Below are 242,862 nucleotides of genomic sequence, written 5' to 3' on the forward strand. Positions count from 1 at the left end.
AAAATGTATCCATATACATGTTATAACTAATTATGTATAAATTACAATTATTTATAAATTTTATCATAAACTATCTCAGTTTCCATCACAAAAACAACCTGTTTTTTTGTGTTTTTATTTGTTTTTTGTATTTTCTTTTTATATCCATCTGCCTAACCTATCTATCCATGAATAGAAACAAAGATTAAGGGAATCTCAATGTTAAACAATTTGAGAAGATTGGATAAATTTAGGTTTATGATTTTCATTTTAGATATGTTCATTACTAATATTATAATTAGACACCTAACTTGCTTTAATAAATTATAAATAAAAAATATTTATTTCTATTTAGTTATTATTATCTTTTTAAAAATTAAAAACTTGTTAGATACATCAATAAAATATATAATAGAAGACTATCTCAGAAGAACTTTAAGAGAAATCATTGTAAAGGTACTATGACAAAATTAAAGACTAAAACTTAAGAAGAATAAAGATGTTGTAAGAAGCTTAGAATTCAAAGAAAATAAAGATCATAACTTGAAATACATTTACTAAATAGTTTTTTAAAGATATTTTGTAAAGTTTTATGTTTTGTATCCTCTGTTTTATTTTGTACAAGTTCTTTGATTTTATTTGTCTATATTATAGGAGAAATCAAATTCAGAAACTATTGATTTTTTTTATAGGATTGTATCAATGTATATCTTATATACATGCTTTTATGTTATGAAACAAATAATACCTAACCAATTTGAACTTAAGATGACAAGGTTTGACATGAGGAAAACTAAAAAAAAACAAAGAAGAAACAAAATACATATAAAAATAATTATTTAATATTTGTCATTACATCATAATAGTTTCATCTCAAAGGTCTTACAAACTATTACAAATAAGAAAACATATGAATATAGGATAATTAGCTCAATTCTTATTATGGCCTAAAAACTACTTAAATGGCACTGATAATATCATTCTTATCTAACATGTTACTATCTAACATGCTACTAGAAATATCAAACCATGCTTTATACATGAAACCTCTCTAAGCTTTATTTCTATACTTTCACATACTAGCAGTGCCAAACTCGTAATTAGAATAATAATTATTGTTCTAATTTTAAAATCAAACAATAAATGGAATTATACCACTCAAAAATATTCTGAAGTGAATATTGTAATTACTTTTAATAATTTATACTTATGATTTTCTAGTAGCTGAGTTAACCTACCTCTCTATTATCTTCAAGTTTATTAATGACATACTCATTTCCGGGAAGAAGACAAATTGTATACATTAAATTAGTACAACTTATTCTAACTACATCTACAATCCTTCTACTAATAACTTGACTTGTTATTATTGTACCTATCTGAATGATTTCTTTTATAATTTTTCTTATAAATTATTCTTTTAAACTTTATTCTTTTAAATCTTTCTTGCTGTTAACTATCTCTTGTACATGTAAATAAGAAGATAATATAGATATAATAAGAGTTTAATATTTACAAAGTTCACCTTATAAGTTATTTTTTCTTTTTTCAATAATTTTGAGTACGTTTTTTTGTTGTGATTGCATTCAAATGATGTATTATATTTCTTGAAACACAAACATCAATTTTATTAAACCGAATGCTTCTAAGATACATTGATTTCTATGTTATTTTCTTTTTTATCACAAGATTACAACATTTAACAACATTTATTTTTACTATACTTTTTTTCCCTCATCATAAGTTGATTGCACATTTTTGTTCGCAATTTCATTTAAAAGAGTATCTTGCATTTCTCGAGAATACATAACTTAATATATTCTCTCTCAATTTTTTCACTTATTCAATATTGTAATTACTTTTAATAATTTATAACTTTGATTATATCGTTTTGCATATCCTATCACAAATATAAAATAGCTATAGTATTTTCTCTCTAATTACGACCTTTGATTATATAATATTTTGGGTTAAATATGTTTTTAGTCCTTCAACTATCATACAATTTTAGATTTAGTCTCTCTTTCAAACTTTGGTACACTTTGATCTTCTTCCTTAATAAAACTATAATTTTTAATCCTTCAAAAGTAAGAACGTTAAATTTTGTCTGAAGTGGCTAACAATGTGCCACGTTGTCCAAAAATTCTCTACAACTAATAAAAGAGTGTCTCATCAATAGCCTTGACACATCAACTGTCACGACATCACCATCTTCTCCCAAGAGTGAAACCCTAGCCACCTCCACCTTCATCGCACCATCCACCATGACTACATCGTCGTCGCGCGACGGTCCATCATCACAACCTCAAATTAAACTTCTAAATTTTTTCAACTATCAGAAATTGCAGAGAACAAGCTGGCAGATCTCCAAAAGAATATAGATTCATATGGAGGATTAGAAGAATATCCTTGTATGTGCATCATTTGTTTTGAGCCCAACCATTGGGCAGTTTCTTGTCCCACTTCAATCTCAGTTGGGAAACATGAACTGAAAGCTAATACCTTGGTTAATGATAGGGGAAAACATTTCATCCTAAGCAATCAATAGAGTGTCAGACTTGATGAGGATGACCGAGTTTTATCTGGTGGTTCTGTTAATGGTGAAATTGATCATCCAACAAGTTAAGATATTTGTTTGAAGCGGAAATCAAATGAAATCATGACCTTTAAGGAAGTGAGCAACGCATCATTCAAGAAATATTGTGGTTCAAGTTCAGACGAAAACAAATTCAGAGAAAATCCTATCTCAACTCCATCCAAATTCATTGAAAAACACATTTCACACTTGCGAGAGAAAATATTTGATGCAGTGAAAAAACTTTGACTTTCTCACACTTAAATCCTGAAGTAAGTAATACCAGAAAGCACTTACATGGTAATTCTCTTTTGTTTAGTTGGCCAACAAATAAATTGAGTTAAAGAATCTATATTGCTAATTTTTCTAGCAGGTGAAGGGTTAGACAATAATTCTGTTTTGTTTAGGTTCAACTGTGAAATTGAAATTGATGATTGTGACGAGAAGGAAGACGCATAATGTGGAGGTTTTTGAAAATTGGGGATTTAGGGTTATGTGATTTTGGTGTTTCTGGGTTTTGATTTGGGTCTGTATGGTGGTGGAGGAAGATGTGCGCGATGTAGGTTTTTGGAGTTCGGTTTGGCTTTGCGATGGTAGTTTAGGTTTGCAGGTTTGTTTCGCCACGGCAGCGCAAAGGTCCTGCAGTGGTGAAGATGAAAACATGATGGACTAAAAGTTTAACTTCCTTAGCCACATCAGATTAAATTTAACGCGTTTTCAAGGACTAAAAATTAGAGTTTCTAAAAATGAAGGATCAAATTGTAATAAAGTTTGAAAGAGAGACCAAAAACTCTAGATACTTGAGGAACTAAAAACATATTTAATCCTAATTTTTTTCTATGGACAATTTTGTTATAACATTTTAGAAAAGACAAGCATACATTTCATTAAATCAAATAATAATTTTTAAGGATATGTCTCATATGAGATTGAAAAGAAAATATAAAATTTTACAAAAATGTTGTGAATTGGCATCTCTCTTTTTAAGTTATTTTTTCTTTTATCATAACTTTTATTTTATCCTTTTTTTATTGTATTCAAATGGTGTATTATATATCAGAAAACACAACCATCAGTTTTATTAAATCAAATTATTTTAAGATATAGAAAATTTTATAATATTTTCTCTCTTATCAGTCTTAATCACACTATTTTGTTCACATAGTGTATAACATCTTAGGAAGCACAAACATAAATTTCATTAAATCAAATAATTGTTAAGACATTCATGCTTTCTTTCAATATTTTAATGTATTTTTACTTTTTTTTATAATAAAATGTTTGATTATCAATTTCAATTATTCAATCTGATAAACCTTTAGAATATATATCCTTTTGACATGGAATGATTTTCTTTATTGTGATTTTTACTTTAATGTAAAATATTATTTAATTAAATTGAAATATTAAGGAAACAAGTACAAGGTATTTTTTTCCTTTTCATAATTTTTTATTATAATTTCTTTTGTTGGAGTTTCATCCAAAGGATTTCTTCCATTTCATGAAACACATAACTAATCACTCATCTGTCCATTGTTTTGGTTTCTTCAATATTCACAAAATTCACTTAAATTCTTAAACTACTATTTTCTTTCTTGGAACTTTGATTACACTTATTTGTGTGATTGTATTTCGATGAGTTGATGTAATGTATTAAAAAAAACAATATCAATTTTATTAAATCGAATAGTTTTAAAACACATAAATTATACATTTTTTTTGTTTGTTTGTATGGTTTTGTTCAAAGAATATCTTCAATTTCACAAATCATATAATTGAATATATTATTTTTATTTCTCTTCTTAATGAAATTAAAATTAAAATTAAAATTTAATATTTTTAATTAATTAGTGTAAATTACTTTCTACGGGTGATTCTGAATTGGCATCCACATATCTCATATCTCACATGAGATTTTTTTTTTCGAAACTAACATCCGAAAAAATACATTGTGGTAGATTCTTTTCAAAATCACCTTTCTTTTTTTTTTCATATCTCAAGGTAAAAGATATATCAAAAAAGGAAAAGCATATGAAATATTTTTTTATAAACAATTTAGTAATAAAAAGAACACAAGATACTATAACATAAATATAATAATCATAAAAAAACCACTTCAGAAGTATGAAAATATCATATAACCATTTTGAAAAGAATAATTACTTATGTTTTTCTTAGTCTTTTAAGTTAAGTTTGTGAGCTCAATAAACAGAGAAGTGTTACCTATGTACAAGCCACTTAGAGAAGTGAACTCAACAAATAGAGAATTTATTGAAAGAAGAGTTGTGTCCCAATGTGTAAGATTAATTAAAGAGTATATCCTAAGAATCTGAACTTCCTTACCAAAAGATGGATGGTGGAAGAAGCTATTTCGTACATTTTAAAGGGTATCTTAATTTACTTTCTGCCCTTTTTCTATTTTCGTTGGGTTTTACCAATATTTTGGAACTCTTCAAAGATAAAACTCAGCATGACAGCATGCATGGATGATTGGAGAGTAGGATGTAAATCCATTTAGCTTAACATGCTTTGAGGATGATGATGCTAATTAATTTATAAAGAGGGAAAATAAGGTAGGAAAGGAGGATTTGAGCACTAAGCAAAATTGCAGGCAAGTGGGTTAGTCATTCATTTCCACCATAAGGTTTTGGTTTTGTGATTGCTTGTAATGTGTTGGTGGCAAGTGATCACTAAACACTTATAGAAAAAAAGTGATATTGCTTGTATAATGGAAGAAGCCAAGTTTGCTTTTGTGGCTGAATTTGGTGGTGCATCAAGAAGTGATGGAAAAAATTCAGTCCATTTGCATCACCTTCTATTGGTGTTAGTGCATGCTGACCCAAACAAGAAAGTGCACGTGAAGGACCATGCACTCATAACTATTGCTACACATAAAAGAAAACTTGTCCCATACTTGATGCATGTATTAAAACTTATTTTTACATTCATTTCACTGACACATACTACAAAGTAGGTAAAAATAGTCATAAAAATATAAATTTTTGTATTTTAAAAAAAAGTAAAAAGCAAGAAAAAATAGTGTCAAATAAATATAAAAAGTTTATGTGTGTTAAATAATCATTTTTCAAACTTTTTACATATTCTTCGTATAAAAGAGCAATGATATAATTACACTTTCGTTGATTTGATACATTTATGAAAATAAAATAATTATAAAAATAATAAATATTTGTATTTGTTTTTTTAAAAAATAATATTAAATAAATATAAAAAATTATGTGTTAAAATATACTTTTTTATATAAAAGAGTTAATAAATACTTGAACTTTATATCAACTCGAAAGCACATAGTGAGAGGATACGAAATATTAAAGATTAAAAAGATGTGAAAAAAGTTTAAAAAGTTTTGTTTCTCTTTAGTTTATTCAGAAACAAAATAATGGAATCTTGAGACCCCCACTAACCTAACTCTCATCCTTTTTGTGCTACTTTACATGTGTTTTTTCTTTGGCTTGAATGTGCACTATTTGTGGTTTAACCAAGTAATATGAAACATCAAAAATGGCATTTGCTTCTCCTTTTAGATCCCACCCTACATCAACTTAAAAGTGACAACCTCTGACAATTGTCCTAGGAACACGCTTATAAGTTTTTAAACACCATCCAATGTTAATAAATAGCCTTTCCGAGAACATTCATCCCATTATCTCAATTATGAATACTATTTCTTAATCAAGAAATTATATTTTATAAAACATTTATAACTATTTGATAATTTTTTTATTTTGTGATACTATTATTGTAAAGTGTCAAAACATAGTTTTATCTTTTGATGTTTAGCTAACCAACAAGAGGAAATGACCAGAATCTATTGGCTTGTAGGATTGTATTCTGGTTTTTGATCTTTTTACCAAAAAACCTTTTGCCTTAAAAAATGATAAAAATGTATTGGATCTGGCGAATCTCTGAAAACATGTTACATAGTTTCCCAGCCACAGAAGCTCACTCAATGAATTAAATAATATATTTTACGTGGCACGCACTTAAAGTTCAAATATGTGTAGTGTATGTATCAAATAGTAATTTAGATAATATTCAATTCAATAATTAATTCGCATCAGACGGGAGAATAAAGTTTATGGTTTAGGTGTTTTTAAGGAAGAAAAAACAGGTTTTGTTAACTTATTAAAATAAAAAAACCATTCATTCAAATAGCTTGACCTTATATAGTTTGTAATATATGGCGGTATTTCCATCTTTACGTGATAAACTATACAGTCAGTGTGTCTCACATGTTAAAGAGTAAAATTATATAAAATTATCACTAATATTAATTAATTTAGAGTAAAATATAATTATTAATAATTGTGTTGTAATTAAGTCATATTAATTTAAAACTTATTTTAAAATTTATAAATATAAATTTAAGTACAATAATATATGATTATATTTAATAAATATAATGTAAAACTGTTATTAATTTTAATATCAGAATATTTTTCAAAAATTATTTTTTTGACACATTTAAATTTTTTACATTCATTTATTTAATTTTTTTTTTGGAAAAATATAAAATTTTATATTTTTAAGACCATTTTATCTTTATATTCTGTATGAAATAAATATAAAAGTGTGTCGAGAAATATTTTTTTAGTTTTTATGAATAACTTTCAGTTTAACTTAATGAAATTTAAAGATTAAGACTTAAAAGTTAAAATATAATAAATAATCTCGATCTGATGAACGAAACATATTTCGAACTCCAAATTATAAGTTCAAAGAAAAAAAAACATATGAAAATATTCTCATTTGATAATTCATCTTTGAGATTCATGCAGCTGATGTTGACTTCCATTGCACACACTACGTTCACTCGAGAAGCTCCTTTGTCCACTTGGTAATGTCATTTTCTTTTTCAAATGATTTCTTCTGTTATGATCGATAATCCACAAAAATATCTATTTTTCCAACTTTATCTTTCTTTGCTCAAAATAGTGTTTAATCTATTTTTTTTAATGTAATATCTATAACATATTTTTAAGTGAAATTTTCATTTATTTTATGGGCAAAAATTTTAAAACAAAAGTGACTACTTCATTAGTGTTATGCCAAAGCCTTTTGAGAAATGTTAGAGTTAGACCTTAAGATTTCGACAAAAAAAATATACAAGTATTTAATCCTTTAAATATGATCAATCTACTTAATATATTTATATTTATGATAAATATATTATTTAATGATTTCTTCAACGTCATCTTGCACTTATCTAAAATGAGAATACATATATATTAATTAAGATCTTTGCACTTATCTAAAATGAGAATACATATATATTAATTAAGATCTTTGCACTTATCTAAACGACAATACATGTATTAACTAAGATAAGTCTGAAACCTAAAGATTTTGACCAAAAAAGAAGAGTATTTTATACTTTAAATTAGTAATCAAACTTAATAGATTTGTATTCATTTTTTATATATGCAATTAACAATGACATTGAAAAGGCATTAATACAATAATGTTTTGTTTCGTTATTTTTATATGGATTAAATATATTTCTATTCCTTTCAATTGGGATATTATATTTTTTCTTTAATTAAAAAAATTCTAATCCTTTGATTTTGTGAAATGTTATTTTTAATTTTTGAGATTAATAATATAGCAATAATAGTCTACTCAATAATATTCATCAACATATCGTATCAATAATGTCATCTAATTTCAAAAAATAAAAATAAAGTTACCCAAAATTAAATAATTAAAACCTCATACTTTATACTATTTCAAATAGAAGCATACACTAAAATTTTATTGAAGGCATATATAGAGATACAAATTTAAATAAATAATAAATATTAAATGTATTGAATAGATATTTTTAAGGTGTTTATATTAAACATGTCATTCTAAAAATTAATACCTTATTCATTTTAAGTATATATAAAGAGAGAAAAATCAAATAATACTTTTATGAATAACCATATTTATAGAATTTAAAAAGTATTCAAACCTTAAAATTTTGATATACATGATCATAAAAATAATGTTCTATGATTCAAGGGATAAATTGATAAATTTTGAAAGTAATGTTTCTTTTAAAGTAACTGGTATATTAAAGATTGGTAAAGTTTGTTTCATCTTATAACTTAAATAATTCAATGAACGAAAAATAAAATTCACTAAAAAAATCCAGGAAATATCAAAATTGAGTATCAAACAATAAAATTAAATTTATTTCAAATAAAATATTTAGAAAAACAAACTAAGAACTATATTATTTATTTAGAAGGAAAAATGTAATGCGTGAATAGACGCGGTGGATGAAGTTTGAAATGAAGAATAAACAAATATATAGTAAACGTCCAAACACAGTCTAATGGAATGCATGCGCTGGTTAAGCCTCCTTTATTTCTTTATTTATTTATTTTATATATATATATATATATATATATATATATATATATATATATATATATATATATATATATATATATATATAAAACTAAAGATAGTTAACCTTGTAGATATTAGAAATTGATGAAGGTGAAATTAATATCCGTTTAATATATATTAACTGGGTATTAATTTCATCTTCATTAACTTCTTTTTCAATGTCCTAAATCCTATAATATAATATATAATTTACAATACTTTTTCAATTCATATTCTTTTTATTATTCTTTTTATTTGGATTTGAACTTAAATTTTTGGACACGTGCCAACATTTTAATGATGGTTATGATCTTTTCTTAATGTCGTAAAGGAACATATTTGTTATTGAAAGGAAAGAATGTAAAAGAAAATTTGAAATCAGTTACATAGTTAGAATCTTTTAATAATAGTGTGTATTAAGATTTATGATAAAATAAAAGATAATGTATTTTTTAAAATATACTAGTATAGAATGAATAGGAGACTCGTGTTTATGTTATAATAATACTTATATGAAAGTATAATAATATTACAATAAATAAGAATTAAATAATAAATAATAATTAACATATTAAATTATAGAAATTTAATTATAATATATAAATATTGTTTAATAAGTGTAAATTTAAGTTATTCTATAATTAAAAGATTTAAAAGATCTTATTAGATTACGCTAGTTAATACATTCATTAGAAAGAGATGAAATTTGTACCATTTTCAGCAAAACATGTTTCTTACCGTTTGCTTCGATATATAAACACTATAAAATAAAACATTTTGGATAAAAGGAAAATAGAATTGTCTTGTGTTACTCCCTCCATCACCACACAATGCTTTTTATATCTCTTCAATTCTTTTTAATTCCAAAAATATCCTTATTTACTTTTATCCTTCTTCTTTTTTAACTTTTTCTTAAAACTCTAATTTTTTACTCTCTAATTCACTCAGCCTCACATCACATCCTCACCTCCGCACTCTTACTTTCTTTCTTCCTCTCTTATTCTTCTCTTTTTCTTTCCCCAATTTCTCATCTTCTTATTTTCCTAATTTACCAATTTTGTCAAGGTTCTTTTCTCCCTTGCTTGGTTCGTGCTGGTGCTTGGTTGGTGGTGGGTTCTTGCTATTGCTTGATTCATGGTGCTGTGGAATTTGATGCTTCCTTTGTTGTTGTTTCCAATCCAGGTTAGTGATTCTATATGCACCTTTGTTCTGTGTTAAACGAAGAAGAGAAACGCCAAAGGCTGCAACAGATATGGGACATCCGTTGAGCCTTCAACATTTTGGGTGTTTTTCTCCATTGAAGGTCCAACAGATCGATCTCTATATCTGTTAAGGCCTTAGGGTTTCGTTTTCTTGTTTTTGTTAGGTTATTAATTTAATTTTATTTAGGTTATTAATTTTTGTATGTTTATTTTAATTTAATATTTTTTGTAGTATTATTTATTTATAAATGAGGTGTTTGTAAAAAAAAGCATGGAAAGCCGAACATATTTTTTTTTTTTACTTTTTGGTTTATTAATTTATTGATTTGTAAATTAATTTTCAAATACTTTTAAAGTTAAGTGATTATATTTTAATTATAATTATATTTTAAGTAAATTATGAATTTATAATTAAGTTAATTTTGTTTTATTTAATAAATTAATTATTATTAATTTAATTAAAATTAATTGATTTTGTTTTGAATTGTTTTATTCTTAAAGAAGAACAAGGAGAAGGAAAAGAAGAGGAATTTGATTTCCATGGAAGTGGTGGAGTGTGAGGATGCATTCATTGGTGGGGGATCATTACTGAAACGGTTGGAAGTTGAAGAAAATTAAAAATTTTAATTACTACATTAAATATTACGGGCAAAAGAGGAATTAGAAGTGCAGGAAATACTCTGTGTAGAGGAATCATTACTGAAACGGTTGGATGTTGAAGAAAATTAAAAATTTTAATTACTACATTAAATATTACGGGCAAAAGAGGAATGTAGAAGTGAAGGAAATACTCTGTGGTGGAGGAATCAACACTCTAACACTAAATAGATTCTCAATAGTGGAGCCCAAAAAATTTGTTTGACCTTTTAATTTTTATTTTTATTTTGATTTTGACAAGATTTTTTTATATTTTATAAATTAGTTTTATAAAATTAAATTAAATTTAAATTTATTTTTTAATATAATATCAGAAGGATATGTTGATTCTATCGTATGTACGAGAGACACAAACATGACGTAAAACATATTAAGAAAATTATTTTTTTTTTCAATTATACTTATCATTTTAGTTTTTTCAAACACTAAAATTTAAAAAAAGAACCATGATATCAGTACAAATTAAAAATTAGCGTAATAAGATTATAATAATCATAAATAATCAGTACAATAATTAATATAATATAATCAGTACAATAAATAATCAGTACAATAATTAATATTCTTATATTTATCAATCAAAAATAGTTAATTTTTAATGACCTCAAACAATACAAGAACTCACGACAAAATTGTCCAAAAATCAGTACAAATTAAAAATTAGCGAATTAAGATTATAATAATCATAAATAATCAGTACAATAATTAATATAATATAATCAGTACAATAAATAATCAGTACAATAATTAATATTCTTATATTTATCAATCAAAAATAGTTAATTTTTAATGACCTCAAACAATACAAGAACTCACGACAAAATTGTCCAAAAATCAGTACAAATTAAAAATTAGCGAATTAAGATTATATTAATCATAAATAATTAGTACAATAAACAATCAGTACAATAATTAATATTGTTATATTTATCAATAAAAAATAATATTCTTTATTAAATTAAATAGTTTATTAATTACGTATTGGTTTTTCTGTCACAGGAAAAAATTGATCTTGTTGTTTTTGGTATTGTAATAAAAACCAATAAAGGAATGTGGAAAACAATTGAGCACCACTTATTTTTATGGAATCTACAACACACTAACTCTGCCCATAAATAACACTCCTCTCTTCTCTTCTGCAAGCCCAACATAAATTACATATCGCCTCTCTCTCTCTCTTCTCTCTCTTTCTTTCACTTTTCTTGGTACTTATCAAGACACTGTCATGGAGAAGTTGAACGTGGTGCATGCATTGAAGCCAGTTCTGCTAATGGTGTTGGTGCAGGTTACAAATGCTTGGGTCAATGTTCTCTACAAGCTCGCCCTCAACGATGGCATGAACTTGAGTATCATCGTCGCTTACCGCTATGTTTTTGCGACTGTTTTCATTGCTCCATTAGCTTTTCTTATCGAAAGGTTCTTCCTTCTTTTCTCATTCTTCCCTTCTTAATCTTTCCTTTTCTGATTATGTACGCAGACTGAAAATCATAAAAACGGAAAAGAACAGTCAAATCCAAATTCCAGAGTGATTTTTTTTTCCAATCAACCCACTTAGGATTACTATTTGGGATAAATTAAGAAGCAATAGCAATAGTGTATGAGGTACACCCACTTGAAGAAATTAAGAAATAAATGTAAAAGATGATGATTTGCAGGAAGACGAGGACGAAGATGACTTGGACGATACTTTTTCAGGCATTCGTATGCGGCTTAATTGGGTAGGTAATTTCTTCTTTATTCCTATTCCATATATGCTCATCCACGTAGAATCGTAACCTTCTCTAACTCTTTCTGCTAACTTCATTCGATTGGTTTTTCTTTTCTTTTCTTTTTTCGTCAACTTTTTCCAAAGAAGTTGCTATACACGTTAAGATTCAACCATGCACACTAACACCCTTTTTTTCTATAAATCATTATATAATCCCAATCATTACATGCCCATAGTTTTAATTAATTTCCATAAGTAATAATAAAATCTACATTAACATTCCATTTCTCATTCTATGCTAATTTCTTATAATGATATAAGCCTAATAATTACTAGAGTGTTTGTTTTAATTAATTAAGAAGTTAAGCAATTACTTTATTTTAAAAATTACGGAGCAACGTATTAAAAATAAAAATAAAACACGTTTAATATCTTTTTAATTCTTTAACCCGTATGAAGGTGGTGATTAGTATTTATGAAATTATCATTTCCAAATATATACTTTTAAACTGGGACCATCAATTATTATTGTTTTAAGTGCGAGACATTTCTAGCGTTTAACTAGATAGGTTTCTTTTGATCGAGGAGACATAATAATTTAATGTTTATTCAGAACAAAATATCTAAGTGGGAACAATATCATGTTCATGGCATAGTATTATGCAGCTTTAAACTGGAGGCTATAAGAGGCGAAAACAAAGGAATAAGTTCTGAAATTAGTATGGAATATATGTATTGTACCACCCCAACATTTAACCCTACTTTATATTTATTTCCAATTTATATTATTATTTAAAAATAATATTATATTATCCCTATATTTAAAACGCACCAATTATAAATTATTGATTGGAGAAAGGTGGTTAAGAAAAATTGTTAAAAGAAACTTTTTTCTTATATTATTATTACATATAATATTTTCATCGTGTTCTTAGTCTGTTTGATGTATGTAGTATTTTTGTAGCATTGACGAATATGTAGAATGCTTGTGATGAATTTGTACGCAGTGGAGCATTGCCTCAAAACTTAAACATGGAAGCAATCGCTTTAACTTCAGTAACGTTCACTACTGCCATATCCAATCTCGTCCCAGCTCTCACCTTCATCATATCCCTTTCCTTCGGGTAAGAAGCTTTAAACATGAACATTTTTAGATTGTAGTTGTTTTAATCTGTGATTAAAATGAAAGTTGAATATAATATGTCTGTTTTTTGGTGAATGTGTTGAGATTGGAGAGATTGAATTTAAAAACAGCAGGAGGGAAGGCGAAGATAATTGGAACAATAACTGGAATTAGTGGAGCAATGATTCTAACTTTCTTGAAAGGCCCAGAAGTTCAGATGCTTTCGTTCCACATAAATCTTTTCAACCATCCAAACGGCAATGTCGTACATCCACACGCTACTTCTGGCGTTATGACCATATTCGGTGCACTCGCGTCTGTCGCAAGCAACGTCTCTTATGCACTATGGCTTATCATTCAGGTCGGTTTTATTTTTGCGTTCTAGCTAATGACGTTTATGTGTTTGAAGAATTGTTTATGTGAACATGCTTTTGATGAGTAATCTTATAGCGCAGGCAAAAATGAGTGAAAGATACCCTTGTCCTTATTCAAGCACAGCGTTAATGTCCCTAATGGGGGCACTGTTATCCGTTTCTTATGCATTTTGTGTTGAAAGGGATTTGAGTGAGTGGAGATTGGGCTGGAATATCAGACTGTTAACTGTAGCTTATGCGGTGTGTATGCTATTCTTTCTATTCATTATTTTATTTTTATTTCTATCACATATATATACTAGCTATATGTATATATAGCAACACAATGTCTTTGTTGGGAGCATGTGGGAGCCCACAGATCATTGACTATCATGATCTGTCACTGAATATACTAGTATACTATTTGACTAATTGAGACCATATACTAAGGTTTTACATTTTATTTATATAAGTGGATGGATATACGTGAATTATTGATGTAGGGTATAGTGGTTTCTGGAGTGATGGTGGCTGTGATTTCGTGGTGTGTACGCGCGAGAGGTCCATTGTTTGTCTCTATTTTTAGCCCTCTTATGCTTGTGGTTGTGGCCTTTGCTGGATCCACTATTTTGGACGAGAAGCTATATCTTGGGAGGTAAATATATATTATTAATGTTTGTCGTTGTGCCATCTTTGCAATAATTAATGCTTATGTAATGCTCCAATACACATATATAACCCTTACAAAATGAATTTTATACAACTAGTTGAGTTACATATGGTTAACAACGCAGCTATTCTCTCTGTTAAGTGACATATCCCCTCACTCATCAACTTATAATAAAGTATTCGGCCTATCCTCCAAAAAAAAAGGCAAAACAACTCAGCTATTTGGTGTTTGGGTGGGATGTAGGGTTGGATCATGGTGAAGTAGTTTGTCTTTTATATATACCATCTCTGGTTGATACAATGGGGAAATTTTTTTTTTGGGTTGAAATTTGCTGGCACATAGATGGTAATGGCTTCCTTTAACTATTTAGTATTGTTGGTTTCAGCATAATTGGATCAGTGATGATTATTTGCGGATTATACGTGGTTCTGTGGGGTAAAAGCAAAGAGATGAAGAAGAATCAATCGGTTCCATCAGAAAGCGCCCATAAATTAGACACGGTAGAAATAATGGTCAAACCTCGAGTAGAAGAAAAGAGCAACAATAGCAATAGCCTGGTGAATGCAGTAAATGCGGTTGGGGAAAATGGAGAGAAGAAGTAATATCTCAGAAGAACTAAGCATCCCTTAATGCAAGGCATTTACTATACAAGTAATGTAGATAGCTTGCCATTCTTTTCTAATTGCCCCCAACATTCTATGGCCATTTTTTTTGTAGTGTTGGAGAAGGTGAGGCATGGCTAATTATAATTTCATTTCTCTTGCTCCTTCATTTTCTATATACAAAACTTAAAAATGGCTCTGCTTAGGCTATTTCTGGTATCATTTCAATATTTTTCTTAAAGTTAGCTCAAATAACTTATTAACATGCTCTGCTCTAATCACAATATCCTTTATATGTTACAGTAATGGAATCGATTGAGACATTTTATTTCAACTACTATTTGTTTCTTTCCACTATAATCTGACACGTATTATACTTTCTCAAAGCCTCGATTAGTGCCTAGGCTTTTGATCATTTCCTTATTTTTGATGTTTCACAACAAATACCCCATTAGGGAAAGTGTACAAGAAACAACTTCATATGCAATTGATTCCGAATTAAATGTACTATTCGTTTTTATTACCTTTCTCTGATCGCCAATGATTTTTATATTTTTTCACTTATGTTCACCCTCTGTATAAACAAATAGATAAATGATAAATTACATCATTGATCTCCAAGATGGCTGCAATTTGTTTTGCTCACTCTGATGGAAAGAGGGCTTGGAGTTGTTTCTTGGATAATTTTAGGAATTAACATTATTGCTGTGGTACATTCCAAAATCTCACATTCTTTAACAGTTAAAATCAAAAGTCTTTAAAAGTCCAAATCATTCATAAATGGTCTTTTCAGTCTAACAAGTTAGGCTTATGGCTGTTTTGACGAGATCACATAAAAAGAAAGATTAAGCTTTTGGGATTGCCTGTGACAGAAGAAAACGTAATGCTTTTAATAATTACTACTTATGAATGGATGAATTGACTATGATTACATATACTATCTTTTCCTCTGGCCTTTGTGCTTTTGACATTGAGCTAGTGAAACTGTATACAGTTAAAAGGGTAACAGTCAATAAGTCTGATTCATTCCTATATAGTTAATTGATTTGATTTGGATTAAAGTGTCTTTGATGCAAAATATGTTGTAACTGGTGTTTTGGCTTTGGTACGGGAGAAGAGACATAAAATATCTTTGATTGTGGATAAGGATGTCATGTGTCTCTCGGTCTTTGATTGTTTTGAGCATTGAGGTGATGATAAAAAGCGAGCACATCAACATTTTGCAGCCTAACGCCAATAAGGGTGAAAAAAGGAAGATGAGGAAGCTCTTTACTTTGTGTCTTCACTATTTTTCCCAATTTGATTGATTGATGTGTGAGTGCTTCTTTGTTGGATGCGTGCCACTAAATAACCAAGCCATTTCGGAATTAACGTTACCAACACAACAACGCGATTTCTTTTGTCATATGAAAGTTGAGATCAAATGAAAATGTTAAATAACAATTGAATAAATGTTAAATAACTAAAAAATAAAAATATCAAATGTGTGTTTTAAAAAATAATTATGAAACTAATAATCAAATAAAAGTTTATTAAATCATCTAATAAATTTAAAGTATTTTAGTAATTTAAAACAAAAACAAATATGAGAACTATATACATATTCCTATTCTTATACTTAATTTAAAAAATTAAATATTATCATATTCGTATTTATATCTCTAATCATGGAAATTTCCGTCAAAATTGTAACTATTTCAAACTATAACCACATAAGTGAGTTCAAACTATACCTATTAAAACAAATTCATTTGTCTTTCCTAAAAGAAAATATAAAGAGAGAAAAATCAAATAATACTTTATGAATAACCATATTTATAGAATTTAAAATATATTCAAACCTTAAAACTTTGATATACATGATCATAAAAATAATGTTATATGATTCAAGGGATAAATTGATAAATTTTGAAAGTAATTTTAATGTAATTGGTGTATTAAAGATTGGTGAAGTTTGTTTGTTCAATGACCGAAAAATAAAATCCACTAAGAAAATCCACGAAATATCAAAATTGAGTATTAAACAATAAAATTAAATTTATTTCAAATAAAATATTTAGAAAAACAAAGAGCTATATTTTTTATTTGGAAGGAAAAATGTAATGACGTGGATAGTCGCGGTAGGTGGAGTTTGGAATGAAGAATAATATACAGCAAACGTCCAAACACAGCCTAATGGAATGCCTGCGCGGGTTAAGCCTCCTTTAGTTGAATATATATATATATATATATATATATATATATATATATATATATATATATATATATATATATATATATATATATATATATATATATTAATTTCATCTCCACCCACTTCTTTTTCATATCCTAACCCCTATAATATAATGTATAATTTACAATACATTTTTAATTCATATTCTTTTTATTTGGATTTCAACGTGAATTTGTGACAAATTTTTAACGATGATTTTATTTTTTTATGTTGAAAAGGAATATTTTTGTTGTTGAGAAAAAGAAAATTAAAAAAAAAATTGAAGTTAGTAAGAAAATTAAAATTTTTAAATAATAGTATGTATTAAAATTTATGATAGAATATGAAAGTATATATTTCTTAAAAAATACTAGTAATATTTATAGGATAAACATAAAACTCATATTCATAGTATTTATATGGAAAATATAATAACATTATAGTAAGTAATAAGTAAATAATAAATAATAAATAATAAACAATAATTAGCATATTAAATTAAAGAAATTTAGTTATAATATATAAATAAATTATCCAAATAAGTTTAAATTTGAATTGTTTCATAATTAAAATATTTAAAAGATCTTATTAGACTATTTTTCTAATATATCTATTAAAATCACATTAAATTTCTACAATTTTCACCAAAGCCTGCTTCTTACCATTTGCTTCGATGCTGCAACTATTTGAAAACTATGGAAGATATACACATTCATGAATTGGTAGTTGTTAAAGTAACTAAAACTAAAAATATAGGGCGAATCTCAGTGGTGGTGGTGGCGGCTGCGTTTGTGGTGTACGGAGAGTAGTCAAAAACATCCATCATGCCCTTTTTCTCATTACCAGTTAGCCATATGCAAGAGGCAGATAGAAGAATCAAGTCCAATTTAAAGTTAAAAATACACAACAGAGGAAGTAGTTGTTTCAATTTTGATTTCTGCTTTCTCGTTGCTATCCCACTAAAATACTGTAAAACATAGGTGCAACACATATAAATCTCCGTACTAATAAGATATTATCCAATTATCCATCTTGATACTGATACGATATTGTCCATCTCCATACTGATAAGATATTGTCCGTTTTAGATGAATAAATATCAAAATAACTTACTATCACAACAAACATGGTATTGTGAAAACATATATAAATCTTTATAATGATAAAATATTGTCCGTTTTAGATTAATAAATATTATACGTTTTAGATTAATAAATATCAAAATAACTTAGGATGACAACAAACATGGTATTGTGAAAACATGTGTAAAAAGGTACTTTAGAACAGTGATTAAATTAAGGAATCTACGTGCTCAAAGACATGGCTGTGCGTAATTATTGCATCGCACTGCTATATAAACACTATAAAATAAAACATTTCTATGTGCCCACGAAGATGGGGATAAAAGGAAAACGGAATTGTCTTTTAACACTGAATAGATTCTCAGTAGTGGAGCCCAAGGAATTTGCTTCAACTTTTACTTCTTCTTTTCATTTTGACAAGTTTGTTTTTTCTATTTTATAAATTAGTTTTATAAAATTAAATTAAATTTATATTTATTTTTTAATATAATATCAGAGTGATATGTTAATTCTATCGTATGTATGAGAGACACAAACATGACGTAAAAATGATTTAAGAAAATGAGTTTTTTTTTTTTTTTGTCAATTATACTTATCATTTCATGTTTAGTTTTTCTAACACTAAATTATTTATAAAAAAAACATGATATCTTTTCGTTCTATATTTTTGTGCAATGATCAATGTAAAGAGCTTGTTGTTGTGGATTTAATGATAAATAATCTGAGTTATCAAGATATTGCAAAACAATGGGAACGCACTAATTTTATGGAACTTGTATTACACCAAAAGGAAAACTAGTCCTATACACAGATGTGACACTAAATTATGTTATTTATTTTCTTATGACAAAATTCTTTTTTATATAACTCCTTCAAATTAAATTTTAATAACAAATTATTTAGCAAAAGGAATAAGTTTCATTGACTTCCAACCGGAAATATTTATTAATCGTTTGATAACTTATTTGAATTTAACAAATGCTTGTGATAATTGGTATATTAAAGATATTAAAGATATATTTAAAAAATTTATCTATTATTATATTTTTTTTGTAAACTTGTGTATACATTTTTTTTTTATCTTTCTAACTTGTGAATAAAAATGTTAAGTATCTTTTTTATACATTAGTACGACCGTGCTGATACAGGTAGAGTAACAAATACGGCAATTGCTTTTAAGACAAATTTAAGTAGTTTTAGATAGTTTAACAATTTTTAATTATAAAATTCACTTTTATAATTCACATAGTAAATATTTACATGTGCAACTTCATTTCTAAGATGAAATTCTATATCAAAGTTTTTATAATGAAACTCTAATTTTTATTGAAAAGTAACATTGAAATCACCCAAACGAATAGTTTATTTTTAGAAATAAACATAAAAAACATTTAAATATATACATGTAATTTTTGCTTCGCGTTGCGATTATACTCTTGTTTAGACATATTGCCATGAATCCAAAAGTACGTATCAAGAATCGTTAATCTGTACAGAATTAAATATTTTAAAAAAATGTATAGAATTAAAACAGTTGTAGTAACTCTTTTAGGGAAAAATTATTAAATTTGACCATCCACTTTTTGTTTTATTTAACTGTAAATAACAATTACAAAATATTAAATTAAGTAATTTAATTAAAAAAAATAAATTAAATTATTGAATAAAATATTAATAAAAAGGGTTATGGAATGGAAGTATATATTCTAAAGAGTGTTAACTTAACACATTCTAACTTTCAAAATTATCACTTCAAAGAAAAGGAAATAATTTGACACTCACCTTTATCTTTTTATATTATGTGACTATCTTACTATATATATTACAAGAAAAAAATTATTATTTAACTACCATTTAATAATTTTTGAAGGAATAAAATTATGTTATCAAAAAATTAACTTTTGTATTTGTAAAAAAAGAAAAAATAATAATATTAGTATTAAATGATAATATATGGCATACGCCGGAAATATTAAAGTCAGGAATGTCCCTGCTCCTAGTCTCGTAGCACCATGTCTAAACATAATCCTGTGAACCGTGCTATCTGACGTACATGCAAACACCATTAAACATTAGTTTGACTTAACCTTTAACGCCATGAAACCAACATGAAATGCACTTGATGTAGCAAATTGACTATAACTCGCGGTGCTTCCTTGAATTTGCAGATCTCAGTGTTTTCCACCCACCATTTTTTTATATATAAACAATCCATGGTTAAGCTATAAATAACTCCATATCGCTTTCTATGTTCTTCAATCGCAAACCCTTTTGCACAAGTGTTAGTATAACAGTTGGTGACTGTGAGAGATTGCACTGTGTGAGCAATGAGAGATATAGGGAAAGTAGTGCATGGGTTGAAACCAGCCCTGCTGATGTTGATGGTGCAGATTGCATTTGCTTCCGTGAACGTGCTCTACAAACTTGCCATAAATGATGGAATGAGCGTGAGAATAATCACTGCCTACCGTCTCATTTTCGCTGCAGCTTCTACAGTTCCTCTTGCTCTTATTTTTGAAAGGTATCCATAGCCCCACAAGCTACTTACACAAATCATTGCATGTTTATGTCTTTGTCATTCTTTACGTGACATTGTTAAAATGGTTTTACTTTGCCACTCTTTGCAGGAAAAACATACGAACGCTGACTTGGAGGGTGATTTTAAAGTCATTTTTCTGTGGACTATTCGGGTAATTATAATTACGTACACTCATCACCCTCGATTTTAAAGCTTTCAACATTATTCATGGACGTTCTCACATGATGATGCAATAACGTGACAGGGGAAGTCTATTCCAAAACCTTTATTTCGAGTCCTTGAAATTGATTTCGGCAACATTTGCTTCTGCTGTTTTTAATCTCATTCCTGCCGTCACTTTTATCTTGGCCGTCACTTCCGGGTACGATTACTCTTCAACATATTAAGATATTATTCAATGTTCGTATTACTGATAAATTAACGTTCTTTTTTAATTTCCTTAGTTTCGAAAAACTAAATTTCCAAAGGGCAGCTGGTAAGGCTAAGGTGTTGGGAACGATAACAGGAGTTGGCGGGGCAATGATGCTGACCTTTCTCAAAGGTGTAGAAATCAACATCTGGACCTCCCACATTAACCTTTTGCATAAAAAGGGTACCACAGAAACGCTAAATGGTGACTCTGGAAGTAAATTGCTAGGAGTTTTTTGTGGTCTTGGAAGCTGCTTATGTTTTGCATTATGGCTCATTATTCAGGTGAGCTTAAGGATTAACACCAACCACTTAAATTCGTCACTACAGATACAATTGAAACTAATCTGTCTGGTTAGTGGCAGTGTTGTGGTTATAACTGATTATAATATATATATGATACTTCAGGCTCAGATGAGTAAAGAGTTCCCAGGCCATCACTCAAGTACAGCTCTGATGTCAACAATGGGGGCAATTCAAGCCACTGTTTTTGCCCTGTGTATTGAGAAGGATTGGAGCCAATGGAGGTTGGGTTGGAACATTAGGCTTCTAGCTTCAGCATATTCGGTATGCTAAATACACAATTAACAATTAATTAGCGTATTAGTTTGGTGAAGTAATAAATTAATGTATGATTGACAATGTTGTAAAATTGTTGACAAAATCATTGAAACATTTAGTTTCGTTGTCCTTAAGAACAGTTTCATTGTTCTTAACAACTTATCTTTAGTATATTATGCAAATTTTAACTTACAAAACACTATATCAAGAACTGTATTTCTCGATAGGTGTAATTTTATTGTTCTTAAGAATTTATTGTGCAAATTCTAATAGATAAAACACTGTTGGTGTTTTTGCAGGGAATTGTGGCTTCTGGAATAATGGTTGTTGTGATAGCATGGTGTGTAAGGATGAGGGGTCCATTGTATGCATCTGTTTTCAATCCTCTACTGCTAGTGCTTGTGGCAGTTGCTGGTTCCTTGATGCTGGATGAGAAGCTATACGTAGGAAGGTATATATATATATATATGTACCAAAACATTAATATTCCATATAATGATGATTAAGTTTAGTTTATGATCTTGATTTTTTTCAAACATGTTTAATTAGTGTGATGGGAGCAGTGCTAATTGTGATGGGATTGTACATGGTGCTGTGGGGTAAGAGCAAGGAAATGAAAAGAGTGAGTGACTTAGAAACTACTCCAGAAATTGAAGAAATTGAGGTTGTTGTGACGTGTAGGGCAACAGAGGATGATAAAAGCAACGACAAGTACAACTGTAGTGAGAGGAACATTATTGAGAAGTGTAATGATAATGCATCAAAAAGCAGAGATGAAGGACAAGACAACGAAAGTAATGGGAAAGAAGATATGGGTAGCTCTGGGAAGCCTTGAAGACCTAAAAAGTACAACGAAGAATATAGAATGACAGAGGGTACATAGTTGGATGCAAAGCTAACTCATCTTTTTCCACTGCTGCCACCTTCAAAAGGGAAAGATTTGATAGTTTACCCACAAAACTTTATTCATAACCACTTCTAATAATTTCAATCTAAGCAAACATTTATTCTGCTATTGAAATAATTTCAATCTAATGCAACTTTGGAACTGGATGAAGTACGTTTTCAATGCCATGCAAATTTACGTTTTGACACAGTTTGCTGTTATAAGTGGACACAAACAATCCTTTGGATCGCTTTTTGTTGTCATTAGAGGTGACTTTTGGGTTTTTTCTTTCTTCTTCTAGGCCCACATCGATTAAAATGACCGTAGAAAAAAATATATAAAATATATTTAATTTGATTTGATTTGTTTTAATTTTACTCAAATTATAATTGATCACGAAAATTGGGTTCGAAGATATTCATTTCTCTATTTTATTTTATTTTATTCTTTTACTTTTCTTTTATTAATGTATATCTGAATTTTTTTTCTTTCTACTTTTCATTTGGTTTCTATTCTTTTAATAATAAATGCTACCGTTATCTAATTAGAATTGGATTTAGTGTAAATTTATTTCTAAAATATTTGTAATCATAGTTATCTAGTGTTTGAGGTTTTACCGGTTTTATCAGTTTAGAAATACTATTATCTTTAGTTTTGATTTTGGTAATTTTTTTACTAGGCTTATTGAAAATTTGTTATAATTTCTACTTTTAGCTATTACTATGAATCCAAACAATTGCTATATAGCTATATAAGAAAAACCACCTTAAAATATGAGTGGCTGTGGATTTTATATGATGATGATGGAGTATATTGTTGTTAAAATTGTTTGAAATGTGTTTGATACGTTTTGATGGATGGAATTAATTTTGAATTCGGTAAAGATCGAGTTAAAACCATATTGTTCAACTTTTGTGCTGATCAAAATAGTATCTATTAAAAACTTGATAGAGTTGTAAAAAAAATTTCAGAAAGTCTAAGATAGTTTTGAATAAACATGTGCTTCATTTTACTATTTATGTTTTTTTTTATCTAAATGAATGTAGTGAGCATAATAATTCACAAAAAAATATATATTGTTAAATTTGATATATATATATATATATATATATAGTTACAAATTAATTAATTTCATTCTTACATTTAATTAACTATTCTGACTATATCCATTTTTTTTCTGTTTTTAATAATGATTTTCAAAGTTGTTTATAAGTAATTTATTTAAATATATTGAAATCTAAACCAGATAAAAAGAATTATTTTATTTTAGAATTAAATATATTTGTAGTATTTGAACTTACGTTAATTCTAAATTTTGATATATTTTTTTCAAACTTTTAAAATAAATAAATATAATTTTTTAACTCAATTTATTTTTTAAATTTAGAGTTATATTTATTTTTTTTAAGTCTAAAACTAAAATATATTAAAGTTTTGGATATTAAACAAATTTTATTTTCGAAATTAAAACTATATTTTAGGTAAAGAGGTTAAGTTAATATATGCTTCCTACTTTTTCATCTGTACTTCTTATTATATTTTAATTATTTTAACATTGGCATATAGAAAAAAAATATCTACAAAGTTCACAATTAATTATTTAAATAAATTAAATATATTTTAAAAAAATTTAATGGCTTTTCAATTTTATAAAATAAATACTTTGTAACTAGTCATCTTTGTATTTTAATATTTATTCATTCTTTTTATATTTTTTGAAAATGTTTTACAAAGACATTGAAGAAGATTCAAATAACTTTTTATTAATATAAGAAAAACTTGACTCAAATAACCTAACGGACCAATTTAAATCAATTAAGAGAACTTATATATTAATCTAATCATATATAAGAACTTTGTTCTTATTATTGTCATATCAAAACTTTTAAAAAAAGTAGGTCGAATCTGTCACCAATAATTTGATTTAAAGCAAACAAATTGAGTATAGGACAACAGAAGAAATTTGAATAGAAAAAAAAAGGAGAAAGTGCCTCTTATAAGGTAATATATACGGAAAAAGAAGACAAACAAAATTATATTATTTATAATTTTTTCTTTCTTTCTCTTCCGACCAAAATACAAAGGTATCATATCCTTTTTATCATCCCTAACTTTAGAGGACCATCTATTTTACTTCCTTTTCATGTACATAAATATTAAGAGTTGGCACAATATGCAACTTACATTGTGCTACTTTTAAAATGTGTTTTCAAAGAATAATGTTAGATGCCTAGCTATCAATATGATTAAATTTATGGAAAGAAAAAATATATATCTGGCTTCCAAATAAACAAGATAATATTCCAAATTCAATTTGTCACACCAAATGATAAGATTGTTTAAATATTTCGTTTGAAAGTTTGTAATTTGTCAATAATTTATTACTCTTTATCTTTAATTGTAATTATTTTACTACTGAAAATAGAAAATAGTAATGAAATCATTAATGTAATAAAAAATATTTCGAATAAACATAATTACATTTCGTTTAGTTGTAAATTCATGTATTTGTTATTTTATATGAATGAATATAATCTACTTTCATAATTGATTTTCAATAATATTATGCATAAAATTAGAGCTGTTAAAACGGGTAATCCGGCTCGACCCGGCCCGACCCATCACGGGTTGGTCATTTGTGAGCCAATCCAATCCGGCTCATTTATTAGCGAGCTAAACAAATTTGAACCCGACTCGACCTACCGTTGGTTGGCGAGTTAAACGGGTTGGCTCATTGGCTCACTTAACTATAAGGCTTTGAGAGCTACTCTCTTCACCACCTCAATTGCTCCCTACACCTCTCCATATTTTTTCTTATTCCAAAAATATCCTAGGTTAAAATTTTTTAACTTTTACCATTTAACTTTATTTACCTTTTTTAAAACCTAATTTTGTAGCTCACACCCCTTCACTTTTCTCTTTCTCTGATTACACACAAACTTCACCCCCTCACTTTCTCTCTTCACAGAGAGAGCCCCCACCCCTCCTTTCTCTCTTCCTCTCTTCTTCGCACACACAAAACCCCCACCCCCTCTCTCTTTCTCTTTGTTTATTCTTCCCTTGCACATTTTTGTGGTTAAAGCTTCCTTCTTTTTGTTCTTTTTGTTCTTTTTGTATACATGCTCTGTTAATGGATGTATGTGGTGTGTTGTGTAAGAGGAAGAAGCAGGGAAACGTGAAGACTTGAACGGATGTGGGAAATCCGTTCAGCCTTCAACAGATCTTGAGATCTGTCCACGGATGTCGAGATCCGTTGAAGACTGAACGGATTTCCCACATTTGTTCAAGTCTTCTCGTTTCAACTCTTTTAAATTTTTTTTGTTTTTCGTTTATTAATTTTTTTTTGTAGATTTTAATTTCTTAACATTGTAAATGTTTATTTATGTAGATTTTACATAATTTAATAATTTTTGTAATATTTTGTATGTATAAAAAATTGTTAAAAAATAAAACAAATGGTTGAAAGAGAAAAGTGAAGGGTGAGGGGGTGAGGGCTGCAGAATTAGGGTTTTAAACAAGTTAGGGAGTGGGGATGCATTGTTCAACGGATCTTGATTTACGTCAATCTTCATGAGAAAAAACTTTTAACTGTAGGGCAAAATAGGAATGGAGAGGTGTAGGGAGCAACATGTGGTGATGGAGGGAGTAACCCTCTAAGCTTTTTTAAAATAAAAAAATTATAATTTTTTTAATTCAAATTTAAATAAATTTCACTCTAAAATGATGTTAAACTCCAAAGACAATTCAAAATAAAAAAAATATCATACAATCCGCGTAATCCAAAAACAAGCACAAAAGTCGAACAAAATAAGATTTTAATATTGATAATTTTTGTATCACTTGTCCGTTTATAATATTAGAGTCTTGAATAGATAAATCTATAATATATTTCTTAAAACATCTTTTTTTATCCTCATCTATAATATAATAAAAAAATACTAACTAATAATATTGAAACAAAAAATAATAAATAATTAAATTAAATTAGGTGCGTTGGTAAGCCAACCCAGCTTACCACGGGTTCAACCCGGTGAGCCACTAGTACAAAAACAGCGTATAACGTAACGCGTTCAACGTCCAACAACTGAATAGCCAACGTTAAAAATGACCGGTGGCATTTTTGTAAATAAAATGCAATTATTAAACGTCGTTTAGAATTGTAATTCGACGTAAAAGGATATAAAACGTCGAATGCCCCAGCGTTAGACGTTAAAAGGTTAGTGAATTCAATAAAAATTTAAGCAGGAGATTGAAAATTCATTCACTTTATCTTAGCGCGCGAGACCCTCTTCTCTTCTCAAACTTTTCTCGAACGAAGTTTGACAACCATCATAAGTAATCTTTCTTTCATTTGATACAAAATGCATGTTAATTAATTACTTTATGTATGATTTTCGTTTGTTTTGACCGATTATTTTCGTGCTCTTGTCTTTCATATGTGCATTTTGCTTTCTCTGTCACGGGTGACGACGCTTTATTCCGACGAACCCACCTTTTGAAGGTTAGTTTTCGTTTTCGTTTTGACGAACTTACTTGTTGTTTTTTTTGTTGAACTTGTTTGTTGTTGTTTGGTTGAACTTGTTTGTTGTTGTTGTTTGATTGAACTTGTTTGTTGTTGGTTATGGTTGTTTGTTGTTGATACTATACTACACGTTCATAATTCCTGCTTTATAAAAGACCAAAAACTGAAACTTGGTGTTTTTCTGCTTTTAAGATCTCGTAGAGTTGTAAAAAAGGATCACAATTAGTTAAAAAACAAAACAAAAAATTGATTAACGTCGTATATTGACAAAATTGAAAAAAAAAATGATTAACGTCGTATATTGACAAAATTTGACGTCAATTTAACGTCTCCTGATATGACGTCATTCGTGAATTTGCCGTTAAAAGCTCAAAATATTCGACGTTGTACGCGATTTTTGTACTAGTGACCATTCTAAGTGAGCCGGATTGAAAACTACCCCGCATAAAAAAATTATATTTTTTTCGAACCCAACTCAGGTCAAACCCGTAGTGGGTCGGGTTGGCTCACGGATTACAACCCAGTACTAAATAAAATTTACGTATCTTTTTCAACAATATATACCAGAAACATTATCATTTTTATATTATATTTTTGTGTTTAAATTATGTGTGCTAATCGTTTTGTAATTAATGAATTATTAAGAGAATGTATTTCATATATTATGGACAAAATTACTTTTAAAAGCATATTAAGATAGAAACAAATTATTATTATTTAGTATATTTTATTGCTTTTATCTTTAGAACATTGTTTGCGATACATTTAACGATAAATTATACTATAATCAATAAAATTTGTATTTTTACTTTGAAAATAACAATACATTAAAATTAATTTATAAATATCTGAGTAAGTTAAAATTTTAAAAAATAGAAACTTAAAAGTATAATATTGTGAGGAGAAGTAAAATTAATATTGCAAAGAAGTAACTATTGATTATATAAGCAAAATTATAAAAATTATAAAAATAAATTATGTGGAACTATTTTATTTGCAAAATAAGGATAACTGCATTACTTAAATTAATTGAATACACACCAAAAATAATATAGGTATTTAATTGTAAAATATTAATTTATTATTTTAATTACTTTAATTAAGATGTTTTATATTTAGAGGCAAAGTAGTTGTAATTAGGACTGAAAAAAAAACTAAAAAATATTAGGTATATAAAACTAACAAACAATTTTTTCTGAAAAAACCAAGTAAAATATATATTAACTTATCTATGAAACGTGTTTAATTTTTTGTACAACTTCTAAATCGCTTATTTTAAAAAATAATTAAATTCAATATAATAACATGAAATAAATATATAGAGATGTAGAAAATGTTATCATGAGATTAAGCCTGTCTTAGTAACTATTAGCAAAATTAATAATAATTTCTAGTAACATAATATAAAAGAAAAAAAAATAGATAACCATCAAAAAGAATGATAATATTTTAGCTTTAATGATTGATAATTTAGTAGTGGAATGGTAGCTATGTTAGGAACATGAATGGTCCATTGGTGATACAATTTGCTCCCTCTTTTATAGCATGTATTATGCAATTGTTGTTGCATAATGCATAATAGGAGCTTATGGTTTGTTACTAACTAACTCTTCAACAATAGTTTCCTTGTCTCTCATTATTGTTTTCTTTCAAGTCCAATGGTCTAAAGCACCTTTTTCTTTTTAAGACTAATTATCTTTTTTTTTAAGGGATATAAGAAAGGATCACAAATTTCAATTTGAATGATAAGTTTAAAAAGAAAAATTATGTGAACAGGATGATAAATAAAATTATATTTGTAGGTATTATTTGTATCTGTTAATGTTTTTTAACGAGAAATCTTCACATTAATTGATTATTAAAAAATATAAATAATATTTGATATTTTAAATTAAGTATGACGATGAATATGTATATATATGCGTATTTTTATCTTCTTTATAAATTATTAAAATATTTATAATTTATATTTTCAAAATATTTTTTTAACACAATTTTAATTATATTTTTTTCATTGAATCAAATATATTAAAATGATTAAACTTATGTACTTATTTTATTTAATTCTTAATTTTTGTTTCATACCCTTGTTTCGATAAAATAATTTTCAAAATCTATCATGAATATGAATGATAAATCTAAAACGTATGTTTTCTTTTTTTCATACTCTTAATTTTATATATTTTTTTTGTGTAATTTAGTTTTTTGAAAAAATTTATTAGTTTTTTATGATGTAGAATATAGATTTTATGATTCTTTGCACAATTCTTTTTGTTTTTTAATTCATTCAAATAAGTATAATTTACTGTAATTGTATAAAGACCCTTCATTATAATATAATATTTTATTTCTATATTTTTTTTATCAATATCCGGAATAAATTAAAATTCAAAAAATGAAATATTTATGTTTGAATTTGAATTGTTGTTATTAATATTTGTTTTACAATTTTATCAAAGTGATGTATTATAATATTTATTAGTATAGAAGAAGAGATCTTGTTAGAGTTAGGAGAAAACCAATAAAAAAAAGTTTGAAATATTTTTAAACTTTATTATTTGTTTTTTTATGATTTTAAAATAATTTTCAACTTGTCTTTCTTTCTATTTTCTTAAACAATGAGTATCAAGATTAAGATTATAAGTATCAAATCCAAAATTTTCACAACAATCAACTCTCTCAATATATTTAAAACCTATATTAATTAAAATTTAGAATAATAGAAAAATAGAAACGTAGTTATACATGTTACATGGTGAGAATAAAAATTGGACAAAACTTTCTTATTGATTATTTGATGAGGACCATAATTTACTGTAAGAATAAAGATAAGATAATGAAATTCACCTCCTTCTAACCAACTTGTCATCATTTTTAACAAAAGAATAATTATATTTTGACAACATTTTTTTGACAATATTTTAACATTATCAACGTGTCATTCTTTGATTGGTCCAAAATTACTCCACAATCAATAATAATAATAATCATGAACACCACCATGGACCAATCACATAATGACACGTAAATGGTGTTAAAATGTTGTAAAAAAAAATAGTCAAAGTATCATTATCCTTAACAAAATGTGTGAAAAGTGAATGAAAATTCACAATGTTATACTTTTTTTCTCTCTTTCAAAATCAATCTAACCTACAAATTCATCACACCTTACAATTCACCACAAATGTGCACCATCACCATCATACTACCCAAGTGCACAACTCAATGTTATTTTCATTGAACAAGTCATCCATAAAAAAAAAAAAAAAAATAGAAGGAGAAGGAAAGAAGTTACACCACCTCGTACAATCGCCACCATACCCCGTCATTGTCGCGCTGTCAGAGCACCTGTAATTGAAGAACAAAACTAAAAGAGTTGGGTATAATCAGGAATTAAAACGGGAAAGTATTTAAGAGATTGTTACTTAACAACCAAGTTCTTGCTTAATTGTACAGACAATGAGAGAAAGAAAGATTGAAAAGGACATCATAAAGAGAGAGATGATTTTTAGTTTTAACTCTCAAATTATGCAACTTCTAGGAAATTATATTAGTGAAACTTTTTATATATTAGGAAAAGAAATAAAAGGAAATTATATCTTTAAGAATAATTTTATACACTGTTTAAAGTTTACTATTTATAATAACTGTTAATTTCATATAAATATAATATTAATGAAATCTGAATCTAATTACATAAAAAAATTAACATTATTTTTAATTGAATATTTTAAAAAATTGAAAACAACATAATAAAGAGTGAGATAATTTTTAATTTTAACTCTCAAATTATACAACATTTAGAAAATAATTATTGAAACTTTGTATGATATTCTATTTTTTTATTTTTATCTAATACTTGAATTTTCTATAATAATTTCATAATAAGTGATCACATATATATTTATTTTAGTGAATTGTTATCTTGAGAAGAAAAAGTTTTTAAAAGATAGATAAACTTAAAAGGTAGCAAATGAGAAACATATGTAATCCTTATAAAAGGTAAAAACAACTTTTGACTTAGTTCATTACATTTTTATAGTTATTCTACAAGATAGGGAGCGAAGAATTTTTGTTTCACGTAGTTCTTTAAATTTTCATTTTCACATTGAAAAATGATCATATACATTTTAAAATTTTGTTACTTTATGTGTTTTATTTATTTTTATTTGTTCATTTCAAGTTAAACAAAGTAAAACAGATTTAGGAAGATCAAGTTATCTGTCTATTAAGATTTTAAGTGTGAGTCTAAGTTTTACATTAAATAAAAATGAGAAAGTAGAGCATCGTAAGGTCAAAGATCCATTAACTCATTGTTTTAAGGTTTTAGATAAAGAGTGATGTAAATCCTTATATGATTGGACTCATATCTCTCAGTTGTATTTATATCTTTCGAATAAACTTTATCTTCCTCCTAGATATACACAATAGTGTTATTACTTGATACTTTTGGTAGAAAGACTCATATGTGCAAACATGGCCAGAAGATTACTATAAAAAGTTCATTCCAAGATACCGAATATATTCTCATGTAAATTATATCGTGGCAATGTAACTACAAAAAGTGTTTCTTCCATAAGTCACCAAGTCTGAAGCTTGTACTTGTAAAAACAAAAGTTGCTACGAATAAAGAATCCTATGTTTCACTCTCTGTTCAAACCAAACTGATGTATGCTATCACTATTTAAAATATGTTCTGAAATATGGTTTCTTTGTGGCTAAAGATGACTTAGATAGTGAAATAGTTTCAGGAATTTAATTGTTAGGGGTAAGAGTGAGTTGATATATATATATATATATATATATATATATATATATATATATATATATATATATATATATATATATAGAGAGAGAGAGAGAGAGAGAGAGAGAGAGAGAGAGAGAGAGAGAGAGAGAAACAAGGAGATAAGTATGAGTGTGGAAATTGAATCAAAGTATCGAATGGTAAGAAATGTAATTTTTTAAATATCATTTTAATTTTGGTTATATGGTTAAAGTAAATTATGTATTGTTAAATATCCAAATATTTGTCTTGATTAATGTTTGTCTTAGATATTTGCTCGATGTAATTGGAAGATTACTTGCAAAACATCTCAATGTTATAATAAGTAAAAATTTGATCATTAATATGTATTAAATATAATTACTTATAATATTTATAGTTTTTAGAATGAATTTTTAATTTTTAATTACAACTAAATTACTAGAAATCATACTTTGCGTTAAATTAATTAGTGTTAATGATAATTTCATTATACTTATCCCATTCTCTCTAGATAATAATCATTCGATCTCTAGTATATATCTGATTCTATGATCTTACAATATAATTTCCCATTCATTATTAATATCTAGTTAAATAGATAAATTGTAATGAATAGAATCAATTCATATTTATTGCAATATGATAAGTATATAAAAGAATATCAATGAAAAAATAAAATATATTTAAATGAATTAATCCATTTAATCCACTCAACTAATATTACAAAATTTCTTATTCATAAAAAGTTAAAATGAATTTAATTAATTCCTGTAAGGCATGATTAGTTCATTTGAAACCACTGCTTATACATGTAATTTATGAGCTGTAGTGGAAGGACTGTTTACTGATAGAAAGAACATGCACATTCACACATTTTTGCCACCAAAAGTTATTCCCTTTCAAATCATCACTTTGATTCATTGAATCATGCTGCTTTTGCACTTTTAGGGATATATCTCAACACCATCTCCATTCTTCCTTTACCAAAAAAAAAATAAAAAAACTTTAACCTGTATATATTATCAATATAAAAGTTAAATTGCTAGCCATAAAAATCATAATAGATAAAGTTATTTTAAATCACTATTATTAGCCTGATTTTATTAGTTATTGATTATCATTAACGCGCTTAATCTTATCTGAATTATTTGAAACGGGCCTACAAGATTTGCAATGTTGAGAACACTAAGAAGTTAGTTGTACAACACTTCCTCGACATGTCCTGCTTCAACCTTCCTCGGCAGCACACAGGCACCAGTGTAAACCAGTCAAACTAAGATCACTATTTCAACTTTTAGCTTAATTTATGCAAAACATTATCTAACATTATTGTTTTTCACAAAATTTATATTTAACAATCAACTGTTCGATTAGCGTGTACTGTTTTGCTATAATATATAAAAAAATATAATTTTATATTCGTGGAGATAACTTCAAATTAAAAATCTAAGATCATTAGCACTTTTATTTCTTTTAAGAAAATTATGACTACCAATTTAAAATACGAATATGAAACTTAAGAATTCAAATTAAGTACATCACGTATATTAGATATAATAAAAAAAAATACTATAACATTGTTGGTAAGATAATAAATAAATTTTCAATTATCTAAATAAGACATGTAAAAGAGATTTTTTTTAAGAGCGTAAGCCATTAATAAGTTAATTAAATTAAATTTACAATATTTAAATTTGAAAATTCGATTATTAATAAAATTATGTTAATTAATATTTTAATGAATCAGATTCTGACAATATATGAATAGTTTAAGTCACTGGTCTGCCATGAAATAATGTAAAGTGATGAAAAAATATTGCTCAAACACGAATTCGCAAATTCAATGTACTACATTAATTATGGTAACACATCAACAACTAATTTTATAGTATCGTCAATATATAATATATTATTTGGTTATATAAACAAAATAACTAAAAAATAAAATAAACTCATGACTTACCACTTAGGATAAGATTTACTATACAAATGATTATATTGATTAACATAAATATGGGATAACATTTTTCTAAAGAGTGATAGTTTAATTTTAAAACGATAAAAATATCACGTGACAAAAGAAGAATATATAAAAAACATAACAATAATAATAAGATTTAACTTTAATAGTACAAGAGATTGATATGACTCAATTTTAAAAATTTGTAATTTTTTTATTTTTGTTTAATTGTGAGATTTAAACTTATATTTAGATTTTGAAAAAAAATTGATAGGAAGAAATAAAAAATAGAATAAAGAAATAGTGAATTGCAAATACATATACCTAACTAATACCAAAAATAGTTGAAATGTTAGAGTGTTGTGAAAAGGAATATTAAGAAGGAATATATTGTGAGGATAAGGGATATGGTGCTGCCAAAAGACTTTGTTCCTTTGATTTTGTGAAGTATGTGTGAGAGAATCCGAGAAGGAGCATGGGAAAGTGGCTCCACGAACCACTGCGAAAGCTATGCTCTCAACACAGGTAGAGTCAAATATACCACATGTACTCTAAATGTTTATAACAACTTGTGCAATCACTTTGTGTGGATTATAAATCCATAATTTCTGTTTCACTTTCCAATAATCTTCAACTCCTTTTTGTACCAAATTCTCCCACTTTTCAAACCTTCTAAAAATTAACAATTTTTCTTTATATTTATTGTTACTATCGAGTAGGTTCGATCGACCGGGCATGCTTAGTCGCTATCGATTAGCTGAGACCGATTGTCCAGTCGACTAACCGGGTACGTAAGGTTGATGGAAGCCGATCATCTCCGGTTGGACGTCAGAGTAGAATTTGCGAACTCTCCAATCGATTGGCTGGAGACAGCCTTTGAAGGACCATAAATGCGTAATTAATAGTGTAACGGTCAGTGTCGAGCAGTTAAAGTGAACATTGATCGTTATTAAGAGGTAAATTAATGGTTAGTATTTTTTGAAACCATATAAATAACAATCAATTGAGAAGGTAAACTCTCTGTTCTTTCATTAATTTTTAATAGATTTCCAAAAATAAGTTCTGACTTGAGCGTTGGAGTGTTTTCTCTGCAGGTCACCCCATTTTAATAAAGCGAGTAAGAGTCACGAGGTAAGGCTAAAAGCGAGGAAAACCGATCGGGAGGAAGAACGATCCCAGCGATAACAGCAGGAATTTTCCTCGGTCCCTTTCAGCAGAAATATTTATATTCGCCTTAATTCATTTCAAGCTCCATTATGGGATTTTTCTTTTCCACTTTTGTTTCGTATATTGCCAGATATCATATACAAGCTTCTCTTTCGGCTACGATTTGATACGATCGAGTTAATAATAATTATTGTCTAAATGAACAACATAATTGTAGTAATTAACAAACATTAATCAAACAATACGCAAACCGAGTGATGCATGATTAAGCCTTAAAATATACTTAACAAAATCAATTTAAAAAGACGAAAAGATACATGGCAATTTCCATAAAGCCATAAAAGAAGACATAACCCAAAAAGACAAGCGTACCGAGACTTTTCAAATTTTGGTAAAGCAATGAAAGAAGCGATTTGCCGGAGCCGTGAATTTTAAACATAGAAACAGATTTTTCGTTTTTGTTTTTCGTAGCAGTATATGATTATATGAGTGTTTAACATATTCTGAAACATGATATGCATACGAGAACCAATGAGTATGAATGTAGCATATTCTAAAACATGAAACGAGAAACATTGAAGGAGTAGTTGGATAAAGTAATGTGGTCGTAGGCCATGGTTGAGCAGCAACATTAATTGAATCTGCTGAACGGTTCAAGTAATCTTCGCACAGGAATTGGTCCAGTTTGTCTTCCACTGTCCTCTGCATCTGTCAGCTTCAAACCAAAGCAATGCCAAGCCAAAAGCGTAACATCCAATTGGCAAGACGTCCCGATTGACCTATTATTTTATTTTACTTTTTCTTATATTATTATTTTATGCCTTGCACGTGCCGATAAAAGTTAAACTATATATATTATATAATTTTATAATTTAAGATTATCTTAGAATTGAACTTTAAATCTAACTCAACTTCACAAAACTAACTTGTAAAGTGAGATTTGGATTCAATTATAAATTATAAATTGATTTTACCTCTAATCGATGAGTCCCTCAATTATTAAATGTGGTTTAGTCATTTTTTCAAAATTTATTTCATTTTTATCATAATTAACTATGTGTCACAGTCGATTCTAATTTTATTTTGACTGTAATTAAAATTAAAAAAAAACATTAAATTATAGGATGATTTTTATATATAATTTAGCTTTTATATTTTATATTATATATTATTAACTTTTTCTTGATTTTGTTGTGTTTTTAATTACTTGAATAATAATTATAATATATTTTAATCGTTTATTTATTTAATCACGCCACGTCATGTTAATCAATATGATGACACGAGTGATGAATGTTATGTTTGGTAAACATATTAAATCATCAGCTTCTGATTAACTTCTATCATTAAACCGAAAAAAAGTTGTTTGACTGATCAGTTGTGTTTGGTACTATCTCATTACCTTGTAACTTTTTTGATACATTACTTTAAATATTTTCCTTTTCAGTTTCTTCTATTTTATTTCTATTTTTGTTATAAAGTAATTATCAAATTTATTTTTCTCTTTTTATATAAGACTATTTTTTTTTGTTTTCGTTTTGTATTTCACTTTTTATTATTATCGTTATTTTATTTATTTTATAAATGTATTTCAAAATACTAATAATAAATTAGCGTGACAATATTAATTATCTTTGATATTAAAATATAATAGTATGTCCTTTCGAGATTACCAGTTAGCATAATTAAAGTATAACTTTTTCGCTATGATATTGGAATAAACTAAAATATAACTTTTTATTTAAGTGTACGTTGTACTATTATATATTTGTTTCACATTTTGACACATAATACAGTAGGATGTAGAACACATAAAATTATTGATTGAAATTGAAAAAAAAAATTACTAGTCTTTCAATTAAAACTTATAAGATTTTTAAAGCTAAATTATAGACATATAAGATTATATTTTTTATGAAATAATATTAAAATATCATATAATATGTTCATTTACATTACTTTTTATTTATCAGCTAATTCTACAAACAATATCATTAAGTATTTATAATTCAATAAACTAACTTAATAACTTTCGCTTAGCCACACATCAACTAACTTTCTTCTTAATTAGCTTATAGCTATGTTTGTTCAATACAGTCTGATTTTTATTAAATATGTATATATACATGTTTAATTCTTTAAAAATATATATTTAAGTTATGATAACGATTTTTCCATTATCAAAAATAAAGATATGTACATCGAAAGGTTCGAAAAAGAGGTCAAACTTTTTTTTACATAAAAGTAGTCATTTATAATATTCCACGCTTCTTATTGTCACGTTTAAAATCCCATTTCTGAATAATAAAATAAATAAATGAATATAAATTAGTGCTCAAAATAGTATTAGTATTAATATTAGTATTAATTAATTACTGAGGTTTTTGGGTTTGTTTGGATTGATTTAATACGTATGAAATTAAATTTCAAAGATTATGCTGTTTTATTCTTTATTCTCTTTATTCGTTTGTGCTAATTTGTAAATATATTGTTTTAATATAATAATTAAAAATATTTATCTATTTTACGTGTCTCTTTCTTTACATTCAAATCGTCCAATCTCATGTATTTTATATTTATAATTTTTTCCAATTAATTTAAATATTCTCACTCGTCAAAACAATATATTTTTCTCTCTCTTTCTTCTGTAATTCATTCACTTTCTTTTATTTTCTTTCTTCCCATCGAAATGCAATATTATTAAGTATGGAAGGACGTATAATGCAGCAAAGCAAAAGGAAACAAAGTTTTGTTTAAAGAAGAGATGATTGAGTATATTATATAGTTTTCTTTTGTGAGTTAAAGTTGCATAAAAATAATAGAAAATAATCAGCGTGGTCCTTAGATGAGAAACACTATTTGGAATCTGCATCTTCATTATTCATGTATTCATCCCAGCCCTCATCATAAGTATAAATACCCCTTTGCTGCTGACTCTATTATCTTCACATCGCTACCTATTTCCCATTTAAGCTTACTTTGAACCGAAAAACAGAATGGTAGAAATGAAGGGAGTGATGAATGCAATGCATGGGTTGAAACCAGTGTTGCTGATGGTGTTAGTGCAAATTGCATACACTGCTGTCAATGTGCTTTTCAAACTCGCCATAAACGACGGAATGAGTGTAAAAGTTGCCACAACGTATCGTCTCGCTTTTGGATCTGCTTTCACTGTTCCTCTCGCTCTCATTTCTGAAAGGTCCATCATCGTTTCCTTACTTCCACCTTCTTCTCTTTGTTACTTTAAGCTCAAGGGACCTCGTGTTATAATAATACGCAACAGATCGACTTAGCTGTGGCTGATATGGTTTCTCTTTTCTTTTTTCTGTGCAGGAAGAAAAGACCAAAGATGACTTGGAGGGTGCTTTTCATGGCATTTCTTTGTGGATTATTCGGGTATGTCTTCTCCCATACCATAATGTCTAAACTGTAAAACAAAACATATATGCAGTTAGTTACTGTTAACTGTCAATGGTAATTAGTTAGTTAATTAATTAATCATCAACCGTGTTATTATAGGGGAAGTTTATTTCAGAATCTTTTCTACCAGTCCTTGGCTTTAACATCAGCAACGTTTGCCTCCGCTCTATACAATCTCATTCCGGCTATCACCTTTGTGATGGCCATTTCCTGCGGGTAATCATCACTTGCCACCATTAACGCTGGTTTTTCTTAATATTATTCATTAATCATTTAATTAGTGGAAATTGAAGTTAGTTTTGTTTAATTTTTGTGTAGTTTCGAAAGGTTGAATTGGAGGGCAGCCGCAGGAAGGGCCAAGGTGTTGGGAACTATAATTGGGATTGGTGGGGCAATGGTGTTGACTTTTATCAAAGGTGCAGAGATTAATATCTGGCCTTTCCACATCAACCTTATGCATCCACGTCAGCACCAAGATGGCCACGTGGCACAGTTAAATTCTGACTCTAGCAATACATTGTTGGGGGCTCTTTGTTCCATATTAAGCTGCTTCTCTTTTTCTCTCTGGCTCACCATTCAGGTCAGCTCAAACTCCTTCGGTTAACATTTTTAAGCTTTTTTTTTTCTTTTTTTTTTCCGTTTGTGATGTGAGCTCTTGTGGCACAGGCTAAGATGAGCAAAGAATACCCTTGTCACTATTCAAGCACGGCTCTGATGTCTACGGCAGGAGCAATACAGGCCGCTGCTTTTGGTTTCTGTGTTGAGAGAGATTTCAGCCAATGGAAGTTGGGTTGGAATATCAGGCTACTTGCTGTGGCTTATTCGGTATATATTCATATTTTAATTATATAAAATAGATGCATGAACGAAATAAGAAAGTTTTGATTGGAGTTAAATTTAATTATTGCAGGGAATCGTGGCCTCTGGAATAGTAGTTATTATTACTGCATGGTGCATACAAATGAGAGGGCCTCTTTTTGCGTCTGTTTTCAACCCGCTAATGCTTGTGCTTGTGGCTATTGCTGGTTCTTTGATGCTCGACGAGAATTTGTATGTAGGAAGGTATGTTGTAGATCTTAATTCACTTTGAAGAATTTGATTATCTGGGTCTTCATTATATACGTATTATTCATGAAATGGTTTTGTTTTGTATTTAGTGTGGTTGGAGCAGTGCTGATTGTGTGTGGGTTGTACATGGTTCTGTGGGGTAAAAGTAAAGAGATGAAGAACATCACTCAGTTAGTGCCATCGGAGACCATCCGAGAAGCTGAAGCCGTAGAAGTTGTTGTCGTGTCCACCCCAATGGATCATGATAAATGTGACCACAACAACCGAAGCGAAATCACTGCTGTTACAAGGAATCTTGACAAAGATTGTGAGGATTTGACAAAACAATAAGGAAAGCTGATGAAGATATTCGAGTATAGAGGGAGTAAGGGATTGGTCACACTTGTTTTTGTGTTTGATTCTTTTATTCCACTACCAGTCAATCAACTACGTTACACTTTACAGTTTACTGTACCATAAACTTTAACATAAGCCCACTACCAATCAGCCCAAACTTCTGCCTGACGAAACCGACGGCCTAGTGTAACAAAATAATTTAATATGGGCCTCTACTTTGGGCTTTTAGCCCATGAATTGTAAGCATTAGAGAGGTTATTGTTTTTTGTTTGCCCACCAAGATAAATAAATACAGTTTGCAATGGCTATTTTGGAGCAACGTTTTTTATACTCTCGTAATACCTATTTATTTATTTTATTTATTTTTATAAAATTAATTAAAAGTGAGTACAGATATAATGTGCCTTATTTTAAGTGAAGAAAATTTTTAAAAAAATGTCGAAAATGATGAGGCATGGTTTTTGGATGCGGTCACACGCAATTGAAGTTACGGGTAGCAAAGAGTAGCTATCACAATCTGATATAGTAGAAAGAAACATATGCGTGAGAAACATGACTACGAAATTATCAATGGATATAAATTCAACCACACAGATACCACAACCGAACGCATTAATTGACCTTTCTTTCGTCTCTCAAAAAATGGTCTGGGCCTTCAAGATAATTTCAAAGAAACTAAAATACGCATTCTTGCTCTCAAACTTCAACAGTTTTCAAAATTTGTGACTGTTTTTACTGTGTGCAGTGCATGTGCTGCCTATGCCGTTGAGATATGGCTTGGCATATCCGTAATTTCATCGAATAAGGATGGTCGTTTATTTAGCGTAAAGTGGATAAATATGAGGCCAAAACCTACTTTATTTGATTAGAGTGAAAGGAGAAGATGAAGAAGATGATGGCTGCGACGATGCTTTTTCTTCTAATTGCTTCGCAAATGGAGAGCGTTGTTCCCGATGCTGCTGATTGCCTCGACGGTTGCACGACTGCCTGTGTTCAAAGAGACTGTAAGTCATCATCTGCTCGCTCATTACCATTTCTCCTCTTTTTTTTCATTTTTTTTATCTTAAACAAATCTTCATTTATGATCAAATATCTTGATTCATTTTTTTTACTTCTATTCTAACTCTAACTCTGATTGTTCTTTCACTGTGCTTAAAACTGTTGAATCAGCTTAATAGTGTAAAATCACACTGCATTCCAAACCTTAATGGAAGAATTTGCCTATCGTTTAATCACCTAGCACAAACTACTTTTACATCTTCGATGTTTGGCAAAATCAGAAAAGGAAATTAGTAAAATCAAATTAGATGTAGATTTATTCAGATGTTTATGATAACGAGCGGTGAAAATGTGACATGCAGCGAGGCTTACACAACGATGTGAACGCAAGTGCAGCATTAGATGCGGTCCAGGTAATAACCACCATAAATATTTTTTTCTCTTATCAATTTAATTAATCAATTATGTGTGTTTGAATTGATTAAATAAATAAATAAAACAGAGTCTTAAATCTTAAGGCGTTGGAATTGTGTAAATGGAGTGATGTAGTAGGGTGCATCTCTTTTTTTTTAAAAAAAAAGCTACAAAGTAGAGTTATTTTTATTTTTAATTTTAGATTCGTTAAATTATACTTTTATTTCTTTGGAGAGTGTTTGATCTTAGTATTTTCCTAAATGTTATGTTTGTGTTATGTTATGCCATAGGGCTCCGAATTCAATTCGGGATTTCTTACACTTCTTTTGGGCCTTTGAAACTCTTAGGTTCAAAAGAAAAGGCATTGCTTCTTCCACCACTATCAAGTGTTTGTGCACTTTCTCACTATTTTTTTTTATTTCAAAAATACTCTACATATTTTTACTATTTTCTTTTATTTTAAAAATATCCTATACTTTTTCATTATCCTCAGTAATCTCTCTCTTTTTCTCTCTGCATTAATGGAACATTCATATAGCTCAGATTTAAACTTGTGATATATTGCAAAATATAAAATTCAGAGGAAAGTTCTCTTCTACGACTTTTATTTTATAAACATAAAAGTTAGATACAAATACAAAATAATAAACATAATAATATTAATAGTAAATAATATATTATTATTATTATTATTGTATACTAACTTTATAACGACGAAAGAACTAAATAAATTTTAAATATTTAATAAATAATTTTTCTTTTATATTTTAAGTATTTAATAATATTTTTATATTATTTATTTAATAAATTAAATACTTTATTCAAGTTATTTGAGTCAAACATGACGGTAAGTTAAAACATAATATAATGTTAAAAATTATAAATATTAAATGTAAAAAAAAAAAAAAACACACACACACACATATATATATATATATATATATATATATATATATATGAACATTTTTCTAGAAATTTAGAACAAAATTTTACTATTTATTAAATAATTTGAAGAAAAAAAAATATATTGAACAGTGAAAATAAGATTGAATCAAACTTATTTAAGAGATTATCATAAGTTTAAATCTGAACCATGTGAATGTTTCATTAATGTGGAGAAAGAAAGAAAAAGATTATTGAATATAATGAGGAGGTGTAGGATATTTTTGGAATAAAAGAAAATAATGGAAAAGTATGGAGTATTTTCGAAATAAAAAAAAATAGTGAGAGATAGAGGAACACTTGGGATGGTGGAGGAAGCAACGCCCAAAATAAAATGTCTATAACGCATTCACATGAATTGGGCGGTCAGAAATTATTTGAATGGGTTACCCAAAATTTTGTACATAAAATTAATTTCAAGCTCTTACATCAGAATATTTTTTATGAAAATTATTTTTAAGAACAATGAAAACTTTTATGGTATCTTTTGTTCATGAAAGTTCTTTTTAGGAAACAAAAAAAACTTCAACTGTATCTTTTTTTTTTTTTAATCAAGAATGTTTTTGTTTCAAATACAAATACAGAAAAGCTACATTTACTTTAATGGATTTGTTTGCGTTATTAATGGAAAAAGGAAATGTTTGAACAAAACGACTTAGAAAAAACTCAGTAGATGAATTATAGTCTGGACTAAGATTTCACTATGTGGGTTTTTATAATAATTACTGTCAAAGTTTAATTATATTAAGAAATGCCTTTGTACTGTCGAGTATCATTGGTATTTCCTTTCTATTATTACTTTGCTTCTTAAATTTGTTGAGCTTAAGAAATTTTTCCATGATATAAATTAGAACTTAGTATCTCATAGATGATTTCTTTTTTAAGTGAAATTAAACTACAAAAGTTTAATTTTCCCTTTCTTTCGGGGTGTTTTATAGGTCAGCCTCTCAATCGACTGTTTAATTTATTGGCTCCCACTAATCTAATTCAGCAATTGCGATTAATTTTTTTTTTATTTTCTTTTTCTTATGGGTCAATTGAAAAAAAGTTGAAATTGAATTGGGTTGAGATGTAGTAAATGATCACTAGAACAGATAATCATGACATCAATATCTATTGAACCACATACCACAATTTTTAAATAAAATTCAAAGACAATAATAGAATGAAAATGTTAGCTATCTTCATTCTATTTACTTTTTTAAAACAATTAATCAGTAAATATTCAAATTGTATGTTATAAAATTATTTTACTATGTTATAGTAAACATTAGACGTCTAAATTAAATTAAAAGTTTATCACATGGAAAGCTTATGTTGTAAGGACTTAATTTCATAAATTGTAGTCACGGAATAAGCGATGGCTAGGAAGATTGGTAAATTGCACAAGCTACACAATACCTCAGTACTTATATAATAATACAGGTTTTATTGAATTTCGTAAGAGTGATTTTAAAGGACCCCTTGTATACTTTATATTTACCTTGTGTTCTTTCTTGTATGTTTGTTTCTTTCCTCCTTTATCATAATTTTTTCTTTCTGCCAAATTTACAGCGTTTAAGAACAAATGAAAATTATTGTCAGTAATCTATTGATTTAAAAATATTGATATTTTATGTAAAGTGATTTTTCAGAGTCTATCTATAACAATACATGAGTTTTAGAATAATGGATTATATTTTACTCGTTCTTTAAATCTTTGTTTCCAAAGCACAAAAAACTGGTGTCTAAATAAGAGGTGCATATGGGTTTTACGTAATCTATTAGTTTATATAAATATAGCCCAAAGTTCATATATCTGTCTGGGTGGTGTAGTTGGTTATCACGCTAGTCTCACACACTAGAGGTCCCCGGTTCGAACCCGGGCTCAGACAACGTATACTTTGATCTTTTTTAAGGTTTTGTTTTAACCTTTTTTATTAAATTTTACAGATTCCACAATCAAGGAGGAAATGGGATGATTAAGCTAAGCATGGTTGTTTTGTTGCTGTGTTTGTAATAACATCTAAATAAGCTTCGTTCTATGGACAGCTCTTTATGATCAAATTTGTTCTGTATAAGGAATCTTTTATTGTGTAAGGCAATAAATACATGACCACCAATGTCACTATACATTTGCAATAAACTGCTCCATATGCTACCAAGACTTATTTCTACGAATTAAGCGTACTTAATATTCTATGATATTGGGAATAATTAATTGAAAGAGTTTAATATGCATGGTTTGAGTAGTGCTCGGTCTTGTCATATTATTTAATTATGTACTTGTATTTGAACTAAGAGTATTCGACCTAATTCCATAGTGTTCGGCCTAAGATTGTAGTGTTCAGTTTGAACTCTTAGGTTTCGGTTAAAAGCTTTTAGTATTTAGTCATGTTTAATTATAGGTGTTGTATAGTATTCAGCAAATTCTTTGAGTTCTATCTAGTAAAGATCGTTCGATCATAACTTTTGAGTAGCGAGAAAACGTTCAGTCTCATAATAAGTATTCGGTTTAATCTATAGTGATTCAGACTGGTTATAACAATCAGTCATGTTGGTCACTAAAAAGTACTCTTCCATTCGGTTTGATTCGTAGGAATGATGATATCTCTTTCGATTTTGTCAAAGATTGGGATCTTATTTTATTGTGCGGTTTGACTGTATTGAAGACTAAGTATGATGGTATTTAAAGTGTAACATGAATTGAGTATTATGGATATGAAGGAGTATTCCAAGGAGGAATATCTCGTGGTTGGTCATTGAATGATAAAGTATGAATGTGGTTATGCTTAGCTGGCGTTTATTTTGATATTTTGTGATTACTCATTCTCAAGTAGAGAAGAGTAACTCATGTGTGAGAATGGCATGAGGTCCTGGTTCATAAAGTGAACTTGGGTGAGGTATAACGGACTAACCTCGGGTGGCAGCTGTTGAGGGCATCCCAACTACTACACTATCCGGGTGCAAAGTCGTAGCTACATAATTCATACAGTTCGGACATTAAGAGTAAAAGTGGTCGGCTATTGTCTGTATATGTTCGATCTTTACTTGGATGTATATGTATGATGATTGTATGCTATAGTTGTGTATGAATTAGTTTATATTAATATGATTAATTAAATTACTCAAGCTTACCCTACTTTTCTGTCTTGTCCTTGTTTGTCCTTTCGGTTGTACTTCTTGTTACAACGATCATCTTGTGGATGTGAACAGATGGAGATGTTGGTTCGTTAGAAGAAGCTCTGGAAGGAGAGAATCTTGAAACTGAAGTGTAGGACCGTTCAATTAGGAAGATTAGTATTATTCTCTATAGTCGTTCAGTTTAGGCTTATAATTTTGGAACCGTTCGATTTATTATATTATTTGACATTAGACTTTGATTTTAATGTAAAGTTTTAAATATTTCGGTATTTTAGATTGTCTAAAACTAAATTTATAGATCTTTTAAGTGTCTATCATATTATTATATATTGACTCTTTAAATAGTTTCAAGCTAGTAAAACCAGTAAACTACAATGCATTTTGTTATTATAACGTAAACTAAAAGCAAAAGGAAACAAAATAATATATCTTTCTTTTAAGATTATAAAACTTAATATATCCATTTCTTTATTTTGATTACGTTAGTTAGCTTTTATACACTTACATATCTTTTTATGAATAAGGTAAAACAAAGGTAACGCAATAAATTTCAATTTGAATTGTTGCAGCAGAAAAATATAAAAAATGAATCGAAGTATTAATTTGTTAAAAAGCAAAAATTGAAGTTGATGATCATTAATGAGTGATGATGAAGGGTTGGAAGATTTTGACGAAAGGCAGAAGTAGTTGGGTCTATATTTCAGTCTTCTTCTTCGCTCATAATGGTGCCATGAAATGCAACTCCCAAATACCTTCAGACCTAGGAAACATGGACCCCACACCTCTCTTCAAACCTATCAGACTCTGCATCCACCTAAATTCTGCTCTTTCATAAATCACAATGTATTTCTCCATTTATTTTTTTCTCAATTTTCTATATCTACTTTTTATCAATCATTGCTACAAAATTATATATAATAAATGAAGTTTATAATCGTTTTGGGTATCTGATCGAGATTAACTTTCTTAAATGTGTTTTAGTTGTTCGAAGTTTAAATGTTATTATGTTTTTGGTCGAGTTAATTGTTTAAACAGTTTGGAGATATTTACATAAAATCAATCCAATGTTAAAGTCATTTTAAGATTGATAGTTAACGATTAATAATCAATGATATATAGTAAATACAAATAACTTATTTTTTGCTTTAAACTTTTATTTATAGATTTTAAGATAAATTTTTAATTATCTCGGACTTAATATAATTCAATTGTGAATAAACATATTTTACATTTAAATTGATCAACATTAAAATTATTGTGCTTTTAATTTATGATCAATTTGTTTGTTTGGTGACCAGAGTCATAAAATAATTATAGCAAGTTTAAACTAAAATTGAAAGAAAAAATAATTAAATAAAAAGTATTTCATAAAGCATAACAATCATGGTAAGCTTAAATTAAAATTAAACGAAAAATTTGTTAAAAAGAAAGTGTATAAAACATAATAATTATGGTAAGTAGACCAATAATAATTGTATGAAGGATAAATAATGATTAATGAACGTTGTCTCGTGGTTGGTCAAAGTCAAACTTTCAAACCAAAACTCTAACCTAAAGCAATCAATCATTAAACTTAGTTCAACAAATATTATTTTCCTTGGTCATAAATAACACCTAAATTAAAATGATTTTAAATTCATGAAATTGAAATGGGAAGTGTAGTTTATGAAAATATTCAAATACCGTTTCGATTATTTATTTAATTTTACTATCATTAAGAACTTTGACATTTTCCCGTAAAAACGGAGAAAAAAATTGCAGTTAATGAAAGTTTGGGTGGGAAGAAAAAAAGTAAATGAAGTACTAAACTTTGACATTGATGTAAAATCATTTTATTGTCCAAGCTACCCAACCTGCAATATCAGAAGTTCTAATTTATTACTCTATTTGTTTTCCAATAATGAGTATCATGCATTTCATGTGTTTTTTCTTTCTATTTTTAAGTTTAGTATAACTTAAAAAATATAAATTAAAGAGAATTTATTTAAAAATCTAGTTGATAGCTAAAATTCTCTGCTTAAAATTCGGAAAGTATTGAGTCATAAATGTTTGATATTTTGTGTTGTTATAATTTGATTAGTTTCTGAGATAGATCAATTCTTTTATTTATTTAAGATGAATTATTTTGGTTACAACTTTTACTGATAATGATACTTTGATAACATTTTTTTAATAATATTTTAATATTATTTACGTGTCATTATGTGATTAGTCCAAAATTACTCTACAATCAATAATAACAATTATAAATATCAATATAAACCAATCACAAAATAATACGTAAATAATATTAAAATATTATAAAAAAATACGTAAATAATGTTAAAATATTATAAAAAAAATATGTTGTCAATAAATTATTATCCTATTACAGTTTTTAGTGAAACCTTAAAATAAATCAAACATAACATCTTTTTCAAGAATTGTGATACTTTTATTGTATGAAGAGACAAAGAGAATAAGCAGTGAAAGATGTTGCTGCATCAATCTCAAAGAATATTGTGTTGGAAATGTAAAAGGAAGAAAAATACTATTACTTCAAACATATTAAAAAACAATGCAAATCAGATATAACATCAAACGTGTAAATGAGTGAAAGCATACAAATAAAGACTTTAGTAAATTTATGCTGTGTTTTAAGCGAAAAATGTAAAATTAATAAGTGATTAGAAGGAAATAATATATTAGAATTTTCACCTTCCAACACCAAAAATATTTATAAAAAATTATAAATCAAAGGTAGTATATCAGAAAAAAAAAACACAGTATTGATTATCACATTTATTAACTTTTTTTAGTATTTAAGAATTGAATTTTAAGAAAAATAATAATTTAAATGATTGTATTTATATAAATTTTAAGTCTAATTCAATTTTATTAAACTGAATTATAAAATTTAAATTTATATATATATAATATATATATATATTAAATTAGGTTTATTCTAATTGATATAAAAATTTTGTCAGTATTTACATCTTAAAATTTTTAAATTATAAAATAAATCTGATTTCATTTAAGATAAGGATAATAATTTTAAATTTAAAAAAAAATAAAGAAAAAAACCTTGATTTTACACCAACTAAAAGTATTAATTCCAAATTATAACAAGATTAATAATACACTATATACACAAGAATGAATATATGAATTACAAATAAAATCTAAAAATTATAATACTTCATTTATTTACGACGAGTTATTAAAAAAAGTATATGTTATATATATTAATCAGTTATACCGAGGGAGGTTCCCACTCAAAGTCACATTCTAAGTTTCTTCTATAATTATTCTCTCAAAAAGGCTAAGATGAATTTGTTCTTCTTGAAGGTTTACACATTATTGTGTCACCTTTATATCAATTAATTAACACGGAAACAGGAAATTATTTTTATATCTTTGATGATATAATTCCATCCTAATAGACTTATTATATAATTGAATACCACATAATTCATTTCTTTTCCAAGTTGTAATTTTGAGTCAAACAATGATTTATTTTCTTTAGTACATTAAGATGACTATATGTAATAAATATATAAGTATCTTGATATTATAAAGAACTTCAAACAAAACAATGAAGGTGAAAGAACATCAATACAAACTAGAGTGATAAAAGATAATCAACTTTATTACGAATTTACGATATCATTTTAACATAATTTCGATGTATTATTTTTTAACTAGTAAATCAAATTTTAAACAATAATAAAAAAATTTAATGTGTTATTTATAAAAGTTATCACCTGAGATGTTCTAAATAAATATAAATAAATAATAAAATAATATTTAAAAAACGTATGTAATATTCAATCGGTTTAACGTGAAAATAAACATGATTTTGTGTGTCTTAATAATATATAAGAACCGATAATTTAGAAACCTCCATTTCAGCTGCATTTAAATATTCATTGAATCCATTTCCATTACACGATCCTATGTTTTAAAAAGTCGTTGGGGGTTTCCTTCAAATTAAAATGATGTGATTAGTTTGAATTTTCATAAACTATTGATAGAAGGAAAAAACAGCAGAAGAAATAGAAATTGTTAATGTTTGGAATAAGTAAGAAGAAAACATAAAATAATGCTAACGATAATGGCGGAGAGAGTGAGCACATGACATTACTTGCTGCTTGGCGCAACCTTTATGGTACCATTTCTTCACGGAGACCAAGTGGCTACATTAAACAGAATTACGTTCGTTGTTTTAAAAAAAAATTCAATATTTTATATTCTACATCTTTTTTAAATAAATAAATAATTGAACTACATTGCTTTTTGTTTATTTTTTACATCAAGAATTACATTTAATGAAAGTTTGGAGTCCGGACATGAGAGAGGAAGCGTAAGAGAGAGAGAGAGAGAGAGAGGGGAGGGAGGTGTAAGAAACTGGGAAGAGAAGATGTTGCTGTTGCCATTCTGACCTAAAGCTCGTGTCTTTCTGCTTCGTTGTATCTTCTGCTGTGTAAAAGTGATTCCTTTCTGATTCTTATGTAGATTTCATATCAGGAACCAGTGCTAATACTTCACCTACAGATCTCTGTATTCTGGGTATGTTCTTTCCCAAATTCTTGGTGTTTTCTCTCTTGTTTTGTTTTGTTCTTTCGTTCTGATAGTTTGTGGAGTGTTTCTTCAAATCGGGCTATTTTTTAATTGTACTGGGTCTCTGTTGAGAATGCTGGGGGAAAAGGTCGCGGTTTTCAGTTTTGTTAAGTTTCTGGAAGGAAAATGGTGGGGGTAGAAATGGGGTTATTTTGTTTCCAGTGTTTGTGGGAGGCAAATCTCAAATGATATAGTGGGATTTGAAGTTTTCGTGACTTTTCTTCTGACAGTTTGTTGTTGTTTTCAGACGAAGGTTGGCTTTTGATCCGGCTTGGGAGTCTTGATCGACTTGATTTTAACTCCGAGTTTAAAGAGGTAGTTTCTTCTGGTCCTTGGTGTTGACAATAATGGCCAAAGATAAAGAAAATTGAAAGCTTTCCATTTGTGTACCTGCAAAATTGGCCGCTGAATTGGTGACAAATTTTCAAAATTTTTTGTAATTAATTACTTTTATGTGCTTATTTGCGATTTCCGTATAAATTCCAAATACGATTTATAGGATAATAACCAAACGATGGCTTTCTTAATAATGGTGGACACAAAATGATGGCGTTTTTGCTTGCGTATTTGTTACCATCTAATCATGATAATGCTATTTTGAGCTACCCTTTCCGATTGGGAGTGATGATCAAATATGTAGTCTTTGACACGCGTGTTGCTTCTGGCATTTCACTGTCTGCTGTCGAACCCTATTGACTTAAATTGTTGGCAATACATCTTTCATTAACTTCATTCCCGTGGATGCTTAAATTGGAGAGTTTGAAAACTGTGGTTGATGTATAGGAGTTTTTATTTTGGATTTTAGTCTTAAGAGAGTATTTTGGTTGCAAAGATGAAGATTAATAACTGTATTCGGTGAATGACAGCCATTTGCTGACAGTGGTTGGATATAGTACATCAGAAGTTCACACATGAGATATATATAATTATTGTTGGGATCAACCTACAGAATGTCATTCCGCAGCATAGTTCGTGATGTGAGGGATAGTTTTGGGAGCTTGTCTAGGCGTAGTTTTGATGTCAGACTTACGGGTCATCATAGAGGAAAATCTCAAGGATCGGTGCAGGATTTACATGATCAACCTCTAGTGATTCAAAATAGCCGCTGGGCGAGTTTACCCCCAGAATTGCTATTTGATATCATTAGACGGCTAGAGGAGAGTGAGAATACATGGCCTTCTCGAAAGCACGTTGTTGCATGTGCTGCAGTTTGCCAGTCTTGGAGGAACATGTGCAAAGAAATTGTTAAGAGCCCAGAGTTCTGTGGCAAGCTTACATTCCCCGTGTCCTTGAAGCAGGTTAGCTTTACTTTTTTGCTGAAGATCTGTTAATTTTTATTAACCAAACAATGTTAGCTGATGTTAGCTGAAGCAACACCCTGATTGTTTGCTCCTTTTGCTTTTCAGCCTGGACCACGGGATGGAATCATTCAATGTTTTATCAAAAGAGATAAATCTAATTTAACATACCACCTATTCCTGTGTCTCAGCCCTGGTGAGTTTTCTATTTTATACATTTAGTTAATGCTTGGTTTTGTATGATTGCGTCCATCTTTACTCGCCGTACAAGCTCGTGATTTGTTTTGCAAATGTTTATTCTGTATGCATGTGTGTAGGTCTTTGCATGAGTGTATGGTTTGAGATCTGCATGAAATGGAACTTACAATACTGTAATTTATACTTGAAGCAAGTACTGCTAGTGTTAGATGATAATTTTGAGAATAGGGTTTATAGGTTGAGTTTCTGTTCATATTTTCTCATTATTTGCTAAAACCAGCCTTCACTCATTGCTCTGTGAATGGAAATCTGTTAGTTCTCTTATGATTGGTTTCTGTGTTTATTATTTCCCTTTATGGCTGATTTGAAGAGAAAGTGTCATCTTGTTTGATAGTCGTTTCTGTGTCATCTGGTTGCAATTGCACAGGGAACTCCTTTTATTTTATTTTATAAATTTGATTTTTGCAGCTTTGTTGGTTGAAAATGGGAAATTCCTTCTTTCTGCTAAGAGGACTAGGAGAACAACTTACACTGAGTATGTTATTTCCATGGATGCTGACAACATCTCTAGATCAAGTAACACTTACATCGGAAAGCTGAGGTGAGTTAGTTTACTGTTTGCAAGTGTTTAACTCCTGCATCCTACGTTGTCTTTGACTTCATTCGAGAAGCCTCTCTTCCAAAAGAACTGTTAAAATTAAAACATAATTTAAAAGTTTAGAACAGGGAAATGCATTCTAACTCATGAGATTTTGTTGGACTTCCAGATCAAATTTTCTTGGTACCAAGTTCATTATATATGATACGCAGCCTCCATACTCTTCAGCTCATATATGCCCTCCTGGAGCTGGGAAGACGAGCCGCAGATTTTATTCGAAAAAGGTGTCGCCGAAAGTTCCATCTGGTAGTTACAACATAGCTCAGGTAACATATGAATTAAATGTGCTCGGGACTAGAGGCCCCAGAAAGATGCACTGTGTCATGCATTCCATACCAGCTTCAGCACTCGATGCAGGCGGCACCGTTCCCGGCAAGCCGGAGCTTCTTCCCCGTTCCCTCGAGGACTCGTTTCGGAGCATCTCGTTTTCGAAGTCGCTCGACCGCGCCATCGAGTTCAGTAGCTCGCGGTTTTCTGATATTGGGGAATCCATTCTGGAGGACGATGATGGGAAGCTGAGACCCTTGGTTCTGAAAAACAAGCCTCCAAGGTGGCACGAACAGTTACAATGTTGGTGCCTTAATTTTCGCGGCCGAGTAACTGTTGCGTCTGTTAAAAACTTTCAGTTGATTGCTGCCACCCAACCTGCTGCCGGTGCACCTACACCCTCCCAACCGGCTCCACCGGAACATGACAAGATCATTCTTCAGTTTGGCAAAGTTGGGAAAGACATGTTCACGATGGATTATCGGTACCCTTTATCTGCATTCCAAGCTTTTGCAATATGCTTGAGCAGCTTTGACACCAAACTGGCTTGTGAATAAGATAAAATCACAATGAAGCAGTGAGAGCTAATGAAACAGTGATGATGGCATATTTCCCTTTGGTTTTCTTTCATTTTCCTATTTTCATTACATGGGAATAGGGCAATTGTTGTTACTGAGGTTCTGTATGACTCAATTGTAACCGTAGTGCATCTCTGATGTAATAGGATTTCAGAGCATTTTTAACATACGATGTTGCTATGTTTCATTCTGAGTTGATTCTGCCAACAGACCGTGATTTAACATATTTTAGTATGTGCTGCTGTCTGGTACATGTTCGGTAATTGAGAGTTACATGTAAACTGTCACATGGTTGTGTATGTGGTTGTAGCTTCTGTGGTGGGCACCGAATAGATTGGTCTTGGGAGTTGTTTGGGAATGAGGAAAATAATTGTGCGTAAGGAGAATTATGAGCATGGGTTGTCTCATTTTTGGACCCATTCCAATAGTCATATTTCACTTGTTTTTCCAAGATATTCATCACAAACAACTCACCGTGTCAGTAGGTTTTATAAATGTACCATATATTCGTTCGGTCGTTCGCTCAACTGCTCAACTCTCAACGTGATAAGGAAACATTTCAAACTCCTTCACCACTACCCTTCCTTATAGTTCTATTCAACGTTTAAAATTTTATATTTCTCATTTTATATATGACCATTTGGTTTTATAATTCAAACAGAGTACAATAAAAAAAATAAAATTATGTAATCTTAATTATCTTTGTAAAAATAACATTGTTTCATTTTGTAAATTAAATTTTAAAATAATGAAACGACTATGTGGTCCACTTAAATTTAATTGAAAAATATAAAAAAATATGAATGTTTAATAAAATACTTCTTCTAATTAACATTTAATAAAAAATAATTAAATGTATAAATATCAGAATACTAAATTAAACCATATTTCGATTTTTTATAATATAACCATTCAAAATAAAATTCGCATAACCTCAATTAATTACAGATTTCAACAACAAATACCTAATTTAAAAATATAAATATTTTAATTATTTAATAAAATAAACAATTTTAATTTCATGTTTATCCGTAACTGAGATTGTTAACCTTCTTTTGTTACGAAAGAAAAACGTTTAGTTTAATTATTGTTTAAGAAATAATACCACTTTATATTCATGAACTAAAACGAAAAAGGAAATGCAGACAATAAGGACAAAAACATGAAACTTCCTTTTTTCAACTATTTTTGTGAAAATTGATTGAGCAAATTTAATAAGACTGTTCTCGATTTGGAGATTGTATGATATATACTCAACGGTTAATATTAAGTACTGTTTGATCCATCAGCTACAACAATGTTGTGCCATAATTGGATCAGTGTTTAAGTCATTACTGTTTAAACTATTATTGAGCCAAAAATCCAACAGACGGTTAGAATAACTATCGATATCTGATTAGAGATATTCAACACATACTCTACGAGACTCAAATATTTAACTGTGATAAACAGTTCATTAAACCGCTCATAATTTGAGCGTCAAAGTGTCTTTTGTAGGTACTCCCCCTACTAGTCTAGAATACAACCGAGTGGAACAGGTGACAACCGAGCGGTCCAGACTGACAGCGAGCGGTTCAGACGATCCAAACGTTCAGAAGTAAGATGGGCAGGTCGGAAATGTTAGTCTTTCGATCCTGAACTAATCCCTATCAAAACAGAGATGAACTTGAGAAAAAAAAAATTGTTTGGATTAAGAGAAAAATAATATAAATTGAGTAGGTTTGAAATAAAAGTTGGTTGAGGTTTACCTATGAATGAATATAATAAAAAATAATATTTTAATTGATAAAATTAGATGGTGATTATTTTATTTTTAAAGTAAATATAATATAAATGTATTATTATTATTATTATTATTATAAAATTATCATTATTTATTATTAATACTAATTTTTATTATTAAAATGTTTTATTTATATTATTTCTATATTTTATTATTAATGTTTGATATTAATATTTTAATTATTTTATTATTGGGGAACGAAGCACACTCATCTTCCTCTTCCTTTTTCTACATTGGGGAGGGAAGCCTTGCAATTTTCGTTTCAGCTTGATCTGTCTCCATTGAAAAAAAGGTTAAAAATGTAAATATGATAAAAGCACATGCTAATTTTCGCATTTTTCTTTATGCACCCATAAAAACTCTTCCATGAACACTATTGTTCCACGCCATTCCAGCGATAGAATTATTAAAGTATTATTATGATACTTTTTTACATTTATTTGATTATAAAAGAATAAGTTATATACTTTTTTAAATAATAAAAATAAAAGATAAAAAATATAATGTTAAATAAATGTTTTTATGTGTGTGAAAAAATATATTTTTTTTTACTAAAATTTTGATAGAAAATATAAACTCAAAAGTAATTGTTCTTTTTAAAAAAAAATTGTGATGATTTGGCTAAGTTAAAATAACTTATACTTTTTGTTGCCTTCTTATAATCTTAATAAAGATTGGAGCGTTGAATTGTGGCATGAAATTTGGATAATATGATTGAAGATAAGAGACATAATTGTTGGAAGTCAACAAAACATGTTGAGGGAAATGGTGAAAACATCAAATCCGATGGAGAAAGTCAAACAATTATTAGCCACCAATGAAGAATCATAGAGTTTCATATCATACACATCAACCACAAAAAAATTAAAGCAACAAATTTACTTTGATTTATTATTATATTTTGGGAAAATAGCACCATACCCCCAACCTCCCAAAGCTTTTACATTTATAAAAAAAAAAGTCATAAATATTAAATAAAATGTAGCTGATTCAAGTCTACTCCAATAAAAACTAGCAAAAAAAATCGAAGGTGCGCATTTTATTTTGTGAAATATATAATTTATTATAATTATTAGTTTCTACATCATTGTAGTTTTATTTTTGTGAGCTGCAAATTAAAAATAATTTCAAAAATCACATTAAGTAATTGTTTTATTAAACTGCGTAGCCGATCTAAATTCAGTTTTGATTGAATTTAATTTTATATTAAAATTAAATTAAACTATATGATATATTACTTACAAGTTGGTGATCTGGGTAATGTTGGACTTTATATTTTTAGTAAGCTGTGAAGTTTACTTAAACTTGATTAATTGGGTTTTTCGACAAGAAAATTTATATATTTTTTTCAATTGCGTTTTCTTGAAAAAAAAAAAATGCATTGCCATTTCTTCTTATTTTTAGTACTTTGTTTTACTTTTGATAATATGATAGTTAAGAACAATATTTTCTTTACAATAAAAAACTAGTATAAGTGTTTTTATAAGTTTATACATAAATATAATTTTAATTTACACAAAAAAATTGTTTTATTTTGTCTTTTTAACTTTTTCTTAGAAATAATTATAAAAAGTTTACCCAATCGTATTTTTTTGCCCATTTTTAATTTTGTTTGGAACATCAAAATGAGCCTTAATATTTTTAAAAGTAATGGTATAGTAACATAAAGTTAATACATATTGTAGAAATAAATTAATTATAAAAAAATTGAATTTTTGTATTTACGAAAGAAAATAAAAATAATAAAAAATAATGTCAAAAAATATAAAAAATTTATGTGTCTCTTATTATTATATCTTTATCTTTAATTTGAAGTGGCAATAAAATGATCTATTGCATTCTCCTTTTTCCCCAAAGAAAAATAGTATTTTTAATTTTTCTTGCTTCAGCCAGCATCAGGCAAAGCGAGAAGTTTGTGAATTCGCCATGTCCCATTGTCACTGCTGTACGCTTCCTTTCCTTATCTGCTTCCAACTTCCTATTTTCTTTGGTTTTTCACCTGAAACCTGATTTTAACGATAAAGGTACTTCATTTCTTGTGTTTTTCTTTTTCTTCCTTGCATGGTATTCCTGCATTTTATCTCTGACGTTTAATTGTGTGATGTTTAGAACATAATTGAATCTGGGTATTAGGATATTAACAGATTTTAGCGTCGGGTGGGATATTAAGTTTCACTCTTGTTTGTGAAGTTGCTTGCTTTTCAGTGAGTTTGAAATGAAGGAGATCAAGATCAAATGATTGGAATTGAGATTTTTTAAATTTGGTTTCTAGTCCACGATCGGTGTTTGTGTGATTTGATTGCTTAAAGGGATAATTTGATCACTTTAAGGATTAACTAGTAGCACCTTCAATCTTAATTATGCTGAACATTTAGCTTTTTTACTCGCTGTAGACAGTTACTTGGGATGCAAATTGAATCAAGGAGTGTCAAGGCTACTGTTTTTGATTGGTTCTATGTGATCTGAGGTGTTTGTCCACTGTTTTTCTGGAGGGGAATTTTTGTGAAGAGTTGTGACGTTTGACAATGTCCTCTACTGATAATAATCACGGGCCTTCTCCACAAATTTCTTCCTTTGGCCGCTCTATATATCGTCTCAGGCAGGAACAGGTTCATTCTTTGGAAGAGAATCACAGATCCAGTACCAGGGATTCGGAGCTTGAATCATTCCAAAAACAGGTTACTGATCGATTTGAGGACCTGTTCAGGGCCAGTGATGATGAATTGCTCTCAATTGATTGGATACAGAAGCTCCTGAATGCTTTTATCTGCTGCCATGAGGAATTCAGAGCTATTCTGTTGAACAACAAAGAGCAACTCTCGAATTCCCCTTTGGACCGATCAATCTCTGAATTCTTTGAGAGGCTGGTAAAGGCACTTGACATTTGTAATGCAAGCAGCAACGGGATTGAGAAGGTTCGGGCGTGGCTAAAGCATTTGGAAATTGTCTTGTGTGCGTTGAGTTCAAATCAGAGAGCATTGAGTGAAGGCCATGTCCTGAGGGCCAGAAAGGCACTGATGGATTTGGCAGTGGCAATGTTAGATGAGAAAGATTGCAGTTCAGTTTTTCCTCAGCGTAACAGGTCTTTTGGGCGGCACAACACGAACAAGGATCATCGCCGCCACTTCACAGCTCTTTCTCGATCACATTCGTGGAGTGTATCAAGATCCTGGTCTGCAGCCAAGCAACTTCATTCCATTTCAAGCAATTTGATTCCCCCTCGTGGGAGTGAAATTGTTGCAACAAATGGGCTTGCAATTCCTGTTTATACTATGAATTCTGTTCTCTTGTTTGTTCTGTGGGCTCTTGTGGCAGCTGTTCCTTGCCAGGATAGAGGCCTCAATATTCAGATGTCAGTTCCACGGCAATACTCGTGGGGCGTCCCAGTTACTTCACTTCATGACCGGATCAAGAAACGAGAGCGCCGAAGCTCCAATGGTTTGCTGAAGGAGATAAATCAAGTTGAAAGTTGTATTAGGAACATGACTGATTTGGTAGATTCAGTTCAGTTTCCACTGAGAGATGAGCAGAAAATGGAAGTCGAGGAGAGGCTGAAAGAGCTGAGAGTTGTTTATGGAGCCTTAAGAGATGGATTGGATCCATTGGAGCGCCAAGTGAGAGAAGTGTTTCGGAAGATTATGACTTGCAGAGCTGAGGGACTTGATTACACAGGCTAGGTACGTTATGCATGCAGATGCAGTGCCATGAAAGTGTTGCATTGCATGCAGGGTACCATTGATTATCAAATGTACATTTTACATCTTACCACCATTTTGGAAGGAGGAAGAGTGATTAGATCCGTTTAGCAGAAAAATCAACCTTTCTTGCAATGGATTGTAGTTATGTCAATACTAGTGAAAAATAACGATGATATGATTATTTGTATCTTTATGATTTCTTTGCTCAATCACACACACCCCAAATGTTTTCTGTGGACTGTTGTCTGAGAAATTGTTTAAGCTTAACTATATTTTTAATCCTTTTAGTTTTGATTACATGTGATATTAGTATTTTGAATGTGTTTAGTTAATTAAGTTTATTGTTAAGTTTTTTTATCCTTATAATGTTTGACATGACATGACTTGCCATTAGAAAATAATTTCTTTTATCTTTTTGCAAATAAGGAGATTTTAATTTTTAGTTTATTCCATGTAAAATATAGTAAATCTGTTTCTAGTGACTTCATAGCCACGGAAGCTTTCTTCCTGCCATAGCAAACAGGTGAGTAACGAATATTTAAAATTTCAAAATCTTCTTAAAAAAATAGAGGGTTTAGAAAAAAAATGGATATATTTATTAAAAAACGTATCAATTATTTCCATTTAAATCCTAATTTCATATTTTATAAAATCTTTTCAAATTTTGTTATTTGCTATTTTAAAGCTATTTTGTATCTCAAATACGTCAAAAACCTAAAATATTTGAACGAAAAAAGAATTTGAAAGATTATATGGAAGAAAGTTGCTGAAAGGACTATATTAATTTAATATTAAAAAGATAAATATAAATTATTCTAAGAAAACTTGAAGACCAAATTCATACAACTAAAAGAATGAAAAGTGCAACTAATATTTTTATTCTAGAATATTTCCTTTTTGGTACAAAGTTGGGAGTAACTGAGCATACTAAGTGTTGCTGATAGCAACTTTATATATTTTATTTGAAATAGAGAAGGAAAAAAAGTTAAAATTGAGCAGAAAACGTGTGGTGGTATCAAGAACTTTTTTGAAGTTGCCGCCATTAGCAAGAAAATTTTGGAAAGGAGGACAATTCTGCTTTTGTCTGTTGGGTGGTGATGAATCGTTGAAAACTGAAGCAAGAAGGAAGAATAATTGACCCTTTTTTTGGCCTTTATTTACGTCCAGTACAATATGCTTGTACAGTAAAAGACAAATTAACGGTAAGCATGCGCAAATTGAGGCAGCTGATAGAATCAAACTCTTCTAAAGTGAGATAAAAAACCGCAGACAACGGCAACACATTTGGCATAAAAACAGTTGACACGACACTGGACAACTTTAAAGTGTATAATAAAAGAGATAGTTTTGACTTTTAGAACAAAATTCTTTGAATTCCAATGGTTTTGTATACAAGGTTTTGCCTATTTTCCTAATCCTACAAATGGTGTTGGTTGTGCATGCTAATTCCAACGCAAAAAATAATTAAGTAGTGCTATGATCTCAATGCAGTATTCACAATGAATCTATTCACTGAGTTGTGGAAGTGATGTGTCATGCAAATTTCCTGGTATTCTAATACTAACAAAACAGCTCTGGAAAAGACCACATTATGAACTTGACAAAAATGTCACACTCCAAGAATTCAATATGAGCAGCACGGCCAATAAGTGTGTTGAAGCTCCTCTTGCCGTAGGAGGAGGTTCCGAAGTTAATGTCACAGCGCATGACAACACGATGGTCAGAGTTAGTTCTAAGTTGGTCCAAGCAATTATTTAACATCTCCAGAAACACTTTCCCTTGTTTGGAATAGTCCAACGTAGCTGCTGGACTCAGTTCTATTCTGGCAGAGTGATATGGAACATAACCATCCTGACACGTCATGTGCAGAAAACATTATGATATGATAACAAGTTCTGTATTACAAATATTTAAAGAATGTCTGTTACCTGAGGTGAGGATAAAAGAATCACATTCTTAAAGTTTGTCAGTGTCTTCTTCTGTAGTACAAGATAAAGAACAGCATTATATATACTTTGACAAAACCCTCGTAAATAGATAAGGCAAGGTGACATGAATTCAATACCTTTGAAAGATTGTAGATGAAGGTGTTCTCAAGATCATGATCATCAGTGAAAGTTAGTTGGTGGATGCATCGTGTGCCCTTGATCTTCTTCAAGAGCCACAATCCTGAATTGAATAGAGAGTTCGAACTATACATATAACCCAAGTGCGGACCCGATATAGAAACGTATGTACACAAGTATCTTAGATATGGCTCCATGATGCTTTCTAAAATTAAAAATAAATGAAGGCATGTTAATGTACTAGTTTAAATTTTGAAGGGTATTATTCTTCATTCCTTCAAAACTCTGTAAATACCTGCCAAAGCTGCTCTCACAATGAGGTTTCCAATAGAATGACCAACAAAGCTAATCTTAATATCTTTCAAGTTTCCAACTCTTGAAGCTCTATCCATCTTCTTTTTCAAAAAAGAGATCACTTCCTGAGCAAGCCGCAATCCCATTTCTCTGAAGTCTTCAGATGTTTTGTCTTCGTTTGACTCAGACATAAGAACATGTATTTTGGGGTCTAATAAAAGCCACTGGTTCCGAATAAGCCGTAAATCTAAATGATGTCCCTGCTTGTTGAGAGGGTCCACTTGGTCAGACAAACCAGTCAAAACAAGTAAAAACATTAAACAAAAAATTTAATCAACTTCTATTAATAGTAAAAGATATAATCATCAAAGCAAACACCAATAACCAGAGTAAATAAGGAAGTTATATTGCATGCCTCCACGCTTCTCTTGAATTACTGATCTACATTTCATGTTACTCATAAATTTTGAAAACTGGGGATTGATTGATATAATATGTACTTGAATCCAAACAAGGTCAACAATCGAATTGTTAATATGTCCACACAAATCTTGTTAGGATAGGCTTTAATCCGGTTCTGATATGTTAAGAAGTTGACTTTAAACCTAATTCAGTCTCACAAAACCAACTTATAAGGTGAGGTTTGCATCCACTTATATACTATAAATTGACTTTATCTCTTAGACTTCCAACAGTTACCATGTTTAGCAGGTAGGCTGCTACAGCTTTCAAATGAAAAAAGTAGTTTTCTTTCAAAGATCAAAAAAGTAGTTTGTTAACCCCAACAAATTAAACGCCACTGGGTAAAATGAAACCAGGAAAGAAATGTGAAATTGAGGTGATAAAAAGGCTACTGCAAGAATGTGAAGCTTGCCTGAAACCCGTGAACAAAAACAACTACTCTCAAAACATGCTCATTTTGTTGTGGGTGATTCCCAGGCAACTTGATTACGGCTTTAGATCCATTTTCCAGGATATGTTTATCTTCGTCCTCAAAAGGAAGGAAATACGACTTCACATTGGTAGAACGGTACATGTTCTCCAAGCGTTCTACAATAATGATAGGAACACGCAAAGGATCTTCATATATATACAAGTCTTGAAGTGATCGATTGTTGATCTGCATTGAATACACACGACAAAAATACAAATCATCAGGAGAAACAAAAGTTTTCATCATAAACATTCCACAAGTAAATAACTACTTGCCTTCATTTGTGCTATACCACGTCTATGAAGTTCGGCTCGCATTGTTGCAGTCTGAATGGGCTGAAAAAGTAAATAATTTGATAAGCTAATTCACATGAAGCCTAAATTATTAGTTTCAAACTCATGAGATAATTTATGAAGTTTAGTATCAGATATAGTGTATAGTGTATAATTACATCATCATTAAACCTTCTTGTACTTGCTAATCTACCACCACGTAAGCTACGATACAATGATGTCCCTTCAACTCCATTACTCATGTACTGGTGAGGCATATCAACCTTGGAGTACATCATCCATATTGACCACTCAGTTCTTCGATCGTTAGCCCATGAGTTACGCAGAAATTCCATTATCTTTGTTTTATTTTCCCTGATGAAGGAATGAGAATAAAAGCGAAGAGAAAAACTGATTTCATTGACTAGAGAGTGCTTCAAGTTATGCTCGAAGATATTTATATGAATGCATCTTTTCTCAGAAAATACGTAGCAACCTTAATTGTATTGGTAAATTACTACATAAAATACCTGTGGAATTTCAGAAATGTATTCCAGATATATAAGAGCTGATTCCCAATAGACTGGAATGAGTTTAGCATATCATCCCAAGACTGTTGAAGGCAAGAAGAAGTATTATTGAGTGCAAAAGAATCTAAAGCATTAAAAAGGCTAATAAAGCATTCACTTTGCCAGAATTATGAACCTCAGCATTGGCTTTTGTCCCATCAGACAGTATAAGTAATTTCCCATCATCAGTATTTTTCTCATGAGCAGGAGAAGGAGAATTTAATGACTTAGTGACATCTGGCTCAAAATTAATTCCAACTAAATCAATAGCTTGTTTAATTCCTCTGCTTATTCTTAAAAGGTCATCAAGCAGGATATCATGTGCAGCCATCAATTCTTTGACGAGCGCAGCCTGGTTTGAAAGAATCAGATACAACTGTAAGCAAATGTATATTGAGATAAAAGTTGAAAGAAATTAAGAATCTTATTCAATACTGTAAATCACATTTACAATATCAAATCAAACACTTTAATGAAGCAAGGACTGCTGCTATGAAGTTATAAAATATTTTCTATCATAAAAGAACACACCTTGTTTAACCTAAGGTAGTCTTCGCGGTGAGTTCCTTCAGAAGCCAAAGAATTACTGGTACAATAAAATTAATATTTTTCAGAACATAAGTTATGTTACTATCTAATAGAATTTATGGCAATGCAATGGTTGCTACTTGAACCATAAAATATGACAAACCTTGGTACCTTCAGTTGTGGTGTGCGATAACCAGATTTTAGTAGACTGATATGAACACTAGTATCAACAAGAACTGCATGGAAAGCATCAAAATATACAGGACAATATGAATGCAATCCCAGAAGAGCTTTAGGAGGGATTCTATACTCATGAGCTGAAGCTGCACATGCATTCAATGGACTTTGTATCTCTGGCCTGCTCAATTACATAACAGTTTAAGAAGTCAGAACCTCTAATCCTCATCAAGTCCAGTTCAATCTGTGTCCCATCATCTGTAACTTTCACTGAATAACAGAGCGGGAGAAAGAGGATAACTAACCCCATTTCAGGTGTTGGAGTGTGAAAGAGCTCAAACTTCAAGATAACAGCAGAGGATTTCGCCTGTGGATAAAAATAATCATCAGCAAAAATATTTGTTATAGAAGAATTAAAAAAAGAAAACATGGCACTTCAAAACATGAATAAGTCATAACAGATTTACATTTTTCCACATTATCAAAAGGGCAGAAGTATAATTGGGTGGAGGACCTAAAATGAAATGAAAACATCAACTCAATAGTGCAATATAAAGCTGTACAGTTCATTTGCTAATTAGTAATAAAAATTCCCTTGAAAAAAAATTATCCTCTGAAGGTGACATATACAATGATGAAGGGTAAAAGACACCATAGAAAATATGTCCTCCTCTACAACCCAATGTTTCACGCAATTGCATGGCTTCTGATTTTACAACTTAAGATATTTGGATTTGAGGAAATGTTTTTTCTTTTACAATATATACTTATTGCTTCTGCCATCAACTTATTGACTGAGATGAACAAAGGTGGTAACTATCATCAAATGTCAAGGTAATTTAATTAAAGCTTAATGTCAGGTGACCTGCACCTAGGTACACAGCTTTGGATAAGCAACTCTAGAGAGATCACCACACATAATAGTCAATGCATGTTTATGCACTGATTATGACACAAATATAATAATACATTAAACTTTTCATGTGTCAAAGATCAAGATCATGTACGTCTTTAATCTGTAATGAGATCTTTGTATCAGTTCTCACTGTATTCTGCTTCTTTCAAGAATTTTAGAAGTATGTCAAAAGAACAATAACTTTGGTCATTTTCAGCGACACTGTTATTGAGCACACAGAAAGCTTCACAAGATCATATGGTGCTTAAATTTGTGTTGGTTGTGATAAGACTGTTTCTAACACTTTTTTTGTACTTGACTGAGACTGTTGGTTGGGTTGGTTAGATGACAAACAAAAAGGTCATCCTTCATTGCTTATGTATAATACAGGTTATGGTTTACATGGAAAAATAACAGCGAGAAATTAGAAGTTACCTCATGTACGCCATAAGATAGATAGAATGAGATCATTATAGAAAGAAATACATCCTGCCTTGCATATCTGATCCGGAATGATGGTGTTGAAAAACTATTATCTTTATCATCAATCATCCAAACTCCACAAAAATTGTCAGCGCTAACTTCAGGAGCTGCAGCTCAAAGAAAAGATGGGCACCAAGATTTTACTCAGTCTAAAAATATTGTGCAAGGTGGCAAACTAACTGAGCAAAAATGTAAACGCCCAACATATCCAGCATGCTAGTTCTAATGTCTCACAAAACCAAGGGGTAATGCAGTTCAAAATAGTAGACAAAGAATTTGAGAACATATCCCAATCAAGAATAATATGAAGTTGGATACAGAAAAATACACAGGCACTGGAATCCCCATTCCATATTTGTTTGCACACAGATATCCTTGTCACTAGCTGACAACTTCTCCGAGAAAATGAACAACATTAGCAAAATCATTCAAGGAACAAAAAGAATAAGCTCAAAGAATCAAACCTGATTTGCTTGTATGATAAATTAAAAAAGAAAACGGAAGAAAAAACAAAAAAGTTCTGTTCCTTAGCCCAGAAAAAGACATTAACAAATTAGTATACATTTGTCGCTCATTGATATAACCTTTTTCTTGGAAAGTCAAACCTAATTGCAAAAAATTCAATCATTTGTTTCCAAACGAAATAACAAAATTCCGCAACTTCAGCACAGCACAATGAATGAGACATAAACATACGAGTGATGCCCATGTTAAACTCCATTCAGCAGCACAAACAGAATACCACACTCATCAATCATCACAACAAATCACTTTGGTGTAAAAATTGAAATAGATATAAAATCAGTAGGCTCCATGTGAGAAAATGTTTGTGCAGAACCCAAACCCTCCACCCAAAAGGAGCCCTTGAACATCACAGGCACAATATCTCAGGACCAAAAAACCTAAAGTCAACAATTACAAAAGCCTTATCCCATCAAGTAAGGTCAGCCACATGAATAGCCCATCTGGTTAAATACCAAATTCTCAAACTGAGGAGCATAACTGCAACCAAATACTAACATTTCAAAATATTATGAAAACATTTTTACCTTCATACTGAACAACCCGTGCAGGAATCCCGGGATAGGAGTCGTCATCGTCCTCCCATCTCATGGTAACCTTGATTCTGTACCATCTGCACAGCAACAACAAGAATAAAAAGAACTTGCAAGATAAGTTTTTTAATGTACATAAAACAAAACCACATGAATGACAGAAATAAAAGCTTACCCTTGTTCGAAAAGGTCGAGATTGTGAAACCTGTGAATGTAAACAGCAACTTCGTAAACAGCATCCAGCATAGGGAGTTGATGATTTGACTTATCAGAGGGAGGTTGGTGGTGGACATTGGACAACCTTTTGGTTGACAAATTGGTTTGATCCAAACCCACAAACCATCCTAGTCTCCTAAACATATGTAGTGTGTGGTGCAGGCAGACACAGTGATACCGAATGCCCAAATGATCATCACTTAGAATTTCAATAGAAGTTGAGCAAAACCCATTAGGTGTGAATAAAAAAGAAACAACTTTGTCATCCCCACCTCAAGGTTATTTCAAACTTTACATGAAGGCTGAGAAGAGAATTGCAATGTGCGTGGGATGAGGGGATTTGATTAGTTAGAGTTGGGAAAAGTTGGGACTAAAGTGGAAGAGGGAAAAGGAGTGTAGGCGTGGAAACAACAAGAATAAAGCATAGTAATAGCAATTGTTTTTCCTTTTTTCATTAATATTAAAAATTGATGATTTTGGTTGGCAATGGTGCGCATGAGAGGGACCCAAAGAGCATCATTTTCGTCAACCCTTTATGGCAGGTGATGTTTTGCTGTTTTCTAATCCTGAAAAAGATCAAAAAAAGGTAACTTTGAAAATGGCACCAAGGCATGTTGTCGTGTCGGTGCTGACACACCCCATTTCTACCTTTCCTTTCATGAAAGTTTCAACTTTGCAGATCGAAATTAACTGGCAGTTTCCTCTTCCATCTTCTACTGTTTCTTTACCCTATCTTCCGCTGTCTCTCTCCTCTGGCTTCAGTTATTGTTGTTGATATCATTTTTGCTGATGATATTATTGTTGGAGATATTTGTAGCATGATACTGTTTGGATTTGTTAGGATAATATAAAGGATTTTTACAATAAAAATATTACTGACTAATTAAAAAGAATAATTATATACTTAATTATTTTTATTGTATTGAAATTAAATTTTGTATTATTTTATAGTCTTAAAAAAATTGACTTTAAAAAAAAAGATAGATGCGACAGGATAACTTACAAGTATCCATGCACGACTTTAGAAATATAAATTCATATTTTTCCTCACTTTTTCAACTGCTCAATTTTTCTGGGATTGAGAAAATATAATTTTTTATCATTATTTTTTCTAATTTCAAGATATTGTTATTGTTATAAGAAGTAAAAGAGAAAAAGTTTGTCTGTTTTGTTTCCATTTATTTACATAGTGCTGGGTTGTCATTGAGTCAGTGCTAATATTTATGAAGTGGTTTACTTTCCTTATTTTTAGTTGATTAATCTAAAATCAATTTTAAATAATAAAAATTAAGTTGAAAAGTATCTTCTTAAAAAGAATAGCAATCTTAAGTTTTTTTCTAATATTATATATAATATTTCTATTTTGTTTAAAGTATATTAAGAAAATAGAAAAGTATCAATATTTTAAAGTGTTTTTTATTATCAATAATAAATAAATTAATAAAGAGCACATTTTGTATGTGCATAAAATACATAGAAAAAGAATTATAGGACTAAAGAGGATCATGAAATCATATATTTTGATAAATAGTATATTCCTTTCATTTCAAAAGTTTTACATATTTGTAAGAGTATTTTTTTCCATTATAATATGGACATCCTACTGTTATGTACTATTTTTTATTTTTATTCACATTATTAATATTCACTGTTATTTTTATTGTCCTCTTGGTCAAAAGTGAGTTCTTTCAAGTGTAGTTCTATGCACATGGTTTTTATTTTATATAAAGTTATAGGAAAGAAATAATTAACAAATAAAAGATAATAGTCTTTGATTTTATATATGATCCTTTTATTTATTTTTTTAATATTAATGAAAGGTAAAAAGTAGGTGTATATGTATGTGTGATGTTCATTAATTTTAGATAATGATATACTAAAAGAGATAGACAAATATTTTACTATGAAAGTTTTGTATACTAAATTGAAAGTAAGAGTTCATTTAAAAATGTAAAAATCATTTTTGTCACATAAGAGATTTTTAAATATAATTTACACATAAAAATATGACGTGGTTACTTTCCTTATTTTCATTTGATTAATCTAAAATCAATGCTAAACGATAAAAATAAAATTAAAAGTATCTTCTTAAAAAATAGAAATTTTAACTTGTTTATCTAATATTATCTATAATACTTTTATTTTTGTTTAAAATATGTTAAAAGAATAGAAAAAGTATCAATATTTTAATGTGGTTTCTGTTTTCCTTCTCAATAACAAATAAATTAATGAAGAGGACATTTTGTATATCTATAAAATACATACCTAGAAAAATAACTATAGTATCAAATAGGATCATGACTACATGTATTTTTATAAATGGCATATTCTTTTCTATATAAGATTTCAAAACGTTTTGTATTTGTAAGGGTATATTTTTCTAGTTATAATACGAATGATCTTGTTGTTATGTATTGTTTTTATTTTTATTCACATTATTAATATTTACGTTGCTATTTTTGTTAGCATCTTCTTCAAAAGTGATTTCCTTATGGTATAGTACAATGTACATATTTTTTATTTTATACAAAGATATTGGAAACAAACAATTAACACTAAAAAAAATATTTTTGATTTTATACATGATTCTTTTATTTTATTTTTACATAATAATAAAAGGTAATATATATATATATATATATATATATATATATATATATGACAATATTAATTTTAGACAATTATATATTAAAAGAGATAAATAAATTATTAGAAAAGTTTTGTATTCTAAAGTGAAAGTAAGAGTTCATTTAAAATATAAAAATCATTTTGTCACAAAAGATTGTTAAATGTAATTTACACGTCAAAATATGATATAGGTTACTTTCCTTATTTTCATTTGATTATTCTAAAATCAAGTTTAAACAATAAAAATGAAGTTATAAAGTATCTTATTAAAAAGAAATTAAATATTATCTATATTACTTTATTTTTGTTTAAAGCATATTAAAAGAATTAGGAAAAATATCAATATTTTAAAGTGATTTTTTTATCAGCAATAATAAATTATAAAGAAGAAATTTTTATTTTATATAAAGTTAGAGGAAGAAAACTATTACATATAAAAAAAGTATATTTGATTTATATATACATAATCCTTTTTTTTTTTCATATTAGTGAAATGTAAAAGGTAGAGATATACGTACGTGTGATAAATATTAATTTTAGACAATGATATATTAAAAGAGATAGACAAACATTTTTCCTTGAAAATTTGTAACTAAACTGAAAGTAAGAGTTCATTTAAAAATATAAAAAATATTATGTCACAAGATATATAAATATAATTTACAAGTCAAGATATAATAGTCTCACGTACATATTTTGTGTCACGTAGATACCTTCTTTGATAAATATTTGTTTTTCAATTTGAAGTTATTTATATTTTTCTTAAAGTGATTATTCTTTCCTTTTATTGATGTGTATGTGATGAATGTTAAAAAAAATCAAACTTTTATTTTCATATGGATGTTTTAATTAAAAATAATAATAAATAAGGATGTGATGCTAATAATATTGTGAACGAATTCATTCGTATGAAGCCATGATATATATATATATATATATATATATATATATATATATATATATATATATATATATATATATATATATATATATTCAATTGATAAATATTAATTTTTAAAAATGTAGAATTACAAATATTATCTAGTTTTAAATTAAAGTTAGCCATTGTATTTTTATATAAAATTGAAATGAAACAACAATAAATAATTTTTTTTTAGTGATTTTGTATCTTAAATAAGAAACATTAATTTACAAAGAAAACATAATATTATTTAACATTTATAGAAGTAAAGAAAGAATGATAGTAAATAAAATAGTAATTGTTTTATATTAGGCTTAAATACTTATTTTGTCCTCCTGTTAAAAGATGAAAAGTATATGAACAAGACGTTACTTAATGCTGATCAAGAGGAGAGAGATAAAAAGCTGCACATCAGAAGAGAGAGGAAAAAGATTTAAGATCGTTACTGTCAACTTAATAGAAAAGACCTTATTCATACACTTTTTATAATATAGGACCTAATATCTTCATTTTTAAAACTGACCAGTTTCATTTTCTATAACTGTTGCAGACAAAAGAAAATTGTTTCTAATAATTGGCTTTTTAAAAAAAGTAATGATGCATTAAATGATTTTCTGAATTATTCTTAATTAATACTGATGCATTTATTAATGCCTGCATCAAAACCTTAAATTTAAAGGAGAGAACATTTATTAAATGCAATATATAATACTGTTCAAATAAAAATAGTTATTAGCATTTATAAAATTACTGTTCTACCTTTTTTTAAATGGCTTTTTTTTTTTGTTTTTATTTATTTATCATTTCAAAGTTTAAAATAACAATTATATCCTTTCCTTTTATAAAATATATATATATATATATATATATATATATATATATATATATATATATATATATATATATAATTTAGTAAGAGATCTATACTTGACCAACACAATTAAAATTCAAAGACTGTAAATACAACTCAAAATTGAATTACCTGCATTAAATCAGTACCATAACAACTCTACATCCTACCAGTTAAAAAGTTTCCAACTTGATCCTCAAACAAATTCACATTCAAAAATTATAATTAACAAATACTACAGCTTCTCTTACTCAAGTTTCCTTTTGCTTTTAAAAATATTCAAAAAATAGAAATGGATAAGAAATAAAAATCATTCAAAAAACTTACTGATTTGTTTAGACTTTAAGGAAATTACAAAGGGACAAAGAAAGAATAATAGGAGATGAAAGAATGTAGAAGATAAGAGTGAAGACAGAGATAATGAATTCTTCTATTAACACCCATCAAATTCTTCTATTAATTTTCAAGCCCAAATTCATAAAATTTTACCTTACGCACCACTCCTAAAATTGTCTTCAATCTCAAACTAAAACACTCATAACTACATACTAAAACTACACATCTAACACATATTCTAAATACATCTTTGATTAAAATAAAAATCACACCTAATTTAAATTTAAGTATCTCTTTTCAATTCACTCATATAATAACAACTCATCACCATGCTATTAAATATCTATAAAGTATATTTTTTATTTTATATATCACTTGTTTATTTTTAATCAAACATCTCCAATTAAAATTGTCTTCTACTTCTACTAGCTTTTTACTATAAAATACTCATTCTCCAAGTCTCATTCATCTCATTCTAAACAGTGGAGTGCATGAAAAAGATCATGCTTAAGTTTGGATTAATGCAAAAAGCTAAATAACGATTAAAATAATATTTATAGGCATATCTCGTTGACCATGAAACCCATTTGAATAGACCACAATTATGAACTCCATTTGAATAAGTCACAATTATGGGCCCATTAACCTAGAAGCCCAATGACCAACTTACTTGTGAGATACTGAACTTTTGGTAAGTTATTTAATGCGAGGATGTCCCCAATAGACACAAGGAGATACCGACGGGTGATATCGTGACTTAATGGCCAACGTTGTTATTAAGTATGCATAATCTTTGGCGTAGGAAACACAATTCAGTACCTAGTATTTGGTGTTTGGCTAAATGGTCTATTCATAGAAGATCTACTCTTATTGGTTACGAGCTATCCAACACTAGATATCCAGTAAATGATATCATATATTTGTCATAAGTAACTCAATCAAAAACTATAATTAATTGGGTCTTCGATCACCAATCATATATATATATATATATATATATATATATATATATATATATATATATATATTAACCCACTCAAACATATATTTTAAAAAAACAAAATTAATAATCACAAAATGCCGTTACTGTTAATTTATCTGATTAAAATTATTAAATGGAGATAATTTAATAGAGAGAAACAAGATATATTGGAACCCACAGTTTCTTTTAGATTTGAAATTCCCAGATACGATATAGAAATGCATGTGAAACAAGATTAGAGACGAAATTTCATTTCGATTTATACGTACAATCAATGGAATTTGTGTTTAATTGTTGTGAAATTCTTATACAAAATATATAAATGTCAAAGTGAAATAAAAATTGAACGTAAGATATGAGGTTGATCTTAAAATAAAAGTTAGACCGAAAAGTTTGTCAAACCAAAAATGGGGAAGAATCTGATAGAAATTTGTCTTGTATATGAATAAGAGGATATAGAAGAGAGAGGGAGAAAAACACACTCAACCTGCACAAAACCTCCTTTTGAATAAATTAAAGTCTTCTAAATTCAAATAATTCCAACTTTTCAATTGTGTTTGCCATTATCGTGGAATCGGTAATTATGGTAACAATCTCGCTCAAAAACAAATTCATTAATAATTTTTGTGATCGTCTTTCAATCTCATTCTCACCTTTTTACTCATTTATTATCTCTTACTTACCTATTCAATTTGGATTATTCCCCCTAGTATAACATGCGTGTACGGTTAAATCAAATTAAAAAAAAATCATTTATCTTAATCAAACACTTATATAATATAAAAAAATGCATAATTACTGCCAGAGAGGTTGTAAAATAAAATAAAAAAAAGATGATACTAGATTTAAATAATGTCCGAAAAAGAAAAAACAGATATGATGAAAATGTAACGCAATATTATTTATTGAATGAATATAATTGCAATTTTCAAATAATGTGATGTTATATTTTTACATGTTGGCTTTGTGTATTATAATTGCAATATCACGATATTAAATTAATCATTGTCGCGTGTAATATTTGAGTATGGATTCTTCGTATTTGAAGATTTAAAGTTGGTGTTCCTATTCTTAAAAACGGTAAAATATAATGATTTCACATGACCGATCGGTAGTGTTATGCTATAAAGAATAAAAATTGAAATTTAATATGCTTACGGCTAAAAACTTATTCCCTTCATCTACTGTCACTGAGATTTAATATTCTTTTATATAAACTTAAAAACAACAATAAATATATATTTTTAAAACAGTTTTAATGAAATAATCTTTCTTTTTCAATAGAGATGTTATGTTTAAGAATGGATAAATAGTTTTAAGACAAATTGAAAAAAATATGGTTCGAAGTGAGAATACTAAGTAATTTAATTTTTTTTTTAGATAATTAAAACTACGGTTGTTTTTATGAGGAATTGTTGGAAGAAGGAAACATAATGTCCTATAAAATGATGTTATATGTAAAAGTGTATGAGTAACTCTTTAAGATGTGAATATGAATAGTAGTAATTGTGTCTTCAATGCATAACATTCGTGTATTAACCAAAATCGGCAGCACCTATCTTTAATGCATACCTTGCATTGATGTCCTAAAAATCAAAATAACACGAATGTAGCATTTATCAAGATTACGTTATTATTTTTTTCATAATGCACACGGTTGATATGTATTAAATTAGGGTGACAAGATTAATGGGGTGTGTTTGTCAAATACCAAGTCTTTCATAAATACCAAAAAAATATATTTTCATTTGATATCACATTAACATAATTTTTATTCGTATGTAAAACTCCAAATAAATTATTGTATAAACAGTTATATATATACATATATATATATATATATATATATACATATATATATATATATATATATATATATATATATGAGTTTGTTACGGCGCGTACACCTATTTTTCAGTAGTTGGTACATTTTATTAATGTGTATCAGATTTTAGTAGACAAAAATACCCTTATATATGGATTCTAATTTCTAAGGGTATTTTAATAATTTTTATTCTCAAAACTAAAAAAAAAAAGAAACCTCCAAACCCTTCTCTCTCATTCCTCTCAACCCTTTCTTTTTCATCTCTCTAACTCCAACATTTTCTCTGTCATTCCTACTATAGCCCAAATTGAAAAAATCAGAAACACTTTAGGCAAAGGTTCATTCAAGATCTCTTCAATTTCACCATCTACGCTAATCTCTCTAATTTCATCATCTGCATATGTTGAATCATCATCTCTAAAAAAACCCTCCAGGCCAATTACCAATTCCTTCGGATGTCATTATGCTTGTGAAAATTAGATAAAATTATATAGGACAAAAATTATAAAATGAAAATTCATTATAAAATCAGTTTTTGTAAGAAATTATTTAACAACGAGTATTTCTGATTTTTTCGAGGTCAATTACCAATTCCTTTATGCTTGTGAAATTTGGATAAAATTAGATAAAACAAAAATTATAAAATGAAAACTCATTATAAAATCATTTTTTGTACGATTGTTTAAAAGTCAATGTTTCTGATTTTTTTCAGTCGGAGCTATCATAAGATGACAAAGAAAATGTTGGAGTGATAGAGAGGGTTGAGAAGAATGAGGGAGGTGAGTAAGAGTTTGGAGGTTTCTTTTTTTTAGTTTTGAGAATGAAAATTATTAAAATACCCTTGATCTTAAAACTTAAAATCCATAATATATAAGGATATTTTTCTCTACTACAAGCATACGCACATTATATATATATATATATATATCGTATAACTGGACTGTCAACTATAAACAAGTAACTAGACGATCAACCATTACTGATGGATCGAACAGTAAAAAAATTACTACTAATACCAATTAACTTAAAACAAAGTGTAATTATTAACAATTGGATCATAATTAGATTTTTGTTAATCTAAAATTTATGTCGAAAATTATAAATACAATTATGAAATAAAGAGGTAGGTGATTATATTTAATATACATTAATTACTAAATTGTTACTTTGACATCAGAGTATCTTATTTGACCTAACAAACCTCTAAAATGAACCATGACAAAGACAAATATTCAAATATTTAACACGCATATGACATAATAAATAATTGATATGGACTCCATAATGAAACAATTCATATAACATTAAAATTAATGTAACGTAATGTACAAAATGTGCAGTAATAAGACAATCTTTACCTTTTGCTAAAATGAATAAATTTCATCTTACCGATATCAACTCTAAAAAAAATTAGTAAAATAAAATCAGTGTAAATTTTCAAAGTTTAATCAAGACATGGACCAATTTTATATGAAAAAAAAATCATAGGAATTTATAGGTAATATTTATTTCTTTATTAATTATTACTAAAACAATTTTTCTTACGACAAAATTAGCAATATTTGATTGAAGTTTACACGATTAAACCTATCCTATCCTATGTCTATGAAACCAGAAATTCCATGATTTTTCATAATCAATAAGGGAAATATTCTAAAATATTTGTGCAGTTTTAAGGTAATAAGATAAGAAAGAGAGATTAATGAGTTTGTTAGTTGATTACACCCTTGAAGGTAAGTAAAATATCGTATGCCAAACACTAATGATATGTAGCAGAACACTGAAAATCACCAGTGTCACTGTGAATCAAACGACAACATGCATGAGGGATGTTTCATCCTAGAATTCAATTTTGTAACAATTGAAACTACACCGAACTGCTTCTTCGTATTTCCATAATATCAGCTTTAGTAGAACCATGGTTAGTCACAGCTACAGAGTTCTTTTGTTTTCTAAAGCATTGGTCAAAGCATTGTTAGTATGAAAGATGGGAGTGAGAAAAAGGGATTCAACAGTAACAATGAACTGTTGATTGAAGAAATAATAACAAATATGTTGATGGGGTATCTTATTTTGTACCTTTTGCATAACGAGAAGAAATGGGAGCCTTCAAAGGGAAAAAAACCAGATGCCTCTCACACAAGAAAACCTTCAATTTTCACACATTAACAGCTACCTCACTATCAGACAAAACACCAACACAAGACCAAAGAAAGTGTCAAAATCTCATGCTAATTTGCTTTGCTATGGTTTGAATGCAAGCACTGTGAAACAAAGAAAGTGTTGAAGGTCTCACGACTAGATATAAGATCAATTTATAATATTCAATGAATTGCAAACATTACCTTACAAGCCGGTTCTCTGGGTTTGGGTTAAGCTTAAAGTTCATTTGTAATATGGTATAAGTGAGCATTTTTTGTTTTCATCCGTTGTCAGACCGCTGTCAGATCACTCAGTAATTTCTACTATTATACACGAGATGTCTATATCTCGGCGTGAAGGAGTACGCTGAAAGCATATGCTCTCGTGAATACATCCCTTTAGAGTTTGCATGGCAGGTGTCACCATGTTATTCACGGGCTTTGCAAAATTTACACAGATGTCAAATTTCTCACGTAGAGAAATGAACTGCCACCAAGGCAAAATGGTTTTTGGGTACGCTACCTACTAAAACAGATTAATCCCTCACGAACCCTGAATGACTTCATTACGCAGTAGTAGCTTCTCACTCATTCCCCTCACCAATAATACCAATTTCCACGCCTTTTTTTTTCTTATTTTCTCACTTCTGTATAAATAGAAGGAGTTGCAACAACACATCCTCATTCCCAAACCTGCACCAGATTGACAGATTGAGGGTTGCTTTGGGATAAACCCTCACAACACCTCCAGTCAGTCATATCATGGCCATCTTGGGTAGTCATAATCCTCTCGCAGCCACTTTTGGCATATTTGGTAACCACACACACCATAAACTTCATCGTCTCTATCTTTCATCATCACTTGCTTAATGTCTTTCTTCTTTTCTTGCACTATGTTCTTTAAGTAAATGATAGTTGAGTTATTGGTTGATCACAGATTCATTCCCACATATGGTTGTTGAGAATACCATATTCCACAATATTTAGAATCATCTCTGATAAAGACAAACTAACACACACACATTCTCCTTTTGAATTGTTCAGGAAACATCATTTCCTTTATGGTATACCTGGCTCCGGCGTAAGTACACGATTATCTCTATCAAATTTCCTGATTCTGTTTAAATATAATTAATTTGATTTTCCCTTACCCGAATTCTCAGGCGAACGTTTCAGAAAATCTACAAAAAGAAATCCACCCAAAGTTTCCAATGTCTACCTTACTTGGTGGCATTATTCAGCTCTTCACTTTGGTTGTACTATGCATCATTCAACATCAAACATTCCATTTTGCTTGTCTCGATAAACTCCTTTGGATGTGTGATAGAGATCATCTACATTGTCATCTTCATAAAGTATGCGGATAAGGATGCCAAGGTATATATGTATATATATATATATATATATTGATGTGTGCCTCAACCCAAAAAAAGTAAAACTTTTTCCATAAATTCTAGCTTATTGATTACCCATCACACCTACGCCATTCTTTAATCACAGAGATTAACCATTAAGCTACTTGCTGCAATGAACTTTGGGTCCTTGGCCTTGATCGTTTTGGTCACGCGTTTCGCCGTCGATGATTCCGATCAAGTGAAAGTCCTCGGATGGATTTGTGACGTGGTTTCAGTGATTGTATTTGCAGCACCTCTGAGCGTAGTGGTAAGCAAAATTTTCTATTCCACCAAGAGATGAAGTTACACGGCAGTCAATTTGCAATACTCTAACTAATTATTGGCGTGCAGTTACAAGTTATAAGAACGAAGAGTGTACAATTTATGCCCTTCTGTTTGTCATTTTCCCTCTTACTGAATGCCATAATGTGGCTCGCTTATGGTTTCTTTAACAAGGACATGTGCGTTGCCGTAAGTGCCTATACCATTACATAAAATTAGTAACAACTTAATCAGATATATTAATTTGATTACTATATTGCAGCTGCCAAATGTGGGGGGTCTAGCTCTGGGACTGCTTCAGATGTTGCTACATGCCATTTACAGGAATCGTGGTGCGAAGGAGAACGTAACGACAGACGCTGCAGTGACAACCTTTGTGGTGGTCGTGAATCCATTGGGCCCTCCAGAAGTGTTCTCAACTGCAGTGAAAGATGAACTATCACTGGAAGATAATAATAAAGGTGGAGAGGACGATGCACAAGGGAAAACCGTGGAAACCAACGATTGCCCTCTGTGATACGTATAAATAACACTACCCACTGCTTTGTTGTTACTGCTGCTGCTGCTGCAGAATCATTCTATCATCTTTATGTTATGCTTGTTCAAACCTTAATATCAATCAAGATATGCTTCAGCTTTACTGATTAACTCATTTTTACTTCCCTTTTCTCAATACTTCCATTGCTTTTACGGGTTAAAGGACAACTAACAGCAGCAATCAAAGATGCTTTAACAAACATCACGAAATTTAAGAAAGAAAATCATTAATTAATATGATCCACGCAGCTTTTGGAGATGAGTTCTCTTAGTTAAGCTTCAAAATCATTGTGGTTGGTTTTATGAACGAAAATCCAACTTCAAAACAGATGAGCCTCGAGATGGGTTATATGCAAAATTAAAGGATGGCGCAAAAAGAAATAAAGCAAACATTTTGTGGTGTATTTATGGTGGCTGTTAAAACCCAAAAGGTTGTTTGTGCATGAAAAAGTGAAAGGTGTTTCCTTTTTCTTCCTTTTTGTTAGCTTATTGTACCAGTTGATGACTGTTAGTATCAAATACGAGGTTTACACTTTGTCACACGTTTATGATCATAAACGTTAAAACAACAAAATAACGCTACAATCTCTTTCTGAAAACAAAAACTAAAATAATCTTTATATCCCTTAATTATACAATCATCGTCACGTCGTTATGAACATCTGAGTATTTTTATTATTATTATTATTATTATTATTATTATTATTATTATTATTATTATTATTATTATTATATGCTGAATCTGAGCCTAAAGGCTCAATCTGATGAAAATTGAAGCCCAAAAACACTTGTCCAATATGGGTTTCGATAGGACAAAAACACCCAAGTTCCATAAATTTAGGAGTATAATCTTTTAGATTTTGAAAAATAATTTTCAGAATAGAAAAAGCGAGACTTAGCTTTTTGTAGGATACAAGAAAAATGTCCAGGACATGAATCCCCAAATTACTTCAGACTAAGCATGCTTAACTATGAAGTTTTTATGAGTTAGGCTACCGAAAAGCAAATGCATTTGGTGATATGAGTAGCCAAATCAATCCCTTTAAGCTATCCTTCAACTATATAGTCCCATACCTATACAGTCTCTAAATCCCTCTCATTCTGGTGTATGTTCGATTCATGCATGTGCCCCTTCCACTGGAAGTCTGCCAGGAGCCGCTCCTTGTCAGTGCCCCTACATCATTCCTCTTGCACCGACGATCACTCCCCACTCTCGGGTGTCACACAGTTTCTCATAAATCTAGATATTTTTAATGGACACTGATACAATGATACGTCTATGTGGCGAAAACATTCAATTCACACGCTATTTTTCAATTTCTTTTTCAAAATTGTCCTTTCATTCTTAATTAGTATTAAAAAGAAATGAGATCCATCGTGTCATTTTGAGTGTGAAAAGCAAACTTATGTCAAAGTATTATTTTTTATTTTTAATTGAGTCCTTAACCTTTTTTTTATTACATTGAAAACTAAAAAAAAATTAAGTCCATCTCTTTTAATTTTGTTTTTTTAATTGTTTTACCACATTTTTTGTTTACTTCTTGTTTTTATGTGTGAAGTTTTTACAAGAAAATCTTTGAATAATAATTAATTTTAGGAACAAATTCAAACAATCAAGGGATTAGTATGATGTAAAAAAATTGCAAATATAATGTTTTAAGTAATTAAGCAAGGGAAGATTAAAGATATAAAAACAAATTAAAAATGTTTAATTCACAAATCTCATGAGTGGTTAATGTAATTTATTAATATTTTTATTACATTTTTAATTTAAAACATATATTAAGTTTTGAAATATTGGTTAGGTAACTTGTCAATAAGAACATATTTTCTCTTAACTCAAATATAAAGAAAGAAAGAAAAAAGTATTAAATGTTTCATATATTTAAATATAAACCAATTTCAACCATTGTTTACGATTTGGAAAGTATGATATTTACATTTTGAAGAAATAAATTGCAGAATAGATAGGCATTTTGCAGTAAAAATTATATATGAAACTTACAATACACAGTCCATGTTTATCAGTGTTTCCTCCCTAAAACAGGAAAAACCAGAGCATCTAACATTACTCATACATTCTAATTTCAACTCCCATCCCCCAGATATATTAAAACATTACTTGGCTTTAGCTTCAGCTTCAATCAAATTAGTCAAATATTTCTTGGCTGCAGCCATTTTCTCTATGCAGCAATGTAACTTGGAATGATCCTGCAAAATAATCAGCAAAGCTATGTGTGTATAAATTAAACTTTCAAATCTTTTTCTCTCTGTTTCATATTTACCCTTTAACATTATCATGCATAACGTTTGGTATCTACACTAGGACTTCAAAACAAGTCCGTCAGGACTAGCAGCATATTACATCACCACTGGGCTGAATTCACTCGCCGAAGCATTCGTCTTGGTTTACTCTTCTCCTCAACTGGAATAAGACACTCCATGAGCTGCACACAAAGAGTAAAAGGAGACTGATCACATTAACAGACATGCAGCAACCACTTAAAAGGTAATTATACCCTTATATAAGTTAAAGCCTTGTGGGTTTGTTGCCCAACCATTACTTGTCGAAGCCATTCTTAGTACAATTGTAAGAAAAGAGGGAGTTCACTTCACTCTCTAAACTCTAGAAACAATAATATTACTCCTGATCCCCGATTCATATTCAACCAAGAGATGTAAATGTAGGTATTGAAGTGATGCACTGTATGTAGCAGGTCTAAGAGTTCCAAGAATACCTTTCCAAGGATAAGTGGACAACTGACACATGGCACATGTGAATTAATTCAAGAGTATATCAAAAGTGCTGTGCCAATGAGATTGAATAATCCATCAAGAATGGTAGGCAAGACAATTTAGTGGGCACAAGACTATATGATCCGAGAGAATGAGCCAAAAAAGAAGTGGTAGTTCATCCGGGTGACTTAAAGATCAGTAAGAAGGCAAGTGATCCCAAAAGAAAGCAGAAATTGAGATTAAACCTAACCTAATCTAACCACTGCAATTATATGGATAGGTGGATTGTACCCTTCACATTGCTACTGCAATTGTATGCTGCAGCTGATCAAACCTAACCTATTGAAAGGCAGTTAAAACGTGAACATTAATTGACTTCTCAGTGAACATTATTAAAATTGCTAGGCTGACTCACCCCATGAACTGTAGTTGTTCGAATTCAGCATTCAATTCATAGTTATAAAAGCAAATAAATGAAAGTTGACTTGTTTTCTTGAGGCATTCAAGAATTACACCAATACAGTAACATCACCCAGGTTGAAACAGAAAGGAAGTGGATACTGTGCATACCTGATTGAACCTCTGCCTTCTCCTTTCAGCCTGCATATAACAACACCCAATATTTCATAAACTCACGAATCATATGTTAACCAAAAAAAAAAAGCACAAAAATCTCCAGCAAGAATCAACCAAGAAAAACCAGATTTTCACAGCTGATAATAATAAATTAATAAAAAAGAAGATGAGGTGTGAGGAAACGAACCTCTTCCTTTAACAATCGAGCATTCTCTTCCTCGAGAAGTGTAACCAAAGACTCTAACTCAACTGTATAAGCCTGGAAACAACAAACATCATCATCATCACAAACTGTCACTCGCCGAACAAGTTTCAAATAAAAAAATAAAATAAAATTGAAAAGAAAAAAGAGAAAAGGGAATAGAAAAAAACTACCTGCTTGCGTTCCCTGGACCTAGCGGCAGATTCTCTGTTTTTTATCATCCTTCTCTGTTTCTGAAGAGTAGCCCTATCCACGACGGCTTCCTCCACGGCCTTTCTCTTTCCCCTTCCCCCGTGAGAGGGCGGAACGGCGTCGTTTCCGGCAACGGAGGTCAACAACAAATCGTGGAGGCTGATTGCCATGTCCTGAGACTCAGCGCCCCCGACCACCTCGTCCCATACCTGGCTCGAAATCGAACTCTGCGGCGGCGCCACATCGGGATTCGTCGTGACCACCACCTTCGACGATGCCATGTCCTCTTCTGAATTCTGTGTTTGGTGATAGTTATTATAGAGAATAGAGAATAGAGAATAAATAATCACCAAACTCTCTTCACTTCCCCCAACACATCACAACTATATCGTTTTACGCTAAACCTTATTCTTGTGTAACAAAAACTATTAATAAATTCTATCACAAACTAACCATTAATATTACTTTCTAATTTCCATTTTTGCCTCGGCAAGATTTCAAAATACATTAACCTTTCTAATATTTAACATACTTTTATGTTTTTAATTACAATATATTTTGTAATTCATATATGCAACTAAAGAAAAAAAGGAAATTTATTTATTTATGTTTATGATGATAATAATGGATATTTAATATTGGAAGTATACTTGGTGAATGGAGAAAAAATGTGGTGGTTGGTGGAAGTGTTATTAGTCGAAAGACAATGTTTGGTAGATTTGGTACGATTGGTAGAAGAATGAAGTTTGTGTTAAGAAAACAGTTTTGAAAAAAAGATGGACAGCACAAAAGATTTGTGTGGAATTAAGTTATTCATTGATTAAATGAAATATTACGACATTTAAAAAGTAAATAAATGATAATTCGTGTCTCATTCATATTCAAACATTCATTTTTTTTATTTTTTTATTTTTTTTATTTTTTTTATAGTGATCGGTATGATTGTTCTGTACAGTATTTAACGTCGTTTTAAATATGTTTTTGTAATGTATAGTTGACATTTTTTAATATTTTTATCACTTGTTACAGAAGAAGTGGGTAAAACTATTATTTGAGCATCTGGTTTATATTAAATTAATTCAATTTTAATATATATTTTTAGTTATTCTTTTTATTTGTTTTAAAATATTTTTTTAACAGTTTTCAAGTTTTGTATAATATATTTTTTCTTTTTCTTTACTCAAATATTGTACTATTAATTGTAAAAAAAGAATAGTTCAAAACAGAAACCAATTAATATTGTACTATTCTTTTTTTACAATAATGCAATAAATTAATATCAGCTAATAAATTAGTAGCAGCATGTCACATTCAACAAAAGGAAAAAATAAAACATGATTGATGAAAAGTGAATTAAAGGTGCATGAAAATCTAAACGCGTTTTCATTAACAGTAACTGCCAAAAGCTGAATAACTATAGTGAGATGATTAAACTTTACGACATCATAGTTTTTGTTTGAGAAATAAATATTAAGATTTTAATTATTTCACTAAACATCTTTAGTCATAAAGATTTTTCTTTTACATAAATTACTTTTCTATTTTACTTTTAATAATATTTTAACATTATAATGCAAAGCTAACAAACAATTGAAACATGATTGAAAAAACTAATGAATAGTAAAATGAATTAAAAATAATAATCAGTACCCACCTTTTGTACAAAATTAATCTCTAAATATTTAAAATATTTAATTTTATGTAATTTGATATAATATATAATAAATAATATTTAAATTATTTCTATATAATTAATAAAAATTATATAAAATAAGAATAGTTTTCTTCATAATGATTTGGTGAAACAAATAATTTTATCCTGATTTTTCATATTTTAAATTCCATTGATCATTAGCTTATTAATGAATGATAATTTTGGTAAGAATATTATCATTTAAAAGTTTCTGATAAAGCTGCGTGGAACTGTATGAATTTTTGTTAAAAAAGTGAGTGTAAATAATAATAATAATAATTTTATAAGTTACTTTAATATGAAGGCTTACATCTTTTGTTCCTCTTATGAATTAAGTATGTCAATCAAAAGAGATAAAATTTTCCTATAAGTTTTTTTTTTTTTAAATCTAAGCCTAAAATATCCAAGAAGAAGAAAAATATCTTCTCTATTAGTAAAAAAAAGGAAAATGACACAAAAAGTGATAAATGTTTTAGTCACATGAGATTTCTTTCATATTAAACATAAATTTACATTTAAGATATTTACATGAAATATTATGTATAGATTTCAATTTTATAAGATTAAGCGAGATCTATAACACGAAGAGAAAAAATCTAAGAAAAAACTCTCAAAATTTTAATAATTTTTTTTATATGATCACATAAAAAAAATAGATTAACCCAAAATAAAAAAAATATTAAATCATCTCATGTAGGTTGATTATGTTATGTATATATGTTTAAATATAAAAGTGTCATAAAAAAGTACAAAAATTAAGTACACAAAAAGTAACTTATAATAAATAATAACTTATAATTATGTTAATAAAGAAAAACTTGACGGCAAATATAAAATTAGATTAAGTTTCTTATTCTTGTGTTAAAATTTTGATTTTTGTCTTTGCATAATTATATATCACTCATTGCTTATTGTCCATGTATTCCTTTGTTTTAAAATAATTATATAATATGTACTAATAATATATTTATACTTGTGTCTTTTTACTTATGTAATTAAGACAAATAATCACATAGGAAAAATTTAATATATTTTTGTGATTTAGTAAAATATATCATTATTTTATTATAGTAAAACTTGTATTATTGTTTATCTAGATATATCTTTATACTTTAATAAAGGAGAGTCTTGTTTATATTTTCATCTACAGCCTGCAGAGTATCGTAGATTGTTTTCATTTTTTTAGAATGCGTTGAGTTAAGCCCCAAAACTCCTAAGATAATTTGGAATAATTATTTATGAAATAAAATAAAATAAAATAAGTGTTGTGTTTTCGTGACTAATTACTGTAAAAAGTTATGTTATCGTAATTTTTTTAGTGTTTTACGATAATAAAACTCATTAAACTTGAAGTTTAACCTTTTACTGTATAAATAAAAAAAGAAAATCATCATCAAACATAGTGTAATTTTTTTCTGGAATATAAAATTGTAATTTATTACATCAGAAAAACACTTCTAGGAAAGTGGATGTCTAAAGGCTCTTGTAACATAAATGCCCATAAAAAATTTAGTTTTTAAATGTTCTTGTTTCATAAACATCAAATATGAATTGAACTTAATACATCCAATCATTATATGTTCCGTTTAATTAGAAAATTAATGAACTCAGTATAAGTGTTTTTATTATAAACAATATTTTAAAAAGCTCCTGTTAAGTTATATATCTCTAGCGTTTTCGAAAACATAGAATATAAACGTGTATCAATAATTTATTAATGAAGTTAATGTTTTAATTTAGACTATTTTTCAAACTACGTGTTAAAATGGTTATCTTGATAGAGATACTACAAGAAAATACAGAAAATGGATTCACAATATCGGTAATTTATTAACCAAGTTAATAATTTATATTTGGGTCAAGTATAATGTTAAAATAAATTATTTATACAAATTTTGCAATTAAAAAAAAAAAGTTGGTTTAAGCTAATCAAACCGGAACATATAAAAGGCATGTTAGTTTCTTGACATGTGGTGGAAGGATGATACTTCACCTCACTATTGGAAAATTAATTTATTATTTTTAGAAATTAAATGATTTTGTGTCAAATCACCTTACCTTCTTACACTTGCGAGGTAGCAAACCATTAATTATCATTTCTAAGGGTGAATGGTTCTTGCAGGTCATAGCAAGAAAATTAAAATGTTTATATGAATTTTTTTGGAAAAATGAACTTCTTAATTAGATTGTACTAAGGAAAATATATATATATGCTTTTAAATAAAATGTGATATTTTTACATAGGTGTACACAGGAAGAAACATTAGAGTGGTGCAGGAAGAAGCGGTATGTAATTTGTTTGAAAAAGGGAATTGAAGTGCAAAAAGGCCGAGTGTTGGAAAAGCCCAGGAAGGTAGGCCCAGAAAGAAAAGGGTGGGAAATTGGCAATAAAAGACTAAAGTATGAACATAACGGAAGAAGTAATATTTTGAAAGAAAAAGGGCGCGAAAAGAAGAAGCGTGATCTTGAAAATGTGGAGGAGATTGGGTGGAGTGTGGGTGAGGTGCATCGTAGTAGCGATATTGCTGAAGGCCGTTAGCGTGAGGTGCAAGCCCACAAGAGAGTTTGATTCCATGCTGAGCACCGTAAGGGCCAGAGGCTACGACCTCTTCTGCAACGCAATCGTCACCTCTGATCTTCAAATGGACATTCTCTCTCACCAGAACGACAACAACGCCACCTCACGCGCCTTCACCTTCTTCGCTCCCACAGACGCATCTCTCTTCGCCCTCGACATGACTCAGACCGCCTCCACTTACACCGACACGCTCCGTTTCCACGTCGTCCCTCGCCGCCTCTCTCTCGCCCACCTCCGCCTCCTCCCCGACGGTTACACGCTTCCCACGCTCCTCCCTCAGCGCCTTCTCCAACTTACGCGCCGCAATACCTCTGCCATCGCCGTCGGCGGCGTCGACGTTGCTTTCCCCGGCCTCTATTACGGCCACTACTTCGCCGTTCACGGCCTCGCCGGAATTCTCAGTCCCCGATCCAACGTTTATCCTTCTCCTTCTCCTTCGCCTTCGCCGTCGCAGTTTGCTCCTCCGGTTCGTTCAAGAAGCAGTCCTAACTCGCCGGCGAACCAACCGGTTCTTGCTCCAGTTCCGAATTTCGCTTCGTTGCGCGTTCCCCCGGTTGAGGCTCCGGCATCGGCGACTTCGCCGGTTGGTTCTTCAGAAGAGGAGTCTGAGTGGAAAGGTTATACTCCAGCAGGTTTGCCTCCGAGATATCCTGGTTCAGCAATATCACAGCCACCGGAGGGATATTCCGACGCTTTGGCTTCAGCTCCGGCGCCCGAAGCATTAGAAGGAATGAGAAGGTGTCTGAATCCCGTTGTGGGGTTGGAAGAATCTGACATGCAATGCCATTCAGCATGAATCGTACATTTCAATTTGAGTGACACTCACACTGCCACTGAATGCAAATGAAGTTTCTTTTTTGTTTCTTTGGCTTTTTGGAGTTTTAGAAATTTCCGTGTATATCTCTACAGCCAAACAAAAAATTGATTTGTTGCTGTTGCTTACACGTGCTTGGGTTAATGAACAAAAATCTTACTGCTATGATTAAGAAATCATAACAAACACATGAAATTTATTATGTAAGACCAATACCTTTACGAAATATACAAAGTGTTATTATACTAATAACTACGATAGTAATAATTTAGAGACAAAATTGTTTACAAAGATTATGATAATAATAATATTTTGTAATTTCCTATTACAAAAGGAGCTTTCTTGAATATAATATATTGGTTTCATCATGTAATAGAGATTGAAGAGTTAAGCATGCTGATTTTGACCAATGAGAAGAATTTGTTAGGTTAGTAATGTATTGTGTATTCAATAAGTTGAAATGATGGTCAACATTCTGAAATCTTCCACAGAGAATCATGCTATAAATTTTGTTTATTCGTTAGAACAATGGTGCGTGGAAAGCACGTAAAACTTTTATTTTTTCTGAGAGAATAGAAAAGTTTGACAAATAAGAAACGTATCCACGTGTCACTGTTATAGTAAAGTAATATTAAAATTATTTAAAAGAGAAAACAAAAGAAGCAGTTATCCTTAACTTTTTCTATTATTGGTTGAACACAGAAATCGTTTATGTTAGAGTGAGTGATATTAAGTCGGTCTCCTTTCTGAGGAAGGAACAGAATAAATCAAAATCCTTATGAACGAAGGAGTGGATAAGTAACTTGCAGAAGCAAGTTTAGAACCCAACGCGTAAACGTGTGGTTTAAATATAGAAAGCATGACGATGAAATGATGATATGGCACCAAAAAAAGGAAGAAAGGAAGAAGCATGATGGTGACATTAATTGAATAGTAATAAAGATCACAAAAAAATTATAGAAGAAAAAAGAGGAAAAACCTAACGAAAAGATTAAAGAGGGAAAAAGACAAAGGTAACACGTATGTGTATTTAGTAAGCGATAAACAATCGTTTTAAAAAGCCTATAAAACGATGTCTGGGTTGTGTTTTGTTTCAGCGTTTTTACTCTCTCTCGATGGCATGCGAAAAGGAGAAGAGTGGTGAGAAGCGAAAAAACCTTGGTATGTTCACCCAAACGGAGATTGAGATGGCGAGGCAGCTCGTACAACTTAGCAACAGCATCACAGATTCTAGCAGCACTGATTTGCATGAAGATGGGCGTAGCGAAAGCGTGGAAGGGAAATGGAAAAGGAGCAACGATGAAGATATTAGTGATGCAGTGGAGGATGTGTTGGCAGAAATTGAAGAAGATGAATGCTTAAGGAGAAGAAACAATAGGTACCGCTACATTCAAGATTTGTACAATTCTACAAGATCCTCTGAGGACAAGTGTACATAATCCCAAGTTGGTTTGGCCTGTGAGAAACTTTCACAAATTTGTAGACACAGACATGAGTATTGTATTATATCTTAGAACTGCAATATTCAGAAGATAGAAATAGAATAGTATGTATATATATTAGCGTGGTTAGTCATGTGAATGGCATTTTATTCAACAATTTCTCCATATTACGCTTTTAGGATGTTCTACTGTAGAAGTTCAACATGGTTAAAACATTAGTATGCATCGAAGATGAATAACTTAGAAATGAAGGTATGAGGCAGCTTCCATCTACATTGCCACACTAGAATCCAAAATCCAACTATAAGGAGTAAACAAGGTATGAGATTACTTTCTAAAACTAAAATCCAATCAGTATTAATATTGAATTGACTGTAGTAGTTTAAATTATATTCCAAAATTATCATCTAACAAGGAAAATAAGATTTTCATGACAAACGATTCAGAAAACATGATAAAATTTAGGTTTATTTTTCTATATTATCTTATAACAATTTATTGAAATTAAAATTAATCTAAACAAAATAGATCTTCTTATAACTACCTTTAACTTATGTGTCAAAACATCAAATTTATTTCACACCATCTATTTTAACTATAACGAATTGTATCTTGTGGTTTATCGCACACTGAATGTACCACAACAAAATCCCACACATCAAACGGTAGCAGTGTCGGTACGTTAGTAATGTACGTGTCGTACAAACGACAGATTAAGACAAATATCAAAATATTCATTATAATCGAAATATACAGACGGACATTTCTTCCTAAAAAAAGTCTAATATGCAAAATTGAAACCGTTCCACTATCACATAAGAGAGACTGAGAGAGAATTGTCGAAAAACTATCAAGTGAGACGTGAATTTCACCAATCGGTGCTAAAATTAAAAAACATAGAGATTAGCTACAAAATTATCAACAGTATACATTCACTTTCAAGAACATAGAACGTTTGATTGATCAATTTGAGAAGAATTTCATATAAAATGAAACATCTAATTCTTCATAACTAAAAGCTTCGATGCTTATGATGGAAGACATATTCGGTCAATCCCTGCAATTTACTATGATCAAGGTTCTGCGCGGTCACAACAGGTTGTTTCTTTACAATAAGCATCTGAGAGGCAGGGTCGACAGTCCAGCCTTGCTGTAGTACATCTAAATTATACAACCAAGCACGTCAATAATGACAATAAAGAGAGTACGCAGACAGTCCAATCCAAATACAAAATATAATCAATATCCAATTTCAAAAGCTTCTAGGACAGTGAAAATTACTTACAGTTTGTAGCATCATCTTCAATCGTTCCCAGAAATAAAGCAGTGTCTTTAATGCTTATTGTTGAATAAGCAGAGAAAAGCAGCTGAAACATCTCCCTTGTGTAAAGTTCTGGAAAATTTTATTGGTGTTAACATTTTTATCGTACTAAACACCAGATATAGGTGCACAAAGCTATTTGGAAAGCAATATAAAACAAAGAAGCATATTTAATAAAACAAAACATAAGTTATTGTGAAGGAGCACAATACATTACTACTTCACTACTTTTACGCAATATCTATACATCCTCTATCTTCGGTACACGTTAGCCCAAGAAATCACAACATTCGTCTACATAAACATATTTTCATGTTATATGTGTAGGGGGTAAGGAAAGTCCAACCAAAACATTTTTAATTTTTCGAGGTCTAAAATATAATACATTTTGTTCTCTCCAAACTAATAATTATACGGTCCCAGTGCTTTCAACCATTACGGAAATCTCACAGCAAAAATAACAATGCATAGTGTTGCATAAAACCAATAATACTTTAAACAAATTAATTGATCCACACATAGACTCTTCACCAATTTCCCGACCCAGAAAGTGTATAACACGTAGTCTATAATTAACATTCAATAAAATTAACATGAAACGGATTATAATAAAGTGAGGACAACATTTTTTATGAAGTTATGACCTAGGATAAAAGCTTTCGTCTCAAACACAACATAATTTACATATATACAGTTGGATTTTTAGAAGACAATCGAAGTGACAACAAAGTGAGTAGACTCGCACAACAGGTTTTTAAAGACTTGCCTGAAAATGAAGCAACTAGGCCTTGGACATCCTGACTCCAATCAAAGCCACGGATTGCCTCGTTCACTCCAGCATAGTCACATAACCAGAGCTTCTGACAAAAATGACGAAGGTATTCTCTAAACCACAGTGACTTCAGGCTGGCTTTTTTTGATTGACGAAGGTATTGATTTCCAAAGAAAACGCGCACTGTTGCTGCAAAACCAGAACATCACTTCCAAAATGAGATACACAAACACACGTATTAAACGAATCAAATGCAAGACATGAATTATTTATCTCGGAAGCAACATGTGAGTAAAGTAATAGCCATTTCGTTCAGATATACAAGAATGTAAAGAGCGAAAACAAGAAGAGAATTGAAAGATAGATACATGTCGTGAACATAAAAGTGAGCGAGGAGGTGAATGGCGTAGGGCCAATCGTCCTAGTAAGCAATGTCATCAGCTGCAACCTGAGTGAGGATTCGTGAATTTGAAGTTAGCCACAAACCCTAATGAAAGGGGAAAAAGAACAAGAATCAAATAGACAGCAACCTGAGGCATTAGGTTATCGCATACATCCGCAACTTTGTCGTACGACTTCGAATCCAACGTAAAGAGAAATTCATCAATCTCCCATCAAATCCCTATAGCAGCAAAACTCAAACTAAGCGCCAACCTCGAAATTCAAATAAAATGGTCAGTTAATAATTCTCTTACGCTACCAAACACGGCATTAGCAGAGCCATACCTCAATTCGATGCGATGAGATGAAGTGAAGATTGAAAAGCTCTCCAGCGAAGACCTATATATACTTTACGATAACGATGTCGTTCTTACATTTCTATCCGACACCTCCACAGCCTTCTCCCTCCACCTCCCCAATTATCTTTAATTCCAATTATATCCTTAAAGTTAAAAACTTTTTATTTTTATTATTTTATTATTTTAATATTTAAATATAAACTAATATAAATATACATTATTAAAATACATTAAAAAGATATTCAAAAATAATAAATCAAAATATTAAAATATCTAATAAAATAATAACAGAAACATAAAATTAAAACAAAGCTTAAACGGATCCGTTTAAGAATGTCATCCGTTTAGGCTTCGTTTTCATTTTACGTTTTAGGGTTAAAGGATTATTGGAAAGATTATTGGAAGGGTTTAGGGTTTAGGGTTTAGGATTATTGGAAGGATTATAACTACGTACCTGGAGAGGAACCACGACAAGCACATTACACCACAAACGCACTGCACCGAAAGCAAGAGGAAGATTGCTTGATAATTTTTTTCACGATCAATGAGTTTTGCAGAAAAATATTTTACTCATACAAGGAACTATGTAGGTTATCAGTGAAATATGTTATAAATGAGTAAAATTAAAAAACAATAATTCTAAAAATAAAATTTTACTGAGGGGCAAAATAGTAAAGGGGAGGTGGAGGGAGAAGGCTGTGGTGGTGGAGGGAGCAATACCCCTATCCCTGACAGTACCAAAAAGTGTGTGCTTTTCCAGCCCAACGAAGCATTGGGTGCCTGTAAGTGAGGCCCATAAGGCCCAATATTGAAAAATATTGGGTGACTGGGATTACGTTGTCGTATGCTGGTCTTGTAATTGGGCTAACATTACCGAATAATTGTATGAAAAATTATTAATCATCTATACCAGTATTACTTTCGTTCTGTATATTATTTTTTTCATAATTTGAAAACTATTGACGTTGTTATTTATGTTTTCAGTTATATTTTATTTAAAAATTATTGTAGCAGTAATTTATTACAAGAAATTAGATGTATAAAAACGAATATTTGGCTTAAATTCAGTATGTTATATTTATTAAATAATCTGTGGCATATATATAAACCTGTAAATTTGGTCTCCTCAGGTGATTTGATCCTCACCTATATGAGTTGGGTCCATTGAGGTCAAAATATCCACAAAAATTCAATGGGACTAAAATTAGTCCATGAGTTTTTCTTTAAGAAAAAATATTTATTTTGAAGATATGAAAAAATGTAATTAATTCTTAATCTATCATAAATCTAGATGTTTTTAATTTATCGAATAACTATATACAAATTTTAATCAGACTAATATAAATTTTGTAAAAAGTATTGATTATTTACTTAGAAAAGTTATATATATATATATATATATATATATATATATATATATATATATATATATATATATAACATTAATAGAAATAGAAAATTGTAATGATAAATGCAAGAGCTTTAATTAACCTAAACACTTTATTTATTTTTATTTTAAACCCTTTATAATTTAGATTTAGATTGCATGGATGAATTTGGAGATAAGTAACTGGATTTACATATTAAGAATGTCGGACAAAATAATATTTTATGAAGGATAGAATTATTTTAATTCACTGATTTGACTATAAAACATTTTAAGTGAATAATTTAGTCCTTATAGTGAATGTTTTTAACTCAATCGATGAAATAAGGCAATCAACCTATAAACTCGATTAAGTCATGAAATGGACAACATTAATTTTTCAATAGTGGTGGAATATTCTAGATGTCCGAGTGACATAAGAATCGTGAGTGATGCAAACACCTGTTTATAAGAAGTATGTCATAATTACAATTATTATCAAATTAGCGAAAATAGAAGTAGCTTTATAGGTTGACGCATTGTCATAGTGCCCCCAAACCCGCGAATGGAAGACATGACGAAAATTATTTTGTTTCCTCAAAAAGGCTCGTGGTGTTCACTTTAAATTTTCAAGCCCAAATGATTAAAAAACAATTGCCATATAAACAGATCTTCTTACAGAATTTAAATATTAATGAAATGAGCACTTTCCAAAAGCAAAAAAAAGCTGAGGGCGAAAAAGGTTGAAAAGTTGAGAGAAGGAGCAAATTAACAAAAGCTCATGAGGAAGGAAGGATGCCTCACCCACTCATTTGATCTACTTTACAGTTTACACGTTGTTCCGCAGATTTTTGTCTTCTAAGTGAAGTAACCTATTCAAAAGAATTCTGCAAAATTCTCAGAAAAATGTTAAATGCCCTCTCTACTTTCATATATTTTCCAAAACCTGTTCCCTCCACTATGCAGTTTAACAATTTCTGGAGACCCATCCCTCCAATAATCATATTAAACTCCCTCTAACACCCTACCCAAATTTTCTCTCACTCCTTTCCCTCCTCGTTTCATCCTTAAATTACTCGAAGAAACGAGGATCTGGTGAGAAATTGCGTGGAAGATAAAGCATATTGACACTGCCAACAACAATTTTATCAAACAGTCAATCCATCGAATCCACACTGCTTGTAAGACAGAGATTGCTTTCTTGGACTGATCACAATAGCACAATCCACCGAAACCTGTGCAATTCATTCAGTTCTTGTCGTTAATATATTACTAAAGGTTAAACAGGTTAATGAAAAATGCATCACTCAACAGTAGTAAAATCAGAATGTGAACACAGAAGAAGAATGATCCCACTCACACCCCATGTGCCGAACCGCAGGAACAGGATAGTCACATGGTGAAGACTTTTCTGGCCTTGAAAGAAAATTAAAGTAGCGTTTGACATTTCACATTTGTAAGCTTCGTTTTTAGTCTATTCCAACTTTAAAGTATAAAGTGGAAACAGAGCATGGCAAAACTTACACAGTTAGTTAATCTGACATTTAATTGCATCACCCAGAGAAAGAACAAGTAGTCCACCCCATTAAGTTTTCTTTTTCGAGAAAAAAATTGCAAATTTTTTTGGGAGAGAAAAAGGGTACCGAGGACAAACACCATAACGAAAATTATTGAGCTTGACACTGTCGTCGTGTAGTAGTTGGTAGCCTGGACTACGAATCCAACGACCCGATTCAACACTGGTGGGGCCTTCAAATTTTACCATTTTCTTTGCACTTTCTAATCATTCATTCTTCGCTAAAGTTGAGTCTAAACCACCAATTCCACAGTTTTTATACTTCTTATTCTCATCATTCTCCTAGTAGATTATAAAATTATCGGATTTCTCGAAATTTAGGATTTCACCGTTGTTATGCCCACAAAACAGAGAAACTGCACAAATCGAGTTATTGGAATGTCTATTCAGACAAATGCATAGAAGAACGTGAAACTCGACAGGAACCTATAATCAAGGGCTAGATAAGAAAATGTGATACCCCGAACTCGATTTTAAGAAATAAGTCTGGTTATTTTTAATTTAGAAACAAAAAATGTAATAAATATTTTCTTTTGATGTGTACAATACAAAAGAGGTATCTTTAAATATTTGGGAAGGAATAAAAAAACGAAAAACCAAAAGGATGCAGTGGAAATACAAAAGTGGAAAGGAACATCCTTGGAGATGTATCCAAAAATGAGTGAATGTGATCCAGCAATGCAAAAGAAGAAAAATATGACCAACAAAAAATAAAGTAAGATAGGAGACGACAGGGGAGTAAGAAACAGATGTTTAGGAAAAAATTCAGACAAATAAAAAAAACTCATTAACAATGTTTCAAATATTAATATCATTTAAGGTAAAACAAAATAGCTTTCGGCGCAGGTTATCACACAGACAACGTGGTACAGTAGTGTCTCAGCGGCGCGCGTTAGCCGGTGGAAAAAGAAGAAGAAAGAAGAGGTAAAGAAAAAGTAGAGTGGGACAGAGGGTAGTGGAATTGGCGGTTGCGGCCACATCGGCACGACATTCTCACTGACTCTCTCAATCTCTGCCATGGTAGAGATGAGAAAAGAAGCATAATAACCCTCGATTTTACTTGAAAAGAAAAAGAAAAAGAAAATTGCGAAGAAGACGAGGGTTTAAGAGTGAAAATGTGAGGTAACCAAAATTGGGAAAGAGGAAAATTGAAGAAGGGACCGGGTGTGTTACCTGCACGCCAGGGGAATCGAAGTTCATGACGCGGATCTTGGCGGAGACATCGCCCAAGACGCGGAGGTCCACGCGGTCGTTGAGGGAGGCGTCGCGAATCAAGTCGGCGGCGTCGGCCTGGAGGAGATTGACGCGATCGACGGCGATGGTGGCGATGACCTGGCGGTGACTGTGGGGCTGTTGGAAGAACCCGGGGACGGTGGCTTTGCCGAGGGGGATCCCGCGGTACATGACGGTGAAGCTGGACTGGCCGTATCGGATGCCAACCTTGTTGGGGTTGGTGGCGGCGAAGAGGAGGCGAATGGTGAGGGAGAGAGAGGCCGTGGAGGGGGGAGTGGATGTGATGCCCATGTACTGCACCCCCACCTGCTCCAGATCGAACTGCGGCTTCTTCGGCTTCACCGCCAGGATTATCACTAGCACCACCGCCAGCACCAGCAGCGCCAGGAACGAGAATAGAAGGAAGAGACAACAACAGCACCCTTTGAACGACGCCGATGACGACGAGCGAGCCGGCGTTGTGGGGTGGTACTGTCGGTACCCGTTGTAAGACGAATGTGCTGCCGCTGTCGTCGGCGCCGCTTCCGCCGCCGCTGCCGGTGGCCATTGTCTTCGCTCGCCGTTTGGATGTGGGTGGTGGTTTGCACTCGGGGTCATTCTCTCTCTCTCTCTCTCTCTCTCTCTCTCTCTGAATGGGCTGAGATTCTTTGTTCTTCTACAGTGCGTGTGAGTGTGTAATTGTAGCAATGAGAAGCTCGGAACCGGACACAGAGAGAAAGAGAGAGTGAAGATGGCTTTTGACGATGAGGCTGACCCCTCTTTGTTATTTGCCAAAGTTAATGTATCTATAAAATAATACATTATATTACTCATCAATCCAAAACAAAGTTCCTGTGTTTATGCTCTGTAACTATTAATAAATTACAAAGAAATCTGGGATATGATTGTTACACACATTATTAACTGACTCATTATAACTGTAAACGTGATCTGTAACAGTGAAGAAGACAATACTAACAATGTTCTTATATAAAAGGTAAATGAAGAGAATAAAAAAAATGGAAAATTTTATTATAATGATTATTTGGAGAATATTATCTTGGTTCGGATATTCGTCAACACTGTGATGTCTGCATTCTAAGATTGTGTTCTCGCACAAAGTATATTCTAATCTACTGTTTCATAATCAATTACCATTATATTGTCTCAAGATTAAACATAACTTATGTTGATGTTATTATTATTAATGGTAGGAGGTTGAATAATAGGAATGAAGTGTTACCAAGAAAGAATATTACAATGGAGATATAATTTCACGTGAGTTAAAATTGTATGGAAATTTGAAAGTGGGTGTCGACATCAGAAATTGGGAAAATATAAACATTTTGAAAGTGACAATTGACGATGAAGATTATCTTGAAAGTTGAAACGGTGCTGACGAATAGATGCAATTGAAGTGGATATTCTTCACGTTTTAACTGTTTGTATCTTTCTTGCTCTGTGAGGATGGGAAATATTAAAGCCCACTGGGTCCAACAAATTGGGCTGCAATGTTCTTTCGGCCTGCTATGCTTCTTATCAAAAACAAGTTTGCTAAAAAGTATTTATTATTTTTAACCCAGGGCATTAAGTCAGAGACTAACTTATCCAAGTCTTGGTGAAAATTTGTTTTTAAGTATCAAATTTCCAAAACATTACTCTCTACAATTCTGCTTTTACCATAACCAAGAATAGACAAGGGGAAGATTCAATTTTTCTTCTTAAAATAAAAATTATTAAATATATTTTTATTCATCAACTATGGGAATTGATTCTTATTTAAAATTTTGATAACATTTAAAAACAATAATTTATATATATATATATATATGTATATATATATATATATAAATTATATATTTTATTAGATAATCTAATATGTTATAATTTTATTATATTTAAATTAATATTTTTGTACAATACTATTTATTATATTATTAAATTAAATATATAATATATAGTTTAATACAATTATTGATATAATTTATTTATTGATTTTATCAATTTTTTAGAGAATGAAACTTATAACATCTAATAAACCATCACGTAGTACATTTCAAACAAGATAGAAAACACATGGAGTTTAACAAAAATATTAAAATATTGGATTAATTCTAATAAAATTCACACTATTTTTCTATATTTACTAAATATTATACATATATATATATATATATATATATATATATATATTGATTATTAAAGAGAGCTAAATAATTGGTATAATTTAAGTATAGATTTAAGTCATGCATTAAAAGAAAAACATAAACAACATATAATTACAAAATCCATAAACTTGTTATTCATAAATTTCTTATCTTAGACTTTTAAATTAAGATGTTTTATTTAGTTTTGATTGAGATCTATATGACTTTTTTGTACAATAAAATTAAATGATAATGTTATATACTTTAAAAATATGTTTAACGAGTTAAAGAAAATGAAATATATTTAGTTAGTTAAAGATTTCAATATTACATAATTTTCTATATAAACAAACTACTAAATTTATTAAAACATCTTATAAAGTCTGTTAGTTGGATTAAAATGTATGTATACAATTTTTTGACAAATTAAAAACACTTAGGATTGTAATACATTAGGAGTTAATTTCATTTTTTGTATTTAAAATTAATATTTTTTTCTAAAATGAAAACCCATGAATTGATTAGACTTTTTGTAAATATTTTAATCCTGTAAACTTTTTCAATATTGAATCTTTTGGCTATGTGAGTATTTTTTTTACCCCAATCTTTGTGGACTAGGACCAAACGAAATTGACACGTTATACATTAACTGAGTAACTTAAAAAATGTCCAATTTATATGTATATGTATGTAAAAAAAAAATGAAGTGTGAGAAAACAACCATTTAGATTGAAGAACAACGTGAGTAAAATACTTGGTTAGTTTATTTCAACATCAATTTGATAATATTACGTTTCTCAAATATCAAATCGTTGCTCAAAGGTATCACAAGTTGGTCACATTAGGAGACATAATTTGATTAGTTAAAGCCTACTAGCCAATACTTTGAAGTAGACACCAATATACAATATCTTTCTTTCTCACTAAGAAATACCTACAACTTGAAGAGATTCATTCTTACCGATCCATCTTCCTCTTCTTGTGTTTAAAGAAATTAGGATTCTTATTATTATTGAAAGATTAATGATTCTATTTTTATGATTAACCTTAATTGAGGTGAACACCTATATTATGAAAAAATAATGTGTCAAAATTTGATGAAAGGTGAGTAAGACTAAGATAGTCATACAAATACAACACATTAACCATTAGAAGAACATAAAACACACTCTAGTTGTTAAAAATTTCACTTTAACTATAATTTAAGGTGTTAAAAATCTAACAAAATTTTGGACTCAAAGAAATATGTTAAAATAAATTGGAAATAAATATGTCCCATGATAAAATTCAACCAACTTTTGAAAAAGAAATTACTAAGAATATAAGTTCAAGTATAATCACACATTAAATACAAATAAGAAAATTGATGGACATATTAGAAAAAAAAAGGTATATTGCATTAATTAAAGACAATTAGCGATTTAAAACGAAAGAAGAGAAATTAAAGGAGAAGTTTTAGAAGTTTGGTTTGCTTTATTTGAAAATCTTTTTCCATATTTGATCGTTGGAAAGTTTCCTTTCTTCTTTGTTTTAGAAAAGCAATGTCGCTCAGAGCTTTCTAAGAAACTATCAAAATGATGTTATGTTCCTGTCTTCTTCATTTTCTGTTACGTTCAAAACGGAACATAATAAACAATCTCTTCTTTCTTAAGGCAATGCTTTACACATCATCACATCATACACTTGTATAACTTTTTACACAACCTTTTTTTTTTATAGTAGAGAGAAAGAAAGCAAAAATGAAAATTAAATTAGTTTAATTAGTAATTTGTTTAATTAAATTCAAGTAAAATAAAATATATAAAATTTAAAATGAATTATTAATAAATATAAAAACTAAATTACTAATTAAACTTTAAATTAAAAAATAAATGATGTCTGTAGGGATAAAAAATATTTTATAATATTCTGCAATATGCTAATGCTTGTATTGTATACATAATATCCACTTATAAGAACATCCGCATATCAGTCTTATCCAGTCTTATATTTATATTCAGTCAAATTCAAAATATTAATTTTCTATACACATTTTTTAATCAGTGTTACAATCATGGCTCCATTCCTGATTAACATTACCACAATATAAAAGAGAAGAGTATAATATATATATATATATATATATATATATATATATATATATATATATATTGAATAAATATCATTTAACAAAAAAAATATTTCATTGTAAAAATACAGAAACGCACAGACAGTACAACATGCTTCTGTATAATAACCACAATATCTAAGGTTTACCATCATCACCTAGTTATTTTTCCTACTTTCATTTTGTTGAACAGATTAAATAATTTTTTGATACTCACCATGTAAATTGCAAGGAATGTATTAGCATTTCTATCTTTCATATTCCTAACTTACCAACAATAAAAACAACAGACTACACTTTCTGCTAATCTTCCAGAGACACTAAGATGCTAAATATACCAGATATTGGGAAACAATCATACAAGTATAAAAAATTCTAAAAACAATGCCTTAAATATTCTAAAAACAATCATACAAGCCCAAAATACAGGGATGGTAGGGACATACAGAAGGAAAAACAAACCACCCTCCTATTCAAGTTGAACATTTCGTGGATTCTTACACATAGGACAACACTCATTAGCAAATGGAATTACCTAGCTTTCATCATGGTGAAGAAAAATTAGGACCACATTAACCTTTTATCTAAGGATCAAAAGGTCGCAAGATTCATTACCTCTCTGGATAATCTTGTTTCCACTGCCTGCAAACTTTTTACTGCATTCTGATCTACATCATCTAAATAATATATACTACTCACATATTATAAGTTACATTAAACTTTAAATAGTAGTATCCATGTATAATAAAGTTGTGTTATTTTTCAATAATCCATATCCTATAATTGATGACATAATAATAATATAAGACAAAAGTGAACAACATATCCCCTAAAAGATGAAGTTATGATCCACTATAACATTAATTTACTTTCCTAGAAAATTGTCTAGGAGTAAATTTTTATTATGAATGCTTTAGTTTTTTCTTAATAGTTTTAATGTTAATAATTATATTTTGTGTAGTAGTTTTATTTTTTATATTTAATTTGTGATGAGAAATTCTGAGTTATATTGGATTTTCTTATGAGCTTTTCATAAATTGAAGATATAAACAAAATATTTTAAAAAAATGTAGCATTTAACGCTCATTAGTACATTAATAGAAATAAATTTTGTTTAATTTTAATTTTACATGACATTAATTGAAGTGTGTTGTGATAACCATCTTTAATGGATTTTAGACTCTGACATAACCAACATTCTTAAACGTATATTTTCAACTCTAACGTAAATTTAATATTTTCGACTAAGATGGATTTCCTTTTACATCAAAAGTGGAAAATAACATGTGGTGGACAGCCATGTGTAGCATATTATATTATACATTCTACTACTTCTTATCCTCATTTTTATATTATTTTAGATTTATTGTCTAACCTCGCAGATGAATGCCCAAGATTTCATTCTTAAAATGTTAAATAGTTAACCCAAACAAACGGCCGAATGCTGCTCAACTATTGAACCATCCATTTGTGAAGACATGAAACCAACAAAGTCTAGACAATCTTTAAGCTATTTTTTTTTTCAATTGTTTGCTTTAGATCAAATATGATAACATACCATGATTTCATTCAGGCTTTGGAAATATCACCTCAAAGAAAATGGGCACATTTCACAATATGGTTCCTAGTGCGAATGACTCCACCTAAAATCTAGCTCGAAATATGACGGTAACATTTTCATCACCCATAACATTAGCATCTTATGAGGCATTCCTACCAATTGTTCCTTTTCTTATTTTTTTCAATTTCAGAATAAAATACAAAAAGAAAAATAAAGCAGTTACTTTCCCACGCAATGAACTTACAAACTAGTAACATTTACAAAGTTTTAGAATGAACCATGATCTCAGGCTAGCAAATCAAAGAACATGAAATCGTGTTCGAAACCATTTCAATTTAAAAACCACAGCATCCTGTGCCTTCCACCATCAAACAAAACCATTTCAAATATAAACGTTTGGCTCCATCCTCTTTCCCTCAAAACGACCCTATCAATGACATGCAAATTACTCCACCAGCCCAACCCAAACTATCTCCCCAAGTTGGATCCCTATGCTAGAAGAGAAGATTAAAAAAAAAAGGTGATGGAGGTTGTTAATGTTGGAAAGATTGCTGGAGAAAAGGCAGCAGGTGACACAATCTGACTACCATAAATCAATACAACAAGAAATTCCTTGGGAAGAGGTATGGTATTGGGTGTGAAAAGACCTATGATATCAAATTGATCAAATGGCTTACATTGATGATTTGCAGCTGTCCATCTAATTCTCCATCCTGAAACCGACATAACGACGTAAATTGGGAAAACAATTACATAAATTTAATGAAAAATATTATTTGAACCTTAACTTTATAAAGACTGGTTGCCATAGAAATTTTTGTACAAAAGGCGTCAAATCATCAGTGTCTAAATATCACACTACATAAACAAATTTGTAAGGCCAAGTGACATGTGAGTAATATCTAAAATTGATGAAGTCTCATTTTTTTCTCCACATGTCCCCCTACCGCAATTGAGACAGCAGCTGCAGTTTCTGATAGATCCCTCCTCATCTCTGAAATTTTAGACCCCACATATTCTTTGAACTTAGAGACTGCATCAACCAACTTAAAGAGTTCGCCAGCACGCATTTGAATTTCTTCTTCACTTTGTTTAATCGCTTCCTGCAACTGCAATTGGGATGTCTTGACAAAAATGAGGTTTATTAGATAGTGTATTGTCACATAAATCACACGTCAGTAAAGAAAGGAAAAACACACTTCGCTGCATTCAAATTTAAAAATAGGTTGTGTTTATAATTTTGGGGTTATACCAAAAACAGGTACATATTTTACTTGGATTATTTCTTATTCTGGGCCTGGTGGTAGTTTGTTCAGCTTGATGTCCCTAGGATCATCTAGAACAATTACATACGCATGCCAAAGCTAAATCTCAAAATGAATGTATTATTGGATTCAACAGCATGCAATCTAAGAGCAGTTCCCTTCTTCACCCAAAGTACTTCCCCGCAGGCCATCAACACGGACTAAGCATAAAATAACTCCGAAGAAGCTAGAAAAAGAACATAGCAACTATTATGCGGTCAAAATACTCGCACAACAAACACTCGTTCAGGTGCACGGTATGAATAAGAACTCAGAAAAAAGATCATAGAAACACAACAATACAATGTAAGAAAGATGATAGCATGTTAGATAAGTATTCATTCAACTGTAGGAAACAGTGAAACAGGCTAATCAATGCAACAACATAACAAGCACATTCTCCTTAACTAGAAGGATTCTTGGCATTTCAAATTCAATATATTATTAAATAGATAATCACAAAAAGAAATTACCTTGAGAACCTCCGCTGCCTCTTTTTCCATCATATCCATTTCATGATCTGCTAACTGCACTTCCTCCAACATTTTTTTAGCCTCAGCATAACACCCGCTTGTGTATTCCTGTGTTTCCTTCTTTTTCTTGATTAGTTGAGCTTCCATCTGGTAGATTAATCAACAAGCAACAGAAATGGAAGTCAAACAGAAGTCATCACAAGGAAAAATCACTCTTCTGTCCAATATTTGATCTGTATATTTTATCCTAATCTATATGAATATTTCCCTTATTAAAAAAAAAAAATCATACTGGACCAGTCTTCATCTTAAATAGCGAGAAACATGTAGTCTTGCTTAGGAGTCATGGAAATAAGACATGTGATCTGAATTTAAGTGACAAACACTGCCAAACACCGCCATACTACCCTTACATCAAACTTTCTAGTGTAAGTGACAAACACCGCCAAACACACACGACAATGCACTTACTTGATCAATGCGCAACTGCACTGCTGCTAGCTGATTTCTTTTCCCTTCAAGCCTCGCAGCATTTTCACCAGACTTCTGCTGATAAGAAATGCACTCTTCCTGTTTTACCATAGAAACCTTTTTTATTTCATCAGCAAAGGATCTAAGCGCAGGCTTCAGCATGGTTTTGTGATCAATGCCCATTATCTCAGCAGGAGTAGTCCCCTTGCCATTCAACACATACTGAAATCCATTCCCAATCTTCAACCTAAAACCACTCAATCAGTAACATTGACGTAAGAATAAAAATGAATTTAAGACTCACCACAATATCCTTTAGCTAGCATTAAACACAATTTTCTTCATAATATGACTGCATAATGAAAATGGTGATAAAAATCTGACCTCTTAAGGGCTTGGTTACAGTCCAGAGCGAGAGCTTCTAGGTCGTTGAGTTTGTGCGAGATAGTGTTGTCGATATCCCACGACTTCTCTTCCCAAGCATTTCTCTCAAGCTCAGCCTCTGCAGTGTCCCTCTCCACCGCATGTAACTCTTTCTTCATCCTATCCACGTCCATCGCATTGAACGTCTGCGCCTCCACACGCCGCTTCAGCTCCTCGTTCTCCTCGTAGATACTCCCCCTCTCCGCCTCCTTCGCGTCCAACTGCTTCTCCTTCTCCGTCAAAGCCTTCTCCGCCTGCTCGATCCGCGACGACAGCTCATCGATCATCTTGTGAAACTTATTTACGTCGTTCTCCAGAATCGCCTTCTCCTTTTCCAGCGCTTCCTTCGGCGAGGGCGCGGTCCGGAGCCGCTCCAGCTCAGCATTCAGCTCCTCCGCGTAGCGCCGCGTCTCGTCAAGGCGTTCCTGGGCCGCGGCAGTCTGGTGTTGGATCTTCTCCTGGATGTTGCGGTCAACTTCCTCGACGGCATCGTCGTCGCCGCGGATGTAGTGCATGTAACTGTTGACAGTGTATTGGTTGATGGCGTTGTGCTGTTTGGGAGAAGAAGAGACGTGGAAGTGAAATTTGGCGATCTGTACTAGCCAGTGAATGAGAGCGAGGAAGCCTGGCCATTGGTGAGGCGCGGCTGGGGAACGGAGAATTGATTTGTTGATTTTGAAAGGGTAATTGAGGCGTTTGAGGAGGAAAGGAAGATCCTCTTCTAGTTTGGAGGAGGGGAAATCGAGGAGGGAGAGGAGGAATTTTAGGGTTTCGAGGATGTCTTTGGCAGAGGGGAAGGTTGTTTTGAAGGTGATTGGGAAATTGTGCGAGGAGAGGAAGGAGTTGATGGTGGAAACTACCGTTTGCTGGAACTGGCGGTCTTTGTAGAAATCGAGAGTGGGGCGTCCGCCGACGCCAACGGATGAGGGGCGGCTGCTGACGTCGGAGTCGCGGGAGGGGTACTGGCGGCGGTGGAAGTCGACTGGAGTGGGTGGCGGTGGAGGAAGGAAAGAGTCCTTGGGTTGGCGTCGCGCGGTAGGTCTCATCCTGCCACAATCGATTTAAATTTGAATTTTTGTTACTAATTCCCACTCTATTATAGGTGCTACAAGCCAAGTGTATATAATAATCATTAAAGTTTTTAGTAAACTATTCAACTGTTCAGATTAAACTTTGGAAAAGCAAGCTTCAATATGCAGATTTTTTTTTTTTTTGGAATTTTGAAAGAACTGGACGAGTGAAGAAAACGACAACCCTAACACACAAATTTTGAAAGTACGCTAATTATGTTTCGTTTAATTTTATATTTTATTTATTTATATAAGTATTGGATATGATTTTTTAAATGAAATAAAAAAATAACAAACAAAAAAGATAAAGTAAAAAGAGAATGCCTTTTCGTGTTTTTTTGTTTACACGACGATTGGCATAGTTGAATGAAACAGATATTTCATATTAATAAATTGTTGAATATAATCGACAAAAACAGTCAGATATATTACGAAAATAATCCTGTAAAGAACATTTTATCTAATTGAACTATTAAATTTGATTTACTAAATCATTCAACCTAAAATGATCTCATGCGTTTTAAAAAGAAAATAAATTATTATTTAGTGTACGGAGTTCTTTGAGATATTCTTAGTTTGTTAACATGAAAGTTGAACTAATGCTTTGTTTGTTACACACACTGCAATGCGACTACTACAGTTCGAGTGATCATAGTAAAAATACAAATAGTTTTTTTAATGGAATAGGAATGTGGTAAGTATACAACATTCATTTATCAGAACATATATACAAATTGAACTCGTACAGAGATGGATACAAATTCTCCTTTGCTCTTCTCGTGTATGGAACGACAGAGATGAATGAAGACTCAGTTTGCATGCCTCCTATAAAGAGGCAAGAAAAAATAAATTAAATAAAAGTTAAAAAATATAAATGCTGCTGAGGTTCTTTTCTGAACCCTGCCACAGCCGTTGTGGAGGTGACTCCTGTCGGAATAGTTAGACTAAATGTTCCTTTTCTTCCAAATTCCGGTGGGAACCCCATAACATACAGGAGATGCCCCTGTCAAGAATGGAAGAGTGCAAACTTCCCGGGCCTGACCCATGAAAGCTCCAATTTTGCGTCTGTGACCACAGTTCTTAGGTGACTCGTTCTCGGCCAACTGTAATTTCTTCTGCGGAGCCTTCCTCTTTGCTCTACCCTTGCAGCCCTTCAAGTTCATGGCCTCAAATTCTTCGGACAGTAAGTTGCATTGACAGCATTCCGATGACATATCTGATCTTTCTTTCAACCATGCATCGTACATTGCCTTACCAAATCGATCGATATCCTTGTCTGTCACTTCCCATAGATTGCCAACAATTGCTGGAGAACCAGCCAGCAGATATGACAGGGGAATGCCTTGGGGTGCATATTGACCAGGTAAGGTCAATGAACCACTACTGCACCCCATCAGAAGCGTAGCAGCACATTTGTCTAGTTTCTGAATCTCTTGCCTAGGAATGTACTGAGCTCCTGGAAAAACGCTTTTAGTCAGTGATATAAATACAGGGAGCCACATGGAATTATACATATACTAGGTATTATGCAAAACATGTTACCACTTCCATGTCCAAAGTATATGAAAAGGTCGTGACTTTCCAATGCTGAAGCCAATTCTTTGATGGCGGGTCTCGAACCAGCCTTTCCCTGTAAAAAACAAAAAGATAAAAGAAAACATACTGAGTAGACTAATAGATAAAAGAATTAGCAGGGATATAAAAGAATGTGCAATATTTCCTCCCTTGTAGTACATTACCTCCAGGTTTTGGTCTCTAAAATAATTCTCAAATTCAGTCTGAGTGCCACTGAGATCACCATCTGGATTTAGTAAATAAAAAGCATCCAGCGGATCTATCAAAGGAAAGGGCACTAAATTCCTTCCTACTGGCTCCTTATGGTCGCTGCCTTTGAGAAGAACAGCAGAAATGCAACTAACAGAAGGCATGCGATAAACTTCCTGTTTCCGTAGAATGGGCAAGTTTTCCCAAGGAAGCATCTGTTGCAGTAGTAGTTGTTGAAGCCAATAGTAAAAATAAACACATCAGGCAACAGGTAAAACCAAGAATACATACATAGCTCAGTTTTGAAACATAAGCTAAAATGACATTTGCTTGCAGCTATTGTTTTTCTTAAAACTAAGCCACAAATTTCACTTGGCAGATGTGTTAAAGGACTGGCAAATAAGAAATTACAGAATTGAATATAAACAATTTGGTCAAATCTGTTGAAAATATTGCCGCTTCAAATGTCAATTATAAGCACATAAATGTCAGTTAATAAAATCTTTAAAGAAAAAAAAGCAGATATTATTATTCATAAGAGTTGAAATAAATTTAAAACCATAGAAGAGTTTTATTAATTTGCTGTACCATTGAACATCAAATAGTAGACCTTAATGCTTAAAATTAATTCATAACTACATAGTAAGCGAGTCAGAAATAACTCACTAACCTGCACCTCATGGTCCAACACAAGAATTATAGGTTCTCTGTTCATAGAGTCATCCACTTCCAGCACATTTAATGCCTCGCTTAACAGTTCAAAAGCAACCTCAGACGACATTCCAAAATCATTTGTGTTTAACAATATCCCTTTCTTTGCTTCATCACAATATCCTACTTTAGCAATGTAGCAGTCTTTCTTCGAGCATAATTGAGAAACCAATGTTTTCCCATCACAAACATATTTAGAGCCTCCAAGAATAATTTTAAGAAGGCCCTCGTTAGCATCCAATTTGCATTTAGATCTTAAATCATTCACAAGATTCTTAAGCACCAAGTCTAAATTTTTGCAGTTCAACCATTCTCCAAGAAGAAGACATTTCCATGAACCAAACCACGACTCTTCAAGATTCCTAGTGAGATATGACAATAGCACAAGAGATAACATTTAATTTCTAAAAAATGTAAGACTGCCACCACCCAAGACAATGATGTCAACGTGAACAGTGCTATTGTAAAGTTTGAGTTCATTAATAAAGAATGGACAAAGCGTTGCATTGAGCACATACTGTTCAACTACAGAAAAAACTGCAGAATGTACAGTGTACATTCTTAAATCAAAGTGACAGCATATTAACTTATGAAATCACGATGTAGTGCACACACCTCAGGAATTTATCAAGACGGTGATCGAGGTTCTTTCTCCGTTTCCACCATAACATCCTATTCTGTGTTGTATCTTCAAAAGGAGATATTGTTGACAAGTAGTTTTCTTCTAAAATTGTTTTGAATGCTGGAGCCACATCATCAACAACTGTAAAACCCCATGGGCACCGCCATTTTTCACTATGTTCCTCACAGTTCAAAAAGGTGCCCGAACCAGTACTCAGATCATCCTCATCTGAAGATGGTGATGAAAAATTTTAGATTACCTTTATAAGTTCAAATGGATAAGCTTAACACTGATATCAGAGTTGTATATATGTGTTTACAGTAGCTACATACCTTGTAAAATAGAATCAAGTGGCAATAACATTACAACAGGATCGTTCTTAAAGCTCAGTCTTGATACCAGCATCCATGCTTGAACACATGTGGGATAAGGCAACAATTCCTGTAGTAAACTAATATAATCATGCCCAAGCAAACTTATACTGATGATAGTTGTTGATGGGAGACCGGCCAAGAACTTCTTCACATGTTCTGCAAGATCTACAGTGGTATCAGGCACGAGCCTGCAACAGGAAGGAACAAAGACATCGAGATCATTGCTTCAAGTTATATGTCAACCAATTCTTTGCTTGCTTTACAATGCAAAAAGAACAACCTGCTACCTGAGTGAGCCAGATGTGCACTCCCTGATGCTAGAAGATCCCGTAACATGTAAACCCTGAAATTGTACTTCTATTATTTACATTTAAGGAACTGTGCTTCAAAAGGCACAATACAGCATTGAACAAGCAATAAATCTTATACACCTTGTGTTGTACTAATAATCAGCATTCATGTAAGTGTGTGAACTGTGCATGGATCTGAAATGCATAATTTGTAGGGTCAAATGCACGTTTAGTGTTTAGGATTGTCTATGGATGAGCATTGCGTTAAATCTCACTTTCAGAGGCCTGTGCAAAAAGAATTTGCTCTTCAAAAACTACTACACTTGTCATGGCTTATTTTAAAATGCTATTTACTCGTCGCGTAAGGATGATTTTGAACTACAATGTCATCAAATGATCCTAAATTATATAATCTCCGGTCCTTCTAAAGCACAAATGGAAGGATGCCAAAAGGGATTGCAGTGGCTCCTACAAAAAGCATAGACATTGTGGACCAATAGAAATCACTCTTCAAGATCACTAAGAGCTCAGATTTCCCAAACATTAGAGAGTTCATTCTGCCATTTAGGCTTAGTAGAATAGCCCAAAAATGGATGAAAAATGTGAAATCAGAAGCTAGTCCCTTATGGCTTCTCAGTTCACATGGATAACAGACATGAGTATAAAATAAAAAATGTCATATAGCACTACTAATGTATGGCAAAAACTGAATAATAATGACTGCGACATTCAGGATTTTCCAATTGCTAAACCAAAAATCAGTGCTTCTATTCAGAAGTCAGTGTTCATAATGCAGATATAAAATTCCTTAGATTGATAGACAAGATATGCCTACCTTGCATCTCCCAGTTGGATGTGAAAGAAGTTGATGAGTAAGATGAGTTCCAATTGAAGCTTGGTGGAAATATGAAGACCAATAATTTTCACCCAAAACTCTGCTAAAAGACAACAGACAGAATTGCTTGCTGATGGAAGAAACTACACACATCACAGCAAGTAATTTTGACACCTGTCAGAGTATCATCAGCACACAAAGGTCATAAACCTGCCCAATTGGTGGTAGGAAAGTAACAAAGGAAGAGATCAAAAGGCTAAGAGTCAGGATTAAGAAACCCCACACACATTTGCACTCCAGAATATACTGCAACTGCTTTACAGAAAATAAAGCATATCATGATACGTTATATCAGATTTCAAATGTTCTCGAATATTGCACTTAAGTTTCAATTATGAACATGAAAGAGAATAAATAATAAAGTATTGTAAATATGGAATGTGGACTTCAGCTACCATAAATGTAAACATTATAAAAGGGAAGAGATGTCAAGAACTCCAAGGGGTTCAACTTTATTTCATGTTTCAAAAACAGTCATGACAAGTAATCTGGAATACTATGAATCTACAACCAAGAAAATGATAGTATTCACGATCATGAAACTGTCCAAATAAACAATTAAGTGAACTGTCCCTTAACAATAATAGGAAGATAAAGATGTATGACCTTTTGAAAGATTACAGGAATCTCGCGAGAAAGTACAAAGGCTACCATCAACCAAGAAGCCAGGTCTTCAAACTTTATGGACGACAGATTACTGAAAATGTTCCTGTAACAAAAAAACAGAGTTTCAGGAGTTATAAAATAGCCCTTTGCAAGACAATGTTTCAAGAGGAGAGCACCATGATATAGCAAAATACCAAGCAATGACATTCAATCAACATTTCCTTAAGAACAGAAGGATTTGGCTGATCAGAGTATTAAGAAAATGGAACATTTTCTAATACAATGTTCAGAGACAAGTTATTAATCAAAGTGTAATTCATTTATTTTCCTTCAACTCTGAATTTTAGTAGAGGAGGATCTCTTTTAGGGAAATATATGCAATGTCAGACCATTAACAGTGAATAAGCAGTAAAACGTGTAGTTTAGTTAAGATGAAATACCAAACAACAATTTCTTTATTGATCAAGAGGGTACTCTTTTTAAGCAGGAAAATTGATTCTGATTATAAATACATATGAACAACGTGAAAATTTATTAAAGCACATAAAAAAATACGTGACAATTGTCAGTTAATCAGTCACAGCTGCATCCAGGAAGATAAGGATAAAAGCACATAAAATTTCCTTATTGATCAAGAGGGTACTCTTTAAGCAGGAACATTGATTCTGATTATAAATACATATGAACAACGCGAACATTTATTAAAGCACATAATAAAAGACGTGACAATTGTCAGTTAATCAGTCACAGCTACATCCAGGAAGATAAGGATAAAGTACATTTTGGACATGAATATGCACATAAATTTGTTTTCTCATAAAAAAATAGGAAGGTACATGTATGAATCAAACTAATCGGGACAAATACCTTGCAAGCTTGGAATGATAGCTCTTCAAAGAATACCAGCATATGTCATGAACTATTTCTGAGCGTTCAATAGTAAATACATCTCCCGGAATCTCCCTTGCAACCAAATGATTAAAATAATCTAGAGGAATAGAGGAAAGCGCATGGTAGAATGGGTTTCTGCTGACAAGAATTGATATGCTTCTAAGAAGAAATTTATGTGTTTCATCAATTTGACCAGGATACGCAAAGCATTTCACTGTAAAGAAACATATTAGGAAATTAAAGAAGCAAACAACTTCATCCAATAAATAAGTATAATGCCCTAAATGAGCAAGCAAGAAAGTGGTAAATTCAGTATGAAAAATTGACCAAATTTGGAAAAGGAAATTCTCAAGTTTACCTTACTAAAAAAAGGCATGTAAACTACAAAAGTGTTTTGAAAATAAAATGAGAAGGACCATATGTAGATGTCAACTGAATGATACTTGCATTTTCTCAGCAACTGAATGAAAAGCAGAAAATATGAAAGGGCAATCATACCTAATCGGCTGAGTAGCTTCATTGAAAGTTGCCTCCGGACAAACTCCCATTTAAGATTAATAAAATCATTTAGTAAACCAGATTTTACAACTTCAGATGGAAGACAGTACCAACACCTCATTTTCGAGAGAACACAAGTTGTTGCACACCTTGAATTAAAGGGACAACCTGTCTTGCTCAAAACTGTCCCATTTTTATTAAGTCCATCAGATGAATCAGAAACATGATTCTCCTGGAGAGTTTCACATACTTCTGGCTTCCTGTAAATGCTTGTATCTTCACTCTGAGAAGATCTATATCTAGAACGAGTTACCCTAGATTTGTTCTGAACCACTAAGTGAGGTTCCTTTGGTAAAACCTTTGCTGCATTTTTTGTCTTTCTGGTTTCTCGCCCTGCTTTCATGGACTTATTTATATTTTCGCCAGCTTCTTTCATTATAAAGCAAGTACAAGTCTTACCAGCAGGACATTTTGTATCTGTTGCAGTTCCACCATTGCCATCTTCAGGACAACTAAGAGGATTTTTCCACTCGGAAAGGTTTAGTTTATCCAGAGCTGACATATACCAATTTTTTGCAGTCTCTTTAGACATAACCCCGTCGCAGGTGCCAAATTTACTTTGACATAAATCTCCAAGATACTCATACAGAGTAACTTCAAGCTTCAATTTACACTTTGAGCAACAAAATGATGTGCTGCTTTCCTTTAAAATCTGTTGAGCACTTTGAAGTTCCTCTTCTGCTAAATCCCAATGTCTTTTCTTAATGTATAGTTTTCCTAGTAAAACACGCCACAGAAATGGCAAATCAATTTCATACCATCCAATGAATGGAAGCATATCAATCCAATCAATGAGAAAAAAATGCAAAAGTAAATTTTATACCTAAAGAGCAAGAGAAAGCAACTGTAAACAAAGGCAGATTTAGTGAACAGGATATGGCTTTCCCCCATTTAAGATAGGTTTCAGCCTCGGCTCCATCTCCAATCATTTCATGGATGATTCCTACCTGAAAGTGCAAATGTTGTTAAAATAAGATCCATTATAGGCCTTATCTAAACATATTTACTTTCATATATGAGGACTATGGGATAGAAATCAAACCTGAAGTGTGCTCTCAAGATAACACTGCATAACTTTCCATGCACTAAGATAACTGTCTTTCAAGTCCCATGATATAGAATCAAATAGAAAAATTTCCCTCACAGCTGATAAGTTTAATCCAATATCCTCAACACTATCTATAATATTCTTTGAGGAATCAACTATTACATGGTGCTCTTCATTCTGCGTCTGAACATTATGTGTAAACTTCCTTTGGAAGAGTTTAGCATGTAATCTATGAGCTTCTTTTGCAGAGGAAAGAGCCTAATACATTTTCAAAGAAAAAAAAAACTGTAAGTTGGGAGAAACAATGTAAGTTTTAAAAAAGAAAGGCATATATTAAAAAAAAAATACCAAAGTTTGTTTCATTGTGTGTGTGTGTTTGTGTTGTGTAAAAAACTTGATAACCTCTATATTGCATGTGATGTTTTAATCTATGGTACCAGCCTATTATCTTCAATTAGTACCTAAAACATTCATTAAATTGACAATTGTTCCTATCATATCCTGTCTATTACAAACAACAAATGAAAATAGCATGACTTGTGAGGACTGAGGAAACCAAGATTCCTTTCAAGAAAGAAAGTTTCATTGGAAAAGCAGACAACATATTTTCACACCCAACAGACAAATATTTCTGATGTTAAAAAATTGTTATGCTTTGTTTTAAAGAATTAAGATCTGATTGGGTTCGGTATAAAATGGGAAGAGGAAATTGAATAGATATTTAGACTATAATCATGTAAATGGACATACTATTCTTTTACATTCCTATATTCATCTCCACTTTACCTAGCCTGAATACATCTTCACTATTCACGTACTCAATCAAGTGAACCTTACAGACACAAGTTATCGCATCTAAAAGTCCAAACCAATTTCAGTTAGAAACATGAACATCAACAGTTCAAAATCAATTACAAATTCATCACTCTTGTGATCCTTTACACAAACAGTACGACTTAAGACAATCAAGAACATGCTTCAAATATCACTTGTCTTTAGTTTAGAAGCTAAGGGACTGGTTATCCATAACATAAGAATTGAAATCAGAACTAACTAATACAACTTACCTCTATTAACTGTCCATTTGCAACAAGTCTTGGGCACAAATCATAAAAAAGACAACCGGCAAGAAATGTAGAATGACTTGGGACAGGAACCTGGGAGAAGATTAATAGAGAACAGAGTGATGATTTTGTATAAAAAGAGATTGTGATAAGTTCTGTCTAAAACTGAGCTTACATTTGAAATCAGATCAAGAGCTGCTTTTTGAACTTCATCAATTGTGATGTCTGTTCGAAAAGAGCTCTCATGACTGCTGGAATTCCTATGAGAGCTGGCAAATAAGAAAGAAAAATTCTGCTGAAACCCTATCAATGATGATTGATTTCCCTGAAGATAACGTATCCAGAAATTAATATCTGAAAGTTCTCTGAACTCATCCAATGAGTTCATGATGAACTCCTCACTAACAGGTGAAACACAGAGAGCATGACATAGATTTCTACTTTCCCACATTAAGGTCAACCACTTTTCAATTGGAACATTCTTCCACTTAAACATTTTAATCACCAGTCGATATGCATTGTTGAACAGTTCCACGAAACCCTGAAGATATGCCATGAAAATACGAAACCGTGACTATAAATCTTACACAAAAACTAAAGAAACCAAAATGATTAAAGGGAAGCGGACCTTCAATTGTAGTAAATCAACTATGTTATAGAACAGAATCATTAAACTGTCAGATAATGCAGAATAATCTCCCTCTTCTAAGTGATTAAGATCTGATGTACTCAACCATAGATCCAAAGCAGACTTGACATCTTCAAAGATTTGCTGCTTGGTGTATAAAGCAAGATAAGCTTTTGTCAATAAAAGGAATTTATTAAGGGAGAAAAAGAAAAAAAATATTATTACAAAGCATTAGCATAAGAAATTCCCTTTACAATAATAAGAAAATATAAGCAAAAGAAAAGGAAAAATTAATGGTACAAAGCAGCCCTATCCCTCAACATAATAAAAGAAACCAAGCTAAGCCTTAACAAGGAAGCTGTTGAATTTACCATCACTAAATGATCATGACATTGCCAATGATAACTGTCCATCTTAAAAAAAATGAATACTTTATTGACAGTAAAAGTTATAAGCATATTTTTGGTACCTTCGAATTAGATTCGGCTTCGTGTGTACAGATTGCACGCAAGCAATATGTCACACACAATTGATGATGAATGGAATTACTATCAGTATATATGTCACCAGAAATATCCCTCTGTTGAAGAGAAATTACATTATATTAAATGCACATACATCTCCAACATAAAATATTTTACAAACAAGAGAAGTTAGATGTTTGAGGGAAAACGGAAGAACCAAAAGGCTTACCATAATAGCTATTGCTTCTGACAGACACTGGATGCATTCCCTGAGACCACCCATGCCCCTAACCCTGAGTGCCTTTCCCTTTCTCACTAGAATTTGTGCCATTTGAAAACGACTATCTGGAGTGATATATACATCTTGCAGAAGAATATCCGTAATTTTCATTTGCATTTTGTGACATATTTCAGAGTATTTAAAACTCATCTCCTCATATGCAGTAAGCTCCTAATAAGGCAATAAGAATAAAAAAAGGCAACTGACAAACGGGAAAATATGCATAAATTTGAACAAATAGCAGCAAAATATGATGAAAATTCTATATGAAGGAAATATATATATATACACACACACAGAGACTAAACCTGCTCCAAGATCACGGCGATTTTCCTCTTTGACAATCGCATAGAAGATGACAGTATGCAATACAAGCTAGGAGAATCAATTCTCTCACCCACCTGCGTAGCACGTTTACATTCTATCTGCATACCATTACCAGTACCAAAACAATCAGTGAGACTAAAAAAGTAAAGTTGAACTGAAATGGGAAACCTTCCAAAATACTTAACAGTAAATACTTCAAAAAATTTACCTTCACCCACTGCTTTACAACCGGTATTGGAGCTGGAAGTTTCTCAAACAAATCATTAGCAGTGAACCAGTTGTTAAGGATCTCAATCACCTTTTTGTTTATCTTTACATTGTTGACATCATACATAATATCTAAAAGAAGAGCACTTCTGGTGCAAGCCTCCATTACAAAATCCTTCAAAGTACCTTCTGACAGGTTTGCACAATGATACTTAATACAGAGCCATGAAGCTTTACAGCACAAGTTTAGCACCTTTGAAGCCTGCAGTGATATGTCAGACAGAAATTAAAGTAAAGCACTGAAATCTAAATATTTCTATTTCTTTAATTTTGCAGAGTCAAAATCAATGGTAAGAAAATAGAAATCTCACATGGCTGCTGGTGATTTTACACAGTTTATGCATGTTTCCACATAGAGAGAAACACTTTTTCACACATTTTTTATTACCAATTGCTGCATTTCTATTTCTTGAAACTAATGGAAAGTTGAAAATGATTGTGTCCTAGTAAGTAGTTGTTTGATTCAGTTCAAAGTAGAGTGCACCTTTAGCACAAGTAACAGAGTGAGTTGTTTGCTTCAGTTCAACCCTAATGGCCTTGTAAAGCAGGCATGGTAGAGTTAATAAAATCAAAATACATGAACCCTTAGTAAATATCTTAAGATTTCAGGCTAAAACAATCATTATGTATCAAATAAGATTCAAGAAATTATTTTATCTATACTTCAGTAGTCTGACTGACATCTAAAAGCTCTCATTAAGTCATAAAGCTTCTGCTACAATATCTCTTTTACAATCTTGGATTTCCATTCTGTGACAAAGAGCACATGTTCTGTGACAATGTTAGGACTTAGAGAGTATAGGAAAGGAGAAAAGGGAAACAGAACACTTAACTGTTAATCAGTTAAGTGAGGGGGCGGGAAAAGGCCTATATATTAGGACCCTTTATTGTTTCAGTTAGCCAGTTGTGTAGTTTGTATGTGTTGACCGGTCTTACCACCAGGTGGAGGAGGTTAAGCTCCTAAGATACAGTGTATTCTTGATTCATTGTTGTGAATACCATTCATACTATTCCTTCTTTACAAGTTCTTGATTGTTGTGTTTGAGATAGAGAGAGAGCTTGTTAGGAATTCCTTCCCGAATCCCTAACAAAACATCTCAATAAGCAAATATACGTCTGTGATATATTATCATTAAATGGAATATTTTAACAAAAAAGGAAATGAAGTACCTTTTCTAGTTGCCTGTTTCTGTACAAAACTACAGCAATATTGTAGAGACAAGCAATAATGTAATTTAATCCTTCTGTTTCAATCCATTTGCTAGCAATGATCTGCTTAATTAATTGCTTGCTCTCCTGAAACACCAACAAAAAACTATTTAGCCGTTATAACACAAGATCCAATAATATTATGACACTCTGCTGATAGTTTCAGAAATTGAATATCTTATTCTTTAGTTGAAACACCATTGTAGTAAAAATATGATCATTACAAGGTAAAAAGGAGAACCTCGACTTTAAGATTGGTTCTAATGGAAAGGGTGAAGGCGGCTACAACTACATTAAGCACTGTTTTGTTCTTTTCATCAAATCCATCTCCATTGTTTTTAGGCACGAAGCTGCAGCCCATAAGAAGTGGAAATTAGACATTGTCATAGAAAACAATACGGCGTGAAATTATTACAAACTTGTTAAGATATCTTATTTTCTATAAGATCCAAATAACAAAAAAAAAGAGCTAGAAACTACTCTTTATTATTAGCATCACAAGAAAATCAGTGTAAAAGAAGAGAAAAGTTCACTGGATATACTATACCTTGAACTCGAAAGTATAAGATGACAAAGTGTATGGAATGCATCTTGGACAGTGGACATCATAGTCATATCTGAAGTATCATCCACTTCAGTAACTAATTGTTTCCTTTCTGAATTAATTGATTTAGCAAGTGGTTGGCATAGAAATTTCAATGCCTCTACATAAACTGACTTGTAATTCATATAAGCCTGACTATTGAAACCCGGTGGTGTGCATGGGATACCAGCTAGGGATTGATCTTCCATGCTGGACGACATACAATTACTTTTGCTGCAAATATGCAAGGAACCAAGCAATGACGGTGAATTCTGAAGTATTTTCTTGTTTTCAAGTAAAGTTCCAAGCAAACACCCAAATTCTGCACTGCCAGGTGATGCAAGATCTCCAGTTCTGGACCTTAAATTACAACTAACAAGGAGCAATCCAGCAGCATAAAGCCTCAGTATTGAATTAATGGGTGTCATAACCTGCCCAGCTTCTTCAATCAAAGTGGAATACAGAATGTGGAGAATAGCATTGTAATTGAAAAGCATACACGAGAGAAACCTTCCTAGAAGAATACCTGTTTGAAATGTTCCGCTATTTTGTTCAAATACGCTGCAAATGCACAACAAAAACTAGCATTTGCAGTTTGACATTTATTCACACAGTAATCAACAAGTTCAGCAAATTCTATCCCTGTGTTTCCTTCCTCAACCTGAAAGGATAAATATAGTAGATGAATAGAGCATGAATAAAGGGCTCCAACAAGAAAATATCAACTTTATTATTTAGATGGAAAACAAGCTTTTAAAAAAATATAATCCTATAAATAGAAAAAACAAAAAATAAACAAAAGAAGCCCAGTAAAACATCTAAATATGCGAAATATACAAATGATAGAATATATAGCACCCTGAGTGGAATATGTGGTGATGGGTACCTTGCACTCAAGAACTATGCAATCCAATATGTCCATGATATACAAGGAATTACTATCCCGCAGTGCAAACAATGAAGAACACATCCTGTGAGCAATCTGCAATTAACATTTCATGAAGGTGGCGAGTAAAAAATTTGTTGATGCATGTATCCAAAAGTAGAGGCCTACATTACCTTGTAGACTTGATCTTTGACTGGAGACTTCACATACTCAGTCAATGTCGTAGAGCAAAACAACATCACCAATTCCCTATCCGGAAATGGCATCCTCCCCAGTAAATTTAAACTACACTTACCCAGATGAATTACTAACATCCTTTGCAACTTCTCATATGAGTTAGAATCCAATTCCCTGAAACAATAAGTTGTATAAATACGCAACTTAATACCTTACTAATTACAAAATGGTAATTGTGGCAAAAACAAGACTAACCCAAACTAAACTCTATGTTGGAACATTTTGAAAATTGAAAATAAAATACAACTGAGAATTTTAAGAGAGCTGACAGACTAAACAAAGCCTGAGACAAGCAGTAGCTTCTTCATGTAAGGTGTCTCCCTGGGATAATTGACATTATATGTGGGCACAACCACAGTATTGGAAGTCACAAGTAAAGAAGAAAAGAGTAATAAAAGTAAACAAGAAAGTACAACAAGAGAATCCAAGATAGCTATTCTCTCTAATTTTCTGAATGTTAAACAGGTGCAATTGGGGAACTCTATGGATATTTTCTAGGGATAGACAAAGTGCATGAATTGAGCTGAACTATTATAAAACTGGACCAAACTTTAAAAGTGGTTTGAGAGAACCAAATTGAATTGTATAACAGTTTAAGTAAATTGAACTGGAGTATAGCATGGTTTGATTGAACTATACTATATTGAACTACTCGAAATTGCTTGAATTATATTAGTTGTTATGAATTGTTCAGATTATTACCAGTAAATATCCCATTTTGAAGTACATTTTCCAATATCACAATTTATAGTTCAATTTAGTTCAAGCAGTCTTGTGTAAGAGTAACTAAAATCTTTAAAACTAAATAAAAACAATTAAGTTCCTTTTTTCATTTTAAACAATTCAATTTTTTAAAGCAATTCAATTCAATATCAATTTGGTTCAATTCAAATGTTTCTGAACAACTATTTACAGGGCTCAGATATGCACACCAGACCAACACACATACAAAGAAGCAAAGTAAACAAAATTATAGTCAGCAACGGAGTGGGACGTACATGAGCCAAGGGGTTACTTCGTCCACCAACTGAAGCACCTTCTTGAAATTGTCATCTTCTTTAGCCAAACCCGCGGATGCACACCTTACGAGGCTCACGGCAATATCAACTACCAACGAACATAAGTCTTTACCGTCTCCACCGCCCTTGTCTATTTCAGGGAGAAGCTTGCCCTTCCTCTTCGGCTGTCGAAGCCTATCAAGAAGCCCCAAACCCTCGACTTCAGCTTCAGCGAACAGGGCGCAGGACTCGAGGCAGTGCATCAAGCGAAGTCTCTGGAATTCGACTGAGAATGGCTTGGAAGCCAACTGAGAAGCGACGGTGTCCAAGCAATCGAGGCAAAGCCGGTAAACGCGGAGCAGTTCGAGGACCAAAACGGAGTCTTTGGACTTGGAAAGCTCCGGGAGGCGTTTGGGGAGAATGGATAGAGAGGAATTGAGGAAGGAGAGGAAGCGCTTCGCGAGGGAGCGGATTAGGGTTGGGTCGGGTTTGGATTTCTTTGTTGGCTTGAGATCTGCAAGGGGGCGGAGGTAATCGGAGACTAGGGCGTGGATGCCGGGGGAATCGGAGGACTGAAGCTTCGAAATGAGAGATGATTCGGAGGGAGACGCCATGGGAAGAGGGAATGGAGATGCAAAGAAGGAGTCTGAGCTTAAGTTGCAAGGCGCCAAAAACACGCTCTTACTCTTTTATTTCAAACTTCGGAAATGGAACGGAGCATCATATATAACGGTCTTTTTTTTTTTTCTTTTAAGGAAAACAAAATATTAATATCACCAAAACTGCCAACAATTTTCAAAAGTAATTTTTATGCTATTTTCTGAAATCTTGTTTTCTTGAACAAATGTTCCATTTTTTATTTTGCATCTTTAATATTTCTGTTTTAGCTTTTATTACTAATCAACACTGTTAAATTAATAATGATGAGAGCGGTAGATTCAAATAGAGAAAGAAAGATTTGATTAAAGTTTCAATAGTACTACCTTTTTTAATAAAATATTGGTATAAATTATAAGAAAAATATTCATTTTAAAAATAAGTGCATTGTTTCACCTATATTATATTTATTGTTTTATTTAACGTGTATATACAAATTCTCATTTACATGGGTCAAGTTTCAAATCATCCACTAAAGTCGAGGATTAAAATGTTTATCAATAGTGAGTTCTAAAATCTCTTTAAAGTCAAATTCCAAGTTGTCTATCAATGTCGACTCCAATTCAAGCTAATTTCTTTAGACCAACCTCTTTACATCAAATTCTTCGTATTGTCTTTTATAGGTCGAATTCATCTGCGTTGAGTCTCTCTTAGATAAATCAGTCACTTTAATTCATTAATCACAGTAGTATGGTCGTGCAGCTACACCATGTCCAAATTAAACAACGTTGGGTACATCATAATTGACTAGGCACAACATGGTTAATTGATCACATCAGGTTAACAACCTTGATGATAAATTAAGGTCTTAATCATATTAATGTGTGATTGAACGGTCGGTCGTTAAAGTAACAAAAGGTAAAAAATTATTGTAATTATTATATATAAAGGTATTATGTATAACTTTAAGATGATACATACATAATATACATCAATGATTAATCAAATAGTCATTTACTAACTTTAGTATTGAAATAATACCTTATGCAAGCGAGAGGTTTTGGAGAACAAATGACCACAATAAAGTTCGTATATAATATCAATCTCAAATGCAATCAAAGAATCCCAAAATATCTTCTATCATTTCATTTATTTATTTATCTATTTATATAATAAATCAATAAATTCTCACAAAGTTATATTATTTTTTTTATTGTGTTTTTTTCAACTATTTTTTTTTATTTATAATGCCTTCCAATTTTATTTATTCTATCGCTTTTCTACTCTATATCTCAATTCAGGCACGGTTAATAGTTGATTATGAAAAGTTTTTAAGACAAGAAAAAGATAGAAAATTCCCTTTGATCGATTAAATATTTTAGGAAATAATAAAATACTCACCAAAACGGTATGCATTTGGTTTTGGAAATTTGAAAATACACACCAAAATTCTTTTTGAATTTAGAGTTTAATTTCCAAATTGATTTTCAAAATATATTTTTTTAATATTTTTAAGAGGGAATTTAAATATTTAAAAATGTAAATTGTAAAATATTTCAAATACAAATATATTAAAGATATTTTTTTATACATTTGAAAGTAACAAAAAAAAATTGACTGACAAATAATGGGCTTACACAGGAAGCCCATTTAAAATACGCAAAGCCCAATCCGAAAAGAGGAGGTAAAATACCGAGTCTATTATGTGATATATGATACTTCATAACAAAACCAAAACCCTACAACGAGAAGTCGCAACAGCGAAAGGGTTAAGCAAAGAGAAAGAAGAACTTCAAAATGCCGAAGTCGAAGAGAAATAAACAAGGTATGTGCGTTTCGTTATTCTCAATCCTTATTCTGTAGTTATAACTTTGATGTTGTTGTTGCTGCGTGTGATCTAATTTGGAAGCGAAAGCGATGGTTTTGTTGATGTATCTGAAAAAACGCAGTTACGCTATCGAAGACGAAGAAGAAGGGAAGGGATCATAAAGAGGCGATAGTGAATGGAATAAAGGAGGCTGCAGAAAAGTACGAGTGCGTATACGTGTTCTCGTTCGAGAACATGAGGAATCAGAAATTCAAGGAGTTTAGGGAACAGTTGAAATCTAGTAGCAGGTTCTTTCTCGGCTCTAACAAGGTAATGCAAGTTGCCCTAGGTCGCTCCGCCGCCGATGAGATCAGTCCCGGCATTCATAAGGTTTCAAAGGTTGCATTCTTACTCCTTTCTTTCCAGTTTCAATCCATAATTTATATTTAATTTTTGTATACTAATTATATACTTTTTGTTCTTTTAGCTATTGCGCGGAGATGCTGGCATGGTTTTTACGAATTTGTCTAAGGAAGAGGTTGAAAGGTATAGGGAACACTGAAAATAAAATGCTATGTATTATCTTTTTATGTTATCAATATATGTATATGTTTTATATCCTTATCTGTTCACAGCATTTTAATGTAGTAAGATTAAAAGTCTAGGTATTTATGGTAATGAGCAAATTTACGAGTCGTATGTAGGGCATGCCTTTGCGTTCTGTGATTTTTCAACTATGTAGTCATTCTAGGTGTCCTATTTTCTTTCTGCGGCAGATTTGAGTTTTGTTGGTTCATTTGCAGGCTGTTTAAGGAATTTGAAGAATACGATTTTGCAAGAACAGGAAGCCTTGCCACGGAAAAGGTGTTTAGAGTCTATTCCTTTTGTAATTCCTGACTTTTCCATTCAAAGGCTGTGTAGTGGAAACTCTTCATAGACCATTTGTCTTTCATAATCGTTGGGTACTTCATTCAATTCTAATTTACGAATTCACACATTCACTGTCTGAGTGTTGTAGGTTGATCTCAAAGAAGGAGCCTTGGAGCAGTTTACGCATGAGATGGAACCTTTTCTACGAAAGCAAGGCATGCCTGTTCGATTAAATAAAGGTACTTTATTGCAATGTTTTGTAACTTCGGTATAAAGGAACCTGGCCAGTGGACATGCTTCATTGGTTTTTCCAATATTTACAGGAGTTGTGGAGCTTGTTTCCGATTTTGTTGTTTGTGAGGAAGGGAAGTCATTGTCACCTGAAGCTGCTCGTATACTGGTTAGTTATTTTTTTTACTGTTTCCAGCATCATCCATTCGACTTGTTGTAACATTTTTTATAATGTTGGAAGACCTTTTTAATTGGCAACAACTATCTTTTTCGTTTTTTTGCGGGGAGTAACACTGCTTTTGGAGGAAATATAGCGCGCTTTAAGTTGATGCTTCCGATTACTTTGTCTCTTTAAATTACCCGTACTCTTTTCCAATTTTTTCCCGTAGTAGTCAATAACTTGGCTTTGTAATAGGCATGCATTTCGTCCTCAGCTATATCATTCTTGTCTAAGTCAATTTAACAATTTAAGTGTTGGTAACTGAGACTATAATGATGGTGTACCATTATTAGTGCTCTGTGATTATGAAACTGACATGCTGACGTAACGATTGTTTTTAATTGCAGCGTTTAATGGGAATCAAGATGGCTACATTTCGTCTTCACCTAATTTGCAGGTGGAGTCGTGATGACTTTGAGCTATACATCGATGGACCGGATGAATCAGATGTTGAATGCTCATAGTACCTCTTTTAAATTTAGAAGATTCATGGAGCATCCCTCTAAAAAAAGTTTGAACATTACGAGATATCACGCAAATGTGATTTGAAGCTACAGTCTTATAGGGATTATTGCATAATGTATTTTAAGATGAGTTGATTTTTGGAATGTTTAGGAATTCTGTGAACTAGGTTGCGTGGTTAACAAGGAAGTGGTGTTATCTGTAACTTTATGAAAAAACTCAAATTACTGTGATTCAGTTTTGATCTATTTAGATTTTTGTCTGCGGATATATATTTATTTTTATTAAATCACTTGGATGGAGCTCACTCTCGAAAATTCCAATTTTTAATGGTATGATTTTTGGTTTAGATATTCTATCATGGAGAGTATTCAACCTGGTCCACGGATCTAATGAATGGATTAAAAACATCTAGGCACAAACCCATAACATAAAATGGGTTAAGGCCTTAATAATTTGGCCCATTATAAATAAAATAATACATTTCATTGTTTATTTTCTCTTGCAATCCATAATTTATTGTATCATTCTATAATCATGATTTTTTCATTTTCTTGCAATCCGAATTTCCTCCTTCTCACAATTTATCAAGGTACTGAAGTTTCTTGTTAGTTATCACGCAAATTTTGTGATAATGGATGGATGCATCTATTTAGAGAAAAACAGGGGAGGAACAACAACGCATGAGTAAGAGAATATAACTTCACCTCTATAAAAACTTTACTTGCACCAAAAGAGTTAATTCTTTACATTAGAACTAGTAAATCATATCCAAAATTCAAATGGTTACGATTAAGCTTATGACAATGACAATTCTTCAATCCATATACCACTCTTTCTGTAATTTGTCTTTCATATCTAAATGCTCAATGTCTACCACCCAATCCTTAGCAGTCATAGCATTAATAGTTATAATACTTTACTTTTGTTTTAGACCTCAGACAGTGTATCTTATTGACTATGTTTGTTATATGCCTCCTGATCATTTGCGCATCCCTTACTCTCATATGGTAGAACACTTTGAACTATGCAACTTTGACAAAGAAACATTAGACTTTGAAATCAAAGTGCTGGAAAGGTCCGGTATTGGAGTCGAGGCATGCATGCCAGAATCAGTTCACGAGATCCCCCCAAATGATTCCATGAAGTCTGCACAAGCAGAAGTTGAACTGGTTCTTTTCAAAGTTGTCAAAGATCTACTTTCCAAGCACAAAGTGAATCCTAAAAACATTGACATCCTGGTGTCAAATTGTAGCCTATTTTGTCCTACACCATCCATTTCATCAATGATCATAAACAAGTTTGGATTCAGGAGCAACATCAAGAGTGTCAACCTAAGTGGAATGGGTTGCAGTGCTGGACTGTTGTCAATAAACTTGGCCAGAGATCAGTTGAAAGTTCACAACAACTCATTGGCTTTAGTTCTTAGCATGGAGGCTGTAGCTTCAAATGGCTACAGAGGTAATGACAAATCCATGCTTATTGCCAATGTATTGTTTAGAATGGGAGGAGTAGCCATTTTACTATCTAACAGAAAACAAGACAAGCTAGTGGCCAAGTACAAGCTTCAACATCTTGTAAGGACCCACGCAGGATCAAATGACCAAGCATATAAGTCTGTTTACCAAGAATCTGATGAAAACGAGATGGTGGGTGTTTCCCTCTCACGATCTCTTCTTACTGTAGCTGCTTCAGCTTTGAGGACCAATATAACAACCTTAGGTCCTCTTGTCTTGCCATATTCAGAACAATTGTGCTTTGGATGGTCAGTGATTTGCAAGAAAATATGGCCTAGAGGGAGAAAAGAAATCTATGTGCCAAATTTTAAGAAGGCTTTTGAACATTTCTGTATACATGCTGGAGGTAAGTCAGTCATAGATGTCATAGAGGAAAGTCTTAAGCTGCAAAAGAAAGATGTTGAAGCCTCAAGGATGACTTTATACAGATTTGGCAATACTTCATCTTCTTCTCTGTGGTATGAACTTTGCTATTTGGAGGCAAAAGGAAGAGTGAAGAAAGGAGACAGGGTGTGGCAAATTGCCTTTGGAAGTGGATTCAAGTGTAACAGTGCAGTTTGGAAGTGTCTTTCTGATACTGATCCAAATGTAAGAAATGTTTGGTCAGATAGAATCCATTTGTATCCAGTTGAGATACCTGTGTTTGACTGTTGAATTTGTAATAGGTTTGAAAAACATTGACAGTTGAACAATCATTGGATATCATAACTAGCTTATTTTATGACCATGAAAAATAAATTAGAATATAATTTAACCTTCCATCTCTTTTATATTTTCATTTCAGTGTTGAGTTTTGTTTATATGTTTGTGCTTTAAGGTACATGTTAAAGAATAAAGGGCATGAAAATATTAAATAGAAAATGTAAAGGTTCTAAAATTAGAAAGCATAGAATATTTTTTTTTCTCTAGAAAGAATTTAATATAGGGTAACAAATATTTATTGGTTTACACTTGCAGGATTCATCTTAAGATTGCTTTGGCCGATATTTGTCTAAATGGTGATGATAATTTGGCATTACAATTTTTTTTTTAATTTATCTTTTATGCTTTGCTGACAGAATCACCCTTTCTTTTATTGCTATTCATATGAACTGTTGTTGTAGCAATAAATAAGGACGTAATTGTTACCACCCATAAGCATTTTGAGGATGATATAATTGCAAAAGAAGTCGTGTTGCTGATTATAACCTATAAAAAAGCTGAATAAATCATATAACTATTTGATGGGATATATTTATTTATGCTGTATATACAACTCGTCAATCCACACCACTAGACTAAGGTGTAGATATGTTGTTTATTACAATTCAATTGAAAAAAAAATGAAGTGATACAACGTACCATCCCGCACTATCTCCTCAATCGTAGAGTTAGAATGATGTTTTATTAAGTGTGAATTCTTGAGGATTAAATTCCTTGTTGATGAATCAAGCACGTAACCTTGCCCTGGCATCCAGTGTAGTAAGTATAGCAGCAAGTCCTTCTTTTCAGGCTCATCTAAATACCGTGACACAGCCTTCCCAAAATAAATCCTTCACAAGAACGAATATGATAAAGTTTCGAGTAAAAAGTTAAAGACAAAACACAAACCCAAGCTCTAGGGTCACTGAAAATCCTTTAATCTGGACCTAGTTGTTGAAAAATTCCATCAGTTATTCTACTTTATTCAAACTGGCAAAAAGCAATAAGTTGCTAATAATAAAGTAGATAGTAGACATTGGCTGGAATATAAATGGTAAATATTGTTATCATGACTGTATATAGTGAATAATAGATTAACTAATAACAAATATATACTAACATGAGATTTTATAAATAATAATTAGTTTGCAGTTCATAACTAAAATCCAAATAGTGAAATAATGAAAACGAGATTATGGAGTTCACACATTCTGCCACTACTTTTTTAAGAAAATAAAATTAAAGAAATAGTGAATTAAAAAGGTAAGTAATTTGTAGTATCTTGTGCTGTTAAAATTTGTACAATTGTTTTTAGCATTTGAGTGATTTCGTTTTGCTATTTTCGCACGATGTATCAAGATATGCTTCTCTGTTCTTTTAATTATGCACAGATGCTATTCCAAGAGCCGAAGAGATTTCGAACTGCAGCACAACCGTGAGGGCAAAAAAAGGAAAAAGAATTTTGATCATCACCAAGTGCAATCACTGGATATACATTAGTTCCATACAGAACAAAAAGCATTCTAAAACAAAGAATATGAAGTTGTTCTATTCCGTTACAAAATGAACAAAATTTTACAACACTTCTTGTGAAGGGTTGTGGCACAAACCTAAGACTTGGAAACCCAGCTGTATAAGCAGTGCAAGTGTGGTTAATAAAAACTGTGAAGAGATCATTCCCTTTTATCCTCCTCTTCTGACTCGTCTTCTTGATTAAAGGATCCATCAGTTCCTACATTCTTCTCTTGCCGAGCTATACTTAGTTCAACTTGACCTTCCTGTTTTTCCTTAGTGAGAGACTGAGCTTCTTCGTCATCGGAATCTTCTCCCACTTTCTCCGAATAAGCATACCTATACATGGATTCCAGAGACGAATCAGACATAACAAGCCAGCACAACATCACAACATTAGCTTGACATAAATATAAATGAATAATCCGATGAAGCTAGCACAAAGTTCATCTGGTACCAGATGCCCAGATGCATCCCATATTACTGCATTTATACACCATAATATGCCTAAATCATTCAATCCACTATGAATAACAGGTAAGTTTTGCACACGAGATTGCTCTGTCTGTGGACAACAAAGGTTTCCTTTCAAGACATCGTAGTTTCATCAGAGGAACCATAAATTTCAAATGCTTGTAACCTAACTGTTGTTGAGATTCATTTAATGAAGCGCTTTGACAGAAATATAACCAATGATAAATAAGGGGAAGAAAATGTCATGTTACAACAACGAAAAGCCTAATATCACTAGGTATTCACCTTTGAGAACTTTGGGATGGGGCCCAGAGATAGCATATAACACAGAGTAATGCAAATGCTATAACGTCCCAGAATGCAGTGATGATCCAAGCACTCTGCCAGCGCTCATTGAAAGGATCTGTAGCTTTGAAGTATACCTGTAAAAGAAAAATAGTAGTGTGATTGCAATCCAGATGACAGATTAAAAGATGGAAGAAATGTGACGGTAAAATTCCATGAAGCAAAAATGTGGTATCCAAACAGTGAAATTTGAATAACGCTTTTTTTTTCTTTTAAAATAGAACACCAATTTCAGTTATTCATTACAAGAAGTAAATGTTATTTTTGTGCAAGATACAAAAAAAATTGATTATAAGCCTCACCTCATATCCTATCCAAGCAACTGAGGAGATCACTGTTACTGCCAATGCATTTGAGAATTTCCTGTATATATCCAACTTAACAGAACTTCGTTTTGCCTGACAACCACACAAACACAAATCAAACATATTGAAGAAGCAAGTTCATCACAGATCCAGAAGAATAGACAAATTTAGAGGTATGGTGCCCCAAAATAATAGCAATTTGAGGAAAAGATACCTGTAACTGTTCCAGCGTTCTTGAAAGTGATGTAAAAATCCATAATATCAAAAATGCATCTAAAAAGGCATCGGGAAGAACAAGAAGGAGCCTTGCCCTTCCTGATACATCATTGATGGTCCCCACATATTCAGTAATATTCAGCAACTCCGATGCCAGAAAGTAAGTTATTCCAAGTAAAAGAACCTTTGATGTAAGACCACCAAGAGTGGGTCGCACAACACCATAACCCATTGAAACAGAGAGAATGAGAAGCCGTGATATTGTTTTTCTTATAGTCCCAACAGTGACAACCCATGTTGTGAGCACAATAGGTCTCATTCCAGTATTGTTGAAATTTACATACTCAAAATACCAGAGAATCATCTCAAACAATCCAAGAGCAATGACAGCTGTGATACAGTGCTGAAGCTGAAGTACATCATCCCAAAATCTCACATACTGAAAAAACCAGACGATGCTAAGACAGACGTAAGCCAGTGCCATAAATACATAGAACTTCTTTAATGGGGCCATCCTACCAGGCAAATACCCATCAGGGTTTTTCCATATTGTCTTCCCACTCATTACCATGTCCTTGAGTTTGGGGTCACAAGCTACAAAAAACAAATTATACATTCCAGTTTTTTTTATGGAAACTTTCTGAGAATCTAGACTTGAAATTACAGATTTTCCTTTGAAATGTACATCTAAAACGACTGGCCAATTAATATCTGTTGCAGAAGGCCTCCGAATAATCTCTCCTTGTTTACAAACACCCATCTTAGCTAAATCAGGAGTGCAACAGATTGCCCGTTGTCCACCATAAGCAGAACCACCTATATCATTTCGATCAGCAGCCTCAAAAATTATGATATGTACTGGCACAGAACCACGTGCCTTCGCTGCAGCTTTGGGTCTCCGAAAGGTTATGTTCTCAAATCTATCCCACAATCAAAAGTCAGAGTTGTGCACTCAGATTATGCAAGAGATATAAATTATTGAATTTCATATGCATATTCTAAAATTTCAAAAAGAGCAGCACTAAAGATACATTCTTTTTTTTTTAACAGAAGCATTAAAGATACAAATTTTTCATGCTTCAATGTTGGGGTTTCCTCGTTGTGCATATCTTCCCTGCTTATTAGTTTGTTGGTTAATAAAGACCACAGCAGGAGTTTGAGAAGAGACATAAATTATTAACTTCATGTGCATATTCTAAAATTTCAAAGAACAGTATTAAGATACATATTTTCCATGCTCCAATGTTGACGTTTCCTCATTGATGCATATCTTCCCTGCTTATAAGTTTGCTGGCTCATAAAGATCACAGCAGTATTTTGAGGTCGATTTCATTTGCCAATTCTAAAATTTCAAAGAACAGTATTAACGATATATACTTTTCATGCTTTAATGTTGGGGTTTCCTCATTGATGCACATCTTCCCTGCCTATTGGTGTGTTGGTTCATAAAGATCATAGCAGTATTGTGAGGAAGAGTACGCTATATGCTCCTAATACTTTAAGAAGAAAATATTAAAGAAAAAAAAATACATATCACGTCCTCGAAACTTAAAATCCATTTAATACTTTCTTAACGAGTGCTAACAACACACTTTCTACTACTTTTAAAATTTATTGGAAACTACAAAGTATAAGTAAAAATCATTAAATAAGTGAAACTCACAAAACATTGTGATATACAATAAATTTCATCCAATATTAATGTGTCAGATAGCGAATAGCTAGTATTTCTATAGTTTCTGAGGAAGATTTCGCAGGAGCATCTCGAATCATTCTTTGAGGAAACTAATGTAGAAATCTAACCTAACAAATAGTTCATATTTTATCTTAGCTGCCGCATTCACAAATAATAAATATATAATTCTAACTTCTAACAGACTAATTAATCAGTCCAGGCTCCGGAGGATGAAAAGGAAGGTAAGACTAATTTTGCTTAGCTCTCATTTTATCTCTACTCTATCAATTAGTGTAGTTTAGTTTCCCCCCTATTATAGGTAAGCCAATGAGTACATATTTTCCTCCAAATCGTTAGGAATTCACGAATCCACCCAAATCAGGTATAAGTAGACCACGTATTTCCCTTTAAGTACCTCAGAGTCCCAGACTCAGTCAAAATCAAGCATGTAAAGAGTTTTGCCACAAATTGACCAATCTCGCATCTGAAATCGAGAGAGAGATTACCGGATGTAAGAACGGCCGTCATGGATGGAACTGCCTTGAGAAGCGGTGGAAGCTTCAGCGACGATAGCTTCGCTGCCACCGGCGAGGAGGTAGGCATTGCCGACTTCTTGGAAAGGTTCATGATCGTAGATGTGGATAGATGCGAAGGTGGTGACTGCGATGGAAGACAGTAATATATATACGAGTGAGGCTGCGAAACATATGGATCTCGATCTTCCTCTCGCAAACGCTGAATCCATGCCGATACACACTCTCATTCACTCAGATCGGATCGCCGAAAAGAATGCAGAGAGAGAGAGAGAGTAGGAAACATGTCGGTATGATATCGTTGCAACGTCACTCTCCTGGGAGGGACGAGAGTAGACGCTAGCTTCACGCGCGGATTAACCACGTCATCACTCGTATCTCATTCATGCTTTGTAATAAAACTAAAATAAAGGTGGAAAAAAAAATAATTGTATATTTATTTAACTGAAAAATATTGAAAATAGAGTGAATAAAAAATGTTAAAAATAACAGTGATGATTTATTTATGTGATGTAAATTTTTCGATACACTTTTCGTTCTATTAATTTTAATATTATACTTTAATAGTATAAATACATATTAATATTTTCTTAAGGACAGAATGCAGATATAATAAATCAACATTAAAATTTTGATACTAATTTATTTATTAAATAAAATTAAAATATCAATTAATTAGTTAAATTTAAAATATATATAATTTTTTAAATAACTACCTACAGACAAAAATAAGTAAAACAAATTCTGTCCGAGCGAATCGAAAAGGAAAACAGTGAAAGTTATAAATAGTTTCTTTAACATTATTTATACACATGTTAAATTAGTCATTTTATAGGACTTAATCCTATTCATGTGAGATGGAGTTAAAAAAGTTTATAAGATTAAAAAAATTCTTTATTAAAAAATAGTTGATAAAATCAAATATTTCTAAAGTCTTATAAATCAATCTATAAACCTTCTATTTTAGCATGAGAAAAATAAAATAAAAAATTAGATAATTAAAATCAAATAAACAATCTATTCCTAATACTTTTTTTATCTAATCCAACCCAATTATATACTCGATTTTACTTTGATTTAGTTTGAATTTTTAAATTCAATCAGATATATTTCTTTTCTCAACCCTATAACTATATTAGCGTATGAATCACTTTTAAACTCGAGGAAGCTACCCACTACAAAATTTTAAGGTGCATTATGACATAAATTAACAAAGTTGTAAACCTATAATATAAACTATAACATTGTTGATCATATTCATATTCCTAAACAACAAAAAAACTGTATACTTCAATAGGAAATATAACATTTCTCACAGTTGTCATATTCCTAAACAAACAAAATAATTATATTATATATTTTGATCTCACCTTAACAATTATCTCATAGAGAATCAAATTCATAACATTGGCATTGAATCAATCGTTTATTAATAGATCAAAAGTACTATATTTGATCATAAGAGTACAATTCTTTCTATTAAAGAATGTAAGTGTCATAATTTCAGTGTGTGTGACTTAATATATCTAACCATCTAGTATCTTGTAATAATTTAATTATTATCGAATTAAGTTATGTTATGATAATACGAGATATTTAAAGTTAGCTTACCCACAATTTAAATATGTGGTCTAAATTATTCACACTTTTAAATATATGGTCTAAATTACCTATAATTTTAAAAAGATAATATAACGTTTACGTATAATTATTTACATTTTTTTAACTCTGTGCTTAAAAACCTCAATCTCCAGATCCTATTATGGTTAGGCAATATGTACAACCATGAAGAATACAATGGAGTTAGTATACACATAAAAGTATCAATCATTCTCAAAGTTCATAATAATATATTTCACAATATTATTTTTTTCACAATATTTTAACATTATCTACATGTCATGATGTAATTGATCTAAAATTATTCTACAATCAATAATAATAATCATAAACACAACCAAATACATAATGTCACGTAAATAATGTTAAACTATTGAAGAAAAAAAATGTTATCAAAGGAAACTTGCACCTGACTCACGAAAAACCTTAAATATTCTGCAAGTCCAATAATGAAACTGCGAGTTCTGAAATGACGACGTAGGTGATTAAGGTTGCGGTTGGTAATGATCCAGGATCTGTCTTAGGAGAACGACTCCAAGTCCTATCTCACTGCTGGGTATGAAGCCGTTGACGTTATCCAACAATATATCCTCTTCCGGGGACCTCTCCTTTGGCTGCTTTTCACTTCTATACAAACTCAAAAGCTGCTTCCGAAACTCCTCCAATGGTGTCATCTCCCTGTAAACCACCCTTGACCGTTTCCTTGTAGGGATGTTGTTCCCAAAATCTGAATTTCTCACACCCAACGAATTACTTAATATAGTTGTACCTTACTAATATGCATATATATATAATAGAAATGAGGTGAAAAGAGATAGATATACCTTGTTCTGATATAAAATGGAAATCTGGGTTTGACTCATTGCTGTTTCCGTGCTCTGAAAGTTGGTCTGAAACCTCAACACTGAGATGATTTTCACCATAGTTCTTGTAGTGTTTGGGGAGATAATTATCAAGGTGCCCTTTCAACTTGTATCGTGATCCACAAGCGTTACACAGCACAGGTTTTTCAGCTGGTCCGTTACGCCAAAGTGGTGTAGCTTTTCAAATTATATGTAAGCAATATATTCATAAGTTAAATAAATGGACATTTCTTGATTTAAGTAAATACAATACATACCACTATAAATTTATTTTAAAGAAATTTTAAAATATATATTTTAAGAGAATAAATGAATGAAAGTTCAGAGAAAAAGACAGAATATATATATATATATATCTATATATATATATATATATATATATATATATATAAAACATGGCAAGTAAAAATTAATAGTAGGTGATTATGAACTGAGAGTGTTAATAAAATATCATTAACAAGTTTAGGTGATAAGTTTGAGGTGTGATTATATAGTAAATCATTGGACGTTAATTGTAAGTTACAACTTGTGTTTAATTTAGTCAAGTCAAAGTGATGGACATAATTTATATTTTAAAAAAACATATTTAATTTATTTACAAAAAAGAAGAAGAAGAAAACCAGATGCAGTTAATATTTTCTTTTAAGTTATAATAATAACTTATAATGAACAATTAATTATGTTATTTATGAATGGAAGAGTATCATTAATAATTTTTATCAAACTTTTACATTAAAATACTAATATTTCTGAAATTGATGCTCTTGTTTCTAAGTTTTTTCTTATATATATATTTTGTTTAAAAATATCTTTTTTACTGATATTTAATCAACAATGCATAAACACATCTTTCTTCTATTGTTGTATAACTCTGTTGAAATAATAACAACATACGATAAGCACATAAGAAGATGACTTACTGTTAATCCTGCAATGCGAACATGGACCTTTCTTCACCATGACTGACCCAGAGCTTTTCTTTCTCAACTAAAACAACACAGAAAATAACTCAGTGTTCTTCACCATTCAAAATAATTAGTAAAAATATACATAAAAACAGAATTTTAGTACCGAACTGTTCTGTTTATATTCAATTGAAATTCCAATATTAAATCTCGAATGGAGAAAATAACACTTAAATTCATATTTATAATTACATGAATATGTAAATTTTCAAAACATTGCAAGGCTTCTTCTCCAATCTACCAACACAACCTCATTTTCGCTTTATTCTCTAAACAGAGAAGAATATAGGAAGGGAACATAAGTATCTCAGAACAAAAATGATAAATAAGTGAAAGTAGAATAAAAATGATAATACAGGAGAGATAACATAGAAAATAAAAAATTTAAGTAGGAAGAATGTATTATAATTGATTATTATATATGCTCAAAACATAAAAGTAACGCATTTATCATTAATTACATTTACAAGAATATTCAATTATGTGTTTTTAACGGTGACAAGTTTTTCGTACTTTTGACACGTCATAGCAAAAGTTTGCAAAAGTCTGTCTCACATGAATTCCATTTATTCTTTATCTTTCATTTCCGGTTGTATATTAAGTAATTGATTTTTTCATCCGTAGTGAGTCAAATAAATTATTATTATACGCAGGGAAGGATGGTAAAAGTAATGTAACCGTGAGAATTTGTTGATAAAATTAAAGGAAGTTAGTATTTCTGATATTTATTACATGTGATGGTGAGTCTAAATATAATATAATTGAGATATTAAAATGTGTTGAGTGTTGGTATATGATAAAGAATGCTTAATACCACTCTTCTATAAAACGTCAATAAGTATTATTAAAAAAATATCACAATCGTAACAACTCAAAAATTCACAAGAATTTTTTTTTTACATAACTTCTATTTTTATTTTTAAATGTTTTATAATACATTGATTAGAATGGTCAAAATAAATCAATTAATCCAGCACGACCGAATTCATTTGGTCGCTTTATAAATCAATTTAACTTAGTTTACTTGTTAACGAGTAAAAAAATTAAAATCTAATTTAAATTGATAGGTTAAATAAATTAGTTTACTTAATTATATATTTTTTTTCAATAAAAGTTACAAGTTTTTTTAATTAAAATATAAATAAAGTTCAATTCAAATATAATCCAATATTAAATTTTAAATATAATAAATTCAAATACATTTTAAAATAAAAGAATATTTAGTATTTTTTATTTTTTTAATAATTTAATATAGAATTTATTAGTGGGTTGATAAATTAATCTCAATCAGATTCAGTCTAAGTGAATAGGATTTATTTTTGAACCGTGTCAAAATTTATAAATTTTTATTAATTCAACCAAACATAAATATATGATGAACTAGATCCGTAAATTTTAATTTATTTTGATAGTTTTAATATTAATTTAAAAATTTTATTTTAAGAAAATTTATTTTAAAAAAATTACTTTTCACTGAATTTGTCCAGTTTGTGGTTGGATCTCGTTGGGCACAAAGCCAATTCAAAGTAACGAAATAAAATCACTGCGAAGGAAGATATGGAAAATCAAGCTTTTATTTCATACTTTCTAGAACTTCTGCATTTATCCTTTTCCGTTGCATATTTACACAATTGAAATCAATTTATATGTATCTAACACTGTGATTCCTAATTTACCTATTTCAATATCGAATGGGCCAAAGCTTAATCTCATAAGGAATCGATTTGATACAGAATGCAAGTTAATACCAAAAAGTGTCATTGAAAAATATATTCTATTAATTTCTTCTTTCTTCCAGTCTTTCTAACAGCCTCTAAGTTATACTAATTTTAATATATTTTAAAAAATCATGTGCTGCGATTCCATGTGCGAAACACTTAGAACCTTCGTTCCCGCAGCCCTTAATATTCAAAACTTTTCCCTAATAACTCGTTAATATAGTCACAAGTTTCAATGCAAATGCCGCCATGGTTCCTGGTACTTTCCAAAGCAACACTTTCTCTGCTCTTGCATTTGCCTCGCAACTACTGAATTCAACTAATTTCTCTATCTCTCTCTGTCTATATTTGAGTGTGTGCGCCCAAATTGAGCACACACGTTCTTTCACTTTTTAAATGGATAGTGCAATTAGAAGAATTGACGCGACGATTAAGAGTAGCAGTGATTCAATTTTGGGAAAAGGAGAATACCGCGTCCGTGGATTTGATTCTGCGGTGGACAGTGCCGTAAGGAGTAGGACGGCGTCGAATTCGGAAATATTTTCTGTCCATGGATTCGGTTGGACAGTGAAGAATGCCATCCAGAGTACCACTGCACCAGATTTCCAAACACACGACAGTGTTCGTAGTTTTGGTTGCGCGGTGGAGAATGCAATAAGGAGTGGGGCTGGGCCAAATCCCCCTCCTCTGCACAGTTTCGCTTCGGCGGTGGATGAAGCCATCTGCAGCAGAGTTGTTGCCGAAGCCGAAGTTGAAGGTGAAACCGAAGCGTCGCCCAACAGAGAGGGCTACGCGGGATCATGGCAGAAGGGCTACATGTTAGGGAGAGGCTCCTTCGGCACAGTCTACGAAGCATTTACAGAGTCTCTTTCTCCTCACTTGCTTACCAATTATTTTTGCTTTTATAAGTTTAACACAAATTTAAAATCGTTTTTTATCATCGATTTATGCCTAAAATAATAATAAAAAGAGCCTTTTTCCTAGGTAAAAATAAGATAGAAAATTATTATTTTTTCTAGATTTACTTTTTTAAAATAATTTTGTTAAAAGAGTGTTTTTATTTTATAATTTTTTTAATAAATTAAATTAATTTATGTAAATGTATTTTAATTTTCCCTTCTGAGTTTTATCAGATTTAGATCATAGTTGCATTTTCTTTTTGTAGTGTTTTTTAAATTCTTATAATTTATTTTTTTGTTTAGTATTGACATGTTTGATAAAATAGAGAATTTTATTTAAGAGAATAAAGTAGTATTCTAAATTTAGACAATTTAATTATTTTTACTATTTATGAACTTGTAATCCTAATCACCCATAGTATGGTTGACATTTACTATCCTCACCTCTAACAAAAGCTTTTCTCACTCAATACACATGTGTGTGTGTATATATATATATATATATATATATATATCATGTGCATGTCTAGAATGTAGAATCAGAATATCCAAAGAATGTGTGTGTGTGTACTACTTAGATAAAATATATCTGGCACATATATTCAACTGAAAATTTGTTTATCGGCTCAGTGGAACCTTACTGCTAATATAGAGAAGCACTTACCAAGTTGATATTAGTTATCTCTGATTTTGAGGATTTCATAGTTATGGAATTCTTCTTCACCCGTAACTGATAAGACTCTACAAATGAGTCAAATTATTTTTGTATGAAAGTTGCACATAGACGATTTAGTTAGTCATCCATTTCCTTCTGTTTTTATTTTCAATGATAACACATACATTTTCTTTTCATACAGTGATGGAAACTTTTTTGCTGTAAAGGAGGTGTCCTTGTTGGATCATAGAAGAGAGGGCAAACAGAGCATTTTCCAGCTTCGGCAGGTGAGAGGAGTTGGTCTTCCCATCAAACTTCGTAACATACTTTATTTTTTCATCAAACCTGTCAACATATTATGTATTTTTTTTCCCATCTTATACAGAAGCATTTGATCATATATGAATATTTTTTGTCTTCCATTCAGGAAATATCTCTTTTGAGTCAGTTCCGGCATGACAACATAGTTCAATATCTAGGCACAGAGAAGGTATAATGCTTTCTAGGTGGCAAGTCTATTATAATTCATGTGTTGGGCATATTTAGAAGTGGGGACGTTAGGCTTGTTTAGTGCGTTTTTATCCAAACATGCATTCATACTTATGATTTGACCATCTCTCTTTGCTCCCCTGAATATGATTGTGATATTTGGGAAATAATTGTTACATTTTTAGGATTGAATAATGTAAATAATCATTATGTACATTTACCAAGCATTTATTTGGCTGAAATTTTATGGTTCATTAAGCCTCTTGAACGTTGATGCAAATGTAATATATGCTAATTGTTATTTACAAAGATGAATAGTCACGGCTATCAAATGATATAGCTTTATTTTTTAAGTAGAAAAAGGAGGGAATCAGATGCCATGGGGAGGGGTTAAAGTATTTTTCTGTTTAAAGCTCATCAAATGTTTTTGTTTTGATATCTTTGAAGTTGTATGAGTCTGATTGTGTTTAAAACTGCAAATGCCAATTAAAGTTTCCCCACGGTGTTTTTTCTTTTAGATTGCTAAGCTTTTTTCTTCTTACGAAGTTCTTCACCCTTAGCAGTTTGACAGAGTTAATACAATTCCCGTCATAATGTCATGTTTCAATGATGCAATAGCTCGTTCATTAGACTATATATATGAATTCCTTCTGAAATAAAAGGATGATTAGTTGGCTGTTTGATCCACGAGTACTTGTACTTTCTACATGACTTGCTTGTGTGTCATTGTTTAGGTGGTGATCCTGAACTATGTTTTGGCTGATTATATTAGGAATAGTTGCATTCCAACTTTTTTTCTCTTCTCTTTATTGTTATGGGTATTTACATTCCATTATTTCTCAGGATAATGATAAGCTGTATATCTTCCTCGAGATTGTAACAAAAGGATCATTGGCAGTTCTCTATCAAAAGTATCAATTAATGGACTCTCAAGTTTCTGCATATACAAGGCAAATTTTAAGCGGCTTGAAGTATCTTCATGATCGTAATGTGGTTCACAGGTAACATGAGTGAGGTTTATATCTTGATGCAATGCAACTGTTCTAGCAACCGGGTAAAGTAATGTATAAAGATGAAAAACTCATTAATCCACTGTTTTAAGATTTTAAATAAAGAATTGTGTAAATCTTTTATATGGTTGAACTCAGATATATCATTGGTATTTGTATCTTTCAATTCTTAAATAAACCTAACAAAGGAAATTGATAAAAGAAATAATTTTTAATTTACCTGAACTTGCTACATTCTAATTTTTATTTCATCTAAAATTACTAGGGACATCAAGTGTGCCAATATATTGGTTGATGCAACCGGGTCCATCAAGCTTGCAGATTTTGGTTTGGCAAAGGTACCTTAAGCAAAACCCACTGTACAAAGTCAGCATCTTTGCATAGCAAATTCCAGATGCTAACTGCTTGCAATTGTGTTGTTGGTTCTTTTCGTTTTGTAGATTACCAAGTTAAATGATGTTAAATCAATTGGAGGCTCCCTGAACTGGATGGCCCCTGAGGTTTGTCTCTCTGCCACTGGCATATATGTTTGACAATCACCATTTTCAATCATCTGTAGTTTCGTAATGTGCTAGAATGAGGTTGAATTGTTCGATCATAGGTTGTTAACTTGAGGAGTTGTGGATATGGGCTAGCAGCAGATATATGGAGCTTAGGATGCACAGTATTAGAGATGTTGACACGACAACCTCCTTACTACCATTTGGAAGAAGTATGTCTGATATTTTAAGATTCATCTTTTTCTTCATCCTCTATAAAAACTAAAAAATGGTGCTAATTAATCCTTTTGATTTGTTACAACAGATGCAAGTGATATTTCAAATCGGCGGTGGTGAACCTCCACCTGTTCCGGCGTCGCTGTCAACAAATGCCCGAGATTTCATTCTTGAATGCTTACAAGCTGACCCGAACAAACGCCCAACTGTTTCTCAACTATTGGACCATCCATTTGTAAGCCTTTGCACCACTGTTAAATATGGAGACCATAGTGAAGATGTATTTTTACATTGAAGATACATATTTAGATATATTCTTTCTATAAGTATTTTTATAAGAAAATAAAATAAAGGTTTAATCCTTTAGTACATCCCTATTTATGTACGAATGTCTCAATTGGGTCCTCGTTTTTTAAAGTGTATCAAAATGGTCCTTAATTTTGAAAATTCATATCAATTGAGTCCTTCCCGTTAAGTTGGGTGGACGGCGTTTAAAAAATTGATGACTGGGATGCTGAGATGAGGAAATGTTAATGACGTGGCATTGAGCTGGCTTTAAAAAGAGTTTTTTTATGGTAAATCAAAACGCAACGTTTTGATTTTGAACACAATCAGTGAGTGTTTTATGAGAAGGAGAAATCCCTAAATTGCAGAGGGTTTTGTCGAGGGTTTTCGGATGTGTTTTGTGGTTCCAATTTGGCGGACAATAGGTATCGTTTCTAGATTTGCGAGTGATCTATCGGTGGTATTTCGGTAGAATCAGGAAGGTGTTGGCGGTGAAGCACGTGGAAAGCAGTGACGAAAGTGTTCGAAGTGAACCACGTGTTCGAAGTGATCAACGTTTCTGTGTTAGGCACTTATACGCTAATTTTAGGAAGAAATTCCCTGGAAAACAACTCAAGCGTTTGATGTGGAAGGCAGCTACAGCAACCCATCCACAAGCATGGGAAGCAGAAATGAGAAATATTAAACAGCTTAACGATGAGGCTTTCAAATACTTGTTAAAAATCCCTCCCAGGTGTTTATTTAAATTTCTATTCTTAAAAATGTGCCAAATATTCACAGTAACATTGATGAACATATATATGTTGTAGGTACTGGTCAAGATCAAGATTCAGCAGCAAGGCTCAGTGTGATACTTTGGTTAACAACTTGTCGGAGGCTTTCAATAGTGTAATGCTGCATACAAGGTCTAAGCCAATCGTAACCATGATGGAGGAAATCTGGCTTTACTTGATGAAGAGATGGGCAACTAACAGGACAAAAAGTCAATCACTTTCTGGGAACATTTGTCCAAAAATAAAGACGAGACTAAAGAAGGAGTCTCAGTTAACTAAATATTGGATACCGTGGTAAGAATGAGGTTTGTTGACTTATGATTTCTTTTTAAATGTGTTAGTGGTTTATGATTATAATGTGTTTCTTGTTTGGATTTTACAGCTGGTCAGGAAACAAGATTTTTGAAGTTCGACATGTGTCCCAAGCCGGTGACAAATTTGTAGTCAATTTAGATGAAAATTTGTGTACATGCAGGAAGTGGGAAATCACTGCCATACCATGTTGCCACTCGTTAGCTGCTATGAAATTCCTAAATCTTGATGCAGAGGAATTCATTCCATGTTGTTTTAGGAAGTCAACATATGAAGAAACATACTCTTCAATTATCTATCCAATAAATGGTAACAATATGTGGGAGATTACCACATATGAAGATGTTCTCCCTCCACCAAAAAGAACTTTGCCTGGAAGACCAAAGAAGAAGCGAAGGTTGGAGCAATGGGAGTTGGTGAAGAATGACAAAAGAATGAGGAAGGGTGGTTTCAAGAAAAGATGTGGCATTTGTAAGGAAGTCGGCCACAACAGGACTTCTTGCACCAAAGCACAACAAACACAACAAAGTAACCCATCAACTCAACCAAACATCCCATCATGAAATGAAGAAGAAGTTGCAGTTTAAGGGGATAGTACTTTGGTGCTCGTTTTGTGTCTCTTTGTATTAGACAGTACTTTCATGCTCGTTTTGTGTCTCTTTGTATTAGACAGTACTTTGGTGCTCGTTTTGTATTACACAGCAACTTGGTGCTCTTTTTGTATTAGACAGTACTTTGGTTACACAACAACTTAATGCTAATTTTGATGTTAAATCCTCTTTTTTGTCTTCTTTTGTAAATAATTATGATGTCTTCTTTTGTAAATAACTCGTCGCCCACCGATAAGAGGACGCTCGTCCACTCTGGATGGTCGAGAGGACGCTGCCCAAGCGATAAGAGCACGCTCGTCCACTGCTGACGCTCGACAGGACGCTGGCCAAGCGATATGAGCACGCTCGTCCACTGTGGATGCTCGAGACGACTCTGGCCAAGCAATAAGAGCACGCTCGTCCACTGTTGACGCTCGACAGGACGCTGGCCAAGCGATAACAGCACGCTCGTCCACTGTGGATGCTCGAGACGACGCTGGCCAAGCGATAAGAGGACGCTCGTCCACTGTTGACGCTGGACAGGACGCTGGCCAAGCGATAACAGCACGCTCGTCCACTGTGGATGCTTGAGACGACGCTGGCCAAGCGATAAGAGGACGCTCGTCCACTGTGGACGCTCGTCCACTATGGACGCATTAGACAACGCTCCCTCAGCGAGAATAGGACGCTCGTCCACAAAGGAGGTCTATGATAGCAATATATACACTCATAAAACAGTGACCCTGACCAATGCAGATTGTATTACACTCATAAAAACACCTCAGATATGCAGAATTTTTTAGACTCATAAAAACATTACAACTTCAACATAATAACATTATTTTTACTCATCAAATTTCATAACAAAAATAAAGTTTTCAGTAGTAATAAGTCTGACTTTCATTGAAATGGAAGAAAAGTACAACACGGTTACAACCCATCAGCCCATTCTCATCAACATTGATACGCAAATTGTATTTATTACACATAAAAGAAAAACCAAAAATATCAACACCTTCATCCAGTTTTGAACAACTAACAAAGATTTCTCAAACTTAACTAAAATTTTCCTATTACTATCCATTTCTTCACTGTGCACCGAACTTTCTTTGTTTCCTTCACACTTTAAGCATTTGCCCCTTTCCTCTTCCACAACATCATTGAACCATTTGAAGTAGTTGCAACCACCCTCTTCAGCACCATTCTGTATAAACAAAAATTGATTCTCAAAAACACTTCCACATAATACAAACGTCAAATAAATCATACCTTATACTTCGAGCATCCCCAAAATTGCTTGCCACGATTCTTCAAAGTTTTAGCAGTTCTCAGCGCGCATCTCAGTCCACAGTGGCAAATTGGTGAACACAGATTACGGTTTTCCTTCCGCCACACACTGCATGTCGACGAACAACAAGAATGCTCCTTCGACATCGTCTTCGAACAACTACGTTCTTAAACCCACCCACCTGCGACGAACAACTACGTTCTTAAACCCACCCACCTGCGACGAACAACTACGTTTTGCAATTTAGGGATTTCTCCTTCTCTTTATGGTTCACTTGGAACACTTTCGCCACTGCTTTCCACGTGCTTCACCGCCAAGACCTTCCTGATTCTACCGAAAACCCTCGACAAAACCCTCTGCAATTTAGGGATTTCTCCTTTTCGAACCACAAAAGACATCCGAAAACCCTCGACAAAACCCTCTGCAATTTAGGGATTTCTCCTTCTCATAAAACACTCACTGATTGTGTTCAAAATCAAAACGTTGCGTTTTTGATTTACCATAAAAAAACTCTTTTTAAAGCCACCTCAATGCCACGTCATTAACATTTCCTCATCTCAGCATCCCAGTCATCAATTTTTTAAACGCCGTCCAGCCAACTTAACGGGAAGGACTCAATTGATATGAATTTTCAAAATTAAGGACCATTTTGATACACTTTAAAAAACGAGGACCCAATTGAGACATTCGTACATAAATAGGGATGTACTAAAGGATTAAACCTAAAATAAATTTGTCTATCAATTGAAAAACAATTGAACTAAATAATATGAAACAAATTCTACCCATTAACTTCTATGCAAAGTAATTTTTGCTTAAAGTTATTCATTTCCATTTTTCTTATACTTTTTTTCCCTAAAATTAATTTGTCAGGTTCGGCCTCAATAAACCCAATTTAATAAAACTTAAATTACTTATATTAATATTATTTGTTATTAAATAGAATTGGTATATGTATAAAAAAAAACAAAACAGATGAATAAGGACTTGAAACAACCCAATGTATTTACCAAAGAATTAAATTTTTAGTACATGTGTCTAATTTTTTTTATTCTAGCAAAAACTTATTAAATTATAAGATAATTTTTATTAAAAATGATTATAAAATTTTTGTATAATTTTTATTATTAAATAGTTTTTTTTACTATAAAAAATTATTTAAAATTTAAAAAGTAGTTATTAAAATGATAAAATTGTAAAATACTTATTGTAATTTATAAAATAATTAAATTTAGATTATACGTAGGTATAGATTCATATATGTTACAAATGATATTTTTTTTATACTAACTAATAACATGTTATTTAATTTTTAGATGTTAAGCCCTATATTTTATGAATAACAATTAAAAATAATAATGGTAAAAATATGTATATTATTTTAAGTATTAAATTTTTAGATGTTAAACCCTTCAAAGTATACTTTATGAATAATAATGCTAAAAATATGTATATTATTTCAATTATAAATTTAGTACATAAATTAATAAATAAATCAAGCTTAATAGTTTGTTCCAAAGCATGGGAGTATTTTAACTTTAATTTCTATGGAATAGTTTTCTCTTGTTTTAGTTATTGGAGCTGGTTGAGATCAACCATCATGTCGATATTAGCTCGAAGAATATCTACACATCAAAAACATATCTTATTATCTATCAAATCTTTCCAGGATCAATACATATTCTAAGTTTAAATATAAATTTATAAATAATTAAAAAATATTGTTAGGACTATAAATATTTGAAATTTTGAGAAAATAAAAAAGATTTGATGCATAAAGTTTATGAAATATTATATTGAGTTGAGATTGATTATTTTTTATTGAGTAGTCAAACTCACTTCTAGTTGAGTTGAATTTATTTTAAATCAAACTAAATTAAATTCATAATGGGACACGAACCTATATAATAATGTTGATGTCAGGACAAATTGAAATCATGTCATGATAAATCTATATTGAGACAAAGTTAGATTTAAATTAAATCATGTTAGGTTGGATTGGTCTACTTAGACAAGTTGATTTGATCCTAATATTTTTCTTAAGTTACAAATGATAAACTTTAAGTAAAAACTAATTTAAAATTAATGTAAAACATTTAAAAAATAATTTATAATTTAAAATATTTTAGAAACCTTATTATTATAAAAGATATTTAAAATTAATTAAAATATTCTATTCTAACTCATTTTAAGTGGGATTATAATTTTTTCAATCGAGATATATAGTAGACCAATAAAGATAAGCTTGTTTAGGTTTTTTCTCATTAATATATTTTAAATAAGTTATTATATTGATATGGATAAATATTAAGAATGGTAGTTTGAGATGTTGTACAAAATAATAATTTGTTTTTGAGATAGTGTATGAAAAATTATCTAAATAAACGAAAAAAATATTTACTAATACTTATCAGATACTATCATGTCTATTTTATATAGTTAATCATTCATCTTTTGATTTACTATTTTTTATTACTTAAATTACATTTAAAATTTTAAGAAAATGTTAATTATTAATTGTTAAAAACTATATTTTATATATTATAAATATTAATTACATACAAATAACCCTTTATAATATGTACATGTAAAATGATTTCATATAAAGGTAAATTTTGAATAAATTTTTATACGAAAATACTAATAACTAAAAGTAAAAAGCAATTCAAATTTTTTTGTTAATTTTTAATGTAAAATAAATGTTGTGTTCAATTTATTATATATATATATATATATATATATATATATATATATATATATATATATATATATAAAAGGAAGGTATTATAATTAATTTCTTGAATAATTACAATATATAATATGATAATTAATATTTTGAAATAAAAAAAATATATTTTAATTTTATGGTATGATTTAAATTTTTTAATTTTAATAATTATTATAAATTTTAATTCAAAATAAGATGAAAAAGATTGATGAAGAAGATAAATTATTTTTTTATAAAGAAGATACTAATGGATAAAAAAGATACTAATGTTTTATTATGATAATTAATATTTTGAAATATATAATATGATAATTAATATTTTGAAATACATAAAAATTATATTTTAAATTTACATTATGATTTAAATTATTTAATTATTATAAATTTTGATTCAAAATAAGATTAAAAGATGAATGAAGAAGATAAATTGATTTTTTTATAAGGAAAATCTTACTAGATAAAGATTCGTTATCTAGTATTTTGAAATACTGTATTTTAATATGATAATTAATATTTTGAAATACGCAAGTATTATATTTTAAATTTACGTTATAATTTAACTTTTTAAATTTTGATAATTATTACAAATTTTAATTCACAATCAGATAAAAAAGATTGTGGAAAAAGATAAATTGAATTTTTATAAGATAGATTCTATTTGATAAAGATTCTTAGAAGTTACCTATATAATATAATAGTATGGTATCTCCATATTTATGAAAGCATTTAGGTAAACACTGTATCTCACATGCAAAGCATTTGATCATAGCAACAAGTATCCTCTCATCATCGTCACTGCTCTAACAGTTGCTGTTGGTATCACATTCAACTCTTTCTCTCTTTCATTTCAATTTTATGCATCATTGATTTCTTTAATTCATGCTATTTCACATCCAAAACTCTTCCTCCATTGCTATTGGCTTTTATATATAAATGTGTTATAATCATTGTTTTGATCACAAAAAAAAAAATTGTGTGCTATAGCATTTGCTTTCTGCATTCCACTTGATTTTGTTGTTATTTCAGTGTTTTCTTTTACCGGTAGAGTGGGTAGATTTTTTTCATGAGTTCTCAATGAAGTATGTCCTGGTAGTTCTAATCCTTGATAGCCGCACCTATTTTTTGGGACTGAAAAAAGAAGAACACAGGGATTTTGTGTAGTTAATCAATAAGAATTCTTTGTCCCCTTTTACAAATTGACTCTCAATTAAAAAGATTCAATTTTATTATATGGGTTTTTGAAATTTAAGATATGGGTAATCAGTGAAACTTGTTTTTGATCCTGTGTGCTATCTCCATTACAATTATAGCATAGTTTATTCAATTATATTAGTCGGTGGAGGCATTTTCACGTTATCATTGAATTGATGCCTCTGGAAGTATGATGTGATTGATATTTATTCTCTGGTGTAACAATTTTCAGGTCCTGTTGAATCATGGCCGAAGATGGTGCTGATACTTTTCCGGAGTTGCTAAGTGTGTACAGAGTGTCTGGTCCCAGAAGCAATAGCATTTCTGATGACAGTGTTTCAAAGTCCTGCTTTTCTCAAAACTCTGTTCCAAATGTTTGGAGAACTCCAAATATTATTCAGAAGCTTAAGCTGGTAGAGAGGGTTAATGGTGTAACGAGAGTGACTGACAGCAGTCGCCAGAAGTACAAAAGCAACTCTCTTCCTACGCAGGAGAAGAGCAATTCTTTGTCTCCGGAGGACAACAGCAACACTCTTGGTACTCTGGCTTCTGAGGGAAGTGAAACTTTGAACGGCAGCAATTTGTCTCCTCAGTCAGTATTGATTCCGACATTAGAGAAAGAGTTAAATTCATCTACTGGAGTTGATGCAACTACATCTGCGGATTGCGAAAATGATAAATGCAAAATGGAAGAATCCCTAGAAATCTGTGGTGAAAACAATGATGAGATTGTTGACAACATATCTGACATTGTCTCGGACAGTGATGACGATTGTTCTTTAGATGACATTGTCTCAGACAGTGATGATGATTGTTCTTTAGATGACATTGACTCGGACACTGGAGAGAGAAGCCATGAACAGTGCAAAAAGAGCAAGTGGCTTAGGAATTTCTTTGATGGATTAAATGCACTGGCCAATGAGGAGATAAGTTCACAAGACAGACAGTGGCATTGTCCAGCATGCCAAGGGATCCCTGGTGGTATTGGTTGGTACAAGGGGCTGCAATCCCTTTTGGATCATTCCAGAACAATACAATCAAAGAGGGTAAGACTGCACCGAATGTTTGCTGAAACCTTGGAAGAAGAGTCTTTCAGGAGAAGGGTTCCATTGACAGTGGTCTGTGAAATCCATGATGGATGGGAGGGTCTTGATAGGTGTCAGAATCCATTTATCGCAGGTGGGAAGTGCCAACTCTATGGTTATTTGGATTCTAAAGAAGATTCGGATGATTTCAATCGTCACTCTGGAGGTGATTTTTCCATCTCATTCAATATGCCAGCCTAATCTGTGGTGAACTTGAACATGATCACATTAATTTTATTTCAGCAATAGTTTTCATTTTTTTAATCCTGTTTAATGTTTCAATTGCATGTTGCTGATAGATCTATGTTTTTTAGGTAAGCCAGATTTGAAGTTTGAAATGAGATCATACCAAGAGATGGCTGAGAGCAAGATAAACCATATTAACGATGATAGTCGGAAGCTTAACTACTACAAAAGCTTGATAGCCGAAGAACAAGTCAAATCACAAGTCTGTGTAGATTCTTCATGTGAATTAAGTGAGAAGTTAAGCCTCAGAATAGAAGAAAACCATGTTGATCGACAGAACAAGGAGGTAATGCTGAAAATATATTCATGATTTTTTTGGAGCTCATTGTGTTTAGTAAGATGAAACATTGATATTTTTCATATAAATAAGATTCAGTATGCAAAATATGATTACAGTGCTCTATATTTTGAAGGTGAACATAAGAATATACGAATTTGTATGTGAAAAATCCTTCAATGGTTGAACATTTTGAAATGATAATGCAAATCTGTATGAGTATGATGTGAAAAATCCTTCAATGACTGATCATTTTAACATAAATATGCAAATGTGAGTGATGTAAAAGTCCTTCCATGACAGTTCATTTTGATACTATTTTGTAGATGGACGCAGAAGAAAAAAGTTTCCAGGACCAAATCCAAGTCATAGCACCAAAAGGAGACCAGTCTGTGAAATTGCAGCACGCAATGCAAGAAAAAGCAGAAAACACTTGTCAAGAATCTGTCAAGAAAGAGGACAAGTAATTGTTCATTATTCCTAATTGTCCATAATTCGAAACATGTTTCAAAATTTGTGTTTTTTTATTATCATTCTTTTCTTATATGCATATCTTAGCTTTCTGTTGCCATTTTGAGTAATACTTAATTAAATAATGAGCTACTGAGATTCAGTTTTTGATTTCTATATATGAAGAAAAATTCTCATCGGTTTATGTCATTTTCTAATCTATGTTCTATGGGTGGAAACTATTATATGTAGTTCCCAGAAGTACAAGGAGATTATGCAGTTGGGGTCGGAGAGAGAGAAAATAATGAGAATTCATGAAGAGAAATGGTTGGCTCTGAAGAAGAAACAGTGGCAGGAGCTGGTTGAACTTGAGAAGGAATTAGAGAATGAACTGACGCAGCTCATGGACAAGTACGCTTCCAACTAGTCATAAGAGAAAGACATATCTAAACTGAATGGCTGCTGAGTAACATTATTACCAAAAACCAAAACAGGAGAGTGGCTAAGACCAGAATCATCTACTGACATACACATATCTCTCAAGAAATTGGCTTTTTTGGTTCTAGTCTTCATTCGAAAAATGAGAGTGACATTTGACAAACCTCACTGACATTAGAATTTTGGTCTCATTTTACTCTTAAATGTAGTTTTTGTTCTTATTGTATTTTTTAAGTTTAGCATTCTTTGCTGGCAAGTTTTCTGTACAATTTTATGTTGAAGTTATTGTGTTCCTGTTGGATATTTTGTACGTAAAGTTTTAAATAAAATTAGTCCCGACACCCCTACTGAACAAATATGAAGTAATTTTATCAATTCTAAATCAAGTTAAAGTGACAACATATTCTGAGAGGAATGAAAGAAAATCCAAATTAAAAACAAGGATCACGATGACATGAATGATGGAATAATGCTTTTGAAGAATGAGCCATGGATGATGTAATAGTTTTTATGAATGATAAAATGATTTTTAAGGTGTATTTTGAAGATATATGCACGGTTAATAGTGAAAGAATAAAAAGAAATATATGATAAATTTGAATAGTCGCATATAAGTTTTGTTAACATAATGGAATTATTATCTTCTTAAGAGTTTTATATACTAAATTTTTTAGTATCTTCTTATGAATTATTATCTGAAATGTAATTTGCATTCTGAATTGACTTTTAAATTTGTATTATTGTATAATCTAAAATATAAATTTGTATAATGAATTGTATATTTTAAAATGTAAATTTGTATTACTAATTATATAATTTTGTATTATAAATAGTACAATTTGAAATAATTACAGTAAGATATATTGAAATTTTAAAAAACATGAGAGTGCAGAAAGAAAATATAGGAGTGCAAGAAAAAATTTCCAAATGAACATTGACCTCAAACACAGGCAGTAGATGCGACGGCCTAGACACAATAGGAAAATAAGGCCCATATTTTACATTTTTAATATCATTGTAATAATTGGCGCATATTTAGCAACAATATTATTTTTTATCTATTTATGTAATATACTCAATGTTATATTATGTTATATAACAATTTTTTTTTCTCTGCAACATGTTTACATCGTGTATATATTTTATTTGTATTTCTTTCTAAAGAAAATAAAAACGATATACAATCAGATAAACAACTATCTCATTATATCCTAAACATAAAATCTTGTGGTATTTAAGGATTGGGTTTTAATAACTAATAAATAATATAATACTTTATATAAGTTACTGTTAGTATGATTTATCCCTCACTCTTCACACAACAATATTAATGTTTTAAAATCTTTCAACATTTAAAAAAGCTGTGGCTTTTTTTTGGGATAATTAAAATTTTTTAATTTAATAGTTTTTAGTATTTGAAATTTGTTATTGATAATTAAAAACGTACCCGTGTTTTATTGAAACTGGGAAGTTTTGATATTTAATTCTAAAAACAGTTATAAATGATTTATTGACACTATGAATAGTTGATTTTATTAATTTTTTGAACATTTTTAAACATTATATTTTTTGGGGTTAAGTAACTAAGTTCGAATTTGTTAATTTTAATAGTTAAAAATTATTATAAATACATTTTTTTTTTAATTTGAAGCAATCTTTTTAAATCTGGCAATAGTTGAAATTATATTTACTGGTTTTAGTTATTTAAAAATTATTACGAGTAAATTTTTGAAATTTTAAACTTTAAAAATGTCGTAAATCCTTTTTTTAACTGATCAGGAATAGTTAGAGATAAATTACTAATTGAAAAATATTTTTATAAGTTTTTTCTTAAAACATTATTCATACATAACATAATTTAATGTGTATTTAAATTTAATAGATGCTGATACATACAAACGGGTGATTTTAATAAAAATAATTAATCTTTAAATCGCATAACCCAAACTATCATTAGATAGAAGTTATCAAAATTAATAATGTTTTTGAGATACTTAATCAGATATAATTTCAATGTTTTAGAACAATCTATTTTCTTTTTCCTTAAGAACATCTTTATAAAGATTGAGAAATTTGTAAAGAACATGTAAACATGGCCATGTATATGAGAAAAAGATGCATAAAAGGAACCTAGAAAGAAGTACCAGTTGGCGGAACAGAGGAAAATGGAGAGAAGGAAGCCCAAAGCAGTGTTCATGGCCTTCGGTACCAAAGGCGATGTCTACCCTCTTGCTGTCAGTTTTCCTTCTTTCTAAATTCTTTTTCTCTATTTGTTTCCACCAAAGTGGTTTTTTTTTTCTTTAATGTTTCTGGGTATACAACATAGGGTTAATGCTTAAAATTACGAGCTGAAGTGTCGAGATATTGGTACTGTTTAGTTTAAGCTCTTTTTCCCTCTCTAACTGTGTGTCTGTCTGTATAATTAATTGTGTTGGATTTCTCAATGAATTTGTTTATGAAGTGAAATTCCTGACTACAGAAACAATTCTCTTTATCAGCTTGTATATGCATTTATGTGGTTTGACACTACTTATGAAAAGTCTGCATTGAATTGTTGTTGATTGCAGGCCATTGCTGCAGCTTTTGCGTGTGACCAGAATCAATATGATGTGATGTTAATAACTCATTCGGCACACGAGGTTTGCATTTTAAACATAAAGTCTAAAAGAGCATTATATTAGTTTTTGAATCACTCTGGGTATCTTTTTATTCTTTCGGCATGATGTTAGCATTGTGGATTTCTACTTCATTTTATTTGCTTTTCTTTCTGTTAATGGTTGACACTTGAGAAAAATGTTTCCTTTCAGAGCTTAAGTATTCACTTGGCTCAGAAGCATGTTCAATTTTGGCCAGTTTCATCGCCTCCGGTTCTTTGTGCTGATCAGACTGACACTGAGGGTTTGAGCAATCAATTTGGTTCTAATTATAAAATATGAATCACTATTGTAAGGGAACAAGATAAATTTCTAACGGTTCTTCTATTTTATCAGGGAAAATAGAGTCGTCTTTTTTCTTGCAGAAAAAGAAAGTTACAAGAGATCATAGGCAAGAATGCTATTCATTAATTGAAAGGATATTTGGAGATGGCCCAAGCTTGGACGGTGATCTTATTATGATAAATTTTTTTGCTTTGGTATTCTAATTCTAAGTTGGAAACTGTATCATAATAAATTCTTTTGAATTTGAACTGGTTTCTGAAATAATTGTGGGAGAGGGAATTAATTGAGTCAAAACGTGTTAATGTCAATTGGTTTATAAAAAATGTTCTTATTGCTCATTACTGCATGGGAAATGTGGAATAATTTGTATAAAACTATTACTGTCCAAGGACACAAAGACATTTAATACCACTGGAATAGAAAGTTGAATCAACTGTCATTTTCTACTAGCGATTTGCTAATTGAGGAGATTTTTGTAATGGTTCAGGAAGGATGGAGCCTTGCAGAAAGCTTTTGTGTCCGTTGCATTGTGGCTGCTCCTTATGTTGTTCCATACAGGTACTTAACAAGTTCATCCCCATCATCAAACATTGTGGAATTTGGATACAGATATGATGTTTTTTTTTGTGAGCAATTACAGTTTTGTAAGGGCATCAATGATCAAGAACTTCTAACATCGAGAACTCAGATTATTGAAGTTTCATAATAACAAAACATGTAAATTTTGAAAATTAGAAAATAATACCCTGACAGTATTGATTGACTGACAAAGTTCTCTTGGATTATTTATTAGATTTGCCCGTGAACTTTTATATTTTTTTAGGTCTTGCTCACTTGAATGGATTTGGGGGAGAGTAATTTAAGGGATTTGTAGATAAATTTTTTTGTTGTTTATTTGAGTGAATTTGGAGATAAATGAGAGTGGATTTGAAAATAAAGTTTATGAGAATTAGTGTAAAATTTTATTGACGTGACAGATTAAAAAAATTTACTTCAAAATCCACTTTCATTTACCTCAAAATTCACTCAAATAAACAACAAAAAAATTTATCTTCAAATCCCCTCAACTACTCTTCCCCAAATCCATTCAAGTGAACAAGACCTTAGAGTTCTAGAATAGGCACAAAAGAACTTTTAAATTTTAGTTAGAGTGCTAGTATAGGCACAGAATATAGAACTGTATTTTGTTGGTTAAGGAAAATGAATCACATTGCTCACATGAAAAACAGTTGCATGTTGCAATTTACTTGCATTGCACTGATTGGCGTATAAGTTGTTCAATAATATCTTTATTTTTTCAAGTAAGAAGTACAAAACTTTTTTCATGAAAAAAAACTCTCAAGATAAGTGAATATAAAATGTTATATCTAGTTGATGATTGCCTATATAGTTTAGGAAGCTGCAACTGATATTGATCATTCAATCATTGATTTGTTGTGCAGTGCACCTTCAACATTTGAAAGACAGTTCCAATTAGAACTTCCTCTTTTGCATCGATACCTCATTGATGCTCCTTCCTGGTAAGGTATTTCTTAACTTTTTATATTCTAATTTTTTTTCAGTTTGGAAAGATGCTATTTCAAATGATTTTGTTTATTTTACTACTTACTACTAACCACAGCACGGAGTTGTAAAGAAAGATGCAAAAGCTATGTCTCTGCTGCTGCAGTTATATTAGGGTCAGGAACTTTTTAAACTTTAGGGTTTAGGGAAGGAAAAGGGAAGACAAAGAATTATGGATAACACTGATGATTAGAATGCTACACAAATACAATACTCTAATTCCTCTATCTATACTACTAATTAGGTCAAGACTGGTACAAACCCAAGCCCACTACTAACAACTGTAATATCTTATACGAGAACTAGAACTTATACATTGATCTTGTCATTTTTAAATCATCTTGATTTCCTGTAGGTCTGTTGGAAGGACGTGATTCATTGGATGTGGCCTCTTTTCACAGAAAATTGGGGATCATGGAGAAATGATGTCTTGCATCTTAGTCCATGTCCTTTTACTGTTAGTGTTTTCTATTCTTTTTTCTGCCTTAAAAAAATAATTTCTATGCCTACTAGTTTGTGTTTCAAAAAATCTATGTGCTACTTTAGTTAGGTTGTTATAGGCATGTGCCCTTGCTGAGAAGTATGGGACACCCTCATTTCTTTAGATTCAGTCAGGCACCCGTTATTTTTATTATTTCAGGATCCTGTAACAGGCATACCTACTTGGCATGATAGACTGCAATCTCCTCTTGTGATGTAAGTAATAGACTCAAATTGCAACCGTTGCTTTCAATATGTATATTTTTTTGGTGTAACTCTCTTATAGAACTCACTCGATTGAACTTCATATTGTTGTTCTTTTGGCATTGCTGCTTGAATATTCACTATGTTGTCTGTGTCCTATGCTGGATACAAGTTGCATGGAACTTTGAAATGACGCATTTTAAGTCCCTACCAGTTATTGAGACTTTTAGGTTTTTCTTTTTTTTTTTGTATAAAAAGTACTTGTATTTCTCCTTATGTGACTTGTAACAGCTGACTAAATCCCACAAAAGGGCCAGTGATTGTAAATTTACACAATCTTTTTAATTCTTATTCAATGTTACTTCTGATTTTGATCTCTGATTTTGTGTATTGTTCAACAGGTATGGTTTTAGTAAAGAAGTGGTTGAATGTCCTGGTATGTTTGTTCTTCTCTTTAATATAATTTTCTCATATCTATCTCCGTGATGTTGCTTGTTTAGAGTTTGAGTTGCTTGTTTAAAGTTTGAGTTGCTTGTTTAAAGTTTGAGTTGCTTGTTTAGAGTTTGAGTTGCTTGCTTTTTCTTTTAATCCATTTGTTTTTTTCTCTCCATTTGGAGGTTATATACTCCTGATATTAAACCATAAAATTGGGATAATGTCATACAATAGTTGTGGTAAAGCACTAAAGGATGAAGGGCAGTGCTCCAATTAAAAGCTTCTCAAACTATGTTGTGGCATTCGAATGTGCTTTCTGGAATCTCTTATGTTGGAATGAAAATATAGAAGTCATCAAGACATTGGACTTGTACTGTATCTGTCTTGTAAATTTTTGTTCCAACAAAGCACTTGGTAAAACATCAAGTAGATATTTGTTCAGAAATCAAAGCCCGTGCGAGAACTGTGACTTTTTAGTTGGAAAAGAATGTGATTAATTGGTTATGATAATTTTGTTTCCTTTTGGTTCTTTTGTAATAAAACTTTATGAAATCATGGTTAATGGGGTATATCTAAGTCTCTTTCACTATTCTTGAAGTATGAATGATGCTTTTGGCGAAATTTAATTTTCCTAGGAGTATGATTTCTCTATAAACTTGTCTTTAGATTGTTGGTTTAATCACCTGATTAAATTTAGTGCATTGACAGCATATTGGCCTTCAAAAGTTCTGGTTTGTGGGTTCTGGTTCCTCCCTATTGAATGGCAGTTCACGTGTAAGAAATGCAGAGATATTTCCGTACATGATTCATCAGCGCATCAATATGCTAAAGATGACTTGTGTGCCAGTCATTTAGAATTGCAAAACTTTATAAAGACTGCACCAATTTTTATTGGACTCAGTTCTATTGGAAGGTACCATTTTCCACATTCCAATTCATGTTAAACCCATGCCTCCTCTCACATTGGATTGGTGTTCAACGTGAAGGAGTGGTGATTCAAATTCAGCTTTAGTCTTTATTTGTATATTTTTTACTGATTTTTTTGTGTTTACTTGCAGTATGGGTTTCTTAAAAGACCCATATGCATTTATATGCATTCTTCAGACTGTCCTGAGCACCACAAATTACAGATTTATTCTATTTACAGCTGGATATGAACCCTTAGAATCAATTGTTCGTAGCATTTCTAACGAAGCATCATTTGAGCTGAAAAATTGCAGCGACGATTGTGTTCCTCTTTGTAATGGGCGACTCTTGTGTTTTTTTGGGTGAGTTTTCCATGGTTATTTTACTACAGAAAACATTTGGAGGGGCTCCCTTTTTAATGGAATAACTTGGATTTAGCATTCAATATTTTAGATTTAATTAAATTCGGCTTTCTGATTTAGTTTAGTGTCACTTAAAGTTGAGATTATGTTTTCTTACCTTCTTATCTCCTCTGATATTAACAAAAGTTAATGTTCCCTTTCCAATTTTTTTTAAATGAAAGAAAAATTCTAGAAGAGTGACATGTTTTTCATATAATGTGAATAGTTCTGTACCATACGGTTGGCTATTCCCAAAGTGTGCTGCTGTAATTCACCACGGAGGCAGGTAGAATAATCTGTATTCTGATCCCCACCTGTTTTGGTTTTATCACTAAATTGAAGCATTCAATAGGCATGCTGACTAATATATATTGTTTTGCATGGAATGTCTATCTGCAATTAGTGGAACTACTGCTGCTGCATTACGGGCAGGCACACCACAGGTTGGCACTTCATTCCTTGCTACATCAAAGCATAATAAGATTTATGACAACATTATAAAAACCATAAAAGCCATTGTTAAAACCATGCTAGATCAAACCCAACTCAGCAAAACTCTCTTGAAGCTGATGCATATAATGGTAGTTTATTATCAGATATGAAATTGATATGGTGGAACAAACTTGCAGGTAGTATGCCCTTTCATGCTAGATCAGTTTTATTGGGCGGAGAGAATGCATTGGCTTGGCGTTTCGCCTGAACCACTCAGCAGAAATCATTTGCTTCCTAATAAAAATGATGACACAAGTATCCATGAAGCTGCACGTCTACTATCAATGGCAATCCATGATGCATTATCACCAACAGTCAAAGCACGGGCTGCAGAAGTCGCTCAAAGAATATTGCTTGAGGTAACAACTAATCTTGAAGTAGGCGATTATATATATATATATATATATATATATTTTTTTTTTCTGTCTGGTACAAACTATTTAGAACTAGGTTTTCATACGAGTAAATGAGATGTATTGCCATGTATTATATGAATTTTGACCTGTTTAGTAATCACAAGTCTTTCCTGGTTTGATTTGTACTTCGTTGTGTTAGATTATGAAAATTTCTTAGTTTACTGGTTAGAACCTCTTGAGATTTTTAATTTTTTTTTTAGATTTGATCTGAAAACCTTAAGCTTAGTGGTTCCAAAACTATACATTTTGTTATGCATTTATACATCACATGATCCTTCTACTTCCAGGACGGCGTAGCAGAGGCAATTAAGCACATGAAGGAAGAGCTGGGTTTGAATTGAGATATTGAGTGCGACTGAAATGTTCCAAGATTCACCCTCTTCATGAGTAATTCCAATTCATGGTATTTTGTCACCAATTCATCTTAGGATTTGTCAGAGCATTGGATATGCTGAACTTTATGATGAGAAGCCTACTTATTGGTAGATAATAGTTTATTAAATGCACAACTAAGTTATTTATCTGAATGCATCATTTTTCTTCCCTGATAGTTAGTCTAAAGATAAGAGGGCAATGGAAAAGATAAATGGTTCACCTTTCATGATAAGTAGAATATTTAAAGATAAATATATCTTTTATGTATATGGTATATGGTATAAAGTAGAAAGATAAATACATTTTATATATCAGAGAAATAATAAATTTGTTTAATTACTGAATGAGAAGGGTTAGCAGAAATGTTTTGCAAGTGGATTTCAAATGGATTAGGTTTATACTTTAAGTGCTTTTGGTGTTCTCTAATGAAACTCCATTTCAATAACCCACGCAATAAAATTCCACAGGCTATTGGATATAATTTCAGTTTTTGTCCAAGAACACTAAGTTAGAAAAAGATTTTATTTAAGTTTTATCTTAAATTATTGTTTTTGTTCTATGCATACGTAGTTTGTAAATACATTTAGGCATTTTTTCTACTAATTTAATTATTTCAACCTGTACCCCATAAATATTTATATTAATGTATAATCTGTAATATAATTTTTACTATTTTGAATTACACATAATATAAAATAAAAAAATACATTTTAAATTATTTATAATATGATTTTGTGAAATTATGTGTTTATAATTTGTCTTTTTTAAGTATTTTTGAGTTACCAATGTTTTAAGGGTTAATGTAATTTTTTTAAATATTTATGCAATTTTTCTTTACTAATTTTATTCTCAACTCCTAATCTTTATAATAAATCAAAGTGAGAAAAATTAACAATTTAAATGAATTGAAAACTATACGAAATTTAAAAAACAACTTCAATTTTTTTAAATATATATATATATATATATATATATATATATATATATATATATATATATATATATATATATATATATATATATTCTCATTACAAAAACTTATAATTTCTTTATTTTTTTCTTTTGTTTTAATACAATTCAAAATAAATAAAAAATAAAACACCAGTTTAGAATTCTGTTCGAATTCGAACTAGTATCTTGACCACCATTATACAAAATAAAGGTTAAAATTTGGTTACTAAAAAATCGAATTTTGAACTAAAATAAAAAATATGCTATCTCTGTAAATATGATGTTTGTAGTTCTAGAATGATAATGAATATATGTTAAGGAGGAAAAAAAATCTTTTTATTAAATTACAATTATTATACTAGTTGATAATGATAAAAAAGTATGTTTTTAAAATATAACAAACTATTATTAATTACTTTATTATTTTAATATATGGTGTATTTAGTTAATATAATAAAATTTAGGAGTAACTGAATTAGTTGCTTTTTTGACTTAATCCAGCATTAATAGGTTAAATATAGAGTGGGCCGGATTGGTTTGTTATTTTTTTAATTTTATAATTTGAGGAGAGGTTTTAAAATTGAAATCTTTTGACGAATATAAACGAACACATAGCCAAAGTCTAACAATGGTTATTAATATTATTATCTTGCTTGATTAATTTTGAAGAGTGTTATAGTTTTTTCCACTGTTTTCTTTTGCCTATCGGCAATGGTAACCAGGGACTTTTGACAACATAGGGGATATGGGATAATCTGTAGCAATGAGTTTCAAACAAACCACATTAGCACATCCAGATTAGGCATGACTTATGATTACTAATGCTTTTCTGTTTCTCAATCTTAGCTTCTTCTTCTTCAGGGACCAATCCAGCCTCAGGTTGGATTAAGGATCCAACAACTCTTGCATGCTGTTTTTAGAGAGATAATAACTATCTTTATTTGGTTGACAAAGATAAATCTACCTCTAGGCTTGCAATGCTTAGTCCTTGCCAACGTAGATGACCTTGTTTGGTTGTTCCTACAAAGTTCTCTTAGAGAGTTATGGGCTTCCACCCTCAAAGTAGATGAGTACAAACAATTAAATAAAGAACTAGCAAATATTACATTATACCTCATTCTTATTGCACGGTTGATTGTTAGTTTAAAAAGAAAGAATTATACTGTATAATCTAAAGAACAAGGAAAATAATATTTTGACATATATTAATTTTTTTCGTTGATTTGATATTATTTCTCTTTTATTTTTTTTCTTTTTTTTATAAAAATATAAAATTTTATTTTTTATAACTATTTTATTTTTATACTATATATCTATTTATTAAATGAATGTAAAAGTATGTTATTATTCAAAAAATAAAGTTTATGAAATCTAATATTTCTACGAATGAGACACGAACTCCACCATTCAAATATATTTTTTGTAAACAAGATCCATAAAATTTATCCCTTGTTCATCCAGTTTGACCCAGAAGAGAGGTAAGGAGAGCATAAAAGAATTGCCTTCACAGTTGCAAATGTCATACTATTCCACGAAAACAAATATATATCAAGTACACAATTCAATTAGTTTTATAAATAAAGTAAGAGAGATGATACTTTAACATACATAAAATTTTTACATTTATTTAATATTATTATTTTTTATTTTTTTATTTTCTTCTATTTAAAAAAAATAATATTTTCACACATATACTATTTATATTGATTTGATTTTTTTATTTTTTACTTTTTTTAATTATAAAAATTTATTCTTTTATAATTAATTTATCTTTGTTATATTAAATAAATATAAATATGTATCATCTTACTATTATTTTTTAAAAAACTATAAAACTTTACTCTTTTATAATCATTTTACTTTTATATATATATATATATATATATATATATATATATATATATATATATATATATATATATATATATCAAATAAATGTAAAGATCCCACCATTAGTTATGAAGTAATACTAATCATTTGGAGTTCGGTGAAGAAAGTTATGAGCAAAACAACCCACAAAGGTCAAAGCAGAAATGTATAAATGTTAACTTTAAGGAATTAATTGCAGCTACTCAAATGTCCAAAAAACACAAATTAGTAGTCATTAAAAAAGTTTTAAGTCTATTTTCTAATAAAAAAAAAGAATCACATCATTTAGAGATGTGTGGAAAAAGTTATGATTAAAATAGTCAGTCAAAGTTGACAACATATTATCTCACTCAAATTAGCTTTGGAGAGTGACGCTCTCACAGTTGAGTTCAAGACTTAGTTATAACATGATCATCACACCAACATTGGGTCTTTCTTCCACCATCGGTTGCCTAAACCTAAGTTTTCAGTTCTACTCACACTTAGACACTAAAAAGAAGTTATTCAATCACATTGCACACTTTATTTTTAAAGTTCCAAACAACAACTCACTTGACAAGAGCAGTTCTCCCTGCACTTCCAAATATTCATCCTACACCTCCATAATACCAAAAATATCCTTGTCGGCAAGTTAAGAAATTTACTTAACCGGTGTTTGAATTACGGTTAAGAAATTTACCGGCTTTCGAACGCCGGTTAAGATTTTTTTTTTACTTTTTTTGTTTATATTTTATTTTTTTGTTTTTATTTATTATTATTAATAATAATAAAAAACATATCAAAAATATTAAAAGTTTAATATTTTAAATTGAAAAACTAAATTTAAAAATTATTTATTTAAATTTCATAATTAAAAATTGTTTGTTTAATATAATAAATATTTAGTTAACTTAAAAAAAACTTAGAAAAAACTTTAACCAACTTTCAAAATTTTTTTAAAATTATTTTAGTTTATTTTATAATCATTTTATATTGAAAAATATATTATAAACTGTGAAACAAACCGTCATTGCAAATAATCAATTTCCATAGAAACCATGCAAATTAAAGGGAATGCTTTTAACATACATAAATGCAATAATAAGCTTTTTGTATAGTGGAGTGACTATGCAATCAGCCAAAAAGTAAAGATGAAGTATGTATCTTTCATTCTATTATAGAATGTTTTGGTTGGTTAATTTCTTTTTCCTGCAACCTACGTACCATTCCGTGAAATCGAGAGTCTTGAAATCGAGAGTCTTATAACCAAAAGGATATATTTATATGGTAGTTATTTGGAGGCATACAATGAAGCTACTACACTAGCTTCAAATGATGAGGAAAAGAAAAGGGTTAGTTGGATGCAAACTTGGTGGACAAAAATAATAAAGCAAAACGGTCAAAAAACATTGGTGCAAAAACAAATTTGAGTCATTGGAATATATAATAAGAGGTATACATTTGATTATACTTTATCATTGCATTACTTCACAACAAATGCTTGATAGAATATATTCGCTTATGCAGATATTAAGACATTTTGTTCAAAAACCTTTGCTCATAACTTCATTATGGAAAAGTTGTACAAAATTTAGATATTAAGACAAAGTTAAAGACACAAAACTGAAACAATTTGATCAACAGAAACATCATACATATCTCATAAATTCTATTAATATTGAAATAACAAAAATCAGGAGTGTATTATGTTTATCACGGTTAAATATAGTGAAAATTATATATGGGATTAATCTCCCTTGTGTTAAACACACATAGGATTCTCTATTTATAATAGAAGAAATATGGGCTAAGCCCAAAATACAAATAAGAAATAATAACAAACTAACTGAAAAATAAAGATAAAAGATATAATATTTCTAACAATCACCAAAACCAGAAAACAAGACAAAGATCATTCTATCAATACCTTCAATGCAAAATTACGTAAAATTATGGCAATATATGCAAACAAATGAAAATAATGGCAAAGTAAAGGACACTAACTTGAAGGTGCAACCATTATGAGTGAGCAAAAGAGAGTAAGGGGACTTCACAACTATTTCTTCTATAGAATGCAATTCAATGTACTCCGAATCAAATCGTATTAATCCATATCTAATATAACTTAATATTAGTTGATAATATATTAAAAGCTTACATGTTTACTTCATAAAGTAAGAGAGATGGTACTTTAACATACATAAACTTTTTACATTTATTTAATATTAATATTTTTTATTTTTTTATTTTCTTCTATTTAAAAAAAATAATATTTTCACACATATACTATTTATATTGATTTTTTTTTTTTTATTTTTTACTTTTTTTAATTATAAAAATTTATTCTTTTATAATTAATTTATCTTTGTTATATTAAATAAATATAAATATGTATCATCTTTGTGTCTTGATGTATGCTCTTTGTTGAACTTGCATTGCATTTATACAAGTTTCCATCGACAAGAAAGAAGTAAGTGTAATGTTGTTGCACTAAGTGCATCAAAGAAATATATTTAATTTCTTTTCTTATTAGTTCTACAATTTTATTTTCCTATTAAAAGGGAAGTAGAACCGGTAACATACGAAACTCGGTAAGGTACTTTGTTTTCTGTAATAGTTTAATTTAACTTGAAAATTTATGACCACTTATCAAAGATAATTTAATTAGTGCTAAACATAAAAGGATACATAATTAGTGTTAAATAATTTAATTAGTGCTAAAACATAAAAGGATACATAAGATTCATGTCAGGAAGGCATTTAGTTTTTTAAATTAAATTTTACACCTAGCACACATCTTTGGAGTTTTTTTTTTCTTTTTTTTAACTTCTTAACTATTTCAATTTTGATCATATTTGAATTTTAAATTAGAAATAAAAATATTAAAAAGTTAAAAGACATTAAAAGTGTTAAAACATTTTTAAAAACATAAAAGGACATATAAAAGATGCATTTTATGAATATATTTGAATTTTAAAAATAAAACACATTTTTTAGACATTTTATTTAGCTTTCATGTCTCTTTATTTTAGAGTGAGAGTGAAACTGATTAACTGTAATAATCCACCTATAAAGCACACCGTAACCCTTCGCACTTTTCTCACTCTTTTCTCACCCTTTTCTTCCCTATACGGTTTGCTCTTCATCTCTTGAGGCAGCCTTTGCTCTTCATCTCTCTTGAAGCAGCCATGGCACACAACACCGAGTTACCTGTTCAACATCATGACAATGACAATGAGAAAGACAAAGCCAACCAGATTCCCTTCTACAAGCTATTCATTTTTGCAGATCAACTTGACGTGGCCTTGATGACCATTGGCACAATCTGTGCCATGGCTAATGGCTGGTCGCAACCTGTTATGACTGTCATTTTAGGAGAGCTTATCAACACTTTTGGCTCCGCCGATCTATCAAATATCATCAAAGAGGTTTCCAAGGTACGTATGCATGCAACGTCTCGTTTCTTGTTATAGTATCTCTGCTCCAAACACAGACAAGAATGGTTCTTTATGATTCTTTTGCAATACCATAATTTGTATATATTTGTTTCAAATTTCAGGTTTCTTTATTATTTGTATACTTGGCTATTGCGACTGGAGTTGCCTCATTTCTCCGTAAGATGGCACAGGCTTCTTTTTCTGTTTATTTATTTGTTAGAGACTGTATATTATGTTGTGTTAGTTCAGTATCAGAATTTTGATATGAGAGTTACGGTGCTTTTGTTAAATGTTGCAGAAGTAGCATGTTGGATGGTGACAGGAGAAAGACAAGTCGCGAGGATTCGAGGTTTGTACTTGAAAACTATATTGAAGCAGGATATTGCTTTCTTTGACACTGAGACAACAACTGGTGAGGTTATTGGGAGAATGTCTGGTGACACCATTCTAATTCAAGATTCCATGGGATAATAATAATAAACATATTAAAAATATTAAAAGTTTAATATTTTTAATTGAAAAACTAAATTTAAAAGTTATTTATTTAAATTTCATAATTAAAATTTGTTTTTTTAATATAATAAAGATTTAATTAATTTAAAAACAAAAAACTTTAAAAAAAATATGTTAAGAAATACGGTTAACATATTCAATTTTAAAAATGTTGAACGTTTTTTCAATTGCGGTTTTTTAATTTTTTTTAATTTTGTAATACTTTTTTATAATTTTTGATAAATGAATAATATTTTAATGTAAAAGTTTAAATTTTATTTTATAAATTTTTTATATATATTATTATTTAGTATGATTATTAAATAAAAAATAAACAAAAATAATTTTAAAAAAATTTTGAAAGTTGGTTAAAGTTTTTTCTAAGTTTTTTTTTAAGTTAACTAAATATTTATTATATTAAACAAACAATTTTTAATTATGAAATTTAAATAAATAATTTTTAAATTTAGTTTTTCAATTTAAAATATTAAACTTTTAATATTTTTGATATGTTTTTTATTATTATTAATAATAATAAATAAAAACAAAAAAATAAAATATAAACAAAAAAAGTAAAAAAAAAGAATCTTAACCGGCCGGTTAAGTAACCGTAATTCAAATACCGGTTAAGTAAATTTCTTAACTTGCCGACAAGGATATTTTTGGTATTATGGAGGTGTAGGATGAATATTTGGAAGTGCAAGGAGAACTGCTCTTGTCAAGTGAGTTGTTGTTTGGAACTTTAAAAATAAAGTGTGCAATGTGATTGAATATCATCCATTAAAAATGAGGAATTAACAAAATATTATTGGATTTCAAGCATTTATAGGTTATTTTGTCACTTGTAATGGATTACAAGGACCTGTAAACAATTACACGAAAAAAAATCTGGTTTTGTACAAAAATTTCTGTTGCAAGAGTCAGCTGTGGGCACATAAGTAGCCAAAGACATTTTACGTAGTTTTTTCATATTTTTTGAATGGATGAGACTTCTTTTTAGTGTCTAAGTGTGAGTAGAACTGAAAACTTAGGTTTGGGCAAGCCATGGTGGAGGAAAGACCCATTGTTGGTGTGATGATCGTGTTAACTAAGTCTTGAACCCAACTTTGAGAGCGTCAAAGCTAATTTGAGTGAGATAACTTGTTGTCAACTTTGACCTTTGATGACTATTTTAATCATAACTTTTTCCACACACCTCCAAATGATGTGATTCTTTTTTTATTAGAAAATAGACTCAAACCTCTTTCCAATTACTACAAGTGATTTTTGGACATTTGAGTAGGTGCAATTAATTCTTTAAAGTTAACGTTTTATACATTATTACCTTTGCTGGTTGTTTTGCTGGTTGTTTTGCTCATAACTTTCTTCACTGAACTTCAAATGAGTTTTCTTGTTTTGTTGGAATCTAGACTCAAAGACCTTTCAAATTATGCAAAATGAGTTGATTCTTGTTTTGTTGGAATCTAGACTCAAAGACCTTTCAAATTATGCCTTGGAAATCAAGTGTAGGCCTTTTTTTTCCACTGTAATCGATTATAAGGACACTATAAACGATTACACGAAAAAAAATATAGTTTTGTACAAAAACTTGAAAACTTATGGTTTTGTACAAAAAATATGGTTTTGTACGTAATTTTTTCATATTTCTTGAATGAACGATACTTCTTTTTAGTGTCTAAGTGTGAGTATAACCTGAAAACTGAGATTTGGACAACCCATGATGGAGGAAAGATCCAATATTGGTGTGATGATCATGTTAGCTAAGTCCTGAACCCAAACTGTGAGAACGTCACTCCCCAAAGGCAAGTGAAATAACATCTTTTCAACTTTGACTTACTATTATTAATTCCTTAAATATGATGAGTCCCAACATCTCTGTTCCGTCTGAAAAACCAGTTTTTTGAAGCTGAATAATGCATATTTTCAATTCAATCATCAATTTAATTTATTGTTAGTTTTGATTCTTTAATTTCAGAATAATATTATTTTTTATTTTAGAATACTCTCTTTACCTTTAGTTCTATTTACTTATAATATAATTTAGTTCTATCATATTCAAATTATTTATTTATCTGTTCAGTAGCTTGAAGACGGCTTGATTTAAACTTGAACAAATATGGAATAGTGATTATTATAAAGGTGAACAAAAGAGTAGGTAGAAAGAGTAATGATAAGGGACAGACTTTTATATTCATCTAATGCTTTTATATTCATTTAATAGATAGTACAAAGTAAAATAATTATAAAAGAGTGAGATTTTGTATTTTTTTTTAAGAAAAAAGTGAATAAAAAATAAGAAAGGATAATATAAAAAAAAAATTATGTATCTAAGTATAATTTTTTTGTCACAAAATTTATCTTTCTTGTTTGTTCTTTAGTTTTGTAATCCTTTCATAACGAGACACTCACATGATATCAGATAATAAGATGAACAATAGTGATAATTTTTTTTAGTAATTAAGGAAAAAATTAATTTAAATTTCAAACCTCCTTTTTATTTTCTATTTTCTTTCTTATTTTGAGACAAGCCTCTCCTACGACTGCATAGTATTTTTGGGTCTCTTTTTTCATTTTAGGATTTCTATTTTAATATAATATAAATAGGAGATTTATTTTTTCTAAAATCTTTCTAAAAGTCAATATTTTTAGAATATGTTAAAATAAAATTATTTTTATTCTAAATGATTTTAATAATTCCTTAAATGATACATTTTAGTACTATCAAAGCTCTTAGTCGATCTCTCCTTATCGTGAGTTTGAATTTATGTTTTTTTTTATAAAGCAATCGTCGCATGCTAGCTTCCTTTTAATTGAATGTTTTCTCTTTTCATTCATTGTGAAACTCTTTTGAGTGATTTTGTGGGTGAAAGTCGTTTAGGAAAAAATAGTAATATTAGACGGGTTGTACAAGGTAAAATAGTAATATTAGACAGGGTATACAAGGTAAAATAATAATATTAGACAGGGTGTACAAGGTAAAGTAAGCTAATTTAATTGCAAATTTTTAAATATTATGTATAATTATTTAAATATTTAAATTTCTAAATATTCACTATTGAAATATTATATGTAATTATTTAAATTTTTAAGTATTCATTATTTAAATATTATATATAAGTATACATAATTATAATATTTAAATATATTTGTATACGTCAGTTTCTTTGTAAACAAAAATAGTTTTTTATAATAAGTACAAACACTTCTTTGAATCTACATTTATTATGGATATTTCTTATCTTTTCTTTTCATATATTTTATTTTGTTGCTTAAATAATAAGTTAAAGTAAGTTAAATACTTGTGCCTTATTTTTCGGATACAGTTTTCAAAACAAATTAACGAACTATTTAGTTTTAATTATATTTTATTTTTCACTATCAAATCCCACAATATTAATAGCTTTTGAGTGTTGTAGATCATTATTGAATCACAACAACTAACTTTATACTATTATTAATTACTTTATTACTTTAATATATGGTGTACTAAGTTAAATAAATTCCATTACTTTTCTACATGTTTTCTTAATCTATAAAATAGTTATCACCATCAATGCAAAATTATATAAAGTAAGAATTACTACTTAATTTATAATATGGTTAAGTAATAATAGTATATTAAAGCAGAGACATTGAATCTGTTGCTGCATTAGCTTCTCCCATCACAAGCAGAATCCCAAAATTTCTGCTACATTTGCAAAAAGCAGATTTCTAATAGCAACTTAGTTCAACCATGTGAAGCTGAATAATGCCTTTTGCATCTACCAGGTTTTCTATATGAGATATGTTAATCTTCATTTTAATTTCAGAATAATATTCTTTTTATTTTAAGATACTCTCTTTTTCGTTCTGTACTCTTTCTGGATTTGCTGTAATATAATAATTAGTGTTATATTTTTATTGAGTGCTTCAATTTTTCTGTTAATTGTTTTACTCACTTACATTATCAAACTAATTAATTTTAATATTTTTTTGATTTAAAATAAATTTGGTCCAAAACAGAAAAATAATAAGTCGAGTCGAATTCATATCCAAGTTTATAGGAAACGAAATATTTGATAAAATGCATAATTGAAAAAAAATGTATAATTGAAAAAAAAACATAATAAAAGTAAGCATTTTACTTTCAATTAAATTTTTAATTATCCATTAATAAACTACTTCTCAATTTATAACCAAATAAGGAGTAATTGCACATCATGGATTTGATTTTTTTAATTATAAAATATATAAATATAATAATTGTTGAAATTAAAACAATTTGAGGTAAAATATATATTTCAATTATTTTTTATGTTGATTGATTCACTTTCAAAGTATATGCTTTATTATTATATATAGAAAAAAGTGAATAAAAATATAATATAAAATGTTATCTTAACTCTTTTATTGATTTTTTTTATATAATGTTTTAAAACCAAACTTCTATCTTTATGATTAAATTTATAATTATGTTGATTTTCTTCTTTATAGCATTAAAAGAAATTTAAAAACTATTAAAATGTATAAAAAAAATACATAATATATAAAGGAGTTTGCTAACTTAGATAAACCTCTTAAATTTTAGTTGACGAAAAAAAAATTTATTCATAAAAAAAACACATACTTTAAACATAGAGTATTTTAAAAATTTTATTTTTAATTTAAAATAAAAAAAATAAAAAATTATTCAAATACTCTTAACCTGAAAACTTAGAATCCATAATATCTTAGGGTATTTTTGTCAATTAAAATTTAGTATAGTTTAAGAGGTTCAAAGTTTGCAAACTCCATATATAAAAAATCAATTATTTATCACAATATAAAAAAATCACTTCCTATTAATTAAGTCTTTTATATCTTTTAAAAGGTTTATTTGATTTTAAATAAATTATAACTTAATTAAAATAAAAAATTCATTTTATTTATTTAACATGAACATTTTTCTTACATACTACATTTTTATATGAGTATGGTATAAAAATATAATATATATATATATATATATGATATTATTTTTAAAAATTAATTAAAGTTTTGTAACGGAACCAAACTCACCTTGACTCGGATCTCACTTGAAAATAAATTTTAGTGGTTGAGACTATTTTTCACCCAGTTAAAGAAGCTTTTTTAAAAGAGACTTTCTAAAAAATGGCTAACACTGTCAATTAACAACTTTACTTTTACACCTTAGTTAAATTAATATCGGTTAACAACATAACACTCTAACGAAATTATTTAATCTTAATTTATAATATCATAAGTTTAAATTTTATTTCAAACGTTGAAAACTGCATTTGAGGACATTATTTATAATTTAGAGAATATTTTTTCTTATTATTAATAAATCAATAAACATTCTTAGGAAATTTATTAAAAATATTATAGAAAATATTAATTATAAAAATAAATTAACAGTTAATACACTTTTATTTATCACAGTAATGTTAATGAAAACAAACAATTTTACATTATAAGTTTATGAATTGTAAACATGTATACCTTTGACTGTTTATTTGCCATTGACATTTAAAAATAAATAAAAAAAATTAAGATTAAAATAATAATAAAATTTAGATTTAGGGTTTAGGACAATGAAATCTAGGCTATAAAAGCTTTTCCTTAGGTTTATATTTGAATGATATTTGTTGATGAAGAAAAAGATGGAAAGGAAAATGAGTGCAATAGTTGTTGTATCGTTGTGTATGTTGGTGCTTTGCTCTGACATGGCTCATGCAAACACCTATGTGGTCGGAGGTAGAGATGGTTGGAATACAACCGCTTCTTCTTGGAGTGGAAAGGTTTACAAGACCGGTGATAAATTATGTAAGTATAAAATATATATTAATTAAAAATAAAATTAATTTAAAAATTTAAATTTTATTTTATAACATAATTTTGTAAGACTGAATTAAATTTAAATTTTATTTTTTATTTCTTTAGTATTTGTTTATGATGCGACAAAACACAACGTGGTGGTAGTAGACCAAGGAGGATACAATTCATGCAGTGTTCCAGCAGGATCAAAAACTTATCAGACAGGACATGATTACATTCAGCTACCGAAAGGACCAAGCTACTTCATTTCCTCTTTTCCTGGTGACTGTCAGGCTGGGACGAAATTTTCAGTTACTGCTCAATAACATTCTGTATAAATAAGCTTAGGGTTTCGAAATTCTTCAATAAAGATCTTTTCTTTCACGACCTATAAATGAGAAAGGTTTATATTTACTATACTTTTTTCTTCTTCTTCCTAATGTTGTAATTTGAAGTCTTACTTTTCAGTATCTACTCATTTGTGTGTGAATTTAGTTTATTTTTCTAAATGCAAAAAATAAAAGAAATAATCAAAATAATAAAAATGGAATTTCATCTTCTAGTAATATTTCACCATTAGGTTAACGAGTTTCTTCGTACGAATAATAAATTTTTTTACCTTTTTAGACAAAAATTAAATCATTATTATAAAGCAGAGACATTTATTTTATTTATGTAAATAGACAAACTTAGTTATTCTACACATCTTCAAATGAAGAAGTCGTGTAGGAGTACTCAACTTTCTGCACTACCACAATAAAAAAAATGAGTCGTATACTTTATACATTTTTTAACACTGATAATCGATTACGAGTTTTTACAAACATATGACAGTCAAGATTTCACCTTTTTTTGTTGTATCAGTGCAGAAGTCACAAATGACTTATATATGTAAATAAATAAAAAAACATACTTAAATTGTAATAATGATTTAATTTTTTACTATAAAGCAATAGTTAAGACATTTATGTATATATATAAGTTATAGAAGAATTATCTCTTACAAGTTCTTCCAAAAATATTATTAGAAAATTTTATACGAGAAATTTTCATTGCACGTTATACTTCTTCAATTCGTTTAACACTTTGAACATTTCACATTTCACATTTTTTTAGTATTCTAATAAACAAAAAACACAATGTCGAGAAAGAAATGAGGAGCATTATAAAAGAATATATTCATGTAAAAAGCAAAGAATTATTAATGAAGAACTTTAATCAATTATTTGAAAATGTCCAAACATTTTAATATCTAAGAGTTTAAATGACCATCAAAACGAACTCTGAAATTAATTGTAAAAACAAAAAAAGATTATACACTGTTGACACGATATGGATTAATGTTTTAGTTTGACCCGAAAAACTTTAGAAAGTTTTCTTAAAATAATATTGATTAGATACTTTACTACAAAAATAAAGAGAAAAGATAGAGAAAGAAATACTTCAATTATTTTTTAATCTATATCTAGTTTTAATCATTATAACTTAAATAAGATTAGTTCACCCATATATTCACTCAGTATAAGTACCCTCCTTAAAAAACCAAGAGAAAAAAGAAAATAATAACACTTGTTACATGAAACATAAAAAACGCATGAACAAAAATGTAAAGTGATTATCTCAAAGTCTAATTAATTTTTTTCTAATCTTATAGTTTTAAATAATTAATTATTATTTAATATAATTAAATATTTCACTCATAATGATAATCCATTATAGCATTACATAATTTTTTTATTTAATGCATCACAAAATTTTAGTTATATTTTAACCTAATCTATAGCTACATTCTGAAACACTTTTTAGAAAACTTTAAAAAAGATTAACTTTTATCAAAGATATGAATGATTCCATAATGAATAAATAAATACAAACTTATAATACTAATACACAACACACAAATATTCCCACACAAAAGCAAACAAAATATACACCACGTGATTGTTTTAAATACATCATCAAACATAAATAAGTATTTTAAGAGTTTTGATCAACAAATACATATCGTTATATATTTTGCATAAAATACTTTAATTTCAACAATACAACAACATGAAAAAATAAATATTATCTAAATTTTATCTTTTTATTTATTTTAAAACTAACCGTTATTTTAATATTTCAATTGAATTATACAAACTGGATTTGACTCTAGAGAAATGCAATTAGTGAGCAAATGACTTTTTTATACTTAAACTAAAAAAGTTCGAAAATATCATTGTAATTGAATATGTGGAAGCTGTTGATCTGTTAAGTTATATTTATGCCATCCAATTAATTCTATTTTTCATACTATATATATATATATATATATATATATATATATATATATATATATATATATATATATATATATATATATTAAAAGTATTAGTTTAGGAAATAAAAGTAAAATATTTCTTGTAAAAGTCAGTTTTATAGATATTTTTCATTTTTTTTAAATGTCAATTGATGAAAAAATAGGGTTAAAAATGAAAAAAGAGAGTATAATAATAAAATTAATACTATTTAAATAAAATTCATTTTCTCATCTAGTAAATTTTTAAATTATAACAAGTTAAAATGTGTACTAAGAAAACCCTTATCTCATGGGAGTATTTAAACTATATTAAAACATTATTTGAAATCCGTGTTAGATTAACGGTGGAGATAGGAAATTATCAATTAGAATAATCAAAATTCTGAGATTTCAGTGGAATGCATTAAAAACACTGGTAAAAAATACATATAAATTTAAGTTTAACATAGTTTTAGTTTTATTATTATTTAATTTAATTTAATTTAAATAAATAACTGAAACAGTTTTTTTCAATTTTAAACGGAATAATCGGTTCGCTAATAATGTTTTCATAATTTTAATGTACATATAATGCAAACCAATGCTAATATTTTTAAAATTAAATAGGTCAATTTCAACGTAAAGTTACATGATTATAATTCTTAAAAATATGATTAAACCTTAAAGAGTTATATATATTGTTATATTTTTATAATGGAGTGACTTGAATGGTTTTTAATACACTTAAGAATCGAGACTTGATTAAATATTCTATTCATAGAAAGACTAAATAAAATAAATAAATAATTAAATATGTAACATAAAAAAGCAATTAAGCCATATATTTTTAACTAAAATGCTTATTTTATTTAATTAATTTAATTGACTCGCTTTGACTACATCAATTAAACACAATCACTGGCAAAATACATCAGAGTTTTGCAGTATAAAAACCTTTGCATAGCCTTATGTTTTTCACACACATATTCTGAGTTATTGTTGTTGTATTATATTAGAACTAAAAGATGGTTCAGGGAAGAGGTATTAGTGCAACAACAATGGTCGTGTTGTGCATGTTGGGAGTTTTCTCTGAGATGGCTCATGCAACAACGTACGTGGTTGGAGGATCCATTGGTGGTTGGGCCTTCAACATGACTGGTTGGCCCAGTGGAAAGAGTTTTAAGGCTGGGGACATACTAGGTTGGTACCATATTCAAAAAATATTATTCCCTTTCACATTCTAAATAAACTTATGTTATGTATTAAAAGTAGGATAATCTTTGACAACATTTTTCTGACAACATTGTAACATCATTTACATGTCATTATGTGATTGCTTCATGTTAGTGTTTATGATTATTATTATTAATTGTGGAGTAATTCTAGATCAGACAAATCACAAACACGTAAATGATATTAAAATGTTGTCAAAAAAATATCGTTATGTTTAAAAGTATGTATGAGTTATGTAAACATGATGCAGTATTCAATTACAATCCGACATATCACAACGTGGTGATAGTGGACGAGGCTGGATACAATTCGTGCACTGCTGGAGCAGGATCAAAAACGTATCAGTCAGGGCATGATAGCATCACTCTTGCGAAAGGAACGACCTACTTCATCTGCACTTTTGATGGTCACTGCGAGGCTAGGATGAAAATTGCAGCTACGGCTGCATGATATAATAGATACCGTAGAAGATGAGGATATTGCATGTCCATTTTGGAATCTTTTTACTAATTTTGTGTATACAATTTCCTTATTGATATAAAGAAATTTGGAAAATATTTAAAATTTATTTCCATTAAAGTACGTTGTTTCATTTGGTTTTATATTTTATAATTATATAACTTAAAGTAATTTAATTGGTACGAGTAAATATTGTGTGATTTTAATTATAAAATAAAATGTTTGAACTATTTTTAAATATACAGATTAATTAATTATTTTAATCCTATCATATACTTGAATAATTTTTTCATTTGAATATTGTATAAAATAAGTCAGTCATTTGAATTTTGGTTATTATAAAATAAACTCTAATACGAAAGTTGCATATATATGCTGGTAAAGGTTTATAACATGTTAGTTTAAGGTTTAATAGCCAATTTAGTCCTCACTTTGGTTGAAAAATCTCAATTTAGTCCCTCGTTATAAAAGTGTTTTGAATTAGTCCTAACTTTTAAAATAGTGGGTCAGATTGGTCCTTTATGTTAAATATAAGTTAACAAAATTAATGGATGATGATGTGACACAACTTAAAGCTAACGAGGGACCAATCTAACACATCAGCTTTAAGCTGTGTCACATCATCATCGATTAATTTCGTTAACTTATATTTAACGAAAGGGAACCCACTATTTTAAAAGTTAGGACTAATGTAAAACACTTTTATAACGAGGGACTAAATTGAGATTTTTCAACCAAAATGGGGACTAAATTGGCTATTAAACCTTAGTTTAAATAAACTTTTTTGAGATCGAGGTCTTGATTTCCATTGTAATTTGATTATAAGAAAAACAACATTAGTTACAACATATTTTTTTCATCAGTTCTAAATTTGTCTATCATTTATAAATATGGTTAAAATATTACGTTATACCTCAATTCCGGTTAATTGATGTACATAACACCGGAGTAATAAAATGTGAGTTTTTTCGAAGTTCATTATTTTAGACGTTTACATTATTTGACATCTAAATAATTTCGTTAAACCAAATGTATTAGTTAGTATATGTGACATCAATGCAAGTTTCTGAAATTTGTGTAATATATTTATTTATATTTTTGTGTGAAAATTTATATATTTGTAACGAATTATTTGTATATTACTTTTTTTATCACTTTGTCCTATTTTGGAAATATTTCTTTGATAAATTTGATAGTATTAATATGCAATACATGAATATATATATATATATATATATATATATATATATATATATATATATATATATATTGAGAAATTTAATTTCACTAAATGTTTGTTTTAGTTGTTGTTTTTTAAATTAAGGATATTTACTTTTGTGACGAGTATTTAATCGGTGAACAGTAGTATTAGTGTGTGGTGGATGAGGTGAGTTTTGTGTCCTCCAATTATTTTATATTTAAATTAATATATAATTTTAAATATATTTTTAAAATCTTAATATATTTTATATTTTAAAAATATTTATTGAAAATTAAACGAATTTTAATTAATAAAATAGGTTGAGTGATGGTTAAATCTTGGGTTAAATATGTTTTAGGTCCCTAAATTATTAAAGCGAATTTGTTTTTAATCCCTCTTTCAAAGTAAGGTACATTTTAGTCCTTCTCCTTAAAAAAAACTTAATTTTTGGTCCTCCAAAATTAACTAACAACGGGAGGATAAAAAATTAAAGTTTTTGTACCTTACTTTGAAAGAGGGACTAAAAACAAATTCGCTTGATAGTTTAGGGACTAAAAACATATTTAACCCTTAAATCTTTCATGTAAGTAGAAAGTGTAAGTTTTAATTTTGATAAGTGTCAACGTCTAATTTCGTCGGGATAAGTAAATAAATAAAAATAAAGAATAAGAGAATAGTAATTAAGGGTTTAGTCCAAAAGTTTAATACAAGACACATTACAAGAAAATATTTTTGAAATATTGGTTTCTAGACAAATGAATCTTTAATATGGTAATAATTTGAATCTTTAAAAATATCTTGAATATTATTTAATTTGATTTTCTTGCAACCAAGATCGTTTCTTTTCCTATTTTTGTTCATTGTAAATTAATTCACAAGGTAAGATTACCATAATATTACAATTAAGAGTGTAGAGAAAAGCTGAAAAACTAGAGGAATATCAAAAACTGAAAAGGTATGTGACATCTACACCATTCTTTATAATTTTGATTGTACTTTGAAGTTTTTTTCTAAATGTATTATTTTTTCCTACACCAAATAATGTTTTTTTAAAATCATAAAAAGAAGGTCTTGGTTTCTTTTGATATTAGTTTGTGATATTTATTTTTTATAACCAATTCCAAAAAAATATTTTTTATCACGTATTTTCTTTAAAAAAATAATAATAAATAATAAAATAAATGATATAAGTACCTGTCACTTTCTTTCCTTCTTTTTCTCACCATTTTTAAAATAAAAAATATATAAAATCTTTAAAATAAAAAAATGTCAATATTGTTAAATCAACTTTTTTTTATACCAAAACTAGGTGATCTTTCATTGTCCATCATGAATGAAGATATACAGGAGTAATGTCAATCCTTGTCAGATTCATTTTTCAAAAATCATTATTTTTTAAAATTTTAACAATAACATGATTTCAACAGTAATAAAGTTTATAATATATCATTTCAACGATGAATTAAATTAATAATAATTTAAATTTAGATCGTAATCTTTTATTTTTTTAAATTTTAATCTATAATTTAGATTGGATGATGATAAAAGTATCTATGATAATAAATTATTATATTATAGTAAATAAAATAGTTGTATGTAATTATAGTAGTAAAAATACATTTAAAATATTAAAAATTATGAAATAAAACTTTTTTTTTCTGAAACTGAAACTTCATAGATTTATTGAAACTGAGATGTCTATTGCAAAAGCCCTTAAATGTTTATAAACTCTTAATTTTGTGTACATATAATTTAATTAATAATTAAATATACTTTTAGTTAAAAAATTGAAGTTTATCGAATTATAAATCATATAAGTTTAATATTTATATTTTAAAAATTAATTAATATAATTTATTTAACTCTATTTTATTTTGTTAAAATTTTTAAATTATGTTTTAGATTACTAAATATTTAAGATAGAACATGTTAAATAATATAAATAAAACATAAAAAATATAAAACACGATTAAAAAAGAAATTTTATTTACTTTTAGACTCTTAGAGTTTGATATCAATACATGTATTTGGATAGTCAAATTCATAGTGTAATTTTAGGAGTGTTTAATTGTTATATATATATTTCAGTTATATGAATAATTTGATAAAATTAGTTTACTTTTTTTATCTTTATTTGTGTGATTGTATCTCTTTTTTGTAATAATGATTTTTATAACGTGAGTATGATGTTTCATTGGAGCATTGACTAGAGAATAAATGCATAAGATAGTATGAGTATATTGGATCTTTTGTAAAACTCTATAAAATCTTTAATTTTCTTTTAGTAGCTATTACTATTAGGATGATATGATAACTCTAATAACATTTTATATGTTTTTTTAAGTTAAAACTGTTTTTTTAATGGATATCTGAAAATGAAATAATTAAAAAAATTATAAATTATTCTCCCATTGAAGTGTTAGAATTATTAAAACGAAATATTACAAGAATAAATTAAAAAAGAAATAATAATAATCATAAAAATAAATATTTTAAATAAAAATTAGAGTATTAAAAAGAAGTGAAAATGATGAAGGTTGAATTTAAACTTAATAAATGGATTTATTGTAACTGAGATATTTCATTTATTGTAAAAGCACTTAATATTTATAAGGTGTAGTTAATGTTTGTGTCCACACATCATTTAGTGATTTAAATAAATTAGAAGAGGTGATGGGACCACAAGTTGAAAGGAAGTTCCTATAAAAGCCATGCTTTGGTTCTGTTTCGACTAACATTCATATTCTAAAGATTGGTGTTTAATTTTGCAAAAGCGTATAGAAAAGAAAAGATGGGTCAGGGAAGAGGCTTCGGTGCAATCATTGTATCGTTGTGTGTGTTGATCCTTCTGTCTGATATGGCTCATGCAACAACTTATGTGGTTGGCGATGATAATGGTTGGGCCTTTAACACAAGCATTTGGCCAGGTGGAAAACAATTTAAGGCTGGTGATGTACTAGGTTCGTTCATTATCCTCTTCAAATATTTCAAACAATATTTTATTTTCATAAATACACTTTTACGTTCATTTAACACATATATACATAAAAATAAAATAGTAATATTTTACGTTCATTTTAACACTTTTTACATTCATTTTAACAAAAGAAATGATATTTTGACTTACCTAATTTTTTTACATTTGACATTATCCATTTTAATCTTTTACTTCTTTTAAGAGCAATAATTCTTTGACACAGCAAAACGATAAATTATATTCATTTGACATAGTAAAATAATAATATTTTAATTATAATTATATTATTTTTTAATTTAAAATCAGAATATAAATTATTATATTATTAAAAACCGTGTCAAATGAATGTGTTTTTTAACATCCGTGTCAAACTAACTTTTATTTTTTCAAAAAACGGTAAAATTTCACTCTTTTATGATCATTTTATCCTTATGTTATGTCAAATGAATGTCAATGTGTGTCATGTTATTATCCTTACTCTTTTAACAATAGGTCATATGTCCTTATTTTATTGGTCTACTTGAATTTATTTTTAAAAATATATTTGAAACAGACCAATCACAAGTCACTATTTGTAAAAAAATTGTCAAAAAAAGTTATTAAAAAAAATTCCAAAATGATTATAAAAAATTGAATTTTTATATTTTTTTAAAAAGGAAAAGTGAAAAATAATAAAGAATGGTGTGTAAAAATTTGATGTGTCAAAAAAAAATCGTTATTAATTTTTTTTTTTATAAATTTTTACATCTCAATTAATCTGACAGAATTTATAAATATATTTATACAGTATTTAATTATAATCCTTCGATTCACGATGTGACGAAAGTTGACGTGAATGGATATCACTCATGCGATTCTTCAAAAGCATTAGAAAAGCATCGTTCAGGGCATGATCAGATCACAGTTGCCTCAGGAACAACCTATTTCGTCTGCTCTATTCCTGGTCACTGCCAGCAAGGGATGAAAATTGCGATTCATGCTTCATGAATTAAGCTTAGTTCATAGCCACCTATGTCTTTTTTAGCACCTTTTTTTCATCATTCTTTTCTAGGATTTTCTATGTATCATCCATTTTGGTTGAACATATGTAGAAATGGGTGCCAAATCTAGGTGGGTGCATCTGTATTGATTAAGATAAAATTACTTCAGTCACAATAAATGATAAATCTTTATATATGTCTTTCTTTCTTTTTTATTTTCTTAATTTTTTTGTCATTCAACTTTTTCCTAAATTCATTCCATTTTTATACTTTAAAATTTTAATTTATAATTTTTATAATATGTTTATTACTTTTAGATTGAAAACGAATACCATTTCACTAATTAAGAAACGTGAAAAGAATTAAAAATTTGTTTTATAAATTGTAATGAAATTTAATATTATTTTAATTTCAAGTCCCTTTAAATAATATTAATAATTAATCATTATTGATCAGTATGTTTAATATTTTCATTGAGAATAAATGTTTAATATTTAAAAAAGTGAAATTATATATTTTTTATAGGTTTTTCTTGGCCTCTTTAATCGATTATAAAAAACTGTAATCCATTACATAATGTTAAAATCATCGGGGGAGTGAATGAATTTAGTATAATTGATTTCATATTTATTGTAATGGATTATCCGTGAACGACTCTACCTTTTTAAATGGTTCTGAATTAAATCTCTATTGTCGTTGAGCTACATGACTTGCATATAAATGTAATTTTAAATTTTTTTGCTGGTAATAATTTGCCAATAAACGTAATAGAAAAACGTTATAAAGGGAGATGGAAAACAAAATATTAAGGTGAAAGGTGAAAATTTTCAAATCCGTAAATTTTATTGAGGTTATTTTGAAAAAAGCTGACACTTATCAGGGGTTTCTAATACATTTTACTATATTTGATTTTTGCTAAGGTTATTATAACCTCGGATAATAAACCTCCGTTATAATCAAATATTTCTGTAGTCTAGGATGACTAATTGCTAAACTTCATCAGTTGTGTTTTGACTGATTCGCATTAATTATATCAGTGCGTTAACTGGTTCACATTTATCACCATATATATATACCAGAAATGACTTAAATAAGATTTTAATTTAACATTGTGGTTTTCTATATAAATATGCAGTGTAAGGATTGAAAAATAGTTATCAGAACTTTCAGAACCTATATGATATAGCAGGTCAAATATGGTGTAAAACTCATGATTATGTGTAAGATAACTGGTTTTAACTTTTGAAAAATGGTTTAATATTCATGTTAGGTATGCAACAATATGATCTATAAACACTTGCATTGCATGTGTCTTAAAGAATTGTCTGTGTTTACCTAAAAATTTCTGTAGGAGTTATTAGGTTAGGAATCCAATGCTGCAACCACAGCACTGAAAGCCAATGGAATTTAAGCAAGTGGAGACATATGCAATCATCCATATTCCTTTAAAGTTTGAAAAGGTATACAAAAAGGTACAGTATTCACCATCATAACAACCCAAGACAAAGGTTTTTGCCTCAAACAAGAAAGAGAAAAGTAGAACACCTGCTGCATATTCCTCTTTAGATGTTGGACTTTCATGGTTGACTTGAACACCAGCCAAAACAATACACAATACAAAAAAAAATAGAATCACACTAATCAAAGGAGAAGTGGAACACGATCCATGTATTTTACGTTTTAACCATCATATTTTAACAATTTTTTTTAATAATTTTTTGACAACAGAAATTATATATAATTTGAAATGGACTAATTACTAGTTACCATATAAGTTGTAAAAAAATTATCAAAAAAAAGTTGTTAAAAAATATATTTTCCACGTTTGTACAAGTTTCTCTAACATCTTGACTTCCATCCCAAATCACTTGAATGAAAAACGAAAACTAATTTAATACCTTCAAATTTTGATCTAGAATTGTTAATCTAAGTCTCATCTTGTTAATCTAAAATTAATTAACTCATTTTCTTAAGATTTTGGATAAAGAGTAAGTTCTTCCGTGATTGGACTCGGTTCATTAACGTTGTATTTCTTCGGTGAACTTTCTCTTTTATAGATTCAACAAGTGGTATCAGATGGTGTTGTGTTGCTAGTTGGTGTTGTGTCTTCAGTAGGTGCTTTCATCAAAGCTATTGTGTGTCTGATTAATGAGAACCTGCACGAGAAGTTAAAACAGAAAACTCATTTTCAAATGTTAAGGAAACAGTTTTGTTGGGACCATAATGTGGCATTCTGATAATTGATAACTCTGGTAAAAGATCTGGAAGAAGAACAATGTTACAGTAGTGTGTTGGAGAATTCAAAGTACCACGTTGAGTTCTCAAATAAGGTTTCTCAGAGACAGATACACAGAGCCCGTTTGGCATGCTGACCACCTCCAAAATCATGTTTGTAGACATTATAACGGAGGTGGACAGAATGCCAAAATGTCTATGGAACAAGACCTCTGAGAAAGCCTAGAGAGCAAAGGAAAAGCACAAGGAAATAGAGATTGTGTAGCTTGAGTTTTAGTGAAGAAGGAGATAGGTTGTTGTAATAAAGAGAAACGAGGAAGAAGCAAAGTTTTCTATACTTGTATTTTGAACTGAAGATTGGCTTTTTGTAGCAAGAAGTGGCAGCAGCGTGCATGGAGTTGTACGATCGGTGTGTATGGTGGGTGCTTGTGTTGCAATAAAGAAAAAAAAACTTTTAATTGAACCTTGGTTTTGTCTGCACAAGTTTACTACTAATATGTGCTTATGTTTGTGTAAGACAGCAATGTTGTGCATGGAAAATGAAAAATAGTTTTGACACGTATAAATTTTCTAAGTTCATTTAATATTATCCTTATTTATATTTCTTTTTTGAAAAAATACAAAAAAGTTTACACTTTTATAATGATTTTATTGATGTAATCTGTTATGGTATCATTAGTATAAAAATAAGGATTGTAAGATGTTATTTATCTTGCAGCAGGTTGTAGAATGTGGCTTTGTTTTCTTTTCACTTGACTATATGATTGGTGTGTGCTTTCACTGTGCTTTCAGACTTGCTGCAAAAGAAGGATGCAAAATGGGCTGTCCATGTCTCCCACTCAGCTTATAATCAATTTGTCAACTCAGTGTTTATCAGTTCAATCTTTTTGTTTCGATACAAATAGTGCTAAAACTCTTTTCTGCATCAATGCAGTAGAAGTTACCATATATATATACACGTATGCAGCATCATTTATAATTATTAAAGAGCATGGTGTAATGCGTGGGAATTAATGTCTAGGCATAACAAATCTGACAATGTTGATGATGTTGGTATATATAAAGTAACCAATTAACCATGAAATGGATTTCTCAAGCATGATTATGTGGCTTGTTGTACGTGGTTGACATTTTTGTACAAATTCAGTCATGGACAATTAATGGGCCATCTTATTTATGTTTGGTCGATTAGAAAATTAATTGGAGCATTTTGGACTATTTCAAAGGAACTATTTTGGACTTTAGTGATTTGTAAATCAGACTTGTGAAAATTTAGAAATAAAGAATTGCAATCTAAATTATACTAGTTCAGTTTAACAATTTATATGGATTTAAGTTAAGTTCACTCGTTAGATTTATGTACTATCCTATTTTATAAGTTCCATACCATTTATCTTTATAAGGAAAATCATCTCAAAGAATTCTATAAATTTGTTTAGCAAATATTAATGGAGAAAACATAAAAAAATAAAAATAAAACTGAAAATATATTAATTTTGGGACCATTGCATTCTCCATTCCCTTTTCCAAATACCGATACCAAGTTTTCTGAAATAACTTTTTAAGATTAGATAAAAATAAATCAAAACATAAAAACAAGTAGATTTGAATTTTCACTTCAACGATGAGCGATAATATTTAATAAATTATTTATTATGCAAATTACTAAAAAAGAAACTCAAACTAATAATAGAAGAATAGCAACTGTATCTAAGATTGTCCTTAAAAAAACCAGTTCACACCCTACCTTAGTTTTTGTATACCACAAACATCACATTCGAGAAACTAATACCAAAACCTTGTCTGGCACAGAAGAACTAGCTGTAAATTCTATTTATAATTCACTATAATTTCCAAATTACATTAACCTTCTGACTGTAAAACTTAAATATATTATCTCTTCTTTTTCTTTCTTTCCTTCCTTTGATTCTATTCCAATCTACAATAAATATGAATAAACGAGATTAGTACTTCATTCCGTACTTCTCCCGATGAATTTTTTCCTAATTTCATGTTCCATTACAAGGAAGAATAGTTGGTTGATTCCAATTGTCTATAGTTTCGTCATGCATCTTCAATCCATGTAGTGAACTATCATTATGAGTTCGTACGTAGGACCATCATGAACTGGATGCACTGCTGTTTCCAAAGGCAGGACTATCATCTTGAACTACTGCTTCAACTGGGTTTTCCTTTGCCCAGACAGCAGCATCGAGATATCCAAGTTCAAAGAGTCGGTCAAGAACTGCATCTTCAGCTGGTTCAAGTGCCCAGTTGAAAAGCTGCAATGATTTCATTCCGAATATTCATCTCTACTTACCCTTACCAAAATTATTACGTTAATTCACAGAACGAAGGGTTACCTGTCGTGGGCTACATGCATTTTCTGGATTGCAGTCTGGACTAATTCCTATCCCTTCCAATCCCAATCGACTTGCTGGGAAAGCACAAACGCGAACCTGTAAAAGTGGTAGATACTAATTTAGGTTGAAACGAGACAACAAATAAACGTGATAAATCATAGATCTGTTTAGAAACATCTGAATTCAAATACAACAATTAAAGTGCATAAAAATAAATATTTTCGATCATTTAAACCACACAAACCTGCGAAGGTTCCCAATGGTTCACCTATCTCTAGAAAAGCTTTTGACTTTTTCATCTTTTCATAGATGATCTGAGAAAGTCGGAATCATTTTCCATGGCCATCATGTTATCCTAAATCCTCAATTTGTTTTAAATAAATAGAGGTTGGATAGCGTTTGACCAACTCTCAATTTCTTTATTTTACTCCGAGTTAAGAAGTCTAGTAGTTGTTAGACTAAGTGGTAAACTCCACGTTCTGAATTGGTTCCTATTTTTATGCAATTGATTATTGTTAGTAGAATAATGGTTATCTACTGTTTTTGTAGTATTACCTATACATAGGTAATGGTTATCTACTGATTAATAAAGAAAATGCACTTCCAGAATTTTCGTTATACTAGTAGTTTCATTATCTATATTTTCAACAGTATGATGAGTTTAGGTTCTCAGTTTAAAGTGTAAACCAGCAACTGGCACGGCAGTGCAGAGGCTCCAAAAAATGAAGTACAAGGACTGTGCTTGAAGCATTTAAAGGCAAAAAATTATCTTTTCCAAGCCATTGACCGTTAAATCTTGGAAAACCGCCATTGCACAATCACGTCCAAACATTTGGGATTCCATAAAAAAAGAGTTCTACAAGTGCAAGGAGGCAGCTAATCTTCAGGTTGAGTTCGAAACATTTTGAATCAAGTTTGATGAAGAATTTCAAATTACTTCTCTCTTGTGATGACTATTGTCAGCAAGATGTGCACTTTTGGAGACAGCTGAAGAAACTAGCATTGCAGAAAAGATATTTCGGTCTTTGGAACCAAATTAGTTCAACTTTGTTGTATGTGCCATAAAAGAACAAAAAGAACATTAATAAACTCTCACTCGATGGATTGCCAAGTTCATTAAAAGTGCATAAAAAGAAGTTTAAGCAACTAAAATCAAGGAACAAGCGACGAAAGCTTCTGTTGGTACTCATTCCAACATTTTTTTAGTGGAAGGGGTAAAGATAAGGGACGAGGCGATCGGAGAAGTCAGACTTGAATCAATGTTGGTTCTCAGCTATTTACTTTGAAAACTTATGAAACTCACCGGATTCCCCCTTTTTGGCGACACTTCATTCAATTTTAATAAAATTTATAGGAAGTACAGACCAAAGAAAAAAAAAGGACACATTTTATAAACCCCTCAACACTTAAACAAAGGTTTCAACAAATAATCAATCAATTGAAGCAATAGTCCAATTAGTAAATAACAAAAATACCGTTTGTGCAGCAGATGTTGGTGGCATAAACAAAGTCAAACCCCCATCAATGCATAACCGATTCCGAAACACCGTTGCTGGCCTTGGGGCAAGATATCTGGAGTGAGTATAAGTTTTAAATTTACTTAATAATCTATAACAAGTAAAAAATCACATTTTCAATTAAGGAAATATAGTAGTACTAATAAATCACCCTGGGATAAAGGAAGAGGTAAAAACTGCATTGATGAGATCTTCCTTGGAATCAAACTGATCTACCAACAAACCCCTGGGTCTCCAAAGAAGCTGTGTCACAGCAACTGCAACAGAAGTGCAACATAAGGCACAGCAAGACTTGAAAATTCTACTCCACTAATAAAGATAACTTTTACATCATTTTTTGGCCCAAAAGTTCAAATGAAAAAATAAATCCTTTTTTTCACTTTTTTAATAATATAATAAACTGAGTCTATGAATGCAATTTTAAAATCAAATTGACAAGTGTAATTCTTGTGGACAACTATACGCTATATATTTTTCTAGTTTAGCATGTGTTACTTCCACTGGCTCTAGAAAATTAATAAAAGGATGTGTAGTTTTGTTCTTTGACGAGACAGTTTCATGGAAAAACTAACAGAGGTGCTGAACATCCAGAATTACCTCGGACTCTCCCATTAGATCTTATATGAACATCATCAGGCAAAAACTTGACAAGAATATCACGTAGAACAGCCTGTGAAGGGAAACATAGAACCAAAATGGTGAGATTTGAACTTAAAGGAAATGATTTAGTTACATATTCACAGGTAATTGCAGATCTCGCAGGCTCTTATTTCAATTTCAGAGACTCACAATTCAATTGAATAACGTTTCATTAATAGCTATACCTCAAAAGCAGATATATCTAGTAAAAGTGTCAAAGCAGCTTTTCTTTTACCATTTTCTAACAGATACTTTCAAAATCAAAAGTTCCAATTGTATCATAGGAAAATGACATAGCTCTAAAGGCAAAAAAAAAAAAAAACTGGGGTTATCATTCATTACATAACCTAGTACTAGCCTAATCAAATCCTAACTATCAGGTTTTCTTTAGGCCACCACCAAATTCACAAAAGTCTCATTTCATTTTTCACTTATTTGTCTTTGTGGTTCTTGTTGGAGATCTTATATAAAAGCATTCATGTTGTATTTATCTAATTGCTTAAGCTTTTGGCAAAGTTGGTTCATGTCACACTATCAGAGAACTTGCGTATTGTCCATGCTTCTAGCCCAAGCCCCAAAAGACTCTTTCAGGGGATTGTGTTAGAAATGTAATATAAAACCATTCACGTACCTTTCATCAAACAACTCAAACTTCTGCTATAATTGATTGATGACAGTTCTAATTCTAAACCACAATCCACAGAAACTATAACAATTCACACTTCATCCAAAATGAGACTACATTTGTCCATATTATAGACCGAGCCAACAACTGATTAACAAGTTTTTATTTAACACACTTGTAGTTAGACAGAATTGTCAAACATTCAAAGGCATGGGTACCAAGGTTCTGCATTGCAACCTATAACTGTAACATTGTCGGATAAACATGATCTTCATTCAGGACTACTTTGAGGGATGATTCTAAGAGAGTTTATATTTAATTTTACGAAAAAAATACTTCTACAGGGAGAGTAGGGAAGGAACAAATTAAAATAGACACTAAATTCCCCCTCAGCATAAAAAAATGTAGGTGGTGAAAAAAATGCATGAAAGCCGTTCAATCTTGTTACGAACAAGAAAAGGCAACCCTGTTAAACAGTTATTGGATCCTGAACACGTTAGAAATGTCATATCCAGTCACACAATGCTATCCAGTAATAATTTCGTGTGAAACAAAAATACCCTTAAATTTCCAACCAAATACGTGCATAGATTGTACATTGTTGCATGGGCTTTCTCTATGGAAAACCTTCAAACCTGGATAGCAGAAATTGTTCCGAAGTGAATGGGCACACCTACTGCTCACCAAGCACCTCAAACAAACTATTTCATACAAAGGAGGCTGTCTTACAGCACAGGAACACTTTGTTCGGCTATTTGAAAACTAGAGAATCACGTAATAACATATCAAGAGAAAGATCAGTATGAGGCTTACAAACTGCAACAAATAATTCGTACAAATCGTATTACGTACTGCCGTCAAGACAAAAAGACTTGTGCAAGAGGGAGCTGTGATTTCCAAATTAGCTCGTGAAGATAGAATATCTAAAATTCTGATACTACTAGTGCAAGCGAGCAACAAAAATAAAGAAAAGAAAACACAGTAGAAGAGTGATATAGCCTAGATACAGCAGAAGAAATTATAGCCCGACAAAATTCCATATATTTAATCATCAGTAACAGAGAGCAAGCGTATAAAGTAGTGAGAGAATTGAGGTACGCATACCCCCAAGCGAAACGCAGTTCCTCGATTCCGACAATCTTCAGCCAATATTTTAGTAGCAGTCAAGGCTTCTTCCATGCTAGCTCCGGAAGCAATCACAGCACACACTATTGCTCCAGCAGAGGAACCAGCTAACGGCGTCGTTTCCTGCACTAGCATCACAAAACTCTCTCCCATTATACACAATAACGCATCGATCCAATATAGCATAATGTAATATATATAAACTCAATAGGTAACCTTAATGTAACCATTTTGAATGAGAAATTGAGCAACACCGAGATGGTAAGGGAAGAGAAGTCCAGCAGCAGAGAAGCTAAAGCCAGGGGTGGTGACCACGCGCCTGAACCTATTCCGCTCCGCTTCAACATCTTTCATTCTTTGCTCCCAAACCACGTCCGGATCAATCTCGTCCTCCACCAACGCCCCGATTCTCTCCTCGGCGTACACTTTCCCTGAAGAATTCACGAACATCGCAACCGAACCCGAATCACCGACAAGGCTGCTTCCCTTGTTGCGGCTCTTGATCAGCCGCGACGCCAACCCCAGGAAGAGTTCCCCCGTGGCCACTGCAAACGATTTCTTGGCCGTGGCGTCGTCTTCAACCCCTCCCTGTGGCTGAGGCGGAGAGAAATTGGAGGCGAAGGTGAGGAATTGGGCGCGTCGACGGAGAGGAGCGGAACTAGGTGTGAGATTTGCATGGAGAAGGTGGTGAGCATCGGAGGAACAGATCCTGGGACCCATCCCTGACCACGCAGAATCTGAACACACACTCTCCTCTTCCTTCTGTTCTGTTTCTATGGTCGGTTACTCAATTGCTTGCTTATTGGTTATGCTGGCAGCCGCATGTTTAACGTTTTGTCTTTTCATTATTATTTTTTTATTATTATTATTATTATTTCCATGTATGCATATGTCACAAATTTCGTATTTTCTACTTACACCCCTATAATTTATTGGAAGCACCCCTACTTTTGAAAATGATTGTTTTACTTCCTGTTTTTCGTTAAAATGACTTTTAATATTTATTCTAAAATTTTTCTGAAACAAGATTTCTAAAATGTATAAAAGTAGGGAGTGACCCTCAACCCTATATTCTTAAAAGTAGGGATGTTTTTTATTGCACCTCCTTTTTTTCTTTCTGTACGCCATGGGTATGAGGATATGACAATTTTACCCTCTTTTTTCTTTCTTGTGTCAGCCGATGTCCAGCCCTTACACCTATTTCAAAGATGGAGGGAGAGACAAAGTGGAAGTGTGTATTGTTTTGTAAAATGAAAGTTTACAAAATTTATGATTTTCTCAAATGAATTAGAATCATAACAAAATTGTGATTTCAGGATATTCTCAAATGAATTATTCTTGTTGTCTAATTGATTTAATTTTTCCCATCTCCACTAACATTATTAAAAAATTATATATAACGACGTAAAAAGATATACATTCAATTGAATTTGAAAATATTTTAAAAGACTTCTTTAAGATCCAATAGAAAAAAGCACACTGGAAATTCTAGAGTAGATATCATTATGTTGATATCAAGCAAATTTTTACACACATTTTATATCTACTATTTTACCTTTTAATTTTTATTTTTACTTTTACAAATACAAAAGCTAACTATTTAATGACTAAAATACCCCTAAAAATTTAAGGGAAAGTAAATAAATAGATACGAAGGGATAGAGAGGAAATTGTGATCTCTAACACATAACACTCTCCTTTACAGTCTTTTCCTCTTTCAATTTTTTATAAATACAAAAATTCACTTTTTTTTATAACTATCTTATCCGTGTGTTAAATGAGTGTAATGTAGGTTAAACTACCATTACTTAGAGATGGAGAGGTGAAAGTGAAAAATTAATTAGTAGTTTTAAACTGTCATTCAAAAGTTTTTTTTTTGTCATAAGGTTTTTTTAATTAATTGGTAGTTCAAAAATGGTACCTTTCATCCATAAAATGTCAAACCCTCCCTTTGTAATGAAATGTTAACACAAATCATGACTCTGATATCATGTTAAGAAGTGAATTTTAAATCTAATTCAACTCCATAAAACCGATTTGTTAAGAAGTGAATTTTAAATCTAATTCAACTCCATAAAACCGATTTGTATAGTAAGATTCAGTTATATATTATAATTTGATATTGTCTCGACGTGAGACTTCCAATATATCCCTTAATAAAAATATAATTTTCCAGAGATACAAAACGGATCAAGTTCTGAGCTGAATTTTACAAGTAACATTAATTAATGTTAAAAAGGGAAAATTGGAGACACCACAATCGATCACTGGAGAATCCACATCAAAGAGGAACTCTATAGGATGGATCCACCATTTTCAAGATGAACAAATTACCTCTATTACCTCTTGATATTCTGTGAGATCAGGCATGACAAAGAAACTCAGACTTAGAACTACAATTAATATTGAATTCCAGGAAGAAAAGAAACTCAAGAATGTGAGTCAGAACAACAAATTATACTGTAGTCACGGTCTTACCGTAAATCTTCATCCAAATAAGTAATTTCCAATTGACCACGACCACTCCCAGGTGATTTAATTGGTATCTGTACATAGCATAATAGACTCATTTGTCAGTAAAAAAACTCTGAATTGCAAAAACAGAAGGAAAAAGAATAATAGAAAATGAAAGAAAGAAAGAAACACTATCATGATATGAATGTTTAAGGAGCATGAACGTTAACTAGATAGCAATTCATGACATGCAGAGATGCATAGAAGTTAAAACGAATAAATTATGTTAAATTTTAGTATGTGATGTTTGATTAAATAGTAATAATGACAGTAATTTGAAGCACTGCATCACCTACCAGATTCGCTATCTTGAAGAAATCAAACTTGACAGCTACCCTTTTTGAGTTAAGAGGCACCAAATTGGCAGTGGCCTGCAGCAACAATGGCAACATACTGGTAAAAACGCATGTGTGTAACACTATGTCCAAGACGATGTCTCTAGACTTGTCATGCTCATGTTCATCTAAACCAGAATCATATTAGAAAAAAACTAGTGATCTGTGAAATGAACAACTCATCTCTTAACCAAATTTTGGTTTCCATTTCAACAACATAGACTAACACAAAATTCACAAGAAATCTAAGTCAACATTGTCTGCGTGTTTCAATCCATATAAACATATACTTAATAATCCTTAGAACTTAGAACTTAGAACTGCAGTACGTACCTGGTTGTAGAACGGCCAAGTTTCAATATTTTGAGCTCTCAGGGTATCCACGTTAATTGCCTGATAGATCTTTCCATTTGGTCTCAAGAATTTCGGTCTCTGGGATAGTTACACTACAATTAATCCTCACTTCAGTAATGTTAAAAGAAATAAATTTGAGAACGATACAATGACCAATCAGAGCCTTGCAAAATTAACTTTTTCACAAATCAAAACTGATCATCAAAATTTTTCTTATGAGATAGAAACACCAACAAAATATGAGCTGAAGATACTACTTTGTATCTAAAATCTTAAAATAATGTATTAACCGTTTTATATAATGTTCTCCTTTCTCTTTTGTATCTAACGTTAGACTACTCAAGCTTGCATTCCAAACAATAATTCATCAAAAATTCAAAATAGGCCACACAGAGTGTTTTCCAAATTCACATGTTTCAGTCCGACAAAAATAAGAGTAATAAGAAAGTGGTCTTAATTCGTAAACCCCAAAAGACAAACCTGTGTTTGCAGAATCGATTGAGATGTGGTATACAAAAGCTCCCATTTCCCATTGAGCAAATCGGACTTGAGAGGCTCCTTGACAAGATTCTCAGCCTCAAGTTTACGAGCAATCTAGACCAATAAGACCCATTATAATCACAACTCAGGAACAAGGAAACCAAAAGACACAGCAAAAACATAACCACTAAACGATGTAACATGTGAATTCTTAGTTTTCACTTGGACCTGGTCCACACGTTGTTGCTCCTCAGGAGTAGCCTCAGCACCTCTGTCAAGGGGTGCAATTGTTTCATAGAGCTCCTGCTTGAGGCTGTCAACATCTCTGCCTTTAGTTAGAAAACCTGGGAAAAATGAAACCATGTTCCTCCACTTCGCAGAATCAGTTTCTTGTAATACGAGGTGAGGGGTGTTCGATTTTTGTCGTGAGGACGATGGAAATAGAAGATTTTTCTTTGATGGGTAGGAATCGATTTTGCATTTCAATGACAGAGTAGCAGTGGGATTGGAAAGAGCCATTGAAAATGGGTTATGCTAATGCACACTGCCAACCATTGTAACTGTTGGAACAAAAGATTCACTGTAATGAACATTCATAATTCATAATTAACGAAACTTTTTGAGAATTAATGAAATACACATGTGGAGCTGAAATGGCCCAAATAAGTGGCTGACATATTTAGGAATCTATTCCACATATACTGATGGGCCGAATCTAGTCAAATCAATGGGGGAGTTGCTCCCTCCACCTCCACACATCTCTTCCTCCACCTCCCCAATTTTCTAAAATGCCAATTATATCCTTCTAAAATGACAATTATAGGTCTTATAGGCGAAACGGATGTCTGAACTCTTCCGTAAAGCTTCTTCTCCATTTCTCCATTTCCGTAAGGGTGCCACATGCCTTTGATGGATCATCCTTTGAAAAGCTAATGTCAACCCCACCAACGCATCTCAATTCTTCTCCCTTCTTATAACCAGGTTCACCTTCGCTGGATAATTTCCATGAGAAACTGTCCTCTGTGATCAGCTTTTCCCTGAGAATGTCTTGTGTGCTGAAAAGCGTGATAGATGTTAAGGATTGAAAGAAAGGGAATAAAAAAATTTCAATTGTGGAATGTAGAATTGTAGAGACGTAACGTTATCCAAGTTTGGTGATCTCGCCAAGATTCTCGTGATTGTGATGGTTCTTCAGGTGCTTCTTCCATTGAGCAACACAAAAACCAGAGCTGTCTGAACTCTTTCTCGTACGCTGTCCTACTTGCATGTTGGGTCGATACCTATAGGCCACATATGACATCCTTAAACGGATGTCAACATCCGTTTAAGGCAAAACGGATGTCGACATCCGTTTCGCCTTAAACGGATGTTGACATCCGTTGAAGGATGTCATCCGTCCAGAGGCAGCGTTGCTTTTTCGTTTCGTTTTTATTTTATGGCTCATGCAAGGATTATTATAGGCTTGGATATTAAAAGGATTATTGGAAGTATGGGAAGGCTTTAGGGTTTAGGATTATAGGAAGGATTATGACTACGTACCTGGAGAGGAACCACGACAAGGACACTACACCATAAACGCACTGCACCACCTACTGTACCGAGAACAAGAGGAAGATTGCTTGATAATTCTTTTCACGATCACCAAGCTTTGCAGAAAAATATTTTACTCATACAAGGAACTACGTAGGTTATCAGTTAAATATGTTATAAATGAATAAAATTAAAAAACAATAATTTTAAAAGTAAAATTTTACTGAGGGGCAAAATAGTAAAGAAAAGGTGGAGGAAGGGGCAAAAAAGTAAAGGGGAGGTGGAGGAAGAGATGTGTGGGGGTGGAGGGAGCAACTCCCAATCAATGGCCCAAATCAAATCATTCAACCCAAATTTCTGGCCTTTTCTTCCTGCGCCCCTTTTTTCTTTCTGCACCCCAATAAAAAGTAATATTTCTATTTTATTTTTAATAAAATATATTAAAAAACTTAAATTTACTTTTTATTCTTACTTTTCTTTTATAGAAATATTGCACCTCCCTCTACCATTTTCTTTATTCGACCATTTCCTCCATTACCATCATCAATATTGGAATAAATATTACTTTTTATTCTTACTTTCTTTTATAGATTTTTTTATGTTGTAATAAAAAATGGATTTAATATAAATATTTAGGAAAGAAGGAAAAAAGAAAAGTGATGTGTGGATAATGAATGAGATGGAGTTAGTAGGTTGTTAGGAGAAGACAAGCATGTCTGAACAATCCAACCAGCAAGAAAGTTGCTACGTACTGTCTATCAAATTCACAATCTTTTTTGTTTTCTCAATCTCAACCTCATGTTGTTGTACCAAACTAACCCTCTCTTTTTTCCCAGCCAAACCCACATTTTTTATATACTTCTAAAAATATTAGCTAGAAAGATTAAATAATGATAAGCTTTTTTTTTTATCTTAACTCATAATAACTTTTTAAAAATTTCATGGACCAACCTATTTCAAATTAGAAGGTCTTATAATTTTTAAATATATTAATCATTTGAATCATTGGTGTGATATAAATATATAATGGATAAAATTGAGTTATAATAAAATAAATTTTGTTTCGATTATAAGATCGATGTTATATATTTCTTGTATTTATGTATGTTTTAAATTCTAAATATTCGTATGTTTGTCATTGTTAAGTTATCGTTGTTGTTAGACTAAATCGAAAGATTATATATAGAAAATACTTGATGTCAAAAACAATAAACATTTCACAGTTATAATAATTAATGCATATTAAATATAATTACATATATGTATTTATAATTTTTGAAATAAATTTTAAATTAACAGTCTGATTAATATTATTGGAACGTTCAACATATCATAACAAAGCAAAAACCTGACCAATCATACCGTACAGATCTTAAATTTATTTACCAAAATTTCAAGATAAAAACTGTTTTTTTGTGTGAGATACTTTGGTTTTTTCATAAATGCTCTTATCCTTCTTTTTTATTTTTGTTTTGTTTTTTTATGATGAACACGTGGCAGTGTATTTCTTAACAAAATAAATAAGTATATTATTATTTATTATTACTATTACTGGTAGCATGGTTTATCCAACACAACTGTTGGTATATCTGTTCCGTTGTTTCGTACCTAATAGTAGTATTTGTTAGGGTTGTTGTTCTCTCCCTTTCGTCTTAAAATCCATTTTCTTTATTTTCTCTCTCTAGCTATCTTATTTATTAAATGTTTCTATTTTAATTTTGTATATATATAATTTATAGTCAAGTTTCTATTTTCAACAGATAAAAATAAAGTATTCATTGAGAAAACAAAATTACTTTGCAGTGCTATTCCAAAATATTTATTATTGTTATTATTTAAGAAATGGATAAATTTGATATTTTAAAATAAACGCAACCTGTTTGGAATATATATGTTATTACTTAAACCTCTTTTTAGGTGCTTTTGTAACCGTTGATAACTAAATATCTGGGTTAAAATCATATTTAAAAAATGAACTGATAATTTAATACCTTCTAATTACCCAGATAATTTAACTATAGTTGCTTTTCTTTTTTTAATTGAATGTTTTGCCTTAATTTTTTTTGTATAAAAATGAATCGAACTTAAATACTAGAAAATTTATAATAATTCACAGTTAAACAACCTGAATTATGCCCTAATTTTAAAAGAGTGGATTGACAAAACATGTAGTTGTTTATATCAATAAAACATTTATTTTATGTTCTTTTTTTTCTAAAACCATAGGTATGATATTGATAGCATTTCACCTAAATAAAATAACTATTTTTAAATGAAATGATAAAATCAATAAAAATATGAATTTTAACGTCTCAAATTATATTGAGACAATATATGATTATTTAATTATAAATTAAAATACAATTTAATAATATTTTCAACAAACAATTTGACGTAAAAATAACTATGACAGTATATATATTATTTTAGAGAAACTTGATAATATTATATTTTATTTATTGTGATGTTTTAAAAATAATTACTATTCGAAAAACACAATGAAAAGGACATATGATATGAGCAAAAGATAGAAAAATTCGCACCTATTCCAGCCAATAGTCATGCTTACGTATAAAAGATTAAAAAGACATGAAATTATATTAATGTGAATTATACCAATTGCACCATTCAACCATTCAACATCTTCAACGGATTATATTATACTTACTATTGAATTAAATCACTAGTGCAGAAAGGGGTTTTAACATCTCTCAATAGACGTCCGTCCACAAAAGCCCCAACGTATATAATTGACCGGTGACATATTAGTAAATAAGTGGAACTGTAGACGTCCGTCCTGGATCTAGCCGGACGTCTATAAGATTATAGACGTCCAGCATTCCCAAACGGACGTTTAATAGGGTGAACAATTGAACCCCTGTCAGCCTCTGAACGTCCTTCCTTGATCGAGACGGACGTTTATAATGTTATGAACGTCCGTCCTTGGTGACGGACGTTTATAGGCTGAACAAGTGAACACGTGTCACCCCTTTGAACGTCCGTCCTTGGTCGAGACGGACGTTTATAATGTTCTGAACGTCCGTCCTGGGTGACGGACGTTTAATAGGCTGAACTAGTAAACACCTATCAGCTCTTTGAACGTCCGTCCTTGCCCGCGACGGACGTTTATACTTGATTGAACGTCCGTCCCATGTGACAGACGTTTAATACGCAGACAACTGAACGTTTATAAGGTGAACAGTGAAAACCATGTGTTACCTTTGGACGTCCGTCCTTGGCCGAGACGGACGTTTATACTTGAGTGAACGTCCGTCCTAAGTGACAGACGTTTATTAGGCTGAACAGTGAAAACCATGTGCAGCCTTTGAACGTCCGTCCCTGGCCGAGACGGACGTTTAAAATTGAGTGAACGTCCGTCCTAAGTGACGGACGTTTATTAGGCTGAACAGTGAAAATCCATGTGCAGGCTTTGAACGTCCGTCCCTGGCCGAAACGGACGTTTATACTTGAGTGAACGTCCGTCCTAAGTGACGGACGTTTATTAGGCTGAACAGTGAAAATCCATGTGCAGCCTTTGAACGTCCGTCCCTGGCCGAGACGGACGTTTATACTTGAGTGAACGTCCGTCCTAAGTGACGGACGTTTATTAGGCTGAACAGTGAAAACCATGTGCAGCCTTTGAACGTCCGTCCCTGGCCGAGACGGACGTTTATACTATAGCGAACGTCCGTCCTCGGAGACGGACGTTAAAAGGCTGAACGTTTATAGCTGAACGTTTTCAAGTACCCATTGCAGCCCTTAAACGTCCGTGTCAGGGGGACGGACGTCTACGAGGCTGAACGTTTCAATTTCCCAAGTAGGGACCTTACACGTCCGTTTTGGGAGGGCTCGGACGTCTATAATAAACACAGACGTCCCTGCCCGCATAACGGACGTTTAATGTACTGACAGGGTGGTTGGATATTTAATTCTCTTCAGGTCCTGAAACGTCTGTGTTTCGGCGGGCTCGGACGTCTATAATAAACATAGACGTCCGAGCCCGTATAACGGACGTTTAATGTACTGACAGGGTGGTTGGATATTTAATTCTCTTCAGGTCCGGAGACGTCCAATATGCGGGGCCAGACGTTTATAATATTATAGACGTCCGGGCCCTCTTAGGACTGACGTTGAGGGCCTGCCATGGGGAGTTGAAACGTTCAGTTGTTCAATATAATAGACGTCAGCCCCCCAAAACGGACGTTTATCATATTACAGACGTCGCCGCAACCAAGGACGGACGTTTAAACCCACCCGCGAATATCATTTTTAAATCCTCTAAGACGTCACATTAGTGACGAACCGGACGTCTATACTATTATAGACGTCCGTCCACAAGCTCGCCGGACGTCTAAGAGTATAATATCGTGCTCCCGCGAACCCGTGACCAGTTAACGTTTGGAAACGCACTGTTCATCGTCTTCCTCCGCAAAACGCTGCTGCGCCATTGATTTCCAGGTGAGTTTTCTCGTTTTTGGACCGTTTAAATTCATTTTCAATCCGATTACATTGCTCTGTGATGAAATACCTTTTATTTGAACCGATTAAAAATCGATTTCGGTCCGTTTTTTTGCAGACTCTTGCGTGTTCTTGGAGGCTTCTTTGACTGTTTTTGGACTGCGTTTTAGGCCGTTCACTCCTCCGTTTTCATCCTTTTCATTTCGAATCTACTTTTCAGGTTAGCTTGTTGGTTGAAAATTTTTTGTATGCATGTAATTGAGTTTTGTGAATGCACGTTTTTTACTGTAAAATGTGACTGCGTAATTGGCTTTTGAATATATCTGTATTAGTTGTGTATTATATAAGTATCAAATCATTGAGTGACACTTAGTTCCCGTTTGAAATTTAAGACAAACGATTAATCTTTTAATCGTTTGTGTTAAATTTTGAATTGTCCGATTGGACAGTTTGAGAAAATTAATTTCCATAATTTGCAATTCCATGTCATTTGGAGTTTAAGGATAAGATTGATAAAATTTCGGTTCAGTACTTGTGTTGTTCTCCGGATGCATATTTGATTGTGGTCATCGTTGACTACTCTCATTTCGTGTATTCCGGAGACCAATGCGAAATGCTGCCGAAATCTTATCAATTTTATGATGTAGACTTCAATGCACGTGGCTGATATAATTATGAAAATTAGTTTTTTTGAATGGGTAGGGCCTAACCTTGTGAGAGATAAAACACTTGAACTAATGATTTTACGAACATAGTATGGATCGAAGCTGGATGAAGGAACGTCGCATCAGTGAAGAATATGAGAAGGGTGTTTCGAAGTTCTTGCAATACGTTGAACAAAATGCTAAGTCCGTCAACGGGAAATATTTTTGTCCTTGTGTGCGTTGTCTTAATCAAATATAACTATTTGTTGAATAACTATATGTGGTCAGTTTATTATTATAGTTTCGTTAATTAGTTGAATAACTATTTGTCCTTCGTGATAGGTCGCACTGGCAGCTGATGGTAATCATTCCCAAACAATGTAAAATTATATTTTTTTTGTTTGCACAGGAGGATGAAAACTGAGTTGAGAACCATGCTTCAAGGGTAAGTGTTTCTCCAAAAATGACTTTGAATTTGATGTTCACCTTCAACTTTTATGATAAAATAGTCATATTAATTATACTTTGTGTTTTCAATCTGTACAGAGTTATTGGTAAATCTCGTGGTCAACTGGTTCAAATTTTGTATCCAAAGGTTGTAAGTCATTTAACGTTTCCTTTTCATTTATGTTATTGAATGATCTAAATTCTTAACTATTTAGTTTGTTATTTTAGTGTAACCACCAGGTAGATTCATGGGAATGTGGCTTCTATGTGATGTGTTGGATTAAGACCATCATTCGAGCAGTCATTACAGATGACTGGAATGAGGTAATGATGTATACCTTCAATACATTACAAATCATATTCATCTTCAACTATATATGAAACAATAATGAATCTTTGTTGAATTTTGCAGCGCTTCAAGACTACATCGCCTATTACAGAAGACACAATTAAACAGATAAGGCAGGAGTGGACCGCTTATCTTCTACAAAGATGGAGTTAGGAATAGTTATATTTCTTGTTGAACATTGTTTAGTTTTTTAGTTTAAGTTTTATGTTGATAGTTTGGTAGTGGATTGAACTCCACATTAAGTAGAACTTTGTTTATATAAAACGCATTTTTATATTATTGCAAAATTGTTCTGGGACATTTTTCTGCTTTTCAGGTGTGGTTTTATTGAAAAAATAAACTAATTTTTTAAAAAAAAAACGCCCAGTAGACGTCCGTTAGTGCACAGTCGGACGTCTACAGACGTCTGTCAGTGCACACACGGACGTCCACCCCCCAGCTCCTACCTAAAACATTTCAGCAAGGTAGACGTCAGGGGAGGAGGCGGACGTATATATAGACGTCCGTCCAGACACAACGGACGTTTATATAGGCGTCCGTCCAGACACAACGGACGTTCATGTAAACGTCCCTCCTGACACAACGGACGTTCATGTCGACGTCCGTCATGACACAACGGACGTTCATGTAGACGTCCGTGCTGACACAACGGACGTTTACAGAGACGTCCGTCCTGCCACAACGGACGTCTGAGCGACGTCACCCACATAAACGTCGGGCGTACGACGGACGTCAAAAGGCCAAAATATCGGACGTTAAAACCCCTTTCTGCACTAGTGAATCTTTCTACCAAATATATATACCAAGGCCTAATGTTATATTAATTTAATATTACTTTAGTAATATATTTTCTATAGATCAAGATCAACTAGAACGTATACCTTCCAAACTATACTAAAATAACAATTATTTGTTCCTTTTTCTATTGTTGTTTCTTAGATATATTAAGGGATGAAAAAGAATACATGTACGTAATGAATACAGGTATTACATAAGTGGATATATATATATAGTTAATAATTATTAATAATTTTTTATTTATTTTAAGTAATTAAAATAAATTATTAATGAAAAATATATTACTTATAAAATAATAATTTAAAATTTAATTTCATATATTAAAAAAATTAGATTTTAAAAACTTATTTTAAATAATTTCTTTTCAAAATTTTTAAAAATTAAAATATAAAATATATACAATAAATTTCTACATATATAAAAAAATCCACAAATATTTTTACCGATATTTATATAACGGGACATCATTTTTTTTGTCAAGAACGAATAACGCTACTCTTATCAACCCTATAGATATATCATATATTAAAAGACTCACAAACATAGATATATTAAAAGGCTACACAATTTAGCATAATTAATATGCAAAGGAAAAAGATAAAATAATTAACATAGACGTGAACATTTATGATGCATATTGATCACATAACAAAAAATACACACGTCAAACAAAAAGAAACAAATTACAGTGATGATTAACAACTAAATCTTGTTTCAACTCCGATTATAAGAAAATTAAATTGATATATATATATATATATATATGGGTTTGTTAACGCGCGTATACCTGTTTTTCAGTTGATACATATTTTAGTAATGTGTATCGGGTTAAAAAAACAAGAAACTGTCAAACTCTTACTCACCTCTCCCATTTCTTTCAACCCTTTCTCTTTCATCTCTCTCACTCTACTGTAGCAAAACATTCGTCATTAAACAATTCGTCTTTGTAAAGAGGTGAGTTATTAACATATTTGCCTTTAAGCAAAAGTTAATTCAAGATCTCTTCAATTTCATCATTTTCACTAACCTCTCTAATTTCATTATCTGCAGATGATAATCATCATATCTAAAAAAACCTCTAGACCAATTATCAATTCTTTCATATATCATTATGCTTGTGAAAATTAGACAAGACAAAAATTATAAAATGAAAACTCATTATAAAATCATTTTTTGTAAGAAATTGTTTAACCACGAGTATTTCTGATTTTTTTAGTTGGATTACCAGAAAATGTTAGAATGAGAGAAATGAAAAAGAAAGGATTGAGAGGAATGAGAGAGGTGAGTAAAGTTTTTTTTTTAGTTTTGAGAATGAAAATTATTAAAACACCTTAACCTTCAAACTTAGAATCCATGATATATAAGGGTATATTTGTCCACTAAAACCCAGTACACGCGTTAACAAACCCATATATATATATATATATATATATATATATATATATATATATATATATATATATATATATATATATATATATATATATATATATATATATATATATATATATATATATATATATATGTGTGTGTGTGTGTGTTATAGTTATAATTGTAATTAACTAAAACAAAATCACCTAACAACAATATTAAAATATACTAATTTGAATACATTAATCATGTGTTATCAATCATTACCAAATCAAAAAGTGATAAAACAAAATTCAACATTATTCAATGTTAATAAAATTTAACATAAATCATTATGATAATACAAAATTATAATCTTATGTGTTGACAATTTTTTTTTATACACAATTATTAATGGTATAACATTTAATGTAACTTATATTAATATAACTTGATCTATTCTTACAAAATAATTTTCCGATATTAATAATTTATAATAAATGAATAAGAGAGATGACTATTTTTTATATAAAAATAAAATAAAAAAATGATAGATTAAAACGAATAAGAGATGTCTATTTTTTAAGAGTTATTTTAAAAACAAAAGTGCTTTTAGCTGCTAGTTTTTTATAATATTTTCTTATCCTCCGATTAATGTATTTCAACGATTCACAAAAGAAAAGAAGATTTATATATAATATTATTCAATATTGAATTTTAAACGTAAATACGAAGTTCCCTAAAAGATAAATAAAATTTGAAAGCAGGTCCTCAACTCGTCTAAGGTCAAACTTGGTCGTCAAAATTAGAAGACTAAGAAATTCAATTTTTTTAATTGTGTTATAATTTATGGCCCATGTCTACTAGTTTGACTAATGACTTAACCAAACAATCATAAATTAACATTAATTGCATCTTTTATCACAAAATTAAGAAAACAAAATTGTCACCCAATAATAAAATATTACGTACACTAAATTTGTTGATTTGTATACTGATTAATAGTTATACTTGTTTTCCAATTTGTTGTATATTAAAAAAATACATAAAAATTAAATTATTTTTAAAAACTATAATTAGTTGATTGTTGGAAATTTAAATGTGAATCTAAATTTTCCCTCGCAAATTCTCATTTCTTATAAACCTAATACTATTTACAAAATAATGTATTATTTATTTGTAGTCTTAAAAAATGGTTTTTTTTTCTAGTTTCTCTTTTACTAAAATGTACCAAACGTGATTCTGTAAGAAAACTAAATTATTTTGATCTCTTGGTTTACGAAAATAGAAATCTCACATAATACAATTTTATAAATGGAGATAAAAGAAAGGAATTATTCTTTAGATATTTAATTAAAAATAAAAACAATCGTATTTAATCATGTAAGATTTTTATCATTATTTTAGTGCTGTGTTTGTTTGTTTGTACCTATATAAAGGAAATGACTTTCTTGTTGTTGTAAAACTGGATCAATTGAAGAAAAAGAGTGAGCGAAATTTCTCTCTCTTTCAATTAACGAAGTCGTCGTTACTTTAGTTTAAGAAAAGAAAAATGTACAAACCATATCCTTATGGAATGTGAGTTATGTCACTTTTTTTTGTTATCTTTTTCGTTGCTAATTGCAAGATTCTAGATTATCACGAGACCTTCTTTTGTTGCTTTTGTTCTTATCTCTAAATTAGTGGACACAAAAATTCTATCACTTTTCAAGTTGGTAACTTATCTCCTTCGTTTACAGTAAGCCATGCCCATTGTAAAATTAATTTCGAACTCGTTTAGATGGTTCAAGAATGCACCGTGGCATAGTTCAAAATTATACAAATATATAAATGTTATAATATATAAAATATTATAAGAGTGAGTCTATTTTATGAATAGAAATAAGAAAACATGACAAAAAAAATTAGCGTCGATGAATATCCGTAGATAAAATTCGTAAATATTTATTACTTTTCGTTATGGATAGAGTATTTTAATACCCGTTTATAAATGAGTCAGGTACGGATGTTCGTTACTTGTAAATAATAAAAATTTAATTTATATTTTATTAATTAAATTAAATTAATATTAAAATTAATTTATATTTTATAAGGTTAAATTTAATTAAAATTAAAATTATATTTATATTTAATTTAATTTATATTATATTTTATATATTTTTGTAATTTTATTTAAATTTTGTTTTAATAATTTATAAAAACATTTTTTTTAAATATTTATAGATATCCGCGAGTATTACGAGTATCCGTAGGTTTTAAAATATCCGCAGATAATTTTTAAGCGGATATCCGTACGAATAACGAATCGGATAGCAGGTGAATTTTTTTTGTCGGATCGAGTTGTGAGTAGACATTATCCGTATCCGACTCGACCTGTTATCATCCCTAATAAAGATCCAATAAACTATTGTTTTAAAATTTTGGTTAAGAATAATGTTAATTCTTTGTGTTTGGATTCATATTCTCTTCTCAAATATACCTATAACTCGAGTATACTAAATTGTTAATAATTTATGAAAACAAAATACCAATCCGGTTTATTTTTATATGAAATCATTAACACTATAAATAAGCTCTTTCTTTTCTCCAGACGTTTAGTAATTAGTAATTGATACCTAACTGTAACCACGTGTTAATGTTGTAATATTTTAAGCAAGTGCAACGTACAATCAAATATTAGTCACCGATCACTAGAGGCATCCAAATAAAAAGAAATCACACCAAAACAACTTTAATAAAATTAAAGTATACACTAAATTATAAATTATTGAAACTTATGGTAGTGAAACACCCCAATTAACTGGTGCAATATCAAAACTAAATAATTCACTAAAATATTACTTTTTAGTTATCTTGTTGAGAGGGTATTGTTCCGTGTTTCACTCCAACCTAGTGAATCTTCAACCTCATGAATTTGATATCAGCCTCACTCATAAAATGGGCAAAACCACCGTTCTGGTTCAATGTTTTAGAAAAAGGACACATTTTGAAAAAATTACGAAAATTAACAAACATGTCAAAGTAATATTTTTAAAATTGTGCCAAGATCATACTATTTATTTCAAAATATTTTTAAAATTAAAATTATGTTAATATAACACGATTCCAGTTTAAATTATTTTAAACTAATAAATTCTTACAAAAATTATATTAAAATCGTGTTTAGAAATAATAACAGATCCGTCAGAGATAAATAGTGTTTATCTACAAAAAAAAGTTCTATTTATTATCATGCGTGAATATCCATTTAAAAATATGTACATGTATTTTAAAATCAGTGAATATTCATAAATATCACATATATTTAAAAAAAATATTTCATAAATTTTCAAAATATATAAAATATAAATTAAATTAAATTAAATATAAATATAATTTTAATTTAATTTAATTTAATAAAATATTAACTAATATTAAATTTGTTAAAATTTAATTTATAAATATAAAATATATTTTTATTTTTTTATAAATAATAAATACTCGTAATATGATATTCATCTGTCTTGTTTAGAAGTAGATATTAAAATACTCCCTATTCATAAATAATAAATGTTACATATACTAACTGTCCATCACAAGACATGAATATTTCTTTCTATCTATGTCATGGACCTATTACTTTTAGGCATATTTTTTTTCTTCATAAAACCATGTCAAAGTGAAATAATGTTTTTGCAATATTTATAATGTTTTACAATATATCTATTTCAGTAATATTTTACACCAAACAATGCTTTTGCCTACACGTTGTTGTGATTTCCATTCATTTAACAAATTTGACGAGAGTAGAGAGTGGTTTATCACGGTGAACCCCATATATGGTTATAAATTAGTGTTGTTTTAAGTAGTTTTGTACATAAAAAAAAGTACTTTTACACAGAGAGAACGCGTTTTGTTGAATGGTGCAATAAAAAACATAAACATGCATGATGGTGAGAAAGTGGAAGGTGTTGTTGGTGTGCAGTGTTTGGGTCTGACAATTACAACGTGCACATATCATGAGTCTCATTGGTGTAGAGACCAATAACATGATTCTCCACTCCTCACTGCCCACACGTGGCTCTGTTTCATTAGCCAATTTCCCAGCTTCTTCCACACAAAAGCATCCTCAGCTAAATTAACCACATTCATTCTCCAGTCAAATATTATTCTTAATCACACGTTGATCAAACCACAAATTATTATTACTAATGAACAAAAAATCTTATTGAATGCTTGTATTTGTAGCAGTAGATGCCAACTCAAAATTGCAAATCATCATCAAATTGTAGCGGGTGTTGGAAATTTTGGAATAAGATAATAACCTTAACAGCTAGCATTTTCAGGAAGAATCTCGCATGCAGATTTTGAAAAGGGCTATTGGTTTTTTATAAATGAATTTTGAACAGTAGTTTTGAGTTGGTAAAAATATAGTAAAAAAGAAATGGTGGTAGTTCTTGCTTTTTGTTTATTTTTTGTGTGTGGGTGATAATGATAAGGATAATACTACGGTGGTAACATAATATTCTTTTGGCTTTAGGCTCGTACACCCTTTATCTTTCTCTTTCACCTTTGCTTCTCCTCAACGTTCGGTAGCCTAAAAGTTAGCCCTAATTGAAAAAAAATAAAATTGAGAAAGAGAAAGGGAATAAAAGAGAGAGTTTGCATTTACAAGTATAGGTAGAGATAGCTTACGGTTAAGAGAGGGAAGTGGGTTCAGTGGATTTTCTAGAGAGAGAAGGGTGTGATGGCCAAAAGTCTCATGAACAAGGCTTTGGCCTCTTATTCTTATTCTTGGTGTTGAGTGGTGTTGTGTAGAGAGAGAGAAAGAGGGTGTGGTGGTGATTCCAGATGCTGTGGAAATGGGGAAAAGTGAGCAACAGCATGTGCAGGAAGAAGGGCAGAGTGGTGGGAGTGAGGTTGAGGCTCCACTCTGTTGGGTCCTTCTTCGACCATTCAGTTTCAAGTGTCTGTTCCTTCTCCTTCTCAGTTTGTCGGCTTTGATTTCTTCACTCTTTTGGGTTCTTCCCAGGCACAACGTTACTTATAGTTTTGATGCAAGAGATGTAATTAAGCAAAATGGTCAGTCTCAATCGATTTCCCTTTCCTTCCCAACAATTGCCTTCTTTGTGGTTTTGGGTCTTATGATATATGGAATAGTTTAAAAATTTTGCATTTGGGTTATCTGATATTTTGATTGTCAATTTTTTAGTATTACAGTGATCGAATGATTGGAAATTTTATCTTTTCCATCGTGTATTTGATATCAGTCATCAGGGGGTACTGAGTGGTTATCAGGAATTCAGGTTTTGAAGAAATTGGGGCTTGGTTATGATTTTGTTCCTCAAAATTAGATTTTCTGGTGTTTTTAGTGAATTAGTGCAGAGTTTCTTCTTTAATTGTTCAATGAGGAATTATATCTAATCCTTTGGGCACTTGGGCATGTGGATGTAGAGGTTAGATTGAGTCTGATGTTTGTTATCACTTTACTTGATGTTCTGGAAATTCAAATGCAGGGTTTTTCTTGTATAAATTTTGGGGAAAAGTTGTGTGAACAAAAATTATTTGATGCAGTACATGCCAAGAGGAACCGCAAGAATAGCTGTCAAACTATCATTAATGTTCTGTATAATTAATGCTTTGATTTTTTGAGAGGTGCCATGGTTTGTTGGCATCTGACATGCTTATCTGGTTTTGTCTGTTTGATTGTGTGTGCACATCTGTCTTGGATTTACTTCGGTATGGGCTAATGTGATATGCTTAACCCATGAATTTGGTGAAAGGTTGTGTATGTATTGCTTATATTGGCTCAAGAATTTAAAATGCTGATTGGTACGAGTCACTCGATGTAAAAATTTTAAAAGAATGTTTGTAAAATTAGTTTGTATGGAACTAAATATTGGAGTAATTTTGTGTAGAATTATAAAGTTGTTATTTGAATGAAGCTCTAAATTATCAGTAAGAGCAGTTTGTTCTTCTTCCCTTCAGATAATCGTATATAGAACTCGTGATACCTTTTGTATTTCAATTCTTTTTATACAACAAAAACTTGTTAGTAGTTACAATTGTAAATTATTGTTTATGGGTAATTATATAGGTTGATCTTGAAAGTAGTAGTCAGCTACTCACTGCTATAAAATAGCCTAACAATGCTTCGTCACGGAGTATAACATTTTAGTTTCCTGAAACTTTTATAACCTAAGTTGGAGAATGTTAGGATATTCTGTAGAAATCCAGGAATAGTGTGTTTCAAAGATTTTAATCACATCATTAACAACAAAAACATTACCTCACTAAGATTTGAACATAGATTCAAAACATGATCCACTCAAGTCAAAGAACAATGCTTTGATGGCCTACATTGTGTGACTACCTCCAATATGAGTAAATTATTTAGGTTGCAAATTGCAAATCTGTACTGTGCAAAGTCCTTTTATTGTTCATATCCTTTGTTTCTGTGCAATATGTGTGATCTGCTCAACTGTACCTAATAAGTTTGTGTATTGATCTCTTTTTCTGTTATTCTTCTTAGATCAATCTTCTGCATTATAGACTGTGTCTCTGTTAAAATTCTTTGACATTACTGAGTTTATTGATTATTTATTTGATTGAACATATTTCCAGCTGCTGTCCAGACATCCTTCAGACTGGAAAATCCAGTTTCACAGCTTATTCCATATATTGAAACGTTAGAATATGATATATATGGCGAAATAGCTCTACCAAATACAAAGGTTTCTGCATGCTTCTGTTCTTATATTTTTAGTTTTCCCTAAGATTCTGTTTATGCATACAAAGGGGCTTATAAGCTGTTGTATCTTAACAGGTGGCTATCCTGTCCATGCACCAAAGTATTACACCTAACTGTACTGACGTGGTGTTTGGTGTTCTGTGTGATCCGATGAACGGTTCAATAAATCCAGTGTCCTTGAGTGTGCTGAGATCATCTTTGATTGAACTGTTTCTCAAGCAATCCAACCTGACTTTGACACCACCAATATTTGGGAATGCATCGATATTTGAAATCTTGAAGTTTCCTGGAGGATTAACTGTAATACCACCGTACTCTGCTTACATTTGGCAGATGCCTGAGGTTCTGTTTAATTTTACTCTTAATAATTCAATATCTGAAATACTGGAGAATTTTGATGACTTCAAGGAAGAATTGAAGTTTGGATTGCATCTAAACTCTGACGAGGTACTTCCCCATAACCTGATTCCCTTGTTATTTTAGGGGTTTCAATTTTGATTTATAAATGCCACTCACTTCAAACTCTAAAACTGTAGTATATTTCAGATTTGTTTCAGACCCTACTTGCATCTAATGACAAAACTTGGGGACTAAATTTGAGCAAAAAAATTCTTCAGGCCTAAATCATACAATAGTCATAGTAGAGGGACCAAAAATGTAATCAGAACTTTTTTAACTGAAATCTTTATGGAAGGAAGAAGAAAGCAAAATGTCTAATTTTTAATACAGAGAACAAAGTGGGCAGAAATTTATTCCATAAGAGATGTTCATTATTATTATTACTATTTCCATTTTTTCTCGAAGATAACAAATTCTATATAGGTTTTACTGGGATGGGAAAACTTATGGCTACGGCTCTCTTGGTCATAAATGAAAATTTTAGTTTACCTGTTTTAGTAGTTGGAAAACAATGCACTTTTTGGATTCCCAAAAATCATGTTGTATTGCCATTTTTGTAATTTAGATTTTATTGATATCCAATTTGTGCTTTTTCATTCTTTGCACAATCAAAGAAGCATAGCCCAAAATGAATCGAATGAGAATGATAGTTTGTCTTGTTTTGTACATTGAGGTATTGAAATTTCACTGAATGATGTACAAAAGTCAATCCATTGAATCCACCTTATCCTAAATCCTGCTTGCTGCAGGAAAATATCAGAAGTTGGAATTGAGTCCATTCACAGTTGCTAATATATGCATCTATACATATTGTTCGCATTGCATGATATCTAACACCGTGTGACATTTTTGGCAGAATGTGTACGTGCAAATAACAAATGAAAATGGCTCAACGACAGCTCCTCCAGTAGTAGTCCAGGCTTCAATCATGCCAGGCTTTGGTAGCCTCTTGCCCCAAAGATTAAAACAATTAGCTCAAACAATAACAGGTTCTGCTGGCAAAAATCTTGGCCTTGATAACTCAGTTTTTGGCAGAGTTAAAGAAGTCAGACTATCTACTTTCTTGAAGAAAAAACTTCATGCATCCTCACCTTCTCCTTCTCCAGCTCCATCCCCACAGTTAAGTGATCACTCTGAGCCATCAACTTCACCACATCCTGCTAGTCCGTACTCTCCAATATCACCTGCAACTGCTGAGCCATCTCCCTGTTTTGACTGTGAAGTATCTTCACCTGCACCATCTGTTGTGCCTGAGCATCCTCCTGATCCTTGTCCATATAGTGGCTTCGTACATCATCCCATCTCTTCACCAAAATCTTATTCTAAACCATCCATTTCCCCTGATTATTCACCTTCTGCTGCCCCCACCTCGAATTCTGCCAGCCACACTACTGAAGAAGCTTCTGATCTGTATCATGGATCCAAGCGTCGGCAGGGTATAGAAACATCTAAAAAATTGGTGTCTCAGATGCATGCTCCATCCTCTATATGTAAGTGTATCTGGTCATGTAGACTCACCTTTAGTTCTCATGCTTGGCTGTAGTTGAAACTTGGAACTGATAAGATTTGCATCATGCTGACAACATATTATTAAAGCATTCTTTCAGAAGTTTTTGTTATACTTTGTGGAGCCACTAATCTTTTTGATGGCATGGTCACTCGGTATTTTTTTTACACATCATCACCTACATGCATGTCAATTACATTTAAAGAAGTTGAAAGCAGTAGCAGTTTATATTACCTTTAAAATCATCAGTTGCTGTATCAGGTGACTGGGATTTTTTTGAACATACTAAATTAATTGAATTATGGTGTTCTCTTGATTTGCTGCATTTTCTTAGAACCTTGTTTTTACTTTTCCCTTTTTCCTTTATTGTGTGCAGCATCAGCGGGTGGTGATTTCCGAGGGGAAATATTGCTAATGGGACTTTGTATGCTGTTAATTTCTTTTTCTTTTTGTCAATGATACCACATCTGATGATATGGATGTTGCCTGATGAAGGATCCTGGAGACATGCAAGGGATAATGATGCTTTGCAAGTTTTGTTCAGACTACAGAAGGAAGAAGCTTCCTTTGAATTTTAATTTGCCTTAATTTTACTTGAAGCATGCAACCACCATGTAAAGCTCCGGTGGGTAAAGGGTCAAAGCCAGAAAATTGGCAGGCCTCTCATCTAGTACTATATATTCTATGAAGAATGAAATTGATCCCAAAGGGGTCAACTAACAAACAGCGTGATCAAGAGCAAATTGGCTTTCAGATGTCAGAAGAACCATCCCTTGTATTCGATCAAGCGTATGATATGCAAAGAAATGTGGGTTCTTTCAGCATCTGAATCTGTAAAACATCTACAGTAATATCTAGCAAAGAGATAAATTAGTCACACTTGTATAGCTCTATGCTTCCACATTCTCCCTGCATTTGAAAGAAAATAAGAATTCAAATTCATCCATCAAGAAACACCATGGCTGTGCTCTGTTGTAGAGACAGATCTTTTACTGTTAAAAAAAGGGGTCAAAGGAAATCGTAAGAGAAACGTAAAAGTTAATTCCATGTGTTCTGGAAAATAAAAATAAAAAAAGGGATAATTTTCAATGATAAAATGAAACAGCTTCAGATGTTGTGGTGGTCCTATAATGTCAAATTCGAACTTGAAATTTTAAATGGTCCATTTCTTTCGGCACCTTAATAATTTCAACTAGTAATCTCATAAATTTTAAATTTTTATATTCTGAAATACATTTTTTTGTAATTTATATTATAGATTTTAAAATAAAAAATAAAAAATTTATTCTAGATTACATAACTTGGAATACAATTTTTTTATTATAGATTGTGTATTTCAGAACACAAAGATTTCTAATTTAGATTTTACGTTCTAAAATATGAAATAAAAAATATTTTAGATTATATAATCTAAAATATAAAAATTTGTGGAAGTATAGGTTTAAATTATGGAAATAAGCTTAGCTCTCAAAGGTGGTTTCGTAGCCAAATTGACCCAGTCTTCTACAAGTGACTTAAAATAGTCAGGTCTTTGTCAAGTTTTCTTTCTTTGGTGGAAATTAAAAAAATTTAGATCCAAACTGCATATTTCTTTGTCATCACATATCTTTCTATTTTAATAATGGTCTAGTCACTTACTATATGGTTATTGTTTATGCCTCTACAAATTATAGAAGTAGAAGGAACTTAATGATCTATGAATAGCAAAATTTCATGGGTGGAGGATAGAAGGAACTGAATCAGTTATTATACTTATTTCTTGTACTCAATTCGCTTGAAAAAATTGTAGAAAATTTGGAATAGGATTGATGAAGGGCATGAATTTATGAGTGCTTATGGAGAATCAAATTTCACTTTACAAACTAAATAAAATTGTTAAATTTAAAAGCCACTTATTAAAGCATATTGTTTTCTTTACAAGAATGGTTAATGATAGTGTTATGATAGAAACTTGAGAGTATTATGAACATATCAATTTGGATCTAGAGGATTCTCATGTAAAGAATTGTTTTTTGTAGTTAAATAGAAGAGACAATCAATAATAAAATATTATTTTAAATGAGGTTTAAATTAGTAGAATATGAAATACTATAAACTTTAAATATAGTTCATAATCACAACTTCAACAAGATGCTTATAACAATATGGACCACACAATATATCATTAAAAATAATCAAATTATCATTTTAATCTTCTCTAAAGACCACATGATAAACTAATTACCTTATCTTTCACATTCTTACTTTGCTCATTAGATGTGTGCAAATGTAAAAGAGTTGAATGGGATAGAAGGTAAAGAAATTCAAATCATATTTTTCCACCAACTATCAATAAATGATACTAAAAAACTCCAATTCCCATCCCCTAGTTAGGCATTCACCCCTATGATTAAACAAAAATCAATGCCTCCCTGCATAAACATGTTAATTCTTTATAACTAGTCTAACAAGATCATTTCCAGTGAACCATAAAAAAGAAACTAGAACATTCACCTTAACAGTTACCAACAAAAGTAGGTCATTAACAATTCTCTGAAAGAGACATATCTGGGTTCTGGCCTTAAAAAAAGCTTGATTCCCAACTCTTGCCCCTTAACTACTGCTTGATTGCAATTCCTTCCAAAAGGCCATCAGCCCTGAAGTTAGCCACGAAGAGTCTTGGATCAACAGGTCCTGGAAGACTGAATGAAAGTGTGAATGGTCCAGGTGGACATAACTTCCGAATTTTCATCTCAAAAACTCGTGCTTGTTTTCTTATGGTTTTTCCACCAGTTACCACCCCTTTGATCAGAACCCTCCCATTAGATTGAACATCACAACTAAACGTACCTGCTACAAAGTATAATGTTAATCAACAATCAAGAAAGAATCTTTATGGAAAACATGAGTACAGGTCAGGGTGTTGTGAGTTTATCACTAGATGAAGATTGATGGATTTTCTGAAAAAAGGAAAACAGGACAAGGATCAGTTGAGACAGACTCTAATTGAAGCCATTTGCAATTGAAAATGGTCACACTTTCACTACATCACTTTGTTTTACACTTCTGTGAACCCTCCCCTTCATTTTTTTTTTGTTCTTGGTGTTGAAATAGGTATTAGCTTTAATAGAATATCATGTTCATTACTAGAATTATCAGTTCTTGAATGCTGTTTATATATTAAAAGATGTCACAGCATTGAAGTTCATATTCTTCTTAAAGGTCTTCCTACACACAAACAAGCTATCAATAGCTGTTCTCACCAACATTAAGAAAAATATCATATTTCTGTTTAAGAAATACCTCTCTCACAACCAGTTCGAAGAAAAATGAGTTATGAAAGAAATGAAATGCTTGTATTTTATTGAGGGCTTAGCATTCAATATATATAGAACTAACAAGAGGTCTATACACAATTTTTTACTGGAATGAAAAAAAGTTACAACAGAACAACTAATTCTCAGGTAATGTTATTAAAATCAAGAGTATTCTTGGATACTCAATTGATAATGTGAATAAGGGAGACACAACAAGATGACATGAATTTCAGGTAGGGAGACACAACAAGATTGTTTAGTTGCTTGTTAAAACCAAAGATTTCTAAACCACATCAATCCGTTCAAGCACAAAGATTCGGGTTAAAAGGACCCGTTTATTCACTACCATCATGTCACAATCTCCAGCTCCTGCGTCAACATTTCCAACTTTGTCTTCATAGTAGTGGTTGGTGTCTTCTTCTACCTTGTATTTTTTTTCTTTTCTGTTTTTGTACTTGATGTCTTTTTGGAGTGTTTTATTCCGTTTATTTGTGTTATGTATTTGATCTTATTACTTATTTAATATGAGTGATTTTCTTATTTATATTGTTTTTTTAGTACATGCACATGTCTAAAATAATGTTCCATATTAAATAGAGAACATGTTCTGCATTACTTTTGTATGATTGATGTTATATTCATAATTATATATAAAAATTACGTACAAATTTGTTATCTTGTTTTAATAAATATAAATATATTATAATTATAATTAAAATACAATTAAACAAGTGAACAACTTTCAAGAAACATATTCATGTATGTATGTTAATTGCCAATTAACTATAAATATAAAACACTATATTTAAATACCATAAGCTATTTGACTCAGTTTACTTCAGTTAATCAAACAATTCAGTTGAGAAAAGAGTAGATCCAAAAAATCTAAAGAGATTTCAGTCTTGATTGGTTCAGTTTTTTTTTTAAGAGTTTTTGATATTTTTTCAGGATCGTTTCAATTTTAAACAGTTTTAAGAATACATCATCTCTAGTTTTTTATCAAATACACCCACTGTACTCATCAACAAATGAAATGAAATATTTGTTTCCTTCTAGAGGTGACACTGCAAGTTGCTCAGACATGTCAGAATGAGCAACTTCTGTAAATAAGAACTAATTAAATTTTTGGATTATTTTCTAATGATACAAACTTCACACATCTTGTCACGGGAAGATAGTTTAGGCAATCTCATTACCATGTCACTAATGGCTAATTGAGTTAAGTTGGCTTTCATGATTGTCAAAGTAAGCGTGACATTTGTACTCATGTTTGCAAAAACCATGACAGTATCTACTTTATTCTCCTACTCTGATACTTTTTTGTTAAAAAACATGTCTCCCACACTCACACACAGATCCAATGAGAATGAATTATGAAAGAAATGAAATACTTGTACATACATAGTGCTAACTAAAGGTCTATGTATAAATTTGTACAGTTGGTACAACATAAACAGAACCAAACAAAACAACTAACTACCACATGGAGACCATGACAGTAGCAGTTCTAAGCACTCATAATGTTTGTCCAAATGAATGAATTCTTAACTAACAGAATAACAATCAGCCCATAATAAAAGCAGGTTCCAAGCAGTTGGATAATATTTATGACTTCTGATCAAGATACAAAAAGTTCCATGGTATAATGCATATTCTGGTCATGTCCATTTATGATAAATTGAATAACAACCCCTCCAACAGGACAATAAGGACCTACTTGGATGAAATTTTTTCATAAACACTTTCAAGTAAAGAAAAATATAAATATATAAACTTCTTCAAAGTCTAAAAAAAGCTTATGAACAAACTATAATCTGCAGAAACATTCTCATATAAGTTTATTCAAAATCGGTTTAATTTATGAAAAAAAATTCACTTCATTTTTTTTTTAAATAGTTTACAGAAAAGTTTACTTAAACATACCCTTACAAATGACAGAAAAACCAGAGTAAATGAAGAGAACTTACCAAAATTTTTCTGAACTCCTGCTAAGGAAACACGGAATAGATATGCCACTTCACCAATACCAATATCCACAATACCAACAGATGGACCAAATATTCCTTTTCTTGCTGTCCCAGTTAAAACAAGAGAACAATCCTGATTCCAGACTTCAGTATCAGGAACAGATAGAAGGGGCATGAATGTTGGCACATTAGATTTGCATGTGTTATTGGAAGGATTAACCTTGACATTGTGTTTTGTAGGGAACACAGGGCCTAGAACTGACTGTGTATCATCAATATGCTTTCTCTTGTGTCCTTCTTGAGAACTTTCTGATTGACATTCCATATTTTGAATAATCTCCTGTCTTTTGTTCTTAAAATTGTGACCACCGTCATTTTCCAAACATTCACTAAGATTTACCTCGAGAGTGCTGGCACCAGTTAAAGACTTGAATCTATTTAAATCCTCCTCTTTGATGCATTCTGTGGAAGGATCATCAATTAAAACAATCCCTTTAATAATTCTGAAGCTATAAGGATACCATTTCTGTTCATGAAGATCCAAGGGGAAAAAACTGGTGAACTGCTTGCTATTTTGTATAAAATCTGTGGAGGGCAGAACTAATTTTCCCTTCAGATACATATGGAACATATTAAGATCTAAGATATGTTCAAGAGGAGAATGTCTGAGGACATAGTAATACAATCTCTCCAAAAAAGCAATGGTAACATATGAAGATCCCAAATCACTCAATGTGTACTGTGGGGATCCAGCCATTCGTCTTTGGATAAAAGAACATCTTGGATCATCAGACTTGACATCAGGTCCCAAATAGGTAGTGACAATGAATTCAATGAGAAATTTTCTATCACTATCAGTTGCTACTGGTTTGACAGCCCTTCTCTTATAAACAAGATCTCTTCTCAAATTCATGAGTGCTGCAGATTAAACTGAAACAAAGAATTTACAACTACATTTATTTAATATTATATTTATAGTTTACAATTTCTAATAGGTAATAAAAATCAAGGTAAAATACATCTTCCTGTTTTGTATGAATATATTTACAAACTTGTTAGACAATCCCATTGAAAACTGTTTTAAAAGTCTAGTCACTCTTGAGGGTCTTCTTATGATGGCCTTGGGATGACAAGTTGAGAGTCATATCCAGTTCTTGGAAGAAGGATTTAGGGTTTATTGAATTAGAGTCAGATAAAAAGTTTGAGTAAAGTCCTATTACTATTACCAATATGAGGCAACAATATTCATATATAAAACCCAAATTCCCAAAATCCAATATTCATATATAGAACAATGAGTGTCAAATCTCAATCTTCAAATGCAAAAACAACTCAAAAAAAATTAGAAATCAGTGTCAAGAAACTTACAAAATGGGCGAAGCAGATATGCCTCATGCGGCGCCTCAATTCAGTGAAGAGAGAATGAGAGTTAGGCTTTATATATATATATATATATATATATATATATATATATATATATATATATATATATATATATATATATATATATATATATATATATATAAAAGTTTTATACCATGTTATCTGTATAACTAAATTAAAAATAATACAAATCAATTTAAATATAATTTAATTCTTAAAAACATCTATTTTTAAGAAAGTAGTGATATGTTATCTTTTACTATCTATACAAGATAACAGTCCATAATTCAATCTTAATGCATGTGATCACACATACCTTTTTAATCTTAAACTCCTTTCTATGTCATTTAAGTACAACAAGTTTATTTTATTTGTTATATTTAATTAAATATATATATATAAACTATAATTATGAATATCAGTATCTAAAGCGAAAGTTGATATAAATTATTACTATCTAACTTATGTATGTTTAACTCCAGTTATTTCTAAATGGAGGATATGTTTAAAAAATATATACATTTTTAAATAAATAAATTGATAAATAAAACCCTAAAAAAAATTATCATGAAATATACTAAATACTTTGTATATTTTTGGACTAATTTTTTGTTAAGACAAAATATTAAAAGCAAATATTTTAATTGAAACATAAAACTATTATACTTTAACTCTTAATATTTATTCGAATTCAAGGTTAAAGAATAAATATGAATTTCTAAATCAATGAAATACATAAAAATAATGTACTAAAAATAAATGAAATACATACATACATATATATATATATATATATATATATATATATATATATATATATATATATATAATGTGCACAAATATGTACTGAAATTTTTTACAGCATAAACAAATAATTAGTAGATTGATCATAAAATTTCCAGATTACATAAAAATATAAAAGTATTACACACACACACACACATATATATATATATTGATAAAAAAGTTAAAAGAAATGTTAAGAATGGAAGAAATAGATAGATTTAAGATAGTTGAATTACCTTTGTTTGTATAATGAATAAGTGTTAGAAACTAAACCCAAGAAATATAATACCATAAAAAGTAACTGCTAAAATACAAAGTTAATTTTGAAAAGGATTTTTTTTCCTCAGTCTTAAAGAAAAAAAAATGAAAAAATGTGAGATATAAAACCTTACAATATATATATATATATATATATATATATATATATATATATATATATTTGTAAATAAAATTCTTAAAGTAAATCAGAATGAAATTATATATAATTTATAAATACTCTACAAAATATTATAAAAGTACTATAAACATAAGACTACTATAAGTCACTAAAAAGAAGGAAAATTTACTTGGTTCTAATTTATTCAATCTCTCTATTTTTTTTAATGGAAATGAATATTAAATAATTAAAAAAAGTTAAACCATAGATAAGTGTTTTGATTTAGTAAGTTTTTAATTACCTTATTTTATGAGTGAGTAATGTTAAGATCAAATGTCTATACTCTGATCAACATCCAATAGTACCAAGTAATCATTCTAAAGATTTCATCTACAGACTATAAATATTCTAATACTCATTATAAAAAGTCAATGCTAAAGAAGGAGAATCAAACATTTTAATATTTCATATTATTAAATGAGGACTAAGACATTAATTCCTATTTCACTTTTTTTATTACATCATCAAATTCTTATAAACAACACACCAGTACAATAAAAGACTCTACAACATTTAGAACATGTATTCAAAATCTTAATAACAATAGTTTGTCTAGGATTGCAAGTTGTGCAATATAAATTTATGCAAACAATTAGTTAATAGACAAATTTTTATCAAATTGCATGAAAATTTGCAAAAACAAAAAAACATGTAAAACTAGAAAAAAAAAAGTAACTTAAAATTGGAAATAAGGAGAATATTTGTCAATTAACTTCCTTGTATTAAAAGAGTTTTTTTTTTCCTTCAAATATGTTGAAATTAGACATCACAGCAAATCCACCACACAATACCACCTAGGTCCAATTTCATATAAATAAAAAATATACCAAAGAAGATAAAGTCACACTATAAAAAGCCTAATATATCCAAATAGAGCAAATTCACCATTAAAAACTGGATGGAACACACAACTCAAACACCACCCCCTAACTCATATATCCTCATCAACAATTCAGTAACAAAACTCAATAAAAAGAAGATTACACCAAATTATCTATATAGTAAATGATTAAAAAAAAACTTTTTAAATATTTTGAAATTTTCACCTCCATTACAACCTATTTCAATATTAATAGCTAAGTAAAAGAAAAATAATTTAAAATTTTTAAACAAAACTCAACCCCCAAATTTTGCAATTAAATACATAAATGAAAAGGTACCTTGACATAAGAATGAAGAGGAGTTTGAAGGCACAAATTGTGGGTGGTGCAACTTCCGGTGACCAAGTGGTAGCACATGGCGGTCGCGACTAGATTCTTGCAAACCGGTGAGGAAAATGTCTATGCACATTTTTTTTTTTCATTTTGTCTTTTTGAATTTAATGATTTTCTTACATAAATGTTTCTTCACAGTTTTTGGAAGATCTTTGCTAATAAAATAAATAAATTTTACAAGCAAAAATAATGTCCAGCAGAAAATCAAAGCAACCTAAATGTGGGGGTTATAAATATTATAAGCATTATAATCTTCTTTTATCATATATCATATCACAAGTGGAAAAAAATCTTATAAATATTTATTAATTATGTGCATTGTGGTGGTTTTTTAAATGTATCACACAAATTATATAATGGATTGTTTTTTTAATAAATTTACCAAATAGTTTTTCTCGTATGGCTACATTTTCTTTGCCTTTTATTTTTTATCCTTAATGAAATCAATAATTTACACCTTAAAATGCTCCCAAAAGTCAGAGTACTGAAAATTAGCAGAGAAATTACGGCAAGCATTCACATTGGAGAGATTTAAAGAAAATAAAAGCAAATGTATATAGACAAGAGAGACATCAGTAAAGAATAAATCATTTTTCTAAATAAAAATCAGGAAACTAGGTGAAGATCTCCTTTTGAAATGTAGTTCTTCACCAAGAAATAATCTTTTTTCAATCATAACTTGTGGGCACATGCACCAGAAGCAGCTTTCCAGATTTTCTGTATCAATTTCATCCTTGAAATCAACCATTTACCTGCTTAAATTAATTAACCATGGCATAAGTCTGATATGATAAACCAGGTTTCAGTTCCAGAGATCTCACAGATGAAGCTATACAACGAACAATGATCGCCACCAAGAAGAACTACCTGCAAGTCCTAGCACCTTGGTCAGCATTCAAACTATATATATCAAGATTTTATTATATGATATAACATTAGGTAGCACTAAATTACATAATATGATTATTATGTGTCACACTGAACTTACCTCGACGAACACGAAGACGAGTTTCTTGGAAATCAAAGTAGGACCGTGTCCAATCTAGGACTGAACGAATAGGCCTGAATGAAGCCAAGTGGTTCCAAATCCAGTTCAAGCTGTTTGAGAAATCTTCAAAAGCAAACCTCAGGTCATTCTCATCGCTTTGGAAACTGTAATTAGCATTAGGAGTAACCACACCTTGTAGCTCGTATCGGCATACGGGGCAAGTGTTGTGCATGCGCAGCCAAGGGATGATGCAGTCAGAATGGTAGAAATGATTGCATGGCAACTCTCTGGCTTCCATGTCGAGCTCAAACTCATCTTTGCAGATTGGGCAATTGGGATCACTACCCAAATGGGTTTGTGTCAGTTTCACCATTGGCAATGCTGCAATGGCAGAAGATGCTGCAGGAGGTGGCCCTGGTCTGTTATTGTTCTGAATCATTCCATCGATGAAGTCATCTAATAACGTGTCGGTGTCATTGGTCGGAGGAACCATGTTTTGTGGTGGGGAAATAGGCCTAGGTGCAGGAGTTGGTCTTGGAAATCGGAGTGTGATCCAAGCCTGAGAATCTGCACCATGTTCATTTTCTGTTTCCCATGTGGTTGTGTTGAAATGGTTGTTGTTTTGCCTCCTTAGAGGTGGATCAAGAATGAGGGCCAAGTTATGCAAAAGTTGAGTAGCTGGTGAAGGTTGCAAGTTATTTGGCATGTTCATGAGAAGCCTTGGCCTTGAGATATCAAGCTCGTAACGCAGGTGGTGGAAGCAATAGGGACATGTAGAACCATCGTTGTTTGTAAAGGGTATCCTCACGGTTCTTTGGCAGTACAGGCACCAGAAATAGTGAAAAGTTCTTGTTCTTCTGACCCCATTCACAACTATACGAGAACGACCTGTTAGAGACATGTTTTGAGGATAATAAGGTTGCTGTGTTTTGAGGAAGAAGCGAGCTTTTTTTGACAGAAACAACATGGAACTGTTATATGTATTGCGTGTGAAGGAGAGAATGACCTAGGATTGGAGGCACAAGAAAGGGATTCCTTTGCCTTTGTTGCTATTGATGTTTGGTTAGTCATATAATGTCATGCAATCATGGTTGCTTTTCTTGGTAAACTGTTTCTCCATTGCACAAGGCAAAGGATGCTTGAATGATAATGGCAAGTTACAGAGAGCTTTTGGCTTCCTTGAGGGTTTGTAGATACATGTGATGCAATACTGTATTAAAGCTTTTCTTTATGGATGTTTAGTAGCAACCCTAAACTAGATGCAAAGTAAAGAAGTATTTGATATAACTTAAACTTTTTTTAGTGTTTTTTGTAGATTTTTTTTATCAACTATAGAATTTGAGAAGGAATTTTTAATTTTAAAAGTTATTTTTATTTATTTTTGTTTACACTAAATTAATATAAAATGTGTATACAAATAGTAGTTCACACTAAGTTAATCTAAAGATGTGAGAATTTTATTGGTGAAAAATATCAGTTTAAATTTATCGAATAAATTTACTTTTAAATTTAAAAACTTTTGTCTTATCTTTACTTTTAAAAATGTCTTATAAACTAAAAAAGGTTTAAAAAAACTTTTAGAAGTTAACTTAATTACTTCTGGTTCATTAATAGACTGAGGGATAGGGATAAAGTAAAAAAAAAGACAAATAAATAATTTAAGTAAAAGAATGTGTTAACTGGATTAATATCATCAAGTAAATAATTAAATATGTGGATTTATTTTTATTTGTTAAATATTAAAAGGTGAAGAATAAAGAATAAATAATAAAATTAATATTTATGTTATTTTAAACAGATACAATCCTATCTTTAATTGCATTTAAGATTATATTGATTTATTTAAGATGTCTCACGTTGTTGTTATGATTAGAAATTTAAGTATAAATTTAAGTTTAAAAACAATATACTTAAATATTAAATAAGAAAAAATATTGATAAATTTATTATTTAAGATTTTTTTATTAGAAGATGTTATTTTGATATATGAAGTTGACTTATTCTCCTAGTATAAACAACATGAGTGTACAATTTTTAAGCAACCCTAAAATTAGAGTAACATTACAAAAACTCATCTCAACAAGTTATTAATTACATAGGAGGAACAATTAACACGGGTGGATTTGTTAGAAGGAGAAAATTTCAACTTTGTACAAAAAAAAAATACATTTTTAAAATATAAATTAAATAGATCTCATCAAAGAAGATAATTAGTAAATATCTTCTATTGATCAACATTCTAGGAGTTGGATATTCCTTTCATATTTACACAGTCATATCCAGAACTATTACTTACAACATTTTTTTAAAATTCGTTTAAATAATTTAAATAAATCATAATATTTGAAATATTGTCTTAAAACTTAAAACCATTATCATAATTTTATATTTAAAATATGTCTTAAATAAAGAAAAAAAAAAGATTAAATTGACTAAGCATAATGATGTGGAATTATTGGGATACATAAAACATTTATACTTACAATACAATGCAAGTGCACTAATTATACTTACTTTTAAAATATGTTAATTAGTTTTGTTAAAATGATTACATTGATTTTGAAAATATTAATTAATTTAAAAAAAATTGTTGCATTCAACATAATTATTACTAGAAAAAATACAAAGACTTTATACGTCTATCTATTATATCGACATTAACAAATATTAAAATAATACATTTTAAAAAGTTACCTAATTAAGTAAAACTAGTATTGAAAATTGTGATAATTATTCTTAGATATAAACTAGTTGTTGGTTTACTTATATAATTAAATAAGTAATAAGTTTTCATTTATTAAAGGTAAATATTTTCAACTTTTATCAAAGGATGATATAAAAAAGTTATTAAATAGTTTACTTCTTTATACAAATATATAAAAATACAAATATTTATAATTTTTATAAATTAAAAATAAAATACAAAACATTGTTTGAATTTTAACAATAGAGACTAGATGTTATCATATACTATATATATAACTTTTTTTTTCTTTTAAAATATTTGATGATTGTAAACATATATTAAATCAAGATACATTTTTAATTTAAAAAAAATATTTTTTATATGATTATATAAACATATTTTTATAAAGCAAAGTAAGTCGAGCTTTAATTTTTTAATAAGTTAAAAATAAGTTTATATATATATATATATATATTCAGAAATTAAAAAAGTTTGTATGTACATATACACATAAATATTTGATAAAAATAATTGAATTTAAAACAATGAATTTAGCATATAAAAATGTTTAGTTAAAAAAAGTTATTTAAATATATGATATTTTTTAATATATATATATATATATATATTACTGTTAACATTTTTTTTTGAACTTTTTTTAATCAAAATTTAGTAAATGTTAATCATATTCTAAAATATGCCGACCAAAGAATTAAAAGTGATATTTTTTATTATGCGGATAGGGAATGTATTTTCTTACAACTTTTAAATACATTTTTAAAACATGTTCAATAAATTTTTCTTTTTAACTTTCTTAAACGGTATAGTTAATAAGTCCTAAAAATTTCCGGAGACAATAAAACATTTTTATTGCAATTTCAATTTGAAAAATAAAATCAGATTGAAAACTTAAAAAAATTACCCCTAATAAAACAGTTTGGAATTAGATTGGTAGAAATGAAAAAAAAAGTATTGCATATTTCCAATACGTCTTAAAGTAATCACATAATTGTTAAAATAATAAAAAAAAAGGGTTGTAAGAAGACATTAAAAAAATAGTTTTAAAATTGGAGTTAATGTTTTAACAGAAGGGATTTGAAGGGTGAGAAAATTGGATGTGTTAGAAATTTGTGGTTGTGGAGAATGATTAGAGGAAGGTGAAGGCGGCCGAGTGAAAGCGAGTGAACTCAGTGGGTTTTTACAAATAAGAATTCGATTTCGGATTGGGTTGTTCGTTTCTCTTCTCTTCTTCCTTCATTTCTTCAATCGCTTCATCTTCGTCTTCTTCTTCAATCGCTTCAATCAAAGCATGAGAAGAACAATTTGTTTGTAGAAGTTGTTGTTCCTCACTGTTAGGTGTTTCTTCCATCGCTCTCTTTTCAAACATGCTTCCGGCACTCTCTCAATTCAAGATTAACCATGTCGGGGCTAAATGCTCCCCTAACCCTATTCCCATGCTTCCCACGCTCTACCACACACGCCGGCCTTCACTTTGCCGATCCTCTTCATCCTCCGACCTCAGGAATATCTCCGGCCTCAAAATTACCGCCCACGTCGAAACCGACTCCACCAATCACTTGGAGCGTTGCTTTAACGCGCCCGTCGCTTCCGAGCCTGCCTCTATGAAGGGCGGCCAGTACGGCGCGTTCGGCGCCGTCACCTTGGAGAAATCAAAACTCGATTTATCGCAAAAGGAAACCTTTTCTAGCCCTGAGGTAACTCCTCTCTCTATTTTTAGTAACTAAATTAGGGTTTTCTTCCAAAATTTGTCGTTTGTATACTCTAGTTATGGCTTTTCCGTGTTTACCGAACAGTTAGCGGCACTTATACTTCTTTTATTTGTTATGTTTATCAGATTGAAATATCCGCATGAGAAATAAGGTGTCCAGTGCTTGTTTCAGGGTTTTCAGTATACGAGAAAGTATCATTAGTTTATTTTTATTTTTTGTTACTTGTCTAACAGTGTTTATCATTTCCGTAGCTACTAGTGGCAAGTGTGGCTGAAGAACTTAGTTAGATGCTAGCGTGTTAATTGAGAAGACTGAAGGTGTTGTGTACCAGTCCTTAAGTCTAAACTGAGATTGGATTAAACTTTTATGCGATAATAACATTGTTGCCATAAAGGATTACTGGTTACCAGGGTTTTAAATCAGTCGTGGATGCGGCTTCATTGTGTTTATTGATAGTGTGGGAAAGCATAGACAAAATGCTTGCGGTTGTAAATACTTGAACAAAATCGTGGTCGTGGACAGTATTTGCAAAATGAATATTTATACATTTCTATATAAATTCTTATACATGCATCTAAGATAGTAAAAGTAACCATTGTAACACGCATCTAATACTTAATAAGCTTAAATTCATAATTATAGATTTATAAGCATAAAGAGAGTCAATAACTAAGTTGATTCCCCATATAGAATTCTTAAATTACAAACAATTATACAAAACAACTTATAATACTGCATTAGTTTTTAGTGCCTACTCCAGAACCACTTGATACAAAACATCAGGCAGGTTGCAACTCCAGAACCACTTAGCATCTAAACAGAGCTGTATCTCACACAAATAGGGAGAGAAAACTGCACAAACCAAGGCAGAAAGAAACAAGAAGGAGGCAATGTTGCGCATGGGAGAGAAGAACTCTGATGTAGTGGAGGGAAGCTCTGATTGGGTGGTTTGTGCAACAGAGTATGGGGAAGGTTTGTGTGAAGTTGAGAAGACGTAGGTAGGGTGTGTTTTCATTATTTAGGACTAGGGGCTTGGGTTTTATGGGATTAGGCTTTTAGAAGCCTTTAAAGAGAAAACAAAATGCACGATTCCACAATTATGTATGTTATAAAACCGCATCAACATTAGTCTTGTTTCTTGATTCTTAGCTATTTTTTGAACATCCATCTTTCGCTCTAAGCCCCTCCCTATGCATCTCCAATTAATATTTTAATTTCAGGTGCATAATGTTCTGGCCAGAAGTTATATAGAGAGGAAACGTCTCCGTTCTTCCTTCTATGTTATCTCCTGACTTTATTAACTTGTAATGGGAGTCTATACGAGACCAGACTGGTCAGTAGGTGATGCTATGCTGGATCCTTTTAATGTTGTTGATTATGAATGCGTAAAAATGATCATATTTAGTCTAATATTACTGTTTGGTTTAAACTCTGTTTTTCAGTATTTCGTACATGGCCTATGTATGTACTTGGTGGATGGCGACTTGGATTACATGAGTGTTTTTTTAATGTTTTCATTAACAAGCTTAATATCTTGAAGTTCAGAATACTCCCAAAAATTTTAAATAAACCGAGTCCAATGGTATTGTGTAGTCCATTTAGCTGAAATTTATTGTTAGTATTTGGAAATTCATTTTTGGCCTTTTGTTTGCAGCTAGCCACTGGGGGAGGTGGTGGAGATATTGGAAAGAAAATCAATCATGGTGGTGGTGATGGAGGCGATGATGATGGTGATGATGATGATTACTTTGATGACTTTGATGAAGGTGATGAGGGAGATGAGGGTGGCTTGTTTAGGAGACGAATACTTTTTGAAGAGGTTAGAAATACTGTTCATTCTATGTAATGAGTTTTTCCCCCTTTATGAAGTATACAACTTCATTTGATGTTTCCTCTAGAATGAAACTCAGTCTGTCTTTGTTGTAGCTATTTGACCGAAAGTTTGTGGACGCTGTGTTAAATGAGTGGCAAAGGACTATGATGGATTTGCCTGCAGGGCTTCGGCAAGCTTATGAAATGGTACCATAATTTTCAGTTTAATTTTACTTGTTTAGTCCATTACGCATAGGGCTGCATACTGAATGAAGTTTGTTGTTTAGGGGTTGGTTAGTTCAGCTCAAATGGTAAAATTTCTCGCAATCAATGCAAGGCCAACCACCAGTAGGTTTATTTCCCGAACACTGCCTCAAACACTATCAAGGTCTTTCATTGGCAGGTAATTGGTTGTCTTGAAATATTTTATTCTAATATAACAACATTTGGGATCTAATGCCTCACATTTAACCCCAATTTTTTTCTCCTGAAATCATTAGGATTTAATTTGACTTTATCTTTACTGATTCTATTTTAATCCAGGTAATCAGCAAGAGTTTAATTTGCAGTAATGTTGGCCTCAATTGTTATTTTATTATAGAGAATGAGTTTGTGAGTTGGAAGAATACTTTTGAACCTAGAACTAAGATAGATTTTTTCCCCTTCCCCCTTCATTCCCATCAGATCTATTGAACTTTGAGCTTTCATTTTGGAGTGAATCTTTGTATAAACCACTATCTCGTATATTCATCTTTTATCGTGCAGGTTGCTCGCAGATCCTGCATTCTTGTATAGGTTTGTATTGGAGGAGGTAGCTACAGTGGGTTGCTCATTGTGGTGGGAGTTAAAAAATCGGAAAGATAGGTGTGTTATACATTTAAAACCGTTTGGAAGTTTGTCTGGTATTCTTAATGATGAATTAAAGTAATAATTTTTAACTTCAATTTGAATCTAGGATAAAGCAGGAGTGGGATCTTGCACTTGTGAACGTGCTGACAGCGGCAGCATGCAATGCACTAGTTGTTTGGTCCCTTGCTCCTTGTCGATCATATGGGAACACATTTCGGTTTGATTTACAAAATACATTGCAGAAGCTTCCAAACAACATATTTGAGAAGAGCTATCCACTTAGGGAATTTGATTTGCAAAAGAGAATCCAATGCTTTTTGTTCAAGGCTGCTGAGTTGTGCATGGTTGGTTTGAGTGCTGGTGCAGTACAAGGTGCTTTGTCAAACACTTTGGCCAGTAAAAAGGAGGGAAGGTGTGCAGGGTTAAAACTCAACCTTATTTTTTATAGTATTCAATTCATATAATTTTTTCATTAATCCCACGATTGATTAAATCACGAGTGCTAAATACTAATTTTAATCCTTGCATGTGTTGCGCCTGCAGATTATCTGTTACAGTCCCGAGTGTGAGCAGTAATGCGCTTGGTTACGGTGCTTTTCTCGGAATTTATGCTAACCTTAGATATCAACTGTTATGTGGGTTTGATAGAGCAATGATGACCCATTTTGATGTTATTGGAGTTGCCCTGTTCTTCAGCACAACATTCAGGTGTGGTTTTTTCTCTATCGAATAAGTTGTTCACCTTGAATCCATTTTACCATTTTAAGTTACATGGTAGAGGAAGAAATTATTTTTAAGATCTGTTTTTTTGAAAACTTATTCCGAATTTTATGCAGGTTCTTGAACGTTCAATTAGGAGAGACTTCTAAGCGTGTATGGCTTGGAGTTGAGGCAGATCCACTGGCTCAGTCGGATGACCTCTTGAAAGTGTACAACAGGACGTCTGAGAATGTAGAAACGCCATCCTCAAAATGGTTTATATCAAAGAATGCGGTTGTTTCTGGGCTTGGCCTCCTGGGCATCAAACAAAGGAGTGCAGACGGGACAGGTGCAGAATCCTCAGCTCCTAAAGCTCGGCGGAAAAGGATTGTTAGGAAGAAGGTTGCGGCGGGTTCTGCGTGATGTGACGCTGTCCAATTTTGCTCTTTGCTACTTCTGGAGTATCCTTGGGCGGTTCACTGGCTGCTCCATACTAAGTTGGGGGTTAATTAGTGGACCAACATTTTTTTATCACATTAACTGAGATTTCAGGAGGGTTTTGTTTCTAAATTTTGTAGGAATTCTTATATTCATCGTTTGCGCATTGCTATCTGATTCTGTACTATATATTTCGAATCGATTGAATAAAGTAGAGCAAGTATTTTCTTTCACCTCTTGCTTGTTCTCGTCTCTAGTCATTGATCCTATCTCAATGAATTCGAGTTTTATAGACCGTCTGGTATCACGAACGTAAGTTCTGAACTTCGAAGAATCTTGCCAATCTTGGATTTCATGAAAAAAAAAATGTAATAAAATCATATAAAATAGTAGTAAAAAATGGAATTATATGAAATAAGAGAAAAGCAGAAATGGGGAAGGAAGTGCGTGAAGTGATGGTGCAGGGCGGTAACGTTGAATTAAAGGAGTTATATGAAAGGGAAGGGAAAGGGTAAAAAAGAGTTGAGTAATATCGAGAATGGGTTTGATGTCAGTGGTGGAGTGGTGGGTGGTGTACCAGCCAACAATCCTGAACTTCACATGGAACCCTCCTCACACACCCTTCTCCTCCCCACTCTTCCTATCTCTCTCGATCATAACATACCTCTCACTGACTCTCCTCCTCACCTACCTGATCCCTCTCCCACCCATTCCTCCCCGCCTCCTGAAGCCCATCACCGCCCTCCACAACCTCACCCTCTTCCTCCTCTCCCTCTTCATGGTCCTGGGCTGCGCCCTCACCCTCCTCACCCACACCCCACACCTCCGCTGGGCCATCTGCTTCCCACCCGCCACACCCCCCTCCGGGCCCCTCTTCTTCTGGGCCTACGTCTTCTACCTCTCAAAGTTCCTCGAATTCCTTGACACCCTCTTCATCATCCTCTCCCGCTCAACCCGACGCCTCTCCTTCCTCCACGTTTACCACCACTCCACCGTCGTTCTCATGTCCTATCTCTGGCTCCAAACCTCCCAGTCCCTCTTTCCCATCGCCCTCCTCACCAACGCCTCCGTCCACGTCGTCATGTACGCGTACTACTTCCTCACCGCCCTCTCCTTCCGCCCCTCCTGGAAGCGCGCCGTCACCGACTTCCAGATCCTCCAGTTCATCTTCAGCTTCGCAATTTCTGCCCTAATGCTCCACTACCACTTCACCTCCGGATGCTCCGGAATTTGGGGCTGGTGCTTCAATGCCCTCTTCAACGCCTCTCTTTTGGCCCTTTTTCTTAATTTTCATCTCAAGAGTTATGCTAACAGGAGGAACACCGCCGACAAACGCATTCTTCACAAGGACTCCTGATCATTCTCTCCAGTAAGACGCAATTTAATTATTTATTTGTTGCATTTCAATGACACTGCTACTTGTTTCGTTTTCTTTCTCTTGCCTTACAATTCAACCCATGAAGCTTTTTTATTGTCTAGATTGATCATGTATTAGTGTTACAATTACAGTTTAAACCCTCATACCAGTTGTTGTATGTTTCATTCTCCTCCCTGCTTCCAACACCCAAATGAACGTTTTCCTGGTACGTTTTGGCCGCCACTTTTGTGATAAATCTTGATAAAAAAACTACTACTTCAAGAGGCTATCTCTGGAATGGGAAAAATTTTCTGTTTCAACACAAATCTTTAAAACTTGCGTCTTTATTCAGTGTTTCTGTCTATGGTGGTTGGACTCCATCTTGAAACTCTGTTCTTGAGAAATTGTGCTTTGAAAATTTGACTTTTTGATGCATGCTGTCATCTTTTTGTTTCTTCACTTAAATTGTGTTATTAGATTATTTGAATTTTAAAATTTGAAAGTTGCAGTGAATTTGGTTTTGAATAATATTTTAGTCTTTTAAATTACAATAAATTCAATGTTAATCTGTTAAATTTACTGTATATATAATATTGACAGTTAAAAAAAACAGTGTCGGAAGTTTAAAATGGCTTTTTCTTCAAATTTGAAACCTAAAATATTTACTTAAAAAAAAATGAAAAGACTGAAATCGGATACAACATCCTTAAACTTCATACATTAAAAATGGAATCAATGCCTATGTTTTCAACGTATCAGTGTTCACCGATTTAAGCTAGTGTATTATGTTGATGTTGGTTGTTTTATCATGTTTATATGATGTTTTTGGATAAATGTATTATTTTGCTATTTTATTTTGTGATTCAAGCTTCAACAGCCGTTCTCTTTAATCTTCCATTAGCTTTAAAATTAGAAGAAAAAATATGCAACCTTTGACCGTAGACCAAGTTTTTTATAGATTCACATAAAGTTTGAGTTATAATTTTCTTAATCTCAAATTTAAGTAAAACTAATTATGTATTATTTGTTGATATATTATATTATAATAAAATGTTTAATCCCTCACAATAGAAGACGGCCTGCATAGTTTATTCTACATTGTCAACTTTGATTATTTCATAGTCTATTTTTTTTTTGTCTTAGTTTAACATTTCTCATCACTATGTTTTAACAAGTTTAGTGAAATAAATTAATTTTAAAATATTGACCTAAAAATTAGGTTAAGTAAGACTAAAATTAAAATTATGTCCCAGTTAAATAAATTTCAATTCAATTATTTTGTAATTAAATTAATTGTCTGCAAGAAAAAAAGAAACACGTGTTTTCACCTGTGGAAGTTAATAATGTTACATATTTTTTAAGAAAAATAAGTTTTAAGTTTGTGTGTTTGTTTGTATGTGTTTTTTATGTTAATAAATATATTATATTAAAAGATATTTAAATATATATTATATTAAAAGATATTTAAATATATATTATTTTAAAATATATTTAGAAGTTAAGAAATACTAAATTATATTTAGAAGTTGAGAAAAAATAATAACATTCTTAAGTTTATAATTAAATTTTAAATAAAATCAATATTACAAATTATTAATAAGTTTAGAAAGTCAATGTATATGTAAAAGTGTAAAAAGTAAATTTTGTAAAATTACAAAGGATATAAGATGTGAAAATATATAGAGTAAACTATAAAAAATATAAAGGATAGACTATGAAAAAAAAAGTTGAGTATATTTATTATAAATACAAATCAATATATGGATATATTAGACTCATATAATTAGTGTATCGATATGTTTGTGTAATATCTAATGCTAGATTCGTATAACAAGTATATAGATACACTCATTTAATGGGTATTGTTATACTCATCTAATGTGTATGACAAACTCGTCTAATATGTATTGCAAGATATGTCTAATAAGATAATAAATAGAGTTATCTAATGTGTATTAATTAGTGTATAGACAAATGTGTGTTGCAAACCTTATTTAATTAGTGTATAAATATACTCACTTAATGTATATTCTTATACATTTATCTAACTAATGTATGTAATTACTTATTTTATGTTTTATGCACGAAATTCTTATCTAATTAGTGTATGAATAGACTCTTCTAATGTGTATTGTTAAATTCATTTAATTACTATAAGGACATACTCGTTTAATGTATATTATAAGATTCATCTAATTAGTGAATGAACATACTCGTCTAATGTGTATTAATAAACTAGTTTAATCAGTGTATGTTGTTGGTAGACTAGTTTAATCATTGTTTGGATAGACTCCTGTAATGAGTATTCTTAAACTCAATCAATGTATGAAATGTGTCTTTAATGTTTTTTTTTTGTTATATTTGTCAAGTGAATCTATGGACAAACTCGCTTAATGTATGTTGTTAGACTTACATTAATAGACCAATTTAATGTTTTTTGTTATATTTGTTTAATCATGAATGTAATGACTTGTTTAATATTTTCTATTATATTCATCTAATTAGTTTATAGACAAACTTGTCTAATATATATTTCTAAACTTGTCTAATGTTTTTTATTATACTAATATAATCAATATATGGGCAAATTGGTCTAATGTGTATTGCAAGATCTATTTAATAATTTTTGTTATATTTGTTTACTTAATGAACGAAATGACTCATCTAATATTTTTTACATTACTCGTTTAATTCGTACAAGACAGACTTGTTTAATGTATATGATTAAACTCATTTATTTATTGGTTACATCCGTTTGATGAAGTAATGTGTGAATGTATTTTGTGATAAGATTAGGAATGACAAAAAAAATTGTGCCAGCGGATATTCATAGATAAAATCCGCTATAGATAGTTAGTACATGTGGATATTTACTATTCACGGATTGTGGGTAGCGGGTATTTTAATATCCGCTTATAAACAGATCGAGTGCAAATATTATGCTACCTGACTTACGGATACCCGTTACTGTAAAAAATAAAAATAAAAATTTAAAATATATTTAATTTAATTTAAAATAAAATTAATTTATATTTTATTAAATTAAATTAAATTAAATTAAAATTAAATTAAATTTTACATTTTATTTTATTTTATTTATATTAAAATTTAATATTATTTTGCAATTTTATTTTAAATTATATAAAATATTTTTTTTAGTGAATTTTAAAATATCGATGAATTTTTTTAAAACATGTGGATGGCAAACATATTATAGATAAAATTTTCATTTATGAATCGAGTTACAATACACATTATTCATACTCGACGTACCGGTCGTAATTTTCATTTATCAATCGAGTTGCAATACCACTTTAAAAGAACATAGAAGTGGGTAAAATTTTCATAATTAAATCGTGTGTTTTTTTTCTAAAAAATATTTGATTTTTAAGTTGAGTTTAGATAATGCTTTATTCAATTATTAGTATAAGTTATTATTGAGGTACGGAAAAAGTATTGTATTTACGATCCAATATACAAAATAGATTTAATCGTGATTTTACTATACCAAAATAAATTAATTTTAATTTTGTTGTTAATTATTATTTTTACTATAAAATTATTTATTTCAAGGATTTTGAAATTTTTTACTAAATACCAGCAGATTTCACTTAAAGCATGTATACTTTTGTTAGTACCTTATAAGAAAGCATTTATAATAAAGGGGAAACTTGTTTTGATTCATATGAAAGTAAAATTTGAGTTAAAAAAATTGGACATTTTAAATGACCTCATGGTGCTCAAAATGAGGATTAATACTGCTCAATTTACATATATATATATATATATATATATATATATATATAAAACAAATTTATATTTTTCTATATTACTAATGTTTTGTTTTGGAGGTAGTACATGAATCCTACAAGTGTATGGTGAGGATGTTTACTTATATGTTTAATTAACTTTGTAAAAGAAAAAAAATAAAGCATTTGAAGAAACATTAAATGTGGTATACAGTTTGGTTTAAAAATGATCAATGCTAAAAATAATAAAACCCAACCTAAATTTTGCTGTTTGATTGTGATTTTAGGATCATATATTCCTATTCCTATTAAATTTGTCTATTTATACCAAAGAGTTGGAAGAATTAGGGTTGGCTCTCGGGTCAGAAGTTAATGTCAGAGTATTAATAAGGTAACACACATGTATATTTATTTGACATACATTATAAAATTAAAATAGTCATTAAAAAGTAATTTTTTGTACTGAATGTAAAAAAAATTGTATGTTTTAAATATAATTTCTCTTAAAAAAATATATTTTTGACACATATATAAAAATTTTATATTATTTGATAGTATCATTATTTTTTAGTTTCTTCTCTCTTAACAAACCATTTTAAGTGTCAAATAAACTTATAAAGTATCTTATCTTACACAGTAAGAATAACATGACATATATTGATATTTATTTGACACAAGAATAAAATGGTCTTTAAAAAAGTTAATTTTTGTAATTTTTCGAAAAAGAAGAAAGTAAAAAATAAAGAAAGAGTAGTGTAAAAAAATGATTTATGTGAAAAGTATCATTTCTCTATCTTACATTTACTGCTTAATGTTATTGTGGGAAAAGTTTTAGCCTATAGTACCTCCATCATGCAACCTTACTAATATTCAGTATGTGTGTCCCTTTCGAAAACATAAAGGGGGGCACCTACTTTCTGCAGTGCCCCATTTTCATCCACTTCCGCCATTCCATTCACTAAATAATCAATGATGTTAGATGGTAGATGCAGATCAACATTTCAAATTTAAATATTCACTGCCCTATTTATTTATTGCTATTCAATCAATAACTCAAACTATTACAATGCATGCTTCTAAAATCTACTCAAGTAGAGTAGTTGTTGTGAGAGTTTAAGTTGGGATAAAAAGCAGATATTCGGCTTTTGCACCAAAATAGGCATATTTGCCTTTAATATTACCGAAATGGGCAAATTCAACCAAAATTACGAAAATGGGGAAGTCGTGGGGGACCCAAACGACTTCAATTGAAGAAGTCGTGGCCCCCCTGCACGACTTCACCCTGTTCATTTGACCAGGGTTGAAGTCGTGCACCCCAAAAACGACTTTAGGGTATGGTAATCGATTACCACACATGTTGTAATCGATTACCATACCGTTTTTAATAAAAAAAATAAAAAAAAATTGAAATCGTAGGAGGGGTTCACGACTTCAATAAGAGAAGTCGTGCACCCCCAACACAACTTTACTTTCTTATTATTTTTAACTTTAATTAATTAAAATCATTTACAATTTCTAAAAAATATTTTTAAATGTATTTAAAATAATTAAAATTATATCTAATTAATAATAATAAAATTTCAATATTATTAAATAAATAAATTTCATACTTTTAATTATTTTTGTAATTAAATTAAACTTTTTATAAAAGAATTTCAATTAAATAATTTATAACTATAATTATCTAATTAAAAATTCAAAAAAAATTATATTTTATTATAATTTATTGTTTTTAATTTTTATTATTATAGTATATTTTTTTTACAAAATTATAATTAATTAATAATAATTTCTTTCATTATAAACTATTTAAATTAATAAAATTATTAAATATAAACTAATTAAATTAATAAAAAGATTAAATAACTAAAATCTAAAATCGTGGAGGGGGTTAACGACTTCTTGTATTGAAGTCGTGCTCCCCCCACACACTTTCACTTTATTATTTTTTTTTATTTAAAATGATTTATAATTTTTAAATTATATATTTAAACGTATTTAAAATATTAAAAATTATATATAATTAATATTTAAAGTTTCTAAATATTATTAAATAAATAAACTTATTTTTGTTAAAAAATTAATCACATTTTTTAAAATTATTTTAATTAAATAATTTATAACTATTATTATTATAATTATATAAATTAAAATGCATAAATAATTTATAATGAAAAAAATTATTATTAATTAATTATAATTTGTAAAAAAATATACTATAATAATTAAAATTAAAAAAATAAATTATAATGAAATATAAAATTTTTTGAATTTTTAATTAGATAATTATAATAATTATAGTTATAAATTATTTAATTAAAATTCTTTTATAAAAAATTTAATTTAATTACAAAAATGATTAAAAGTATAAAATTTATTTATTTAATAATATTAAAAAACTTTAATTATTAATATTTTTAAATGTATTTAAAATAATTAAAGATGATTTAAAAATTATATAATTTTTAAATAAATATATAATTTAAATATATAATTTAAAAATTATAAATCATTTTAAATAAAAAAAGTAATAAAGTGAAAGTGTGTGGGGGGAGCACGACTTCAATTCAAGAAGTCGTTAACCCCCTCCACGATTTTAGATTTTAGTTATTTAATATTTTTATTAATTTAATTAGTTTATATTTAATAATTTTATTAATTTAAATAGTTTATAATGAAAGAAATTATTATTAATTAATTATAATTTTGTAAAATGATATACTATAATAATAAAAATTAAAAACAATAAATTATAATAAAATATAATTTTTTTTGAATTTTTAATTAGATAATTATAGTTATAAATTATTTAATTGAAATTCTTTTATAAAAAGTTTAATTTAATTACAAAAATAATTAAAAGTATGAAATTTATTTATTTAATAATATTGAAATTTTTTTATTATTAATTAGATATAATTTTAATTATTTTAAATACATTTAAAAATATTTTTAGAAATTGTAAATGATTTTAATTAATTAAAGTTAAAAATAATAAGAAAGTAAAGTTGTGTTGGGGGTGCACGACTTCTTTTATTGAAGTCGTGAACCCCCCTACGATTTCAATTTTTTTTTATTTTTTTTATTAAAAACGGTATGGTAATCGATTACAACATGTGTGGTAATCGATTACCATACCCTAAAGTCGTTTTTGGGGTGCACGACTTCAACCCTGGTCAAATGAACAGGGTGAAGTCGTGCAGGGGGGGCACGACTTCTTTAATTGAAGTCGTTTTGGCCCCCCACGACTTCACTTTGGGTCAAAATTTGCCCATTTTGGTAATAAAGATGGCATATTTGCCTAGTTTGGTGCAAAAGCCCAGATATTCTTTACTTTAAAGCAAATAAATAGTAAGATGATGTAACTAAACAAATCCTAAAAACCAGAACATGCTGCTCAGAAACTTGAAATGAAATGGCCACATGGCATTTGTATGAAGCTTCACTGTCACACTGGCTGCAGTGAGAGCAGTTATTATTAGAGAAGGTCTGAAAAACACTTGGACATCATTCCAAGTGTTAAAATATATCACCTTTTCTTCCTTTTCTAAATTTGAATTTGTATTATGTTATTATTATTATTTTTGAATAGTCAAGATCTCATGCAGAATGAGTCACTGTAGAGGCCATGCATTTGCTTCTGCTCAGATTGCCACATTTATTGAGCAACTTTACCAGCTGTATATGATCACTGTTCATTACTTACAGTGTTTCGGCCTACCCTCTCACACTGTCATATATACATCAAACAACTTCAAGCTTGCATTTTTCCTCCTCCAACATTTCAAGATCTCTCTCTCTTCTTCCCCAGCAGCACAGTACTAGGTTGTTTTTGTGTTGTGTTGTTGTGGTGGTTGAGTTTGAGAAAATGTTATCATCAGGGTTGGATTTGGAGTACTGGCTAGTGAACCATCCTACCATAAGAAACTTCTCATGGACACCGGGTAAAACACTAGGTTCCTCACCACACTTTCTCTTCTTCACCATTCTCTCTTACCTTTTCTCCACCTTCATTCTCCCCCACAGGATCATATCCTCCTCCATATCTCCACAGTTCATCAAAACCATCTCGGCCCTCCACAACATCTTCCTCCTTCTCCTCTCTTTCACCATGGCCCTTGGCTGCCTCCTCTCCACCCTCTACCATGCACCTCACCTCCACTGGATCGTCTGCTTCCCTCCCCACACCAAGCCCACCGGGCCTCTCTTCTTCTGGGCCTACATCTTCTACCTCTCCAAGATCCTCGAGTTCGCCGACACCCTCCTCATCATCCTCAGCAAATCCATCCAACGCCTCACCTTCCTCCACGTCTACCACCACTCCACCGTCGTCATCATGTGCTACATCTGGCTCCAAACCTCCCAGACCCTCTTCCCCGCCGTCCTCTTCACCAACGCCTCCGTGCATGTCCTGATGTACGCCTACTACTTATCCTGCGCACTCGGGGTGCGCCCCAGATGGAAGAAGATCGTCACCAACGTTCAGATCTTGCAGTTCTACTCCAGTTTCCTCGTTCTCGCCGTCATGCTCTACTACCACTTCACCGGCTCTGGCTGCTCCGGCGTTTGGGGTTGGACCTTCAACGTCGTCTTCTACGCCTCTCTTCTCGTTCTCTTCGTAGACTTTCACAAGAAGAGCTACGGTACATCCTCCAAGAAGAACAAACTCGCCGTTAAGCCTTCCAAGACCTTCTTTTGTTCCAATCACACTCTCAAGTGATTGCCCTATTTATGGTACGACATCATCATTATTCTTCCAATTCATTCTTTTTGTGAAATCGAAATTCCATAGCATGTCACGTAACCTGGTCGGTCGTGAGAACTACGAACATGTCTCAGTCTCTCACTATCATCTACCTGTTTTTTTATTCCTCCACTTTTTTAATTTTTTTCCTTGATTCTGACTCTGGGAACTTTTTGTTAATGGCAACAAGCCGAATATTGAAATTGGGCTATGTGGGTGTTAAGGATTTGGTGAGTTCGTGTGGAATATATATATTTTTTAAAATCGTTTTGTTAATGTGGATTTGTTTAGTATTACACGCACGACATTTACCTTAAAATCTGGGACAAAACCTATGTACTCTAGATATTTATATACATAGTTGGTGTTGTTGTTCCATTAAATGCGGAGTTTATCTAAAAATAGTCGCGTTTCAAGATGAAACTAATGATGTCCATGATTATATATAGATGGGAAAAATAAACGTGTTATATATATGCATGCATGGCCTAAGTAATTAAATTAATCGCGTTCTGAAAGCACTTTTGAATCGTGGTCCTAGAACAGCTGCACAAGTCATCATCAAAATAAAATTTAACAGCTGCATTTATAATATACCAACTACCAACAACAACAACAAATAAAGACTATTATATATATATTCTGCGCTAGATCTTCTACCTAGTACTACAATTATTGTTAATTGGAATTGCCTTTTTCCTATCTTCTCATAGTTCTATTGGAATGATGAACTGTTTTACAGTGAGACAAAAAGATTATGCTATTATATAAAGATAATTTGATGGTAATTACACTTTTCTATTTTATGTTATATTTATTAATTTTGGGTGCAAGATTTTTTTTTTTAATTATACTTCTGCAGCTTATTTAAATGATACAGGTACATCAAATACTGTTTACCTGTCTACATTCAATTAATTTGATTCTCTATCTATATATGTTCAATCTTATAATTAAATTCGCCTTAGCTAGGGTCCAGAATGACACCAACCAGTAATAATAGTCATTAATGTTATCCAAGACAAACAATCATTTTATAGAAAATTTGTAAAAGAACTTAAAATAATAGAATAATTAAACCCTTTTCCAAGGGCTTTCTATGTTGTAACATTGACGACTAAACTTTTTTATATATTAGTTAAAAAAAATAATAAAATAGTAATCGATATGAATACACAACACGCATTTTTTCTATTAAAATTTAAAACTTATATGTTTTGCTAATTGTATTTCAATTATATTTCATTTTTAATATATATAATGAGAAAAAAATTACAATCATAATACAAAAATTTTAATTATGTTAATTCTGTTCAATTTTAGACATAAGTTCAATCCATATAAAAAATTAATATCACATTTAACTTAAAAACTTTTAAGGCAATAGGTTTGTGGTATAGAGGAATACTAAACTATGATACCACACTGATGAATCAAATTTATCAAAGAAACATAAATTAAACATGAATCTAACCTACACAAAAACATCAATAAATTTATGAATTTATTAAATTGTCTCTACTTAAAAATGAGAGTTAGACTCGTATCTACTTTCCTAAGAACATCAATATGGATATAAAGTGGTGGTGGTCTACTTAAAAATGAGATTTAGACTCGTATCTACCTTCCTAAGAACATCAATATGGATATATAAAGTAGTGGTGGTGGAAGCATCGAATGACTGGAAAAGACATGTGTTGTTTAAGGATGTTATATGGTGTGAAAAACCAAAACATCCATAATTTGCATGAGACTTAACGGATCATATCTGAAATAGTGTAGTGCTTGGTTTCTATGTATTTGGGAGAAATTTGTTTACATGTTGGAATTTGGTGTTCAGCATTATTCTTTGAAGGAGTTAAGTGATATATATTTTGGAGGGAGTATATTGTATATAGACAACTCCTTTAATTGTATTTTATGTTATTTGTTCTTTTAAGGTTTAAACCCTTCCTTGGTCCTCAAGTTTATATGAAAATCTCAGTTGGGTCCTCAAGTTTTTTTGTTTCTCAATTGGGTCATATTTTTTGTAAAAGTGAGCACATTTTGCCATAACCGTTAAATGGTGTGAGACGGCGTTAAATTTTTGTGAGCTAGATTTTTTCATTTACTGACGTGGCATTGTGCATTAAAATTGAAAGGCCACGTGGTGATATTTTGACCAGAACCAGATCTTCTCCTCCCTCCCCCTCTGCTTCCTTCCATCGGCGCCACCCACCATCTACAACACAATCACAGACCACTGGAAAACACGGACCATGTAGCTAGTTGGCATTCCTAGATTCTTGTAGGAAAAGATATCCCTCTCTGACATATGAGGTTCGTGTGCTTGAGAAGGAACTTGAGATCCGGAATGAGGAGAGGGAGTTTAGTCGTCGGACAGCTGAGGCTTCTCATAAGCAGCAATTAGAGAGTACCAAAAAAATTGCCAAGTTAGAATTAGAATGTCAGAGGCTGCGCCTTCTGGTCCGGAAACGGTTACCAGGTCCTGCTGCCCTGGCAAAAATGAAAAATGAAGTTGAAATGTTGGGACGGGATTCATTTGAAATAAGGAGGAGCAAATTGAGCACCAACAGTTTACTGGTTGAATCTTCAGTTGACACTTCTCCTGAGACTCCCATTACAAAAATCCCGTGAACAATAAAGCTTTAACTCGCCTCTCAATCTCAGGGTTTTGAGTATTTGGGTATTTGTATGGCTTTAACCAAACAGGTATATTACTTTTTGGAATAATCTTATGATCATACCTTCTTTTTGCAGGTAATTGAGTAGGTTCTTGAAGTACAGTCTGAAATTGTTGTAATAAGATATCCAGTTGAAACTGTTGTGTTTGTATAGCAAGCAGCATTGGTTGACCGTGTGTTGTCTTCAAATTTCCTGAAACTAGTAAATTGTCATTGTGATGTTGAGCCCCTTGTGATGTAACTGTCTCCCTGATGCTGAAAAGTCATAGTTAATTGAGCACAACTCCAAGAAATTTCACCAAGTGCCTTAAATCATATCATGCCAAGAATTACTTCGAGATAGCTACTTGGCATGGCAAGACGAGAAAAGCAGCCTTGAACACATGATTGTTGAACTTCCATGTCACTTGAGGACACTTTCTTGTATCCTAAGTTGTTTATCAAATGCTACTATAACTGGAAAATCTGTTATGAAAGTTGTTTTTGATCGTAACAGTTGCATTCTTCACTGATCAAACTGTGTGTACTTGCTGTATCCATCAAAATACAACCTTTTGTTTCTTGATTAATCCTATCAATTGTAAAGTGTTTCCACCCATACACCTTGTAAAGCATGTAAAGAAATGTGAACTTGGGAATCATTGACCAATTTCAGACTTTGTTCCACCATATCGTTGTCTTGTCTTTTTCTGAATTTGAGTTTACAGCTTCATCACTTCCCTCTTGTGCAAAGAAAATGTCATTTAATTTTCCCCAAACCTCACTCTTAAATCTATGATTCTTATCCCATTTTTGTCACAGAATCTACATAATCCTTTATAAATTTGTTCACTAATCTCTTTCCTTGAAATTGAACTTTGCCGATGTAGATTTGAAATAGCAATAGAGGCTGACTGTTTTGATGCAGCTGTGGGATCTTACTGCAGTGTAGTTATAGGTGGAGTTGTGCTATTTTGACTTGCCCTAGACCATGAACGTGAATCGGTATTGCACCTCAGAGTTGGTCACTTGATTCTCATTGAGTTTCTTTGTGATTTCTTGGAGGACCTCTTGTAAACTTGTTGACCTCACAGCTTCTTGAATTGTCCTGGGTCTATGGACACAAACAAATATCTCTAACTCTGCACTCAAGCCTGAAAGAAAAAGAAAATACTTGAAGCTGTCTCCTCAGAAATCAATCATCACCATCACCCTGAGCCAAAAGGTTATCAAAATTCTCCAAATATTCAATTAAAGACCCTTCTTGTTTCAGTCTTGCCAGTTCAGCAAATGGGTCAACAAATGCTCCATCATCAAACCGATTTCCAACATCTTACAAGATTTGAATCCATGTTTTCTGCTTAAAATCGAGGGTTTGAATATAATGGTGTTGCTAATTCTTGTGAATCCACCATCGTCCTCTCCTTTGTGTCCATGCATGTCTCCTTTGTAAAAGGCAATTTTTTTGGTACTCTCTAATTGCTGCTTATGAGAAGCCTCAGCTGTCCGACGACTAAACTCCCTCTCCTCATTCCGGATCTCAAGTTCCTTCTCAAGCACACGAACCTCATATGTCAGAGAGGGATATCTTTTCCTACAAGAATCTAGGAATGCCAACTAGCTACATGGTCCGTGTTTTCCAGTGGTCTGTGATTGTGTTGTAGATGGTGGGTGGCGCCGATGGAAGGAAGCAGAGGGGGAGGGAGGAGAAGATCTGGTTCTGGTCAAAATATCACCACGTGGCCTTTCAATTTTAATGCACAATGCCACGTCAGTAAATGAAAAAATCTAGCTCACAAAAATTTAACGCCGTCTCACACCATTTAACGGTTATGGCAAAATGTGCTTACTTTTACAAAAAATATGACCCAATTGAGACAGAAAAAAACTTGAGGACCCAACTGAGATTTTCATATAAACTTGAGGACCAAGGGAGGGTTTAAACCTTCTTTTAACTATTATCTTGAAGTAGTAGAAATGTTTAAGTGTTTAATTATTATTTTGTGGTGCTTTAATTAATGTGTCGATTTCAAACTTTTTCTACTTTTATACAGTTTTACTTGATTTTATTATACATATTTGAATGTGAGGAACAGAAGTAGAATTGTTTGCTTAATGGCATTCTTGTATAATACATCA

The 242,862-nt window shown here is 30.6% G+C and overlaps 28 protein-coding genes, 1 non-coding gene and 4 pseudogenes across 44 annotated transcripts; 21 read left to right on the top strand and 12 right to left on the bottom strand.

Annotated features, from left to right (window-relative positions):
• The first annotated feature begins 11,943 nt into the window (after nt 1–11,943).
• LOC124837243 (WAT1-related protein At1g68170-like) lies at nt 11,944–15,475 on the top strand. The gene is made up of 7 exons (XM_047312552.2): nt 11,944–12,225; nt 12,465–12,527; nt 13,525–13,641; nt 13,746–14,001; nt 14,096–14,254; nt 14,497–14,648; nt 15,049–15,475. Exons 1-7 carry the CDS (start codon nt 12,035–12,037, stop codon nt 15,263–15,265), a joined length of 1,155 nt encoding a protein of 384 aa, XP_047168508.1. The 5' UTR covers nt 11,944–12,034; the 3' UTR covers nt 15,266–15,475.
• A 5,373-nt stretch (nt 15,476–20,848) lies between these two features.
• On the top strand, nt 20,849–23,270 carry LOC124837246 (WAT1-related protein At1g25270-like). The gene is made up of 7 exons (XM_047312556.2): nt 20,849–21,083; nt 21,190–21,252; nt 21,346–21,462; nt 21,545–21,794; nt 21,918–22,076; nt 22,370–22,521; nt 22,620–23,270. The coding sequence occupies exons 1-7, from the start codon at nt 20,890–20,892 to the stop codon at nt 22,903–22,905; spliced, it is 1,221 nt and encodes a 406-aa protein (XP_047168512.1). The 5' UTR covers nt 20,849–20,889; the 3' UTR covers nt 22,906–23,270.
• Nucleotides 23,271–38,313: 15,043 nt separating this feature from the next.
• On the top strand, nt 38,314–40,505 carry LOC124837247 (WAT1-related protein At1g68170-like; annotated as a pseudogene). Its single transcript, XR_015786867.1, has 7 exons — nt 38,314–38,572; nt 38,707–38,769; nt 38,893–39,009; nt 39,112–39,373; nt 39,460–39,618; nt 39,704–39,855; nt 39,951–40,505. The product of XR_015786867.1 is annotated as a WAT1-related protein At1g68170-like (transcript).
• A 398-nt stretch (nt 40,506–40,903) lies between these two features.
• LOC148198864 (thionin-like protein) lies at nt 40,904–46,002 on the top strand. 2 transcript variants are annotated; one of them, XM_088116274.1, is made up of 3 exons: nt 40,904–41,201; nt 41,559–41,609; nt 45,748–46,002. In XM_088116274.1, exons 1-3 carry the CDS (start codon nt 41,081–41,083, stop codon nt 45,807–45,809), a joined length of 234 nt encoding a protein of 77 aa, XP_087972400.1. In that variant the 5' UTR covers nt 40,904–41,080; the 3' UTR covers nt 45,810–46,002. The 2 variants fall into 2 exon arrangements, with proteins under 2 accessions (XP_087972400.1, XP_087972401.1); XM_088116275.1 differs by lacking the exon at nt 45,748–46,002 and adding an exon at nt 44,485–44,708 and having other exon boundaries at nt 40,994–41,201.
• Nucleotides 44,353–44,426, top strand: TRNAV-CAC (transfer RNA valine (anticodon CAC)). Its single transcript has one exon. It is a non-coding gene; the product is annotated as a tRNA-Val (tRNA).
• A 3,970-nt stretch (nt 46,003–49,972) lies between the features above and the next one.
• TLP10 (tubby like protein 10) lies at nt 49,973–53,510 on the top strand. Of its 2 annotated transcripts, none has more exons than XM_047312554.2 (6): nt 49,973–50,226; nt 50,525–50,592; nt 51,144–51,575; nt 51,684–51,771; nt 52,242–52,374; nt 52,541–53,510. In XM_047312554.2, the coding sequence occupies exons 3-6, from the start codon at nt 51,228–51,230 to the stop codon at nt 53,253–53,255; spliced, it is 1,284 nt and encodes a 427-aa protein (XP_047168510.1). In that variant the 5' UTR covers nt 49,973–50,226; nt 50,525–50,592; nt 51,144–51,227; the 3' UTR covers nt 53,256–53,510. The 2 variants fall into 2 exon arrangements, with proteins under 2 accessions (XP_047168510.1, XP_087972393.1); XM_088116267.1 differs by having other exon boundaries at nt 51,227–51,575.
• Nucleotides 53,511–56,885: 3,375 nt separating this feature from the next.
• Nucleotides 56,886–59,054, top strand: LOC124837256 (protein BYPASS1-LIKE pseudogene; annotated as a pseudogene). Of its 4 annotated transcripts, none has more exons than XR_015786630.1 (2): nt 56,886–57,004; nt 57,457–59,054. The product of XR_015786630.1 is annotated as a protein BYPASS1-LIKE pseudogene, transcript variant X3 (transcript). The 4 variants fall into 4 exon arrangements; XR_015786628.1 differs by having other exon boundaries at nt 56,907–57,083; nt 57,453–59,054; XR_015786631.1 differs by having other exon boundaries at nt 56,907–57,083.
• Nucleotides 59,055–60,077: 1,023 nt separating this feature from the next.
• LOC124837252 (uncharacterized) lies at nt 60,078–66,984 on the bottom strand. Of its 2 annotated transcripts, none has more exons than XM_088091598.1 (15): nt 66,206–66,984; nt 66,025–66,110; nt 64,928–65,082; nt 63,903–63,964; nt 63,584–63,778; nt 63,424–63,478; nt 63,029–63,244; nt 62,854–62,936; nt 62,503–62,698; nt 62,327–62,386; nt 61,992–62,237; nt 61,119–61,377; nt 60,823–60,926; nt 60,686–60,736; nt 60,078–60,608 (listed from the first exon to the last, which is right to left on the bottom strand). In XM_088091598.1, exons 1-15 carry the CDS (start codon nt 66,388–66,390, stop codon nt 60,318–60,320), a joined length of 2,244 nt encoding a protein of 747 aa, XP_087947724.1. In that variant the 5' UTR covers nt 66,391–66,984; the 3' UTR covers nt 60,078–60,317. The 2 variants fall into 2 exon arrangements, with proteins under 2 accessions (XP_087947724.1, XP_047168521.2); XM_047312565.2 differs by having other exon boundaries at nt 60,823–61,028; nt 66,206–66,982.
• Nucleotides 66,985–76,566: 9,582 nt separating this feature from the next.
• LOC124837251 (bidirectional sugar transporter N3-like) lies at nt 76,567–78,250 on the top strand. Its single transcript, XM_047312563.2, has 6 exons — nt 76,567–76,744; nt 76,975–77,011; nt 77,094–77,307; nt 77,431–77,592; nt 77,676–77,795; nt 77,869–78,250. The coding sequence occupies exons 1-6, from the start codon at nt 76,693–76,695 to the stop codon at nt 78,121–78,123; spliced, it is 840 nt and encodes a 279-aa protein (XP_047168519.1). The 5' UTR covers nt 76,567–76,692; the 3' UTR covers nt 78,124–78,250.
• Nucleotides 78,251–80,099: 1,849 nt separating this feature from the next.
• LOC124837253 (G-box-binding factor 4-like) lies at nt 80,100–82,241 on the bottom strand. Of its 2 annotated transcripts, XM_047312567.2 has the most exons (5): nt 81,831–82,241; nt 81,643–81,714; nt 81,450–81,479; nt 80,509–80,590; nt 80,100–80,354 (listed from the first exon to the last, which is right to left on the bottom strand). In XM_047312567.2, exons 1-4 carry the CDS (start codon nt 82,128–82,130, stop codon nt 80,510–80,512), a joined length of 483 nt encoding a protein of 160 aa, XP_047168523.1. In that variant the 5' UTR covers nt 82,131–82,241; the 3' UTR covers nt 80,100–80,354; nt 80,509. The 2 variants fall into 2 exon arrangements, with proteins under 2 accessions (XP_047168523.1, XP_047168522.1); XM_047312566.2 differs by having other exon boundaries at nt 80,100–80,590; nt 81,831–82,239.
• Nucleotides 82,242–85,802: 3,561 nt separating this feature from the next.
• On the top strand, nt 85,803–87,094 carry LOC124837249 (fasciclin-like arabinogalactan protein 19). Its single transcript, XM_047312561.2, has one exon. It carries the CDS (start codon nt 86,014–86,016, stop codon nt 86,914–86,916), a length of 903 nt encoding a protein of 300 aa, XP_047168517.1. The 5' UTR covers nt 85,803–86,013; the 3' UTR covers nt 86,917–87,094.
• Nucleotides 87,095–89,231: 2,137 nt separating this feature from the next.
• LOC124837248 (COP9 signalosome complex subunit 8-like) lies at nt 89,232–91,245 on the bottom strand. 3 transcript variants are annotated; one of them, XM_047312560.2, is made up of 6 exons: nt 91,196–91,245; nt 91,000–91,091; nt 90,838–90,917; nt 90,464–90,658; nt 89,662–89,769; nt 89,232–89,537 (listed from the first exon to the last, which is right to left on the bottom strand). In XM_047312560.2, the coding sequence occupies exons 3-6, from the start codon at nt 90,905–90,907 to the stop codon at nt 89,389–89,391; spliced, it is 522 nt and encodes a 173-aa protein (XP_047168516.1). In that variant the 5' UTR covers nt 90,908–90,917; nt 91,000–91,091; nt 91,196–91,245; the 3' UTR covers nt 89,232–89,388. The 3 variants fall into 3 exon arrangements, with proteins under 3 accessions (XP_047168516.1, XP_087947876.1, XP_087947875.1); XM_088091750.1 differs by having other exon boundaries at nt 91,000–91,111; nt 91,196–91,235; XM_088091749.1 differs by having other exon boundaries at nt 91,000–91,123; nt 91,196–91,213.
• Nucleotides 91,246–93,338: 2,093 nt separating this feature from the next.
• LOC124837250 (Late embryogenesis abundant (LEA) hydroxyproline-rich glycoprotein family) lies at nt 93,339–96,260 on the bottom strand. Of its 2 annotated transcripts, none has more exons than XR_015786573.1 (2): nt 93,936–96,260; nt 93,339–93,810 (listed from the first exon to the last, which is right to left on the bottom strand). XR_015786573.1 is itself a non-coding variant. In XM_047312562.2 (2 exons), the coding sequence occupies exons 1-2, from the start codon at nt 96,195–96,197 to the stop codon at nt 93,724–93,726; spliced, it is 960 nt and encodes a 319-aa protein (XP_047168518.2). In that variant the 5' UTR covers nt 96,198–96,253; the 3' UTR covers nt 93,339–93,723. The 2 variants fall into 2 exon arrangements, 1 of the variants encoding a protein (XP_047168518.2); XM_047312562.2 differs by having other exon boundaries at nt 95,325–96,253.
• Nucleotides 96,261–101,932: 5,672 nt separating this feature from the next.
• LOC124837244 (kinetochore protein NDC80 homolog) lies at nt 101,933–105,003 on the bottom strand. The gene is made up of 4 exons (XM_088115091.1): nt 103,811–105,003; nt 103,427–103,673; nt 102,956–103,102; nt 101,933–102,302 (listed from the first exon to the last, which is right to left on the bottom strand). Exons 1-4 carry the CDS (start codon nt 104,893–104,895, stop codon nt 102,081–102,083), a joined length of 1,701 nt encoding a protein of 566 aa, XP_087971217.1. The 5' UTR covers nt 104,896–105,003; the 3' UTR covers nt 101,933–102,080.
• Nucleotides 105,004–105,565: 562 nt separating this feature from the next.
• Nucleotides 105,566–120,442, bottom strand: ESP (separase). The gene is made up of 27 exons (XM_088116808.1): nt 119,622–120,442; nt 118,560–118,737; nt 118,387–118,482; nt 118,027–118,161; nt 117,465–117,931; nt 117,159–117,267; nt 116,879–117,004; nt 115,650–115,910; nt 115,423–115,539; nt 115,064–115,285; nt 114,840–114,950; nt 114,371–114,514; nt 113,918–114,283; nt 113,746–113,835; nt 112,673–112,936; nt 112,454–112,577; nt 111,571–112,347; nt 111,049–111,286; nt 110,182–110,284; nt 109,516–109,689; nt 108,678–108,733; nt 108,349–108,578; nt 108,010–108,244; nt 107,354–107,756; nt 106,659–106,898; nt 106,462–106,549; nt 105,566–106,375 (listed from the first exon to the last, which is right to left on the bottom strand). Exons 1-27 carry the CDS (start codon nt 120,233–120,235, stop codon nt 105,864–105,866), a joined length of 6,480 nt encoding a protein of 2,159 aa, XP_087972934.1. The 5' UTR covers nt 120,236–120,442; the 3' UTR covers nt 105,566–105,863.
• Nucleotides 120,443–121,916: 1,474 nt separating this feature from the next.
• LOC124845578 (Ribosomal protein L10 family protein) lies at nt 121,917–124,100 on the top strand. Its single transcript, XM_047322695.2, has 7 exons — nt 121,917–122,043; nt 122,168–122,424; nt 122,513–122,571; nt 122,829–122,889; nt 123,044–123,134; nt 123,219–123,295; nt 123,694–124,100. Exons 1-7 carry the CDS (start codon nt 122,016–122,018, stop codon nt 123,808–123,810), a joined length of 690 nt encoding a protein of 229 aa, XP_047178651.1. The 5' UTR covers nt 121,917–122,015; the 3' UTR covers nt 123,811–124,100.
• Nucleotides 124,101–124,524: 424 nt separating this feature from the next.
• Nucleotides 124,525–126,027, top strand: KCS7 (3-ketoacyl-CoA synthase 7). Its single transcript, XM_047293858.2, has one exon. It carries the CDS (start codon nt 124,591–124,593, stop codon nt 125,977–125,979), a length of 1,389 nt encoding a protein of 462 aa, XP_047149814.2. The 5' UTR covers nt 124,525–124,590; the 3' UTR covers nt 125,980–126,027.
• A 1,415-nt stretch (nt 126,028–127,442) lies between these two features.
• On the bottom strand, nt 127,443–131,419 carry LOC124821916 (Lung seven transmembrane receptor family protein). Its single transcript, XM_047293860.2, has 5 exons — nt 131,040–131,419; nt 128,857–129,778; nt 128,640–128,735; nt 128,278–128,414; nt 127,443–127,857 (listed from the first exon to the last, which is right to left on the bottom strand). Exons 1-5 carry the CDS (start codon nt 131,294–131,296, stop codon nt 127,680–127,682), a joined length of 1,590 nt encoding a protein of 529 aa, XP_047149816.1. The 5' UTR covers nt 131,297–131,419; the 3' UTR covers nt 127,443–127,679.
• Nucleotides 131,420–133,171: 1,752 nt separating this feature from the next.
• LOC124821917 (uncharacterized) lies at nt 133,172–136,483 on the bottom strand. Its single transcript, XM_088115937.1, has 4 exons — nt 136,460–136,483; nt 134,470–134,536; nt 133,511–133,726; nt 133,172–133,413 (listed from the first exon to the last, which is right to left on the bottom strand). Exons 1-4 carry the CDS (start codon nt 136,481–136,483, stop codon nt 133,172–133,174), a joined length of 549 nt encoding a protein of 182 aa, XP_087972063.1.
• LOC148198865 (mitogen-activated protein kinase kinase kinase 1-like) lies at nt 136,142–144,159 on the top strand. 2 transcript variants are annotated; one of them, XM_088091615.1, is made up of 9 exons: nt 136,142–137,095; nt 137,989–138,073; nt 138,214–138,276; nt 139,119–139,276; nt 139,551–139,623; nt 139,726–139,785; nt 139,887–139,997; nt 140,090–140,236; nt 144,123–144,159. In XM_088091615.1, the coding sequence occupies exons 1-9, from the start codon at nt 136,629–136,631 to the stop codon at nt 144,135–144,137; spliced, it is 1,179 nt and encodes a 392-aa protein (XP_087947741.1). In that variant the 5' UTR covers nt 136,142–136,628; the 3' UTR covers nt 144,138–144,159. The 2 variants fall into 2 exon arrangements, with proteins under 2 accessions (XP_087947741.1, XP_087947740.1); XM_088091614.1 differs by lacking the exon at nt 144,123–144,159 and having other exon boundaries at nt 140,090–140,347.
• A 2,587-nt stretch (nt 144,160–146,746) lies between these two features.
• On the top strand, nt 146,747–150,011 carry LOC124839893 (protein SUPPRESSOR OF GENE SILENCING 3-like). Its single transcript, XM_088091946.1, has 4 exons — nt 146,747–148,419; nt 148,568–148,785; nt 149,103–149,239; nt 149,479–150,011. Exons 1-4 carry the CDS (start codon nt 147,414–147,416, stop codon nt 149,651–149,653), a joined length of 1,536 nt encoding a protein of 511 aa, XP_087948072.1. The 5' UTR covers nt 146,747–147,413; the 3' UTR covers nt 149,654–150,011.
• Nucleotides 150,012–151,738: 1,727 nt separating this feature from the next.
• On the top strand, nt 151,739–158,050 carry LOC124839891 (UDP-Glycosyltransferase superfamily protein). The gene is given in 16 exon segments (XM_047315826.2): nt 151,739–151,898; nt 152,232–152,303; nt 152,472–152,562; nt 152,655–152,797; nt 153,091–153,161; nt 154,046–154,121; nt 154,123–154,128; nt 154,522–154,623; nt 154,807–154,862; nt 155,252–155,286; nt 155,994–156,198; nt 156,344–156,553; nt 156,819–156,878; nt 156,996–157,035; nt 157,222–157,443; nt 157,788–158,050. Coding segments are annotated over 16 exon segments (1,512 nt in total). The 5' UTR covers nt 151,739–151,829; the 3' UTR covers nt 157,842–158,050.
• A 12,258-nt stretch (nt 158,051–170,308) lies between these two features.
• Nucleotides 170,309–170,725, top strand: LOC148198866 (basic blue protein pseudogene; annotated as a pseudogene).
• A 2,959-nt stretch (nt 170,726–173,684) lies between these two features.
• LOC124841206 (basic blue protein-like) lies at nt 173,685–174,387 on the top strand. The gene is made up of 2 exons (XM_047317437.2): nt 173,685–173,877; nt 174,161–174,387. Exons 1-2 carry the CDS (start codon nt 173,703–173,705, stop codon nt 174,358–174,360), a joined length of 375 nt encoding a protein of 124 aa, XP_047173393.1. The 5' UTR covers nt 173,685–173,702; the 3' UTR covers nt 174,361–174,387.
• Nucleotides 174,388–178,322: 3,935 nt separating this feature from the next.
• Nucleotides 178,323–179,723, top strand: LOC148198867 (basic blue protein-like). The gene is made up of 2 exons (XM_088114942.1): nt 178,323–178,530; nt 179,335–179,723. The coding sequence occupies exons 1-2, from the start codon at nt 178,362–178,364 to the stop codon at nt 179,532–179,534; spliced, it is 369 nt and encodes a 122-aa protein (XP_087971068.1). The 5' UTR covers nt 178,323–178,361; the 3' UTR covers nt 179,535–179,723.
• A 3,744-nt stretch (nt 179,724–183,467) lies between these two features.
• Nucleotides 183,468–188,838, bottom strand: LOC124841178 (Acyl transferase/acyl hydrolase/lysophospholipase superfamily protein). The gene is made up of 7 exons (XM_047317398.2): nt 188,248–188,838; nt 188,011–188,154; nt 186,240–186,312; nt 185,794–185,899; nt 185,601–185,697; nt 184,126–184,221; nt 183,468–184,044 (listed from the first exon to the last, which is right to left on the bottom strand). The coding sequence occupies exons 1-7, from the start codon at nt 188,749–188,751 to the stop codon at nt 183,883–183,885; spliced, it is 1,182 nt and encodes a 393-aa protein (XP_047173354.1). The 5' UTR covers nt 188,752–188,838; the 3' UTR covers nt 183,468–183,882.
• A 1,276-nt stretch (nt 188,839–190,114) lies between these two features.
• Nucleotides 190,115–192,315, bottom strand: LOC124841188 (putative plastid-lipid-associated protein 4, chloroplastic). Its single transcript, XM_047317410.2, has 6 exons — nt 191,943–192,315; nt 191,715–191,828; nt 191,214–191,312; nt 190,842–190,916; nt 190,510–190,577; nt 190,115–190,385 (listed from the first exon to the last, which is right to left on the bottom strand). Exons 1-6 carry the CDS (start codon nt 192,231–192,233, stop codon nt 190,313–190,315), a joined length of 720 nt encoding a protein of 239 aa, XP_047173366.1. The 5' UTR covers nt 192,234–192,315; the 3' UTR covers nt 190,115–190,312.
• A 13,485-nt stretch (nt 192,316–205,800) lies between these two features.
• Nucleotides 205,801–210,880, top strand: LOC124841164 (uncharacterized; annotated as a pseudogene). The gene is made up of 5 exons (XR_015786741.1): nt 205,801–206,351; nt 207,894–208,003; nt 208,096–208,467; nt 209,276–209,909; nt 210,303–210,880. The product of XR_015786741.1 is annotated as an uncharacterized LOC124841164 (transcript).
• Nucleotides 210,881–212,220: 1,340 nt separating this feature from the next.
• On the bottom strand, nt 212,221–216,618 carry LOC124841196 (HSP20-like chaperones superfamily protein). 2 transcript variants are annotated; one of them, XM_047317420.2, is made up of 3 exons: nt 216,558–216,618; nt 215,190–216,119; nt 212,221–212,755 (listed from the first exon to the last, which is right to left on the bottom strand). In XM_047317420.2, exons 2-3 carry the CDS (start codon nt 216,100–216,102, stop codon nt 212,523–212,525), a joined length of 1,146 nt encoding a protein of 381 aa, XP_047173376.1. In that variant the 5' UTR covers nt 216,103–216,119; nt 216,558–216,618; the 3' UTR covers nt 212,221–212,522. The 2 variants fall into 2 exon arrangements, with proteins under 2 accessions (XP_047173376.1, XP_047173375.1); XM_047317419.2 differs by having other exon boundaries at nt 212,221–212,758.
• Nucleotides 216,619–219,472: 2,854 nt separating this feature from the next.
• LOC124841194 (uncharacterized) lies at nt 219,473–220,925 on the bottom strand. Its single transcript, XM_047317417.2, has 2 exons — nt 219,997–220,925; nt 219,473–219,875 (listed from the first exon to the last, which is right to left on the bottom strand). Exons 1-2 carry the CDS (start codon nt 220,895–220,897, stop codon nt 219,838–219,840), a joined length of 939 nt encoding a protein of 312 aa, XP_047173373.1. The 5' UTR covers nt 220,898–220,925; the 3' UTR covers nt 219,473–219,837.
• A 2,905-nt stretch (nt 220,926–223,830) lies between these two features.
• On the top strand, nt 223,831–228,443 carry LOC124841166 (plant/protein, putative (DUF3411)). Its single transcript, XM_047317385.2, has 8 exons — nt 223,831–224,397; nt 226,067–226,231; nt 226,339–226,431; nt 226,512–226,627; nt 226,990–227,088; nt 227,180–227,485; nt 227,617–227,781; nt 227,910–228,443. The coding sequence occupies exons 1-8, from the start codon at nt 224,068–224,070 to the stop codon at nt 228,193–228,195; spliced, it is 1,560 nt and encodes a 519-aa protein (XP_047173341.1). The 5' UTR covers nt 223,831–224,067; the 3' UTR covers nt 228,196–228,443.
• A 115-nt stretch (nt 228,444–228,558) lies between these two features.
• Nucleotides 228,559–229,856, top strand: LOC124841190 (fatty acid elongase 3-like). The gene has a single exon (XM_047317411.2). It carries the CDS (start codon nt 228,749–228,751, stop codon nt 229,565–229,567), a length of 819 nt encoding a protein of 272 aa, XP_047173367.1. The 5' UTR covers nt 228,559–228,748; the 3' UTR covers nt 229,568–229,856.
• Nucleotides 229,857–237,023: 7,167 nt separating this feature from the next.
• Nucleotides 237,024–238,324, top strand: LOC124841204 (uncharacterized). The gene has a single exon (XM_047317436.2). The coding sequence runs from the start codon at nt 237,185–237,187 to the stop codon at nt 238,034–238,036; it is 852 nt and encodes a 283-aa protein (XP_047173392.2). The 5' UTR covers nt 237,024–237,184; the 3' UTR covers nt 238,037–238,324.
• Nucleotides 238,325–242,862: the final 4,538 nt, after the last annotated feature.

Source organism: Vigna umbellata, chromosome 5 (genome assembly GCF_029865625.1).
Source record: "Vigna umbellata cultivar VRB3 chromosome 5, Vumbellata_1.0, whole genome shotgun sequence".
Classification (NCBI taxonomy): Eukaryota; Viridiplantae; Streptophyta; class Magnoliopsida; order Fabales; family Fabaceae; genus Vigna; species Vigna umbellata.

What these genes read in the sequence shown, in the direction of transcription:
- ESP (XM_088116808.1), bottom strand. Translation starts at nt 120,235, where the DNA reads ATGGCGTCTCCCTCCGAATCATCTCTCATTTCGAAGCTTCAGTCCTCC. An exon ending in ATCTTGAGAGCACACTTCAG is followed by an intron (nt 112,578 to 112,672) that starts GTTTGATTTCTA and finishes TTGCACTTTCAG; the next exon opens with GTAGGAATCATCCATGAAAT. An exon ending in TTCCTGTAATCTTTCAAAAG is followed by an intron (nt 109,690 to 110,181) that starts GTCATACATCTT and finishes ATACTCTGACAG; the next exon opens with GTGTCAAAATTACTTGCTGT.
- LOC124841178 (XM_047317398.2), bottom strand. Translation starts at nt 188,751, where the DNA reads ATGGGTCCCAGGATCTGTTCCTCCGATGCTCACCACCTTCTCCATGCA. An exon ending in TTCAAAATGGTTACATTAAG is followed by an intron (nt 188,155 to 188,247) that starts GTTACCTATTGA and finishes ATGCTAGTGCAG; the next exon opens with GAAACGACGCCGTTAGCTGG. An exon ending in GAACTGCGTTTCGCTTGGGG is followed by an intron (nt 186,313 to 188,010) that starts GTATGCGTACCT and finishes TTCCCTTCACAG; the next exon opens with GCTGTTCTACGTGATATTCT.
- LOC124841194 (XM_047317417.2), bottom strand. Translation starts at nt 220,897, where the DNA reads ATGTCTCTAACAGGTCGTTCTCGTATAGTTGTGAATGGGGTCAGAAGA. An exon ending in TCGTCTTCGTGTTCGTCGAG is followed by an intron (nt 219,876 to 219,996) that starts GTAAGTTCAGTG and finishes TAGGACTTGCAG; the next exon opens with GTAGTTCTTCTTGGTGGCGA.
- LOC124839893 (XM_088091946.1), top strand. Translation starts at nt 147,414, where the DNA reads ATGGCCGAAGATGGTGCTGATACTTTTCCGGAGTTGCTAAGTGTGTAC. An exon ending in TTTCAATCGTCACTCTGGAG is followed by an intron (nt 148,420 to 148,567) that starts GTGATTTTTCCA and finishes TATGTTTTTTAG; the next exon opens with GTAAGCCAGATTTGAAGTTT. An exon ending in TCTGTCAAGAAAGAGGACAA is followed by an intron (nt 149,240 to 149,478) that starts GTAATTGTTCAT and finishes TATTATATGTAG; the next exon opens with TTCCCAGAAGTACAAGGAGA.
- LOC124841188 (XM_047317410.2), bottom strand. Translation starts at nt 192,233, where the DNA reads ATGGCTCTTTCCAATCCCACTGCTACTCTGTCATTGAAATGCAAAATC. An exon ending in CTTGGCCGTTCTACAACCAG is followed by an intron (nt 190,917 to 191,213) that starts GTACGTACTGCA and finishes TTGTTGCTGCAG; the next exon opens with GCCACTGCCAATTTGGTGCC. An exon ending in TATTTGGATGAAGATTTACG is followed by an intron (nt 190,386 to 190,509) that starts GTAAGACCGTGA and finishes CTGATCTCACAG; the next exon opens with AATATCAAGAGGTAATAGAG.
- TLP10 (XM_047312554.2), top strand. Translation starts at nt 51,228, where the DNA reads ATGTCATTCCGCAGCATAGTTCGTGATGTGAGGGATAGTTTTGGGAGC. An exon ending in TCCCCGTGTCCTTGAAGCAG is followed by an intron (nt 51,576 to 51,683) that starts GTTAGCTTTACT and finishes TTTGCTTTTCAG; the next exon opens with CCTGGACCACGGGATGGAAT. An exon ending in ACTTACATCGGAAAGCTGAG is followed by an intron (nt 52,375 to 52,540) that starts GTGAGTTAGTTT and finishes TTGGACTTCCAG; the next exon opens with ATCAAATTTTCTTGGTACCA.
- LOC124841166 (XM_047317385.2), top strand. Translation starts at nt 224,068, where the DNA reads ATGCTTCCGGCACTCTCTCAATTCAAGATTAACCATGTCGGGGCTAAA. An exon ending in AAACCTTTTCTAGCCCTGAG is followed by an intron (nt 224,398 to 226,066) that starts GTAACTCCTCTC and finishes TTTTGTTTGCAG; the next exon opens with CTAGCCACTGGGGGAGGTGG. An exon ending in GCCAGTAAAAAGGAGGGAAG is followed by an intron (nt 227,486 to 227,616) that starts GTGTGCAGGGTT and finishes TTGCGCCTGCAG; the next exon opens with ATTATCTGTTACAGTCCCGA.
- LOC148198864 (XM_088116274.1), top strand. Translation starts at nt 41,081, where the DNA reads ATGAAGAAGATGATGGCTGCGACGATGCTTTTTCTTCTAATTGCTTCG. An exon ending in TGCCTGTGTTCAAAGAGACT is followed by an intron (nt 41,202 to 41,558) that starts GTAAGTCATCAT and finishes TGTGACATGCAG; the next exon opens with CGAGGCTTACACAACGATGT. An exon ending in CAGCATTAGATGCGGTCCAG is followed by an intron (nt 41,610 to 45,747) that starts GTAATAACCACC and finishes GGATGTGAACAG; the next exon opens with ATGGAGATGTTGGTTCGTTA.
- LOC124837252 (XM_047312565.2), bottom strand. Translation starts at nt 66,390, where the DNA reads ATGTTTAGGAGACTAGGATGGTTTGTGGGTTTGGATCAAACCAATTTG. An exon ending in ACGGGTTGTTCAGTATGAAG is followed by an intron (nt 65,083 to 66,024) that starts GTAAAAATGTTT and finishes TTTGAGCTGCAG; the next exon opens with CTCCTGAAGTTAGCGCTGAC. An exon ending in CAAGAAGGTTTAATGATGAT is followed by an intron (nt 62,387 to 62,502) that starts GTAATTATACAC and finishes TTACTTTTTCAG; the next exon opens with CCCATTCAGACTGCAACAAT.
- LOC124837249 (XM_047312561.2), top strand. Translation starts at nt 86,014, where the DNA reads ATGTGGAGGAGATTGGGTGGAGTGTGGGTGAGGTGCATCGTAGTAGCG.
- LOC124837250 (XM_047312562.2), bottom strand. Translation starts at nt 96,197, where the DNA reads ATGAGTAATATAATGTATTATTTTATAGATACATTAACTTTGGCAAAT. An exon ending in TCGATTCCCCTGGCGTGCAG is followed by an intron (nt 93,811 to 95,324) that starts GTAACACACCCG and finishes TGAATTGCACAG; the next exon opens with GTTTCGGTGGATTGTGCTAT.
- LOC148198867 (XM_088114942.1), top strand. Translation starts at nt 178,362, where the DNA reads ATGGGTCAGGGAAGAGGCTTCGGTGCAATCATTGTATCGTTGTGTGTG. An exon ending in TAAGGCTGGTGATGTACTAG is followed by an intron (nt 178,531 to 179,334) that starts GTTCGTTCATTA and finishes ATATTTATACAG; the next exon opens with TATTTAATTATAATCCTTCG.
- LOC124837246 (XM_047312556.2), top strand. Translation starts at nt 20,890, where the DNA reads ATGAGAGATATAGGGAAAGTAGTGCATGGGTTGAAACCAGCCCTGCTG. An exon ending in CTTGCTCTTATTTTTGAAAG is followed by an intron (nt 21,084 to 21,189) that starts GTATCCATAGCC and finishes CACTCTTTGCAG; the next exon opens with GAAAAACATACGAACGCTGA. An exon ending in TTCTAGCTTCAGCATATTCG is followed by an intron (nt 22,077 to 22,369) that starts GTATGCTAAATA and finishes GTGTTTTTGCAG; the next exon opens with GGAATTGTGGCTTCTGGAAT.
- LOC148198865 (XM_088091614.1), top strand. Translation starts at nt 136,629, where the DNA reads ATGGATAGTGCAATTAGAAGAATTGACGCGACGATTAAGAGTAGCAGT. An exon ending in GCATTTTCCAGCTTCGGCAG is followed by an intron (nt 138,074 to 138,213) that starts GTGAGAGGAGTT and finishes TCTTCCATTCAG; the next exon opens with GAAATATCTCTTTTGAGTCA. An exon ending in TGAACTGGATGGCCCCTGAG is followed by an intron (nt 139,786 to 139,886) that starts GTTTGTCTCTCT and finishes GTTCGATCATAG; the next exon opens with GTTGTTAACTTGAGGAGTTG.
- LOC124845578 (XM_047322695.2), top strand. Translation starts at nt 122,016, where the DNA reads ATGCCGAAGTCGAAGAGAAATAAACAAG. An exon ending in TCTAAGGAAGAGGTTGAAAG is followed by an intron (nt 122,572 to 122,828) that starts GTATAGGGAACA and finishes GTTCATTTGCAG; the next exon opens with GCTGTTTAAGGAATTTGAAG. An exon ending in CTGAAGCTGCTCGTATACTG is followed by an intron (nt 123,296 to 123,693) that starts GTTAGTTATTTT and finishes TTTTAATTGCAG; the next exon opens with CGTTTAATGGGAATCAAGAT.
- LOC124841190 (XM_047317411.2), top strand. Translation starts at nt 228,749, where the DNA reads ATGGGTTTGATGTCAGTGGTGGAGTGGTGGGTGGTGTACCAGCCAACA.
- KCS7 (XM_047293858.2), top strand. Translation starts at nt 124,591, where the DNA reads ATGGTTACGATTAAGCTTATGACAATGACAATTCTTCAATCCATATAC.
- LOC124841196 (XM_047317419.2), bottom strand. Translation starts at nt 216,102, where the DNA reads ATGAATTTGAGAAGAGATCTTGTTTATAAGAGAAGGGCTGTCAAACCA. An exon ending in AGGAGTTCAGAAAAATTTTG is followed by an intron (nt 212,759 to 215,189) that starts GTAAGTTCTCTT and finishes TATACTTTGTAG; the next exon opens with CAGGTACGTTTAGTTGTGAT.
- LOC124837253 (XM_047312567.2), bottom strand. Translation starts at nt 82,130, where the DNA reads ATGGCATCGTCGAAGGTGGTGGTCACGACGAATCCCGATGTGGCGCCG. An exon ending in GGTCCAGGGAACGCAAGCAG is followed by an intron (nt 81,715 to 81,830) that starts GTAGTTTTTTTC and finishes TGTTGTTTCCAG; the next exon opens with GCTTATACAGTTGAGTTAGA. An exon ending in GAAGGCAGAGGTTCAATCAG is followed by an intron (nt 80,591 to 81,449) that starts GTATGCACAGTA and finishes CTTTGTGTGCAG; the next exon opens with CTCATGGAGTGTCTTATTCC.
- LOC124837251 (XM_047312563.2), top strand. Translation starts at nt 76,693, where the DNA reads ATGGCCATCTTGGGTAGTCATAATCCTCTCGCAGCCACTTTTGGCATA. An exon ending in ATGGTATACCTGGCTCCGGC is followed by an intron (nt 77,012 to 77,093) that starts GTAAGTACACGA and finishes CCGAATTCTCAG; the next exon opens with GCGAACGTTTCAGAAAATCT. An exon ending in ATGCGGATAAGGATGCCAAG is followed by an intron (nt 77,308 to 77,430) that starts GTATATATGTAT and finishes CTTTAATCACAG; the next exon opens with AGATTAACCATTAAGCTACT.
- LOC124821916 (XM_047293860.2), bottom strand. Translation starts at nt 131,296, where the DNA reads ATGAGAGTGTGTATCGGCATGGATTCAGCGTTTGCGAGAGGAAGATCG. An exon ending in GAACGCTGGAACAGTTACAG is followed by an intron (nt 128,736 to 128,856) that starts GTATCTTTTCCT and finishes TGTGGTTGTCAG; the next exon opens with GCAAAACGAAGTTCTGTTAA. An exon ending in TTGCTTGGATAGGATATGAG is followed by an intron (nt 128,415 to 128,639) that starts GTGAGGCTTATA and finishes TTTCTTTTACAG; the next exon opens with GTATACTTCAAAGCTACAGA.
- LOC124837244 (XM_088115091.1), bottom strand. Translation starts at nt 104,895, where the DNA reads ATGAGACCTACCGCGCGACGCCAACCCAAGGACTCTTTCCTTCCTCCA. An exon ending in TGCAGTTGCGCATTGATCAA is followed by an intron (nt 103,103 to 103,426) that starts GTAAGTGCATTG and finishes TTAATCTACCAG; the next exon opens with ATGGAAGCTCAACTAATCAA. An exon ending in AGGCAGCGGAGGTTCTCAAG is followed by an intron (nt 102,303 to 102,955) that starts GTAATTTCTTTT and finishes ATTTTTGTCAAG; the next exon opens with ACATCCCAATTGCAGTTGCA.
- LOC124837248 (XM_047312560.2), bottom strand. Translation starts at nt 90,907, where the DNA reads ATGACATTGCTTACTAGGACGATTGGCCCTACGCCATTCACCTCCTCG. An exon ending in CACTTTTATGTTCACGACAT is followed by an intron (nt 90,659 to 90,837) that starts GTATCTATCTTT and finishes CTGGTTTTGCAG; the next exon opens with CAACAGTGCGCGTTTTCTTT. An exon ending in TGAAGATGATGCTACAAACT is followed by an intron (nt 89,538 to 89,661) that starts GTAAGTAATTTT and finishes TGTATAATTTAG; the next exon opens with ATGTACTACAGCAAGGCTGG.
- LOC124841206 (XM_047317437.2), top strand. Translation starts at nt 173,703, where the DNA reads ATGGTTCAGGGAAGAGGTATTAGTGCAACAACAATGGTCGTGTTGTGC. An exon ending in TAAGGCTGGGGACATACTAG is followed by an intron (nt 173,878 to 174,160) that starts GTTGGTACCATA and finishes AACATGATGCAG; the next exon opens with TATTCAATTACAATCCGACA.
- LOC124821917 (XM_088115937.1), bottom strand. Translation starts at nt 136,483, where the DNA reads ATGGCGGCATTTGCATTGAAACTT. An exon ending in TTCGCATTGCAGGATTAACA is followed by an intron (nt 133,727 to 134,469) that starts GTAAGTCATCTT and finishes TAATTTGAAAAG; the next exon opens with CTACACCACTTTGGCGTAAC. An exon ending in CCATTTTATATCAGAACAAG is followed by an intron (nt 133,414 to 133,510) that starts GTATATCTATCT and finishes TGAGAAATTCAG; the next exon opens with ATTTTGGGAACAACATCCCT.
- LOC124841204 (XM_047317436.2), top strand. Translation starts at nt 237,185, where the DNA reads ATGTTATCATCAGGGTTGGATTTGGAGTACTGGCTAGTGAACCATCCT.
- LOC124837243 (XM_047312552.2), top strand. Translation starts at nt 12,035, where the DNA reads ATGGAGAAGTTGAACGTGGTGCATGCATTGAAGCCAGTTCTGCTAATG. An exon ending in TTCGTATGCGGCTTAATTGG is followed by an intron (nt 12,528 to 13,524) that starts GTAGGTAATTTC and finishes ATTTGTACGCAG; the next exon opens with TGGAGCATTGCCTCAAAACT. An exon ending in ATCATATCCCTTTCCTTCGG is followed by an intron (nt 13,642 to 13,745) that starts GTAAGAAGCTTT and finishes GAATGTGTTGAG; the next exon opens with ATTGGAGAGATTGAATTTAA.